The sequence below is a fragment of the Pelobates fuscus genome, chromosome 4, assembly GCF_036172605.1.
Source record: "Pelobates fuscus isolate aPelFus1 chromosome 4, aPelFus1.pri, whole genome shotgun sequence".
NCBI classification, from domain to species: Eukaryota; Metazoa; Chordata; class Amphibia; order Anura; family Pelobatidae; genus Pelobates; species Pelobates fuscus.
In genome coordinates this window covers 297,665,186-297,953,543 of record NC_086320.1, presented here as the reverse complement: position 1 = coordinate 297,953,543, position 288,358 = coordinate 297,665,186, and the positions used below count along the sequence as shown (strand labels likewise).

At 41.7% G+C, this 288,358-nt stretch overlaps 1 pseudogene; it reads left to right on the top strand.

Moving 5' to 3' along the window:
• Window positions 1–195,762: 195,762 nt before the first annotated feature.
• LOC134609449 (zinc finger BED domain-containing protein 4-like) lies at window positions 195,763–201,581 on the top strand (annotated as a pseudogene).
• Window positions 201,582–288,358: the final 86,777 nt, after the last annotated feature.

Sequence of the window (288,358 nt, the reverse complement as noted above, 5' to 3'; positions counted from 1 at the left end):
GGCACTACTGAAGGAGTACCAGGTATATGGCAAACTCTCGGGTCTCAAACTAAATCGCACCAAATGCAAGACCCTAAATGTCACCGTTAGGGAGGAAGTGTGTACCCAACTTAAAGCTGAGTTTCCCTTACATTGGTGCACAGATAAAAAGCACTACCTCTGGGTATGGATGCCACACACACCAACAGACCTATACCATCAAAATTTCCTTCCACTCCTGAGGATGGTACAAGATAATCTTAAAGACTGGAACTAAGCACACATTTCCGTGCAAGGCCGCATAGCGGTAGTAAAAATGAATGTCCTGCCAAGATTCCTATACCTGTTTCACACCATCCCCCTGAGTCTGCCGAGGACCTTCTTCACCACGATAAGAACAGCAGTACTATGGTACGTCTGGAGAGGAGAGAAAACCAGATTATGACATGGCAAGCTATGTCTCCCGAAGAAATGGGGCGGACTTGCACTGCCTGATTTTCAAAAATACCACCAAGCAACGGTCCTACAACAAATACGAGAATGGCACGAAGTCCCGACTCACTAACTTTGGGTCACTTTAGATAAGGCAAGCACCAATAAAACGCTCAGAAAAAAAGAAAGTGGCAAGAGAGGATCCCCTAGCATATAGCTAGTGGGAAACCAATTCCACTGGGCAAATACCTCCTGGGTATAATGTCACATAAACGCGGGTAGATAAACCTTTATTAGAAAAAATTTAAAAATAAACACCAGAATATTGTGTAAAGCAGGTGAAAACTAGCACCTAATAAAAAGCTTGGGCAGAGCCTCAAGGTCACTTTAAATATACTGTATACAGTGGGAGCACGTCAAATAGTGTAGTTTAGAATATAATTAGAAGTAGTCACTAAATGGCATCCCTTAAAGAGTATAATACAAATACATACATAAGTGACCAAAAAATAAGGTCTCAAAAATAGAACCTGAAGGGAAAAATTTAAGTAGATGGCAATGGTGATAGTACCACAGGTGAATAAGGCAGTAAATCACAGGGCTAGGTCCTGGTAAGCTTAGACATAAGCAGACAGAGTAGAGGCTAACCTATAGTGTAACACTCACTCCAATATGGAATTAAAAGTAATGAGGAAACTATTTCCCTTGTAATTAGTAAATGGAGCCAATAAGGGAGTGACCACGTATATCCCTAAATTACAAGTTGTAAATCTTTCCTCCTGCCAACTAGACAATTCCCATCTTAATATCTTGGGAAAAGGACTCTCTTTTGTACCTACTCCATCTTTTGATAGATTCACTTGGATTAAAGATTTACATCTTTTTGTACGTAAATTGGCACTACACAAGTTCCACGAGTTAAATAAGGAAAAGAGGGCATGCTCTTTAGGACTTTCCAATATGGATATTGACTGTTTGAATACCCTTATTTCCCTTCTCGATGAGAGTGAAACTCAATCATCATTAGTTCAAACCCAAGAGCCGGTTTACTCCTAATTTTGCAGCATTCAGAAATATTGATCTTTTTCTTGAAGCTGTCAAGAGTGAGATAGACGGCATTGACTGTAAACTTTTTTGCTCTTTTCCTAGCGACAATCTATCTAGAAGAGAACAAATTGCTCTAAAAGCACTAAGGGACAATGACAAAATCATTATCAAACAGGCTGATAAGGGAGGTAATGTTGTAGTTATGGATACGGTCAAATATGAACGTATGGTTCTTAATATACTTAAAGACACAAATACCTACACAATCCTACCCTCTGACCCGACCGACACTTTCTTCTCCAGCTACAAAGCTATTTTGGACAATGGCCGCAGTGGAGGGTTGCTATCCGACGAAGAGTATCACTTCATTCTGAATCGTCACCCGAGGATAGCAACCTTCTACTGCTTGCCCAAGATTCATAAATGCCTTGAAGACCCTCCCGGTCGTCCGATAGTGTCAGGAGTTGACAACTTAACCCAAAATGGTAGTCTGTATATCGACAAGATCCTCAGACCTTTTGTTGAACTCCTACCCTCTTACATCAGAGACACCAAACAGGCCCTCTCTCTCCTTTCAAACCTGAAATTCGACCCGACAGCCAATCTGTGCAGCCTTGACGTTGAGGCACTATATTCCTCTATTCCACATCAGAGAGCATTGAACATGTGAAACACTACTTGGACCAAAGAGGTCCTGAATTACAGGCACATACTACCTTCACTCTTAAACTGTTAAATTTCATCCTCTCCCATAACTACTTTTTATTCCACAATAAATACTACCACCGAATAGAAGGTACAGCAATGGGCACAGCTTGTGCACCTTCTTACGCTAATCTCCATCTAGGGTGGTGGGAAGAGAATATTAAGCTATCCACCCAATTGTCACCTTTTCTGTCCAACATTCTTTTTTGGTACAGATATATAGATGACGTCATACTAGTGTGGCAGGGCAGTAAGGATGATTTTGACAGGTTTGTGACACTCCTGAATTTCAATGATGATAACCTCAGGTTCACTGCTGAATTTGGTGGATCCTCTTTAAACTTTCTGGACCTCACAATTTCAGTTTCCCAAGACGGCTGTCTCAGAACTACTCTATTCAGGAAACCCTCTGCAACAAATTCCCTCCTCAGATGGAACAGCTTTCACCCTAGACCTCTTAAACAGGGTATTCCTACTGGCCAATATCTCAGATTACGACGAAACTGTACTGACATTAAAGATTTTTAAATTAAAGCCAAGGTTCTGAGACAACAATTCAGAGAGAAAGGTTACCCAAACAAATGCCTCAAGAGAGCCTACTCTAGAGCGCTGTCATCTGACAGATCTGACCTTTTGGCAGACTCCCCAGCTCCATACCAAAGTAACAATAAAACCATTAGGATGATTGGCACATTCGATATTGGCTGGGATGAAGTGAAACACTCTATTCAAAAATTCTGGCCGATACTCTTGAAAGATACTCACCTTAATAAAGTCTTAGGTCCACATGTCACCATTACGGCCCGGCGGGGTAAGAATCTCCGCGACTTATTGGTACCCAGTCACTTTTCTATTAAACAACCTCACGTCACCACCTGGCTTGGACGCAGTATCCCCACAGGCCCTTTCACCTGCGGCAGATGTGTTGCCTGTAGGTATATTCTCAGGGACTCCATGTAGCGGAGTGTAGTATAAGAATCCACGATCTCCGCTGGTACCACAGGTAAATCCACAGTCAGCGTTGAAAAGTAAGGCAATATCCCAATCCTCCCAATAACCGGACGAAACACAGTTTGGGAGTCAACTAACTGGCTTTATTCACAAGCTGCATATTTATACAGTTCCCCATGCAAGGGGTTTTCTTACAGAGGTTCCAGGGGTTTTATCCCAGCATGCAATATAATTCTCCCAATAGGCCCTGCTGCACGAGAGGGATACTCCCACTAAAATGGACGATTAAGTGGATTATCCCCTCGTGCAGCAAAACCGACAATTTACATTAAAATACAGTTTTTGCGTTTTATTCGGTATTTTGACTCAACCGAACGTTCGGTAGATAGCTGGAATCCGAGCGCATCTTTTGAGAGAATACCGCTCAGTTCCCAGCTAAACTAACCGAACGCCGCACCAAATAAAGTTATACATGGAAGTTCCCCTCAATCTGTCGATTGTACTTAGGGGAACGTTCCTACCGAACACCGGACTCCCGAACGGCCTGAAAGGACAGCGGTGTTCGCATCGTCGAGTAGCCGATTTCGGTTCCAGGCGCTCGACGACCAAACACCGCTGAAGAATGGCGAATCCAAGATGGGCCGACCGCCGCATGGTCGGTAGTCGAACGACGGCCACCTAGGAGAGCCTCTAATTACCGATTGCAACATTGTTGCAATCGGTTAACAAGCGCCACACGCCTCTAAGTGTGTGGTCTATCAGGGGAGCCCGGCTTCGTTTGACGAACAGCCCGGATAGTCGCTGTTCGTCGAACGAAGTGTGTTTGCATGCTGGTGGCTTACGGCTGCCAGCATGCGAACCACCATAGTACAGGATACACATAGCAGAATATACACAGCACACAATACAGCCTACAGACAACCTTTCTATATTATAAGCAATACAATAAAATGAGTGCACAATGTGGGGGTGATTAGGGACTAATGCTCAAACACCTAAAAAGTGGTATCCCCTACACCACTTAAAAACACATAGCATACATACATAAAAAGGTGGAGCTCAATGCACCAAATATTCTGAAAAATAAAATAATGCAGCAAAAATAGTGTAACACAGTACATGAAAATTTTGATATAAGAATATAATAGTATCACTCACAAGCCTGGAGTCATACCGTCATATGACTCAGGTGGTATGCGCCTCTGGACCATTCAAGGTTGTCCAAACCCCTTCTGTGTAAGGTGCTTTCTTTAAAGTGCTGTAGTTCCTCCTTCCAAGTGCTTTGGGTTCTTTCTTTCCCTTTTTGGCCGGTTTCAAATAATAGGTACACCAGGTCAAGGGTAGTGAATCCAATAAAGTGCTTTATTCATTAAAAAATCAAAGAGTATAAAATAAATAAATAAATCTGTGCCAGATAAGTACCTGGATAGACTAAATAGTCAATGTCAAATGTCCAAAATGCGTTTCGCCTTGTTAAAAGGCTTCCTCAGTTGGCTGTCTCAGTTAATGTATGTTGGAAAAACATTCCGGCCCTTTAAGGAACGCATTAAAGAGCACGTTAGATCCCCCAAAAATCGCCTTGATACTCCCATTTCAAGACACCTCAAGGAACAACATGGTGGGTCTTCCAAAGATATCCGCTTTTGCGGTCTGGAACTTGTCAGACAACAAAGACGTGGTGACTTTGACAAAATTTTACGTCAAAGAGAATGTAGATGGATCTATAAACTAAACACACTAAACCCAAAAGGTTTAAATGAAGGTTTTTCCTTCTCCCCCTACATTTGACCTTTAGACGCTGTTCACAACCTTTTTACTGCACTTTACTGCAATACTTAAATAGTACCTGTCTCTTTTATTGGCTTAATATTTACTTTTGTGATCACTCTTAATACACATTATATGGTAAGATTCTTTTATTTTATTTATTTTTTACAATTTCAAACTGGTTTCCCACTATTATTTTCGAATGTGTTCGTTAACTGCTTGGTATGCATTTCACTTTAAGACCCATTATGGTCCATTCTCTGGGTCTTTCTAATGTACACCTGCATTTTGGACGTCTCTGTAATATCTCTCCCCTACTGTATATGGTTACTTTCCTTTTGAACAGACTACTCGTCAATGTAAGTGTTTCATTTATTAATTTACTTATTTATTAATTGTTACTTCAGTCAGTACTGTGTTCTGACTTATTACATTGTCATACAATGTCTTCATTCCGTAACCTCGCAGTCCTGCAGCATGTCCCTCCTTTCTTTCCGTACTCACTCTATGCCAGTATGGACGCGATACTAACCCCGCCCACCGCTCACGATTGGTTCAACCACCGGAGGCTCGATCTGTCAATCTCCGGACTCCCCGCAATCTCATTGGCTTCCAAAGAGGGGCGGGCTCATGTTCCCTTTTTTTTTTTTTTTTATTCTTTATTTTTGTTGTGCTTGACAGAACAATCGCACATCAATAATGCCACAGCAACAGTTACAAACACTTGTAAAAACACATTTTCGTCGACTGCTATACAGCATTTAGCTTAAACACACAACATTTTTTAAATTAACAATACACGCTAAGTACAAGCTGAGTAACTACACTTGTCATAGTGGGTTAAGTTGTCGTTTAGTGACAGTAGTTTATAATTAATATGTAATATCATCGCTGCAATGTCGTTTGTATAGTAGCATTAGTTCTCCGTAGACCTGACATGCATAAACATATGTTGGTTCTAGTATTTATAGATAGCAGTTACAGGCTATTCAACTTTGCCTCGCTGGTCATAAAACAGCCATTAGTGCCTCTACTTTGAGAGTGAGTGAAAGGAAACATAAAAACAATAAGTAGTGTTTTAAAACTAGAAAATAAAACATGGTGGGCATCAACAAGTTTAGTCATAGGTCCTAAATTCAGTATGTATACAGCTCAAATTATGGTGTAGTGAAGTCCTCGCTAACTGACATGTAATACACTCTACAGCTGTATGATCTATCCGGACACCATTCTAATCTTAGAGGTATGCTAACTGTCCGTGAATGAGGCAGAAGTAACACATGACGGTCTCATGTAGTGTTAGTCTATTAAATGCAGTTTGGCACTGCAGAACATCTAGACCTATACCAGAAGGTGATACATAGACATAGAGAAGTTATTTACAATCAATGACTAGTGAGGCCAGGCTAAGTGGTCAAATATGAGGGGGTATACGTGCGGCTAATGCCGAAAATTACAAAAGAGTGGTAAGTCTTCCTCGGGTGTATATAGATGCCGAGGGTAGCCTGAGATGAATGACTCATCTGGATTTATGACTGTCCCGTTCAGCCGACTCCTTCCAAAGGTATATCACAGCAGAGAGCCTGCAGTCCACACATGGCAACGTGCCAGGAGCAGGCAAGGTGTTCGCTGGAGTGTATCGCTGTAAACCTGCGCCATGCTTTATTTGACTGACTGTATGAGTATTGGTTAGTCCCGGTTGCAGATCTCCTTGCTTGGCTCGGTCGCGGGCTGCTTGGTTTCCTGCGCCGTCGGTTCACTGTGTCCGCCATTTTGGGTCTGTCTCGAAAGGCTGTACCTCTCCGGGTCTTGCGCCTGGAGTTGGTAAGTAGGCGGTGTATCCGATGGTGTTTGCTTGCTGGTTGCCCCATGATGGTCTTTTTCAGGCCTTGACTGCTCTCTGTAGGTTTCTCTTTTGCCGCCTTTAGAGCGGCACGTTGAGGATGCCTGCTCGTCTTGGGAGTGGGGTCCGGGAGGGGAATTACTGCTGTCCCTCTGGCTTCCCCTATTGAGCCCTGTGTTGTGCTGTCTGGTGGCGTACCTTGTGCTGCTGGCCAGAAGAGTGCCTCAAGCTTCTCCCATAAAGCGCTGAATAAACCATTGAGATGGAGCTCGGTTTCTTCCTTGGCACTGTACATGGCTGCGGCGTGCGGGCTAGCCGCCATTTTGTAGGCCTCAGTATCGTTTTCTCGTTTTAGAGATCTTGTCGCTTGGGTACCTTTCGTTAGGAAGACTGTAAAAGGGTGGTCCGCGATAACCCCCGCTGGACCATGGGGGGGGGGAACGAGGGCTCTGGGTCCAAGGTCTCAACATCATTGGCGGCAGGAGAGCGGCCGTCTCCCCTGTGCCCGCCATGTTAGTAGGCCTTGCTGGGGTGTCGGGTGCGTACTGGTGGAAATGTCGCTTGACGGGTACCGATTTGTGCACCCCGTTGTCCCCTTGCTTGTGGTGGTCCTTTTGTAGCTGTAAGTCGCCGCTAGATTGGTACATATTGCCGTTCAGTCGGTTCGAAGCAGGAGCTCCTGCAGCCTGCGACCGTTCAGCATGGCCTCCAAGCCCCGCCACCCCTCATGTTCCCTTTTTAAGCGGGCTAGTTTGAATTTGCCGATTGCTCTTGATAAAGGCGTTCGCCGAAACGCGCGTCGAACTGTATTTAGCCGATGCTATGATTTTCCACTAACTTTACTCAGTTTATTATTTTTTACTTCTTCACTTGGGCTGTTTGGACGCTATCCATGCGTCCTCTCTCTTTAGTCTGGAGGGATTTGGACAGGCTGCCTTGAAGCAGCAGTTAGCAATGACTAATTTTAGATAGCTAGTCTAGGGTGATTCAGGTTCTGGCTTTCATTTAACGCAGTGCTAACTTTTTTTCACTCCCTTATTGGCTCCATTTACTAATTACAAGGGAAATAGTTTCCTCATTACTTTCAATTCCATATTGGAGTGAGTGTTACACTATAGGTTAGCCTCTACTCTGTCTGCTTATGTCTAAGCTTACCAGGACCTAGCCCTGTGATTTACTGCCTTATTCACCTGTGGTACTATCACCACTGCCATCTACTTAAATTTTTCCCTTCAGGTTCTATTTTTGAGACCTTATTTTTTGGTCACTTATGTATGTATTTGTATTATACTCTTTAAGGGATGCCATTTAGTGACTACTTCTAATTATATTCTAAACTACACTATTTGACGTGCTCCCACTGTATACAGTATATTTAAAGTGACCTTGAGGCTCTGCCCAAGCTTTTTATTAGGTGCTAGTTTTCACCTGCTTTACACAATATTCTGGTGTTTATTTTTTTATTTTTTCTAATAAAGGTTTATCTACCCGAGTTTATGTGACATTATACCCAGGAGGTATTTGCCCAGTGGAATTGGTTTCCCACTAGCTATATGCTAGGGGATCCTCTCTTGCCACTTTCTTTTTTTCTGATGATTATATTTGGGGTTAGGCCCCTTTAAATACCTCCTGTAACCCCTCCTGGTTATTGGTGGTGGATTTTTTCCACCTCCTATTTCCTTTCTTTTTTTCTAACCAATAAAATGCTATTCACATCAGTGTGGCATAAGGACATCGATGCCACACCGGCCCTAAGACACACATCACCTATCGCGAATACACTGAAAGTGTGGAACAAGGTAAGGCATGAACAGAACCTGATCTGTATATCTTAGTATTTTATTTTGTCTTTCTCATGCCTCAATACAATAAAAACAAGATTTATAAAAAAGAAAAATTAACTCCAATGCCATATGAGGCTGCTAAATCCCATGCTTATAATAAAGAAAAGCAATATAGCTACAAGTGTATCACGTTATCTCACTGTATATACTGTCCTGGTGGACAGAGCCAGTGTGGTGGTTACTGTTTCCCAATGTGTAACAACTATTTGTAACAGATACCATTGTATAAGTCAGGGTTTCAGAAGGATATAACAGTGTAATAAAGTGAAATTGAAGTCCTAAGTTGCTTTTGAGGGCACTGGATAGTCCCCTATAACCTAAACATTGTTTTAAATAACCTACTGGCTGTAGAAACCAATTACCGTATATACTCGAGTATAAGCCGACCCGAATATAAGCCGAGGCCCCTAATTTTTCCCCAAAAAACTGGGAAAACTTATTGACTCGAGTATAAGACTAGGGTGGGAAATGCAGCAGCTACTGGTAAATTTCTAAATAAAATTAGATCCTAAAAAAAATATATTAATTGAATATTTATTTACAGTGTGTGTATAATGAATGCAGTGTGTGCGTATGAGTGCAGCGTGTGTGTGTATGAGTGCAGTGTCTGTATGAGTGCAGCGTGTGTATGTGTATGAATGCAGTGTGTGTGTGTATGAATGCAGTGTGTGTGAGTGCAGTGTGTGTATGAATGCAGTGTGTGTATGAATGCAGTGTATGAATGCAGTGTATGCAGGGCCGGTGCAAGGATATTTGCCCCCCCCATATGTCCTGACCTCCCCTCCTCCTCCCTCAGTGGTCCTTACCTCCCCACCCCCGTGTTCCTTCACCCCCCTCCCCCAGTGGTCCTGACTCACCCCTCCCCTAGTGGTCCTTACTTCCCCCTCCCCTCCCCTAGTGGTCCTTACTTCCCCCTCCCCTCCCCTAGTGGTCCTTATCCCCCCCTCCCTCCCCTAGTGGTCCTTATCCCCCCCCTCCCTCCCATAGTGGTCCTTATCCCCCCCCTCCCTTCCTCCCATAGTGGTCCTTATCCCCCCCTCCCTCCCATAGTGTTCCTTTTCTCCCCCCCTCCCTCCCATAGTGGTCCTTATCCCACCCCCCTGCCTCCGATAGTGGTCCTTATCCCCCCCTCCCTTCCATAGTGGTATAGTGGTCCTTATCCCCCCCTCCCTCCCATAGTGGTCCTTATCCCCCCCCTCCCTCCCATAGTGGTCCTTATCCCCCCCTTCCCTCCCATAGTGGTCCTTACCCCCCCCTCCCTCCCATAGTGGTCCTTATCCCACCCCCCTGCCTCCGATAGTGGTCCTTATCCCCCCCTCCCTTCCATAGTGGTATAGTGGTCCTTATCCCCCCCTCCCTCCCATAGTGGTCCTTATCCCCCCCCTCCCTCCCATAGTGGTCCTTATCCCCCCCTTCCCTCCCATAGTGGTCCTTACCCCCCCCTCCCTCCCATAGTGGTCCTTATCCCCCCCCCTCCCTCCCATAGTGGTCCTTATCCCCCCCTCCCTCCCATAGTGGTCCTTATCCCCCCTCCCTCCCATAGCGGTCCTTATACCCCCCTCCCTCCCATAGTGGTCCTTATCCCACCCCCTCCCTCCAATAGTGGTCCTTATCCCCCCCCTCCCTCCCATAGCGGTCCTTATACCCCCCCTCCCTCCCATAGTGGTCCTTATCCCACCCCCTCCCTCCCATAGTGGTCCTTATACCCCCCCCCTCCCACAGTGGTCCTTATACCCCCTTTTTTTATTATTTTTTTTATTATTATTATTATTTTTTTTTATTATTATTTCTTATTTTATTTTTTTTTCGTCCCCCCTCCCTGCTTGATACATGGCAGGGAGGGGGGCTCTCCTTCCCTGGTGGTCCAGTGGCAGTTCAGTGGGGGGGAGAGGGGGGCTGGCAGAGCTGTACTTACCTCTCCTGCAGCTCCTGTCAGCTCTCTCCTCCTCTGCGCCGTCCGTGCAGCTCCTCTGTCAGCTCACACTGTAAGTCTCGCGAGAGCCGCACTATGACCCCGCGGCTCTCGCGAGACTTACACTGGGAGCTGACCGAGGTGCTGAACGGACCGCGCGGAGGGGGAGAGAGCTGACAGGAGCTGCAGGAAAGGTAAGTACAGCTCTGCCAGCCCCCCTCTCCCCCAGTCTGTATTATGGCAATGTAAATTGCCATAATACAGACCTTGACTCGAGTATAAGCCGAGTTGGGGTTTTTCAGCCAAAAAAATGGGCTGAAAAACTCGGCTTATACTCGAGTATATACGGTAAGTCAAATAGCTGTTTATAGCCCTACCTAATACTTTGGAGAGACCACTGGACTGGCAAAATGCTTGTGTCAGGGGCTCAGTGGTCTCCCTACAGTACTGGCAATGTTGAGTTACGATATACACGTGGGAATGTAGTCAATCCGGACAATCTTCACTGTAGTGGCCATCTGTGTTAATTATCTTTACGTATCTTAGATTGACAAGATCAAAACTAGTGTATTCAGCTGTTAGAAGGCAGTCTATTAAGTGCCCATGAAGGCATAAGACTAGTTAAATTTAGGGAGGCACCACAGGATTTAGCTGTACTTCACACTTTAGGACAACTGTGAGGTAGTGTTTGATTGATCGTCTTGTTCAATATATCACGACTGGGGAGCAATCAACAGTGACCTAACCATAGGGGCTTTGGCTAAAATACACTCTGTATGGGGGCTTTGTGTAACATATTCATCCTCACCTTGCGTTATCTGCAGTAATTGCCTTCCTGACAAATACGGAAGTGCCGTTCAGCGGCCATGCATCAGTATATCTGATTTCTGCAACATGTTGGTGGATGCCGGCCTCTGCAGATCCACACAATTTTATAACCCCATGTCTTCCCACGGTAATGACGATGTCACCGTGTGTGTGACGTCACGCAGGAGACACGCACGCACGTTCTGGGGTCAAGAGACGATTTTGTCCAATCAGATCTGTAAGAGGCTTATTTAAACGCATTTTTACTTCTCCTCATTGCCCGGTCGTGGTTTCCCTTAGTAGGTTATGCGAGAGAGTGTTCCTGAGCGTTTATTTCTGGTATTTGACTTTGGCTTTGTTTTGACTTCCCTGTATTCTGGTATCCTTGACTTTTGGCTTTCCCATCGCTATGTCTTCCTCTGTGTCCCTGACCTCGGCAAGTATCCTGACTATTCTCTGGTACGTTTAGTCTGGCCATTCTAAGGCCCGGTAAGACGTTACCTTTAGTCCTAGGTGTGATACAATTCTGTGTGCTGGATCAACTAGTATCCTGACACTTTGCTACATATGTCTATCTATTTGACTTGATAGCTGGGTAGCAGAGTTCCTGCACAAGTTCGACACCACATGCCAAAGATTCTGTGAGAGCTGGGAGAATAGGCGACAGCCACCTGCACTTCCCATAACTGAGACACAACCTCCAGCCAGAGCTCTGGTTCTGCCCCCCCTTGCTAGGTGAGGATTAAAGACGGCCCATGCCCACCCGCAGTCCACGTTTAAAGATATTGATGTTACACAGGGTTTGGAGTCCAGCAGCCAGATTAGCAATGTTTTCTGCCAGAAGTAGCCATTTGTTACCTAGGTGGTTGAGCCTTGAGTAGCTGTCTGATCTTAAGCAGAGATGAGAAACTGAAAGATGGTAATCGTAGTAAGGCAAGGAGAAGCAACAAAGCCTTTCCAATGAACCAAGTTCAAGCTTGTTGCGTAAGATCCTGGAGTCAAGAATTTTTCCAACTCGTATTCATCTTTACCAGGACTGGCTGTGGGGCAGGCAAGGTTTGACCAGGGAAAGTGTTTTCAGGAAAAGGTTTAAGCAATGCAACATAAAACACCGGGTGTACTTTCATGGAATCTGGAAGTTGCATATGGAAGTTGACAGCATTGATCCGAGCAATGATCTCAAAAGGTCCAATGCATGTTTGACCCAATTTATTAGAAGGAATCCTAAGCTTGAGATTCATTGTTGAAAGCCAAACTCTGTCACCAATGTGACAAACCTGGGCCTCCTTTCTATGCCTATCAGCAGCTCTTTTGTAACATTCTGAGCCTCCAAAAATGTCTCCTGCAACAGTTCCTGGGAATCTTGAAAGGCGGTTAGCAGGTCAGTGACTGCAGGAATGGAAGTAGTAATTGGGATACTCACTAGAAAGGTTGGATAGTAACCATAATTGTAAAAAAATGGGCTCTGAAAAGTGGAGGAGTGTTGGGCATGGTTATAAGCAAAATCCCGCCAGTCATCCTGCAGGTAACTAATATAGCACCGCAAATATTGTTCTAAAGTCTGGTTGGTTCGCTCAATCTGTCCATTACTTTGTGGATGAAAAGCTAATGAAAGATTTGCCAAAAAATAGAACAGAAATATTTCCAAAAATGAGACATAAACTGCACTCCTCTGTCAGAAACTACTTCATCAGGAGCTCCATGCGAGCAAAATATTTCCCCGAATAATTAGGTCAGCTGTTTTTTGGCTGAAGGGAGACCACGAGGGGAGACCACAAGCTGGCATGAAATGACTCATTATAGTTAACCGGTCCACCACAACAGTAATTGGATGGGGTGGCTACCTCTAAGAGATGTCTCCATTCGGTGAAGGCAGATTGTATAGCCAAAAGTTCTTTATTCCATATGTCATTTCTTTCTGCTGGTATCATCGGATGGGAATAGAAGGCACATGGATGTAACATCTTAGGTCATAGTTACATAGCTGAAAAGAGACTTGCGTCCATCAAGTTCAGCCTTCCTCACGTATGTTTTTTGCTGTTGATCCAAAAGAAGGCAAAAAAAAAACAAAAAAACCCAGTTTGAAGCACTTCCAATTTTGCAACAAGCTAGGGAAAAAAAAAAAATTCCTTCTTGACCCCAGAATGGCAGTCAGATTTATCCTTGGATCAAGCAGTTATTACCCTACATTGAAGGATCATATCCTTGAATATTCTGTTTTTGCAAGTGAGGTCCAGTCCTTTGAGAAAGTATAGCCCCAACAGCTGAATCAGAAGCATCTACCTCCACAGTGAATGGCAATTCTGGCTGAGGTTGTACCAGAATAGGGACAGATGTAAACAGTCTTTAATTTGGAAAATGCAGTGACAGGCTTATCAGACCACTGAAAAGGGATTGTTTTATGGCGAAGTTCAACGATCGGTGTAATAACGGCAGAGAAATGTTTAATAAAACGCCTGTAAAAATTGCCAAACTCCACAAATCTTTGAATATATATTTAATTCTTGGGGATGGGCCAGTCAAGCACATCTTTAATTTTACTTGCGTCCATGCTCAAACCTTTAGGAGTTATTACATACCCCAGGAATTTAATTGCTGTTTGTTCAAACTCTTTTCCAGTTTAATGTAGAGCTGGTGGGTACGAAGGCGCTCGAGAACAATGTAGACCTGTTTTCGGTGATCTTCAAGGTTATCAGAAAATATCAGGATATCATCCAAATATGCAACAACAAACTGATCCAGGAGAAACTGTAGTACATCCGTAATTAGATGTTAAAAAGTTGCAGGAGCATTACAAAGCCCAAATGGCACTACTAGATATTCGTAATGTCTGTACCTGGTTCTGAACGTTGTTTTCCATTCATTATTTGGTCTTATGAGAACCAGATTATATGCTCCCCCGTAGATCAAGTTTTAAAAATATTTTAGCTGAGAGAAGTCTCTCCAGAAGTTCAGAAATGAGAGGCAAGGCAAGCGTTTTTTTAACAGTGATGTTATTAATGTCTCGATAATCGACACATGGCTGTAGACTGCCGTCTTTCTTTTCTACAAAGAATATAGGAGCTCCTGCTGGAGAAATAGATCGAAAAAGTTGAATAAAGCCTTTGGCAAGTTTTTCTTGTAGGTATCTATGTAGTGCTTTTAATTCAGGCTCAGAAAGTGAGTATATATGGCCAAATGGGATAGCAGCTTCAGGTAGCAGCTCTATAGGCTGTGAGGTGTAAGCTGATCAGCATTCTTCTTATCACAGACATCTGCAAAATCCCAATATTGCAGAGGAAGCTTAGATAAGTTTGCAACAACTATTTCATAAATTGTTGTGGAAACCGGTTTTGCATTAGAACAACGTTTCCCAATTGGTGTTCCACGAGAACACAAATGGGGTTCCGCCAAAATTTCGGGAAACAAAATGGCCGCTGCAATAATTGAGGCGGGTGGCAAGGGAGCTGAGCAGGGGAGAGTGCTCCCTCGTCGCCCACCTCAATTATCACAGTGGCCATTATCGCGGCGCGCACAACAGTGATGCCAAAGCCGGAATATGACGTCACTCCGGCTCTGACATCACTAAGGGGCACGCAAGGGGACTAGGGAGGAAGATCACTGCTCTCTCGCCGCCTGCACGCCAGCCGCCCCACTGGAACCCAGGGAAATAGAGACTCCATACCAGCACTCCCAAAGAGAGGGAGGCTAGGTGGAGTGAAATTAAAATAAATAAATTGTGTGTGTCTGTTAACCCCTTAACGCAGTTACAGCATTCTATGCTGTCCCGCTTTAATTGGGCTCAAAGAGCGATCACATGGCCCCCTATAGCTGGCTGTGGATCTGCCAGCAGGGGGACTGTCTGAAATGTCAGACAGTCCCCCTGCTGGTGGGAGCTGTAAAAAAAAATTAGACATGTTTTAAAATAAAATAAATATATACATATTATATATATGTAATGTCATACAAAGTGTATTTTAATACTAATATAAGTACATATATTAGTATCAAAATACACTTAGAATGATGTTACACACACACACACACACACATATATATATATATATATATATATATATAATAGATATATACACATATATTATATATATATACGTATAATTACAATAATAAATAAAATATTATATATATGTAATGTCATACAAAGTGTATTTTAATACTAATATAAGTACATATATTAGTATCAAAATACACTTAGAATGATGTTACACACACACATATATATATATATATATAATAGATATATACACATATATTATATATATATATATACGTATAATTACAATAATAAATAAAATAATAAAATAAAATATTGAAACAAAATTTAATATAAATTATATTCATATGTAATTTAATTCTAACTGTATTTTGCTATTAATATATATATATATTGGTAACAAAATACACTTAGAATGACATTCTATATCTATCTATCTATCTATATATAAAATACAAATAACCGCAAATATATATATATATATATATATATATATATATATATATATATATATATATATATAAATACATATAATTACATAAAAGGTTACATTAGTATACACGTGGAATTTAAATACCTATAAATGCATATATATTAAAATTCTACATGTATATTTAAGTAATCTTTTAACATAATTATGTGATTTGATTAACTAAATTTGATTGACATGCCTGACAACACAGGGAGAAAGTGCAGAGAATTTAATTTGCAAGCAATATATTTGACCCTGTAACTCTCCAAGACACCATAAAACCTGTACATAGGGGGTACAGTTTTACTCAGAAGACTTCGCTGAACTCAAATATTAGTGTTTCAAACTGGTAGATTGTATTACAACGATGATATTTTAAGTAAAAGTGAAGTTTTTTGCATTTTTTACAAACGGGCGGCACTTTTATGGACTATATTAATGTTGTAATATGTTTTACTGTTTTAAAACACTAATATTTGTGTTTGGTGAAGTCTCCCGAGAATAACAGTACCCCCCATGTACAGGTTTTATGGTGTTTTGGAAAGTTAGAGAGTCACATATAAGGCTTGCATTTCATTTTTTTGACATTGAAATTTGCCAGATTGATTATGTTGCCTTTGAGAGCGTATGGTAGCCCAGGAATGAGAATTACCACCATGATGACATACCATTTGCAAAAGTAGACAATCCAAGGTATTGCAAGTAGGGTATGTCCAGTCTTTCTTAGTTGCCACTTAGTCACAAACACTGGCCAAATATTAGTTTTTTGCTTTTTTCACAAAAACAAATCTGAACGCTAACTTTGGCCAGTGTTTGTGACTAAGTGGCTACTAAAAAAAGACTAAACATACCCCACTTTCAATACCTTGGGTTGTCTACTTTTTCAAATGGTATGCCATCATGGGGGTGAATTCTCATTCATGGGCTACCACATCGTCTCAAAGGTAACATTACTAATCTGGCAAATTTCAATTTGAAAATGGAACGTTCTATATTTGACCCAGTAACTTTCCAAAACACCATAAAACCTGTTAATGGGGGATACTGTTGTACTCGTGAGACATCGCTGATTACAAATATGTGCATTTTTGCAGTAAAACCTAACAGTATTATGACATTGACAGCTAAAATGTCAGACGGAAATACAAATTTTAAAAAAAAATCTTATTTTCTCACATTTTTTTAAATTTTATTCATAATAAATTATGTTCCATATATGAATAGTTAATGATAAATTAAAGCCCTGTTTCTCCTGAACAAAATGATATATAATAAGTGTGGGTGCACTTAATGTGACAGCGGTGATAGGGCCTATGTAATGTAGGATAGGGCCTATGTAATTTATACAAAGGACATGCCTTTTTTGTAACTTAGCTGGAATTAGACAAATGTAATTGAGACTGCTGTATGCACACAGTGCCTTGCATAAGCAGTCCCCCCATTTTGGATATTTTCACATTCTGTAGTAAAAAGCTTACATTTTGGCCTCGGACCAATAATATTTTTCCAGTGTCTTAATTGTAGGCGTCCTACGGATGGTCTCTTCCAACTAGATGGACCTCTAGTACGAATCAGAGCTACCATTGACCTCGCTCATGAATGCCCTTCTTGACTATAACTTTGTTGTGATGGATGGTCTTCTCTAGGTAGAATTACAGTTGTTCCATTTTTTTTTTTTTTTATCAATTCATCAGTGCTCCAGGGAAGGTCACAATTTGGGATACTTTTATCCAAGTATGTTATTCGCCAACCTTGCTTGGTGCTTCTCTAGCACTTTATACAGGGCTTGTTTTGATAGCTGCTTCGTCTTAATGATGCTTTATGAGATTCCTTTTTAGTTTTTATTTTACAAGTGTTTAGTGTTCTTGAAAAGAACAGGTTGTTTATTTTCCAATCTATAAAAGCAACATGACTTAAACCTTTCAGTGTATATGAATATGCAAATTCTCACCAGGAATAACCGTTTAATTAGCTAAATAAGGTACAGACATTTTCAAACAAAAATATTTCAGTCTATTTGGTTTGTTCCACTGGAATCTTATTATATCTGCTTGCTGAAAATGTTTTCAAAGCTTACAAGATAATAACCTACTAATTTTATATCTTGCTAAAGCAGCAAAGCTTGCAGTTTGGACACGTAGAGTTTCAACATGTAGACCAGCTACTTGTACTAACAACTTGCCATGTTTTATAGAGAAGTCTATACAGGGAAAAATTTATTTGCCCACCCTCTTTTTTTTTTTTTTTTAATTCGTCTGTCTGGAATACCCATGTGTGATAAATAGGCAACAGAATGCTGTTTACACTTTATTTGCATACAGCTAACATGACAGTAGGTCCTGGTTTCAGATAAAAGCACTGCAGTCAGGATGATATGAAAACTCAAATAAAGACTTCAAGCCAGTTCCATACTTTATAATCCCTACCTGCTTCACGCTGATAATTACAATCCCACTTGTGATCGCTATAAATAAATTCTCTGATATTGAGGCTGCCTCAAAACTAGGTCATAAGGAAATTCAAATACAAATAGGATATAATAAGTGTATAAATGGTACACCTCAGCACATTTTAGACAAATAAAGATGGTAAAATAGAAACAGTTCAGCTCCATTAAATAGTGTTATTTATTTGGTAATGCTTTAAAATGGCAGTCACTAAAATGTTGTAAAATCTTAAAAGCATTATAATTACAATTTTTAAGTGATTTATAAAAATATTTTATTTCACCTAATACACTCAAAATTTTTGATTTGTTACTTTGCTTCTTTTCAATGTGCAGAAAAAGAAAAATTTAAAAGTTCCCTGTTTCAGAAGATACATGATTGAGATGAGAAAAATGTTCACTGAGCTGACTGGTCATGCTATTTGACTAATATTCAAAGATCTAACCCCAAATTTAGCCATCCATTGTGAGAAATAGAATTAAACGCTAATGTTCTCGATGGGCAGCCAGTGATAGGCTGAGAACATAAGTTAACCTTCTCTGCCTCTTATCAGCCACCAAGGAAACCTCTGACACTGTGTTGGCCTGGGAGAAAATAAGGGAAGAGGCAGAGGTGATGGGGCACCAACTTCAGGGTTAAACGTTTGGAAAATGTATTAACCTTTGAAGATATGAGGGCACCCAGGCACTATTGCCCCATAACTTCATTAAGCTGAGGTTGTTATGGATGTTCTCTTAGAGGGGCAAATGTCATCATATTCTGTTTATCCAAAATGTATTAGAACAGTATTATAAAGTCTTAAAAAGGAAAAGGGGGGGGATATTTCAGGGATCACAAGGCTTCCAAGCCTTTCTATTTAGGGTTCCAAAGAATGACCTTACATCTGAATTTTGCTTTACATGTTTTTCCTACTTCGACTCTTCTTATAATAACAATTAATATATTATAATGCCTGGTGTAAACTATGAGTTTTTGCGCCATTTTATTTCCTGAAGCACTTTTTGTTGGTTTATCTCGAACCATTTCTTTTTTTTTTTTTTTTTTAAACAATGTTTGCATACGATATTTTCCATTCTCCATTATGCAATTGATATTATCTGTATAATTATATTTTGAGACAGCTATAAAACCTTACTGCCATTTGCATTGGTCATTTTAAACCCCTTAGTAAGTATTTCATTTTCAAACCATGAAAGACTATGCATCTCAGTGGACCTGGAAAATAAAGAGTATATCTTCTACCCTGTTTCCCTGATTCGCAGGATTCCATTCGCAAGTAAACTAATCCATTTTCAGGAAAGTTTTACCGAACATAGATTTGCGGGATTCCATGTCCCAGTGAACTAGTCCATAGACCTCCTTTCTAGTACATGCTTACTACCGTTTTTCCTTGAAATAAGGCACCCCCGAAAAAAAGCCCTAGTGGGGATTTTTTTGGGGGAGAGGAATTAAAATAAGAACAGGTCTTATTTTCGGGGAAAGACGGTATACTGTCTGTATTTATATATATATATTTTTTCAACAAAACAACTTTCTTTAGAATTTTAACTACCAATTTCCTTTCTCGAAAAACAGTCATAGGAGCTTCTTTGACCGAAGGACAGCCAGCCAGCATATAAACATAAGATAGAGGGGCGGGGCCTGACCGCCATGCTGGCCGGTCGCACGGCACAACAGCTCCGGCAAATCTCGAAGTATTAACCCATTAAAAGACACTTTTGGACGTACTCGACGACCTACCAAGGAGGACCGGCACCTGAGGAGACACTGAAACCGGGGAGAGGCTTGCGACCAACGTTTTAGTCCCTCGGAGAGACGCGCATCGTTCCCTCGGGATGAGGCCCACTCAGGCGGTGAGCGAGGCGGACGGCCGCCACCCGCTATCCTGCCCGATGCCGCCAGCCAGACTCCCTCAGCGGAGCGGACCGGGCCCTGTTCCCCCCCTTTGGGCCGGTGGGGGTGATCCCGGCCCACACCCCGTACACTCTGCGACTCCTGCCACACCAAACCCTCTAAAATGGCGGCACAGTGACCAGGCTGGCTCGCATGGACACCTCCGACTCCCGAGGGGGTACACCACCTATGTAACCCACCTATGTAACCCACACAAGCTATGCACAAAACCTACCCAATCCCCCAACGTGGAAGAGGACTATGTAGCTGCATACCACCGAGGCGTTGGGGTGCCCACATGTTCCACGCGACTGATCTCAGGACTTTCAGTACCTGTTCTAAGCTCTCAGTAACAGCAAAGTTAACACATGAGTACTTGATGTTTTTTTAAATTGATGATCTATCTGTAACATTATTGATTGCCTGTTCACAAGCGACCGCAACCATACTTAGTTATCTCCTGACATGGCGTATCAATTGTACGTTAACTTGAGAGCCTACCTATATTACTAAACATTATAACATGCCAACCACACACACACATTAGCTAGCACAAGCTGTGTTTAGTCAGCCAACTGTTCTCAATGGCCTAATGTGTCACAGGGGTAAAGCACTAGTTTATCTAGCTATACTTCTCACTCATATAGTCAGCCAGTACAACCTTAGTTTTATTAACTGCAGTGTTTTCTCTCTGACTATCACCTTGTCTAAACCTTATGACTTTATTTTTATTTTATTTTTTAACTTGTGGGTCTGACATGATTCTTTGTATATGTATGCGTATCTTACCCCATTAACCCACTATTGTATTAACTTGCACAGCTAGTTGGCCTGAATATGTACAAGTTTTATTGCATAATGCCTAAATCTGTCTACATAAAGCATTGTTGAACCACAAACATAAAAAAGAGGCACAAATGTTATAGAAATGTTACCTACCACTGTTACTAAACCCGATATTGTACTCTGAACGCACATTTCCTTCTCTCTATTCTGTATCCCTTTTATTATGCCTCAATAAAAAAACAGATTAACAAAAAAAAACATAAGATAGCATTCCAATTTTTTGCATAAGCTGTTTTTCGTGAGGTTTTTATTTATTCATTAATCTTGTAAAAAATAATAATAATTGAGATTATAAACTATAAGGCAGGTGTTAAAATGTTTGCTTGATGTGACATGAACCTCCAGACTTGTAGTGGTGAGTAACCTTTGGGATAACTACTTTTTGCTTCCTAGACTTAATTGTATTGTTCTGAATAAAATCTAGCCTAGAGACTGTTAGAATTAATGGAGATATAGCAATTTTGTTGAACAATGTTAGCCAAATACCATGCCTATAGGTATTCGTAAGAAATTTGATGGTGTTTTTGACTATGTTGGCTCTCAAAAATACCACCAGAATGTAAAAACCATGCCTATTGACAAAATTCTTACATCCAGTAAATATATTGACAAAAAGCATCTGCCGTTTACAGTGCATTGCAGGCTGGTATTGCAGTTTGCAAACAATTGTAATATACTCATGTAATTTGACTTAGTAAGGTTGTTGTTAAGTATATAAAGAAGGGTGCTATTTACAGTACCTCTGCAAAGAAGCAGAGGAAAAGAACTGAGCTCTGAGATAATTTTGTTTATCTTCAGGATGAAAACTTTCTAAAATACTCTCCTGATTTGAACTTTATTTTGAATTATGCAGGCTCAAAACTGTCTATTTTTAGTTTACTATGAAACAAACAACTGTCTTTTCTGTCAGACTGTTACATTATCTTGGTAAAACACCAAGATGTTCACAAGAGTCTGAACAGCAGGCATACAAATAGCAATTTATTTATTTTTCAAATGCACTCTGGAAATTAAAATATTACTACTGAAAGAATCAAACAAGCATTGTTCATGACTACGGACACCTACCTTTTTAAAGGGGATAATATATATATATATATATATATATATATATATATATATTATGTTTTCAGATAAGCTCGATATGCATATATAGCACCTGTGCTTAGTGCTATTAAATTTGACAATTTTAAAAGATTTCTTCCTTACCAGAAATATGTTGCTGATCTAGCCTAGAATCCACATGCAAATCTAGAATATAATGTCCTTTTGCAGATATATGTTATATATATATTTATATACATGCACACAGTGGCCTACTAAGGGGTGGGGGGTAGGTGGCAGTCTGCCCCGGGTGCCACTAGGTAGGGGGGTTCCATGACTCTCCCTCTTAGGATGTGTGAGCTTTGCGGCTGCACAGGCTCTCATGGCAGCTGGGGTGCCAGGCACTGACACAGATCACATGCAAGAAAATTGGAGGCAGAGCTAATCGGCAGCGGGGCAGAGTCAAACCGGCAGCAGGGGCAGAGCTAAACACAGCCTCCTACTGCTGCACATCGAGGGGAAGCAGGAAGGAGTCCCCAGTGGATTCACTCCTCCTGCAGCCCATACTGTCTGTAAGTGAGAGAGAGAGCGTCTGTGTGTCTGTCTGCTTGTGACTCTGTGTGTGAATGTCTGCCTGTGACTGTGTGTGTGTGTGTGTGTGTGTGTATATGTGTCACTGCCTGCCTGTAACTGTGTGTGTATGTGTGTGTGACTGTCTGCCTGTTATTGCATGTGTGACTGCCTGTAACTATTTGTGTGACTGTGTGCCTGTAACTGTGTCTGTGACTGTGTGTGAGTGACTATATGCCTGGGACTGGACTCTGAAGACTGTTGCTAATATTGTTGTAAAAAAAAATAATTCTATTGTAAGGGGATGAGCAGGTTTTATAGAGGGAGAGGCAGGGTTTTTTGGGGAAGGCGGGTGCAAGAGTTTTATGGAGATGGGGTTGCAGGGGTTTTGTAGAAGGGGGACAGGGATTTTGTATAAGGGAGGCTGAGCAGGGGATATGTGGAAGGGGGGTGCACGAGTTTTGTAGAACGGTGCGCAGGAGAGGGGTTTTGTAGAACTGGGGGCAGGGCAGGGGTTTTGTAGAAGGGGCAGGGCAGGTTTTTTTTTTAAGTTTACATGTATGTGCAATTTTTTAAAAATATTGCGGGTGATTTTTAAAGTTGGGGGAGGGGGGGTGCCAACCACAGGATCCGCCCCGGGTGCCAAATGCTCTAGGTACGCCCCTGCATGCACAAAGTGTTTATCCTCATAAATTAAAACATTTTTCTAGCTAATCATGGCAGCATATACAAATGAGTTAGCTCCACTCCTTACAGTCGATAGGACAGGAATTAAACACATTCTTTTAAAAGGAGGATCCAGAGATAAGTCCCCCAGTCTTATTCCTGTCCTTACAGACCTTGGGAATGGAGTTGCTTAGCTCCCTTTATTTTACCCTCAAGTTTATGGCTTCTCATGTTTTCAGTACCGATTTTGATTTTCCCTCAGTTGTTACTGGGGGCTTGGGGAAGATTTTTCTGTTCTCCGGATTTCCTTCCATCCTCCCGGCTCAAACTGCACAAATTGCGGGAGAACCGTCCTTTTTATTTTGGCGCCAAAATGCAGTTTCCGGGAGGATCCCAAAGGTCACGGCGGCCATCTTTGTAAAGGGCAAAAGTCGAAAATACATGGAAATGCTGGAAAGTTGCCAGAAATAAGGTCAGTGTTCAGCTGGGAGTTATTTAAAGGGGCCCTGAAGCCACTCAATTCCAGGAGTCGATGCACGACAGAATCTCATATCAGAGATCACCTTTGAAGAGACGGAAAGATATAGAAGTAGAGGAAAGAGAGGAGGTAAAAAAAATAAGAGAGAAATAGAGGAACCAGCTAAACCAATTATCTTTAATTTAACAGAAATGCCACTAACAAATGAAGAACAAAGAATATTAAGTAAGGGCTTGAAGTTTGTCCCCACTAAGCCATTGGATAATTTTGAAGTCTTCATAGACCTAAATAAATTTAAACGACAACTATGTTTAAAAAAATGTTTTTTAAAAACGGATAACTATCCAATGCAGGTGCCCCAATCGAACTATATCCATACTGACTTAAGAGATAAATCTACTTTTTTCCCCAATAATTTTATCTCTGACGAGATGATCTCTTTTGAGAAATCAGTCATGCAAGATATAAATAGGATTAAAACAAATAAAAGACAGATGAACTTAAACAAATCAGAATGGTTAGCTCTAAAAAAACTTCAAAAAGATCAAAGTTAAGTAATAAAACCGGCAGATAAGGGGGTGGTATAGTAGTAATGGACACCGCCAAATACATACAGGAAGGCCTAAGGCTAGTTGGGGATTTAGATACATATTGTAAATTAGCAGGTGATCCAACTAAAGATATAACAAAAAAAATTGAGGAATTATTCATACAAGGAAAAGAAATGGAGACATTAAATGATAATGAATATAGATAACTAAACATAAAAAAAAAGAAAATTCCAGTACTATACCATCTCCCCAAAATACATAAGGACTTAATAAACCCTCCAGGTAGACCGATAGTCTCGGGGATTGATTCAATCTCCAGTAGACTATCCGAGTATTTAGATCGTTGTCTTCAACCGACAGTTCAAAGTACATCCAGCTATTTGAAGGACACATTGAATGGGAATCTCACTTTATCCTCGTCACTGCAGACGTAGGATCATTATATACCAGTATCTCACATGGGAAAGGTATGGAGGCCGTAGATTTCTTTTTAAAACAAGCTAAAGTCTATCCAGAGGAACAAATAGGATTTATCCTGCGAGGGATTGACCTGATTCTTCGGAACAACTACTTTTGGTTTCATAATGACTTCTATTTACAGAAGTGTGGTACTACTATGGGGACAAGGTTCGCACCCAGCTATGCCAACCTTTTTATGGCCTTTTGAGAGCAGAACTTCATTTTGTCAAATGCCAGCTGGAGTGCGAACCTTGTCACTTATAAGCGGTACATTGACAATATCATTTTTTATCTGGAGAGGGACTGAAGACTAGCTGAAAGATTTCCTTTGTTTTTCGAACAACAATCAATGGGGAATAATACTCATTACGAATTACAGCACCCAACAAGTTCATTTTTTAGTGAAAGAATTTACTTAGACCATCTGGATACCAGAACCGGAGGTCTATAGTAAAAGTCTTTAGCAAAAATAACAAAATAGATGGTCAGATACCCGAATTGGGTAAAAAATCTCGCCACAATGGCTCACCTCAAACTATCTTGGTCAATGGAGTACTTTATAGATTTGTCTTCAGAAGCTATTCATTCTCTAAGGATAAATTTCGGCACCACAACAGTTAAAAAGATTTTTTTTTTTTACTTTATTTGTTTGTTTGTTTGTTTTGTTTTGGCGCCAAAATGTAGTCACATGCCTGATTCTGATTGGTCCAACAGGTATTAGCAGCTACTAGCACACATTTAAAAGGAGACCTGAGGTCAGTCTCCCTCCAGCCCCTGACGAAGGTGCATTACTTAAAGCACCGAAACGCGCGTCGGGTTTCTCTTTCCTTTCACTTATTTTTTCACTAGGGCACTGTCACTATGTGTAGGTAACCAACAATCTAAGTATGGTTCTACACATTAGATCACTCTAATTTTCACTTTCCTTATTTTTCACCTCATCACACAGGACATGTTGCCTGGGAGCAGTTAACTATATTATCTTAGACTTAGTACTACAGTCCTGCAAGCTGTTTCAATCCCCCCCCCCCCCCCCCCGGTTCTTTTCATATAATATGGGTAAGGTATACTGAGAGCCTTAGACATTACAAGTAGGTCTCATTACAGTTATCTAGCCCTCATATGTGTGGGTATGTTTGTCGTTTTGAACTGTTGATTATTTGCAAGACTACTTTTTAATCCTGTTGGCTCTATTTAGATAATTCCACAGATGCTAGCTGTGGCCTTTAGAGCTTTGCAACTAAGTCTGCTCCCAGCCTTAAGACCAGTGTTTCTAGTCAATACTTTACTTAGCAACTTGGAGCTAAGCTTATCTGCTGTCTGTAGCTATCAGAATTGACCTTCCATGATTAAAGTCTAATATCTGTAGCTATCTGAAGACAAATCTATAAAGTACTCCATTGACCAAGATAGTTTGAGGTGAGCCATTGTGGCGAGATTTTTTACCCAATTCGGGTATCTGACCACCTATTTTGTTATTTTTGCTAAAGACTCTTTATGGTCCTATCATTAATTGATTTGGTAATCCCATTTTTCCTACTCCAGTACTTACTATAGACCTCCGGTTCTGGTATCCAGATGGTCTAAGTAAATTCTTTCACTATTCTCTATTTAGGGGTTAAGCCCCAGGACACCTCTGGAGTGTCCAAACTAGGTGAATCTCTGCCAGTGTTGAGGAGTTCCATCAGTTGGACCCACCAACAAGGGCAGGGATACATTTCTCTATTCAAGTTAATTTTTTAGACCTGACGATCTATGTAGAAGATGACCATATTAAAACTAAGACATACTTTGAAAGTGTGGATGTTAACAACTACATACATTTGAATAGCTGCCACTTCTCGCCGTGGCTAAAAAATATCCCAAGGTCACAATTCATGCGTATTCGCCGGCATTGTACCGATATTAGTAGCTTTCAAATACAGGCCCATAGGATCAAAAAACAATTTCTAGAAAAGGGTTATGATGAATATCAAGCACTTTAAACGAGATAAGAGTTTTGGACCGTGAATCCCTTTTGGAATATAAACAGAAAAAAGAAAAAGATAATAAAGGGATACCGTTTATTTGTAATTATAATCAAGAAGGCTAAAGAATAAGGAAAATAATAAATAGACATTGGCCAACCTTAAGAAGTGATCCATTATTACACAATATATTAGCAGAAAAACCACAAATCATATACAGAGGAGCCCCTAATTTAAAACAGTTATTAACTCATAATCACATAAAAGAAGAAATATCTAATCCGTTCTTTCATAATCCAGGTTTTATTGGATGTGGCCAGTGCCTAGCTTGTAGGAGCACGAAAAGCCATAAAAGACATGTTACTTCCTTCATAGACCCCCAAAACAAAAGAGAATATAAAATCAAAACAATGATTACATGTTTCTCAAAAAAGGTAATCTATGTTTTGAAGTGTCCATGTCAACTATATTATGTGGGGAGAACTAAACACCCTCTCCACATAAGGATTAATGAACACGTTAGGAACATTAGGAAAGGTTATGAAAAACACTATGTTTCCTCACATTTTAAAACACTACACAACAGTGATCCTAGCATGCTGGATTTTTTGCCATCCAAAAAGTGAATTTAAGCTGGAGAGGAGAAGATGAAATAAAAAAATTGGGTAAAACAGAGATGAAATGGATTTTTTTTGTCAATCTGTATTTTATTGAGGCATATTAGATGGGATACAGAATAGAAAGAGGGAAATGCGCATTTAGTATACAGTAAAGGGTTCAATAACAATGGTATCTAACATTTCCATAGTACTCGTACCTCTTTTTTTTCTTTTTTATATATTACGGTTTAACGTTGCTCTTGCAATCAGGTTTGGTCAATATGTAGTTTCAGTCGCTTAACATAGACTAGTTGTATGGGATTAAGTGCTTAAGCTTCGCATAAGATAAATCTGCAGGTTCAATATTTCCCTGTTATATGGATTTAACTTAAAGAGTAGGAACACGCTAAATCAGTAGGCGTTTAGCCGCTTGCAAAAGTTACAGGTTCTAATTGCTTACTGGCACAATTTTTTTTTAGTTATCAGGCTTAACAAACATATATGTAGGTTATCACTTTACATGAGTAAAAGTAACATGCTAGAACTTTTGCACATATTTTTACAGTAAGAGAAATAACATGTCAGTCGAATGAATAAGCAAACATGCGTCTGGATAATCGTACAAACAATATGCTAATAACATTGATAGAAAATAAACTATGCTAGGCATATTGATTATCGCGCTAAAGGCATCAACATGGAGAATATTTAGCATGTATACACAAACCTTGTCTACCTAGTTATTAGCTTGGAGCTACCCCTGTCATGAAAACACACAAATTCAGCGTGTCTCGGTGTAGTTAACGTTTGGAAGGCATAAAACTTTACTTTAGCTGCAATCTAAGAGTTAATAACAGTTAACCTGCACGGCTAGTCGGTGCAATATGGGTTTAGGTATTCCCATTTCAAGATAGGCAGATGCTATGATGCGAGTGTTTGGGCTGTGTGGTATTTTCAGCGGTGGCCTTGTCCCATGGGGTGTATAAGGCAGGAGCCAGAGTCCCGCACCAAATGCCTGTGAGTCTACCCCGTTCAGCCTATACCCACCGGGTGTTTCGTTGTGTCCATCATGGGGGGGTCCCGCCCGGGGGCAACCCGCTCGCTTGGCGGAGTGATGGATGTGCTGTTGTGATGGGGCGCTCGCCCCTTCGGTGTTCTCCCCTCTGTAGGCTGTGGGTAGGTTTCCTGCTGGACAGACCCCATCCCTGCTTTTGCGCAATTAGCGTCGCTGTTAGCTCCGCCGGTCCCCTCGCGCTGGGTTGTGGCTTGTGGGGCGGATGTTGCTGGGACCGCTGGATGATGGGCGAGTCGGGCACACCGGCGGGTTTCGTGCTCGGGCTTGAGGACGGTGCCTTGTGCCGCTTTCCGCCACGCTGCTCCTCTTCTCTGTTCCTGTCGGGTGGCCACGCTGGGGCCACGTGGTATGTTCCACCGCAGGCAGCGGCGAGTCGCCGGACGGATCCAGGCTGCAGCCTCTTTCGCCGCCAGTGTGAAGGGTTGCGTTCTGGCTTTAAGTTTCACCCACAGGCAGGTACAGAGCTTGCGGAAGAACTCTATTGTGTCTGTGGGTGGCGTGGGAGGCGATTGCTTCTTCGTGTGACGCGTTGCCATCTTTGTTGGGCCCCGACGTCTCTGTATGAGTGCGGGTTTCTTCGCTTGGGTAGGCAGGAGTGCTGGGGTGATGGGTCCCAGCAAGGACCGGGATATCCCCCACCGGTCCAGAGGGGGGGGGTTGCAGGGCTGAAGCATGCTCTTGTGTATGAGCTCAGGCCCGGGTCAGGAGATCGGCCGCCTCCCCCGAATTCCAGGCTTCGCTCTGGTGTAGGCCGCATGGCCGGCGCAAGTTTTCCTGCGGCGCACAGGTGCCGGGCTGGTGTCAATCGATTGCTTTTATCGTGCTCTACTCGCACCCGGTCCCTGTTTGCGCTGGCAGCTTTGGATCTCTCTGTATCAGCGCTCTTTTACCCAGCATTGTGGGAGATCCATGAGTGTGCGACCAGCCATCTTGGCTGTCAGGCCCCGCCGAAATGGATTTTTAATCTCAAAACCCTCACTCCATTTTGTTTAAATGCGGATTTTGAGTTATATCATTTTTTATGAATATCTTTTATAATGAATAGTAACATGCATATGGTTCCATATGTTTTTTCTTTCCCTTTTTACCTCTAACTTTTTTTTACTTATACAAGGTTTAATATAAGTAATAATACACTAGTCTTTTTTATATATATCTTTAGGATATTATAATACTCCCAATATTTAATATATATGTCTAGTGTATTGTTGATTATATGTGTAACATATGTGCATAGAATTTGTAAATACTTTTTTGAAACAACGTGAGACATATTGACTGAATAGTCTTGAGAAAAGCAGCAACATGTCCCTTATTTGCACTATAACTGTTTAAAATTTTAATCTTATATACATGTATATTTTTTATGAGTTTAAAATATGTTGCTTTAAAATTGACAGCTCCTTTCTCTTTCCATATCTTTAAGTATATTCCTTCTTTACGAGTTATTTAATACTCGTTATGGGACAATATGAACTGAGATGGAATCCCTATCGGGGACTTTGAACTGTCTAAACCCGTTAGAACTACAGAGAAGAGGTTCTTGGGTAATGTAGTTCAGACGGCGAACTGGAAGTGACGTTACAGTTGAGAAACCGGAAGTGACGAAATGGCAATCAAAGCCGCAACAAAGACCAGCTGTTATCCGATGAGAGATTGGATGGAGAGAGAAGAGGCGGGAAAACACCTTTTTAAAACCGGATAGTGAGATGACCACAGAATGCCAATTGAAAAAGCCGACATTGAAGGCGAAACGAGTCTTGGTACAGCAGGAGAGGAAGAGTCTCGCCATATACTGTATTTATTTATACTTTTTATTATTACTTTGGTAATTTTAATTTTTTCTATTTTAAATATCTTTAATAAATACTTTGTTTGAATATACTTACCTCTACCTTGAACTCTTGGATCCGGTTAAGGGTAGTGTCACCCCTAATAATACACACACACATCAGTAATACTTAGAGCCAGTTATTAAAAGGCTCTCTAAAAGGTGAGCACTTTTTTTCTGTACATATATTGCACTGTGCACTAAGGGTATAACAATCTGCACCCAGAAGTACTTTTTTATTTTTTATCTCATTTGGAGATCGATCTTTGGTTAAAAGGAAGAGAAAAGAGCAAGCTGCATCAATACGGTCTTGTTGCCTACCTTAAAGGCACGGATGCGTAAGTGTTTAGAGCCTATACCCATATAAAAGGCTCTAAAAATGTGAATTTACCCATACATATTTAAATCTAAACTCAATGTATGGTCATACAATAATGTTACTCTATGTGTCCTTTAGTTTTTCCTTTCTGCATGTATACCTTTTGCCTTTACCCTGAGTGGTAAGTGTATGTTTATATATTTAAGCACTTTGGAACTATACCTCTAAGCAGGGCCGGCGCTACCATAAGGCGGCCCAGGCGGCCGCCTTAGGGCGCACCGGCCCTGGGGGCGCAAAATCAGGCTGACCGGAAGGAGGGAAGCGCACTGCGCTCCCCTCCAACCGACAACCTGTTGTAGCATGGCCGAGCGCCCGGTTCTGCGGGCGCGCGAGGGAGCACTCTCCCATGTGTGCTTCCTCTTCAGCTCCCTCGCGCGCCGCATACTGATACCGGAGCCGGAAGATGACGTCATCTTCCGGCGCCGGCATCCCTACGCGGTGCGCGAGGGAGCTGAAGAGGAAGCACACATGGGAGAGTGCTCCCTCGCGCCCGCCCGGGAGCCAGCCAGCCAGGAAGGGAGGGAGGGAGCCAGCCAGCCAGCCAGCCAGGGAGGGAGCCAGCCAGCCAAGGAGCCCAGCAGCACCACTGGACCCCAGGGAATCCCTTCAACACTGCAAAAAGGTAAGGAGGCTGAGGGATTAAATTAAAAAAAAAAAAAACATGTGTTAGTGTGAGTGTGTGTCTGCTAGTGAGTGTCAGTGTGTGTGTCTGCTAGTGAGTGTCAGTGTGTGTGTCTGCTAGTGAGTGTCAGTGTGTGTGTTTGCTAGTGAGTGTCAGTGAGTGTGTCTGCTAGTGTCAGTGAGTGTGTCTGCTAGTGTCAGTGAGTGTGTCTGCTAGTGTCAGTGAGTGTGTCTGCTAGTGTCAGTGTGTGTGTCTGCTAGTGTCAGTGAGTGTGTCTGCTAGTGTCAGTGAGTGTGTCTGCTAGTGTCAGTGAGTGTGTCTGCTAGTATCAGTGAGTGTGTCTGCTAGTGTCAGTGTGTGTTTGCTAGTGAGTGTCAGTGTGTGTGTTTGCTAGTGAGTGTCAGTGAGTGTGTTTGCTAGTGAGTGTCAGTGAGTGTGTCTGCTAGTGGGTGTCAGTGAGTGTGTCTGCTAGTGAGTGTCAGTAAGTGTGTTACTGTGTGTCTCTTACTGAGTGTGTTTGTGTATTAGTGAGTCTGTTTGATGTCTGTTAGTGAGTGTGTGTTTGTCAGTGAGAGTGTATGTTTTGTAAGTGAGTGTGTATGTATGTCTGTCGCTGAGTGTGTCTGTCAGTAAATGTGTGTCTGTTAGCTGGTGTGTATGCATCTGTTCGTGAGAGTGTGTGTGTGTCTTCAGCACTTACCTTTCTCTAGCGCCGGACTCCCTTGGCGCTGGGGATCCCTCCGCCTCTCAGCTCCGAATGCTCTTGCCTCGCACGCATTCAAACCGCCCATAGGAAAGCATTACTCAATGCTTTCCTATGGACGTTCAGTGTTTTAGAATAGCGGAAGCTCCTCTAGCGGCTGTCAGTGAGACATCCACTAGAGGCTGGATTAACCTTCGGTGAAACATAGCAGTTTCTCTGAAACTGTTATGTTTTCAGCTGCAGGGTTAAAACTAGAGGGACCTGACACCCAGACCACTTCATTGAGCTGATGTGATCTGGGTGTCTGTAGTGGTCCTTTAATTGTGTGTGCATCTGCATGCACTGGCGTACATACCGCGGTCGCAGGGGTCACAGCCCTGCAACCCCTGCGACCAGGTGCCCGCCGCCATGGGTTGGAGGGGGCGAGGATATGAATGACATCATATCCCTGCTCCCTGTGTACCACACAGCGCGGCTGGCGCCCTGTGATGGGGCTGGGCTGCAGGACAGGACTCCAAGGAGCCAGACAGCATGCATCCAGGGGACAAGATTGAACTAGTATGTAATTGTGTATGTCTCTGTATGTATGTATGTATGTATGTATGTAGGTCTCTGTATGCCTGTATGTCTTTGTATGCATGTTTCTGTATGCATGTATGTGTCTGTATGTTTCTGTATGCCTGTATGTCTCTGTATGTACAAATGTATGTGTCCGTATGCCTGTATGTCTCTGTATGTACAAATGTATGTGTCTGTATGCCTGTATGTCTTTGTACGTATGTGTCTGTATGCCTGTATGTCTCTGTATACCTGTATATATGTATGTGTCTGTATGACGGTATGTCTCTGTATGCGTGTATGTCTTTGTATGCCTGTATGTATGTATGTGTCTGTATGCCTGGATGTCTCTGTATGTATGTTTCTGTATGTCTGTCTATGTATGTATGTGTCTGTATGACGGTATGCCTCTGTATGTATGTCTATATGCCTGCATGTATGTCTCTGTCTGTGTCTGTATGTCTCTGTATGATTATTTCTGTGTTTGTATGAACCTTATTTTAAACGAGGGTGGGGGGCACCAAAATGCATCTTCGCCTGTGTAACTAAAAATCCTAGCACCGGTCCTGCCTCTAAGTGCTACACTCTTACCAAGTAGTGGGAAAGTTTTTACACTGACCCACTCGTGGTTATTTGTTTTTTGCATGTCGAGAGTGGGTTTTGGAGTACACTTTTGAGTGTTTTATAGCAGCTTAACAAAACTATTTTTTATTATACAAATAAGCGCCACTAATTTCCACACTTTTTTCTGTGTTTTTAGCATATACAAATGAGTTAGCTCCACTCCTTACAGTCGATAGGACAGGAATTAAACAGATTATTTTAAAAGGAGGATCCAGAGTCTTATTCCTGTCCTTACAGCCCTTGGGAAGGGAGTTGCTTAGCTCCCTTTACTTTACCCTCAAGTTTATGGCTTCTCATGTTTTCAGTACCGATTTTGATTCTCCCTCAGTTGTTACTGGGGGCTTGGGGAAGATTTTTCTGTCTCCTGTGAGGTGTTCTCCGGATTTCCTTCCATCCTCCCGGCTCAAACTGCACAAATTGCGGGAGAACCGTCCTTTTTATTTTGGCGCCAAAATGCAGTTTTCAGGAGGATCGCAAAGGTCACGGCAACCATCTTTGTAAAGGGCAAAAGTAAAAAATAAATGGAAATGCCGGAAAGTTGCCAGAAATAAGGTCAGTGTTCAGCTGGGAGTTATTTAAAGGGACCTTGGAGGCTGTACTTTGGTGCCTGTTTCAGTTTGCATTGAAGTGTTGTACTGAAGGTTTGCCTGTGTCTATTATTGCATTGCTACAGGTATGGTTTGTTTTCATATTCATTCATTTCAAGAGATTTATTCACTCAGAAATTGTTCTGTATTTTTCATTAAAGTTATTTTTGCATCCATTTGAGCCTCTTTGTCCCTCCCTATGAGCTTGGGTAGCCCTATTTGTATTTACTGCCATGATTAGCCAGGAAAGTGGAAAATGTATTCATACTTACCATAATTTTATTTTCCTGGCTATTATTCATGGCAGCATATACTACCAGGGCCACCATCAGGGGGTGACAACCATAACGGTTGTCACGGGCCTAGCGGCCCTGGGGGGCCCGGCCCCCACGTGTATCAGCGGAACTGCCGCCGGTGCATCTGCACTGGGGCCCACACGCTGATGGGGCCCATCAGGTGGTCCAAGCATTTAGGGCCACCCAATGGGCCCTATTATCTTCAAGGGCCCGGTCAGCGCTGTAATAGCGCGACAGGGCGCCTTTAAAAAAAAAAAAAAAAAATGCAACCGGAAAGCAATGCTGCTGGGAGGAAGTGACGTTCGGTCACTCCCTCGCTCTTTACTCCGCGCGGGAAGGAGGCGAGAAAGGCCGCGAGGAGAGGCAGCTGACTCACATCATCTCCAGCCACTCTCCTGCAACGAAATGGTAAGGAAGAGGAGGGTGGCTGAAAATGAGGTGTCAGTGTATGTATGTATGCCAGTGTGTGTGTGTATGCCAGTGTATGTATGTATGCTAGTGTATATATGTATGTATGCCAGTGTGTGTGTGTATGTATGCCAGTGTATGTATGTATGTATGCATGCCAGTGTATATATGTATGTATGTATGTATGCCAGTGTATGTATGTATGCCATTGTATATATGTATGTATGCCAGTGTATATATGTATGTATGCCAGTGTGTATGTATGTATGTATACCAGTGTGTGTGTATGTTTGTATATATGTATATATCAGTATGCAGTATGTGTATGTATGTATGTATGTATGTTTGTCAGTATGTATGTCTGCATGTATGTGTGTGTGTGTGTCAGTATCTCCCTTTGCATGTGTGTATGTCTGTTTCAGTATTTTTATCTGTTAGTGTGTGTGTATTCCTGTGGGCAGGATTTGGAGGCAGGCCCTGTGGGTGGGCTTGAAGGGGGGCCCAGACCTTGAGCTGTGTTAAGGGCCCCAAAATTTCTGATGGCGGCCCTGTATACTACCCACCCATTATGGATTTGATTCTTCTGTAAGAGCTTGTTACTGACTAAGGGGCTTATCTCTGGATCCCCTTTTAAAAGAATCTGTTTAATTCCTGTTGTATCGGCTGTAAGGGGAAGAGCTAACCCATTTGTATATACTGCCATGAATAGCAGCCAGGAAAAGAAAATTACGGTAAGTATGAATAAATGTTCCACTATTTTTATTTGCATTGTATTTACATAAAGCTATATGCGTCATATTACAGAACTACCTTCTCTGTATCTTCTATACATATTGGGTTGATTGATCTAATCTAACACTAGTTACTCATAAGCTGATCCCATGTTTAACTACATGTTGAAGTAGGTGTTTAACCCCAGATAGATTCTAACCCAATTGCTATGTAGCAATCCCTATCAGCTGTCCCTGTGTGCCGAAACTTTGGGGTATTGTGACATATCTGGCTTTTGCAGGCTATTTCGTTGAATTTTAATTGCCATTTATATTTTACTGAGCCTATTCACTAATAGTTTTTTTTATCATTTATATATGTGATTTGATGTTATTTGAGTGAATAAAAGTGATTTTCTAATAGTTGCATTGGTGAGCATCCTTTTGTTTTTCAATCTGGCATTTCCACACATTAGTCCACTTATATCATGCCAGTTTCATATATATCATGTATGATATATACATTTTGTATAAAATAACGTGCCATCCAGTTATGGGCCAGAAAACTCTTTTGAATCCTCAGAATTCCTGTATACTTGACATTTCATGAAAATTTAGGGTGTGATAATTTCCTCTATGACTTTTGTCCTCTACGATTTATGTTTTAGGACACCAGGAAGGAAAATGTCCCCTGACGGTCCAGGGCATTTCTAAGACCATTTTTTTTTTTAACATTCTAACTGAAGAATCGCAAGGTTATTTAAAGTGCTTCAAATTTAAATTCACTTTGAATTCTCACTTGAGCAAATAACCCTACAGAACTTTAAGCAAAAATCAACACTGCTCCCTCTGGCACTAACATTTCCGTACCATACACTTTTTTTAATTGTAATTTTTTATAACATTAGCCCCTCTCATTTTGGAAGATACAGTTATGTTCGCTTACCTAAGGTTCTCCTGATTCATATATAAATGTATACAACACGATCAAATTATTGAATGTTTGCATCTACAGGGAGTGCAGAATTATTAGGCAAGTTGTATTTTTGAGGATTAATTTTATTATTGAACAACAACCATGTTCTCAATGAACCCAAAAAACTCATTAATATCAAAGCTGAATATTTTTGGAAGTAGTTTTTAGTTTGTTTTTAGTTATAGCTATTTTAGGGGGATATCTGTGTGTGCAGGTGACTATTACTGTGCATAATTATTAGGCAACTTAACAAAAAACAAATATATACCCATTTCAATTATTTATTTTTACCAGTGAAACCAATATAACATCTCAACATTCACAAATATACATTTCTGACATTCAAAAACATAACAAAAACAAATCAGTGACCAATATAGCCACCTTTCTTTGCAAGGACACTCAAAGCCTGCCATCCATGGATTCTGTTAGTGTTTTGATCTGTTCACCATCAACATTGCGTGCAGCAGCAACCACAGCCTCCCAGACACTGTTCAGAGAGGTGTACTGTTTTCCCTCCTTGTAAATCTCACATTTGATGATGGACCACAGGTTCTCAATGGGGTTCAGATCAGGTGAACAAGGAGGCCATGTCATTAGATTGTCTTCTTGTATACCCTTTCTTGCCAGCCACGCTGTGGAGTACTTGGACGCGTGTGATGGAGCATTGTCCTGCATGAAAATCGTGTTTTTCTTGAAGGATGCAGACTTCTTCCTGTACCACTGCTTGAAGAAGGTGTCTTCCAGAAACTGGGAGTTGAGCTTGACTCCATCCTCAACCCGAAAAGGCCCCACAAGCTCATCTTTGATGATACCAGCCCAAACCAGTACTCCACCTCCACCTTGCTGGCGTCTGAGTCGGACTGGAGCTCTCTGCCCTTTACCAATCCATCCATCTGGCCCATCAAGACTCACTCTCATTTCATCAGTCCATAAAACCTTAGAAAAATCAGTCTTGAGATATTTCTTGGCCCAGTCTTGACGTTTCAGCTTGTGTGTCTTGTTCAGTGGTGGTCGTCTTTCAGCCTTTCTTACCTTGGCCATGTCTCTGAGTATTGCACACCTTGTGCTTTCGGGCACTCCAGTGATGTTGCAGCTCTGAAATATGGCCAAACTGGTGGCAAGTGGCATCTTGGCAGCTGCACGCTTGACTTTTCTCAGTTCATGGGCAGTTATTTTGCGCCTTGGTTTCTCCACACGCTTCTTGCGACCCTGTTGACTATTTTGAATGAAACGCTTGATTGTTCGATGATCACGCTTCAGAAGCTTTGCAATTTTAAGAGTGCTGCATCCCTCTGCAAGATATCTCACTATTTTTAACTTTTCTGAGCCTGTCAAGTCCTTCTTTTGACCCATTTTGCCAAAGGAAAGGAGGTTGCCTAATAATTATGCACGCCTGATATAGGGTGTTGATGTCATTAGACCACACCCCTTCCCATTACAGAGATGCACATCACCTAATATGCTTAATTGGTAGTAGGCTTTCGAGCCTATACAGCTTGGAGTAAGACAACATGCATAAAGAGGATGATGTGGTCAAAATACTCATTTGCCTAATAATTCTGCACGCAGTGTATAAGGTCATATTTTGCCCATACTAGGAATACTGCCTAAACCGAAAGAACAACTTCTGCATGATTGCAAGTTGCAACCCATGCCATCTATAGTTCAATACTTAATTAATTCAGTTAAATTAAAAGGCAAGGGGAAACACATTTGAGACAGACCTCAACCTGTTTTGTGCAACCCAGTGCAGGTAATTATAGATTAAGTACAGAGTTTAGTACACCCCTCAAAGGGAAAAGCACTCTCCCAGCTTCACCTAATATAAATTAAATGTTAACATTTTGAAGTCAAACCCTCAAAAAATTACCTCTACACAAATACACTATAAAGTGCTCAACTAAATCAATATACAAACACTGAGTGAGAGTGAAAACAGCAGTGTCAAAAATGTAACCCTAGTTACTTAAACGCTAAAATGGATGTGGTTCCAATGGCAGCAAATGAAGAACGGAAATATATAGAAATTCACAATGCGCGGTTTAGTAGGTGAGGCCCATCCGTGAAACCAATATTGAATGAAGAGCACAACCAACAAATGTGTTGGGACTCCTGTCCCCTTTTCAGTGTTCAATATCCAAGTGCATTGTATATTGTGTACAACTAAACTAAGATGTGCATTTTGTACAACTAAATCAATAATGTCAAATTTATCCCAAAAAGGAACGTCAAAATAATAAACATTAAACTCACAATAATAAACCATTAAATGGATTTATGCGAATATTGCCGGTGAAATTCAACATTGTTTATTGTATCTGGATTTTCAATTAAAGCGTGCTGATCACCTATTGTAGAGTGCACGGAACTTTTTGTTGCTATGAGATTTGTCACCTCGAGTTATGGATGCACCGTAGGTGAGCCCTTAGAATTGATAGTATTTTCTGTGTGCAGTTCCTATGTCTCTGTGGATAGTCATGAAAACGAAATATCACACAATGTAAGCAAAGTATTTACAGAAGAACAAAACAAATTAAAGAACCACAGAATTAAATTCAAACCTGCAACACAATACACAGAACTAATCTAAAACAAATAATTAGAGAAGACTAAAATTAACCTTCTATATCGCTGCTGTATAGTTACTCCCAAATGCAAACTAGTAGGTTGAAGTTTATTTATTTGATTAAGTACTGTACCTTTCTCTTTCTCTATCCACCTTTTTTCCTGGGATCTACCTTTCAGGAAACTCCTCTTCAGGGATCTCCTGCTCTGTTACTTATTTGCTCCAAAAAATGGACTAAGACACGGAGTCCCCTATTAGGCTGCACCCTGTCTTTATTTTCCTTCCGTAACAAGAACACTGATGGAAAAAAAAAACAACAACCCCCATGAAAAACATGGAAGTTGTTCCCTGTTTATCTACTCTGTGTTTATGATTTTTTTTTCCCCGTCGATGTTGTTTGCTACTTAGGGAATATGAAGAAAGAGGGAAGCCTAATACGAGTTTCCATGTCATTAATAATATCATGACTTTACTGGTCATTTACATCTCATCGAATTTCTTGCATATTCAAAGAGCCAGACCTGCATATCTGAGGGAAAACACAAAGACTATAATTCTCATGCAACAGAGAGCCTCCTTGGTTTCCCTAAATTAGCATTTAAATTAGGGTGTTGTAAAAAAAAATTATCCATAATTCCATACATAGTGTTTTCATATATATCACAACAGATTGTTCATTGTGGATTTTGTTATTCTTTGTATTGTCCCCGTTTCTTACATGTGGCGATCTTCTGGATATGCTGTAAACTGAGAAGCTATCCATCCCAATCATGGCATTAAGTGCTTTGCTACGTCGGTCCTCTTGATATCTGAACCAATATCACAGAAGTTTTCTTATCCTTGACTTAAGGAATCAAAGTGTCTCAACCACAGACTGAATGTTGCATTTGCCACACATTGTACCACTTATTCATGTTTTCACTATGTTAATTGAGAGATTAGGTGATGAATGCGTCAAGATTCGGAGCATTGCTGCAATATCCTCTATGTAGGCCGAAATGTTGCGGTTTTCTCAGTTCTAATGAAGCTCAGTTGTCATCTGTGATATGCGGAAGGCCTGAACCTAATTTATTTTTGTCTACTATATTGGGGTTTGCCAGCCTTGGGTCTGGAGCACTTGGATTCTGAGGCGGGAGTGCGGTGTCTTACAGTTTGTGTGAATAAAATAGTGGTGATCTCTTATGCTCCAAATATACAGCTTTATACAGTTTAGATCTTCTTAACCTTATTCTGATTTTATGTCAGTGTTATTGCCCTTGGACCAAGATTGTCTGAACATTTTTAAAACCTCCTACATAGAGTCTAAATGACGTATACAAAAAAAAATAAAAAATTCCTCACATTTATTTTTATTTTAAATTCTTTATTTTCTTTGTGCAAGGAATAACATAGCATTTATCGGTGCCACAACAGCATTTTTAAAGGCATAAACAAAGAAGTTTTACATTTATGGCATGAGGGTTTCTGCACTTTTTTTTAAAAATATGTTATGAACATGCTATTCCGTCAGTAATGCCTGTCTAAGTAGACTATTGTACAAAGCGTAAGCAAAGCATAAAATAATAATAGCAGAATCAAGCTGGGTGCAAGCTGGTTAGCAATAGTGAATATGTCAGTTGTTTAGTTACAGTAGCTTAAGTTTAATAGATGTGTTGAATGTCGTCGCTTTAACCTCGGGCCCTAAGTGTAGTTTTACTGTTCTCGCTTAACTGTGCTCTAGTATGGCGTGTATGTTCCACGTGGTGGCTAGCAATGACAGGCGGTCCGACCAGTCCAGTCTTAAAGTAAAGAAACAGGTGGGTCATGTGTTGATTACAGTGTCAGTCTCTAGTTAAGTCGCGTTTCCTAGATCAATCAAGTGTGCCTATTCATATCCTGCATTTATAATTTATCGGGTTAAACAACGTTTAAACATGCATTTGTGATTGCAATTAGTGACAGTCATTTAGAGGCAGGCTAGTGAGATCTACATGCTGGGTGTTAATTACGGCGTGATCCATAGGCAGGCTAAGTGATGAGGTATAGCACCAGACATCATATCTCAGGCCTTGATGGTACAGAGTTCCTGAGGGAAAGGTGGCGAAAGGTAAGTCCTTCATTTATCACAAGTCCTTCTTCGGACGGTCAGAATATGTCTCCCCTCCGCAGCCGCTGGTGTGTGGTATCAGGGCACACAGGCTGTAATGCTGGGCGAGACCTCCGCTGTGCCCTTTATTTTTATTTTAGACATATTCTAAATTTTATTAACATAAAATGCTTGTATTTTAATACAATCCTCACATTTCTCACAACAATTCTCACATGAATTGCGTGTAATATTATCTACTATAGTACTTTTATTCCACTTTTTGTTTATTAGAGGTTATCAGTGTTTTCATTTATGCAAAAACGGTTCTTCTGTTAGTTCTGACTTCCTATTACCGTATATACTCGAGTATAAGCCGACCCGAATATAAGCCGAGGCCCCTAATTTTTCCCCAAAAAACTGGGAAAACGTATTGACTCGAGTATAAGACTAGGGTGGGAAATGCAGCAGCTACTGGTAAATTTCTAAATAAAATTAGATCCTAAAAAAAATATATTAATTGAATATTTATTTACAGTATGTGTATAATGAATGCAGTGTGTGCGTATGAGTGCAGCGTGTGTGCGTATGAGTGCAGCGTGTGTGCGTATGAGTGCAGCGTGTGTGCGTATGAGTGCAGCGTGTGTGCGTATGAGTGCAGCGTGTGTGTATGAGTGCAGTGTGTGTATGAGTGCAGCGTGTGTGTGTATGAGTGCAGCGTGTGTATGAGTGCAGCGTGTGTGTGTGTGTGAGTGCAGCGTGTGTGTGTGTGTGAGTGCAGCGTGTGTGTGTGTGTGAGTGCAGCGTGTGTGTGTGTGTGTGAGTGCAGTGTGTGTGTGTGTGTGTGTGTGAGTGCAGTGTGTGTGTATGAGTGCAGTGTGTGTATGAGTGCAGTGTGTGTATGAGTGCAGTGTGTGTATGAGTGCAGTGTGTGTATGAATGCAGTGTGTGCAGGGCCGGTGCAAGGATATTTGCCCCCCCATATGTCCTGACCTCCCCTCCTCCTCCCTCAGTGGTCCTTACCTCCCCACCCCCGTGTTCCTTCACCCCCCTCCCCCAGTGGTCCTGACTCACCCCTCCCCTAGTGGTCCTTACTTCCCCCTCCCCTCCCCTAGTGGTCCTTACTTCCCCCTCCCCTTCCCTAGTGGTCCTTACTTCCCCCTCCCCTTCCCTAGTGGTCCTTATCCCCCCTCCCCTCCCCTAGTGGTCCTTATCCCCCCCCCTCCCTCCCCTAGTGGTCCTTATCCCCCCCCTCCCTCCCATAGTGGTCCTTATCCCCCTCCCTCCCATAGTGGTCCTTATCCCCCCCCTCCCTTCCTCCCATAGTGGTCCTTATCCCCCCCTCCCTCCCATAGTGTTCCTTTTCTCCCCCCCTCCCTCCCATAGTGGTCCTTATCCCACCCCCCTCCCTCCGATAGTGGTCCTTATCCCCCCCTCCCTTCCATAGTGGTATAGTGGTCCTTATCCCCCCCTCCCTCCCATAGTGGTCCTTATCCCACCCCCTCCCTCCCATAGTGGTCCTTATACCCCCCCCCCTCCCACAGTGGTCCTTATACCCAGGGCCGGCCTTAGGGGTGTGCGAGCTGTGCGGCCGCACAGGGCGCCATGGTGCAGGGGGCGCCCTGCGGCCGCATAGCTCACACGGCATGTCTGTTAGCCGCCCCCAAATGCCCAAGGCAAATGTCTTGTTAGCCTTGCGGCTAACAGACATGCCGGGCTGCTGGGCGGGCGGCTGGCGAGGGAGCACTTCCTCTGAGCTGTTTGCTCAGCTCCCTCGCGCGCCGCAGAGTGAGGCTGGGAGCCGGAATATGACGTCATATTCCGGCTCCCAGCCTCACTCTGGCGCGAGGGAGCTGAGCAAACAGCTCAGAGGAAGTGCTCCCTCGCCAGCCGCCCGCCCGCCCGCCCAGCCCAGCCCAGCAGAGCAGCCACTGGACCACCAGGGAGGAAGAGACCCCCCCCCCCCAGCATTCCCAAAGGTAAGGAGGCTGGGGGGTGGTGTCTAAATAAATTTAACAAAAATGTGTTAATGTGGGTGGGTGAGTGTGTGTGTATGTTAGTGTGTGTCTGTGTCTGTTAGTGTGTGTGTGTGTGTGTGTGTATGTTAGTGTGTGTGTGTGTCTGTTAGGGTGTGTCTGTGAGTGTGTTTGTCTGTTAGTGAATGTGTGTGTCTGACTGTGTGTGTGTGGCTGTCTGCCTGTGTGTGTGTGACTGTTTGCCTATGTTTGTGTGTGTGTGTGTGTGAGACTGTCTGCGCGTGTGTGTGTGTGACTGTCTGCGCGTGTGTGTGTGACTGTCTGCGCGTGTGTGTGTGTGACTGTCTGCGTGTGTGTGTGTGTGTGACTGTCTGCCAGTGTGTGTGTGTGTGTGTGGCTGTCTGACAGTGTGTGTTTGACTGTTTGTCTGTGTGTGTGTGTGTGTGGCTGTTTGCCTCTGTGTGTTTGGCTGTCTGCCGGTGTGTTTGTGTGTGTGGCTGTCTGCCTGTGTGTGTGTGTGTGTGGCTGTCTGCCTGTGTGTGTGTGTGTTTGTGTGTGACTGCCTATGTGTGACTGTCTGGGCAGACTAGATGGGCCGAATGGTTCTTATCTGCCGTCACATTCTATGTCTGTGTGTGTGTTTGTGTGTGTCTGTCTGTGTATGACTGCCTGAGTGTGTGTGTGTGTATGGCTGTCTGCCTGCCTGTGTGTGTGTGTGTGACAGGGTGTGTGGGAAGGGGTAAGGAGTGGGGGAGGGGGGGGGGGCGCTGTGAAGATTTTTTGCACAGGGCGCCCAACTGCCTAAGGCCGGCCCTGCTTATACCCCTTTTTTTTTTTTTTTTTTTTTATTATTATTTTTTTTTTTTTTTATTATTATTTCTTATTTTATTTTTTTTTCGTCCCCCCTCCCTGCTTGATACATGGCAGGGAGGGGGGCTCTCCTTCCCTGGTGGTCCAGTGGCAGTTCAGTGGGGGGGAGAGGGGGGCTGGCAGAGCTGTACTTACCTGTTCTGCAGCTCCTGTCAGCTCTCTCCTCCTCTGCGCCGTCCGTGCAGCTCCCTCTGTCAGCTCCCAGTGTAAGTCTCGCGAGAGCCGCGGCTCTCGCGAGACTTACACTGGGAGCTGACCGAGGTGCTGAACGGACGGCGCGGAGGAGGAGAGAGCTGACAGGAGCTGCAGAACAGGTAAGTACAGCTCTGCCAGCCCCCCTCTCCCCCGGTCTGTATTATGGCAATGCAAATTGCCATAATACAGACCTTGACTCGAGTATAAGCCGAGTTGGGGTTTTTCAGACCAAAAAATGGGCTGAAAAACTCGGCTTATACTCGAGTATATACGGTATGTTAAAAGATGAATCAGAATGAATGGATCAGAAATGTTTAAATTTTGCATTAGTTTTGTTCTACAGGTGAGGAATTATTTTGTGCTTGTTTTTGCACTTAGATTGTTTTTGTCCGTGAGGCTTTTTCCTCAAAAACTAACATTTGTCAACTGCCCTCTTACATTCACATTGTATATGTCTCATTACGGCTTTCCTCTGCAATAATTGTTGCAAAATCCACCATTGGGTGTTGTAGGATTTAATATATTTTATTAAAAATATATTTTAATATATACATAGATAGAAAGATAATGCTAGGATAGAACCTGCCAAAAATAGGGCACATTGGCATTTTGGCAGGCTTACACAATGTATGATCATGTACTGTAACTAAATCCCCATTATGTTTGCCTAAATCAGGTGTCTAAAAAAACAAACCTTCTTTGATTGGCTACATAACTATTACATAACTAGCCACTTACAAACTTCTAGTAAGCCACACATGCATGCACACATATTCACAATTAGCCACACACACAAAGCACGTTCACACACATTCATACTCGTGCACAAAGACACACTGATTCACTTACATATGTATAAACACACAACTACATTCCATAAAAACACACACACAAATATATAGGCACACATTGCCACATAGTGTAGAGTGCACTGACTTTAACACAGCTTGTATTCTACATCTGTTGCCATGGATACTAATCATTCAGATTGCTTTCCACTTCTGTATGACTTGACCTAGTCCTAGAGCGTAGAACAAAAGAGTAAATCTATACATAATTGTAGCACTTTGGAGTACTACTCAGATCTAATTTTATATTATTTGCACAATATCATGGCTATTTGCACCTTAGTTTCTTGTCAGTTTTAAATTCATAGTCACACCTTTTGCATCTTTGAGAAATTAACCATAGTCTAAAAAGTTGATGCTATTTTGCATTCTCGATAGGTGAAAGGTTAATATATACAAGATCCAATATAACTCATGCATACTTATAAAACCAACAGCATTTTTTTTTTCTTGTGGTTTAAAAATATTTCGAGAACCCAGAGAGGATCTCAATTTCTCCCAAAACTGGCTGGATTGTTTTTAATATATATGAAAAACGCACAGTTTATCGAATTTCTACGTTTTTGATAGGTCACTTGTTTATATGACTGATACATTGCATGCTTGTATCTTAGTAACCGGCAACAACTGACACTTATTGAACTGAAGCAGATTTCATGTGTGATCTACAAAGTACATTATGTATTGGTATCCTAGCAACTAACATTTCTCTATGCACTTTTGGTGGTTGAAAGTCAATGAAATTATACATCGAATCTTATTTTTATCTAAAAGATGCCAGTTAGTTTTTGTGAAGTAATTGTTAACCTACGTATAATTAATGGAATTTCCTGTAGTATCATTTAAACAGATTGGATAGGCTTATACAAGTAATATACCAATTTATACTAATATATATATATATATAATAGAAGGCTTGGCCTGTAATTGTGGGAGGCACTATGAACCCTATTTAAACCCTGCTTACCTGTCGGCTACGATCTTGGAAGTGCTCCTGTTTACTTCCGGTTCACTGGACTCTGATGTAATTTTCCCGCCCACCGGCCGGCAGTCTATCGCTAAAACTTTCTTTCAGTTCTGTGTTTGTGAGTATAACTAGAAAGCCAGCGCACGAATGGCTAACTGTAAGTTTTACTCTTTTAATACAAACGCACCCCTGTACTTTCACTAGACCACACATTTGTTTAATTTTCTGTTCGGTTACCACGGCACTTAAAATAAACGGGCATTCGTATAAACTTTCATTTCTTTCCTCGCATAGAACCAATTCGTCAGTACCTGTTAAAGCCCGTTCGGCTAATATACATGTTACCATTCATTCCTACGTTGCTACCTTTCGTGTATAAACCCGCGTTTCGTGCAGTACTTTCGTAAGCTTCCTCACGTTCCAATTCGTATAAATCTCTCCTTGTACATTTGTTTAAAAAATATCATGCATAAACGTTTATACATACACTGCTACCTTTCGTATAGCCCCTCTTTTCGTGTAATCTTTCGTGCGTCTCACCACCTCTTACTATACGCTTGCATAAGGCAATGAGTGTTCAATTTGTTTGTTCAGCCGATCACAGCCTTGCTCTCATTAGTACTGCATTTTGTGTGGTTCCATGAGTCTCACATTTAAATTACCTATGTTACTATTGTTCACTAAACAAACTGCATAGTATCTATGGCTGTTACGTTTATACAATTCTTAAAGTACTGTGTTATAACTGTTCAGCTTCACCCTGCAGAAGTTTTCCTTAAAGTCATTGTATGTGTATTTTACATAGGAGTTAAAGCATGTTTATTAGTATTATTAGGTGACCGCTCTACGCTCAAGTGCTTTCTTATACAGTTCTAAATGTTATAGCATACTCCTCTAATGCACTTATGTTATACAATGCAATTTTTTCATTACATAGGAATATTTAAATTAAGACGGTTCTGTTTCCATGTTCAAGATTACTCACTTACTGACATTGGTTGCAGCGGGGCCTTCTTGGTTATTTCAACTGCAAGGTTATAGAGGTAGGCCCCTAAATTTCATCCCTAATTACATTGTTATGTATTACTTTCTGGTAACCAGAACATGTATAAAATAAATTATGTTTCCCAAACACTAGTGAACAAACTGTCGCCCTACCAGGACAAGCAATCCTCATAAATCTTTCAAGTTATATACGGTTAGTCAGGCCCAGCAGTATAATTTCCATGGTCGTCTCCTGGGGGTTAGGTTGTAACTCAATTATTATGACTTGTTTTAGGTCAAGTAAGGGTCTTTATTAAACACTTCCAAATACGCCATACAGGATAATAAACAGGTATGTCGAATTACAATACCCCCGCTAGGTTGATCGCAGGTGTAATAAACCCTCGCCAATTAGGTATATTCCCATAGGCCTCTTCGCCTAGAGTTAGTGGTCCCGCAAGGCCAATTATCACTCCGTTCAGCAGAGGTCTAAGCCCAATCAGCCCAACGGATAGCTATAGCCTTGCGCTTAATCATATAGCCTTGCATCTAATCATAGTAAGGGCCTCACTCGTCACGGCCAATCTATAATGCATCTTATACGTGCCACCGAGAGGCCAACACCCCGCCACCCACCTCAGTGGCACTAAGGCCCCACGAGCCAAATCATAGGTAGAGCCTCTCAAAGCCACTTGGCAAGTAGTCAGGGCTTCACCTGTCACCAATATTAGTAAGTTAATACAATTTCGCCTCAGGGCACTAATCTAGCAATCAGGGTTACTGCAGATCCACACAATTCCATACTAACCTAAGCTATCTACCTCACACCCTTAGCATGCCTAGCGCTTCCATACAAGGAGATGACCTGTCGGTTGCCAGCACCCTGACCAGATCAGGCTCACAGAGAAGGCATGCCATACCTGCAAGTCCAGCGTCCAGCTATAGGTCCTGGACGATTCCAAAAATCACCACGGAACTCAAAAAGAGGAATATCCCCTTCCAGGCCACAGCCAGGAAAGCTGAACTTTTTCGGTTGCTAAACACTCAGGAGGAAGATGAAAGGCCTGGCCCTAGTTCTGAGTTTAACGTGCAAAACAGACTATCAGAACTGCACGTCATGATAGCCTCCCTTGTGTCTTCCGAAGCCACTATTAATAACAGGCTGGATAATCTGGAATTTAATAGTACACCTATCATTCTGGAGGTTCCAGTTCCCATAGCCCAGCCTGAACCTAACCCAGGAGGTAACAAGAACCCTGTACCCGCCCAAACTACCAACATTATTAACCCTATCCACCTCATTCCACAAAACCTGAAGCGTGACATTATAGAAGGGAAAGACATTAACTTGGCTTCTTCACTACTGATAGCTTCTCAAGACGTGATTGAAAACAGGTCATATATATTTGATGACCTATCAGTAGTTATGAAGTCCAGAGACCCTAGACTGAACAGGAAACTTAACATCCCTGAGTTCGTCCTGGCCTTCGGTCTATACAGAGACGTTATCTGTACAGCCTTTGCCCTCCGTAGAGAGGAACTTGACTTATACCTCCATAAAATCATTGACCTGGCATACAAGTACGGAGGCTATGCCTTCTATGATTATCACAAATCATTCGCTTCCAGGTCAGCCGCTTCACTCACCCAATACAATACTAACACCGACTGGGGTAAGTTAGACACCGAACAGTTTCTTAGGCATTTCGCAGGTCTCAAGATGCCTTCTTGCGCTATATGCTCATCAGCAGCCCATACAGTCAACTTTTGTCCTGACAACACAGCAGTTCCCTCTACCAGTAACGCCAACCCTGAGTATCAATCTAATACTACACAGAGAGAGTTGAGAGACAAACTAGGCAGGCCAATTGTTTTTTTGGGTAAAGCACAAGTCTGTAATAATTTCAATGCCCAGAATTCGCTCTCTCCTGCACGGGCTTCCTGACAACGACTCCACAACTCTCTTAGACGAACCAGCTAGAGCAGATCTTAAAATGTGGCATCTATTTCTGTCATCTTGGAATGGCAGGTTAAAGAATTCTCTGTGGAAAAGGCGTCCGACTTTAAGTCATGCCTTCAGCAAAAACACCTAATTAAAAAACAGGACCACTACATTTTGTCAATTACCCAGTTTGACTTACCTGAGTTAAACTGATTCACCAGTAGAGATGAAATATTATCCTACCTCTACCAAATGGTGTCCAATCCACATTTTGGATAAACTAGTGGAATCCCAACTCACTTCCAACCCTGATTCCCCACTATTGGCCATTCAAGAAAAACCCCTAACCACCAAACAATTCATACTTTACATTCGTACGTTATTACTCCGGCTAGGACACAACCCGCATTCATCCTCGGGCCATTCATTCCGTATTGGAGCAGCCACATCTGCCTCCGGAAATCACGTACCAACACATAACTTTAAAAATATGGGTCGCTGGAATCCTGAAAAATAAAAAAAATATTGGCTTTCCGTGAAATGTCTAAGTAATGTAATGCTTAAATAAATGTATCTGACTTAAAGAATCGCTTCTCATATTTTTGCCCTCTTTTACAGGTCTAACCTCACGTCAGTTTCGGCACACCTCAACTGACTTTGCTCGTACTACATTTTGCTTCTTTCTTATTATTTGATACGTCCTCTAAATGTGCCGTACACAGATATATATATATATATATATATATATATATATATATATATATATATATTTATTCGGTGCTAGTACAGAGTTACACTTACTCAACGTGCAATTGTTTTGAGTTTCCATGATGCTGATCACAAAGGCATCATTATTTATTTTATCTATTTAAACGGCCACTCCACCCCAATAACAATCTTAATGAAGTCTTTATGGTGTCTGGAGTCACTGGGAAACGTTGTGCCTTACAGGGTTACACCATTTTCAAGCAAACTCTGGGAAACCTACTGTCAGCATGGATTGATCCAGAAGGTTTGGTTTGCGAACTGGTGATAGGCTATCAAAGTTTAAACCCGTGAAATAAAAAAGCATCCATAATGACTACATTTAGATGTTGTCATGGGGATCTGGATCTTTAATAAATAAATACTTTAATACTGCTATAAAATATTTGCTAGAAGTAGGCTGCAGATTATTTTTACTGTTCTGTATTGTAACAATGCATGTTCTATTTTGCTTACTGTGTCTTTCTATTCAATATTGCACATTCATTTAATACTGATCTAATATTTTTCATTTATTCACATAACAGAAGTATCACATTTTATTGTCAATCCTAAATATATCAGATACACACATACAGAGTATAAACACAAATGTTAATACTTATTCACTGATTTAACCCCTTAAGGACACAGCTTCAGAAGCTTGTCTTACGCTTAAGGACAAAGGCCATTTCTGCATTTTTCTGCTGTTTGTATTCAAACGCAATTTGCATCTCTGTCATTTATTGCACCAACACATATTATACATTGTTTTTAGAGGGCAAACAGGGCTTTAATATGATGTCACATATGCATAAATACATTCATTCATTATATAAAAATGCCCAAAAAGTGAAAAAAAAAAAAAAAAAATTTCAGTTTAGGCAATAATAGCGTGTGCATAATATGTCCAGCTTAGAAAAAGTAATTCACAATAAATTAATTTATGTGTCTTGATTTATAGAGTACGTCATATGTATAGGATTTCAGCCTATGTTGAAAGCTACAGGTCACAAAATACAAGGATTAAAATAAAACTTAAATTTGCAACAATTTTAGAATTTGGTATGTTTGTCTTGTAGGTTTAGTAGCCATTACAGAAAACAAAATTGCCACACAAAAGTATATATTTATATAAAATAGACATCACAGGCTATTTACCTAAGGTTAGTTTGACACTTTTTACTTAGCCATTTTATCGCCAATCTCTGCTAAATATTGGAGTAAAATTGTGTTTTTTCTTTATTAACAAGGTTTTTGTAATGTGTATTTAGTAAAGCTGGTGTGTGTTATTCCTGCATAGAACCCCATATTGTGTTCAGCTACATCTGCTGAGTATAACGATACCCCCATTGTATGCCTTTGGCACTTTTCTGTAAAGCTACAGTGCCATATAAGAGACAAGGCTATTTCAGTTTCTATAGTTAGAATTTCCGTAGATGGATTTGACGGGCCTATGTCTCATTTTAGGGTATTCTGGCAGTGTGACTGTTCAAATAACCCCACAAAGGGCTTTCATTTGATAAAGCAGACACCCCAGGGTGTATGTATATATATATGTATATATGTATATATATATAGTATATATTGTGCCTTAACTTGTCACCATTTGTTCACCAATTTATGTCAATGTTTGTGGTGAGGGGGAGAAATTGCATTTTTACATATATGTTGCATTTTTGCTGAGTATTTCTTACACTTAATATGTACCACTGTCATAAAAATCCCCAAATTATACTCAGTTACACCTTCTGAGTAAAACAATATGCCCAGTGTATGACCTAGACACTATTTTGTGAAGTTACAGTGCTGTAAAAGATATGTGACAAGTTCAGGTTTTTAAGTGTGAATTTTCATGGAGGGTTTTGATGCATCCGTGTCCCACTTTGGAGCACTTAAGCAGGCTACATATTACAGCCGACCTCCCTTCATCTGTTCTTCCGTTCATACGAACGCTGTACCGTTCGGTACTTTGCCATACGAACAGTCACCCCAGATAGCAATCCCATGGAGCCCATTCGTATAACGAACGACTATATGAAAGACTTTGGCACCATGGCGATTGGACTGTGTGAATAGGATCTGAGCGCTATTTGGTAATATTGTGCGCTCAGATCTAAGCTATGTTGGGATTCTGTTCGGGAGTTTTATAATTGTGTATTTTTATGTAGTTGTATTATCCTGTATAAAATGGAGGTTATGCTCTATCCTCTGAGATAATTGAGTTACTTTCCAATTATCTCCAGGATCGAGAGGAGGGTCCCATAATGTTCAAAGGGGAGTGTTTATCCCTACACTGTTATGATTGGTCAATGTAACTTTTTGTCACAGTTTCCAGCAGGTCTCAGATGGTAGTGTCCACTTGGTGGAAAACCTGCATAAAAGGCTGGCATGTAGCCCAGATTAAACAGATTCCTGCTTGACCCTCAATACAGAGCCTCTTCTCGTACTTGGGAGGGATTATTTGTGTACTTTCTTTTTCAGCTGTTTGGAGTGTGGATGATTCGTATACTTCTTGTTCGGCTGATTGAAGTGTTTGGTAGCTGCCTTTGTACGCGGGAAGGGAATATCCTAAACAGCTTTAACCCCTTCTATACTCGGGGTGCCGTTACAGGCTGAGTACAGCAATACCCCCATATGTACCGTTGCCAGGTATATGTGGACATCGGAGGGGCACATTTGGGACACAGCCATTCCAGTTTTTTTTTTTCAAACTTTGCATTTTTACGCTGTGTCCATGTCCCATTTTAGAATATTTTAGCAGGCTATATAATCCAAATACCCCATAAACCCCATTTCTTAAAGAAGACATCCCAGGGTATTTCAAACAGCATATTTTGAACCTTAGCGTGGGATCATTTTTCCGCTAGCTTGTACCAAGTGTAGTGGTAATAAGTATTTTTTCTGCCATTTTGACACACAAAGTGAGATTGCACAGTATATTTTGCAAACCTTATGTGTGCTACGACTGTATAATACTACATATATTGCTCAGCTATGTTGTCTGAGTACAGCAATACCCATGTATGTACCTTTGCCAGGTATATGTGGATGTTGAAAGGGCACATTTGAGACAAAGCCATTCAGTTTTTTTTCTAACTTTAAAGTTTTACGCTTGTCCATGTTCCATTTTGGAGTAGTTTAGATGGTTAGTTATTGAAACTTCCCCACAAACACATACTATTTATTAAAGAATACACCCTGGGGTAATTCAAAAGGCGTATTTTGAATCTTAGTGTGAGATCATTTTTTTTCTAGTTTGTTCCACGTGTAGTGGTAATGAGCATTTTTAAATGTATTTTTTTTTACTTTTTAAAAAGTAAGCAGCACTAACGGTGAATTCCCCAATTTCCCATAACTCCCACCCACTCCAGCTAGCAAAATATATCATTTTAAAATATTTTAATTAAATAAATTGAGCCCCTGAGGGTTACAAAAAAAAAATGAATAAGCTAAGGCTAAGGGGTAAAAAAAAAAAAAAAGATCGGATCACAGTATAATACTGTGATCTGTATTTTGATCACTGTAGGTAGTGATCAACTGGCAGGGAAGGGGTTAATTTTTATTTGGACTGGGCAAAGGAGGGTGGGATTTAAAAAAAAACTTTTTTTACCGTTAACCCCTAGTTAGCCAACACCAAATTCCCCACTAACTTACACCCACCCCAGCTAGCTAAATATATTATTTTAATATATTCAAATTAATAAATAAAATTAAATTAACCTCTGAGGGTTACAAAAAATAAAAGTTGACCCTCAGGAGTTAAAAAACAAAAAAAATCAGATCACAGTAAAATGTATACCCTGCCAATTGATCACTGTAGTCAGTGATCAATTGGCAGGGAAGGTTTTAATTTTGAATTAAAATGAGTAGAGGGGGGTGGGATGTCAATGAAACTTTATTTTTTTTTTAACAGGAAGCAGATCACTGCTGATCCGTCTCCCTGCACTTCACACAGAACCCGGAAGTGCAGGGAGGCGGATGGTAAGTCCCTGCAGCACATGTGCTCGCTCTGACAGCCTGTCAGAGCGAGCACTGATGCAGGGGCAGCGCGATCGGGTGCTCCCAGTCTGCCTCTAATACAGAGGCAGACCGAAGCACTGTTAACCCCGCGATAGCGGCGATCTGGGGTTAACTTTACCGCATGACGGACCTGGTCCGTCATCCGGTGTTAACCGTTTCCCCGCCATGATGGACCAGGTCTATAGCAGTGCAGGTATCACAACTCTTCCTAGTATCTATCCTGAAATGGGTCAATGGACAAGTAGGTTATTTAATGGGAATATTTTGAGGACTTTGTAGCATAGTGTGAACCGGTTTTGCCTTGTCATAGCGGGATTGTGCTGTAATTTGCTAAATCTTCCATATAAACAGAAAAATAATGTTAAACACAATAGCTGTTTTTCAATGTATCATTTAATGATGTAATTTCTACAGAAGTGGAAGTTTTTAAAAATAAATTATATATCAAATTTTCCCCATACAGGTGCATTTTAGATTTGGCAATTGTTCAAGAAGGAAGATTGAATTTGGCTTTCTTCTTTCTTCTAAAAGACTACAACCATCTTTTATAACTTCAACTATATGAGCTAATTTGTTCTCCTGTGTCTGTAAGGGAACTTTTTTTTTTTTTTTTTTTTAAATAAAAACATTTTAAAATAGTGTTGGCCCTAAAATATATTGCACCATGTATCTGTATGTATCAAAATGGAGAAATGCCAAACATACACAAAACAAATAAAAAAGGGACAAAATGCAAATGTGAAACATTGATGTATATATCATAAGTCCAGCATTTGTATTTGCTACCAGGAGTCACAATACAAACAATACAAGTTTGTCACTGCATGTTCTTGTATTTATTGTGATGTTAAACAGTCTATAACAGTATCATCAGTGATAAAGAACATAAGGGTAAGAGAAACATTAGATAGTGAAAACAGTACAATATGCGTAATATTTTATAGTATTAAAAAATGCATTTGATTATACAGAAATACAAGAATCATTTAACACACCTAGTCATCCAGGGCACTTGTGATCCATGAATGTCACTTTGAGATAGCGTTCCATTTATTGGTCTACTGTGATAAGTCTTTCAACATATGCAATGCTTGTGTCATTTAAGATTAACCACCTATAGGTGTGGAAAAAATAATTGGTGATGGCTACAGGACTGTTCGTTATGTAAATTCTCACTTATTTCGCTCGAAACTTCTGTCTCACAGCAATGTTTTCATAGGGAAAATTAAAAGTGTTGTACACGTTCAGGAAACATCTTCATGCAATCTCTATTGTAGGCAGTGTACAATAACTGAAGGTAATTAAAAGGTTACATTTCGAATATCAAATTGTTCTGTTTGTTGCCACCATTGGCAGGATCAAAAGCAAGCTATTTGAAATACAAGCATACAGCTTCTATGAAACAAGAGATTAATATACATTTAATATTCTAGCAGTTTATGTTGGCAGATGCTAACTCCTGCTGAACAGTATTTACATTTCCTAAATGACAATTTATTGGCAGTGCCACAGATAATGAATGCAGATGTTAATCGTACAATCTATGCTAGCTACAGCACACACAAATTGTACCTATTAAAGTAGCTGGCTGTTATTCTGTTTCTATATTAAATTGCTTGTTCACAACATTAGTTGCTGCTAGTGTGGGTTGGTCAACTCCTATGCCGGACATTTATGGGCTCCTCGCCTTACCTGAGTATACTGTAGATAGTTTTTAATTACCGGTGTGTATATATAGATTAACGTTCCACCCTTTACTTTTTTACAAATACAACAAGACCTCTTGGTGTATAGCAGTGAGAGGGATGACAATTGTTTTTGTTTTGTCTTTTAAGTGGTGAAGTAATCACATAATAAATGTATGTATTCCATAAAAAGTGTTCCCATAAATATAGGGTTTGTAACTATAATTTGTCAGACTACTCCTGAGCAATTCATCTTTCTTTAAGTCTAATAAAATATATTGCTTCATCAAGACAAGCTTTGTGAGTGGTAAGAGATGCATACAAAATATATGTGCCAATACTATATGTGGTCTAAACTAATAGAGATAAAAAGAAAGTAAAAAGGTAGCGTCTATAATTAAAAATACTAAAATAATTAAATAGTCCAAATCAAACACTCCAAGATGGAAGGGTAAACTGGTAGAGGAAACAGGAACCTGTTGATAGCAGATCCTAGGCCAAACGTAACTTGATATAAAAAAACAGAGAGAAGAATTCCAATGGTACAGTATATATGTAAAAACTCCAAAAGGTATGTATGAATGAGGTAGATATTACTCACATTTTTCAGAGCTCAATCCAGCTCTGGTTTGTAGGACATAGAGTTGTATAATCTCCACTTATGGGATATATGTGGTATTTCAAAGACCACCGATGGTGTAGTGATGAGAGGGATCCCGGTTAAAAAATAAAAATTGCAACTAAATATAGTGCTCACTGTAGCTTTATAACAAATATTGAGTATTTAATATAAGAAACATACTCACTAAACTAATCTAATGCCTGAGCACATGTAAGCAAGGGGTACTAATAATTAGGATTCAGTTTGGGTTGACAAGAAAGCAAATATTAGTCGAGTAATTTGTTTATACAGTTCTTCTAGCCCCCTTGAAGTCAGCAGTACAAGTGATATTGGTCTGGCACTTGCTTTTAGCAATTTCATTTTCTTGGCCTGGTGTTGACCGAACTAACTCAATTCTTTAGGAAGTTAAACAAAATGTATTATTTGTCCCTGATCAGATGGCTCATTGTGTTGTAATATTGAACCATATATTTGCCTTACAAATAGTTTACTTGAAGTCTTCTATCTATTACCATGGCATATTGAGAGCAAAAAACAAGTCGCAAGAGAGTGCTGAGAACGGACAACAGCTCAACAGAGCCAAAATACAGGCCAGCTCTCTCTGCACGAGAGATACAGCAACCCCATACGGGGACCCACCAAAGGGCAGGCTAATTGAGCTGTTGTCCGTTCTCAGCACTCACTTGTGACTTGTTTTTTGCTCTCCTTAAGTTTAAAGGGTAATCCAGATGTGGACCCCTTCCTCAACGTGCCTAAAGGGGTATTGGCTATACCTCACTGATGATGCTTAACAAGGTTGAAACGATCATCTGGGGTTGCTGTATCTCTCGTGCAGAGAGAGCTGGCCTGTATTTTGGATCTGTTCTGCCCTTTTGGATGGAATCAGTCTGATATGCACAAGATGAGCTGAAACCAGTTTGAGAACTGAGCGGGGACCCACGAAAGGCAGACTAATTGAACTCTTGTCCATTCTCAGCACTCTCTTGTGACTTGTTTTTTGCTCACCATGGCATATTGCTCTAACCCTTCATACGGTAAGAGACTAACAGTAATGTTAATGTTAAAATTGCTAGCCCCCCATGCAACGTATATTACTACTGTTGGAGTTATGTACATTTTCAGAATTTATAGTTATATCCGAGAACATTGGTGGATTAGGTTCATCCTCTCCCAGTATATAAAAACCTTAAGCCTCAGCAGAGGACTTAGCTAGAAATTGATTTAACTTAAACGTTGAATCTTTGGATACTGTTCATGCACAGATAACAAGATGGTAGAAGAGAAGATAGGAGAGAACTCACATGACATATGTGGTAGAAATGAAGCTGAAGGTCTGCACCTAACAGATCAAGGTGGCATAAACTCAATTACAAGCACTCAATAGTAAATCCAAAGCAGACTTTATTTGATACAAAAAGGTTTTTATCAAGCCATAATAAACTAGCATATTCACAATATTATTATTATTGGTTATTATTTATATAGCGCCAGCTTATTCCGCAGCGCTTTACAATAAGAGGGGAATTTACCAAATGAGACAATAACAAAATGTAACAGGAACAATAGCTAGTTGAGGACCCTGCTCAAACAAGCTTACAATCTAGAGGAGGTGGGGTATAAAAACACAATAGGAAGGGTATTGAGGGAGACAGCAAATAGACATGGTGGGAAAGTAGCAGAACTGGAGGTGAGAGTGGAGTGTGGCCCTATAGGAGAGAGCAAGAGGAAGGTTTGAGAGATAGAAGTTACTATAGAAGTTAATAGCACATATACTGTGTATCCATGACACAGATGCATACAAACATATATATATATATATATATATATATATATATATATATATATATATATATATATTATACTAGCAATGGATGTAGATTACCTAGAATATAAATATATCCTGCTTTTTCTATACTTTGTTTTGTTGTTGTCAAATTTGGCTATGTTAACAGTTTGTATCATCTGACATTTGATAATATTACAAAATATTGTAGTTCCACCACACTCCTGGGTGAACTGAATATGTCCTGTGTACCAACGTTATAATTCGCTAGAGCCCATCAACTTGTTAGGGCATCTCCAGGCATATTAATATTACTTATGATCATTCTGCTGAAATGTTGCATACTGCTTTTATGTTCCTTAAAGCAATAAAAAAACAGATATGAATCTACATAAGTGTACATGTAACACAGTATAGTGTGTGTGTGTGTGTGTGTGTGTGTGTGTGTGTGTGTATATATATACACATACATACACACACTATACTATGTTACATTAGACATATATATATAGCTTGGGAAAACAAAGGGCTGGCTGCACTCACCTAAACATGCTTAAATGGGGTGCTGCTGGGGGCCAATAAGTACAGTAAAAATGAAAATCCAGCGCACTCCCTTATCTACTAAACAGCTACTTTGGTGCTGACAGATTATGCTAGTTTTATTAAAAACACCTAATCTAGGCAAAAAACAATGGGGGTTTAGTTACATTATATGATCATACATTGCATAAGCCTGCCACAATGTCAATGTACCCCATCTTTGGCAGGTCCTACTCTAACTGCCAACTGTCTACTAAATGAGCTACTCACGTGGGGAAATCCTTTCATCTCGAGTTCTCTGCAGTACAAGGCTTAACTAGGGTCCTGAGATGAGACACCTGTGACAGGAAGGGGGGCAAAACCAAGGAGCTGGCTAGACTCCTAAATATATATGGGAACACAAGGGGCTGGCTGCACTCACCTAAAAATGCTTAAATGGGGTGCTGCTGGGGGCCAATAAGTACAGTAAAAATGAAAATCCAGCGCACTGACTTATCTACTAAACAGCTACTTTGGTGCTGACCGATCCCATGAACTTGTTAGGGCATCTCCAGGGATTATTATTACTCATTATCACTCTGCTCAAATGTTGCATACTGCTTTTATGTTCCTTAAAGCAATAAAAACACAGATATGAATCTACATAAGTGTACATAGTATAGTATGTGTGTGTGTGTGTATGTATATATATATATATATTCATATCTCGGGTTTAAGGAACATAAAAGCAGTATGTAACATTTGAGCAGAGTGATAATGAGTAATAATAATAATATATATATATATATATATATATATATATACACACACACACACACAATACTACGTTACATGTAGACATATGTATATAGCTTGCTACGGTCTATTCCAGTGCTGCCTAGTCTTTAATTTCACTGCTTGCTTGTAAGAATTTATGCTCTGGCCATCGTCATTATGACTGATTGAAATGCGGGCTATTGGGATACCGTAGTTACCAAAACAGCGCGCTAAAATAATCTGCAAATATAAAATACAAATAATAGTGCAGACTGTCTGAATACACTCCTATATATTTAGAGAAATCTTAGGGAAAAAAACATGTCCCAGAGCCCTATCACCCCTGGCTCTGGGTTTGCAAGGCTCTTTAGGAGAGGGGATATCCCCACACCGCTGAATCCTTCAAAGGATATGTTCACTGCCGATCCCTGCTGTGCTGTGTGTGAAAACAGAAGGGGAGGACCTCCAATTGAATAATATTTGGGATGTGGTGGGTATAGACTCGCAGAGTCACCCACATAAAAGCATGAACAAATATTGTAAAAACGCTTCCTGATTGCAGTCCGATCAGTCCGATCACGTGACCGTTTCCGGGTCCGCCCCTCCAGTGACGTTCGTGTGACGCGTTTCGCCCGCCTCCACAGGCTTCCTCCGACGACGTCAGAGAGTTCCAGACAGTCTTTTAAGTCCACAGAGCCTCCCCCTTCTCCTCCCATTGGCCAGGGGGCGTGAATTTTGGTCATGTTTACTGGGCAATCAATTCTGCATATGCGGACTTAAATTATTTAAATTATTCAATTTATTCAAATTATTTAAATTATTCTAACTAGCTGAACTCCTTTTATCAACCAAAAAGGTGTTGATTCTATTTAAACACACAGTCAAAAAGCAACATCTGATCATTAGAATACAATACTATTACTCAGTATGTTCCTATACACAATGGGTGTCTTATAAGCTTAATCAGATTTAAATAGATATTTGCACAGGATCAATTGCTCTTGAGCATAAGTATACACATAAACATAAAACATAAACATAAAAACAATAGCATCCTCTTCATTTGTTATTACAATCGTATTTAAACCAACTGGTATAGATCTTTCAGTTCTTATTGAGAACACATCTATCTTTGAAACCTACTTCAGAACAGGAGAGAAATTGCAAAATAATTCAAAGTATAATTTAAAGGGAGAGATACAGAAATCATTTCATAAGGGATGGTTACCTCACAAGGGAAAGTGGACTATACATTCACATACCAAATGATTATCGTATAGGGTTAGATAAATTGAGTTGCTCCTAAATTTAAAGGGATAGCATTAATGATGGGATCACATATAGAAAACTAAAAGGAGATCCTACTAAAGAGAAAAAAGATATGTTTTTGGACTTTTTGAATAAAGGCCTACTAATGGAGGTTATCTCCAAAACAGAATATGACTATCTAGCTGTGATGCACCCAAGGATACCTGTATACTATTTTTTGCCAAAAATCCATAAGCATGAGACTAGGCCACCAGGGAGACCTATTATCTCCGGGATAGGCTCGGTGTCAGCCCCCTTGTCGGAATATATCGATCTGTGTTTACAGCCTTTGGTTAAGAAAACTAAGGCCTATTTGCGAGACACTAGTCAGATTCTGCAAATACTGGAGGGGGTTGAGTGGAAGGATGGGGACATCCTCGTAACTGCGGATGTGTCCTCACTTTACTCAATTATTCCACACGAAAAGGGTATAGAGGCCGTTGAATTTTTCTTGGCCTCATCCAACTTATCTCTGGACCACCAAGCTTTTATTTTGGAAGGTATCCACCTTATCCTGACTAACAATTATTTTCATTTTTTGGATTCATTTTATCTACAGATCCTCGGGACGGCGATGGGGACTAGGTTCGCACCCAGCTATGCGAACCTATTTATGTCCTATTGGGAGGAATCCTTTATATATGGGAACCATGGCTGGGTGCAGAGCCTGGTCACCTATCGCCGTTACATTGACGATCTGTTTTGGATCTGGAGAGGCACTACGGAAGATCTGATTACTTTTTTGGCCTACCTTAATTTGAACTTCTGGGGAATCCAGCTCACCATGGACCATAGTGATAGCCAGGTGAATTTTTTGGACTTACGTATTTTTATTTCTCAACATCAAATACACACAGAGACCTTCTTCAAGAAGGTAGACGTTAATAGTTTTATTTTTTACGACAGCTGTCACTATGGCCCCTGGTTGAATAATATTCCCAAGGGGCAGATGCTAAGACTCAAGAGGAACTGCACGAGGGAGGAAACATGTGAGGTCCAGATTAATCAACTAATGGACCAACTTACAGCTAAACATTATCCTAAGACCCTACTAGACAAGGCCCATAAAGAAATAGGAAAGATTAATAGGAAGGAGCTACTTGATAAAAATAATAAAAAGACAAGGAACAAAGGGGAGAATAAAAATAATGAAGTTTCTCTGATTTTCCATTACTCAGGGAAAAACAGGGAAATAAAAAGTATAATCAATAAGTATTGGTTCATCTTAAAAGAAGACCCCCTGTTAGAAAAAATAGTTTCAAAAAACCCCAAGATTGTCTACAGAGGGGTACCAAGCATTAAAAGTCATCTGGTAAAAAGTAGTCTGAAGCAGGAAAGCTCAAGTAGGAACTTCCTTAATCAGGATGTGGGCTTTTTTCAGTGTGGATACTGCTTGGCTTGCAGGACCACGGCAGCCCCGAAGTGTGTGAAAAAGGAATTGATGGGTGGGAATACGGAACAAGCATATTGTGTCAAACAGTTGATCACTTGCCACACTACCTATTGTATATATGTTCTTACATGCCCATGCAATATGCACTATGTCGGAAAGACCACCAGACAAGTGCATATCCGCATTGAGGAGCATATACGTAATATAAAGAAAGGCTTTAAAGAACATCCCCTCTCTTCCCATTTCATTCAGAAGCATCAGGGCGATGTCACTAAATTAAAATTCATCGGGATAGAAAGAGTGAGTAGAGACTGGAGGGGTGAAAACCTGGATAATAAATTGGCAAAACAAGAGATGAGGTGGGTGTTCAAATTAAAATCGCTGTTTCCTAGGGGCATGAATGGGGAATTTGAAGTTTGTCATTTTTTATGAAGCAATTATCCTTTATAATTTGATTTCTGTACTCCCTCCCCTTTTAATCTTCTCTGCAATCTTTCTCCTTTTTGAGTAGGTTTCTCAGATGAATATATATTGAATGAGAACCAGAAAATCTATATTGTCTATTTTTTGGGTTGATCACAGTAGTGAATTAAGTAAATGCTATCCCTTTAAATTTAGGAGCAACTCAATTTATCTAACCCTATACGATAATCATTTGGTATGTGAATGTATAGTCCACTTTCCCTTGTGAGGTAACCATCCCTTATGAAATGATTTCTGTATCTCTCCCTTTAAATTATACTTTGAATTATTTTGCAATTTCTCTCCTGTTCTGAAGTAGGTTTCAAAGATAGATGTGTTCTCAATAAGAACTGAAAGATCTATACCAGTTGGTTTAAATACGATTGTAATAACAAATGAAGAGGATGCTATTGTTTTTATGTTTATGTTTTATGTTTATGTGTATACTTATGCTCAAGAGCAATTGATCCTGTGCAAATATCTATTTAAATCTGATTAAGCTTATAAGACACCCATTGTGTATAGGAACATACTGAGTAATAGTATTGTATTCTAATGATCAGATGTTGCTTTTTGACTGTGTGTTTAAATAGAATCAACACCTTTTTGGTTGATAAAAGGAGTTCAGCTAGTTAGAATAATTTAAATAATTTGAATAATTTAAATAATTTAAGTCCGCATATGCAGAATTGATTGCCCAGTAAACATGACCAAAATTCACGCCCCCTGGCCAATGGGAGGAGAAGGGGGAGGCTCTGTGGACTTAAAAGACTGTCTGGAACTCTCTGACGTCGTCGGAGGAAGCCTGTGGAGGCGGGCGAAACGCGTCACACGAACGTCACTGGAGGGGCGGACCCGGAAACGGTCACGTGATCGGACTGATCGGACTGCAATCAGGAAGCGTTTTTACAATATTTGTTCATGCTTTTATGTGGGTGACTCTGCGAGTCTATACCCACCACATCCCAAATATTATTCAATTGGAGGTCCTCCCCTTCTGTTTTCACACACAGCACAGCAGGGATCGGCAGTGAACATATCCTTTGAAGGATTCAGCGGTGTGGGGATATCCCCTCTCCTAAAGAGCCTTGCAAACCCAGAGCCAGGGGTGATAGGGCTCTGGGACATGTGAGTTTTTTTCCCTAAGATTTCTCTAAATATATAGGAGTGTATTCAGACAGTCTGCACTATTATTTGTATTTTATATTTGCAGATTATTTTAGCGCGCTGTTTTGGTAACTATTGTCTATTTTTTGCACATTTTTTGTGTATTGTATTTTAAGTGCTGCCATAATATCTGTACGGTGTTTCTATAGCGCTCACATATTGGTTTGATATTGGGATACCGTATCTACTCGAGTATAAGACGACCTCAATAGAAGTCGAGGCCCCTAATTTTACCACAAAAAACTGGGAAAAATTATTGACTTGAGTATAAGACTAGGGTGGGAAATGCAGCAGCTACTGGTAAATTTCAAAAATAAAAAGATACCAATAAAATTACATTAATTGAGGCATCAGTAGGTTAAAGGTTTTTGAATATTTATTTCAAAGAAAAACAGTAAACTAGCTCTGTAAGGGAAAAAGAGGGTCAACAAAAACAATATGGTATCAACAATAACTTTAACTGTACAAAAATCAACTAAGCTAAAGCAGCTAAAAGAGTTAAAATCCTTAAAAACTGGATTCCTCATCATCTGTATGTCCAAACAGAGCTTCAACTTTAGCTGGTGTGAGGTTATCAGCGTAGACATTGTCATCATCACTGAGTTTGCAGTCATCACCATCACTGCTGTCCTCATACAAAGCGCTGTCTTCTCTGCCATCCATAGCATTACTAATGCCACATTTCTTGAAGGCGCGTTGCACCATGTCCTCTGGAATCTCTTCCCATGCATCACGAACCCATTTTGCTATCAATTCTATGTTGGGCGTCATCAGATTTCCAACTTTTGTCAGTCAGGGTTGACCAGATGACATCCATTCATGCCACCTCTTTCGCACACGGTCTTTGAAAGGTTTATTTAAACACACATCTAGGGGCTGCAATACAGATGTAAGCCCACCTGGAATAACGGCCAAAGTAACTTGAGATGACTTTGCCAATTTTTTTATGTCATCAGATGTGTGGGCTCTGAACATATCCCAAACTAGCAATGATGTTTTTTTCATCCGTTCCAGCTATTTTTTTGTTCCGTCTTCATCCATCCAGCCTTTAACATGTGCGCGCACTGTAATTCGTGGTGGGAATTTGACCTTTTTAGGCAAGGTCTTTCTTTTAAAAATAATGACAGGCCGTAGCTTAGTTCCATTAGCCAAACATGACAGAACAACTGTGAAATGTTTTTTTTTTCATTTCCTGTGGTTCTGGGTAAATTAGTTTTGTCTCCCAAACTTGCCACAGTTCTGTTGCTTGGAAGATCAAAGGTCATAGGTGTTTCATCCATATTCCCAATATCTCCCAGGTCATAGTTATGGATCCTTCTTTGTTTTATGATGAATGAATGGAATGACATAAATTTTTCATCAAGGTCTTTTGGCAACTTCTGGGAAATCTTTGTTCTTTGCCGCAAACATAGGGCAAACCTATTCATGAAGCGGGTACACCATCCATCCTGCTGATGCAACAACATTTTCAATGCCTTTTTTTTTTTTTTTAAATTCTTTATTTTTATAGTGCATGAGCTTTGAACAGACGCATGTGAGGTACCCCAAAGGCAATCCTCCAGCTGATAATTAACATTCGAACATAGAGGTACACGTTAAATCTAGCACATTTTTTTTTTATATAGGGATAGGTTGGGTGGTAAACAATATATATTTTCGCCGCTTAGGATGCTTAGGTATTCTCATAACATAATGCAATGCAACTGCGCTTTACCATCTAGTTATGATATATTTCAAGTATTAGTGTGTGCAGGGTGTAGAATTCAGAGTGTACAGCGTTTTCGGGTTCAATGCCTTTTAATGTGTCATCTTTAGCCATTTGAAGGGCACGTAGGCGAATTCCCATGCGTGTTACGCAGTAACCATTTATGCAAGTCAGTCTCTAGAGCCCAATATGAAGTCGTTAATCCACGTCAAGCTTTTTTTGCCTTTGGAATCTTTTCCAAGTCAGCTTTCATTTTCCGCCACTCCCTTACTTGTTTTTCGCCAACACAAAATTCCCTACTTGCAATACTGTTATTGCTTTCTTCTGCTCTTGACACAACCTTGAGCTTGAAACCAGCTTCGTATGACCTGCGTTTTTGTTTTGGTCCGGGATTAGAAGTATTGGGATCCATTCCTAACAGGATAAAAAAAAAAAGAATTTGAAAAAGAATGCCAACTATGTTTGCATGGAGCAGCCTGTGCTGGGGCTCATACTATATACGCAGTGTTACTGCATGCGCTGCGTTACGGCCGGCGTGCAGGAGAAAAGAAGAGCGGTGATATCTACAGTCATTGGACCACCCACAGAGGATGAGTGGGAGAGACCGGAGAACACCCGCACTGCACCGGAGAACCGGTAAGTGGGACCAGTGGCCCCTCCTTTCCTCCTTCTTACCCCCCCGACAGACAATAACACACACACATACATACATACAGAGACACACACACATACATACAGATCGACACAGTCAGACACACACAAGCCATACATACAAAGACACATACAAACAGACAGGCACACATACATATTACAGACAGACAGATACACTCACACACACTTAATAAATATACCGTAGATAATATTTAAGTCATCCTCCTGTTGCCTACCTTTTAGGTGCAAAAGGGTGACTCAGGTTGATGGGAGTCTGACTAATTTCTGACTCCCTGTATATAATGCAGTGTGTGCATTATATACACACACACTCCGCATTATATACAGAGTGTGTGTGTATATAATGCACACACTCTGCATTAAATACAGGGGGTGTGTGTATATAATGCACACACTCTGCATTAAATACAGGGAGTCAGACTCCCATCAATCTGAGTCACCCTCTTGCACCTAAAATGCAGAATGTGTGTGCATATAATGCAGAGTGTGTGTGGATATAATGCACACACTCCAGTGGCAGATCCAGGGGGGGGGGGGGGGGGGCAACGGGGCAATTGCACACACACACACACACCTACCTACCTAGAGGCCCTATCCCCATACTACAGCCCCTATCCTGGCAGACCCCAGGTAAATTGTCAAACTGTTCTTAAACGGTTTGACTATTTACTCTGGGAGGGCACCACGGCATCCTGGTACCATAACCACTACAGAGAGCTGTAGTGGTTATTGTGCCTGGATTGTTTCTTTAAATTATATATGAGTGCCCCTCCCGAGATAAGGCTCTCATTTTAGGTGCAAGAGGGTGACTCAGGTTGATGGGAGTCTGACTCACCTTATTTAATGCAGAGTGTGTGTGTATATAATGCACACTCTGCATTATATACAGGGAGTTAGAAAAGGGAGTCAGACTCCTATCAACTGGGCATTTTTATTTTTAAACGTTTTTTTTTTGTCACCCCCTCCCTACTTCATACTTGGCTAGGGAGGGGGGGCTGTGCAGGGGGAGGGCCTGGAAACGATTACTGGTACCGTACTTACTCTCGCGTGTCTCGCAATAGTTACATTGGGAGCTTAACAGAGGAGCCGCGCGGAGGTGCTGGGAGCTGACTGGAGCTGCTGTAAAGGTAAGTAGCAGCTTGCTCCGGCCCCCAACATGTCATGGTCTGTATTATGGCAATGTAAGTTGCCCTAATACAGACCTTGACTCGAGTATAAGACGAGGGCTTTTTGAACACAAAAATATTTGCTGAAAAACTCATCTTATACTCGAGTATATACGGTAGTTACATAGCTGAAAAGAGACTTGCGTCCATCAAGTTCAGCCTTCCTCGCCTTTGTTTTTTGCTGTTGATCCAAAAGAAGGCAAAAAAAAACCAGTTTGAAGCGCTTCCAATTTTGCAAACTAGGGAAAAAAAAATTCCTTCTTAACCCCAGAATGGCAGTCAGATTTATTCTTGGATCAAGAAGTAATTACTCTACATTGAAAAATTATAACCTTGAATATTCTGTTTTTGCAAGTATGCATCTAGTTGCCGTTTGGACATCTGTATGGACTCTGATAGAAACACTTCATCAGGCAAGGAATTCCATATCCATATTGTTCTTACAGTAAAAAAAAAACTTTCCTTTGCCTTAGACACAATCTTCTTTCTTCCAGTCTAAACGCATGACCTTGTGTCCTATGTAAAGTCCGGTTTGTATTGGCCCTGAATATATTTGTATAATGTTATCATATCCCCTCTCAGGCGACGTTTTTCTAAACTAAAGAGGTTTAAATTTGTTAACCTTTCTTTGTAGCTGATATGTTCCATTCATTTTATTAATTTTGTAGCACGCCTCTGCACTTTTTCTAGTGCCATAATATCCTTATTTGGAACAGAATAATATTCTCCTCCCGAGAATGAATGCCCTTTTTCATGCATGACAATACCTTACTGGCCTTAGCCACTGCTGATTGTCATTGCGCATTGTTGCATAGTTTGTCGTCTATAACAATTCCCAAGTCCTTTTCGTGTGTTGCTATGCTTAATTTGCTTCCATTAAGGGTATACGTTGCTTGTGCATTCTTTACGCCGAAGTGCATAACTTTGCATTTTTCAACATTAAATTTCATCTTCATTTGAGTGCCCAGTCCATCTAAATCCCTCTGCAGCAAAGTAATATCTTGCTCACATTGTATTACTTTACAGAGTTTTGTGTCATCTGCAAACACTGAAACATGACTTTCAATGCTGTCTTCAAGATCATTTATAAACATGTTAAATAGAAGGGGTCCCAGAACAGAACCCTGAGGGACACCACTGGCCACCTCTGTCCAGCTTGAAAATGTACCATTAATGACAACTCTCTGTACTCTTTTTTTAAGCCAATGTTCTACCCAAGAACAAGCATTTTGATCTAGACCGATTTCTTGAGTTTGAACACTAATCTATTTTGTGGAACTGTATCAAATGCCTTGGCAAAATCCAAATAGATCACATCCACTGCAGCACCCTGATCAATACTTCTACTTACGTCTTCGTAGAATGCAATAGGCATGTGCAAAATTTTCGGTTCAGTTCGGCATTCCGAAATTTGGGAATTTCGCAATTCGGCACTTCTCTTCCAGCCGCTTGGTAGATAACTCCCTAATTCCCACGGTATTAGGGAGTTATCTACCAAAAGGCTGAAAGACCTTAATTGGTCTTTCAACCAAATTTACTAATACTAAGTAAAAATTACTTAGTATTAGTAAATTTTGCCCCTACTCGCTATACCGTGAGTAGGGGCATGTCTAGTAAACAGTGAGCAGCCTGTGACTGCTCACTGTTTAAAAAATAAAATAGTGCCCCCCCCTGAGCGGTGGGTGGGGGCCCTAAAGTAAAATGATGGGGGGGAACCTATTGTCCTCCCCCCTGGCCCCCATCCCTGAGCGGCGGGTGGGGGCCCTAAATATAATAAGGGGGGGACCTAATATCCTTCCCCCTGGCCCCCACCCCTGATTGGCGGGTGGGGGCCCTAAATACTAATAAGGGGGGACCTAATGTCCTCCCACCTGGCCCCCACCCTCAGCGGCGGGTGGGGCCCTAAACAAGAATAAGGGGGGGACCTAGTGTACTCCCCCGTGACCCCCACCCTGAGCGGTGGGTGGGGGCCCTAAAAACTAATAAAGGGGGGATCTAATGTCCTCCCCCCTGAGCGCCAGGTGGGGGCCCTAAATTGTAATAAGGGGGGGACCTAGTGTCCTCCCCCCGGCCCCTGAGCGGCAGGTGGGGGCCCTAAATTGTAATAAGGGGGGGACCTAGTGTCCTCCCCCCTGGCCCCTGAGCGGCAGGTGGGGGCCCTAAATTGTAATAACGGGGGGACCTATTGTCCTCCCCCCGGCCCCCACCCCTCAGCGGCGGGTGGGGGCCCCAAATACTAATAAGGGGGGACCTAATGTCCTCCCCCCTGGCCCCCACCCCTGAGTGGTGGGTGGGGGCCCTAAATACTAATAAGGGGGGGGACCTAATGTCCTCCCACCTGTCCTCCACCCCTGAGCGGTGGGTGGGGGCCCTAAATACTAATAAAGGGGAGGACCTAATGTCCTCCCCCCCACCCCTCAGCGGCGGGTGGGGGCCCTAAATACTAATAAGGGGGGGGAACCTAAGGTCCTCCCCCTCTTGGCCCCCATCCCTGAGCAGCGGGTGGGGGCCCTAAAAAAAGTCCCCAAACCCCTAGTCAACCCCTCCCCCCAATAAAAATGATCCCCCTACCTACCCCCCTCACCCTAAAAACTAATGAGGGGGCCTGTAAAAAAAAAAAAAAAAAATTACTATTCGATGTTTTCTTTCTTCTAAAATCTTCTTTTTTTCAGCCCCCAAAAAGGCCAAATAAAAAACCATAATAACTGCCGCAATTCTAAAAAAAAAAAAAACGAGCGCAAAAAAAATTAATCCTTCTTCACCCATGGAGGGATCCGGGCAGACTGAGCTCTGCAGGGCGGGGGAAGCCTCCCCCCGCCCTGCAATTAGGCTCAGAGCACTCTGATTGGTGGGTTTAAGCCATCCAATCAGAGTGCTCTGACAGGTAAATGAAGAGACTGACAGGTAAGTCTCTACATTTTCACTTATTAATTTATATTAACCCTGTGTTGCTACCAGGTCCAATTTTGTTTTTATTGATATACTGATTGGGGTACAGTGCTTCAGTGGTCACTATTTTATTGTATTTTACTTTTGGAGCGCTCACATACCATTTTGTATTTCTTATGTATAATTCAGTCGCTCCTTTGTATGTGATGCAGCCCGGCATTTGATAATTATTATTCTTTTTGTCAGTTACCTTATATTAGTTTTGGTATTTGTTATCTGTTATTTAGAGCACTATTTAGGTCTGACTGTTAGAATATTTATATTCATATACATATAATTTTTTTTTTGTGGCTTTAAGATCCGTTATTTATACTGGGATCAGCTTTTTAGTTTTTTATTATCTGTTGGAATTATGCCTCTCCTTAGTTTAACAGAAAGGGTGAATAGAAGGTCTAACCTATTAATGGAGAAAAATGATAGTCCTCTGTCACATTTGGCGGAATCATCCATTAAATCCCTCTTTTTTGAGCTTGAGAAACAATTAAAAACCGAAATGAGGGATTGGTGGGATCATGCTCTATTAGAAAAATATTTGGAACAAAAATTTATTCCTAGAGGACTAAGGTTTGATAAGAAACCCTTTTTCTCTGACCATTTGGAACTTGAAAATGAATGGTTGGGAGCTTTGGACAATTGTTCAATGATACTTATGAGACTTTTAGTTAAATATAGGGAATATAGATTGAAAAAGACAGAGACAGAGATTGAAGTGATTCATTCTAAGATTAATGCTATTGATAAATCAGATTTGATCGCAGAGTTAGATAATTCTGTGAACAATCGGATTATCAAATTTGAAAAGGAGATTGTTATTAAAAAGAATACCAAATTTCTGAGAGATAAAAAGGATTATGAGAGTGGCTTTATTAGGAATTGGCAGAGGAAAGCCTTTAGAAGGAAAGGGGATATATCTGTCCCCGTCTCTGGGAAAGATCCTGAAAGACGGAATGCCTATACTACCCAGCAGTTTAATGAGAAAAGGAATGGTGATCTTGTGAAGTCCCTAAATGGAGAAGCAGCCAAAATTGTATCACGTGACTACACCAATCAGAATTATCACACTAGAAACACCTATAATCAGGGGAAAAAAGGCTTCCGTCATAGTCCAAAGATGCCATATCGTGATACATGGAGGAGACAGGAAAATCCCAATCCCAATCATATCCCTCTATCTATAATGCCATAGGCCCGAGTACAAGTCCACCTTCGATGAATCCAGCGGAGGGGTCTAGTTTTGATACTGAACGTAGGGAACTGGGAGCATGTTCCAAGCTCCCCAGACCTCTTCGTTTAGAAGACCCAGCTGAAGCTCATTTTTAAGAAGAGCGCCCACTAGGTCCTCTCAAGACTACACCACTTTTCTCCCATGCGGGGGGCAGGAAGAGGGAGGCACCCATAGGGGAACTAGAGGAAAGGGACACAAACCCCAACAAAATAAGGTGCCTCCCTTAGTTGGAATTTTCAATTTGTCGACCCATACTTTAACTACCTCTGAGATTTCTTTACTTAATAAAGGCCTGACTTTTGCCCCCTCCAGAAACCCTGAGATCTTAGACCTCTTCAGAGATCTCAACCAGTTTATCAGGAAACTTACCCTCATAAGGTCGTTTAATATCAATGGGGCCAATAGTGTCAATGAATGCCCTGGTTTTCTAAATAACCCACAGGATAAAATTATTCTAAGGAATTTAATGGGCCTCCTCAGTGAACAATCTGAGTTCCCTGTGGAGGTTGATGCACTAGAGGTCCTGGAGGCCAGCATATCTACAGGTTTGAAAGCTCGTTCCACCTATCATCCGGTAGCTGATAAAGGAGGATTTATACCCATTTTTTATGAATTGGTGTTGAAGGATTTTCGAGCTTTGATCTTGAACCTAAATAGGCAACAGAAAAACGAAGACTTGAACACAATCTTACCAATGATGAAATGGTAGCACTGAAGGATCTCAGAAAGGATCAAAATATCATTATTAAAGGAGCAGACAAGGGAGGGGGGATTGTCCTTATGAATAGAGAGGATTACCTTGGGGAAGCTAACCGGATCCTTGGAGATCTGAAATACTACAAAATCCTCACCTTCAACCCTACAGCCCAATACACTAAAGATTTACGAATCTGGGTTAATAAAATGTGGGAGATGAAGGTGATTGACAAATGGGAAAAAGGTTTTCTTCTCTCTAGTGGAGGCAATATCCCCATTTTTTATTTCCTCCTGAAAATCAAAAAGTCCCTTACTAACACGTCGGGGAGGCCTATTATTTCATCAATTGATTCCCTGACTGCACCTCTGTCTAAATGGGTGGATGTTCATCTCCAAAAAATTATGATTCATTTGCCTTCATATATCAAAAATACGGGGCATGTATTATCTTTAATGGAAGACATCATGTGGCAAGACAATTTTTGTTGGTTAACCATTGATGTGACGGCTCTCTATTCTAATATTGACCACAATTTAGGTCTAAAAGCGGTCAAACATTTTCTTTTGGAGGACCCTCTTTTCCCCTTGTCCCAAGTTGAAGCTATTATGGAGAGTATATCATTCATTTTGACCCATAATTATTTTTGTTTTAATGAGCAGTTTTACTTATAGGTTAAAGGGACGACAATGGGGGCTAGCTTTGCCCCAGCATATGCAAATATCTTTATGGGCCTGTGGGAATCCATTCATATTTTTAATAATTCTAACTGGAGAGGTCATCTCAAATTTTATAAGCGCTTTATAGATGACATCCTGATCATTTGGGAGGGTGATTTAAATGAAGCAGAAGAATTTGTACAATACCTCAACAATAATGAATGGGGGCTATCTTTTACGAGTAACATGAATAAAACCTCCATTGAATTCCTTGACCTGGTTTTATGTGGAAGACCAGGTTATGTTCTCACAAAAACTTACAAGAAAGAGGTGGACGTAAATGGATTTTTGCATTCGACGAGTGGCCATCACCCCACTTGGATAAACAATATACCATTTGGTCAATTTACGAGACTGCGTCGGAATTGTTCTCTGTTGGAGAACTTTGAAGAGGAGTCATTGGACCTATGCCAGCGCTTCCTAGACAAAGACTATGACCATGACCCGTATGTCATCTGTCGGGCCTACTATAAGGCTAGAGACCTCAACAGAAGCTCCCTAATTGACCTCCGTTCTAATGATGAGGCACCAGATTCACTATTGACTTCATCAGTCAAACATATGGAGATTTTATCATTATTGGAGAATCACCCCCCAAAAAGAAGATGTACATCTCGAATAAATTTTTACATCAGCACTAGGGATGCTACTCAGAATAATGGTCCTATTTTTACTACTATTTTCAATAGGGCCTATAATCAGATCATTGCTACATTGTGCAAGCATTGGTCGATTCTCAGGTTAGATCCCTGGCTTAAATTTAGTATTCCTGAACTCCCTAGGGTGACCTTTCGTAAAAACAGAAACTTGAAGAATCTACTAGCCCCATCTAAATTTTCACCCATTGAATCTCTAAATACACATATATCACATGGAGTGGGGAACTTCAAGTGTGGTGCAACACGGTGCCTTACATGTTAATATATATGCCACGGGAAATCCGATTTTAGCTCTTCTTCTAATAATGATAGCTTTCAGGTATCCACTAGAATAACTTGTAATACTTCTTTTGTGGTGTATTTGCTCAAATGTACCTGTGGCTTAATATATGTTGGTCAAACTACTAGATCTTTGAAAGCGAGGTTTAGGGAGCACAGGTTAGCCATCCATAATCAAGATAGGAAATCTCCGGTGGCTAAGCATTTCCAAATGGCCCATGAAAGCAATTCAGCCCAAACAGTAGTGATGGGTATTGAACATATCTCAGAGAAGATTGGTAACAGGAATTCAGCCCTGATTATCGCTGAAACTAAGTGGATTTTTCGGCTTAATACCCTCAACCCTTATGGGTTAAATGAAGAAGTAGAATGTACTGTTTAAAATTTGCTATATTTAAAATTTACATATTATGATGTTTATATTTCTTATACATCTTGTTGTCTATCTACATGACCCCTGTATTGAGTGTGGAGGGTGATTCTCCTTTAAGTCATTTCATTGACATAGATAATGTCCTCAATTCTAGGGGTCTGGTTTAGTACATATTGATTTAGTTTTTATTTAGCACTAGTGAATACTGATTTACCATTTATCCCATTGAGTGTGTATACCTTATAAGATCAATAAGGGTTTTTTATACTTGCATTTATAATATTTAGAATCTTTAGGGTCACCTTTATTTAATATATTCATATATTGGAGATATATCGACAGATTCATCAATTACTTCAGTAACTGTATTTCCCTATTTCAGGGGTTATACTCTTTGATGGGGTGAAGGTAGCCTTTATTTAGCATAAATGTGTGCATTTATGTATTATATTCTTTATTTTTGTATACTATGATTCCAATAATTGCATGTGTATTATCACTTGTATATTTGTTGCTTTGATAATTTTTAATTAATTCTTTTTTAGGTAATTAATTAATTGTGACCACTTTAAGAGAGGGTATATATACCCAGTCCGGTGATAGTAGAACTTTGTCTTGAGAAAGTTCTCTAGTAAGGACGAAACGCGTAGACAGTCTATCTGTTACTCTGTGCTGTACCTCCTTTCCGGTCCTTCATTTGCGGTCCGGCTGTGATTTGTGGTAGCTGTCGTAATTGGATCGTTTACCCTTCCACATCTCATGTCAAGGGGTTGGCGTGCTCCCTCACCTCGCTCGAAGGTCGGGTGACAAGGGTAAGTTGCTCTGGCTGATCCCCAGGGTATTTATATAATATTTTCTACTCTGGGATATCCCCATTGCCACACCCCTTAGCCCAGACCCGGTAGCCTGGCTTGTTTATGAGCTCCCCCCGACAGGGATAGTGCAGGAGCCGGGGGACTGTTTATCTTTCTTTTTTATATTTTATGTATATTTTTTACATGTGCACAATTTTTCACCAGTAGCCATTTTACCAGTGTTTAGGGGGCCCCACACTGTGTTTATTTTTTCTAAACATCTGCTCTGGACTTTTGTGTTGCCGGTATATACATTTTTGCAGTATTGATTTGATGCTATTACAGTGTGTCTATGTTCAATAAATAATGTTTTACACTTTTGGCATACGGCAATATTATTAATGCTATTCACTTATTAATTTATATTAACCCTGTGTTGCTACCAGGTCCAATTTTGTTTTTATTGATATACTGATTGGGGTACAGTGCTTCAGTGGTCACTATTTTATTGTATTTTACTTTTGGAGCGCTCACATACCATTTTGTATTTCTTATGTATAATTAAGTCGCTCCTTTGTATGTGATGCAGCCCGGCATTTGATAATTATTATTCTTTTTGTCAGTTACCTTATATTAGTTTTGGTATAAGTCTCTACATTTACCTGTCACAGCACTCTGATTGGTTGGTTTGAAATCCACCAGAGTGCTCTGTGTCATTTTACACAGCGTGGGAAAGTTCTTTGGAATTTTCCCACGCTGTGTAATTTGACACATAACTCTGTGATTGGTGGATTAAGTAACCAATCAGAGTGGCTGCTCACTGTAAAAAAATAAATAAATAAGGTCTCCCTGGCCCCCACCCCTGAGCGGCGGGTGGGGGCCCTAAATCAGAATAAGGGGGGGAGGGACCTATTCTAATTTAGGGCCCCCACCCACCGCTCAGGGGTGGGGGCCAGGGAGACCTTATTTTTTTAATTTTTTTTACAGTGAGCAGCCACAGGCTGCTCAATGTTTAATAGACATGCCCCTACTCGCGGTATAGCGAGTAGGGGCATAATTTACTAATACTAAGTAATCTTTACTAAGTATTAGTAAATTTGGCTGAAAGACCAATTTAGGTCTTTCAGCCTTTTAGTAGATAGCTCCCTAATACCGTGGGAATTAGGGAGTTATCTACTTATTCATTCCTGTCATTACATTGACTGGCCAAGTAACTTACATTTTATATTAATGTGTGTTACTTGATTGTTGCAAGTGTTGCAAATGCTTACAGCTGAATCCTGGCTATGTTTGTATACTTTTTATTTAAAATTGTTTACAGTGTAACATTCTTCTTCTTTCACTGGGTATGTATATTAGTACTTAGGCAATACTGTGCTTCTGAACTTCGACACTTTGGAAATTTCGGAACTTCGGACATTCAGAAGTACCCGAATGTCCGAAATTAGTCCGAATTCATATTCGGACCGAAACGAATTAAACATGTCTAGAATGCAATCAAGTTAGTTTGACATGACCTGTGCTTCATAAAGCCATGCTGTTTTTTGCTGATAACCATGTTCTTCTCAAGGAATTCTTGAATATTATCCCTTAACCTTTCAAATATTTTTCCAGTTCACAGGTCTATAATTTCCAGGCAAGGATTTTGAACCCCTTTTGAATATAGGAACCACATCTGCCTTCCTCCAATTCTCCAGAACACTTCCTGAAAGAAAAGAATCTTGAAAGATTAAAAACAGAGGTTCACTTAATTCTTAGTTCCTTAAGTACTCGTGGATGAATACCGTTAGGCCCTGGAGCTTTGTTTATATTAACTTTCTTTAGTTGCTGCGGCACCTTGTCTTGAGTTAACCAATTAAATATTTTTTTCTGCAAGTTTTTAGCAGCAATCATTTGCAAATCTATTGCCATGGGTTCTTCCTTAATATATGAGGAGAAAGTTATTTTACATTTCTGCCTTTTCCTGGTCTTCATTAACTAACAGCCCCATTCCAGTTTTTAGTGTACCTACACTTATTTTTTTTTTCATTTAAGTTTAGCGAATCTAATCGCCTTTTTGCACACATTATTGGCTTCCTTATATCTTTTATAGGATGGATCTGATTTGTCAGATTTAAATGCCCTTTTCTTATTTTTAATCTCTTGTTTTACTTCTCTAAGCCACATTGGTTTCAATTTGTTTATTTTATATTTATTACCTAATAGTACATATTGATAAATATACCTTTCTAATATTTGTTGAAAGATGTTCCATTTATCCTCAGTGTTCTTTTCACTAAATAGTTTATGCCAGTCAATATATTGTAAAGCTGCCCTTAACCTATAGAAATTGGCCTTTTTAAAATTATATGTTTTAGTATACCGAATGTGCTTTTGGTTTTTTGAGTTTATTTCAAAGGACACTATATTGTAATCATTATTTCCCAAGTGCTCACCTACTTGAATCTTGGTCAAAAGATCAATGTTGTTTGTTAGAACCAGGTCCAGACAAGTATCTTTTCTAGTTGGTGCTTGAACAAGTTGTGACATGAAGGTCAAGGTGTAAAGTTCAAAAACCTAATTCCCTTTGCTGAGCTACTAGTCCCTCTGTCCCAATTTATGTCCGAGTAATTAAAATCTCCAATAATTAAAGTGTTACCCAGATTTGCAGCTCTCAATTTGCTCAAACAGCGGTTGTTGTTTCTCGTCAATATTAACATTAGGTGGTTTATAACATATCCCAACCAATAGTTGATTGCCCCTCTTTTGCCCCAAGCAGATATTTACCCATAAAGTTTCCACATATCCCTCATCACATTCCACTTGCTTAAGATTTGTCTTTCCTAAATAGTGTGTACCCATTTAAGTTAACTGCCCAGTCATGTGTCTCATCCCACCATGGGCACGATTTAGTTGCGCGTTCAAACCATTACCATGTCAACAAGTTGGAACGCAAGTGGCCAAGAGAATTATACTAAATTACATGTGTGCCTGAGAACTCGATAATGGTTGCGCACCAAGCCATGGCGGTTTTCACAAGACACAAGTAAGAGGGAATGAGTATATACACACAGACACAATATCTGTTCTTTTGTGTCATGAGCAGAAACAGAGATGATTGAAAGGTTAAATGTGATAGAATTTAACCATAAAAACCATACACAAAAGACTGAGGAGTGGAAAGACTAAAAACTGCAGCAGACAAATGACCTGGGTAATTTGGAAACTGTAAAAAGGAGACCAGAACAAGCTAAATTTTACAATTCCCCCCCATCACTGTGCATCTTGCAAATTAATAGTTACTGCCAATATCCATAAACTTTAATGAGGCCACGAAAGGGCATGAACATCTTTAACACATGCACTCTCCAGAACGGTATGTATTCTAATACCATAAACTGTACAATTTTTCATTTTAAATACATAAAGTACTACCTCTAGCGCACTTGAATAAATTCTCAGAAGACATTGAGTTCCATATTTTTTTTTATCATTTATTCCCTTTAAGAAAACTACTTTCATTTATTTTAATTTTCTCAGTATTAAACCTATGTGAAGTATGTTAGTGTATACACAAGCACACACACTATGTATATCACAATTACAGTTTGTTTAATAAAGGCAGAATTTAAAATTTCACAAACAACTCAGGGAATGCTATTGGTTTGGCTCTATCTAGTGAAACATTTCAAGTACTGCAAGCCTACAACATTCCTGACTAACACCAGGACAAAACAGTCTCTCAGAAGTGCATTTCTAATCAGCCACATACTTACTGTAGAAGGAGGATGTAATCTATCATTTTTCAGGTTTTTACTTATCCCCCTATATTTAATAAATTGTGTCAGGTCTAAAAAATAAAATTAAGGAAGAAAAACGCATCTTTCCATCTTGGAACTAAGTGCCTCTACCGTGATTCCTTGTCAGTCATTGTTAGAAACCATGTCCATTTCTGTCATTTAATCAGCAAGTGTAGTAGAAAAAAAATGAAAATGAATGAAAAAAACAATTATTTCTCCTTCTACAAAAGCACTGTGTACCCTAAAATATCTAACATTGTAATCCCACAATGCTTCTAATTCTGGACTACCTCATCCTTCATCCTCCTCCAAACCTTTTTTTCCCCCTCCATTAAACGCCCTATTCACATGCCGCTCTCCTCCCCATATATTAAAAAAAAACAAAAAAAAAACTATATATATATATATATATATATATATATATATAGAGAGAGAGAGAGAGAGAGAGAGAGAGAAATATAGAGAGAGAAATAGAGAGAGTCCAGTCCTTGCACTCAAATAATGCAATATGTTGTTGCCGGGTGCATAAACTTAGCCACAACCAAAAATACAAAATATAAATATGGGCTAGCACTCACGGTCTTTTGAAGTAAAATCAGTTCTTTATTGAAGAATCTTTAAAAAATAAAATGAAATAAAAATTCGACATTTCAGCCCACGTTCTGAGCTTTCATCAGGATCAACAAAACAAATACGGGGGGGGCGGGGCCAGCCGCCGATCCGAATGGACGTGGGGCACTTTGGCTCCGATATGAAAATAGCACAAACCGGCAAAAAACTACATATTTTCCCCGAAAAAACGATCAACAGCCGCATGAAGGCACAGGAGACACAAACGGATACCAGGGAGATCATTATCAGCCCCCGTCCTGCCGGTAAAGCGGACTGTTGGGCAACTGAGATTGAGGCCTGTCGCGAGGCCCTGGCGGGAGAGGCGGCCGCTCTCCCGTCCTTGGTCCGGCGGGACCTCTCGCAGACCTACTGAGGGCCCCGATCTCCCCCCCCCTGTGGGCCGGGGGGGTTATCCCGGACCCCACCGGAGAGGCAGTATCCGTTGCTAACATCTGAGCGGCGACACGATCCCATAAGCGCCACGAGGCGAAATCCAAAATGGCCGCCGCGTTCATTGCAGGCCGGGTCCAAGCTCCTACATACAAATCGTAAGCTACAACTCTCTGTGCTCGGAAGCTACAACTCACCTGGGCCACTGGCGGACCTAAAGGGACTTTACCAGGACTCTCACTCTGCCCACACTGAGCGGAGCGGCGATCAGGCATTATCCTGCACCCAAGGCGCATACGGGCAAAAGACACAAACACACCCCTGACCGACAAGCATCGACAAGCTCAAGCAATCGGAGGAAAAATAAGGGACTTAAAGTTGGCGACTAGGACAACAGCCGACCCAGCGCAGCTACAGAAGGACCTAAGCAGATGTTAACCCGGTATAAGGACAGCCCAGCAGAGAACTGTACTTTCTTTAACATATGTTCTTAACACAATTGCTATAAGCACATAGTTTCCAAATGTCCAAACCTGAATGTATGCTTTACCCGGCAAGCCCAGTGACCCGCTGCCTCCCGGCGGTTAACCTCAAGCAGGGCGGAAAATTCTACACATGATATTACTTTGCATAGCCTATAATCTTTAAAAAAAAAAAAAATGCCTTGTACATGTTACGCTATGTATCTAGACCTAAAGTGTCTCTTCTCTTCTCTTAACATCACTAGGCATTGTCTTACTCTCTCTTTTAAAACTGTGCAAGGTATATCCATACCATATCTATGTATTGCAAATTTTGAAACCTATTCCTGCAAATTTAAACGTAAAAACTGTCCTACAAATTAATGTAACGCAATATATGTCTAAGCTCCAGCGCAACTAGTTCTGTTATCTACACGTGCAACCTAGCATGCTTAACTATTAATCACCATGCTTAACTATTAATCACCATGCTTAACTATTAATCACCATGCTTAACTCTCGATCACCAATGTTTACTAAACTTGTTATAAATATAAAAATGTGCAAACGCTCATGCCACTACCTAACTCTTGTGAACCTTTGAAACACGCTGTTGTGGCGACTGTGATGACCTGTAAACACCTGCTCAATAAAAACAAAGAATTTAAAAAAAAAAACAAAAACAAAACAAATACAATACGAACAGCTTAATATGCACCAATATATAACCCAAAAAAAGAAAAGGAAACTCACCACAGGTGACTCTAGCTGATTGATCGGCGTCCTTCAAAAGCGATGTGCGCACACCCGGAAGTGCCGTGCGTGAAGTGGTGACGTCACTGCATCTCGCTCATTGCGGGTTGCTATGGTGACAGCCTAATATCAATATATAGATACAGGGTGATATAGAAAGTGAAAGGAAGAAACACAAGTGCCTAATATTGTAGCAAAGGAGTACCATAATTTGGCCATCACATAGCCACATAGGAATCACATATATCACTAGTTAAAATGCGATCATATGGCACAAGAAAAGAAACAGTGATAAGAAAAACATGAAAAAAAAGAAAAAATATGAAATAAAAATATATAATAATGATAGTAGGGTGCAAAGACAGTTGGAAACAAAGACCCAAGTCCCTAATAATATAACTGTACGCTATTATTATACAGCAAACTTGTATGCTTTGTAAAAAGGCGTATGTATTATAAGTACACTAACGTACCATGGGTCTATAGGGTCATACATGCAGCATGTCACTACTATAAAGATAATCTACTCAAAAAATCCTAAAAATTACTGAAATCCACTTACTTACTTTCAGCAGTGGTGTGAGTTGGGTAAGCTCTGGTCAATGGCGGAGATGTTCCTTGAGTTCTCCATCGGGGCAAGGCAGATTCTGTTTATTTTCAGGTTCTGAATTACTATACGTCCATGCAGGACAAGCATTTAGTTTACAGAGAACTGACTTGGTTTAAAATATTTTGCTCCACACGTTCGCACGTCATACAGGGTGTCTCAACAATTTATGCTATGCTGCTGACTAATAGACCCAGGAAACTACTGAGATTTGTTTCCAGGTGGGAGATAGAGTTGGGTGTAACTGACCAAGAATGGGAAACAATTGTATACTCGCTCACCAGAGTTCCATCTAATCTAAGTTCCAGGAATTAAATTGTAAGTGGTTAATTAATTAGTACAGGACCCTAAAGTATAGATTTGGAGGTCCTGAGCTTATTAAGGACATGTGGGGAGGTCAGTACAGATATCCAAATTTGGTGGCCATGCCCAGTTATTTCACTATTCTGGAGTCTGATCCATTCTCAGGTAACAGAAATTGACATTGATCTTCTCTTCCAACCACTGCCAATGCTATTACACCACACAAGGGCTCCTCTGTAAAAATATATTAAAAATTTGAAAACAAAATCACTTTCCCAACACGGTCTAATGGCTAATTCCAATGCTCTGGAGGCAGCCAGGTGCGCCATCCTTCCAATACTGGCTGGTAATGGTGGAGGAAATGTAACCATGGAATCCCTGTCAGCAAACCTTAAGGGCACCATGGAGAGATGTACACAGATTTGGACGCCCTGGCTTGACTTTATTTCACACAGAAGTTCCACGCCTTAGACATGACGAAACAGCATAGATTTTATGGGTGTTAGGTTGTGTTCCCCCACTCACGCTGTCCCCCCCATATAATTTATTTTCTTCCTCTCTTTTCCCCCCCTCTATTTTTCCCATTCTTCCTTTCTAATATTTTCTCCCACTTTTTGTATATTGAAATAGAATAAATACCCCTTAAGGGGTTCTATGCCATCCGTTTGTAGGAGGTTCTAAACGTCGGAGGGCGGGATAGAACATCTCCGCCACTCCCCCGATGGCGGTCATGATCCTGGGGTCTGCCTGGGAGCTCAGGCAGACCCCCTCTCCCCAACCCCCCCCAGGCCATGTGATCGCGGTGTCCTCGCGATCACATGGCTGGAAAAGCCGGCTTATGCAGGGCTTGTCCCCCTCATGCCTGTAAAAAAGTTTGTAAGAGTTAGTAAAAGTTATAAAACAGTTTTTAAATTAAATAAATAAATGATATCCTATCCTTTAGCATGGTTTCCATTACTTTCCCCACTACTGAAGTAAGGCTTACTGGCCTATAGTTGCCCGACTCCTCCCTACTACCCTACTTGTGAATGGGCACAACATTTGCTAACTTCCAATCTTCTGGTACTACTCCTGTTAACAATGATTGGTTAAATAAATCTGTTAATGGTTTTGCTTGTACACCACTAAGCTCTTTTAATAATTTTGAGTGTATTCCATCAGGTCCCATTGACTTATTTGTCTTTACTTTTGACAGTTGAAATAGAACCTCTTCCTCTGTAAACTCACATGTATTAAATGACTCATTTGTCCTTTTTCCTAACTAAATACAGAACAAAAATATTCATTGAGGCAGTCAGCTAGATCTTTATACTCTTCTACATACCTCACTTCTTTTGTTTTTAATCTAACTAATCCTTGTTTTACTTTCCTTTTCTCATTTATGTATCTAAAAAAAGTTTTGTCCCCTTTTTTTACAGTGACTGTGCTATTTTCTCTTCTGTGAGTGATTTGGAAGCCATTATAACTTGCTTAGCCTCTTTCTGCCTAATCTTATAGATCATTCTGTCTTCCTCACTGTTTTTTTTTTTTATAATTCCTAAATGCTAACTTTTTGTTTTTTTAATATTTTGGCCACATCTGCGGAGTACCACAGTGGTTTCTTGATTTTTTTGCTTTTACTGACAAGCCTAATGCAATTTTCTGTTCCCTTCAGCAGTGCAACTTTTAAATAATCACATTTCTTTTCAAATAATTTTTATTAAAAGATTTAGCAGATTTTGGAAATAATAAAGAACAATGTATTAGGGAAAGGAAGGGAAGGGTAAAACTGGGAAGTGGGGGGGAAAAAAGGGGAGTGTCCATCCATTATAACAGTAAGTATGTTAATGTACAAGGCACTTACGTTGAGTAACATTACATTACAAGTTATTACAGGTTATATGTTTTTTTGACACCGGTTTCCCATTGATATTTTAATTGCGCAAATATGTGTGTGTTATTTCTGTGATAGTTCGTATGATTTGTTTTCCAGTGTTAGTATCAGTACTTCTTTAATAGAGGGTGTATGTTCAAACTTCCAATAACTAGGTAGACATGTGGTAGCAACTAACAGAATTTGGCCTACTATAATCTTATCGATTTTACTGACGGATTCAGGGAATTTTTTAAATAGAGCTAGTTCAGATGTGAAACTATCTAGGTTACTATTCACTTTAATAATTAAGTCATCATTTTCCAATATTTAGTCAGTCTTGGGCAGTACCACCATATGTGGCCCATATTGCCCAATCCTCCGCAGTCTCTCCAGCACCTATCGCTGTACCTATTATTCATATTATGCAGTCTGGACGGAGCTAGATATCATCTATACAGAATTTTAGAATAATTTTCGTGATGATTGGAGCAGAAAGATAGACCCTTCACTGTTGAAAAAAAACTGAACCAATCTTCCAACTTATATTGGGTACCCAGCTCCGTCTCCCAAGATAACATATGTTTCAGTTTAGTTGTTGGTTTATCATTGTGTAACATATAACAGATCGACATAATGCCCTTCCTATTCGGGTCATGTAAAAATAGCTTTTCTAATGATGATATTGCTAGTGCTTTATAATTTTTAATCTGTTTATGGTATATTGTATATTTCTTTTAATTTCTCAATCACCAACATGCATTCATCCTTACATTCGGCAGACAGACTATGCTTAAATTGTAGCCTTTCATACGACAGAAAATAATTTCCATGAAAAAAGTTGTCTATATGATGGTGTCCCTTAAGTAATGTTAAGTCTAAGGTTGGGATGTAATATTTTAGACTCAATTGGCATGGCTCTATATAGTTTTATCAAGTGACAGTTGTTTTTGAATACTATGTCCCAGGCTTTGAGTGTGGTCTTAGTAGTCATAAACATTTTAGTTACTCCAGGTCTCCGTGCAGGGCTTAGTCAGGGTAGTTCCCCGAGTCGAAAGGGGAGAATGCTGGATTCCTCCATCTCAGCATATTTTTTTGACTATTAAAGCCTACAACCGCTGCAGCATTAGTTGCAAAGTAGTACTTTCTGAAATTTGGGACACCAATGCCCCTGTGGATTTTTTGGTGCTGTAGGGATGCAAGCTTAATTCTACTGGTTTTATTGTTCCAAATAAATGTAAGCATTATTGAATGTACCTTGTTAAAGAAGGACATTGGGACAGATAAAGGGATAGTTCTGAAATAATACAGGAGTTTTGGATTGACATTTTTATGGAGGCAATTCTTCCTAACCACGATAACTCCATACCACCCCATCTCTCCATCTCCTTTTGTAGGTCCGACCATGCTCTCTTCAAGTTATGAATATGCATATTAGGTAAATGTTTGCATAAGTTAATTCCTAAATATTCCAGGTAATCACTGCTCCAATCGAATGGATATGTTAGTTTTTGTCAATCTTTCTTCTATTGAGACATACGAGATGGGATACAAAATAAAGAGAGGGAAATGCAAGAACGTTTTACAGTGTAGGGTTAGTACATCATTAACTTGGAGAAATTACATTTCCTGAATAGTGATGCCTCATTTTAGTGTGTCAGTGGGAGCAAAGTTAAATGTCAGGCATGCCATGTACTATATAAAAGTTGCGGTGGTAAGCAGTAACAAAGCGATACATCACGTGACATTTAAAATAGCACTTAATAGTAGGGTACAGGTTAGTATGGTTACGCACGTTATGGTACCTCATGACTAGTAAACAATTATATTACATATATGAGTCAGGTGTGTCGGGTAACGATTGGATGGGCTTGCTTAAGCTCAGTTTAAATGGTAAGAAGCATGCTAGCCCAGGCACTCCCTCGTTTGCTTTTATGGGTACCGGTCAGGTACATGTTAATTGTGTGCAGGAGTGTATTGTGGTATTAGATTAGCTCTGCCAGTACAACAATGCTGCCCAAGCTATAAGATTAGTCACATGGCTAAGATTTGTCTCAGAAGGTAAACTTAAAGTAAACAGCATGTCTATGTGGTGCGACATACCAGGAGAAAACAGTGCAATTATAACGTAGGCTGCGTTAAAGGCAATAATTATAAACATAGCGTTTCATCGTTTGCAAGAAGGATATACAGAAATAAAATAAAATAAAAAAGAAAGTGAGAGGAGAGAGTTAGAAATCGCTGCATGTCTGCAAATCAGTCTTGTTCAGCCCATGCCGTTTCGCGGCAGGATGTCATCAGGGATGGGAAGGCAAAGGGTGTCGGAGCGGCAAATCCAGCCCCAGGCCCTTATAGAGGGTGGCATCGTCTGACCACTGACTCGAGGGCTCTGTGAGTTCGAGGCATTCCCATATCGGGTGCAGATGGAGCCGGTTTTCCGTTGCCGCCTGTGGCGGGCATTCCTCCTGCAGGGCGGTCGATGCTGTGGAGGCAGTCTTCTCACGGCCCTCTGCCTGGATGAGCTTGCGTGGTTAGCTACCCTGGCGTGCTTGCGTGGTTAGCTTGGGAATCGCTGTGCCCGGAGTGGGGCGCCTCTTCCCCCCCAACCCCAGCTCCAGTCTTGCGGTGGTATCTTTCTCCGCTCCCCGTGGGCATGGTCTAGCTTGCACTTATCTGGCAGGGAGTACAGGTTCGCTTGAGTTGCTTGCAGCTGTTTTCCTAGCCTGTGCCAGAATCGGCCAAAAGCAGCAACTATTCGCCACTGGATGTTGCTGTGATCCTCCGTCTCAGGTAGGCATTTTGGCTCGCTTGGTGTGCGTGTCGCCGCCATTTTGGGTGCGCCATGTGCTCGGCTGCCCTGGCGTTGCGGTTCGTCGAGTTGTATGGTTGGCTCATTACTGCCACTCCAGTCGCTTGATGTGGACCGAGATGACCCCCATCGTGTCAGGATCACCATTGTGCTTTACACAATATTGTGTATTTGGGTCTGGCTGGGATCGAACCTGAGTTTCCTGCATCCCAGTCAGTATCTTTACATTGGGCTCCACGCATCTTTGACTGTTTCTGGTTGTTCTTGGTATCCTGTAGTCTGAGCCTGTTTGCCTGGGATTTGCACACCTGTTCCTGGTTCCATGATGATTGGCTGAGACTCCCTATTTAAACCCCACAAGTCTGGTTCTCGTTGTCAGATCGTGTTTCCTGTTCCTGTTTGGTTTCACTGCTGTTCATCTGACTCCTGGTTTTGATCCCCTGCTCGTCTACCGTTTTCGTCTGTTTGCCGCCCGTCCTGACTTCTGATTCTGATACTGACTACTCTTCTGGATATCCCTTGTCTGTACTGCGTTCCAGGAAGCACTGGTTATTTCAGCCCCAGTGCACTGTGTCACAGCCTTGGGGATTTCTGTCCTGAGTCCCCTCGGTCTGTGCCGAATTGCAAAGGGTGCCTTAACTCTGCGTGCCGGACTCCCACTCCAGGTAAGATCCATGACACATCGGTCCGGGGGGGGGGGGGGGGGTAGGAGGTGACAATCTCGAGGGATCCATGTCCAGGTCAGTCAGCATGGGGAGCGGCCGTCTCCCCGCTGCCTGATCTCCAGTAGGCCTCAGTGCAGATTGTCGGGTTCCCAGGGGGTTACAGGCTTGATTTTAGTATCAGGTGACCCTCAGGTACCCCCAGGTGTTCCCTTCATGGTAGCTCCTCTCCAGTGTGCGATTGCACTGATTTGTTGGGGGATTACCCCCAAAAAGTGCAGAGTGAAGCTGGAGCTGAGGTTCAGCACAACCACTCTGCCTGGATGCTAGGCTCCGCCCCCCACGGATATGTTAGTTTTAAGTCATCCATGTCAGACTTTTGCAAATGAAAAGGCAGGGCCCGGGTCTTAGACATAATTAATTTATAATAGGACTCTTCTCCAAACTGGAGTAGAATAGTTTTGAGAGATTCCAGAGAGTCTTTTGGGTTTTTAAGTGCTAGTATGACATCATCTGCAAATAACCCTATTTTATGAATGAATCCCTTAATGTCAATACCTGCGATTTCTGGGGTCGTCCTAATCAATTCGGCCAGGGGTTCCATCACCAGGACAAAGAGAATTGGAGATAAGGGACAACCCTGACGCATCCCATTAGTTAAAGAAAACGTTCTGGATTGGAAACCCAAGGCCGATACGTGAGCTGTGGGCACACAATATAATGCCTGAATCGCAGTGATAAAAGATTGTGGAATACCAAAACTACTTAATGTCTTCCATAGATATCCCCAGTGTATCCTGTTGAACGCCTTCTCTGCATCCAATCAAAGGAGCAGAGAAGGAGTTTTTGTGGAATTAATATGCTGAATCAAGTTAATGAACTGTCTTGTTCCATCAGGTGCCTGTCTACCCTGAACAAATCCAACCTGGTCATTCTTGATCAATAAAAGGTATTAAATTAGCTAAGCTATTCGCTAGAATCTTAGAATAATTTTTTGTGTCGTTATTAATAAGGGATATGGGCCTAAAATTAGCGCATCTGTCAGGAGTTTTACTCGGTTTTGGCAAGGACTCTCCCGGCATCTTGCCCCCAGACTTATAGTAGTTAAATAATTTGGACATATGGGGAATTAAAGTTTCTGCAAAGGTCTTACAATATAAAATGGTGAATCCATCAGGACCAGGGGCCTTTCCAGACGGCATGAGTTTTTTTTTTTTTTTTCAATTCTTTATTTTGGTGATGACAGTTACATAGCGACAAATATGCATTGTTTGGCTTACGCAGAAGCCCGCTGGTGTCTTGGTAACCGTCTGTTTTTTTTTTTGTATCATGTGTTACATATATAATAAGAACAAATAACTAACAAACATAAGAAACTCAATTAACATATGTCACGTAGTGGTGTTCTATAGGGATGAGTGGTCCGCTTTCCGTGTTCCTGTGTGTAAGTGCCGTCTGTGGTTGGGTCTATTTATACCCTACTGTGTTGCGGTTTGTTTTGTCTCATTGTTGGGTTCGTCTCTACTGTGAGTTTTCCCCAGCTTTCAGGTGTCGAACTGTTCCCATAATTCCCATACTTTTTGGTAAGTGGGTGTGGTGTTTTGCACCTGGGCCGTTAATCTGTCCATCAGGCAGTTGTCTCTAATTTTCGTCTGTACTAGTGTGAAAGGTGGGGTGTCTGACTTATTCCAGTGTTGCGCCAAAGCCCTGCGTGCTGCCAGGTTCAGTAAGTTTAAAAGTCTTTGGCTATATTTGTCTAGCCCTTCAGTCGGCCTGGACAGGAGGCAAGCCCGTGGGTCTGCTGTCAGTTTTTTCTGTAGTATGCGTGAGTTCTGGTCTGTCACCTCATTCCAGTATTTTCAAACTTTGGGGCATTGCCACCACATATGGATGTATGTGCCTTTTTCCCCACACAGTCTCCAACATGTGTATGATGGGCTTAGTCCCATGTGGCATTGTTTTGTCGGGGTGGTGTACCACCGGAATAGAATTTTATACATTTGTTCCTGCAGTGTGGTGCATATGGAAATTTTGGAGCTTCCTTTCCATATGTCTCGCCACTCCTCTCCCTCCAGTTTCTCGCCCAGATCCATTTCCCACTTGTCTGTGTAGGTTAATGTACCCCATTCCCCCGACTCCTCCCCTATATGATTGTATAGAGTTGTGATCATTTTCGTGGGCATGCGTTCATTAAGACACATGCGTTCGAAAAAGGTTTTTTGTTTTGAGATTGCTGTCCTGACTTCTGTGGTTTGTGCGAAGTCTCGGATTTGGATGTAGCGGAAGAAGTCACGGGTCGTTAGGGGTGTTAGAGTCTTTAGGTGGTCATAGGTGATTACCTGTTTGTCTTGGTACAGGTGTGTATATCTTTGTATCCCCGTGGCCTCTATTTTTTTTTTTAAAAGCTGTTGTGCATAATCCCGGTGGGAACGCTCTGTTGCGCAGTACCGGTGTCATGGGAGAGGGATTGTTCATGAGCTGGTATTTTGTGGCAGTTTTGTCCCATATGTCTATAGAGTTTAGGATTGCTGGGCAGGTGGTTTTGAGAAGTACCCTGTAGTTTTTGGGGGCCCATATTGGTAGTTGCGGTGGGTCCTCACCCATCAGGGTTGTTTCTATGTCTACCCATTGATGTTGGCCCGCAGGGCTGTGCCAGTGTACAATTTGCGCTATCTGCGCTGCGAGATAGTAGTGGTATAGGTGAGGCAATCCCAGGCCTCCCCTCCACTTGGGGTTGTATAGCACTGCCCTGGCTATCCGGGGTCTTTTTCCCTGCCATATAAACTCATCTATTGCTTTCTGGATGTCGGCCATATCTCTTTTGGTGACCTTAACAGGTAGAGCTTGAAATAGGAATAGGAGTCTGGGCATGACGTTCATCTTTATTGAGTGTAGTCTTCCTATCCATGTGATTGGTTTGTCTGACCATTTCTCTAAATCTTTCTTTAGCGTGTGAATTAATGTTGTGTAGTTTAGTCTGCAGGGCACGGTGGGGTTTTCTGCAAGTTGTGTCCCTAGGTACGTGAGCTTCTCTTTGGCTATTTTGATTTTGTGTGTGGTGGTTAGGTGTGTGTTTTCTTCTTCTGTGTTGTGGAATGATAGTGCCACTGATTTGGTGAGGTTCACCTTATACCCCGAGATGTCTCCGTACTCCTGTAGGAGCGTGTGGAGGGGAGTCATTGATTGTCTGGGGTCTGAGAGTGTAAGCAGAACATCGTCTGCATACGCCGCTACTTTGTACTGTTTGTTGCCTAATTGTATCCTTCTTATGTTGGGGTCTTTTCTGATGGCTTGCAGCATGGGTTCCAACACTATCGCGAAGAGGAGAGGGGATAGGGGGCATCCCTGTCTCGTTCTGTTGCTTACTCTGAAGGGTGTTTTTTGGGCTCCAGTAATGAGTGTTTGGGCCTGTATGTCTGTGTAGAGTGCTTTGATAGCTGTCGTGTATGGTTCGGGGAATCCCTGTTTTTCCATGAGCCGGAACAAAAAGGGCCATTGTACCCGATCAAAGGCCTTTTCCGCGTCCAGCGATAGGGCCAGTGATGGGGAGTGAGTTTGTTTCATGTGCCACAGTAGATCAACCCCTCTGCGGGAATTTTCATATAATTGTCTGCCTGGAATAAAACCAACTTGGTCTGAGTGAATTAGTCTGGGCAGCAGTGATGTGAGTCTCGTTGCTAGTATTTTCGCGAATATTTTTAAATCCGCGTTGATGAGGGATATTGGCCTATAATTGATGGCCTGGGTGACATCCTTGTTGGGTTTTGGCATCAGCACTATGTTTGCTGTGGCCATGTCCCGGTCGGGGTTCCCCCAGTCATGAAATGATTATAGAGTTTGGTCAGCTGTGGGATCAGTTCTATTCGAAATGTTTTGTAGTATTGAATATCATATCCGTCGGGGCCTGGGGCTTTGTTGCCTTTGAGGATTGAGATCGCTGCTGCGACTTCCTCTGGCGTGATTGGCTCTTTTAGGAGGTCGGCTTCCCCCTCTGATACTTTGGGTAGGTCGGAGTGTTTTAGGAAGTTCTCTAGGTTTGTTAAGTGTTGGGTTAGTTCGCTTTCGCTGCGGGGGGAGTGGTTATACAGTTTACTAAAGTATCTTGTGAACACCTCGTTTATTTCTTTAGGTGTGCTAGCCGTGGCGTTGGTGTTCGTCTTTATGGTCGTGATCGGCCTAAATCCGGGCCTGGGTTTCAGTGTCCTTGCTAATAGTGTGTCCATTTTGCTAGCTTTTTCGTAGAAAAAGCGTTTGGACCATGTGAGGGCTTTAGTGATCTCGTCAATTGACAATTCTTTTAGGGCATGTCTAATAGCTTGGAGTATTTGGAGGTTAGTTGCGGTAGGGTCGTGTTTGTGTCTGGTTTCCGCTTTCCTTAGGTCTGTCTGTAGTTCTAAGAGCTTTTTCGTTTTGGTTTTCTTTTTATGGGTCGCTACTCTAATGAAGTGCCCTCGCAGTACGGTCTTGTGGGCCGCCTATAATGGTGTTGGGCCTATATCTTCCCCCTCGTTAGTGGTGAAGTAGTCTATGATAGCTTTTTTGGTGTCGTTGAGTATGGTTTCGTCTTTAAGTAGAGATATGTACAGTTTCCATGTCCAGCTGCTGTGGTGCTGTATTTTGGTCAGGGTAGCTGTTACAGCTCCGTGGTCTGACCAGGTGATATTGTGTATTTCTGTTTGGCTCAGTATAGACATTCCGGCTCCGTTTAGGTATATGTTGTCTATCCTCCAGTACGTGTTGTGTGGTGCTGAGTAGTATGTGTAGTCTTTTGTGTGTGGGTGTTGTATGCGCCAGGCGTCTAGCAGACTTGTGTGCGTGAGGAAAGAGTTTAGCAGTTTGTCTTGTCTCCCCCCACCCCCGAGAGCGATCCACTCCCGGTTTGCCGCTCCTATCTATTGCCGGGCAGGGGACCGTGTTGAAGTCCCCCCCCCCCCCATCACTAAGATGCCTCCTGTGAGGTGTGTTAGTAGCTTTTCTTAAGAGTCCCAGTATCCGGGTTCCGGAGTGTTGGGGGCATATATATTCACTATATGCATCTTTGTAGAGTGTATAGTGCCGGTAAGAGCTATATATCTGCCCTCTGGATCTATGTGTGCTTTAGTCAGGATAAACGGGCATCTTTTGTGTATCAGGATGGCTACGCCTGCTCTTTTCCTTAGTGTCCTCGCTTCGTAGACTGTGTTGTATATGTGTTTTTTTAGTTGTACGGGTGCTGACCTGGGAAAGTGTGTTTCTTGTATTAAAGCGATGTCCGCTTGTTTAGCCTTTATGTCCCTTTGAAGGATTCTACATTTGTTGGGCGTGTTTAGGCCTTTAGCATTTATCGTCAGAATGTTCAGGGTCATGGAAACGGTCGTCTGGTATGCTTAGTGTGTGGGTGAAGCAACCTTTTGTTATTCATTAGGTGGGGTGGGTGCTGTGGTAGGTCGGTCTCGCTTGCCTGACTCGTGACAGCGTGTGACATTACAATAAACCTATAAACATTAACATCAATAACATAACAATAATCATACATGTATATATACATTGGTAAATCCCCTCTGGTCTTACAATTCGCCAGAGTGATTGGTGAGCGTGCACCTAACTTTTGGGTTTTCCTATTAGTACCCGATCAGGTGTGGGTGCTCCATGCATCCTTCGTGCCCATGTGGTGTGAGCCCTGCATCTGACTTTTTGTCCCCCAGCTGGCGGTATTGACTTTTGGTCTGTTACCCCCCCATCTTGCCCACTGTCTATCGAGTGGAGGGTTCCCCCCTCTCTCTTTTCCTCCCCCCCTTTCCCTTGTACCGTGTTTGATATTGTTTTTTTACGTGTCACACCCGTTGGTATCTGTTCCTGCTGATTTCTGGCTGTGGTTTGCTATGGGTGTAGTGTGCCCCTTACTCCCTTCTTGTTTCGCCCTGGGGTGTGATGTGGAGTCCCTGCTTTCAGTGTGTGAGCATTTGTCCATTTTACTGGATAGCCTGTGTTTCTGTGCACCTTGTGTAGTGGAGTTGGGCATGGCTCTTGGATGCTCCAGTGTCACATTCCCGTTTTGCTCTATATATGCATGGCCTGGGACCCCAACATTTCCCCTCAGCTGTGCTTTCTTATGTCCATGGGTCAGTCCTCTGCAAGCCGGTGGCTAGTAGAGTATGGGAGTGGGCCCCCCTTCCACCCGGCCTTGTGTCCCTCCCATGTGGGAGATGAGAGCGGTACTTAGCTTTGGTCGGTACCGATCCATTCTCTGTGTCCCCAGAGCTGAAGTGGATGTGCCTTGTCAGGCGTGATGGCCTCTAGTGTCAGAAGCGTCGGTCCACTCTCTTTGAAGAGCTGTGAGCTCTGGCATCGGGTCCGTCTGTAGGTTGAGGGTTGGTGGGGGTTCTATGCGGAGGTTGCGGAGAAATCTCTGTGGGTCGTTCCCGGGCATGAGGGTGTGTGTGGCTCCCTCTTTGAAGGCCACTAGCTTGAAGGGGTGGCCCCACGTGTACTTGACTGCGTGTTGTTGTAGTACCGTCGTCAGTGGCTTCCATGCTTTCCGTCTCTGCAATGTCGTCGGTGACAGGTCTTGGTATGCTGTGATGTCCACTCCCTGATATTTTAGAGTGTTATGACGGGTGTACTGCATGACCGCTTCTTTGGAGGAGTAGTAGTGGAACTTTATAATAACGTCCCTGGGCGGCATCCCCTCAGCTCTGCGGGCGCGCAGAGCCCTGTGCGCCCTGTCGATTGTCCATTTGTCTTCGGGGATTTCAGGTATGAGTTGATGGAAGAAGTGCTCCATTTTTCTTACCAGGGGGCCTCCGTTCTGCGCCTCCGTTATGCCCCTTAGTCGCACATTGTTTCGGCGGGTGCGGTTTGCCAGATCCTCCACTACCAACTCCAGGTCGGTGATTCTTTTCTCTGCAGCTTTGGAGTAGGCCACTACCTGGTTGTGGGCCTGTGCTGCGGCATCTGCCCTGTTTTCTAGTTCTGGCTCCCAGAGCGTGTATCTCCGCCATCAGTGCCTGTGTGCTTTTGGTGATCTCCCCTGCCAGATAGCATCAGACCTCCGACAGTTTGGTAAGTATGTGCGCTGTGTCGGTCTGTGTGTGGCTTGGTGGGTCTGGGTCTGCCGTGGCCGCCGGGGAGTTATGTCCCTGCGGGCTGCGTTGGCGGCCATCTTGCACGGCCTGTGAGCCTCGTGGAGAGGTGAGCATGTCGGCCACCGAAACGGCGGCTTCTTTTTGTTCCCCTTTCTTCTTCTGCTGTGATTTGAGTCCGGTCTGTGCACTGGACATTTTGGGGGTTTTGTAGCTTGATTTGGTGGCTCGATGCTGTTGGCAGAGTTGAGATTGAGCTCGGATGCTATGGAGCTCTCAGACTACACGTCCATCTTGGTCGGCAGTCCGGCCACGCCCCCCAGACGGCATGAGTTTGATGGCCTCGGTTATCTCTGCTTCAGATATATCACACTCTAGTTTTTCCGAATTGTCAGAAGACAGTCAAGGCAGCGAAACTCTGTCTAAAAAATTAATAGTCGCCTCAGAAGGCTGGGTGAGATTTAGATCAGATTCCAAATCATAAAGTGCACTATAATATTTGGCAAATTGGTCGCTAATCTTATTTGGGTGAAATATTTTTGCCCCTGGTCATCTATTAAGTACGAAATTTTAGATTGGGCATTCACCTGCCGGAGTTTGGACGCCAGGAGAGATGAGGCCTTGTCACCTTTTAAATAAAACATTTTCCTGAGGCTTCTCACCATGAGAGTAGTTCTATCCAAATTTATTTTATGTATTTTTGATTTGATCTTCCCTATCATTGCTGACAGGGAGGAAGACGGGCCGAATTTATTTGCCTGATTTAAGTTGAACAGTTCTTTTTCCAAATTTCTTAAATTGTTATTATTTTTCCTCTTCAAGTGAGACGCCCTGGAAATAAAATGGCCCCTCAACATGGCCTTGTGCGCATGCCATGTCACTTTGCCAGGAACCTCATGTGAAACATTTTTTAAAAAAATAGTCGTTCAATACCCCTTCAGCTAGCGATCTATTTTCAGGATCATCTAATAAATAATCACTCAGTCTCCAGTGTCTATTGGGGGGAGGAAGAAACCATGTCATCTATATGCAAAATAATGGGAGCATGGTCAGACCAATTGATATCTAGAATATCAGATCTTGAGATGTGCGGTATGAGAGCACCCTGTATCAGAAACCTGTCCAGCCTAGAATACATGTTCTTGGATATTGAGTAATAAGTAAAGTCCCTTTCATTCTCTGACGACTTCTCTGTTTGCGCATAATAAGATTTCTCATCTGTGCATCAGCTCCCCTCCTCAATTCCCCTCCCCACTTTAAAAAAAAAATTTGTTTAACTTTACTTATAGCAATGCCCAGTAGGAAGGCTGAACTATTACTTACTGTAGCCCACTATAACAGACAGGCACACATACATACCGTGGCAAGGTCAGAGAGGCTTTCTATGTTAGTAATAGATTGGAGCGCTCTCTATTCCCAGCATGATGGGGTTAATTGGGGGGAGTCACCCCTTGAATGTTATAAACCAGGTGAATGTAATTAACTAGCACTAGGGTTTTAAAAGGTTAGCCTCTGAAGACATCAGGGAGTCTAACAGCTGGGAGAGAGGAGGCAGTTAAGGCTGAGACTCTGAGACAAAAGTACTGTGTGAAACCTGCTTAAAGTGCTGTATTTCATTTTGTTTAAAACTGGGAACCAGATTAGCTGGCCAGTTGGATAGTTAGTAATACTGTTTAGTAAGTCTCCAAGTTGGAGTAGGATTTATTTTCTTTTTGTTTTATTTTGTGGTAGAGCACAACCTTGTATATATTGTGGAAAGTGACAATAAACTGCAGTACTATTTTATCCTGACTGTTGCATTTGAAGTTTATTGTGAAGAGCCTGGCCATCCTGCCACAAGTGGTGACAGAAGTGGGGTTAGCTGTTTGAACCCTGTATTAACATGGAGGATGTGTTAAAGGCCTTGCTGCATGCTACCACAGTGCAACAGGAAGCTAACCGGCTGATAACTGCTCAAATGGGGGCTGTGTTGCAGGCACAGCAAGAGGACAGGACGGTCCTGAAAGAGATTGTGCAGCAACTCTCAAAAACTACCAAAGAGGAGCAAAGCAGCGGTTCAAAGCCAATACATGCAAATCAGTATCTGCAAAAGATGACGCCGCAAGATGATGTGGAAGCATATCTCATTGCTTTTGAGCGAACTGCTATCAGAGAGCAATGGCCTCATGATCAATGGGCTGGCATAGTTGCACCTTTTCTGCTTGGTGATGCTCAAAAAGCTTACTTTGACCTAGAGGAAGAGGCGGCTGCAAGCTATGAGGTTCTTAATGCAGAGATTCTTGCAAGGACTGGCGTGACTCCAGTGATCTGGGCCCAAAGGTTCTACAATTGGAAATTCCAGGAACAGAAGGCACCCAGGTCACAAATGTTTGACTTGATTCATCTGGCAAGGAGATGGTTAAAACCAGAGAGTTCAACACCTACACAAATAATTGAGACATTAGTTTCAGATCAGTTCTTGCGAGGATTACCCGAAGGTCTGCAACAGTGGGCAGGACAGGGTAGCCCTACCACTTATGATTCAATGGTGGCGCTGGTTGAAAGATATACAGCAGTGAGAGAGTTAAAATCTACAGCACCACATACAGTACAACAGAACCAAGTACTAATTCCACACTTTCAACTGAAATATTGATTGAACCCCATGTCCAAACCCTACAACAGGTTAATATGGAAGACTTGGGCATTGGTTCAAGTAAATTTGGAAGGGAACAAGTTAATGACTTAACATTGCAAAATGCCCGTAACCAAGTTATAGAAATTAATGGTACTATGGTTGATGGGAAATCCAGAGAGATGTATCCCCATTTCATTCTTAGAAATGACTTGCTTTATAGAGTGATCAAAGATGAGGGGCTAGAGATTGAACAGCTTTTGGTACCCAGATCTATCAGAAGGAAGGTGTTGGATCTGGCTCATTCTCACTTATTTGGGGGGCACCTGGGGGTTGAAAAAACTCAGGAAAGGATTCTAAGGAGATTTTTCTGGCCTGGGGTATATGGAGAGGTCAAGAGGTACTGTGCCTCATGCCCAGACTGCCAACTGGCAGCCCAAAACCTCACTTAAGAGCACCCCTAATCCCATTGCCTATAATTGAAACCCCTTTTGAGCGAATTGCTATGGATTTGGTGGGACCATTGGAAAAGTCAGCTAAGGGTAATCAGTACATTCTGGTTGTATTGGATTATGCCACACGCTATCCAGAAGCTATTCCGCTTCGCAATACTGCTTCCAAAACCACAGCAAAGGAATTTCTCCAGGTATTTTCTCGGGTAGGGTTACCAAAAGAGATTTTAACTGACCAAGGTACCCCTTTTATGTCCCGACTAATGAAAGAGCTTTGCCAATTATTGCAAATAAAAGCCTTGAGGACATCTGTGTACCATCATCAAACCGATGGCTTAGTAGAAAGATTCAATAGAACCCTAAAACACATGTTGCGCAAGGTTGTAGGCCGAGATGGGAAAAATTGGGACACTCTCTTACCATACTTGCTGTTTGCTATTCGGGAGGTTCCCCAATCTTCTGTAGGGTTTTCCCCTTTTGAGCTCCTTTATGGTAGACACCCAAGGGGTCTATTAGATATAGCAAAGGAAGAATGGGAAGAACAAACAGTACCTGGAAAGAATGTGATTCCCTATGTAGATCAACTCAAAGAGCGCATTACACAAATTTCTCCAAAAGTCAGGCAATACCTGGAAGAAGCTCAAAGGAGCCAACAGGTTATCTACAACCGTCAGGCAGTAGTAAGGTCCTTCCAACCTGGGGACCGAGTGATGGTACTTGTTCCCACAGCTGAGAGCAAACTCCTGTCTCATTGGCAAGGCCCGTACGAGGTTATTGAAAAACTAGGGCCAGTAAACTATAAAATAAGACAGCCTAATCGTAGGAAAGTTGAACAAGTTTACCATATAAACGTATTTAAGCCCTGGAAGGATAGGGAAAGCTGTATGATTGCTGTAGACGAATCCCCGATTGACGTTAGTATATGCGCTGATCTCACCCCTGAACAGCAGATGGAAGCCAAAGAAATGATATCCAGAAATAAAGATGTATTTTCTAGCATTCCTGGAAGAACTAGCGAAATCTGCCATGACATTATCACAGAACCAGGAATTACAGTAAAATTAAAGCCCTATAGAATTCCTGAGGCAACAAGGGGGGCGATACAAACGGAAGTAGCAAAAATGCTTGAACTAGGAGTTATTGAGGAGTCACATAGCCAGTGGTCTAGCCCCATAGTTTTAGTACCTAAGCCAGATGGGTCAGTACGTTTTTGTAATGATTTTAGAAAACTTAATGAACACTCTAAATTTGATGCTTATCCTATGCCCCGAGTGGACAAACTTATTGAGAAACTGGCACAGGCCAGGTTTCTAAGTGTTCTAGACCTAACAAAAGGATATTGGCAGATCCCGCTGACAAAATCAGCTAAAGAGAAGACTGTGTTTGTGACCCCTGAGGGTCTGTACCAGTATACAGTCTTACCATTTGGGCTTCATGGAGCCCCAGCAACCTTTCAGAGGTTAATGAACAAACTGCTAAGACCTCACTCCAGGTATGCTTCAGCATACTTAGATGATGTAGTCATCTATAGCCAAGACTGGGTCTCCCATTTGGAAAAGGTAGAAGCAGTATCAAACAGCATAAGGAAAGCTGGTCTTACTGCTAATCCCTCCAAATGTTCCATTGGTTGTATGGAAGCCAAATATCTTGGCTATACTGTAGAGAGGGGACTGGTACAGCCGCAAATGACTAAGGTTGAGGCAATTGAAAATTGGCCACGCCCTCTAAAAAAGAAGCAGGTTAAAGCTTTCTTAGGATTAGTTGGCTATTATAGACGCTTCATTCCCCACTTTGCAACCCGAACTGCCCATCTCACTGATTTGATTAAAGCAAAGGCGCCAGATACAGTGAAATGGAATGATAATGCAGAAATGTCTTTTACAGATTTGCGTACAGCTCTATGCATGCACCCCGTTTTGGTAGCCCCAGACTTTAAGAAGCATTTCTTTTTGCAAACCGATGCTTCCGATGTAGACCTGGGGGCGGTACTATCACAGATGATTGGTGATGAAGAACACCCAGTGCTATTTCTAAGTCGCAAGTTACTGCCAAGAGATCAAAACTATGCGACTAGAGTGTCTAGCCATTAAATGGGCAACAGAAACATTGAAATATTATCTGTTGGGCAGATCTCTCACCCTTATCACTGACCATGCTCCACTACGGTGGATGCAGAACAATAAAGACAAGAATGCTAAGGTCACCCGTTGGTTCCTCTCTTTGCAACCATTTCAATTCTTTGTAAAGCACAGGGCTGGTCTACTGCATGCTAACGCGGATGCATTATCCAGAGTGCATGACTTTTTGGCTAAGGCCGCTTCACACACCAGTGTTAAGCTGGGGGGGAGGATATGTGGCAAGGTCAGAGAGGCTTTCTATGTTAGTAATAGATTGGAGCGCTCTCTATTCCCAGCATGATGGGGTTAATTGGGGGGAGTCACCCCTTGAATGTTATAAACCAGGTGAATGTAATTAACCAGCACTAGGGTTTTAAAAGGTTAGCCTCTGAAGACATCAGGGAGTCTAACAGCTGGGAGAGAGGAGGCAGTTAAGGCTGAGACTCTGAGACAAAAGTACTGTGTGAAACCTGCTTAAAGTGCTGTATTTCATTTTGTTTAAAACTGGGAACCAGATTAGCTGGCCAGTTGGATAGTTAGTAATACTGTTGTTTAGTAAGTCTCCAATTTGGAGTAGGATTTATTTTCTTTTTGTTTTATTTTGTGGGAGAGCACAACCTTGTATATATTGTGGAAAGTGACAAACTGCAGTACTATTTTATCCTGACTGTTGCATTTGAAGTTTATTGTGAAGAGCCTGGCCATCCTGCCACAATACATACAGACACACACACACACACACAGACAGGCACACATACATACACACACACCGACATACATACAGACACACACTATCAAAAACATACATACATATATACATACAAAGACACACATACATACATATATACATACAAAGACACACATACAGACACATACATACAGACACACACATTATATTTAAGTCACCCTCCTGTTTCCTACCTTTAAGGTCAGGAGGGTGACTTTCCCTGGGGTCCAGTTGTGGCTCAGGTGGATGGGAGTCAGAGTTCCCACTCTGACTCCCTCCTTCTCCTCCTTCCTCTTGCGCGGGCTCTCTGTATGCTGGGAGAATCACTTCCTCCTAGCAGAGATGATGTAATTACAGGGGGCCCGATCGCGCTGTTAAAGCGCCCAGCGCTGACCAGGCCCCCTCACAATCCACATCCATCGGATGGCCCTGACAGCATGGGCCACTAGTGGGCAGGAGGGACCAGGTTGACGACCCATGATCTAAATTATCCCTTGCATTATCTAAGTCTCCATCCATAACAAAGTTCATATCTCCACACATCACCAAAGTCCCTTTTCATATTCTCATTCACCAAATCCATTATTTTCCTAAAGAAAGTTAGCTGACCCGTGTTCGGGAAGTACACATTAACAATTGTATACATAACGTTGTTAACCTTACCAATCCACAATATGTATCTCCCGTCATCATCCATCATTATCTTTTTTGTAGAGTTGGCCACATTCCTGCTAAAAAAAAATGGAAGTACCTCTAGACTTAGTTTTGAAAGTGCAATGAAATTGGGACGGGAATAACCATGTCATAAATTTGTTCTCTCTTCCTTCCTTAAGATGAGTCTCTTGAATACAGACAATATCGATATGTTGGATTTGGCTTCTTTGAACAATAAACGCCTCTTGTGAGCGGTGTTCAGGCCCCTCACATTAAATGACATGAATTTTTTTTTTTTTTGTAAATTCTTTATTTATTTTGTGCATAGATAAACAGGCGTGCAGAGCCATGACAGCATCTGCAAGCATTTTCTTAACATTTCAAATCGTGACAGTTTATACGGCACATTTTTTATATTATATGAGGATTGCAAGCTATTAAACTTAGTTTTTATGGCATACCATGCTAATCTAGACATGCGTAGAACAGTTCTAGTTGCGCTGATTATATGAAATGTGCTAGTCGTTTAGATGTATGCCTCTGTAGCGTAGTAAAAATTATTAAACAACGAAATAAACAAACAGAAACGTGAATGCAGCTAGACAATTTGCTTGTGACATGTTATTTGCTGGCATGAACAGTTCTGCTGTGTTGGTTAGACTACATGCTATGTATGATATGAGAGTGATTACCGCTGGGCATTTAGGTAAACTATATAGAGTATTAGACCAATTTAACGGTAACAATGAGTCTGATTCTGAGTATACTGTTAGCAATGGCAGTAAGAGAGCGTCCCAAGTCCTGTTGTGTATCCAGGCTAGTAGCTGGGCAACGGGTATCTGTGATTCCTCACCCAATGCCGCTGGTGTGCTTCAGGGGGTAGTCCAGCGTGATGGTTCGCGGCAGGCACCGACCCTTCCGTTTCTCGCCATGCGGTTTGCGCCAGGCTGGGGTGAGGTCTTGCTTTTCCGGCGGTTGGCGTGGCTGCGAGCAGTAGACAGCTCTGAGCATGCCGTGGCTTGCAAGCTGCGGTGTTCGGAGGTTGCTGGTGATGCTGAGTGGTAAGTGGGTCGGGTTTGCCTGGCGATTTCGCTCAGTTGTGTGCGAGGGTGAGTGCTGGTGCTTGAGGAGTTTGCCTTCGCTTCCCGCCATCCGGCTCTCCGGCAGTCTCCGTCTGGAGGCTGCTCTAGGGGCGCGGTGTGAGTGTCTACACAGGCGGCGCCGGGTGGCAGGACGGATCCATGCTGCCATCTCCTTCACCACTAGTTGGAATGACCGACCCCATATGCGATATTGTGTCCATAGGTTGGTGCAGAGCCGATGGAAAAATTCCTGGACATGTTTAGGTGGCTTTGTAAGGGTGCTTTGTGTCACGGGTCTCGTTTCGGCCGCCATCTTGCTTGGGCCCTGACAGGCTTGGTTGACCGCTGGTTTTGTCGCTTGATTAAGCCAAGTGGCGGGGGTAATCGTCCCCAGCGAGGACCGTGATATCCCCCGCCGGTCCAGAGGGGGGGAGGGGGTAGCTGGGCAGTGTCCGCTTCTGGTTTGCAAGCAGGACCCGTGCCGGGAGATCGTCCGCCTCCCCCATGCTTCAGGCAGCGTGGCCGGTTCGGACGCTTGCATTGTTTGTCGGTGCTTGACCGGCATTAATCCGTTCCTCGTGTTCTGCCTCGTTCTCTGGGCCCCGTGTACTGCTGGCTGTATTTGATTGAACAAAATCATTGTTTCTGTGCCCGCTGGTGTAGGAGCTCTCCTAAATGACATGAATTTAATGACCATGACTCAAATCAGAGTACACGGCCATTAAAAAGAGAATGTATGGAAATGTGGGAACCCGAAGGCCCGCGTCCCAAGGGGAGAGTTATGAAATCCAACAATCGCAATAATAAATACATTTGTGTAGACAAGAGTGAGTTTGCTAAAACATTTAAAGCATAACCTTACCTTATACTTGCTTACAGTGCGTAAGGAAATGGATGGAGCAAAAAGAAAAAACAAAAAACAGGGAGTGATAAACTTGGGTAAATTCCCCTATACGGGCTGATAAGAAAACCTTATTTAGAAAAAGGGCCATGAGGGAGAAAAAAAAATATTTCTTGATCTCAGGGTGTTAGGCCCAGGTCAGGGGGATAGAAGACTACCTGGGGCAAGAGAACAAAAAACAAAAATAAGGGGGGCCCTTTCAGTCCTGAGGTCTTAAGGGGCACAAGCAAAGTCATGGGAGAAACCATAATCATAGCAATAACCACACATTATAAAAGTTTGCTATACTAATATAGTATCGTAAACAAAGTTTTTGGTTCTCCCAGTATGTTTCACGATTAGAGCAGGAATCAAAAATATGTCTCGCAGAAAGTGAACATTTAAGTCCAGTCGTTGATGATCGGCATAAAATAAAAGAAGGGAAAAAAGGAAACCTCAAAAGCCAAATCAGTGTTAGCAGAAATCTGAAGCAGAAAAACAGCTTGGGTCTCAAGTGTCATTCGCTTTGCTCTTATGTGCGTGCACTGGAGGTGAGAGTGCATGTGTTTGGCGTCTGTTAATGGAGGCAAGAAATTCCATACCTTCCTCTTGTGATGTAATAATGGAATTCCTGCCATCCATATGAAAGAGCACCTTCACAGGGAATCCCCACCTGTAGCGTATTCCTCTCTGCCGTAGTTCAGCTGTAAAAGGCTGGAATTCCCTGCGGCGCCTCATTGTATAGGCTGAGAAGACTTGGAGTATTTTTATGTTTGTGTATTCCCTAGGTAGACAAGATGTGCGAGTTGAACGTAGAAGTTCTTCTTTTATATGGAAGAAGTGGAGTCTAACAATAGTATCCTTGGGTGCTGCTGCAGGTGCATTGTTGGGCTTAGGTAGCCTATGAATTAGTACACAAGTAAATCCAAATTGGTTTCTCTTGGCAGAACTGCCTTGACCATGGATTGAAAGTAATTCAGTAAGTCAACGTTGTCAGGGATCACCCCCCCCGATCCTCAAATTGTTGCGCCTACTTCTATCCTCGGCATCCGCCATTTTTTCTGCTTGTTGGGTGACTTGTTTCTGGAGTTCTTTCACCATGTTAACCAATTCAAGGTGGGAATTTTCTTGGACGTGCAATCTGTGATCTATGTCGTCCGTACGTTGGCCAATGTTTTCCAAAACTCCATAAATAGTATAAAAGTAAATTTTTAAAAAAAATTCTTTATTTTTGGTAAGTCGGTGTGATACATTGTACATTTTGGAGAAACACATACGCAATACGTACAGCAATAAAGTAAGTATAAACATTGCCTGTTTTACATTGTTGTGTTGCTATGTCTCTGTGAGAGGTTACTTGCGTACTGACGACTTCAGGTTATTTCATTCTGTATTCTTATTAACCATTAACAATTAACAATTAATTGTTTCCAGGAGAGTTATTGTGGTTGCATATGTTTTCTATCGGTCTACTTCCGTTTCGTAGACTTGTGCATTTTGCAAAGTCTTTTTTAAAATCGTTTTTTAAATCTACTCTTAAATTCTGTATGAGCTGTATTATCATACCTGCTGATGGGGGTAAATCTTCTGCCATTTCAAGTGGCATTGTTGGATTATAAATCATCGCTTTAAAACCTGTAGAGGCCATCTTGGATGTGGCAGTGACATCATATACTGAAGTGGTGGCCAACTTGGTTGTGGCAATATCTGATTCATTGGTGTCATCCATCTTGGTACTGGCAATTTTTCGAATCCTTTGCTGTAATGGGGTTATAGATGAAATATTGAATGCTTCTTCCATCTCACATTCATCTGGGCTCTCTGTGGCCCTTTCAACATCAGAGGTGTGAGAGGAACGAGCAACAGAGTCCCTCCCCGCCATGTCCGAGGACCATGACTGAGAGCGTGACCTCCCGCCGCCTCATCCTCAGCCTGGTTTCCTTTAAATTTTAGGGATGGGCTGCTTTACAAGTGAGCTGCGATTGGCTAAGTGCCCCCCCCCCCTTCGCGGGAGCTGATTCCACTCGCTCTGAGCTTGTTATGCGCTCAAATCGATTGCTGATTCCTCCAGGGCTCGCGGCAATCGCAGTCCCGCCGCTTCCAGAGCATTGCGAGCGGGTTGCGGCCGCACTCTCATATGGGCGAGCATGCGAGGAAGTGTGGGAGGGAGGGAAAGGTTTCCCCACTGCCACCAATTAAGTTTTTTGTGGCGAAATAAGCTGCGAATTGAGAGGGGGAGTGGGCTTGCAGACCTCTACTCACCCCCACTGCAGGCTTGTCGATTTTCTTGGATGCACTTTTCACTTTAAACTTTTGTTTCTGCATGATGAGCAGAGTTTCTTGTACAGAATTATGTATTACAAATTATTGTATGCAGCTTGGAAATTATATTTTTGGAACAAAGTGGTCCCAGTACTCCAGGAGCCTCTCTAGATGGTGACCATTTAAGATGGTGGCCAAACTCCGCCCAAATAATCCCATTTCTCTTGGACTCCATTTAAATTGCTCCAGTCTGATAATGACTCCTTTACACATATTCAATTTTTTTTTTTTAAGTCTAAAACTTTTGTTTTTGTGTGGTGTGACTCAGTCACTGTTCTTATATTAAATCACACTGACTGATGATCACTGGATCCTAAACTTTCACACCTACAGTAATATCTGATACCAAATCTCCATTTGTTAACACTAAATCTAGTATGGCCTCTTTACAAGTTGGCTCCTCAACGACTTGTTTTAGAGACAATTCCAGGCTACTGCATCGCCCTTGGCAGGCTCGGGCTTCTGCTTTCCACACCTTACTCTGTGTCCCAGGTATTGCACTTCTGCCATCCCTATGTGGCCCATTAGTCTGGGGGTGGTATGGGGAGCTCAGGATCAGTTTAATGCCGCATAACTTCCACAGCTGATGAGTCATCTCAGCAGTAAACTGGGTGCCTCGATTTGAGATAATCTCACTTCGGCTACAGTCTCTACCTGAATGTTGCTCAGGGCAACCGCCTCGAGGTATCGAGTCAAGAAGTCCACAATGGTCAGAATATATTTCTTCCCAGAGGGGCTAGGCTTAGCCAGGGGACCTATGATGTCGACAGCTACTCTGCTAAAGGGGTCTTTAATAATGTGTAGGTGCTGGAGCTTTGCCTTGCGCCAGTCACCCCGCTTCCCCACTCTCTGACAGACATCAAAGGACCGGCAATACTGCCGCAGATCCTTTGAGATGCCTGGTCAGAAAAAGCTGTGGGTGAAGGGGGCGGAGCCAGCTCTCGGCATGAACGGTCGCACGTTTACTGCTCTCCGACGATCGCGGTCCAAAACAGCACGTAATCGACCGCAAAAATCACCCCATCTGACAGCGGACAGCCTGCTAATACTCCCCCTGAGATGGGGAGAAAAACCAAAACACCACGGCCGGATCGCCCGAGGTTTACGGCCGATATCGTCGATTTACTGAGGAGGCCGCATGGCGCGGCGTTGCCCATAATGGCGGCCGAATATGATGATTTCACAGAGAGCTCGGATGACACATCCCTCCATTGCCCTGAGACACTGGGGTATAGGGGACCTCCCAAACTCAAGCAACAGCCGATGGGCTCCCCAATTACCACGGAGATTCTTACCTCTCTCCTGACCGACCTACGCCAGTCGCTTTTCACGGAGATCTCCCAGGTGAGGGAGGACGTTAAGGGGTTCACTGACCGCCTCTCAGCAGTGGAGCAATCCACTCAGGCACAGACAGCACAAATCACAGAACTGCAGAATCAGGTCAAAGACCTCTCCTCAGCCCACATTACACTCACCCACCAACTAGCAGCTATGGAAGACAAAAGGAGGTGGAAGCATGTGAAAATCAGAGGCCTCTCAGACACAATTGCCCAGGCCAAACTTCCCCACCTGCTCAGACGGCTTTTCGCGGCCCTCCTATCCTCCAAACAAGCTAAAGGGGTGCAGCTGGATGGCATGTTCCGCCTACCCAAGCCGTCACAACTTGCAAGCTCAGCGACAAGTGACCTTCTGGTCAAATTTCAAAATGGGCAAGACAAAGCTGCCTTAATGGGTGCCGTCAAAGGAAAAAATCCATACCGCTTTGAAGACATGGACTTAACGTTTTATTCCGACCTCTCACACACAACACTGCAATGGCGGAAATCTCTCCGACCACTTACAGTGGCATTGACGGCTAAGGGAGTGAAGTACCGCTGGGGACCATCACACATACTCCTCATCCAACACCAAGGCAAGGAATACAAAGCGACGGACGTCGCGGAGATGGACACTGTCCTGACCGACATGGGACTCCTGCCCTCTCCGACCACCACTGCTTGGGACCCGGCCAGGGTTGTCCCATTTGTTCCAGCATCCAGGGGAACACCTGGAGAGAAGATCACTTGAACTGGGACTTTTGAGTTACTCATGTTTTGCTTTTTGTTTTAATGTTCTCCCTCTTATACCTACTACCGTACAAGTAAATGTTTGCTAACAGGGCTTAGGCCCCTATTGAGGGGTAACCCAGAGTTCCCTTACACACACATAGCAGGATTGCTATGCGGCGTCTATTTGCCGCAGAACCGGTCAGAACCCGGTCTAACTGGCTCCTTCTACCACCAATACCCCCCAGCTCCAACATACCTACTCTGCCTCGAGATCACTGACTAGGAGCTGCGTAAATACCCCACCAGGTTGCGCGTCAGCATCCTCTTTTAACCCCCTCACACATACGACAACCTAGGCTATGCATAGTCCTCATCGTCCACGATGCCTTATGACCATACACATGGCCTACGAATGGAATTTCTGTATGCTCCACAACACAGGCATATCGACATACTCCTATAGAATACAGGGTCCCAATCCGATTTTTAAGCACGAGACACATAAGCACACACCTTGCCTTCCACACACTAACCATATGGCCCAGATGGAAATTGCTCTTTTTTTATATTACCCTCAGTTGTTGCATTTCGTTAATTCTTTTATATAACCTTTTTAAAAATTGTGCCGACACTCAAATGCCATGCTATTGTTATACTATATTATTGACTAAAGCTTGCTATAGCTGTCGTGGCTATTCAAGCGTGATGTTTATGTGTGCACAACAAAAATAAAGAATTAAAAAAAAAAAAAAAAAAAAAAAGCTTTGCGTGAGTTGATGCTTAGTACGACTCACTCCCAAATATCCAGCCAGGGGAATATTGTGAGCTATCTTCAACGGCTCATGTCGATATTTCCTGGGTACCACCAGCTGCTTTGGTGGTGGTAGGAGCTGTCCCTGAACCTTTCTCTGCTATACAATATAACAGCCCCTTCTCCAAGATAAACCGTTCCCCTTTCAACCCAGCCAGACTAGTGGCCACCATCCCTATAGGTCTGGAGGGACGAGTCAGAGACTACTTCCCTCCCAAACTCGGTAGGGGTATCCCAGAGCAAGAGGAAGGTTACTGGTGCCTACCTGAGCCTCAAATTGTGAGCTGTCCTGGGTGGAGTGGGCTACTTGACGGGTAGTCATCGGGAAGGCCTTCTTGGGGTCGGCAGTGGGCATGTAGGTGGACGTTAGCTGGCCCTGGTCATTGCCCAGCATTACATTGGTTGGCAAGTTGTTCATGAGGCCGACTTCAACCATCCTTTGTCCAGTGCCCCAGTCGAGGTGGACTCTGGCCGTGGGTAAGCAGTGAACGGTTCCCCCCGCTACCCGGACAGCGACTATTCCCAGTCTTCTCCTCCGTAACCAGCTGGTGTTGCACTATGGTCAGGTTGGCTCCGGCTGTCCCACAGACTCTGTACAGTGCGCCCGTTCAGTTTGATCAGTTGTTGGTCAGGATCCCGGTTGTCTGCTGCGCTTGTATGGGGTCTACCTCGTGCAGGGCGGTCCAGGCTTCCTCATTGTGGTTTGGAGCATATGTGGGTGCAGCCTGATAACAGTAGGCAGCAGCTCTTGGGGCAGGAGGGGGCCCTGGATTGATCCATTGGATCCAGTTCCACACCTGATGGCAATCCCTCTTCATGTGCCCGCACTTAAGGCAGTGATGGTACTGGACAGCTGCCCAGAACTGTGCCCTCTGGGGTTATAGGGGAGGAGGTTGTGGAGGCTGAAGGAAGCAGGGATGGCAATCCCTCTTCATGTGCCCGCACTTAAGGCAGTGATGGTATTGGACAGCTGCCCAGAACTGTGCCCTCTGGGGTTGTAGGGGAGGAGGTTGTGGAGGCTGAAGGAAGCAGGATTGAAACTTGGATTGTTGTGAGTGCACCCAGATCTGGGCTGCCCGGGTTAAACGGCAAGCCCACTCCGCATGGGAGTCCTTCTCCCCTTTCTCTGAGTTTCTAAATTTCCTCGGTATGCCTCCGGAGTCACTGCATACCTTGCTAGCAGGACCTGCTTCACCACGGCATAGTTCCGCAGCTCGTCCTCTGGCACGGCAGGCGTCTGCAGCCTGCCCAATGCGCTTCCCTGCCAAAAGGAGACCCAGTCTGCTTGAACCACGCTATGCAATATGCAGAGGCGTTCGAAATCCTTTAGAAAGTCATCAATACCCTCCTCCGATTGAGTAAATATTTTAAAAGCATTGTAGGGCAACTTATGTTTTTTGTTCAGTACCTGCTGGAACCCCTGGGGACACCTCTCCTGGCTGCCGTTCGTGGGGCTGTGCGGGGTTCACCCATTTGCTTGAACCAAGAGGTAGGCTTGTGCCTCAGAGAAGGTCTTGGCCAAGGAGGTTTCTCCATACTATGCCAGGCATCTGGCCATTTCTTTTTCAAGGGCATCCTTCTCGCCCTCCAGCTCTGGTACTGCGGAAATTGCTGCTTGGCAGATCGTCCTCCATGAGGGCAGTGATTAGAGCTGCCTTGGTTCTATTGCCAGCCGGTTGCCCTCTGGCTTCCATCAATTTTTGTAACGTTTGTCTCTTTAGGTTTGTGTAGTCCATGGATTGGTTCGGTTCATGAACGCTGGTTCCGTTCGGTTGGGAAGTTCAATCCCACCGATTGCCACCAGTTGTAGCGGGTAACCCGACCGGTTACCTCCGCTAACACCTCCCTTCAGCCGCTCAGGAACCACTTTAGAATATACAGAGACCCCTTTCTCCCCAGTAACTGGATGACACACAGTTCTGGACGTACAACACAATTTTATTGCCACACATGGCTTTTATGCATAGCCCCATGCAAGGGGTCTTCAACACACAAACAGGGGTTATCCCAGTATCCTCTATGCTTGGATGATCACTGTCATCACCTTTTGATGATCACCTTTTTCTCCCAAATATGGAAAGCCCACCACTCAGGCGAGGGGTCTACAACCCAGGATAACAGGGGGGTCTTAATCCCATGTGCCTGGGAGCCAAGGCGTGGGAAAAAGAGACCGTCCCTTTGTCTTAGGCACAGAAAAGCCTGCCAAACTAACCAGTGCCCCAAAAGTGTCCCCACCAACATCAGGTGACCTCACACTGGTACATTTTCCGAGCCCTCTCCGTTCGCGAGATTCCGGTGCTGAAACCTGCAAGGGAAGCGTCTTGTTTTGGGGGTACAAATGCTCCCCCTGGTTGGCGTTAGTCTATACGAAATGGCGGTCACCCAGGGGAGCACTCATTAATTACTTCCCTTGCGGTTTCACACTTATTTTGTAAGTGTTAACATTCTAATTAATTGGTGAGAGCGTTCTAATGGGGCACTGAGGTGGTCCTCGTTTGGGAGATGAACGAGTTGAGAAGCAATCCACAAATGCTCCCCCTGGCTGGCGTTTGTCTATACGAAATGGCAGCCACCCTGGGGACCACTTATTAATTGCTTCTCTTGCGGTTTCGCAATTATGTCAGAGGTGAGAACGTTCTACTTCAATGTTCTATCATTCTAAATGAGATATCGGGGTGGTCCTCGTTCAAGAGACGAAGGCATTCCTTTCGTATGAGCGGTCCTGAATGGGGAGCAGATACAATATGCGAAGGGCAAGGGAAAAAACACACCGTATAGGTACAGTACAGCAGGCAAGGCCCAGCAGTGTGGCTAAGTCCAGCCCAGAGCTATTGTGCAATGTGTGTTGGTGTCCATCAAGAAATTAAGTTATCACGTCTTGACCTAATTATGTCCCAGACAATAAGACATTAGGGAGTGGTTTGCATTGTTCTGGCTGAAGACCCCTTTGTGTGTAGGGGAATAAATACATGTGGTTTTCCCTGAAATAAACAGCTCTCTTGCTTTAACCAATACGACTGAGTCTTGTCCACTATATTGGGGAATTTTATAAGGTTCCAGAGAGCTATAATCACTGTAAGCTGTAGCTGAATCCAGGACCAGCGGAGGATTATAGAAGCGGTGACCAAGGTACACTAAGAGACCCTGCTACTCAAGACACTGGTGTCAAGCTACTCTTGAATTTTAGAAATAATGCTGTGGATATTGCTATCTCCATGACTGTATGCACTTTTAGCTGAGTGTGGTCCCTTTTTATTTCTATGCTGAATATATGAAAGTCCATTAGATCCTACCTTGTAACCAAAATGAATTTACAAAATTAGGCAGTATTTTGGATGTTGATCCTGTGCAGGTATCAAATATGGAGTTAAAAAAAAAAAAAAATGATGCTCATAATCATCACTGCTTTGCTACATTTGTTATAGGCATTTGTGTATAAAATTGTTAATTTGCGCTACAATTGTATTAGTTTTATGTAACTTCCCTTTCTATGTAAGCTGAACACTGTCACATAGTTGTTCCGATGTATATAAAAATTTACAGTTAGTTTAGTGAATATAAATTCAGTCAGCTCCAAGAATATTCTCTAGGTGCCTGAGAATCATAATAGCCTTCAAAAAAAATAAAATAAGCTATAATATTTTCTTATCTAAAATATGTCTAAAACCAAAATGGCATTTTAGTCAAAAGACTGACTAAAACTAAATTGAAATTTGCCGCCAAAATGAACACTGCACAGAGGGGATGTGGAATGGGCAAAAGAGACAGACCAGGTCTTTGGAGAAAGTGTCATGATCCTGAGCAGGTCAGATAGGAGACTTATGCCACCGCCGCAGCTTGGTTGGGGGTCTCGCCGTCTCCTACCCTCCCTGGACCTACGACAAGGCTCCAGGTTCCAGTGGGTGAACCTCTCTTTCCCCAGAGAGTGAAGCAGGAACATGAACAAGCTCTTACAAGAGCTTAGTGATTATTCAAGGGAGTATGAAGAGCATATCAATCCCTTGTATCAGATTCCCCCAATAAGAGACAGGACTCTAGATTGAGGGTGAAGTAGAACTGAAGGTTTAATGGTACAGCTGCTTCTTTTATACAGTATTTTCCCAAAAGGTTACCGCCCACGTGGACCTTGTGGGGCACCGGACATGAAATGCATAATCTAATAAAAACAGAGTTTTACATTTGAACATTCCCAGTTACTGTACACAAACCCTCCCCTCTGCCTGTGATACAATTAACAAAGACAATGGACTAACTCAATTAACTTTAGCAGAAAAAACAAATTTTTACAAACCCCAAAAAACAACATATCCTCACAAATCACATCCACACACATATATATATATATATATATAAATGGAAAATAATCTTGCACTCCATAAAGAAAAAGTTACTTGCCCGGTGCTTGTCAAGCAAAAATGTAGAAAATTGTAGAGATTATAGCACTCTCAGGACTCCAATTTAAGATTTAACTTTTAATAGTATACAGGATAAAAAAATCGACGTTTCAGTCTGCTATACACAGACTTTCCATCAGGACTAATACATACAGTACAAATACACACTTATATACAAATAAGAGAACAAGCAATAAACTTACCCACCACCGGAATTAACTCCCACTCCCTGTCTGTCCGGTCCGAAAAACGCGCGGGTTCTGCCGTTGGTCATGTGTGCGTACGTGACGTCATCACGTGGCGTCGGCGTCATTACCACGTCACGTGATCGGCCGGGATGCAGTCTCATTGGGAGGGTGTTGCTATGCGACCAATGTGTCCACAGCAACTAAAAACAAACATCAACATTGCTGGAAGAACTTTAAGTGTAATGTGTCTAACGGGTATACCCCAAACAATCTGACCAATCCTCTGCACTGGCGGAAGAGTAGTACACCTACAGTCTTTGATAAGATATATACATTGAAGCCCAAATGTGCAGGCAGAACATATAAGGCCATGTGATAATAAACAAAACACGAAGCAGGCATCTAAATCAAAACAGAGGGGAATAGAAAGCCAACAGAATGATAACAAAGTAAACATAATTATCATGAATGGGCATAGAAAGCACATGTCATAAGCACTGCCTATGAATATTACCGCGAAATAGATAGCATCGGCTTTCACCAAACAACACACCTAAGTGTTTACATAAACCTATTGCAGTACACTACTAAGGGAGAGAGCCACTTACAAAATCAGGGATAACTCCCAAGTGTAGAACAGCGAGTCAGGTATAATGGGTGAGTGCCTATCCCCCTGGGTGGGCACAGTCTACCATGCTGCTGACTCACCGTATAGGCAAGAAAAATAACTGCTGGAATAAACACCTATAAAACATAACCGGGACTATTCAGAGTACATACTAAATATGTACGCTTGCAATCAACACCCTCCTATGAAACAGGGAAGGTAAACATATCCAGGTTGCAGGTAAATGCTATCTAACACACAGTACTATATACAGAAATGCCAGGGGAGCGGTACATACCCTAGTATGCAGGGGAGTTAGGGTGTATGCCTATCCCACAGGGTGGGCATCGCCATCCCCACTCTACCTCCGCAGGGTAAGCAGGAGGACAAAAATACTAAGAAAGATAAATATCAATAATGAAAACAGTTGTTGTCCCAGGTGCCAAATCGGAGAGCCCGGATAGCCCAAGGCTCCCCCACTTCCATGGCAAAGGTCCCACGGACATAAAGCCTAAGGTATCATACTGATCTTATACGATGTAGCGGACCCTCACAGTAACCTATATGTCACCACATGCTGAGTAATAGAGATGGTGCCACAACCCATAGGATGGGCACCAGCCTCCCACAACAGACAGTGTCAGGGTGAGCATATTCAGGACAAGTATGTCATAGAAAAGCAGACAGTGAATACTTCTCATTCAACCCATTAGGGTGGACAGTTTGGAGAGTCCTGATCCAATATAGTTCCCTCTGCAGGAGCATCTTTTTGCAGTCACCTCCCCTTCTAGGCATGGGAACATGATCGATGGCCATCAATTTCATAGATGGAAGAGTATGGCCTAGTTCAAGGAAGTGTTTGGCAACCGGTAGTTCAGACTTCTTATCCCTATATGCCGTCCTGATGCTTGATCTGTGATTACGTATTCTTTCTCTCAAGGGTAGATCGGTCTTTCCGATGTAAGTCAACCCACACGGACACATTAACCTATAGACCACAAAGTCACTGGTGCACGTCAGTCGGTGCTGTGTTCGATAGCTGGTACCTGTGTGTGGATGAGTAAATGTTTTCCCTGGGATCATGTGGCCACAGGTTACACAACCCAGGCAACGATAGCATCCCAGGTTCTGCGACATTTTATCTTTCAAATAGCAGTGTGTGGGGTCTGTCTTCACTAGTAGATCCTTCAGGTTTTTATTTCTTTTATAACAGATCATTGGTGGTTGTTGGAAAATGTCCGGTAGAGTAGTATCATTTTTTAGTATTCTCCAGTTGTCACGGATGATTTCCATGAATTTTAATGATGATGTGGTATAAGTAGTGGGGAAGACCAATCTCTTGGGCTGTGCTGTGGACAGTGAAGGATCTACAGTTGTAAGGCACCTGTTGAGCGCTTTATGTAGCACATAACTGCTGTATCCCCGCTCCCGAAACTTGTTCCACATGCCCTTAAGTTGCTCTTGAGCATTGTTGAAATCAGAGTTATTACGCAGCACCCGGAGAAATTGTGAATACGGCAATGAATTTTTGAATGCTGTCGGATGGAAACTGTTTGCCTGTAATAGCGTGTTGCGATCTGTGGGTTTGGAGTACAGTGTATAGACCAGGCTGGAGTCCATACGTGTTATCCTGACATCCAGGAAGTCTACTGTAGATACATCCACCACCGCTGTAAGTTCTAAGTTGGACGTGCATAAGTTAATCTGTGTAATCATCCGTTCCACCTCCATTACATCCCCCCTGACTAACATAAAGATGTCGTCAATATAACGGACATATAATAGGATGCGATCTTTATAAGGTTCCAAGATGTAGTTGGTCTCAAAATTAAACATATAGCCATTTGCATACATGGGTGCCATCGCAGCACCCATGGATGTTCCTGCAATCTGTCTATACCACTCAGATTCGAATCTAAAATAGTTTTGAGACAGAACGATGTCCAATATTTCCAATGTAAATTCTATTGGAGGGCCACTGTAGTGTGCGGACATAGCTAGAATTGATCTCATCGCTTCAATCCCTTCTTGGTGCGGTATTACTGTATATAAACTCTTTACGTCACAAGTCACTAAGACTATAGGTCCAGAGGGTAACAGCATATCAGACAATCGCTTAATGAAGCTCGGAGTATCTTTAATACACGTCGGAAGATGTTCTATGGTCTCCTTAAATAAGTGGTCCAACCACTTTGCCAACAGTTCCAATACGCCCCCTATTGCGGATACAATGGGGCGTCCAGGGGGTCTCTCTTTATTCTTATGCACTTTGGGCAGTGTATATAACACTGGGGTTCTGGGTGCTGTTGACTGCAGATACGTGAATAGTTCCATGGAGATGTAATTGGAGTGCAGGCCTCGCACTAGGCAGGTTTCAATCAGACGGATAACCTGTTCTGTAGGGTCTTTTTGCAGCTTCAAATAGGTAGATTGATCTGAGAGTTGTCCCAAAATTTCGGAGCGGTAGTCAGAGTAGTTTTGAATGACAATACCGCCCCCCTTGTCGGCTGGTCTGATGACGATGTTCTTGTCACTAGCCAGTGACTTAATAATGGCTCGATCCTTTTGTGTACAATTGGAGTGGTATGGAACACTTTCTTTCAGATGGTCAGATGACTCCTTTTGCACCGAACGTAGGAATGTTTTGATAGAAGCCTGATTGGGCATGGGATCAAAAGTACTCTTTTTCTTAAATTGAGCAGACGTGGTAGAGCAGTCAGTGGATTTAGACTTAAAGAAATCCTTCAGTCTTAAGGAGCGACCAAACTTGTACAGTTCCACCTCCCAGTTTAGCGGACTAGGTTTAGAGGTGGGAACAAAGGATAGTCCCTTGCTTAATAAGCTGACTTCATCTGTCGATAAAACTCTCAATGAGAGATTGAAGATGGGCGCTATCTCTGCTGTCGGGGGGGGTCTGCCTCTTCCCCCAAAAGGTCCGCCCCTGCTGACCACGTCTTGTGATGTGTCTACGCCTGACACACCGTGTCTGCTCTGGTACCGTGTCCGTATACCCGTATCCTCTGATGATGATGTCCCTAAAAAAGGTTGTGATGTACCAATCGCACCACCCTGTTGTCGTACAGGCCTCTGTTCACGCTGATAGTCTGATTCAGATGTAGATTCCCCAGCCTGGTCTATACACTGTACTCCAAACCCACAGATCGCAACACGCTATTACAGGCAAACAGTTTCCATCCGACAGCATTAAAAAATTAATTGCCGTATTCACAATTTCTCCGGGTGCTGCGTAATAACTCTGATTTCAATAATGCTCAAGAACAACTTAAGGGCATGTGGAACAAGTTTCGGGAGCGGGGATACAGCAGTTATGTGCTACATAAAGCGCTCAACAGGTGCCTTACAACTGTAGATCCTTCACTGTCCACAGCACAGCCCAAGAGATTGGTCTTCCCCACTACTTATACCACATCATCATTAAAATTCATGGAAATCATCCGTGACAACTGGAGAATACTAAAAAATGATACTACTCTACCGGACATTTTCCAACAACCACCAATGATCTGTTATAAAAGAAATAAAAACCTGAAGGATCTACTAGTGAAGACAGACCCCACACACTGCTATTTGAAAGATAAAATGTCGTAGAACCTGGGATGCTATCGTTGCCTGGGTTGTGTAACCTGTGGGCACATGATCCCAGGGAAAACATTTACCCATCCACACACAGGTACCAGCTATCGAACACAGCACCGACTGACGTGCACCAGTGACTTTGTGATCTATAGGTTAATGTGTCCGTGTGGGTTGACTTACATCGGAAAGACCGATCTACCCTTGAGAGAAAGAATACGTAATCACAGATCGAGCATCAGGACGGCATATAGGGATAAGAAGTCTGAACTACCGGTTGCCAAACACTTCCTTGAACTAGGCCATACTCTTCCATCTATGAAATTGATGGCCATCGATCATGTTCCCATGCCTAGAAGGGGAGGTGTCCGCAAAAGATGCTCCTGCAGAGGGAACTATATTGGATCAGGACTCTCCAAACTGTCCACCCTAATGGGTTGAATGAGAAGTATTCACTGTCTGCTTTTCTATGACATACTTGTCCTGAATATGCTCACCCTGACACTGTCTGTTGTGGGAGGCTGGTGCCCATCCTATGGGTTGTGGCACCATCTCTATTACTCAGCATGTGGTGACATATAGGTTACTGTGAGGGTCCGCTACATCGTATAAGATCAGTATGATACCTTAGGCTTTATGTCCATGGGACCTTTGCCATGGAAGTGGGGGAGCCTTGGGCTATCCGGGCTCTCCGATTTGGCACCTGGGACAACAACTGTTTTCATTATTGATATTTATCTTTCTTAGTATTTTTGTGCACCTGCTTACCCTGCGGAGGTAGAGTGGGGATGGCGATGCCCACCCTGGGGGATAGGCATACACCCTAACTCCCCTGCATACTAGGGTATGTACCGCTCCCCTGGCATTTCTGTATATAGTACTGTGTGTTAGATAGCATTTACCTGCAACCTGGATATGTTTACCTTCCCTGTTTCATAGGAGGGTGTTGATTGCAAGCGTACATATTTAGTATGTACTCGGAATAGTCCCGGTTATGTTTTATAGGTGTTTATTCCAGCAGTTATTTTTCTTGCCTATACGGTGAGTCAGCAGCATGGTAGACTGTGCCCACCCAGGGGGATAGGCACTCACCCATTATACCTGACTCGCTGTTCTACACTTGGGAGTTATATCCCTGATTTTGTAAGTGGCTCTCTCCCTTAGTAGTGTACTGCAATAGGTTTATGTAAACACTTAGGTGTGTTGTTTGGTGAAAGCCGATGCTATCTATTTCGCGGTAATATTCATAGGCATTCATGATAATTATGTTTACTTTGTTATCATTCTGTTGGCTTTCTATTCCCCTCTGTTTTGATTTAGATGCCTGCTTCGTGTTTTGTTTATTATCACATGGCCTTATATGTTCTGCCTGCACATTTGGGCTTCAATGTATATGTCTTATCAAAGACTGTAGGCGTACTACTGTTCCGCCAGTGCAGAGGATTGGTCAGATTGTTTGGGGTATACCCGTTAGACACATTACGCTTAAAGTTCTTCCAGCAATGTTGATGTTTGGTTTTAGTTGCTATGGACACATTGGTCGCATAGCAACACCCTCCCAATGAGACTGCATCCAGGCCGATCACGTGACGTGGTAATGACGCCGACGCCACGTGATGACGTCACGTACGCACACGTGACCAACGGCAGAACCCGCGCGTTTTTCGGACCGGACAGACAGGGAGTGGGAGTTAATTCCGGTGGTGGGTAAGTTTATTGCTTGTTCTCTTATTTGTATATAAGTGTGTATTTGTACTGTATGTATTAGTCCTGATGAAAGTCTGTGTATAGCAGACTGAAACGTCGATTTTTTTATCCTGTATACTATTAAAAGTTAAATCTTAAATTGGAGTCCTGAGAGTGCTATAATCTCTACAATTTTATATATATATCACATATCCCCACAAGTCACATCCCCTGAGAGCCCCGATCTGGGTGGACAACATATCCAAAAATCACCCAGATCAGTTCAGGGGTTCAGGAATTTCATGGAAGTCTTATTTTTGCCCAAAACAGTTCCATACACTCAACGGCAAAACACTGCTGGACAATTTAAGATGGCCACCGCCACATGTTTGAATCTGTTCCAGTTAAAAGTCCAAGGGGCAGAAACAGTACTTTTGAACATGGGTTATCACAGGGCCCATTGTCCCAGGGTAGGAGGCTGGCATGCAGGCCCCTCTAAAAACTCATGGTAAACTCCCTTAAAAAGGGGAGTTTGTCACAGCAACCTTCGGCACTATGGAAGTAAACTACATCTCACCAGTTGCTTTGCCAGCATTATGGCTGGAAAAGCATTATGCAAGATGCAATCCACCACATCTGGAGTGCCGAAGGATGCCTACCCATGAATTAGTATTAGGCAAAGGTATTGCCTTAAGCACAGGAATTCATTTTGTAGAGAGCTGGGGGTCCTAGAAGCATATACCCTATATTTTAGCTGACCAATTCCTCAAATTGACTGAATATGAAGAAAGGAATCATCGCCTGATGATAGACAGGGTATATGAATGACCGCATTCAATAATTATGCTCCAAAAGTCAGGCGGCGTTTCATATTTGCAAACCAGGGAGCTCTTGGCCAGTGCCCTGTTTGTGTGGGCTACATTTAGTAAATTGCTACTTTGTAGAGTTTCTATTATGTAACCACTGTCTTAACTAGATAATTTTATTATTCTTTTAATAGCTCTATTTTCAATAAAAGACACTCCTCTAGTGTCTCCCCTAGTTGTGGTTTCACTGTTAAACATTTATGTTTCAGACTAATACAGTTTAATCCTATTTGAGATTTGTCTTGATCAGTGTATCCTCAGGGATCTTCTAGTTTGAACAAGCTAACAACTTGACTGTACACCTGGTGTATGTTCTAATTTGGCTATGGACAAAGAAACAAACAAAAAAAAAACTACACTAGTATTGTCAGAGAGGATGATAATGGACCAATAGTGGTTCTCAATTTGATAGACAATTACAGTGAAGTCATCAAACTTCGTAAACATGGAAACAAAAATGCATATTTGGTATGCAAGGCTTGCTGTAGGACAATTCTTACACCTTAAGCAATTCATTATGCAAGCACAAGACTTAAAAGCAATATTCTTAAAGAAGGCATCTGTCACGGTACACCCCGAACCCTGCAGAGAGGAAGGCGTGGCTGGCCCTTTAAGAGGCCTGGTTGGATTTAAACTCACAGCTCCAGCATCCCAGTAGGGTTATCTACCACGCTGTCCACTAGGGGGGTTCAGTATCTGCCTGGATTCAGCTGCTACCTTACTCCTTTTGCCTGGATGGAGCAGTGCTGATCCACCTGTAGCCTCTTGCCAATTAGACTTCGTTGCTCCTAATTAGTGATGTCGCGAACATGAAATTTTCCGTGGCGAATGCGAACTTCCGCAAATGTTCGCGAACGGGCAAACCTGGCGAACCGCCATAGACTTCAATAGGCAGGCGAATTTTAAAACCCACAGGGACTCTTTCTGGCCATTATAGTGTTGTTTCAAGGGGACTAACACCTGGACTGTGGCATGCTGGAGGGGGATCCATGGCAAAACTCCCATGGAAAATTACATAGTTGATGCAGAGTCTGGTTTTAATCCATAAAGGGCATAAATTTCATTTGCACAAGGTTGGATACCAAGCTAGCCATGTCCCGTTCCTTGTCCTCACTGATGTCATTGAAGGTCTCTTCCTCAACCCAGCCATGTACAACACCAAGGGTCCCCGAAAGGCGACAACAAGCCCCCTGTATTTTTTATTTTTTTTTAAATGTACACTACTGTTACACCAGAAAATGTATAATAAACACAGGTTACTCTGGCTATGGGGGGGATAATGTATACTAAACACAGGTTACTCTGGCTATGGGAGGGATAATGTATACTAAACACAGGTTACTGGCTATGGGAGGGATAATGTATACTAAACACAGGTTACTGGCTATGGGAGGGATAATGTATAATAAACACAGGTTACTGGCTATGGGAGGGATAATGTATACTAAACACAGGTTACTGGCTATGGGAGGGATAATGTATACTAAACACAGGTTACTGGCTATGGGAGGGATAATGTATACTAAACACAGGTTACTGGCTATGGGAGGGATAATGTATACTAAACACAGGTTACTGGCTATGGGAGGGATAATGTATACTAAACACAGGTTACTGGCTATGGGAGGGATAATGTATACTAAACACAGGTTACTGGCTATGGGAGGGATAATGTATACTAAACACAGGTTACTGGCTATGGGAGGATAATGTATACTAAACACAGGTTACTGGCTATGGGAGGGATAATGTATAATAAACACAGGTTACTGGCTATGGGGGAATAATGTATAATAAACACAGGTTACTGGCTATGGGAGGATAATGTATACTAAACACAGGTTACTTGCTATGGGGGGATAATGTATAATAAACACAGGTTACTGGCTATGGGGAGGATAATGTATAATAAACACAGGTTACTGGCTATGGGGAGGATAATGTATAATAAACACAGGTTACTGGCTATGGGGGATAATGTATAATAAACACAGGTTACTGGCTATGGGGGATAATGTATAATAAACACAGGTTACTGGCTATGGAGGATAATGTATAATAAACAAAAAAGAAAAAAAGAATGCAGCTTCAGAATTAACCTAAATTGTATGCTGTCTAGGAGGTGGGAGGGTCTGGGAGGGAGGGTCTGCTCCCTCCCAAAGTTTACTCAATGATGACGAATAGGGGGCGGACCGAACATCGCATATGTTCGCCATCCGTGGCGAACGCGAACATGCGATGTTCACCAGGAACTATTCGCCAGCGAACCGTTCGGGACATCCCTACTCCTAATCAACAGGCAGTAAAACCCAGCTCTGCCTGAGACCTAGTACCTTTTTTTTTTTCCTGCTGGATGTGCGTTACTTTGCTGACTGTTTTCCTGGACTCTGACCTCGGCTTGCTTTACCGATTACGTTATTCTGCTGCCGGCCTTACCTTTGGATACCCCTCATCTGTACTGTGCTTTTGTTTTAGCCTCCGTGTGCACTCTCCTGCACCTGGGCTCCAACTCCCGGCAAGCCGTGAAAGCATTACTCTCTATAGATGGTGGACAGGGCACTCAACAATGCACTTAAAGAAAACAGGAAATGCCTCATTTTGAAAGAGTGATATTCAGTACACCTTACAATAATCAATGTAATTATATCAAAACTATTAACTAGACAACATTGTTAATATTGTGGGATAATGATAAACTATTTTTGTGATAGATGAAATCAATGATGGTGGCTAGGAAGGCTTCCACATTCGCAAACATGGTGTCTCCAAGTTCATACAAAGGACAAGATAAAACTTCAATGAATACATTAATACATTAGTTGTTGCATGAAAGCAATTTTAGAGGTGGCAAACATTTATGCAAATGTTAAGCTTTACCTCTAAACAATACCTTTTTTTTTTTATAACCATTGTGTGAGGCATTAATTCATATATTAAATTGTGAAGCTAGGCTTATTTATTCATTCATCTGTAATTTATGTAGTATACAGTATTTCGGCAAGTAAGAGGAAACATAGAAACATAGAATTAAGGGACATTTTAATAAAATAGAAAATGTCAACAATAATTTGAAAACAAACATTATTATCAAGGTATGAATTGTGTTATTCCCCCCTTGAGAGAGGTAGGGAGGGTGGATATCTCACTTGGATTTTAGTAAGTAGGTAAATGTTCTGGATTTTTTTGTCAGGATAAGGAACCCTCTTAACCTTAACATCCAGTGGGATGTCTACATCTTAAACAGACATAATTGCTTAAAGCGGTTTTGTCACTCACACCCCCGCATGTCCCCACATTCCCCCATTTTGTTTTAAGACAAACAACAATATTTTAAGTTACATATATGGGCAAATAGGGACTGTTTATCCTTATGTATAAACTCAGGTTAGAGCTTTGTCATTGGCTGTACTCACCTTCTTCCAGCATTGTGTTACCTCCGGGAGTGGCCATTGGGGACCTGGAGCGCCCAAAGAAGGGCATAATATGGACTTCCTGACTGCTGTCATCTCAGGCACACAAAGATGGTGGTGTCTATAGAGAAGACCCTGCAGGAACGCACAATGTTGAAAAAGGTAAGTTGCACTGGTCCCGAGATCTAAAATAACTGTGGGGTGTCAGGGGGAGCTATAGGAAGTTGAAAAAAATGTGAAAGAGTGGCTTTAATTACACTCAGAGGTTACTCCCGCTAGATTACATTAGTATAATTGATAGGATTCAGTATGTCTTGCCAATATTAAAAGTGAAAGACATTGCGAGGGTTAATGAGCCTGGACTTCATAATGTTGAGTACTAGGGGAGTTTAAGCCCATAATCTTTTTGCTGAAAAGAAAATGGATACCGCACTCTCCAGGCTTCCAGGTCTCACTTCCAGATATAGAAAATAAGTATTGATCCAAGCACTCAAGGATAAAAGCCCAAATAGCAGCTTTATTTAGAGCAAAACAGCAACATTTCGACCCAGCAGGGCCTTTATTTTCCATAATTGTTTTCTGTCCTACTTTGAGGCATAGATGGAGCAGCTGTTTAAAACAATTTCTAGAAAGATAGCAAATAAAGAATTGAACTCTCTGAAATCCTCAAATAAATGAGCTTACTGGAACAGGTATCCATGAAACATGGACATGGTCCATGATGCATTGGATGATTTATTATAATCCAGAGTTTCTCTATAAGAAGCATTAACTGCTTTCAATGTCATGATGGGCTTGATGTCTATAAGCCCTTCCTCTCATCCGCTGGTTTGGACTATCATTTATGCATACTCGTTGCCAGTCCTATCCTTTGGATTTGTCTTAGACTCAGATTTGGGATTTTCACTCATCTGTACAGAGCTTCAGGATCTGTCCTTGTGCACAGCCCCTGTACACATGTTAACTGTCCAGGTGATTTAACTAGTCAATGTGGGCTGTGATATTTTGCAAGGGTGTGTATTATCTCTGCATTCTGGACTCCTACCCTAGGTAAATCCTGATACTATGGATGATACCATAGTCCTGTGGTATTTTCCATGGACCTCAATGCTGTACTCTTGTGCATGTGCAAGTTCAGCAGTGACATCAGCTCCTGCTGAAGAGGACCTGCGGGGACAAGATGGCATTGCCAATGAGGGACAGATTCAGGGAAGTATTACTCACCTTGGCCTGCCCCTATTATCCACCAGTCCCCTAGCAGCGACATCACAGTCGGGGATCTTTGAAAATTCACCAAAGTCTACAGAGGGTGACAGTGCAGCCTTAAGTAAAAAGTTCCTCTAGTGGCTTTCTGACAGCCTATGTCCATGGTTTGTCAAAATCCTGAGAAAATCTAAAGTAGTCTAATAATGCATTTTTAGCTTATCAAATATACCGATTTTAGAAATATGCTTGTGCTTGATTTTCTATATATTGCCACACGTCTGTCTTTCCATTCGTTTTTTTTATTTTATTATTCATTGGCTGTTTCGGTGTCAATTTAACCAATACTGCTCATCTACTGTGTCAACATCAATCTATCACTATACCTTAGAGATGTCCAGGCAATATAGACATACTGTATCCATGGGTGAAACAAAGAAACATCCTACAAAAAAAAAATCAGTTTTTTTTCCATGTACCTTTCAAAATAATTCTTCCTTTACACCTTCCTGTAGAAAGCTGACACTTTATTCACATTTGCAATTTATTCACAAAGGCTAATTTTATGGAGTCAGATTTTTGATGCCAATGTATATTTCATGAAGATGCAAATAGATATTTTTTTCTCTAACATTAGTTTGCACTTTTTGCTGCTGTTAGAACTTCAGACTTATGAAATTTGACATTAAATGACAAAAAAAGATGAATGGCTGAGACCAATAGATATAGTTAAGAAAGTAATGTTCTGCCTCTGTATGCAAGAAATAAATGTTGATTTAAGAATACTGTCTATTGCATTAAGAGGTGCAAATAAAATAATTGGTCACAGGTTGAAAATAAATCAAAGTTCATAGAAATAGAAACCAACAAATCAGAAAAAAAATGTAATCATACAATTTGAAATTAGCTAAGCAAAAACAAATCCATATTAAAGCGATTCTACCACTTTTAAAAACACACACACAAAAAAAACACCCGAAGGAGTTGCCTTTAAAAAAAATTGGCAGTTACCGACACATTTTGTGCAAATTTTAGCAAACTAATTTAATGGGTTAAATAACTACTTATATCTAATGGCGTATAAATATTTTACACAGCCCTCTTCGTTTTTCCAAAAAAAAACGTATTTCCAAATGCTCATCTTGTAATAGCAAGCAGATAAAGCTGCACCTGTTCCACTGCAGCTTAGGTTAGTAGGTCTGTACATAGCTTTGTTTCTGTTTTACATGCGTGTTGCTATATTTAAATACAAGTCAGTGATCATTTAAATGGCTGTCATTATTATTAGCATGTTTTCATGCTACAAAATATAACATTTAATAGCTTGTGTTCAATGGATGCGTTAAGGTTTGTCTTCCACAGAAATTAGTTAGAAATTGGACAACGTCGTTTCCATACTATATGGCAAAATGTATCTGACAACAAACAAAACATATGTCTCATCTAGGTTTAACCCCTTCAGGACCGTCTTCTGAAATATCCCCTTGAGGACCGATGACTGTCCTGAACTGTCATAACGTAAATCTATACTTACCCGATCGGCGTTACTCCCGGGCTGTGGGGATTGCCTGACAGTCCCCCCTCGGTGAATTGGGCCTCTGCGGCCATGTGATCGCTCTAACAGAGCCTGTGGTGAAAAAAGTTCTAATAAAGAAAGTGTAAAAAAAAAAAAAATTATATATAATCATACTAAGTGTATTTTTATATTAATATAAAAATACACTTATCAAATTACAGATGTATATATGTATAATAACTATTGTATATTATAAAATATAAATAAGTAAATAAAAAGAAATAAAAAAATGTAAGTTTAAAAAAAATATATATGTATATATGAGGATGCTGTTGATTTTATGTACCTGTTAACGGCTATTTACTGAAATTTACTCTCTTATATTGTTTTTATGATTTTTTTTATTTGTATACCGTTTTACAAGTGAATAAATCGCCTTTGAAGTATTCCTTTGGTTGCTATCTGTGGATCTTCTTGCTGACCTGGATACCCTATTGGCTATCACTTGAGGAGGGAATTTTTTTTTTTTTTTTTTGCGTGCATGAAAATATAACAAGCGGGCTCGTCATGCCCCAACAGCTTGACAAGCATATAAACATTTAACCATTAGGTAGCATGTAGATTATTCTGCACAATTTTTATAATAATATTTGGGTAAATTATAGTTAGCTCATGTAAAACAGGTTGAATATGGACAAGCGCAAGTTGTATGTACGTGAACATAGAGTGTCCTGGTTTGATATAATGCACGTTTTAAGATACCAATACCCATAAAAGACAAACAAGTAGTCACAGGCTAAGCCAACATGTCTATACAATATTCATAAGCTTTGCGTTTTAGCCGAGCAGGAGAGCCAGAAATGGATGTATTTAGTATGCATAAACCTAATATATAGCATGGTATAAAGATTGAATTAAAAACGTTATTTGCTAGGTTATATAGCTATACATGCTTTTCTATGTGGTAGACAGATTAATCTTGAACCCTGCAGAATCTTGCTCATATTGTAAAGTGACATCGCTGTACCAATGAGACATAACTTTGTGGGTTAACTTTGCTAGGGTGTCCTGTTCTGCTTTAGCTACAGCTAGGCGCTTAGATTAATATTGGCTTAGAGTCCTGGGAGCAGTCGCTTGTGATATATGAACACCCCACTTCTCCGCAGCGTGCAGTCAAATATTCCTTCTCCCTGGAGGGATATTGGGCATGCTTTGCTCCCTTAATAAGATCCAAGCTTGTTCTTCAGGTCATGTCCATCCGGGTTCTGTCGTGTGGCTGTTGAAGGCTGGTAAGTCCCCCTGCGTTGAATAGTTAATTTTAGCCGCTTTCTTCCAGCCGTTTGGCTGAGTCTGTGCTGCCTATGGTAATGTGCTTTCTCTCCCGTCTTTCCAGCATGCGTGGATTTCTGGCCTCGGTATATGTTAAGGCCATGTGTTACTGCTTCTTGGGTTGCCTTTTTCAAACGCACTGGGCTTGTGTAGGTTGTATGGGGGTTGCATCCCCTCGGGAGCCGTGCGTACCAGCAGAGTCACCGCGCCGCCATTTTAAATACGGCTCATGGCCTGGTTTACGTTTCGGCAGTTCTTCAGGACCTCGGGAGCTTTGATGTAGCAGAGGCTGCAAAGCGTGCAGGGTGTGGGCCGGGATCACCCCCACCGGCCCAGAGGGGGGGGAACGGGGCCCTGTCCGCCCAGCTAAGATAGTTTGGCTAGACAGCATCGGGCAGGATAGCGGGCAGCGGCCGTCCGCCTCGCTCACCGCCTGAGTAGGCCTCATCCAGAAGGAGCGGTGCGTGTCTCTCCGAGGGACTAAAACGTTAGTCGCAAGCCTCTCCCCGGGTCCAGAGTCTCCCATTGTGCCGGCCCACCTTCATAGGTCGTCAGGTAGGACAAAGGGTTCCTTGTTGTAAGTGAAAGTAGCCGGAGCTCTTGTGCCGTGCGACCGGCCAGCATGGCGGTCAGGCCCCGCCCCCCTGAGGAGGGAATTTTAAAGGAACATACCCCCCATTTCCATCAAGGGGAGGTACCCATAATACGCTAAATTTTCTGGAATATGTGAGTGCATATTGATCATTGGAAGCTTTATAGTTTTTTAGCAATATTTGCACTGTTTTGTCCTCTATTGTAGGTACACTAGCAGAATCCCAAAATACCCTATAAATTACACATGTATATATGTGTGTAATTTTATTCTAACTATTTTTGTTATATATATATATATAACAATGTATATGTATCTGCCCCTGGCCAAATTAAAGAAACAGTGCGTGCACGCTCCCTGAAGTAATTCACACCAGACAGAAGTTTCAGGTTAATGAAGAACTTGAGGAATGTTTATTAGAGGGGATGGCATGCCCCTTATAAAGCAAAATTACATCATAAGCATTGTCAGAGATAACATTGATTTATACATCAATAATTGGTTAGGGGTTAAGTGGTTGATTCATTGCTCGTCCTACCGGGTGTGATGTTACTGGCATCTTGCGGGTCTCCCCCAGATTCCAGCGCCATCTTGTTATTGAGGATGTTATTCGATGACTAAGGGAAACTCCCTGGCCCTAGTGGCCATTTTAGGTAAACTAAGTAAATCACATTATGAAGTTATAAATGCTGATTAAGAACTATATAAAGTAAATAGACATTTTATTAATTAGAAAAATTAGAGTAATATTTCATGTCCACAATATATATATCAAAATACACTTAGAATGAAATTATAAATAAGTAAATAAAAATAAATAAAGTAAATTATTTTACAATATGTGTAATTTTATTCTATTTTGGTAATATATATTTATATCAAAATACACTTAGAATTAAATTTATATCTATGTGTATATATATATATATATATATATCCATATACAAAATTGCATAAATAATTTCACAAATATACACGTAGACTTCAAATATATAAATATGTATATACATTTAAATTCTACGTGGATATTTATGTAATATTTTTACATAAGTAATTTTATTGATTGCAATCGGAGGGACGTGCCTGACAACCCAGGCCGAAAGTCCAGAGAATTAAATTTGCTAGCACTGTATTTAACCCTGTAACTTTCCATGACACCCTAAAACCTGTACATGGGGGGTACTTTTTTACTCGGAAGACTTGGTTGAACACAAATAGTAGTGTTTCAAAACAGTAAAACATATCACAGCGATGATATTGTCAGTGAAATTGACTTTTTTTGCATTTTTCACACACAAACAGCACTTTCACTGATGAATTAATTTTTATGATAGTGTTTCAAAACAGTAAAACCTAATATTTGTGTTCAGTGAAATCCTGAGTATAGCAGTACCCCCCATGTACAGGTTTTTTTTTAGTGTTTTTGAAAATTACATGCACAAGTATAAGGCTTTCCTTTTTCTTTTCTACATTGAATTTTGCCAGGTTGGTTGTTGCCTTTGAGAGCGTATTGTAACCCAGGAAAGAGAATTACCCCCACGATGGCATACTATTTGCAAAAGAAGACAACCGAAGGTATTGCAAATGGGGTATATTCAGTCTTTTTTAGTACTGGCCAAAGTTAGTGTTTAGAATGGTTTCTTGCATTTTTAACACACAAATATAAATGCTAACTGGGGCCATTGTTTTTAACGAAGTGGCTACTAAAAAAGACTGTACATACCCCATATTGAATACCTTGGGTTGTCGACTTAAAAAAAAAAAAATGTACATGTGGGGTGTGATTCAGAGATTTATGGCAGATAGTGTTACAATGTCACTATTGATAAATTTAAAAAAATATATATATATATTTTGAAACAGCAATTTCATATTTGTACTTATAGTCCTATAACTTGCAAAAAAGCATGTAAACACTGGGTGGTTTTTAAACACAGTACAACATTTTGAATTTATTTAGCAGTTTTTTTCATTAGCTTTTGTTGATAAGTAAAATATTTTTCAAGTAAAAGTCAAAACATTTTTTACATTTTTCACTTTTTTTTTTTAAAGTAAATTATATGACATGATAAAAATAATGGCAAGTAAAGAAAGCCCTTCTTGTCCTGAAAATATATAAATCTGTATGGGAACAGTAAATGAGAGAGAGAGGAAAATTACAGCTAAACCGTCACGATCTCCATCGTGACATGTGTAAGGCAAGGTGTGCTTATCTTCCTGGTGGCTTCAGGGGATTTGAACAGACTCTTGCTGCTTTGGTCCTGCTCTCTTTCCTCTGAGCCACTCATCTACTCTTGTTTTTTGCCTATGTCCAGCCTTACCTTATCTCCAGCACTGGGGGCTGAACTTTACTCGTGGCTGCTCAGGTCTATCTAGCCCACCTGAAGCAGATGTTAATCTGCTTGGTATTTAAGCACTGCCTCACCCTGAGAACTTTGTCAGTTCATTGTATTCGGATTCCTATTGTTCATGACTGTCTTGGTTTTTGACTCCTGTTTCTGAATATTCGCTATTGCCTGTTCGCTGCCTGCCCTGACCTTTGGAAACTCGCCTGACTAGTGTTTGCCCTTGTCTGTTTCCTCGTACCTGGTTATTGTTCCTGCACAGCTCCCGTGCACAGACTCACAGACCAGGTGGATTCTTACCTGTCTGTGTCTATTTGCAAGGGTGAGCACGCATGTCTGCACTTCAAACTCCAACCAAGGTAAGACCGTTACATCAACACAAACACCACAAAAGTGTTAAAACAGCCCTGGTCGATAACGTACAACATGACCAAAACAGTCTGGTCCTTAAGGGGTTAAAGAATGCAAGCTACCAAGCCAAAAACTGAACTACAAGCAACATATCCGCAGAACTTTTAGATTAACCTTGTTCATAAATTCAGACTTAAATTTTAGTAAAATTCCTAATAGCTTGCTTGAACACCATATTTTGCAAGTGATCCATTCAGACTAGATGAGGATCTTGCTCGAGATGCAAGCCTTCAAATAAACGGTAAAGTGGTTATGGAGCTTAGATTAACTCTTTAACCCCTTAAGGACACATGACATGTGTGACATGTCATGATTCCCTTTTATTCCAGAAGTTTGGTCCTTAAGGGGTTAAAGGAATACTAATTAAAATATAATGTATAACATTTTAGCACAGAGAGGGTTCAAATCATTTGAACTCATTTATTTCAGCTCATGTAACCTTGTCACTGAAGCATCAATCTTACTCATATGAATTTATCATTACTGATCACTTGTATCCAAATCAGATGCTTCTCATTGAGAAGCATTGGAACACCAACAGTGCTTCTCATAGTTTAACACACTCAGTGTGGTAATTGGTCAAAGTTGCGGTCTCCTTGATTGCAGATATGAATTAATCTTGTAGAAAAATTGTGATTCTGGGCAATGTGTTTGAAAGGATAAGGCAAAATTGTGCTGGTCCAGATCCAGATATATTTGATGACCAAGAAGTAATTCTCCATATTGTCATTGATAAACTTAATTTATAAAAATCTGTATTTACATAAAAATCTAGTTTATCAAAAAATTACTTTTCGGGGCGTGGCCTGGACGCTGATGAAAATGGCCGCATAGAACGAGTGCTCCGCACCCCGGCGCTCAATAAAGCCCTGTAATCTGCTACAGCCCCGATCTCGGAGCAGTGAACCGTGCCCTGAGCACCCCCTTTACCACGGCCGAATGTCAAGCCGCAGAATTACTAAGAAAAAAGGCACCACAGAAGCATTATCCGTGGCGAACATGTTTGCCGCCCAGAGGCCTGCTGCACGTGGCGTGCCCTCGACTGCAAGCCCCAGTGCCACTCTCCTCGAGGACCCCCTCCGGGCCCACGACACCCCATCGGAGGCAGCTTCTAGCGCCATCCTACAGTCCCTAGCGGACGTTAAAGGATACCTGGCCGAAGAAATCCAGCGCACGGCCACGGAGGTAAAAGCAGAGATAGCCGCCATTGGAGGCCGCACAACCCGCATCGAGCTGCAACTCGGTACAAGCCCACAATCAGGCGGTTTCCGTCACAAACACCCTCCTTACCAGAGTGACGAACCTGGAACTGGAGCTTGAGGACGTCTCCAATCGCTCCAGGAGAAACAATCTGCGCATACGTGGATTACCGGAATCGGTGGCGGATGCGACCCTTGAGGAGACACTGGTCGCCTGCTTCAAACAGAGCCTCCCCGACATCCCGGCACACCTGTGGATGGTGGACAGGGTACATAGAGCCCTGCGGGCCCGAGGACCAAAGAATAGCCCGCCCCGTGATGTTATCATCAAATGGCACTACTACACGACCAAGGAGGCCATCTTGAGACACAGCAGGACGACGGCCTTTGCCCACGAGGGGACCAGCTTCCAAATTTACCAAGACGTGGCGCCGGCCACTCTGCTCCGACGGAAGGAGTGGAAACCGGTCACTGATTTGCTGAGAAACAACGGCCTGCGCTTTGCCTGGGGCTACCCGTTCAAGATATTGGTCTTCAAGGGCCCCAGGCCATCGGTGCTGCTCCCTACAACGGACATACCCACGTTTCTGGCTGATCTGGGCTTGGACTTGCCGGAGGACTTCCAGCCCCCACAGTCGCACACAGGGACTCTCGCCAGGCTAGACTTTGCCGCCGAAACCCAAGATATCCAGCGGGAATGACGCCGGGAGGGAGCGCCCAGAGGGGCTCCATTGCAGAAGGCAGGGGGACCTGCTACAGCCTTTGGACGCTTTGATATCACTTAAGTATACAGAAATGCCCTGGTTTCACTCTGTTATTGGTTTGTGTTAGATTTAGGTTCCTCTCTTTCCATAAACTCTGATAATGGGGGGAATATAACAGTGTGGGGACATGTCATCAGATGTATGCTACTACCCCTGAAGCCCTCTGCTACCCTGGGGGGCACACTGGGCTTTAGTACCGAGGGGATTAGCTTTGGTGCTCCCATAGTTAGCTGATGCTGCATGATACTTCAGGGGACTGAGATAGCAGCCGCTGCTCCTCATGCAATGTTATAATGTATATTTTATATGCTGGTAGTCTGTGGGCAAGGATAGTGCGCCCTGAAATGCCCTGACACCGGGAGTTTTCATCCCATAATTCTGGTCCCGTTTCAACCTGATGCTAGCGGTGTGAAGGCAGGGTACAGGTTGACACTGTTTAATGGGCTGGGAGGATACCATGATATGGCGCGCTTTGGCACTCCAGCACGGGCCTCTGAGAGGGAGGTGATCGAGAGGTGACTTCTGTTGGGGTGGGGGGGTGGGGAGGACTTGATTGTGGAGGGGACGCCTTGAGGAGGCAGGTTATTATTAATAGTTTATTTTCGCTAACGACCAGCAGGGGGAAAAATAATAAAAAAAAAAAAATTATATATAATAAGAAATTACCCCAAAAAAAACAAAAAACAAAAGAAACACGCAAGAAAAATAATGGGGAAAAATAATAAAAAACAAAAAAACAAAAAAAAAAAGAAACCCAAAAAATAAAGAAACAGCACAGAAAATGACAGACAAACGACCGCTTTCCACATAATGAGCAAGATGGCGGAGGGGTATGCTGTAGATGGCGGGAAGCAGGGGGCAAGTACCCTTATACAAACAATAGAGCGGGACGCAGGCCACACTGGCTGATTGGCCGGTGGGTGTGAGCCCGCCTCAAGGCAAAGTCACAGGGAGGGGGTGGGACCCTGACTTAGAAGCGCCTGTTGGGCGGCTTCCTCTACACATCTGGCGCACATGCAGCCTCTCTGGCGAGTGCTCTTGTGGGTGCGCGCAGGGGGGTGGGATGACTCACGGTGCCGCTCGTGCCTCATGGCGCTGCAGGGATATCCTGGCGCGGCTCCCTGGGTCTTCCCCCCCCCTCCTCCCTCATTGCTAACAGGGCTCAGGGATCGGGAGCTGGTATACAACGTCCTTAGACGTTTCGCTCTGATTGAGCAATGCCGGGGTGCTCTTCGGCTGAGTTTCCCCCCCGTTTTGAGGTGATTCCCCTGACGCGGAGGTGACCCACCCCCAGAGCTCCTGGCAAAGTATAAGTCCCGGAATTGTACAGTACAGTGTATATAAGTGTTTTGTTCTAACGTTGGAAATACCAACGTAAATCTCGCTCTCTCTCTTTCTCTCTCTTTCTCTTCCTCTATAGCCCCCTTTTTTTTCCCCCATACCCTCTCTCCCTTTACCTCTCCCCCTCCCCCCCCCCCCCCCCCGACCCAACCCACCACACCCGGACCTGCTGGGGGAGACGACTAGGTCGCCTGTCTTGGACTAGCAGGGCGTGCGGACAACCGAACACACATAACCAGGCATATTACATTTCAAAGTAACTACACGAAATGGAACTAAAACTAACGTCACTAAACGTTAACGGGCTCAACAGCCCAAACAAACGACGGCTTCTCTTCCGTGAACTCAGACGGCAGAAGGCCGACATAGCATATATTCAAGAAACCCACCTCTCACGCATCTCAGGGCCATAGCTCACGAACCATGTGTACACCAGAGCATACGCCTCTAGGGCACTTTGTAAGAGGAATGGGGTTGAGATACTGATCCATAAAGATTGCCCACTCGCTGTAACTCACACATATGAGGATAGAGAGGGGCGGTACGTGGTCCTGTCAGGCATGCTTCATTCTAACACATACCATCTGATCAATGTCTATGCGCCCAATGTCCCTGACAGAGCATTCTGGACAGACCTGGAGACACTGATCCTAGGACTTCCCAGGGGAATCCTGCTATTAGGTGGTGATCTCAACGCCACACCATGCCCAGCATTAGACAGGGGTGGAGGCCCGGGACTACCTAGGTCCCAGAATAAGGGAGGACAAGACAAACTCCTCAACGCATTCCTAGACCACACGGGCCTTCTAGACCCTTGGAGGATACAGCACCCGAGTGTACGTGACTACACTTTTTACTCAGCTGTCCACACCACTTATTCCCGAATAGACATGTTCCTAGTTAACTCGCTTGCCATGTCGTGGTTGAAAACCTCTGACATAAACCTCATCAGCTGGTCCGACCATGCCGACATTGCCATAACCCTTAAAGTGCCGGGCCCCCATACCTCCTGGAGGTGGAGGCTCAACACCTCCATACTCAGACACCCCCAGACAAAGGAAGCAATTTTAGCAGACATCATACGCTACTTTCAGGACAATGACACCCCGGACGTATCACCCACTACACTGTGGGCGGCTCATAAGCCTGTGATTAGAGGACTGCTTATTAAGACAGCCACACACCTAAAGAAGAAAAAGCTTGAGAAGTTGGCAGAGCTACAGCAGCTCTTGCGCAGGGCGGAGACACGAAACCAACAGGGAGCCACCCCACATACCACTAGAGACCTAGCAGACATTAGGCGACAACTCAGAGAGCTCATGCTGGACGAGGTCGGTAGAGACATGGTCCGCTCCAAACGTTTTTTTCTATGAAAAATCCAACAGAATGGATACGTTACTAGCGCGAGCCCTGAGACCCAAACGCACAACGTCTAACATCATAGCTATTAAAGACACTCAGGGGCGCGTACTTAACAACCCAAGGGATATCAACGAAGAATTTACTAAATTTTATGTCCAAGTCTATAACCACTCCCCGACACTTACGACTACGAATAACATGCACCTAGACCTTGTTACGGACTTCTTGCGGCAGGCCCATCTGCCGCTACTCCCAGCGCACAAAACTGCGCCCTTGGGAGCACCCATAGGACACGATGAAATAGACAGGGCAATCACAGCCCTCAAGGGGGGGAAGGCCCCGGGCCCAGATGGGTTCGACGGTGCTTACTACAAAACTTTCAGGGAACAGCTGATCCCCCACCTAGCCGCAATGTACACGACTTGGACAGACAACGACTCACCCAACGTGGACCTCTCCACAGCAGACATAGTCCTGATTCCCAAACCTGACCGAGACCTCACTGAGGTGGCCAATTATCGCCCTATTTCCCTCATCAACTTTGATCTTAAAGTATATGCAAAGATCTTGGCCACTAGACTCAACCTCATTCTCCCAGAACTAGTACACCCTGACCAAGTGGGTTTTGTCCCCGACAGACAACTATACGGCAACACGAGACGAGCCGTGGACATAGTGTGGTGGGCAAGCACGAAGCGAACGCCTTCTCTGGTCCTCTCCCTGGACGCAGAGAAGGCCTTCGATAGAATACAATGGCCATATCTGTTTGCCCTCCTAGAGGAAATGCACCTTCCCGAAACATTTATCAGGGCGACTAAGGCTCTGTACACCGCCCCAAGAGCACAAATGCTCATCCCAGGAGCGCAGCCAGTCCCCTTTGACCTGAAAAACGGCACCCGCCAGGGCTGCCCCCTTTCTCCCCTCCTTTTTGTTTTAGCGCTGGAACCCCTATTGCACCTCATCCGAACAGACAATGCGATCAAAGGCGTAAAGGTTGCGTCCGATGAATTTAAAATCTCGGCTTATGCCGATGATCTCTTACTTACCATAACAGACCCTAAAGAAACAATCCCTCATGTCCTTAAGCTTCTTGACATGTACCACCAGGTATCTGGATACAAAATCAATATAGAAAAATCGGTCGGCATGCCGATAGGGCTCTCAGACGCAGACATCCTCTGGCTGCAATGCACTACGGCCCTTAAAATAAGCACACAGCCCATAAAATATTTAGGGATTAAGCTCACACGAGACCACAAGGAACTATACAAGGTAAACCACCAAAGGCTAATCGATACCCTACGCAGAGACTTCGACCGATGGCATGACAAACCCATCTCGTGGATGGGACGGCTACACGCCATTAAAATGAACCTCCTTCCGCGCCTCCTCTTCATCTTCCAGGCGCTACCCGTGGCAGTAACTAAAAACGACCTTAAACCCCTACAAACCGCAATAGACAATTTCATATGGGCAGGGAAGAGGCACAGAGTAGCAAGACACACACTGTATACCCCTAAGAGCAGAGGGGGACTGGGACTCCCGAACCTCCACCTCTACTACTTGGCAGCCCACCTAGCACAAATTATAGAGAGGCACTCACCGCCTGACACACACAGGTGGGTTGACCTAGAAACACACCTTATGTCCACCGACCTCCCCCAGTACTGGATCTGGGTCCCGAAACCTGACCGCCCAGAGCTCCGTACTTCCTGCCCGGCCATCCTAAACTCAATTCGGATATGGAATACTACAGCTCATAAATATGCCCTCACGTACCCTGTCTCGCCTCTGACGCCCTACCTTCGCAATAAAGCCTTCCCTCCTGGCATGACCCCAAGGGACTTCCGAGGTCTTGAGGACACGGGAGCGCAACGTTACTGTCACCTGTTTCAGGATGGTACATTCCACACTTTCGACAATCTGAAAACTAGGGCCCCCCTAACCAATAAAGACTATTTTCGATATCTTCAACTTAGGGACTTTGCCAAGAAACCCAACATAGCAGCAGCGGCCAGGGCAAAGCCCACGTTCTTTGAAGCATTATGCATGTCTGGCGGGCCGCGTACCGGCCTTATCACTCGCTTGTATGAGCAGCTAAGCGCACCCACAAAAGACTCCCAAACGCCCTCGTACATACTGCAGTGGGAAGCTGACCTCCGTCAAACCCTGGATAGCGGGGATTGGCAAGACATATGGGAGGCAGCGGCCAAGTCCTCAATCTGTGTTATTCACCAAGAGCAATGTTATAAAACACTGATGAGGTGGTACACCACCCCAGTCAAACTACACAGAATGGGCAAAACATCCTCCGATGTATGTTGGCGAGGCTGTGGGGAAAAAGGTACCTACCTCCACATGTGGTGGACCTGCCCGAAAGTCTCCCTATACTGGGAACAGGTAGCTCAACTCACGACAGACGTTCTCAAACGACCAATCCAGCCCGACCCCTGGACGTGCCTATTGGCCAAACCGATAGATAACCTCTTGAACAGAGAACAAAAACTGGTGAACAAAATCAACTTAGCGGCCCGGCGCGCCCTGGCGCAGACGTGGCTCCAGGTTGACACTCCACACATGGACAGAACCATAGGCAATATCAAAGAGGCCTGCCTTATGGATCAACTCACGGCCCAGGTGCGAGACACATACACACACTTCCGTAGGGTCTGGGAACCCTGGGAGGAATACATAGATCCCTGAACAAGTGCCCCGCATACTCGCAGGGACATGGAGATTACCTTTCGGGCGGACGCCTGCCTTCTCCCGACATCGGGTCCAACTCACCTCTACTCAGCCCTCCCCCCCCCCTTCTCTCTTTTTCTTCTCTCTCTCGCAACCTCACAAACAGACCGGGGGAAAACAACGCTGCCATATACTCTAAACTCCCTCTTATCATGCTACCGGTCTTCCCTTCTCTTTCCTTCTTTTCTTGAATTTCAGTTTGTTAAAAATGTTAAGTAGGTATAACTGTTTAAAGTGACAGCTCCTCACAGTGCAGAGACCATATGAGTTGCCTCAGTAACAAGCTGCTCACAACGACCTCACTGTAAACCGTGAAATGCGTATGGCACACTGCAAATGCTGGCTTTTGCGTAAGCCCCTACAAACTACAATAAAAGGGCGTTTTTCCTTCACCAAGGCACCTATAGATGCCTAGTTGATACATTACAAACCAGAAAGGTGACGGGACAGGTCATAACATGTAATGTCGATTGCCCAAGTCCACTTCACTGAGCATATATGGGCTTCTGCGTAAGCCGCACTGTTATGTTAACGGTTGAATTGTCTTACTATACCGCCATGGGCTTCTGCGCAAGCCATCCAACTGTCTTATTAAATTGCATGTTGCTCTATGTCACGACCAAAAATAAAGAATTTAAAAAAAAAAAAAAATTACTTTTCAGAGTTGCCTTGTGAATAACAACCCACAACACCGTCAACTTGTGGTAATATAGGTCTGCAATTTGCCTGATATCCAAGTGTTCCTGAAACAGAGACTTTGGTAAAAAAAGGTCTCAAATTTAAATGCATCTTCAACGATGACTTTGAAATCATACACTGTGGAACCGCCACATCGAGGAAGCCATTCTCCATGAGGTTTTGTGAATGCACACCCCAACATATGACTCTCCAGAGTCCAGTGGTTACCAAAACAAACAAAAAAAATCGATATCCATTTCTACAGTACTGGGCACTGGACTGGACACCGCAGTAATCTGACCATCTGAAATTTGAAGACTGGTGGACGTAAGATGATATGGAGTTTCGATACATTAAAGCTACACACAAGCCATTTCTAGTGGTGTTCGACTTCCGAAGTATAGAGAACTCAAAGATCACAATATTTTGGATCAACAGCAACAACATATGTGAGGAAGGCTGAACTTGATGGACGCAAGTCTCTTCTCAGCTATGTAACTATGTAACAATGACTACATTGACACCACAGTAATCTGACCATCTACTGAGATGTGAAATTTGAAGACTGGTGGACGCAAGATGATATGGAGTTTGGATACATTAATGCTACACACAAGCTATTTATAGTGGTGTATGACTCTCCAAGGAATAGGGAACTCAAAGATTTTTTTTTTCTTTAAATAAAAACCATCTAGATTTTGACTATGCAAATAACTACAGGATCTGCTTGAGAGAAACAGGTTGGACTCTTGGGAATCGGAAAAGGAGGCTCATAGAAAAGGTGTTTCCTCTACGCAAAATTCTGATTGGTAGTGGCCGGTGACTGAATGTACAGATGTATAAAGATATGCGCGGTTACCTATCCACAGAAAATGTAGGCAACATATTCCTTTTCTTTGTGAATGACAGATAAATTCATGAACTTGGTACCTGCTTTTGATAGAAAGCAGACATTTCAAGGAGTTACTGGACAGCTCCTGTCAATGTTTGGAGCAATTGGGGACACATATTTGAAGAGCTAAAAACTTAAGTCCAGATTCATCATGCCACTATAAATGAAATAAAACGTAGGTTTATTAGAGAGCTCTTTATTAGAGATGTTGAGAAAAACATTTTTTAAAACACCCGTTAACCCTGAAACAGAATGATGAGAGAATAGTGGCAGTAGTCATACTGACCTGAAAGACAAATTCAACAGTTTTCCTAGACAACAAATAAGTGGCACTATGAAGGTGTCTGAAACAATGGTAATGCAGGAAGTAAAAAAATAAATAAAAACCCAAATAAAATAATCTAATGTATTTATTAGAGCACTTCTAGAACTTCAAGATAATAAAATGTCATTATCAAATCTCCAGATAAGGCAGGAATTATCATTCTGCAAAATACACTGGATTACATTAAATAAATCTTTAAGACAGTTAAACAATGCCTATGTATGCGATATTGGAGGGTGACTCAACCAATGTTATAAGGAAACTGTATATGCAATTGTTAAGGGGGGAATGGTTGGCATCCTTAGCAAGGAGTATATTTATCTCAACATACAGGTGTGCTAAATACTAGTCTTCTACACCATTCTAAAGATATCCATGAATCCTCCCACTGTGTCCGGTGTAGGGTCCTTACTTAGTAAGCTATCAGAATATATAAACTACAACCCTTTGTAACCATCCAACCCACTTTAGATATTTCTCCCCAACTCCTTAATATTTAAACTAGGCTGCTGTATACAGTATAATCCCCTTTTTGTGGTTGGTTTTAACTTTCCTTTTACAATGTTAGGTCTAATTTGGGGCATTTTATGCATTTGATCTCTCTTTATAATGACACCTAGTTCTTGTCACACTACCTGATCGGCTATTCCCCTTAATTCTCTCCAGAGTTTCCACAATCGGCTGCCTCCGTGTCGGACGCACTCCTATTAAGATGAAGCCACGGAATCGCTCACTTAATGGTTTTCCAGCGATTCAAGACTGCCTACTGAGCTCAATCCTGACTAAATGTTTGTAGCGGAGTAGTAGTTTAATCCACGGTATCTCCGCTCGTAGTCAGGATTTAGCATGCAAAATACAGGTAGCGTAGTAGTAATCCCTTTTCCCCAAGAACTAGACGACACAGTTTGGGAGTCGACCTGAGCCTTTATTGCCTTGTCACCATATTTCTACAAGACACCATGCAAGGGGTTTCCAAACTGGCATTGCAGGGGTTTTCCTCAGGTGAACTGTGTGGGAAACTGACCCTGCAATGCTATTTCCCATCAATGTTAATTGGATTATCTCTTAGTACAGCCAAATACCCCATTTCACACAAAAATACATCACTTGTGTAATATTACTTGGATTTATCCGAATAACCCCTCTTTGAATAGCTGGGATCTGAGCGCACCATCTGGTGAAATACCGCAGTAGCGGTACTTACCTTATCCGGGGGATGGCCGAGGTCCTCAGTTCCCGCCGCGCGTGGCTCGCTCGGGGCTCGAATGACGGCGGGCACTGACCGCACGCTGCGCGTCTAGGGCACTCTTAAAGGGGAAGTGGGAGTCGAAAATTAAAACGGTCTCCCATTGGCCCCTGTCATCCCACATTCCCCATACACTCACAATTTGGGGGCGTGGATATGACAGGGGCCAATCAAATTAAATGTTAGGGTATTTATACTTACCTCTCCCTTAACTCCCTGCCCTATCGTGGTTTCTGTTTTAGTTCCCTTTAGCGCTTGTATTGTTCAGTTGTGATTTTTCGTGCTTGACCTTGGCTTTGTATTTGACTCCGTTTATCTTTATCCCTGTTTTGTACTGTTTGCCGGCTTACTGATTACTGTGTACCAGACCTTGGCTAGTTCTTGTCTTCGGTGTCTCTTTGTACCCTTGACCTCGGATCGTTCCTGACTCTGTTTTTCTCTCCTCTACGTCTAGTCCGGCCATTCTAAGGTCCGGTAAGATGTATCTCTGCTCTATATTGTCAATTGTTGGACTACATCTTGCGAGTTGGGGTAAACCACCGTGACATTACGATAGGGCCATGGACCCCGCAGATTTAGCTCAGCAAATGGCTTCTCATGAGGCTAGATTTGTAGAGCAGGAACACCGTATGGATCAGATAGCCCAGGCCCTCCAGACACTTATCTAGAACTACTCCGGTAACCGTACCAGATCCTCCTGCACCTCTTGTCCTAGATGTATCTACCCATGCCTAATGCCTCTGCACATTTAACCCCTCCTCCTAGGTATGGAGGGGAAGCTAAGACATGCAGGGGATTCATTAATCAAGTGGAATTCCACTTCGAGATGTATCCACGTTCTTTTCCCACTGATAGGTCTAAACTTGGGTTCCTTATGCACCAACTTACTGATAAAGCACTTGAGTGGGCAAATCCTATTTGGGAGGCTAATGGACCTATGGTGCATGATTTCAATAGCTTCCTTACGGCTTTTCGTAGAACCTTTGTGTAATAAGTGGGGGGATGTGATTAACAGCCAAACTGTATGCCAATAAAGTCTTGTGTTCTAATACAGGGATTCAAGCCCCCATTCTACCCTTAGGCAATAATGGAGTCCTCTGTGAAGCACATGGCCTTTCACCAGGCAAAATCAGTTGGGTTGTTGATAAACTCCTCCTCCATTCCCTTCCAATACAATCCCCCTTCCCCCAGGAGGCACTCTGGTTCTGTTACATCCTAAGGGATTGACTGAGGGAGGTGTGTCCAGCAGAAGGAGGGGCTAACCTGTTTAAAGCCCTGTAAATAGCACATTTTCTCTCTTTTGAATTACCTCTCTTCACCTTCTCTCTCTCTCCCCCCTCTCCCCACTATACACACTCTCTCTCTCTTACTCTCAGCTGCTGATCGATGGAGTGGTAACTGTATCACGTGTCTATGTCTGTTATACTGTTAGTTTAGCCTACTTTCCATTCAGTCAATTATTAGTTTTAGTAGCAACATATACTAGCCTATTTCAAATGTATATGTATTGTTTATTAGCTTAATTAGCCTTTCTTAATAAATATTATTGAATTGCCGAAAGCAAGGAGTGTGGACTCTGACTTTACACTCGGTTTTTAAGTTATTATTTTTAGTTATTAATGTTATTAATTCCAAGTTTATTCCAACTTGCGAGTTAAACGTTTATTACATTTGGCGAGCAATGTTATTATTTTCTACCACCTTTTAAGCTCGCTTGCAAGGGGGGAACAATCCAGTCTTCTCCAGATACATGTGAGCTATAAATGGGGACAAAATAACCGAACCGATTTTTATTTTATTTTTTGTGAGCGTTTTCGGCAATACGTCCAGGGCCAGGGCGTGCGGGATCCTACAGAGGCAACCAGAGTAAGACGCACTTTGTAAGCCGGCCATCACTTCTGGAGGATCGGAGATAGCCAGACCAAGGATTCAAAGTGGGGTGCACACCATTTGATTTGCCTGCAGTCTGAAGACACAAATCGTGTAAGTACTTTTAGCATTAATTTAAAGTAAGAATGGAAATTGTAGCAGAGTATGCAGCATCTAGCAGTTTTCATCCACTAATGTTTGAAAATGAAAATGAATTTAAGAAAATGCATAGCATGTGGTTACAATGTGAAAAAGAGAACATGAGAGTAGATAACAAAAAAATGGTGTTTGAATAAGGATAAGCAGAAACTCCAAAATTGCATGAAATTGTTGATGTTATTAAGAAACCAGTTAAATAGGATTCTTTTGGGGCACACTACTGTGGCCTGTATACAAAGTAGTAATCAGAAATATAGTGATTGTCCAACATGTGGCTTAAATGCAGACTATGTAAGTACATTGGAGGACAATTATGAAGCGAGAGGAGAGCTAATTTCATCGCTTAGAACAGGTTTAGCTGCACAAACCCCAGTTGCTGTATGTGGCCACAGGGATATGTGTGCAGAGGAAGAGGAGGCATCTGGTATTGCAGAAAATGAGGACCAAGGGGTAAACAGGGGAAACCTTGTACTGCATGGGTTTGATATTAGTGGTATTCCGGTATTAACCCCCCATATAACTAAGCCAACAACATCACCTTTTAGGGACCCTTTGTCCATTACACTAGGTGTTAAAAGCAGGGCATCTATCACCCTGCAGACTGCTAAAATTCTACAGCAGCAAGATAGGGATAAAGTTATGAAACAGCTTGTTAAGTTAAGATCCCTTTTCCCCCCATATGACTGCAAAATAGATGTAATTTCAAACATGTCCAACTTTGAATCTGCAGTCAAACAATATATGCTCTCTCCTAAAGAGGCATGTATTATGCTTAAAATGTGAGCAGCAAGCAGCATTGCATGCAGACTAAATTCACCCATAAATGGGCCCATTAATCGGGATCAAGACTGGTTCAAAGAGGACAAATGGGGGACAGAAGGAGACAGACTTAGAGCAATATCCAAATTGATTACCGGAGAAAGAGATTTAGACAGTCATTCACTCGCTGAAATGAAGGTACACCTACAGGATGATCCTTGGGTTTTTGCATCTAAATTTGAACAAGTGTACAGACTAACCCACCGTATACCACAAGACCAAACCCCTCCTGATTTACTGCAATACCTGATTAAAAAATTCACTTATTTAGATCCCGGAGTGCAAATGATAGCAGAGGAAAAAGACACTCTGGAAGGAGTTTTAACAATTATAGGAAAAGCTAGACAAAATTTAATTAGGAAAGGTGTCACAGGAAATCACAAGATGGCAATTATATCTACCAATGAAGGGAGGCAAGCTCTCCAAGAGATTCCCTTCAGAGGTACTTGCTATTATTGCAACAAAAGTGGTCATAGACAGAAAGAGTGTAGAAAGGCAAAGATAGACCAAAGGGTGACTAAGGGATTGTATGCTTATCCCTCTGGGCCTTTCAAAGAAATAATAGGTCAAAATGTATATGAAAAGACTGACCGAAATAAACCCCCAGATAAAACAGGTCAGGGACGCCATTCTCACCCCCTGCCTAAGACCAATCTATATGGTCCTGCGCAGGAGGCTCTGAGAATGATGACGGTACAGGGAACAGTGACTAGCAATTCTAAAATGAATGAAGAGGATGAAGTCCATCTGATTTCATTTTTGGAATAACTATCACTGGATGACCATGCAGGACGCCCTTACGTGAATGAAATTATGGCAAGACAACAGACTAAGATTTGTACTAACACAGGAGCTTCAGTGACACTTACTGACCGGTCACTAAGTCCCCCTACTGGGGCAAAACAACAACATATGAATTTATTAACGGAATCTTTTGACTTAATTGCATAATCCTGGAATCAAGCTAAACACTTCAAAGATTGCTCACACAAAAGGTAAAATGTTTGGGAGCAGCTGTCACAACTGCCCAATTAAAGAAAGAGGGATAGCAATCTTACAAGTCCCCAGACCTTTTAACAAGGAATCCTTGAAAAAGTTTTTAGGACTTGTAAATTTTTCAAAGGAATTTTGCACACGCCCTATTTGTATCCATAGTGACATTGCTTGTGCCACCAGATCAAACTATCTGTCCCTATGGAATCTTTGGAAACTGGTTGGATGGGGACTAAAGCACTCCTCCAGTTAGCAGTTGTAAAGGTGCAACGTACAATTGAATTTGTTAACAAGGGAGCCTGTCTTAGATGGAGATCAATGGCATTTACATGTAAAAGACCCTGTGATACAACAAGCATGGGAGGAGTACTTCACATGCAAAGAACTAATTACTGATATCCAAGATTGTTGATCAAGGTTCAGAAGTGCCAAATTTAAAAGCAGAACTGAATAGGAATCCTAATCTTTGTCTTTTATTACAGAACCATCAAACACTTCAAAGTGGTTATTCTATAAAAGAAGGGTTGCTATGTTAAAGTATATCCATGCCCTAAGCAACAAAGGCCTATGCATCAGAGAGTGCCAGTTGCAGACAGCCCCTGGAAGTCAATACAGAATGATTTAATAGGTGCACTTACACTGTCCAAGGGGGGTCTCATATATGGTCCCAACAAATTGTAAAATTGTATCTACTCCTCAAACTCTGTTTGAGAAAGGGGGGTAGGCTTAATAAAGATTACAAATTTTAGCAAAATTATCCCTGGGATGCAAATTGGGAAGAGCCCTTTGTAATCCTAGAAACATTGGGCAAAACATTTGTAAAAATGCAGAGGTCTATACAAGTCAATCCATGTAGACCAATGTAAATTATACAAAGGGGCTTGTTCCCCAGGTTCAGAGTTATCTGTTAAGAACTGATACGCCTTCTTGATCTCTTACAGATTTTTCCAAAAGTACCGAGACATGGATGTCACTCAACATGCTAAAACTCACCTGGAAATTGATGGAACAGCCTGTCACAGGCCAAAGCAACAACAGCTATATCTATGCAAATGCAGCTCTATTTACCAAAGACTTAACAGAGGACAGCAGTGACAATCTACAAGTTCCATATGTAGATGTGACATTTAATTTTGGGTGGGTGGTGAAGATTGTTTGGCTAAACCAACGTGATTCTTTCAAGGGATTTTGGAAAAGACAATAAGGGAAATTAAGAACATTGGGAATGTATATGGACTGGTTGAGGAAAATGGGAATGTATATGGACTGGTTGAGGAAAATGGGAATGAATATGGACTGGATGGGGAAAATTGGTTGTAGATATGGAGGGAGGAAATATTAATATCAAATGAAATGTTATGAAATGTTACTAACCCTATTTATAATGTTAACAGCAATCTTAGAGAGTATCATATATCACTAATTATAGTGGATACATTAATCGTAAAGGGGATAGATTGGGGAACAGTAGGACACAATAGGGGTGAGGAAGTGAAGGTCTTGTTGAATGTAGAGGAAGAGATAGAGCCTACAATCCTGACTCCTCCTTTCACCTATATTCATACAACTCCTTCACTAATGGATAATGGGAGCAGACCTGAGTGTCAGTAGATTAGAGTGGTCTCTAGTGGTAATTTCCAAATATGTTCACTGAAACCTACACCTATAGTCAGGAATGTTACTTTTCAACTGATTAGACTAACAGATTGGCTAGTTTCATCACACTTTCAAAACTGTTCTAGGGTCACATCCACTATTAATAAGGTTTTAGTCAGATGGGTGACAAGAAGTAGAACTAGGAATAGGAGGGTTGTCTTGGGTACGGTTCTGGGAGGTGTGGGCACTGGGTTGGGTTTTGTAAATATAATTGATTTGAAATATATAGTATGACTGCAACACTCCAGTCTGAGGGTGGTAAATTCCAAAGGGATACAAACTCAGAGAACTATCAATACTTTAATGGAGGATTGGACACAGAAGGATCAACATTACCCTGGGTCCCTCATTAATAGAGGGTGGTTTAACTGAGAATACCCGTTGGCAAGAATAGGTTGTTCATTAAAACTAGAAGAACATTTACAAACCTGTGCTGAATGTATTCATAATGAGTTATTTCACCAACAAGAACTTTAACTAACTGAACATTTATTTACTGACATGGCTAGTACTACCTGGTGGAAGAAAAAAAACAAAAAACAACAACTAATTTCCGAAACCAATCATCATGGGGTACTGCCGTGGAAAATGTATTAATTCACCCATTTCTTATTGTATTGTGTGTTTTCTGTAGTATGCATTGTTAATCAGGTTGGTATGTGTTGTTACTTGAAGTCATTGATTGCCAGAGTATATCATCTCCAGTATGATATGTAAATGGAAAGAGCTCTATTAAGACAATGGGTTGTGCATTCACATAAGTAGATACACTGCAGGATGCATTCTCTCTCTCGCTCTCTCTCTGGTGGGTTTTATAGAGTCTAAGTGTCTCATCCACTTCATTGCCAATAGGAGGGATGTAATAAGTGGGGGGATGTGATTAACAGCCAAACTGTATGCCAATGAAGTGTTATTGTGTTCTAATACAGGGATTCAAGCCCCCATTCTACCCTTAGGCAATAATGGAGTCCTATGTGAAGCACATGGCCTTTCACCAGGCAAAATCAGTTGGGTTGTTGATAAACTCCTCCTCCATTCCCTTCCAATGCAATCCCCCTTCCCCCATGAGGCACTCTGGTTCTGTTACATCCTAAGGGAGACTAATGGAGGTGTGTCCAGCAGAAGAGAAGGAGGGGCTAACCTGTTTAAAGCCCTGTAAATAGCACATTTTCTCTCTTTTGAATTACCTCTCTTCACCTTCTCTCTCTCCCCCCTCTCCCCACTATACACACTCACTCTCTCTTACTCTCAGCTGCTGATCGATGGAGTGGTAACTGTATCACGTGTCTATGTCTGTTATACTATGTTAGTTTAGCCTACTTTCCATTCAGTCAATGATTAGTTTTAGTAGCAACATATACTAGCCTATTTCAAATGTATATGTATTGTTTATTTGGATTAATTAGCCTCTCTTAATAAATATTATTGAATTGCCGAAAGCAAGGAGTGTGGACTCTGACTTTACATTCTGTTTTTAAGTTATTATTTTTAGTTATTAATGTTATTATTAATTCCAAGTTTACTACAACTTGCGAGTTAAACGTGTATTACACTTTGACACAACTAAAAGGTCAAATAATGTAGCCAGAGCATTAATGAGAATCAAACAGGGATCTAGGTCTGTTGCTGACTATGCTATTCAGTTTCGTACCCTTGCTTCACAGGTAGATTGGACCAACAATGGGCTAACTACTGCATTTACGGAAGGTTTATCTGACACTATATTGGATGAGGTAGCGGCTAGGGATCTTCCTATCCCATTAGAGGACCTTATCGACTATCTCATTGATATAGACAATAGGATTTGCAACAGACTCTATACTAAGAATAGGAATAGATGTTTTCTTACATTAAATACTCCTACAGTTACTAATCCTGAGAGTTTCAAGGTATCAGAGGAGGAACCCATGCAATTAGGGGTTGCCAAACTCTCTGATGCTGAAAAATTGTATAGGAGAAAGGAGGGACTTTGCCTGTATTGTGGTAGGAAGGGCCATATGCTAAAAGAATGTCCCGTGCTTCCGGAAAACTATCGCACCTAAGACCATATAGGGGACTGGACTTGGGTGTGATATCTAAGTCCCCAAAATTGCCTCTTAACCAATTACTTCTCCCTGTTTCTCTGCATATGGAAAAGAATTGCATAGCTGGGAACATACTTACCCTGGTCGATTCAGGGGCAGCTGAGAATTTCATAGATTCTGGTTTTGTTAGGGAAAACAATTTACCCATTAGAGAGAAGAAGACACCCTTGGACGTTGAGGCCATAGATTGTAGACGATTATGCTCCCCAGTTAGAACTCATGAAACCGAACCGTTGCATATGTATACAGGGATTTTACACTTGGAAACCATTCGGTTTCAGGTCATTACCTCTCCTTCCTCTCACATCGTGTTAGGGTACCCGTGGTTACATTCTCACAATCCCATTTTTGACTGGGAGTCAGGACAAATAGTATCTTGGAGTGATGCATGCCAAGAGTCTTGTATCGTTAAAATCACCCCTTTAAATTCTATTAATGTTCCTACTACTCCTCCTTTGTCTGTTATCCCTCCTCAGTACTTATCTCTCAAGACTGTCTTCTATAAAAGGGAGGCTGACAAATTACCGCCTCGTAGACCCTACAATTTATTGCCTGGCACTATACCTCCTAAAGGTAGGGTGTATCCTTTATCTCCTCAAGAAAACCGTGTCATGGAGGAATATATTAAAGAATCTCTACAAAAGGGGTTTATAAGGAGATCCTCTTCTCCGGCTGGGGCTGGGTTCTTCTTTGTGTCGAAAAAGGAGGGCGATTTGAGACCTTGTATCGATTATAGGGGTCTAAATAAAATCACCATAAAAAATGCTTATTTGATCAATGCGAAATCCAGTTTTTGGGGTATTTATTTTCTGCTAAGGGTTTTCGGATGGATCCCCAGAAGCTTTCTGCTGTCATAGAATGGCGTCTACCTCAAGGTTTGAGAGCCATTCAGCGTTTTCTTGGTTTTTCTAACTATTATAGACGCTTTATTAATGCTTTTTCTTCTATTGTAGCGCCCATAACCCGTATGACTAAAAAGGATGGTAATACTCGTGTCTGGTCCCCAGAGGCGCTTGAGGCTTTTGAACTTCTTAAGACTACGTTCGCCTCTGCTCCTATTTTACAGCATCCCTTCTTTGCCTTATATTCTTGATGTTGATGCTTCTGATATTGGGGTAGGTGCTGTCTTATCTCAAAGAGAATCACCTGAAAAGCCATTACATCCTTGTGGTTTCTTTTCCAAACAGATGTCCAAAGCCGAAAAGAATTATGGCATAGGCAATCGAGAACTCCTTGCTATTATTTTAGCACTCAAGGAGTGGAGACATCTATTAGAGGGTACTAAGGATCCCATCTTCATTTTTACGGATCACAAAAACCTTTCCTACCTTAGTGAAGCCAAAAGATTGTCTTCTAGGCAGGCCAGGTGGTCACTGTTTTTATCTCATTTCAATTATATCATCACCTACAGACCAGGTGATCGTAACACTAAAGCCGATGCTCTGTCCAGGCAATTCAAAACTACCGACAAACAAGTTTGATAATACCCCTGTCATTCCCCCTGACAGAATAATAGCTACTACGGTTCTATCTATTTCTTCTTCACTCTTGCAAGTTATACAGGCTAAACAAAACTTGGCACCTAGACAGGCCCGTCGCTAACAGACAGGCAAAACAAGCAATTGTTTGGGGCCCCGAGCTGGCCAAGTTCCTAAAATGCCTATTTGAAACCGCATTACTCTGTCGTGGCCCGGCAGGAGATTTCAGCAGGTCACTGTAGAGGTGATTGGTATTGTAGAGATAACTAATTAGTGCTGCCTCATGTGGTTAAAACTTTAAAATTGTGTTGCAAAGAAGAGGCAGAGAATAATTAACTAAATAACTAACTGGTTATAAATAATTTACAAACAAGGCACCTGCATACATAGCTTTGGAAAAGAGGCATAGCTTAATCGAAAATAACGGCAAAAAAAAAAAAAAGTGCAATCAGATACAATTGTTGCTAACAGCACTAGATCTCTTTATAAAAAAGGTAATATCTTTATTACCTTAGTACTACCATTGGTTTTAAGGAGACAGAGAAGAAAGAAATAAAGTGAAAAAAAAGAAAAAAAAAAGAGAGAAAAATAAAAGGAACAGGAAAAACAGAGAAAAAGAAAAACTGAAAAAAAGGGAAGGAAACAGGCTAATAGGCTATAAAGGCTATAAGAACAGCAAAATGACATCAAGATCTCAGGAGAAAAATACTCAAAAAAAGGAGAAAAAAACTTCTAAACTAGGAAAAGAAACTTCGAACTTTTTTTCACCTCCTAACAAAATAATCAAAATAACAAAAGAAAATACATCTTTAATGACATCAAGAATCGAAGAATCACCAAGTAGCCAAGAGAGCATACCTAGTACACAGATAACTGCAGAATTGTTAGAAAGATGCCTAGAATCTCAATCAAAAACCCTAATGAAACACATTAATCAGAGTTCGGAAGAGATTCTCGGCCAAATTAGACAGCTGACAGAAAAAATAAACACGGCAGAAGAAAAAATTATATCTATGGAATTTCAAGAAAAGCTATTAATAGAACAAAATAAAGAGATGACAAAGAAAATTAATGCACTAGAGACGAAACTGGGAGATTTGGAAGATCGCTCTCGGCGTAATAATCTGAGAATAAGAAATGTACCAGAAAATATTGAACAAGAGAACATACCAGATTATGTAATTGGTCTCTGGAAAGCCTGGGGGATTGAATTGGAAAAATACAACTGTAACATGGAAAGATATCATAGGGTCTTTAAACCAAAAAGTATTCCAGATAATAAGGCAAGAGATATAATTTGCTGCTTTCAATCATTTCAATTTAAAGAAACAATACTGAAAACAAGCAGGAAAAAAGAGCCGCAAGGAGAAGAATTTAAAAATATACAAATCTTCCCAGATATGTCTTTCTTTACTCGAGCACAAAGAAAAAAATATGGCCCGGCAACAGCCATATTAAGGAAACATAATATAAAATATACGTGGAGTTTTCCAACAGCTATAAAAGTGTTTACGGAAGACCACTTAGAGGTTTTTGACTCATTGGCTAAAATATCATCTTGGATAAATGAGAAACAATTAACATGAAATAATTTGGCAGCATGAATAAGGGCGGAGGGAGAGAGATGGGAGAAATGTAGTTTTTTTGTTTTTTTTTTCCACTATGGTTCATAGAAGATTTTATAATGTCTTTAGACTCACGGATTAAAATGTAATACCACAATATTTTGCATAAAATTTACACTAGCACTAACTACAATGAAGAATAAAGTATATACACGGAATAGATAAGAAAAGATAAGAGTAAGACACAAGATAGGGAAAAGGGGAAACAGAATAGGTAACAAAAGATAAGAGTAAGACACCAGATGGTAAAAGGGGAAACAGAATAAATATATATTCACTCTCTCCTCAATAAATATAAAGAATAAAATAATAATAGGAGAAATACGGAAGGGGTAATAAGAGGTGTCAGATAAATAAATAAAAAAAAAGAATAAAGAATAAAATAGAGAACACGGGCACTAAAAGTACAATATTTTGAAAGAAGCAATAGAGGAAAGTAAACAATTAGAGTAGATTATAATGCGAGGATTAAAGAAGAATGGTGGAGACCACAGGAATATAATAGGGGTGATATGTTTTTTTTTTTTTCCCCTTCTCTCTCTCTTCTTCTCTCCCCCTCTCTTGTCCCCCTAAGGGCGGGGGGAGAGGAGGTGGAGGGGAGGTTGGGGGGAGAGGGGGAGAGAGGAGGAGAGGGAGGTACACAAAGAAGCCGAGTATATGTGAATTAAACAATAATCAAAGATTCGGTAAATAAACCTGCACCGCCAGAACGCCCAAATTACTCCGCCCATGAGTTCTAATAGGACTTAGAGATTGCCTACAAGAAGGCAATTTAAGCTAACGAAAGTATAGATCTCTAAACAATATAGAGATTGTAGCAGAAGACGCCAAATGGAAGAGTGTATGAGTAGTATGAATGAATTAGGTACAGTGGTGAATGACATTGTGATTAGAGATAATCGCCGAGGAAGTAAGAGAGGATGGTTAACCAGTCATTAAATGTTGAAATTAATCTCAATTAATATCCAGGGCTTAAATACACCTAAAAAAAAATGGGCTTTTAATGATTATTTGGTATCTGAAAATATCCAAGTGGCAGTAATACAGGAGACACATTGGACCCTTAAAGAGAAAAATAGTTGGTGTAAGAAATTTTTTCCATTGGTATTCACCTCTTCTAAAAAAGAAGAAAAAAGGGCAGGGGTGGCAATTATGTTTTCAAAATACATACAAGTAGAAATACAACATCAGGATAGTGATATAGAAGGAAGGTTCCTAATTTTGGTTTGCACAATTAATGGTGATTTATATACATTAGTAAACGTATACTTACCTAACATCAACCCGATGAAATTACTCTCTCAAATCCAAGAGCGTGTAGACAAAATTGCTATCGGTTGCATATTACTAAACTTAGGAACATTAAAACCTTTTCTAATATTATTAAAAAGAACAATCTGTATGATATTTGGAGAATAAGAAACCCAATAATTAAAAAATATTCCTTTTACTCATGGCCCCACAATTCACACTCAAGGATTGATTTTTTCATAGGTGACCCAAGAATAATTGAAAAAGTGGAACAGATAGAGATAAAAACCATGATATGGTCTGATCACAACAGTATTATAATGACATTAAAAGAAGGGAAGATAAACCATCCAAGGTCAACCTGGAAATTAGACAAGTCAATCTTATACAATAAAGAAAATCAAGAACTCCTGAGAGAGATCTCAAAATATTTTTTTTTATAGAAAATAGATCGTTAGAGTTATCAGATGTAACAATATGGTGCGCATATAAAGCAACGATTAGAGGGCACTGTATAAAGATTAAAAAACAGATCCAAAGAACAGAAGGATCGGGGTTGGCTATGTTGTATATTCAATTAAATCAAATTATCAAAGAATATAAGGATAATCCAAATAGAGAAGGTCAAATAAAAATAGAGAAAATTAAACAGACTATAAAAAACAAAATATTAGAAAATATAGAAAAAAAATGTCTAAATTAAAAATTAAATATTATTATCGTCAAAACAGGGCGGATAAAATCTTAACAAACCAACTAAAAAAAAAAAAAGCTGACAATAGAATAGATAAAATTATATATGATGGAAAAACATGCATAGCACCTAAAGAAATAGGAGAAGCTTTTAATCAATTCTATAAATCCCTGTATAATTTACCTAAAAATAACTCAAACGAGAAAATAGATAATTATCTTAAGGAGGTGAAAATTCCAAAAATATCCACAGAACAAAGAGAAAATCTTAATAAAGATATCACAAAAGAAGAGGTATTAGAACAAATAAATAAATTGGTACAATATAAAACTCCAGGCCCAGATGGTTTCAGTAATAGGTTCTACAAAGAGATGAAGGATATAATTGCAGATCCATTAACTGAGACTTTCAATGATGCCATAAAAAAGGGAGCGTTTCCACAAGAAATGTTGAAGGCAAATGTTTTGCCAATATTAAAACCAGACAAAATACCAACAGAAGTGAAAAATTATAGACCAATCTCCTTAATAAATGTTGATGTCAAGTTGTTCGCATCAATTTTAGCCAAGAGATTAAAAACAATATTGGAGGATATAATTAATCCAGATCAAAGTGGATTTATCCCTGGGAGAAACTCAGGTAATAATGTGAGGAGGCTAATAGATGCAATGGATATGGCGGACAAAAGCGGGGATCCCCTACTGATCCTGTCTTTGGACGCAGAGAAAGCGTTTGACAGGGTCAGTTGGGGATTCATGTTTAAGGCCTTGGAAGCATTTAATATCTCCGGGTGGATGCTGGATGCGATTAGAGCTCTATATGCCAACCCATTAGCAAGATCGGTAGGCCAAAATATATGTTCGTCCTGCTTCGGATTAGAAAATGGAACGAGGCAGGGTTGTCCCCTGTCTCCAATCCTATATATCATCACCATGGAGATTTTTGCTTTAAAAATAAGACAAAATCAATTAATAAAAGGCCTCAATACAACTAAGGGAGATTTAAAAATATCATTATACGCAGACGATACTCTTTTAAATATTAAAGACTTAGAAAATTCTTTACCCCAAATAATGACAGAAATTGAACGGTATAGTACTATTTCAAATTATAAAATAAATATGACCAAATCGATCGCTCTGTATAAAAACGTAGGAGTAAATATAACAAAGGAATATCAAATTAAATATGGCTTCTCACAACCAGAAGAATTTGTATATTTGGGGATTAGAATAACTAAGCATTTAGACAGACTAATGGAAATAAATTTCTTGCACCTACTAAAACGTACTAATAAAGATTTAAAGGAATGGCGCCAACTAGAACTATCATGGTGGGGTAGAATTAACACCTTAAGGTCCTATGTCCTCCCTAAATGGATATATATGAGATATATAAGATGAACATTTTTTCCAGCTGAGGAAGCCAATTTGGTGAAACGCGTCCTGGATGAACAGAATGTGGTCCTTAACCACATACGTCTGATGAAGCGAGCCGATATATTGGCTCAGGGTTTGTGAGTATATTGGTATTACCTACTATATACACCCTAGATACGCAAACTGTACTACGCTATATTTTTCCCTCCTATACCTATTACCTAGGAAACTGCACCTGGAGAACATTTGGACGAGAAGGAGGGTGAGGGTCGCCTTTACGGACCCTAAGGCGCATATACCTGAGCTAGTACATTAGCTCAGAAAAGTGTGAGTTAGTTACCTATGCACTTTATTTTCAATTTATATTCTGTATACAGGTTACACTATGTTTTGTATATTTGTGTTCTCTGTTTAAGGTCAGTCTGAAAACATTGGGACTATTCATAAGTATATATATCCATTAAGGTACAGCAAAGTTTCCCCTTCAAATTTTTTCCTATATATCTACCACTATAGAGCGCTACACCGATATTTCTTCCTGTTCCACTATTTTCTGATAGAAAGATAAGCACGGTGACACAGCAGCTCACATCAATCTGCTTGGTATAACCTAGAGTTAAAACTATACATATAAGCGCTTGTACTTTCCATTTTAAATGGATATATATGTTCAGAATGCTGCCGCTAACAATCCCTCCCCCATGGATAAAAATGATAAAATCAACTTTTTCTAATTTTGTATGGAGAGGCAAAAAACCTAGAATAAAAATAGATACATTATGCAATCACACAAGTAAAGGTGGACTAAGTTATCCAAATATAGAAAAATATTATGAGGCGGGGATAATTCATCATATAACACTATTGCAGAAAGAATCCATATTTAAGGAGGGTTGGTTCTGGTTAGAGTCTGAAATGTGCCAAACCAAGAAGTTAGCTAACATAATATGGAATGACAAAATATGTGACTATTCTACTTCTTATGTGCTGAGACACTTACTACCAATGTGGGAAAAGTTAAAAAAGAAATTGGATATCAAAAACAAAATTTTTGGTTTCCAAAATATTGAACATCTAGAAAGAGAAATACCAAATATTTCCCTAAAAAAATGGAAAGAAGGAAATATCACTACAGTAGAAAATATATATAAAGATGATAAGGTGAAATCCTTTAAAATATTAAAAAATGAAGCGTCTCTACCGCCACAAGAAGTCTTTTCATATCTAAGAATAAATAGCTACATAAAAAAAATACAAATTTATGAACCAAGGGAATATGTACAACGCAATTAAAACTATATTTGATAATGACGAAACAAGAAAACTATTCTCAAAAAGTATTAGAATATTAGATACTAAGGTAACAGAGCATTATCCAACAGCAATAAAAAGCTGGGAGAAACTTTTACATATAAATATAGACATAGAAATATGGTATGGGGCGTTAGCTAAGGTAAACAAATATGTGCATAGCATACATTTACTGGAAACTCATTACAAGGTAATAAATAAATGGTACTTGGTACCTACAAGATGGTTAAGAATTTCAACAGAAAATGACCACCTATGCTGGAGATGTGGAGAATCAAGAGGAGATTATCTTCACATATGGTGGAAATGTAAAAAAGTAACCCCCTTGTGGAGTTGGGTGAGAATTCTGTTACTTAAACTGGACAATATCAAAATAGAGACCAGCCCAGATATGATGTTACTTCACTTAAGGTGGCCTGTTTTAATCAAAAGAAAACAGATATTGACAACTCATTGTTTGATAGCGTCAAAAATAATTATAGCTAGAAACTGGAAAAAGACACAAGAATTCTCTAAAGCAAAGCTTATACAACAAGTAAAATTTCAGATAAGAATGGAAATGGGAGTAAATAAAAGTCGAAGTAATAGTAAAGAGAACAATTTCTGGTTTAACTGGTTAGAATTGTTGGAACAAGAGGAAAAAAAATAAATAAATTCTTTATAGAAACAGTTAAATTTACTACATATACTTCCATAAGTTAGAGATGAGAAAAATGAAATTCACCACTGTACCAAGACAATGTATGAGTGATTGATGAATGAATGCAGAAAGAGATTTTTCTCCCCTGTCCCTACCCACCACTACCCCCCGCCCTCTGCCTTCCATAAATAGAGACATCGAATATTTAATGGTATTTGATTCATGAATATGGAAATAGACTTTCATAGGATCGAAAAGTAGAACCCTAAAATAAAAGTGGTCGGGAATTCGGGGAAGAGAGGAGGAGAGCAAGTGAGGAGAGAAGGGAGAGGGAAGGGGAGAGGAGAGTGGAGGGGACGACGGGGAAGGGAGAGAGAGGAAGAGAGATAGGGGGTACGGAAAGTAGTCAAATGAGATAGGAAGAGAAATACTATATTGATGATGACTCTTTACCAAAGCCTTATACAATGATGTATTCGAAAAATCTCTTGGCTGGTAATGTCTGAAATAGAAAGGAAAAAAAAAAAGAAAAAAAAAAGGACACAGGGAGGGGGAGTAAGAAGGACAGGGGAAGGGGGAATAAGAAAGACACATGGAAGGGGGAATAAGAAGGACACAGGGAGGGGGGACTAAGAAGGACAGGGGGTAGTGGAATAAGAAGGGAGGGGGGACTAGGAAGGACATGGGGTAGTGGAATAAGAAGGGAGGGGGGACTAGGAAGGACATGGGGTAGTGGAATAAGAAGGGAGGGGGAGTAAGAAGCACACGGGGAGGGGAATAAGAAGGACACAGGGAGGGGGAGTAAGAAGGACAGGGGGAGGGGGAGTAAGAAGGACAGGGGAAGGGGGGAGTAAGAAGGACAGGGGAAGGGGGAGTAAGAAGGACAGGGGAAGGGGGAGTAAGAAGGACAGGGGAAGGGGAGTAAGAAAGACAGGGGAAGGGGTAGTAAGAAGGACATGGGGTGGGGGAATAAGGACACAGGGAGGGGGGACTAAGAAGGACATGGGGTAGACAGTAAATAAGATGGGGGGGGGAGTAAGAAGCAAACGGGGAAGGGAATAAGAAGGACACGGGGAGGGGAATAAGAAGGACACAGGGAGGGGGAGTAAGAAGGACAGGGGAAGGGGGGAATAAGAAGGACAGGGGAAGGGGGGAATAAGAAGGACAGGGGAAGGGGGGAATAAGAAGGACACAGGGAGGAGGAGTGGGAGTAAGAAGGACAAAGGGAGGAGGGAGTAAGAAGCACACGGGGAGGGGGGAGTAAGAAGGACATGGGGTAGTGGAATAAGAAGGGAGGGGGAGTAAGAAGCACACGGGGAGGGGAATAAGGACACAGGGAGGGGGAGTAAGAAGGACAGGGGAAGGGGGAATAAGAAGGACACAAGGAGGGGGGACTAAGAAGGACATGGGGTAGTGGAATAAGAAGGGAGGGGGGACTAAGAAGGACATGGGGTAGTGGAATAAGAAGGGAGGGGGAGTAAGAAGCACACGGGGAGGGGAATAAGAAGAAGGACACAGGGAGGGTGAGGGGGAGTAAGAAGGACAGGGGAAGGGGGAGTAAGAAGGACATGGGGTAGACAGTGGATAAGAAGGGAGGGGGGAGTAAGAAGCACACGGGGAGGGGAATAAGAAGGACACAGGGAGGAGGAGGGGGAGTAAGAAGGACAGGGGAAGGTGGGAGTAAGAAGGAAATGGGGGAGGGGAATAAGGACAAAGGGAGGAGGAGGGGGGAGTAAGAAGGACAAAGGGAGGGGGGGAGGAGATGAGGAGAACACAGGGAAGGGGGGTGAGGAGAACACAGAGAGGGGGCAGGTGCAGAGCTCTATGGGACAAAAGAGAGAGAGCTCTATAGGAAAGGGGGCAGGACAGGGAGCTCTTTCACACTACACCGCCGCGCACACACACACACACACACACACACACACATAATGCACCAGTAAAGTGACACTTTTATCCCTCCTCAAGGGGTCCCCTCTCTCAGCAGCCAGCCAACCACATCTCGGCTGCCGGCAAAAAAGAAAACCTCCTCAGAGTCGGCAGTCATCATGAAGCGGAATTATGCTTCAGGAAGCCAGAAAAGAAAGAAGAGAAAGGAAGAGGAGGATAAGAAAAACAAGATAGTGGTAAGTGATAAATTACATACACTAGATAAAATAGCTCTACTTGTCTTGTATAAATGGTGTAATTTTGCAGCAGGTAAGCTAGCAAAAATATGTTTGTTAGCTACCTGCCTGACGGCAAATGCTGCTTGTAACGAACAGTTAGTGCAACTACAGTATCAGGACAACCCACATGTTTTACTGGTATTGTTTATTAACTATTTAATAAGGTATTATAGTCATCTGTTGTAACTTTATAATAACCATCCAGATACTGTTTATAGACAGTTTAACCAACTAATAAGAAAATGGAAAGGTGGGTGTGTGGGAAAGAAAATTTAAATATAAACCAAGTGCAGGCTAGCCTCTGTAAATTGGACACTCCAAATCCAATAGTAAACGAAGGATATATATAGATTAACAGGGCGCCACAATCACTAAATAGGTGTGTATGAGGGGAAGAACCATATAATGAATATACTGGTATCCAGATAAAAATAGAGATTTATTAATACAGAAGTAAATAAAATAATAGCACAATAACAAGTGCTCAAGTATATAGTAGACAGGAACCCATAGGTATAGCAGCTCACTAATACATAATGCTGAACTGGGCAAATAAGGTGCAGATGTTAAAAGTGCAAAGTGCAATATTAAAGTGGAAATATTCAAAAGTAAGGTACTAGTACCAAAAGTGCACCAAGTCCATAACATACAGCCCAAGGATAAAAAAGAAAACAATCAGCATATATAAACAATAAAACCGCTAATACCACAGTGCAGGGTCCCAAAAGGTCGTCAATATTTCAGTGCTCAACGCGTTTCGTCGTCAGACTTCCTCAGGGGCTTCTTCCATCTTCCTCCAACTTCTTCCTTTTAAGTCTGCCGGTCCGTCTGTTCACTTACGTGATTGGGCGTGCGTCCATACATCACCGCGCATAACGTCATACGTCATGACGCATGCGTGGCTGATATGCGCACGCGCAACCACGGAGGAACGCAAATAAACTTTATTGTTCATATACACGGTGGCATGAAGGGCGAACTACATAAAGAAAGTGTTAGGAATATCTGGTCTGTCTATCTATGTAATGTTTATAGACGTTTTAAAAATGGTTTCTTACAGGTTTACAAAATTTTTGAATCATTACCCGATACCTAATATATTATATGATAGATATAATGTATGTGTGCTACAATAAACTTAATTTACAGAACTACTAATAATTAGTAAACACTTAATTATAATTTCATTGTCTGTTGACAGTAAAAAAGACTGTTTGCTAACAGTTAAATTACAATTAACTAAAGATTAATTAACTATCAATTCACCATCTATTAATGATTTTTATTATAAAGTGTTACCATCTTTTCTTTCTCCCTCAAGGTGCTTTGCTTAAATTTCTCAGCCCTCAGGCTCTTCCTAAGGATACCTCCACTGATGAAGGTAGAGTGAATTTCTCCCACTGAGCTTAGCTGTTAATAGTGACCGCTTTCAATATGCGAACAGAAATGGTAAAACGTACTAATTTCAGATTTTTTTTCCAATTATTTTCCCAGCTACACCATCAACTTCATCCTCAACATCAACAGATGCATCACTTCTCAGTGCTGATGTCTCCTCTATAGCACAAGGTACCACAAGCTCTATAATTATAGCCGATAGCCTGCACAGCCCCGAGTTTAAAATGATAAGTGTGTGCTGGCATATTGTTAGAAAAAAACAGTGCAAATCACAATTGAATTCCCACCAAACTTGTGTAAATAGCACCAGTCACTTTTGCCCATGGACATTTTAGAATTTTTAATATACAGTTTAATATACAGTAGTGCCTGTCAAATTTCTAGGTGTCAGACACTCAGTGATGCATTCTGTACAACAGATGAATTATATTAATAAAAACATTATTTTTCCCCAGCTACACCGTCAATAGCATCTCTCACAGTGGAAGACACTGCATCCAGAACAGAAATTGAGTCTGCACCACTTCCCAACACTGAGATTACCTCTACAGCTCAAGGTACCACAAGCACTGTAATTATAGCTGATGACCCTGCGCAGTGGCCAGCAGTCCTGACTGATAGTGTGCGCTGTCAAATTGTTAAAAAAGGACCAGTGCAAGTCAAAAACAATGTATTCCCCCAAAATTCTGAGAATCCACCTCGAAGATTCACAAATGAGAATTACATGAGAAGCATGAAAAATGGGGAGAAAATTCTTAGATCGTGGATGTTATATTCCATGAGCACAGACTCAGTGTTCTGTTTTGCCTGCAATGTTTTTGGGAAGCGTGACAATGCCTTAAGCAACTGTGGCTTCCGTACATGGAGGAACCTAGCTCATCATTTAAAATTACACGAATATTCAAAGGGTCATTGTGACAATATGACAAACTGGCATGAGCTGCAGAGGAGACTGCAAACCAATACAACCATAGATCGAAGACAACAAAGCTTGATGCAGATAGAGATTGAGCATTGGAAATGTGTCATAAGGAGAGTGATTGCTATAATTTGTCACTTAGCAGAACGCAACCAGGCTTTAAGAGGGACCACAAGTGAGTTGTATGACCCGCACAATGGAAATTTTCTGGCACAAGTTGAACTGATGGCACAGTTCGATTCAGTTATGACTGAACACATAAGAAGGATACAAAACCAAGAGACAAGAGTGCATTACTTGAGTGGAACTATTCAAAATGAAATAATTGCACTAATTGGAAACAAGGTACTGGAAGAGATTGTGAGAAGAGTACACCGAGTAAAGTATTACTCTGTTATTATGGATTGCACTCCTGATGTCAGTCATAAGGAACAGCTTTCCATTGTTCTGAGAATTGTTAATTGCGGACCATCTGTGTCCATTGCAGAACATTTCTTTGGATTTTTAGATGTTGAAGAAACAACTGGTAAGGGTCTGACTGAAGTCCTACTTGACCACCTGCAGAAACACAGCCTGAGTCTTTCTGACTGCCGTGGTCAGTCTTATGACAATGGCAGCAATATGATGGGCTATAAACAGGGTGTTCAGGCAAGAAATTTGCAATTGAACAGCAAAGCATTTTGCATTCCATGCAGCAGTCATACACTTAACCTGGTTGTGGCAGATGCTACCAAGTCCTCAGTGCTGTCCATCTCCATCTTTGGTGTGTTGCAAAGACTCTATAACTTATTCAGTTCCTCTGTGCAACGCTGGGCAGTTCTAAAGGAACATGTAAAGCAGCTCACTTTAAAACCTTTGTCAACAACAAGATGGGAAGCTCGAATTGACTGCGTGAAGGTGGTGCGATACCAGTTACCAGAGATCCTGGATGCATTGTCTGCACTCCAGATGTTTGCTATAGAGAAGGGGGACTCCGAGACCATGTCCAGTGCTAAAAGCTTACATGGTGAGATGAAGACCTGGTCTTTTCTGCTTTGCACAATGACCTGGTACAATGTTTTGTACCAGATCAATCATGTCAGCAAGCTGCTACAAAGTCCAAATGTTTCAATGGAAACACTTAGATCAGAAACAGAAGGAGTAAAATACTACCTTGAAAACTTCAGGGAAAAAGGGATTGCATCCTGTCAAAATGATGCAAAGGAGATTGCAGAAAATCTGGATATGGAAATGACCCTTCCTGAGAAAAGACAGTCTCTATATGAAGGTACAGAGGACACTCAGTCTACTCCAGATGAGACTTTCAGAAGAGACTTCTTTCTGCCCATGGTTGACACAGCCCTCAGAAGCCTAAGTGACAGGTTGAAGATTGAAGGGTGTTTATGACCTTTATGACTTTCTCTTCTCAAAGGACAACACGAAGCAGACAATATAGAATGGAAAGCTCCATGAACGATGAAAAAATTGGAACAAACCCTCCATGACATTGATGCTGATGACTTGGCACTTGAGATCAATTCATCTTGCTACACTTTTCCAGACCATGTAGCCACTTCCCCATTTGACATGCTTAATTACATATACAGTGAGAAGCTACTGGATTTGTACAGTAATTTAAGCATTGCTTTGCATCTACTCCTGACTCTCCCTGTGTCAGTGGCCTCTGGTGAGAGGAGCTTTTCAGCTTTGAAGCCGAAAAAAAAATTACATGAGGTCCACCATGGGCCAAGAAAGGCTCACAGGACTGGCACTTACATCAATTGAGCGTGATGTTCGCCAGTCTTTGGACATGGAGGACATTGTGATTGCCTTTGCAGAAAACAAGGTTCGCAAACAGCAGTTTTAGATCATTTGCACATTTGAACTGAAAAATGTTAATGTGTGTGTTTTAAGTATGTTGGATTTAGTTATTGTGCAATTTTTTTAATGTATATTGGATTGTATGGTACAGTGGTGTTTTTTGCAAATGTTCATTTGTTGAAAATGTTCAAATTTCATGCACATTAAATGCAACAGTAGTATTTGCACTGTAAACCTCCTTTTTTATTTATATAAGGTGTGGGTGAACTTAAACTGTATGGCTATATTGTGGTTCCTGTAGGCTTTGCGTGCGTAAGGTGGGGAGGGCGTGGAGGGGGGGGGCCTCCATGTCTGTTTTGCTTGGGGCCCCCAAATTCCTTCAAACGGCCCTGCACCTAGAGAGAGACCTGCTGTTAAACTGTTCGTTGATGTCCCCGAAAGACAGGACATTATGTCATTATATCATAACACCAAAACTGCTGGACATCCTGGTATTTCTAAAACCTTATCAGCAGTTTCTAGATACTTTTGGTGGGATTCCTTACGCAAGGACGTCACCGATTACATACAGGCATGTACTACTTGTGCCAGTATGAAGTCTTCTCATAGAGTTCCTTGTGGGTTGTTGCAACCGTTGCCCATACCCGAGAGGCCTTGGTCCAATCTATCCATGGATTTTATTGTAGAATCACCTCCTTCAAATGGTAAAACATTCATCCTGATGATAGTGGATCGGTTTTCTAAGATGGCTCATTTTGTGTCTCTTGTCAAATTGCCCTCTTCCAAGGAACTTGCTTCTATCTTCGCCAGGGAGGTGTTTCGGTTGCATGGTACTCCTAAATCAATTGTATCCGATAGGGGTAGCCAATTTATTTTCAGATTTTGGAAAGCCTTTTGTTCAGAGATGGGTAATTTCTCTCTCGTTTTCCTCCGCTTACCACCCCCAGTCTAATGGAGCTGCTGAACGTGCCAACCAATCCCTAGAGCAGTATCTTTGTTGTTTCGTATCCCACCATCAGAACAATTGGTCTGACCTTCTTCCTTGGGCTGAGTTTGCTTATAATAACTCTGCTCATGAATCTTCCGGTAAAAGCCCTTTTTACGTTGTTTATGGCCGGCATCCTGTTCTTCCAGCTGCATTCTCCTTACAAGGCATGCCAGTTCTGGATGAGCATTTGGCTGGATTACGTACTACTTGGGAGCAGGTTCAGCGTTCTTTGGTGGACTCCGCTGCTCGCCAAAAAGTTTCAAGCTGACAAGCATCGCAGGGCGGCTCCATCCTATGTCGTGGGGGAGACGGTTTGGCTTTCCACTCGCAATATTCGCCTTCGTGTGCCTTCTATGAAGTTGGCTCCTCGTTTTATCGGTCCTTTTCGTATCTTACATAAAGTTAATCCTATTTCGTATGCCTTGGATCTTCCTAGGAACCTACGTATTCCTAACGTCTTTCACACCTTCTTGTTGAAACCCCTCCTGTGTAACCGTTATACCCGGCATGTTCCCCCCTCCCCCTCCTGTTTCTGTGGAGGGTCATGAGGAGTTCGAAGTAGCTGCTGTGCTTGACTTTCGTTTTCTCAGGGGTCGCCTCCAGTACCTGGTGCATTGGAGGGGCTATGGGCCTGAGGAACGCCGTTGGATTTCCGCTGACGCTGTTCATGCTCCTCGCCTTGTGCGTTCCTTCCATTCTCGTTTTCCTGCCAGGCCGGGCCCTCCCCGCCCGGTGGGCGTGTCTTCAGGGGGGTACTGTAGCGGTACTTACCTTATCCGGGGGCCGGCAGAGGTCCTCAGTTCCTGCTGCTCGGGGCTCGAATGACGGCGGGCACTGACCGCGGGATGCGGTCACGTGTCCAGCCTAGCTCCAAGAGCGCGCCGCGTGTCTCGGGCACTCTTAAAGGGGAAGTGGGAGCCGAAAATTAAAACGGTCTCCCATTGGCCCCTGTCATCCCACATTACCCATACACTCACATTTTGGGGGCGTGGATATGACAGGGGCCAATCAAATTAAATGTTAGGGTATTTATACTTACCTCTCCCTTAACTCCCTGCCCTATCGTGGTTTCTGTTTCAGTTCCCTTTAGCGCTTGTATTGTTCAGTTGTGATTTTTCGTGCTTGACCTTGGCTTTGTATTTGACTCCGTTTATCTCTTTATCCCTGTTTTGTACTGTTTGCCGGATTACTGATTACGGTGTACCAGACCTTCGCTGTCTCTTTGTACCCTTGACCTTGGATCGTTCCTGACTCTGTATTTCTCTCCTCTAGTCCGGCCACTCTAAGGTCCGGTAAGATGTATCTCTGCTCTATATTGTCAATTGTTGGACTACATCTTGCGAGTTGGGGTAAACTACCGTGACAACCGCACCGACCCCTGCACTAGAAAAGGAAAGCCATTCGAATGAGAGTTTTACACGAACACGCATTGCAATATGATATTAGACTGAGTAGGTTAATTTACCGAAAGAATATTTTATCCGAACGGTCTGGAAGTCCAGCGGAGTTCATCACTTCGAATAGCCGATTTTAGTTCTAGGCACTCGACGACCAAACATCACTGGGCTTTCGTGCACAAAGATGGCCGCCGCCACGTGTTCTGTATACGAACGGCGGCCACGCACACAACACATTAATTGACTGTGGATACAATGTTGCGCTCGTTAATGGGAGACACATGACCCCCTTGTGTGGTCTCCCATTTGGTATTTTATTAGTTTCATGTACAGTGTTGAAATTCACTGTTCGTGAAACTACCATAGGAATGCTTGCGGCTTTCGTGCCGCTAGCATACGAATGCTCCTTACCACATACAAAGCAGAACATAGACAAGCAACAGATTCACGTAGTCTCTAGGCAACAATATCGCACAAATACAGTCTGAAGTGGCTAGGTTTGCCACAATGTTCTTGTGTAGCAAACCTTTGACTGACATTGTTTTGCCGAACTTCTCTAATCCTGACCTCGGAATTAGTGCTTAATCCCACTAAAAGTTGCTTCAAGGTAAAATAAAAAAAATAAAATAAACAGATTTAAGTGGATATACCTTTATATCAGCTTTTGGATACAGTTATTTCTTGATTATTAAGACTTTAGCATGTAACCTACACACAATAGTAAGCCTAAGTATGAATAACTGCTATATAGCATGTCTACCACCAATCGCTAAAGTCAAACTACATTAAGCGGATTGCTCATAGCATAGTTATTGCACCACCATAACTAACTTGCACTCACAATTTACGTTTCAAACGGTTTAAGCATGTTTAAAAAAATATATATTTTTAAAAATTGTGCCTGTCATTCATGTGCCCTGCGCATGTTAAGCGTGGGAAAAGTACAGTATATTTGCACTGCAAAAATAAAGAATAATAAAAAAAAATAATCTTAAAATTTCTACTCAGCTTTTCAAGCTATTTAAAATGAAATTTAAAATGAAATTGTATCTAAAATATTTAAAGTGAAAGAAACATTTAAATCTTGCAATAATCATTCAAATTTATATTCAATTTCTTCAATGTGAATATTCTTTCGGATCTTATTGGGAAAAAAAATAATCTGTAAGTGACAAATTAAAGAGTTGAATCTGCAGTTGTGTTCCAGTCTTTCCTTTGCTTCAAATTAAGCATAAAAGTTCTGTGGAAATACAATATATATGAATATTTCTGGACATAAGGGCAAGATGCCCCCAGTTATCATGGCTCCAGTAAGGACAATAGACGAGCATAGCGACCAGACAAAACATATGCCGGGTCAGCATTGGGAAGGCTATAACGGAAATTACATTTTCCATTGGCGAAACGGAAGTGACGCTAGACGTGTCCAACGCCGGATTAGAAGTGATGGCTTTCGCAATTACAAGTGTTCCTCTGTAAGGATTTCAGCGGGATATAAACAGTTCATCCAGGAAGGGACTTTTTCAACCACTGAAGAAGGGGTTTATTTTATATATTTTTTAACAGATTGTACATTACTTACCATTGCCTATTCATATCAATCGTTTGATATCCGCGGTTTTACTTAATACATTTCTTATCTACTGAAATCCTGTTTCCCTCATTCTGAACCCATACAGCCTGAAGAGTCACCTTCGTGCACATTATATAAAGTCTGGCATGGCTCTATAATTTGTGGGTTTTACTCTAACTCCTTTTATTATATTCCATTGCATATACAGATTGCACTATGCAGGTTTTTATGCTTTTACTTTTGTAGATATCTTTTGTTTTTGGGATTTACCCATCATCCTACATTACCAGTGGAGACACTGAGTCCATGATTTTTATATCAATACTGTGTGAGCTTTTACACTTCTTGGTGCATTTTTATTGTGGTTCTAAATCACTATTTTATTCTCACTATAGGTGTTGGGGAGACCGTTTTAACGCACCAGAGTGCTCATTGTACATTTATTTAAAGCACAAACATGCTTAGATTACAAATCCCATTCTGCCAAATGTAGCACTGAACCAGGATTATGCCTCTGCTCAGGAATCCATTCATCTAACGAGATATTTTGGGAGAAGTGTTCTGGACTGTCAGAAGAATATATTACCAATATCCCTATGCTATAATCACAAAGCACATCAAGCACACTCAACACAGTGGCATCCTGGTTCTAAGTAAGTATCTGGGAATCCCTGAACCATTTAAGTAGACAGAGTCCCTGAAGCTTAAAGGAACACTATAGTCAACTGAACAACTTTAGCTTAATGAAGCAGTTTTAGTGTATAGAACATGCCCCTGCAGCCTCACTGCTCAATCCTCTGCCATTTAGGAGTTAAATGCCTTTGTTTATGAACCCTAATCACACCTCCCTGCATGTGACTTGCACAGCCTTCCATAAACACTTCCTGTAAAGAGAGCCCTATTTAGGCCTTCTTTATTGCAAGTTTTTAATTAAGATTTTCTTATCCCCTGCTATGTTAATGCTTTCCTATGTGACCGGCTGAATGCGCGCGCAGCTCTTGCCGCGCGTGCGCATTCAGCCGACGGGGAGGAGAAGAGGAGGATCGGAGGAGGAGAGCTCTCCGCCCAGCGCTGGAAAAAGGTAAGTTTTTACCCCTTTCCCCTTTCCAGAGCCGGGCGGGAGGGGGTCCCTGAGGGTGGGGGCACCCTCAGGGCACTCTAGTGCCAGGAAAACGAGTATGTTTTCCTGGCACTAGAGTGGTCCTTTAATGTGCAGAGAGCAGTTCATGTGATCAAAGGCATGGTGTGGAGGATCGGCTATAGTGGGACATGCTTGGCAGGCTGCTTTTTACAGCTTGTGCTCATCCGATCCCTTCTGGGTGCCAGGTGCAGACCCTGGGAGTCCCTGATAAAGGCAAGTCTCTGGCTGAGTGCAGGGTTCGCGGCTTGAGGTGGTGGAAGCTTGTTTTGTCGGGTGGTCGGATCTGTCCCGGTGGTGCTTCACGTCCGGTGCGGGATTGTGGTGGCTTAAGGTGGAGGCGAGTGCTTGACGTGGAGCAGGCTCTGCATTTCTATTTGTGCCTCCGGTCCCGTCTTCGACGCCTTTTGCGTTGGTGGATTTTAATGGGGACTGCTTCGCTAAGCTGTGGTGGAGCTTGTTGGGGCTGTGGTGGAGCTTGTTGGGGCTTCCTGCTTGTTATTTGCTTCGAAAATTGATTAAAGAGTCTGTCCAGCTTAGACTCAATATCCTGCCGTGCTTTGCTGGTACCAGGAGGACACGCGGCTGCCGCCATATTGGGAGAGTCGCAGATGAGTGTCAGCCTGGGCGGCTGTGCTCTGTGCGTCCATTAGCTCCAGACAGCCTCTCAGGGGTGGACCGGGATAACCCCACCGGTCTGAGGGGGGGGGGGGGGGGGTAACGGAGCTCCTGCTGGGAAGTAGCTGCTCCTGGGCATCCCAGGATCGGGAGATCAGCCGCCTCTCCCGCCCGGTGAGCACCAGGCCACACTTGCCACGCGGAGGTAAGCAAGACTCTGTCTAGTTGCTGACCGCTATTAAGCATGTCGGGTCGGTCAGGTAGGAGCAACATTGCTGGGTCATCCCCTTCTGGGGTGAAATTCGCTTGTTGATAGCTGCTTAAAGTGAGATATTGAGGGAGCTCACACGAAGTGCGTCTTTCCTCCATGACAGCTAGGCCACGCCCCCGGAAGCTGCATTCTTAGTGAGAGGAGGGACAGTGTAGCTGCTGCTGATTTAATAGGGAAATCGATAGCTTGGCTAATGTATTCAGTGTCCACTACAGTCCTGAAGGACTCATCTGATCTCTGCTGTAAGGACAGCACCCCAAAAAGCCCTTTTTTTTAGGGCTAGTGTGGTGGAATCTCGGTAAAAATAAATTTAGTAGGCAGAGATTACCACGTGGCGTGTGTACGTGCATATACTGGTGTATCGGTCGGTTGCACGTGGCAAAGATACGATCAGTAGTGTACGGAGCATGTGCGAGAATACCGGATGTAGTATTCCCCTCCTCCATTGTGCTGGACAAGCCATGCGGTCAAACCGGAAGTTAGTTCTTGTTCGATTGATTGGGTAAGAGTATGTGTGGGTGGAACTTATTATGGGAGGAGTTACATGCCTATATAAGGAACCTACACTATTGTCTGGGGCTCAGATCTTGTTGTATTTTGGTGACATTAGTCCCTCTGAGTCCCGTTCGGTGAATCGAATAAAGAATCTCTTCCTTCCGGAAGAAACCTGTGTCCATCTCTCTGTGCTTGGCTTCCGTCAGTTTCTCCGGTATCACTAGAACATCAGTCTGCTTTTTTTTTTCTGTGTAATCTAATTGCAGTTGCCTGCCTGCCAGCGTGTGTGTCACGCTCACAGCGTATACTGTGCCCACTTGCCCAGTGCCACCACTCATATCTGGTGTCACAATAGCTTGCATTTAAAAAAAACAAAACTTTTTTGACTGTAATAGCAGTCAGTTTCCTTCACACGTGTGCGTTTCAGGGCCTGCCAGGGCACAGTGTCACACCAGTGCAACTCATATCTGGTGTAACAGTAGTGTACATTTAAAAAAAAATGTTTTTGACTGTAATAGATTGAATAGCAGTTAGTTGTCTGCAAGCGTGTGTGTCAGGCCTACAGCGTCTACTGTGCCAACTTCTGCCAGTGCACAGTGCCACTCATATCTGTTGTCACAGTAGCTTGCACGCATAGTACCACTAATCGGAAAAAAATGACAGGCAGAGGCAGGCCACCCCGCAGGGGCCGTCGTGGTCGTGGTGCTGTGATTCCCTTTGGCCCTAGAATAATGCCCAGTGTTCAGAGGCCACGTACCCTGAACTCGAAAAGTTCTGAGGACATAGTTGACTGGCTAACACAGGACACCCAATCTTCTACAGCTTCCGCTCGGAACCTTGACGCACCATCCTCCTCCAGCTTAGCTTCGGGCACCTCTCAAGTTACCACTCGCCCGCCTGCCGACACCACCACAGGCGCTTCACTTGATCTGCCAGAGGAATTATTTACACAGTTGGAAGAAATTAGTGATGTGCAACCATTATTGCCAGAGGATGTAGATAACAGGGATATGTCTCAGTTAGGCAGCATTACACACATGGACGTACGGTGTGATGATGATGATGTTGTACCCGCTGCTGTTTCATTTGCTGAGTTGTCAGATACAAGTGAAGCGGTTGATGATTACGATGCGTCCGTGGATGTCACGTGGGTGCCCGCTAGAAGAGAAGAACAGGGGGAAAGTTCAGATGGGGAGACAGAGAGGAGGAGGAGACGAGTTGGAAGCAGGGGGAGGTCGTCGCAAGGAGCTAGTGGCACAGTCAGACAGCATGCATCGGCATCCGGGGTCAGCCAGACAGCACGCCAATCAACGCATGCTGTTGCCACCACCAGAATGCCGTCATTGCAGAGCTCAGCAGTGTGGCATTTTTTTGGTGTGTCTGCCTCTGACAACAGCGATGCCATTTGCAACCTGGGCCAAAAGAAACTGAGTCGTGGGAAGTCCAACACCCACCTAGGTACAACTGCTTTGCGAAGGCACATGATCTCACATCACAAACGCCTATGGGATCAAAACAGGAGTACAAGCAGCACGCCTACTCTAAGTCGCCATCCTCCTCCTGGTCTAGCATCTTCAGCCACGTCAACCACTGCTGTCCTCCTTGCCCCCTCTCAACCATCCGCCACTCAGTCTCTCGCCTTAAGCAGTTCCTGCTCATCTGCCCACAGTCAGGTGTCTGTCAAGGACATGTTTGAGCGTAAGACGTCAATGTCACAAAGTCACCCCCTTGCCCGGCATCTGACAGTTGGCTTGTCTGAACTCTTAGCCCGCCAGCTTTTACCATACAAGCTGGTGGAGCCTGAGGCGTTCCAAAAATTTGTAGCTATTGGGACACCGCAGTGAAAGGTACCCGGACGAAATTTCTTTGCACAAAAGGCAATCCCCAACCTGTAAAGAGTTTGTGCAAAAGGAAGTAATGGCATGTCTGGCACACAGTGTTGGGGCAAGGGTCCATCTGACCACTGATACCTGGTCTGCAAAGCATGGTCAGGGCAGGTATATCACCTACACTGCGCATTGGGTAAACCTGCTGACGGCTGCCAAGCATGGAATGTGTGGTTCTGCAGAGGAGTTGGTGACACTGCCACGACTTGCAGGCAGGCCTGCTGCCACCTCCTCTACTCCTCTTACTCCATCCTCTTCCATAACCTCCTCGGCTGAGTCCTCTTCTGCTGCTGCGTCTTGCTCCACATCAACGGCACCCCCCCAGCTCCCCAGGTACTATTCCACATCCCGGATACGGCAGTGTCACGCCGTCTTGGGGATGACGTGCCTGAAAGCAGAGAGTCACACCGGACCAGCACTCCTGTCCACCCTGAACGCACAGGTGGATCAGTGGCTGACTCCGCACCAACTGGAGATCGGCAAAGTGGTTTGTGACAACGGAAGAAATTTGTTGGCGGCATTGAATTTGGGCAAGTTGACACATGTGCCGTGCATGGCACATGTGTGTAATCTGATCGTACAACGCTTTGTGCATAAGTACCCAGGCTTACAGGACGTCCTGAAGCAGGCCAGGAAGGTGTGTGGCCATTTCAGGCGTTCCTACACGGCCATGGCGCACTTTTCAGATATCCAGCGGCGAAACAACATGCCAGTGAGGTGCTTGATTTGCGACAGCCCGACACGTTGGAATTCAACACTCCTGATGTTCGACCGCCTGCTCCAACAAGAAAAAGCCGTTAACGACTATTTGTATGACCGGGGTGCTAGGACAGCCTCTGCGGAGCTGGGAATTTTTTTGCCACGTTACTGGACGCTCATGCGCAATGCCTGTAGGCTCATGCGTCCTTTTGAGGAGGTGACAAACCTAGTCAGTCGCACCGAAGGCACCATCAGCGACATACCATTTGTTTTCTTCCTGGAGCGTGCCCTGCGAAGAGTGCTGGATCAGGCCGTAGATGAGCGTGAAGAGGAAGAGTTGTGGTCACTATCACCACCAGAAACAGCCTTATCAGCATCGCTTGCTGGACCTGCGGCAATGCTGGAAGAGGATTGTGAGGAAGAGGAGTCAGAAGAGGAATGTGGCTTTGAGGAGGAAGACCAACCATAACAGGCATCCCAGGGTGCTCGTTGTCACCTATCTCAAAAAGGTCAAAAAAGTCTAATTACCTCACCTTTATTAAGATGAATGAGGGATGGATCCCGAAGGTACTGACAGTGGGCGATACATTCGACTAAAAAAAAGGCCTGATGAGGGGGACGTAACAGGGATTAAACCGATAAGAATAGTACTACTTAACACACCTCTCCTATCTGGTGGCACATTAGATTGCACGCGCAGTGCCCCAAATTTGAAGTAGGAGGACCGACCAAGTATCTTCTTCCATCTCCCGGTTCCTAAAATCGATGCCATATACACGTCCCCTGATAGGGGACGTAACAGGGATTAAACCGATAAGAATAGTACTACTTAACACACCACTCCTATCTGGTGGCGCATTAGATTACACGCGCAGTGCCCCAAATTTGAAGTAGTAGGACCAACCAAGCATCTAGTTACGGAGGGGGCGATCTTGAACTAGTCAAACCCATCAGAGTGTATCAAGATGTGATTTATGCCATTATGTTAGGAGTGGATATAGAATCACTGCATCATTAAAAAACATGGATGGATTTCTATAAATAGTAAGCGCATGATAGTCTGCTGTGTAAAAGTTGTAGTAATGTGAGCAGTATGATATGCAATTACATTTTAATAAATTATATATATATATATATATATATATATATATATTTACCGCTAAAGTGAGAAATCCGTTAATATGCACATTACCTAGTTAATCTGCAGATTAACTGATTTGCTCCGTTAATGTGCGGAATCAAGAGTTTTCCGCACTTTACCTAGGTAATGTGCACATTAACGGCTTCCGTATCGTTAAAGTGCAAAATGTTTGTTGCTTTCACTCGGTAAAGAGGAATTATTTATTACAAAACGTCCTTGCAGAACCTGTCTCACCCTTTCAGTGCAGTCTCTGCAGAGTCGTTCACTTCTCGTCTGAAGGCATAAAGATTCTGTGTGAACCTGTCTCGATTCTTTTGTGAGCAAGTTCCCATCAACCCTCCACCATCAAATTCTCAAAGCATAGACGCATGGCTTGTTGCTTCTCAGGGGGATGGCTACTAACAATGCTGCTCCGTAAGTCCGAGAAATACTTCTCATTGAGGAGAATGAGACCAAGGAGAGGTCTGCTCATGGACCACTGATTCCGACATTCTTCAAATATATGATGATATTGAGAACAGTGGAGAGCATCTGCTGGGATCATTTAAGGGTGTTGCTGCATAATGTGCAGGAAGCGCTCGCTCTCGTGGTGGTGGGGCTCCTTGTTTCTTACCAGTTCGGGATAACTGTTTGAAGTGGTATGTGACTATGTGGTCCAGACAAGAACAGAACAGCAGCCTGTGCACACCATGATGTCCTCCAGAGCTGTGAGCCCCTCAGAGAGATGGAGGACAGAATGATGTTTGCACTTTAATGAGTGCCTAGTAGGTAATGTACGAAATATTTGAGAAACTAAACAATTTTTGGCACTTTAACTGATCGCCCTAGTTAATCTGCAGATTTCTGCACTTTAACTACAATATATATATATATATATATATATAAATAAAACAAAATGTAAACAGTCCTTGCACTCACGCTTATTAGCAGTGTTCGCCGGGTGCTAGAAATCCAGGGAAAAATATGTAGGTCTCAGGTAGTGATCAGCACTCATGGTCTTGTAAATTTAACCCCTTAAGGACACATGACGTGTGTGACACGTCATGATTCCCTTTTATTCCAGAAGTCTGGTCCTTAAGGGGTTAAAAGTCCAAAGTTTATTATAAATCCATAAAAATTCGACCAACGTTTCAGTCCCCACTGGGACCTCTACACGGTAATTCCACATGAGCAAGGGGTACAGGCAATGAGACAAACCCTGTGCTCCTCCACCACGTATAATGGGCCGCCAATTGAGTTTGTGTTAGAGTTACTGTCACTCACGTTGAAAAATAACTATTTCAGATTCGAGGAGGATTGGTTCTTACAAATTGCAGGCATGTCCATGGGTGCGGCCATGGCCCCCATGTATGCAAATTCTTATATGCACATCTATAAAAAATAAATAAAAAAAAAAAAAAAACATTTTTTCCACGTTTAAACACCTGAATATGGCATATTTTCGTTATATTGACGACCTGTTGATTTTCTGGAAGGGCAATGAAATGGAAGCTAAAGAAATGGTCCGGTACTTAAATAGTCTCGATACACCGATCAGATTCACATCAAATATTAGTACTTCAGTACAATATTTAGATTTAGAAATAGCGATCAAAAACCATAAGATCACACATTGCCTGTACAAAAAAAGATACAGATCGCAATACGTTGCTACATAATTACAGTGCACATCCAAGGATGTTAAAAAAATCATTACCTAAAGCACAATTCCTTAGAGTAGCACGCAACAACTCTGATGAATCAAAGATGGAAGAACAGATTGAAGAAATGACAGAAACATTTCTGGAGAGGGGCTACAGACGCCAGGACCTGTTGAAAGCGCAACAAGAAGCAAAGATTGCTAGCACCAACATTGTAGCTAGAAAAGCTCCTGCATCAGTCTTTCCGATGTCCTACAACGACGCTTCACCCAAGATTGCCAGGGTAATTAAACAGAACTGGAAAATGTTGGCAAGTGATGATACCTTGCCTAAAGTTTTTAAGGAAAAGCCTTTGATTTGTTTTAGAAGAAATAAAACGTTGAAAAATATCTTGGTCGATACAGATCCGGTGAATAGTTATAGAAAAAAAATCCAGGAACCCAATACCGTGGCAGTGATCGCTGCCTGGAGTGTGTCACATGTTGCCAACATGACTCCATCACGAACCTTCCAACATCCCCACAAAAGCAAAATCTATCTAATTCAACACACTATCACGTCATGATATCACGTGGGGGCGTGGCTTAGTCCACGCATGCGCACAGAGCACTGGGGAACGCTAGCAGCACACCTCCCATCACCAGGGGTAAGTCAATTACCTTTCATATATAAATGCACTTTTTTACTGTTATCTATATACCTGATCCTGATGAAAGTCCCAGACCTATTAGATAGATATATATATATATATATATATATATATATATATATATATCTATCTCTCACACATCATTTAACAGGTTTTAATCTTTCCAGGTAATAAAAAAAGCCTTATTTAATGCCAGTGCATGGCATTTCTCTCTCTCTCTCACACTCACGCTTTAAATTGCTGAAAAGACTTCTCGCAAGAAAAAGTCCTTACATCCCATCTTCTGAAAAAAAAAAAATGTTAATCCAGTAGTTCATTTCTGTCATTCTGCTCTCTGCAATATATTGTTATGGAAGAATGTTAATCTTACTGACATTTTATGCGTACATTACTATATTTTTCATTATTGTATCCAGAACGTTTTCTCTTTCAGATTTTTCCCATTTGCTGTGCCATGTCACTTCTTAATGAGAAAAGGCAAGATTGCAAAATTCAACTGCATGCTTCATCTGCGTTACCATGGATACAGGCAGCCCCAATGCAAAGTACCACTAAACAGGAAATTGGTATTTTAAAATTCTTCAATGGCACACCATATTTCCTAAAACTAATTGCAAATAAAATGAAACAGAAATAACGCCAACTTGTATTAACCTTTTTTTTTTTTTTTAATATGGTGCCAGCCCTGAAGATTCAATAAAATGTACACACAATTTTACAAACTAAGTCATTTCTTACAACTGCACATGTCTAAATTGGACATTCATCAAACTCCATATTTTTGGCCATTTTTTCTACGGAAAAGAAAGAAAATTGCTTTAAATCGGATTCTGTAATAGATTCGGTATATTTCCTTTGAAGGAAAATGGTTGATAGAGCAGAATATTTAAACTATAAAACTGAAAGTGTATGGTAACAATTTTGTAAAAAAAACTGTTGCAATACTTCAGTTGCAGCAGATTCATCTAAGCTTAAACACTGCTCAAGTTGTTGCCCAGCAATAATGTAAAATAGTTACATGTTACTGTAATCACTTTCTCTATATACTATAAGTCTTAACAGGATGCCCCCTCCTCCCATGCTTTACAATATTACCCAAGTAGCCGATTCTGGACCAACATACTAGACTCTTGAAAACATTAACTATTAATTCAAGAAATATTACTCAATGACACCGATTAGCAAAGCTAGTAGTAATTGAGGGACCTTTCCTGTTATATCACTATTTCTTGTACTGTAGGGTTAGAAATCATTCAGAGAGATATAGTGAAAATAAAGCAGTCATTATTTTAAACCTGTAGATAGTGTTGGCATAAGTGGAAAAAAAGGTTTTTGAACAACTGGGTACCAGTACCTTATTTGATCCAATATGATACAGATCATCCATAACTTACAATGACAATTCTACATCCCCAATTCGGGATTTCGTGACTAGACTATGGAGCATCTTTATTACAAACCCACTGATCACCTTACCATGTCTGATGAAGGAGATCGAAACCTACGGCAGCCTCTTAGACCTTAAGTTGAACCTCTCGAAATGCGAAGTCCTCAATGTAACCATCCCAATGGAGGAATACAACAATCTGAAACCCAATTTTCCATTCGGATGGTGCACAGAAAAGATGAAGTACTTGGGCACTTGGGTGACGGCAGACCCAACTGATCTCTGCCGCGCTAACTTCCAGCCCCTACTAAGGAGCGTCTTAGAAGACCTTAAACTGTGGTCATAGTAACTTTCATTCCAATCCGCAAGGCACTGGATGATACTGGTATTTTGGGACTGCGAGACATTATGGGGGAAGAAGTCCCGACTCTTCTGATTAGATTTCGACATACCCAGCTGCGACACTTTTACCAACAGATCCCTAATAGATCTGTTCTACACCAAGACTTTACTTGGTTCGAGGGCATATTTGGTGGAGGAGTCACTTTAGAAGAAAAAAAAAAAAAAGTCATATCCATCCTTTACCAACACCTACTCATTGGGGACAACCCTCAAAAGACGTTGGGAAATTTTTCTTGGCAAAACCTTCACTGAGACATAATGAGAGAATGTATTAATCTTAAAGCTCGATCAGCTCTAGATATCAGGAAACCAACTATAATTTGCTATAGATGTGGTACAGAACTCCCTCCTTTTTACATAGGATGTTCCCAACCCCCCCCCCCCCCCCCCAACCTGCTGGAGATGTGATAACATTGGGAACCATCTAACACATTTGGTGGAGCTGCCCAAATATCGTACCGTTCTGGGAGAGGATTAAAGAGGTGCTGACGGATATCTTTGGAGAACCGCACCAACTTCCCGCGGAACAAGCATTGCTGCACCTTAGATCGGTTCCGACATCAGAAAAAAAAATCCATCCTGAGACACCTTCTTAACGCTGCAAAGTCTCTGATACCTGCCCTCTGGAAACAAACCGAGACTCCAGCAAAGGAACAATGGCTAGGGGGGGTGGAGGATATACAGGCAGCGGAAGCAAATCAGGTGGCACTGCAGGGTAACAGTGACAGACAGGCTGAGAAATGGCAACCTTGGTTCATGTGCATGGCCAATAGGTTGAGGACTAGAGCGGAGGCTACTGTATCTGCAGTAGACTTAAGTTAGGCAGGGGACATATCCTAAAGAGGGAGATATGCTAACTTGACACTAATACAACTGCTCGCATGACCATTGCCTGACCAACTTCATACTTGTAGTATAAGTGTAAGACCATTCCCCTACCACCGCTCTCCCCACCCCCTTTTTTTCCCCCTCTCTTGACTTTCTCACTTCACTCTTTCTCAGAGATTCTTATAATCGATATACATCTCTCCTCATCATTATAAGGAGGGACACTCTTAAGTCAAAAAGAAATATACCAACTGGCAACTGCCGACCACACTTGAGTATGTGCAGGGTGACATAGTAGGTGTGCACTACCGAATGAATGGAAGAGCGATAGCGACTCACAATATTAATCTTCCAAATGTTATATTTCTTTGCTAGTTTTACCGCCCCACGCACGGTAAGCAGTTCACACCTGGTGCACTTAGGGGCTTTGATATAGGAGTAGTAGCTCACATACCAGAGCCTCAGTTATTCCGACAAGGGATATTCTCTTACTTGGTTGGAATTGGTGTAACTTAGAAACATTGTTTACTAATATGATACTGTTATTCTATAACTTAATGATACTGTAATGTTTGAGACCTGTCGCTTTACATCGATCTCTGATTCCTCTACATGTTCTGAAAAATCAATAAACTGATTTAATAAAAAAAATTTTTTTATTAATTTTACATCCCAGCTGTACTTGCAATGTAAGGTTTACACATGTTCTTCCAGAGTTTGACAAACTTATGTAGCCTTTATGAGTCAGACCCATTCAGCAGCCAGTCTGGTTATTTTTGGGAGCCAGAGAAATGAAACTTCCACAAAGTTTAATGAAATAAAATTAAGAGCTAGGAGCCAGCAGTATCAATTTTAAGAGCCATGGCTACAGGGATTTGTCAAGCTCCTGGACTCCCGCAGGGCGCTGGAAACAAGGTATGTTTTCCTACCTTTTAAGCAGGTTAAGGGGAGCAAGCTACCTTAATGGTGGTTTAACACTATAGGGTCAGGAACATATGTTTGTGTTCCTGACCCTATAGTGTTCCGTTAATTTGTGTTTTGTTAGACAAAACAAATATATCTTTTTTTAGTGATTGCCATGGATAAGAATGGTGAAGGTAAAAACAAACAAAAAGGAGTAGAAAAAGAAATGGGGGGACGGGACGGGGTGAACTTAGAAAAAGATGTCAAATGTCAGTAGGAACAAAGCATGACTTACCACTTGCATCTCCATATGAAGACAGTGGGCTCGATGTACTATATATTGGATATGGATACTGATGCAGCTGAAGATATTTACCACAGTATTGGAGCTCTTATTGAGCTAGAAACTGATAAATATGAATAAATTGTGGATGAAACTTTAGTGGGAGAAGAAATTCCAGAAGTATTGGGCATTAATGAGGGCATGCCGGACAAAGTTTTGATAAAATGTGGTTTATCAAATCAAAATCTGAAAATTTGGATTCCTACTTATTGTTTCATCCATGTCAACCATATGTCCTTTTAATTTGAAAATCAGAGGAAAAGCTATATCAGAGGAGGGATGGAAAGTGGCATCAATGGTTGACATGGACATGGTGGTTAGTTCTGCATGGCGTGTCTAGCTTTCAGTAGAAAGACAGACAGACAGCAGTGCTTTTGATGGTTGCATTGATGAAAAGCATATGTATCAGAATATAATAGCATGAAAGAAGCAACCTTCACAATAGCTCTTAATCCTTATTGATGAGATCAAAGAATAAGGACATATCTAGTCATTTGACAAACAGCCAGAAAGGCAGAAGTGAAGAGAAAATGTGCCATCCTAGAGAGAATTGAAACCATCAAGCCGATTCGAAAAAGAGCCCTAAGTTATCGGGCAACAGCTGAAGCAGCATATACCTTAGATGATGAAAAGTTGGACCATTGAAATTTCCTTGAGATTTTACTACTCCTAGGCAAGTTCGATCCCTTGATGAAATATCACCATGATAGAGTTATTAAAAAAATGTGTTCCACTAATTTCAAAAACTACAGTGAACCATATCAACTGCGTAATAAATAAGTATTTAAAAAAAAAAAGAGGATTGCCCAAGAGATCAGAGATGCTGGCATGTTCTTAATACAGCTAGATACAAGACAGGACATAAATGTCACAGACCAGTATTCAAAAAGTCAAATATGTGGTCCATGGAAGTCAGGTTGCTGTGGTAAATTGCATATCCACGACAGGGAAGGGAAGGTGAATGTTACAAACTCAACTGATGGGGTTTCTAATATGCAGGGTCAGCACAACGAATTCAGCACATGGCTGAGTAATAAAGCAGACTGAGGAAGCCGATAAGGACGGCGAAACGCGTTTCTGGGAGAAGAGGAGATTGGACATTTTAGTAGTAATATATTTATACATGCTACTTCGTATGCATTTTATATTTTTTTGTGATACTCAATAAATGTAAATTTTTTAAATACCCCTACTCCATCTCCTTCATATATCTGGTATCCACCTGAGGGAAGTGTCACCTCTAAATTGACACTGATGCCTACAGCACTTAGAGCCAGTCCCCAAAAGGCTCTATAAAAGGTGAGCACCAAATTTATACTTGTGTTCTACACTACTTAATTGAAGATAAATCTGCACTAGGAGTCTTCTTTTGTGCTTTATTTTGTAGATATAATCCGCAGACAGAAGGAAGAAAGGAGCATCTTCTATTCCTAGGTGTTGCTGCCTACCTTGAAAGGCACACTGGTTGATGTGTTTAGAGCCTATACCCTCATAAAAGGCTCTTTACAATGTGAGTTCCCCCTTTTATACTTTTCACTCTAATATCAAGTTATCTGACAGTACTACCCTATATATTTCCTTTGTTTATTTTTCATGTACACCCCGTGCCTATTGTAAGGGGTAAGTGCATAAGGATTATTTATATTATACTTTTTAAGCGCTGCACCTATATCAAGTGTTGGTTTAATGTTTCTCACACTCTAAACTCACTGCTTGGTATTCTGTTTTTTTGGTTTCAATATTTTAGTGGTTTTGGAGTATCCACTACAAGTGCATATAGCAGCTATACTAAATAAGTTTGCACCAAATAAGCGTTAAGCGCCTTATAGCCACACCTTCTTTGTATCTTTCTACCTGAGTAATAAAGCGCCTAGCCAGATCCATGTGTGGTGCTATGCACATCTATTAAATCTGGAGATGATGGATGTCACAAAGATTCAGGCAATATTGTTTTTTCGGCTAGTTAAATTCATTTGCTTTGTTTATCCCTGAATCCTACCTCCAGATGAACGGATGGCGGGAAAGGTCTCATGAAGAACGATTTCGATCTCTTTCTGTGATTGGAGAAACAAGTTGGTGGTCCAGAGATGCAACAAGTACAAAGGGAGATTTGATCCAGACCACGGCAGAGATCACATTCAGATCATTTTAATGTGGACATAAGATACAAGGCTGGAACTTGATTACATTTTTAAAGAAATTGCACACAGTTCTATGGCACAGCTGCACTTCTGTGTTTTCAATAATACCACTCCACTAAGCTTGTACCTGAAAACAGAGGGTATGCATGTACTGCAAGCATACCGAATGGTGACAGAAACCGTAGACCAACTTGCATGCACATGATCGTGATTCCCAGATTCCCAATTGATTACAGATACTGCAAGTTGGATACATTTGCAAATTTGTGATTGAGGAATATTTTCCACCACTTCGGAGAATACAACTGAGGGAAAGAATGGCTTGTGAGGTTGCAGTAGACGAACCGATCTTGTCAGCAAGTGATCAGTTCAGAGTGGAGGTGTAAATTGTGACTTTAGTCAAGACGATTAATAGTATGCAGAGCGGATTTAAAACACATGATCAGCTGTGTGCAAAGTTGGCATGTTTGGATCACCCTCCCCCCCCCCCCCCAAAAAAAAACAACATTTTAGTACACCTTCCCAACAGTGTATTAGAACGACTGAGCAGCCTTGTAATTAAATTTGACTCCATGACAACTAGAGAGAAACTGCAAAGTGAGACATTTGATTTTGCATCAAAGTGGCAAAGATTGGAAATGTCTCTTGATGAAGAATATACTGATGCTAACAATGAAGGTCAAGATGACGCCATTCATTCTCATCTTATCTCTGGAACAGTCATACTCAAATGTTGGTAATAAAAGAGGAAAGTGCAAGACTTGCAAAAACTGGATAGCATGCTACTACAGCGTGTTTGTTTATTACAGCGTATACAATCTAGGTTACACAAATTGACACAGACACTTTCCTCTTCTCAAGTAGCATGTAAAAGCTCATTTTTAAAACTTAAATAACTGTTAAACAGATTTCGAAATTCCCATACTCAACCACATTTGGACGCCTTTATGCTTATTTCCATGAAAATAAAGGCCTTCATTTGACTAGGTAATAAAACCATCATTGATGATTTGCCTTCGAAAACACCTTGCTTCAAGGGATATTGCTTGCATATACAGCGTTACAATCCTGGTTAATCCTTTTCAATTTTTTTACTGGATTAGTTATTTGTTTACAAGTCATAACTACTTTTATAAGTTTTTGCAAGTTTATCCTCTAAAAACTTTAGAAGACAGTTTGCACATTGCAACTCCTTAAACGTTAATGAGCCCAGATTTAATCTACTGTTAAATTTACTTGTTTTAAAGGACTTTTGAATAATGTTTGTATATTACTTTTTGAAAAAAACAGTTTGAGATGCTTGCCATGATACTGGTTCATCCTAAATATTTTTTTACTTTTCTATAATTGGGCTATAAAGCTAGTTAGCAATATGTTTTCAACTTTGTGGAATGCTAAACGTTTTTACACATTTTGTACTGTTACAGAATAACAGCAACATTATTGCACTTTATCTCCAAACATTTTATAACTTACAATATTAAATTACTGTTTAGTAAAACATATTGCACTCTTCATTACTTTATATTTACAGTGGATTATTTGGTCCATTCTTGGTACATCCATCTCTGCTACCCCTTTAATAAATTATCAAGGAAGTTGACCAACATTTGGTCCGTAACCCGAATAACAGCGGGGTCCAACCTAAGAGAACCCATGGGCCTCTTTCACACATTACACTGCTGGTGAGTATGCCTCCACTCTCTCTTTTTTCTTGTTATACGAGTCTGATCTTGGGCGTACTAGGGTACTCACCCCTGGTTATCTGTTGCAAACACCATCCTTTTTGAACACACTAATTGATCACTAACGATTACAGTCATATAATAACAAGATAGGACATTGAATTAGAAAGGATGGGTTATTGAAATATTGAAATATTTATTATTTATATATATACAATTTTCCCTTTGGTTATGTTTGTCTTGAAAAATTATTCTTCGATGGTAACATTATGATATTTAATCTCTCAGATTCTCTGTACCTCTAACATATCAGAGAGGATACAGGGGACAATTTCCCACAATATCCATCTGTACCACCTACAGAAATTTGTAGGATATTTCATGTACTATTGTGTTTACAAGCAGTTTGTATATTTTTTAGAGTTTATCCTTTATATAGATCCCTTTTTCTGCCTCCGTATATATGTTATTGTATTTAGCTACATTTATCTACCTTTGATTGGGGTATATGGCATCTGTTATCCCACATACGAAATAGATCACATAAATCCGTATGTAAGATTTGCCATATAGTTATCCAACACAGCGCAATGGGTCACGCATGCGCACAGAGGACATTGAAGCGCATGCGCACAATGTAGAATGAATATGCGGACTTGGGAGTTTCACGCATGCGCATATTGGAGCAGCACGTCAATGACGTTGGGAACGGCATGACGTCATTCGGGGGCGACCTGCATGAACAAGCGGTCGCGCCGGATTACATATAAATACGGATACTTAACACTATTTTATTTGCACAGGGCCATCGAAGGAACAGAAAAGTTCCGAACGCGCAGCCCGCCCGATATTTCAAGAGCCAGCACTTTTTCCATATATTTGACCAGGACATGGAGCTTCCCTCCATATAGGAAAGAACTACTTAAGACCATCTTTTGGACAGTTATTACGTGGATGCTTCATTGGGAATTGGAGATTTCCTCTACAGGATACATTGGTGAGATCCACCCAGAATACAATAGAGTGTGCACACTGGACTGCATATACATTTTTTTCTTTATATTTTTTCTTTTTTTCATTTTTTCTATTTTTCCATTTTTCCAGTTTTCTAATGTGTACACATTGTGTCATTACGGTATATATTCCCTGCCAATATTCTGTCAAATATTCTACATATGGAATTTTCCAATGATACTACAGAATCACTTGCTTAATGCTTATCTATGAGTCAGCTCTTGTCATGATCTTCCTTTTTTTGCACATGAAATCACACTGGCTTCTATGGGATTTAATCACTTAAGAACATTGTTTACAATCTTTGTATATTTTTTATATATATTTGATTGTATATCTATGAAATCAACTATTGATTATATATAACTTTATATCAAATTAATTATTCATTAAACACAACTTTATATTCTTATTTTTTTGAGTGCAGTATCAATTATTGAAATTTTGACTATTAGGAGGCTTTTGGGCCACCTAGATACTTTGCACCATATACGGATAAAAGAGTGCCTGTATGCATGCATTTTTTTGCACTCTTCATTATCAGTTTATTTGCACTATATCTACTACCAATTTGTGTATGAGTAGTTTATACATGTTAAATTAATAAAGTTTGGAAACTGTTTGCGTCTTCCATACTCTGAAGTCAAATTCTTTAAATTATTCTTTACTTTGACAATATTTACTAGACAAACACACTTGCATGGGATAATGGTTTACTGTGATATTTGAAACAATGGACATAAAAAAGTTCTGAATGTAGTCTAATCACCACAGTAATAAATGGACTGTTCTTGATGATTGCTCCACTTACCACCTTTAGTCAATCTTATCTATAAGTAATTAACTCTTCGAATGTGCTTTAAAATGACGACGCAAAGCTATGGGGCTAGTATGCAGTTCATTTCCATGGCTGTTTTTTTTTTTAAATCTGGCCCTGCTCAAACTGATACAAAATGGAAGTGTAATTTTCATTATTGAAAATAAAAATGTGTGAATTACAGCCAGTGTGTATTATTGTTTTATGCACAGATATACACAAGTAAACACTTCCTGGCTAATCCTTGTGCTATAGCAGCAGCTATCGTAAAGGGGAATTGTTAACTCTCTGGATATTAGACCATTGAATAAAATATTGAAAAGGCCCTCACTCTGGAACCTTTTCTAGAGGCGGTCAGACGGGATGGGGGTATCAGCGGGTACCGACTCCACCATACGGAACATAAGGTAGCGGCCTACGCAGACGATATGTTATTCTTTTTAGACAACCCCACGATCTCTTTCCCTAACCTCCTCCGTGCCTTCAGGACCTTTGGCGACATATCCAATCTGAAACTCAACATGAGCAAATCGGAAGCCCTACCGATAACCCTCGCAGCTGAGAGGGTTGCTCACTTAAAATCCCAGTTCCGTTTCTCGTGGTGTGACTCCAAACTTAAATATCTAGGCGTATGGCTGCCCAGCGACCTATCATCTCTGTTTCGACTGAACTTCCTCGCCATACTCGCGGTGATACAGTCAGACCTGCAACGATGGAGGAATCTTTACGTCTCCTGGTTCGGACGAATCAACGTTGTAAAAATGAATATACTCCCGCGTCTCCTGTACCTGTTCCAGGCTATCCCCATCACTATTCCCAAGTCATACTTTCAATCGCTAAACACAGCCATACGGCAGTTTGTATGGAATGGGAAGGCAAGCAGGATTAGCAGAGCACTGCTAGAACGCCCCAAACGCAAAGGAGGTGCGGGCCTCCCTTCCCCTCAAGGGTACTACCACGCGACACACCTGCTCAGGGTGATAGACTGGCACGCCCACCCCACGGCTAAGCAGTGGGTCCCCATTGAACAGGCACAGGCGGGGGGCGCTCTCCCATCCCGCCTGTGGCTCAGCTCTCTCACTTTAACATCGCTACAAACGGGCAACCCTCTGATCGATGCCACATTGCGAGTGTGGTGCTCACTGCGGTATACCCGCCAGCTCACCACCGCCGACAGCCCCCTTACACCCATTACCCACAACCCGGAGGTAGGTGGAGGTAGGTGGAGCGCAGACCTGCGCTCCTTCACCGACTCAGACTGGCTCAGCTTCCGACAGCTCTTACAGGGAAACCGACTTTTACCCCTTACAGCCATCCTGGGAGACAAGACCCCCACGGGTCTAGACTACTTCCACTATGCTCAGATAAGGGCCTACTATAACGCCTTTTCGAACAAAACATGCCTACACAGACCCCCCACGCAGTTTGAGTCTTTGTGCACCGCCCGAACTCACCCGGACAAGGGAATATCGTTGCTGTACGCGACATTGCTTAGTAGCGAACACCAGACACACCCTAGATACATAGCTAAATGGGAAGAGGAAACAGAGACCACACTCACAGACCGGGACTGGGACAAGATTTTCGCGCTAACACACAAAACCTCCATCAGCTCTAAGTTTCAGGAAACAGGCTTTAAGATCCTCACGCGCTGGTATAGAACCCCTGACGTTGTTCACCGTATAGACCCGGAATCCCCTAAGGAATGCTGGAGATGCGGTAGCGCGGACGGTTCCTTCCTCCACATTTGGTGGGCTTGCCCCGATATTGTGCCTTTTTGGACGCAAATCAGAGAAGCCATCCGTCTCATAACAGATATCACCCTCCCCTTTCACCCTCTCACCATGCTATTACACCACACGGACATGCCTATCTCGGCCTACAAGAAATCCCTGGTCCGACACCTCCTGAACGCAGCCTTAGTACTGATTCCCACCCAGTGGAGACAAAAGGGTGCACCCACCTTCCAGCGGTGGCTAGACAAAGTAGGGGAGATACACCACATGGAATCACTCACGGCTGCCCTACAGGGCAGATTGGAGAAGTGCGACCGCGCCTGGATGCCATGGCTGTGGTACCTCATGATGGATGAGACGGGGAACCATGGACCCACCTCCCCTCCCCCCTCGCCCCTACCCCCCCTCTCCCCCCCCCCCGCTCACCTACACTAAAACACCGACCATATGCCGCACACACCTTGCTTTGCCTGGACACCTGTCACTCATACCCAGACTTCGGACACAGAACTGTCGACCCCTCACATTCTGGTCGATACGGCCTCCCTCACGTTGGTTCGCCGACTAGACGGACTCTGATTTACCCAGACTCCTTGACCGATGAGATTGAAGACCCCTACCCATAACCGCCAGACTGCTCCGTAGCCGCCTCCCGACTTGGTATCGGGACATAGGCGCGTACCTTTACCCCATCATTTGGTAACCCATACCCCGTTCGCTGACTGTCACAGTTTACACTCACGTAAGAGGAGTTCACGACTCACACTACAACTGAGCCGAGTGACCCCACAAATGATTCTTACCTGGTTTTATTGTTGTCAGCCACTAGACCTAACGGAAATTCCCTAACGTTGGCAGATTTTTGCCCTATACCCTTTTTGTACTCTGCACCCTACCTCTGATTAACCTAAGTAAGCCCCAATGACTTGAAGTCACCCACATCTGTCTTATATTGCATAATCCGGACCACAAGCAGACTTCTGTGTCTCCCTGCAGATGCACTAACCAGCCTGCCTATCAGTTGCTTCCTATGTTTATCTAAAAGGCTCCGTATGGGGCTCATTTTTGCTGTAACTCTGCTAAGATGTAAACCCTTATGTCACACACCGGAGTTATATATATGATGATGGATGAACCCTTCAGCTAACCCTGTTTACATGTCATGTATATGTTTGAATCTTGAAAATAAAGATTGTCAAAAAAAAAAATATTGAAAAGCACCTACAATCACTTTTTCTATTAAGGATTTAGTAAATAAAATCATAAAGAAGGTCACGCAAGGCAAACATTGAATCAAAAATATTTTTTATTTTATCCTCTTCTCTGTCAGCTTCAAAGGATAGAGTACAACAATAAATTAAGATGGATCCACCCAATACTGGATAAATAAAAAGGTATGTACACCGTCTATGACCAACTTGTAAACAGCCACTGAGGCTCTGCTATTAGTGACAGCCACTAGAGGCACAAACTCTGGTTTGGGTGCCCATAGTTACATAGTTGTCTACTTAGAAATTATATCCTTGAATATTAATCTTTTTTTCTGTAATGTATGAGAGAATTCAACTTCTTTATTGTTCTTACTGTAAAGCCTTTCTTTCCTCTGCTGTAAGGAAAACGTATTTCAGTCTCAATGGGTGACCTGGTCTGTTAAATGTACCTGCTAATGAATAGGTTAACACATAGCGGTTTGTACTGACCCTGTATATTATTTGTATTGTGCCATCATATCCCTTCTGAGATTTTTTTTTTTTTTTAAATATGAACAATTCCAGTTTTTCGAGCCTTTCATCATAGCAAATGTTTTCCAACCCCCTTAATTTTGTAGCTCGCCTGTGCACTTCTAGTTCTGCATTATTTATTTATTTTTTATTTTTTTAAATCAGTGCTTAAAACTGCATCACATATTTTAGGTGGGGGTCTAACTATTGCTTTGTAAAGAGGCTAAATTATATTTTCATCACAAGTATCAAAATCCCTTTTTATACATGAAACTACATTAATAGCATTTGCAACAGCAGACCGGCATAGCATACTGTGGCCTAGTTTGTGTTCTATAATTCAAGTCCTTTTTATTTAATGTTATCCCTCACTCAACCCCATTTAATGTATGAGTGGTTTGTGGGTTATTTAGTCCAAAATGCATGTATCTCATCTGCCACATGCATGCCCAGTCCCCCCTGCAAAATCCCTCTGAAGAGAAAGTATAAAATGTTCAGACTGTATTTTCTTACAAACATCTGCAAACATCGAAATGACTTGCAATGCTTACTTCAAGATCACTTCATTTATAAACAGATCATAGAGAAGTGGACCCCGGACAGAACCCTGAGGCACTCCACTTACCACGTTTGTCTAATTTAAACATTTTCCAATATACCATTTCTCTCTGCACTCTATAGTTAGGCCAGTGTTCTGTCCAAGAACACAAAATTGTTATTCTAAACCAACTGATTTTAGTTTTACTAGTAACCTTTTGTGTGGAACTGTATCAAATGCCTTAGCAAAATTAAAGTAGATCACATCAACTGGAACACCCTGACTGAACTAACTTCTTCCTAGAACCCAATTAAGTTTGTTTGGCATGACCTGTCTTTCATAAAAATAATGTTATTCCTGCTAATGATATTGTTCAAAATGAATTCTTGATTATCCATTAAAAGCCCTTCAAATACTTTTCAAATCACAGATGTTAAGAAAACGGGTCTGTAGTTTCCAGATTAAGCTTTCAAAACCTTTAATAAACACATCTGCTCTTCTCCAATCCTCTGGTACAATTCCTGAAAAATTAAAAACAGCTATGGCTAGCTCTACACTAAGCTCCCAAAGCACACATAAGTGAATACCATCTGGCCCTGGGGCTTTGCTTACTTTAACTTTGGTTAATAGGATAAAGTTATTTGGAAATTAAATAATCACCTGTTTGTTGTAAGGTTTTTGTAAAAAGGATGTGAAATCTACAGCCATAGAATCTTCCCTACATACTGAAGATAAATACATTTAGAATTTCTGCCATGTCCTGATCCTCCTTGACTCACCCATTTCACTTTACAATGGATCAACACTTTCACTCTTAACCAGTTTGGCATTAACATACTTAAAAAGTACTTACTCTTTGGCTATGAGCTTTTTATTTTCAAGTGTAGTCACTCTAATCGCTGACATGCTCTTTTATCATTTGACTGGCTCTTGTACCAAGCCACATTAATTTTAATGTGATTTTCTTCTTTTATATTTTTTCCTCAATGATCTATATTGAGAAATTTACTTTTGTTGTATTTGTTTAACGACATAACATTTATCCTCTGTTCATTTTGCTAGTTGCCCTTATCCTATTGAATTTAGTCTTTAAAATTAAGTGTTTTTCTGCAGCCCATATACAGTTTATTTTAGTTACTCTCAAATTATACCATATTTAAGTCACTATTTACAAAGGGCGCTCTAACCAGAATGTTTGAAGTTAAGTCATGATTATTAGTCATGACAAGTTCCAGATAGGCATCTATTCTAGTTGGCGCATCTACTAATTTGGGTCAAAAACCTGTTTCCCCTTAACTGTACTATTAGTCACTCTGGCCGAATGTCTGGATAATTAAAATCACGCATGATTAACAAATTACCAAATTAAGCAGCATTATTAATTTGAGATAGCAGTTGCTCTTATTCATCAGTATTTATGTATGTAGTTTCCTGGTTTCCCCCTATGCATATTTCCACCCATAAACCTTCCACATCCTCAGCTGCATGATAACATACATTTCTTTAACATTTGGCTTCAAGTCAGGTTTAATAGAAAGACATACACCATCTCCTTTTCTATCATTTCTAAATAATGCATATCTATTTAAAATTCCACCAATTCTCAGTAATCCCAATCATGTCACGGTTCCATATATACCAATATCTCAAACTCTCCCATTTTCCTACACAAACTTCTTGCATTAGCAAGCAAACATTTAAAGTTACCATTTATTTCTTGAACTATATTGGAACATGTAATTAACATCTTCTTGCTCTATCTGCTCTAATGTCACCACTCCCTGCCATCTCCCCCCCCCCCATCTCCACCCTCCTTGACTTTAGCTGAATTCCATTTTTTCTATACTAGCTACCACATTTGTCCTTTGACCCTCCTCTCAACTCCTAGTTTAAAGACTCCAATGTAAAAGACCCTTTTTTATTCAGGTGTAATCGATCTCTGGTATTAAGATTTTCCCCAAGCGCAAAAAATCCCAAAACCCTCCTTCCAACACCAAGACGTTGGCCACTCTTTGACCTCTCTAATCTCCCACTGCCTTTCCACTGTAGCGCGCGGCACAGGTAAGTCCTCTTAAGTTTTCTTCCCAATTCCCTGAACTCATTCTTTAAGATCCTTCATTTTCCTCAGACTTAGTCACTGTAAAGAAAAAAGAAGGGAGGTTAGCGCTAATAAAAATGAGGATGGGCAGTGGCCTAGCAGAGGGTAACCCTCTAACCCTCTATGGTAGGAATGTAAAACAATAACAACAGTGATGCAAGGCTGCACCAAAATCTATCATTGTGGACTACAGATAGTAGAAAGGCATATAAATAAAAGAAATATAGAAAATAGTCCAAAAGGATTTAGAAGTTGCACTGTGACAATAAATGTCTTTTAAGGTGCTTTTGGTGATGGAGTCTCTTCTCTGTTTATAGTAGTCCAGTTGGTCTCGTGGTATGAAAGACACAAGATAAGAGACCAATCGTATAGAGTGTAAGAGTCAATATATGTGAGATAAAGATAAGAATATTCCACTTACATTTAAATGAGCTATAGCCAGCTCAGTTATAACAGGCGTACAGCGGAACAATCCCAGCTTATGGGATATATGGATGATTGTCCTCCGGATGGAATGGTGTCCAACTCCCAGGAAAAGGGATATATAAAAACAACAGTGCTCACTGTTTAACATGGTGTAAAAGTTGTTTAAATTTATCAAAATTTACTTACAAGTATAGTGCAGGCCAACTGCACTAGTGTAATAGCGTTGGTGGTATGAGCCCCACCTCGTATAGGCTTGTAAGCACGTGAAAAAATCAATTAGATGCCAGGAAAAATAAAATTAAAAATAGTGTGAAAAAAGATAGTTGGCACAGATAGTAACCAAAAAAAATCTTTAACCCCTTAAGGACCAAACTTCTGGAATAAAAGGCAATCATGACGTGTCTCACACGTCATGTGTCCTTAAGGGGTTAATTATATAAAATACACAATTAAAAAAAAAACATTTACGCGTTTCGCCACTAGGGCTTTTTTCAAAATGGGATAACATTAAAAACCTGGATGACAGAAGTAATAGGTACATAATAAGGAAAAAAATGGCGCCACAAAAACGTCATTTATCAATGGCCAATAGAATCAGTTATAAGTCACATATGTTGTAAGTGAAAATAAAAAGATTAACATTAAAAGTAACATTATATAGGGTCTCATGCCATTAAAATAATTTAAAAACAAAGTGTGTAAACTTAGAAATGTTTCATTTAAGTGTGTCACGTGACTCGCGTGAAACATGCATTGCATGTTGGGAAATGCAATGTGTGAGTCACGTGACCCGCACATTCATTAGTTGCAGTGTGAATCGATATAGCTCGCGGCATTATGGGGAATGAAGATCGCTAGACCGGAAGTGGTCATGCGATTTGCGGCACTTTGCTGCTTGGTATATGTAGTGCTGAGTGAATCAGCATGTGCGGCCGCCGCTCTAGTGGGCGGTGCGCACGTAGTGAGAAGAGGGCTCTGTTTCGTGGCTATGATGGGCATTTTGCCTCTTGGCATATGTAGTGCTGGATACATCAGCATGTGTGACAGCTGTTATAGTTGGAGGTACACACATAGTAAGGAGCAGGGCTCTATTTTATTGAAATGAAAAGCAGCATATATAGTGGATGTTTAGAAATAAAAGTGGGCAGAGATGGTAGTAGCCATATTAACTCTGGTCATAAATACACTTTTTTATATAATATATACTGACATTTAAAAGGATAGAAAATAGTTAAAAGTAAAGTTAGGGACATATATTTTGGCCAAATAAAGGGAAAGTCAGTTTAAAAAAAAAAATCAAGTATAATAGGAAATTGACCCATGCCTCTAGAGAATATACTTGTAAATAAATTATAGAAAGCATTATAGTGGTATACATACAGAAGTTGACAAAATGCGGTCATATTGGGGGTATCCTAGACTATAATAGATAGTTACATAGTTACATAGCTGAAAAGAGACTTGCGTCCATCAAGTTCAGCCTTCCTCACATATGCTTTTTCTGTTGATCCAAAAGAAGGCAAAAAAAACCTAGTCTGAAGCGCTTCCAATTTTGCCACAAACTAGGAAAAATTCCTTCTTGAACCCAAAATAGTCAGATGTCTCCTTGGATCAAGCAGCTATTACCCCACTAATTAGAAATTATATCCCTGTATGTTATGTTTTTGTAAGAATTTATCCAATTGCAGTTTAAACATCTGTATAGACTGACAAAACCACCTCTTCAGGCAAAGAATTTCATATCCTTATTGCTCTTACTGTAAAAAAAACTTTTCTTTGCCTTAGATGAAATCATCTTTCTTCAAGCCTAAATGTGTGACCTCGTGTCCTATGTATAGCCCTGTTTATGAATGTTTATGAATAGATTTACAGATAATGGTTTGTACTGGCCCCGAATATATTTGTATAATGTTATATCCCCTCTCAGGCGCCGTTTTTCCAAACTAAACGGATTTACATTTTTTTAACCTTTCTTCATAACTACAATGCTCCATTCCTTTCATCAATTTTGTAGCTCGTCTCTGCACTCTTTCTAGTGCCATGTTATCCTTCTTTAGAACAGGTGCCCAAAATTGCACAGCATATTCAAGGTGTGGTCTTACCAGCGATTTATAAAGAGGCAAAATTATATTTTCATCTCGAGAATTTATGCCCCTATTTATACATGACAAAACCTTACTGGCCTTAGCAACAGCAGATTGACATTGTATATTGCTACCTAATTTGTTGTCTATAACAATTCCCAAATCCTTCTCGTGTGTGGTTATCCCTAGTTCACTACCATATAGGGTGTAAATTGCTTGTGCATTCTTAACCCCGAAGTGCATAACTTTGCATTTTTCTACGTTAAATTTCATCTGCCATTTTAGTGCCCAGTCCCCCAATCTATCCAAATCCCTCTGCAGCAAGGCAATATCCTGCTCACATTTTATTACTTTACAAAGTTTTGTGTCATCTGCAAACACTGATACATGGCTTTCAATGCCCATTTCAAGATCATTTATAAATATGTTAAATAGAAGCGGTCCCAAAACAGAACCCTGAGGGACACCACTTACCACTTTTGTCCAGCTTGAAAATTTACCATTTATGACAACTCGTTGTACTCTATCCTTAAGCCAATGTTCTACCCAAGAACAAGAATATTCATCTAGACCAGGGGTCGGCAACCGCCTCTTTTGATGTCAAGTTGTGTCTTTCGATGTTAAATTGCGGCCTTCCAGTTCCATGCGCAAAAAATAATAATTATATTATTTTATTTTCAAAACTCAAAGAAATATTGCACACGGGATAAAAACCATGAATGTAGGAAGGAGAGAGGATAAAGCGTCCCTATAATAAATACATTACCGGTAGTCAAATTAAAGCACTGTCGAAATGTAGCTGCGCAGCTGGTTGCAACTGTCAGGATCGGGACAGGGATCCAACACGCAGAATACAAACAGGAGATAGGTACGTATACCAGACCTTAGAATGGCCGGACTAATGTAAGGAGAAAGCAAAGAATGGTCAGAGACAAGCCGAGGTCGAGGGAACGAGAGAACAGGTAAGCGAGAGACGAGCCGAGGTCAAAGGACACGAGAGATAAGCAGGAACGAAAGTACAAGCCGAGTCAGAACCAAAGAGATAATAGTAATAAGAGCACTGAGTGACCAGACAAGCTAGAACCACGACAGGGCAATGAACCATTACACACATCCCTCTTTTATACCTTGGTTCTTTAATTGATGACTCCGCCCTTGCCGAGCCCTGATTCGTTGTTCAGAAGTAGATTGACAGGTCGGGATGTGATTGCCGTCATGACGTCGGCTCCTGAGCGCCGCGTCATAAAAGGAAGCGGGGCTATCGCGGCCGGCGTGTGAACGGCTATGAGAGCTGTGAGGATTGGGTGAATCAGCCCCCCTGAGAGGACGGGCATTTGAAAGTCTAACCTCCTCCGAGGTAGAGACTTCAGGTACCCTGACAGCAACGCCACGTTGTTCTTGCGGCAAATGAATGCGCCATATCCGGTCATCCTCTCTCCTTCCTACATCCATTTCGTCAGTCTATTTCGGAAGCGATTGCGTGTGTGTTAATTTAATCGCTTGCGAGAAACAAAAATTTCCCGTGATTTCAAGAAGACGATTTAGAAGCGAATTATTTTCTGAAAAGTATGTACGCTTTAACGTTTAACGAAATTAACTTTTTTAGTAACAGATTAGCAATTAACTAAATTAACTATTAGCTATTTAAATAACGGTGGCTTTTTAGTGACATATTAGCAATTTTAGATAGCTAAATTAAATTTTTTTTTTTATTATTTCAGCACCGCTTCAAGAATGGCATCTGATAAAAAAAAAAATAGACGAACTGAAGAAGAAAATCGAGAATTTAATCAGGATTGGACGGAATCGTTTGCGTTCATATGCAACACTTCCAACTTGTCTCATCTGCCAAGAAAAACTTGCACACAATAAGAAATCAAATTTGGAGAGACACTTCACTACAAAACATACCGAATTCGCTGCTAAATATCCAACCAGTAACGCAAGGAAAAAAGCTGTTAAAGAGCTTCAAAAACAAAAGTCGAGTTCTATGCTAAAAAACTGGGTGCAATCTTCAAATAATGTAAATCTTGCAAGCTTTGCAATATCACTACAAATTGCAAAAAGAGGGAAACCATTCACAGATGGTGAGTACGTCAAAGATTGTTTCATACGTGGAGCTGAAGAACTGTTTCGTGATTTCAAAAACAAAACAGAAATAGTGAAGAAAATCAAAGATTTGCCATTATCTGCTAAAACAGTACAAGATAGAACTGCTAAAATGTCTTCAAATGTAACACATATGCAAGTGGAAGACATCAAATTGGCTTCTGCTTTATCACTTGCTATAGATGAGTCTTGCGACATAAAAGACATGGCACAAGTTACCCTTTTCGTCAGGTATATGTCGTCCCAAGGTCCAAAAGAAGAACTGATAGGATTGCAGCCACTCTCAGGCAAACTTGTGGAGAAGATATAGCAAATGCTGTGCAAAAATGCCTGGAAGACTGAAATCGATATTAATAAAATCGTTTCCATAGCAACTGATGGAGCCAGAAGTATGACAGGAATAGGTAAAGGGGCAACAACGATTTTTCGGCGAGAAATAAACCATGACATTTTAACGTTTCACTGCATAATTCACCAAGAGGCGCTTTGTGCCCAAACATTTCCGGCCGAAATAGTTGAGGTCATGAACTTGGTAATTAAAATAATTAACAGCATTTTGGCAAAAGCACTCTACCATTGCCAATTTAAGGAATTTCTTGAAGAAATAGAAAGCCAGTATTCTGACCTAATTCTGCACAATAAAGTGCGATAGCTTTCCAGGGGTAACGCATTGAAACGTTCTTGCGTGACTGAAATAAAAACATTTTTAAATGAAAAAGGTATTGTCCATCCTGAATTGGAAGAAGACAAATGGCTGCAAAAATTCAACTTCATGGTGGATATCACAAATAAACTAAATGAGCTAAATGTAAAACTGCAAGGAAAAGGAAACCCAGCCTATGCGCCTTGCTTGAGGAAGTGGTTTGTTTAGAAAATCTAAAGCAATATCGCGATGAAACCAATACAATTATTGACACGAATTACTTCAGCATGGCTATAAACAAAATGAAGAATGGATTCGCTGAGAGATTTGAGCAATTCAAAACAAATGCAAGTACTCTGGCGTTCATAGTAAATCCTCTCAATACAAATACAAATGAGATCAACATTGAGCCATTTGGCATTGATGCCGGTTCGCTTCAAATGCAATTGCTGGATTTGAAAACCAAACACTTGTGGAGTGGCAAGTTCACAGAACTCAAGAGCAAATTAGAAGAGTTGGAGGTCCAGAAAAGCATGCACGTTGCGCTGCACAAGTGGACAGCTCTAAAAGAAATACCGCAAGTTGAGGCACTCATATTTGACGCATGGAATAGTCTTCCAGAATGCTACAGTGAGCTGAAGAAGTTGGCATTTGGAGTGCTGACGATCTACGGGTCAACATATTCGTACAAGCAAGCGTACAAGGATTTTGAACCCTTTTTAAATATAAGAACAACATCTGCCTTCCTCCAATCCTCCGGTACAATACCTGAAACAAAGGAATCTTGAAAAATTAGATACAGAGGTTCACTTATTTCCCCACTTAGCTCCTTAAGTACTCGTGGGTGGATACAGTAAGGCCCCGGAGCTTTATTTACATTAATTTTCTTTAATAGCTGTAGCACCTTGTCTTGAGTTATCCAATCACAAGTTATCTGCAAGTTTGTTGCAGCAATCATTTGCATATCTCTTGCCATAGGATCCTCATTAATAAATGCTGAAGAAAAAAGGTTATTTAAAATTTCTGCCTTTTCCTGGTCTTCATTGACTAACAGATCCATCTCTGTTTTCAGTGTACCTACACTTTCATTTTTGTTTCTTTAGAATTAATGTACTTGAAAAAAAAATGTTGGGGTTGGTTTTGCATTCTTTGGCTATCAATTTCTCATTTTCTAGTTTAGCCACTTTGCCTTTTTGCAAGTATTATTGGCTTCCTTATATATCTTATATAGGATGCCTCTGATTTGTCCGATTTAAATGCTTTAAAAGTCCTTTTCTTTTTTTTTAATCTCTTGTTTTACTTCTCTACTAGGCCACATTGGTTTTAATTTGTTTCTTTTATATTTATTACCCAATGGTACATACTGTGAAATGTACCTTTTTAATATTTGTTTGAATAGTTTCCATTTATCCTCAGTGTTTTTATCACTAAGGAGTTTATGCCAGTCGATATGTTGTAGAGCTCCCTAATCTTATTAAAATTGGCTTTTTTATAATGCCGTAGGTAACAACTATGAATAGGATAGCCCCAAGATGACAGCATATAATGTCTTATAGATGGCATAAACAGTATTGGTAGCAATATAGACCACGACAGCCGGATCATCCCCACCCCTCCCACTAATCCATCCATTTTGTAAGCAATATGCTGGCCGAGAGCACCCTTGAGACCACAAACTGTCCGGTTGCTGCGACCAGAGCAGCAGACTAACCTGTCTAATCTTAATAATAGAATCTCCTACCACCACATCCTGCTTAGCCTTTTCTCCATACTAGAGGAGCTGTTCCCCTCGCTGTTGTCCCTTTAACATGTCACACTCTGTTCAAATTTATAACAGCTTCCAAGGCTCTAAATATAGAACTTTTAGAAATGTGTGCGCGCTTTAGAAGCAGTTATAATATTACCCATTAACATTACTCACCCATAGCCTCTTGCTCAAATGCCATCATTCCTGGAGGGGCTGTGGGTGTTTTCATAACACCAAATCTATGCTGCTGCCTTCTCTCTCCTGTGATTGGCGCTGCTTGGGTACACTTCAAGGAGGGCAAACCGCACTGATTATGCCAACATGCTGGCTTTCCTGCTAGCAAGTTCCTGTCAGAGTGTCCTGTTCACCCTACTGCAAGTGGGAAAAATGCTTGCTGAAGGAATAGCACAGTTACAGGTAGCAGAGAAGTGGCTGTTTGTGGGTCCAGTTGCTCGAAAACTTGAAGGGGTTCTTTGGTAGAAAAGATGGTGACTCTTAGAATTAGATTCTGCCCCTCAAGCAAGTACAATGCACCCTTCAGAATAATTAGAGATATATCTGTGGATTACCATGCTTCACCCAAAGGTGGAGTTAAGGCATATTTATAGAGATACTAAGTGACCACCCTCTTGTGTCCAAACCCACATGAAATCCAAATGGAAACATTTAGTTCTCTCTTCTATTATTTATCTGTCACATAAATAATAATTGCATATATGAATTTATTCTTTTCCCATTCCATAGACATGTTACACTTCTTACTTGCAACCCAATATAGAGGACATCACACTAGGGATCGACCGATTATCGGATTAACGAATATTACTGGCCGATATTCACGATTTTCTGTTATTGGTATCGGCATCTAACCTTGCCGATAATGCGACCAGCGCGTGCGCCCCCAATCTGTATTGAGGTCTTGCGGCTCCGCGCGGCAAAACAAGGTGTGCGCTGAATCATGGGACTTCTGTAGAGGAGCTGAAGTCCCGGCCCTGAAGTAGTGCTGTCTGGAGGAGTGGCTGCAGTGCCGTGTGCTGTCCAAGACTGCTCTGTCGCTTGTGTGCCAGCCCAGTTGGACCGCTTGGTTTGTAAAATGGCCAGCTTTTCTTCTGGTCTACTAGTACAAAGGTAATTTTCTTTTCTTTTATCTATTACGTTGTTGTTTATTGGAGTAGTTACTTACTCAGTCAGTGAGGTGGGGGAGGGGTGGTGGATGGCACACCAAGTATTTACTATATCACAATAAAGATATATATATATATATATATATATATTGTTATTGTTGGCATCTTGATCATGATTATTAATCCCTTGGAAGTTCAAGTCAGTGAGGGGGGGGGATGGTGGTGGAAATTGGCATTTGGAACTAGTAAAGTATATTATAAATGTAAATTATAAATTGACTACCAACTAAGGGCTTTATTAATTTATAATTAACATTTATAATATACTAGTGCCAAATGCCAATTTCCACCACCAACACCCCTCCCCCCTCACTGACTAGTACCAACTAATTGCTTTATTAGTGAGGTGGGGGAGGGGGTGGAAGTGGTGGTGGAAATTGGCATTTGGCACTAGTTTATTATAAATGTAAATTATAAATTAATAAAGCCCTTAGGGTATTCATTGAGGTGGGGGGGGATGAGGGGTGGAGGTGGTGGATATTGGCATTGGCACTATATTATGAATATTGGTAGTCAGTGAGGGGGGTGCTGCTGGATATGGCACTATATATTATAATAAAGCTCTGGGTGTAATTGTTTGCATTTGATTTACATTATAAATGATATAATAATAAAGCCCTTGGGTAGAATTTCGGCACTATAAAAATGATAAAGCACTGGGAGTGGGTAGTATACTAAAATGCTCCCATGCCAAATAATGTGCAAATTATTAAGTATTACATTCAGAAGGAATTCATCAACACTTTATCAATATGGCATTTAATTTGTATAAGTATTATAAAGTCCAGTCCTGATTGAAATCAGTTCCAATTTAAGGTCGGATAAAATACTACTACTGCTTATTTAAATACTTATTTCAGAGCACGCCTGCCTTATTCTGTGTCCAGCCACCAATGAGGCGCTAAGTTGCGCAACATAATTTCAAGGTTCACTCCTCTCCCTGCTATGAGCTGAGGACGAACACAACTAGAACTCAGTATCAGCATCAAACCAGAGGCAAAAGGTGAGACTGATGTTTCTGACTGCCTGATATCAACCAGAGCTACAACCTGTCAACCACCACAGTGCTCTTTGTAACATACTATACTTACCTTCACAGCACGCCTTCTTCCACGTCCAGATGCCAGCCAAAGAGGCTTTACGTCGTCGTCATCATCACCACCACCACCACCACCACCTCTCCCTGCTGTGAGCAGAGCGCCAGAAGCATCCGGAGCACAGCTCAAGGTAGATGAGAAAGTGAGTTTGGGGACAACTGACTAGTGCTAGTGGATAATATTGAAATTATTTCAGCAAACATATTTCCTCTACACACAGACCGCATTATTATTAATAATGCGGTCTGTGTGTATTGGAAATATTTGTGCTGAAAACATTTTAATATAGTATAGTCTACCCCTCTGCTGTGCGTATTAAATGTAATTAATACCACATTAAAATTTTCAAAATCACCCCATAATATTAAATGCAATAAAATCACGCACACCAATGATACTATTATAGCATTGTGGTCAGTGATTTTCTTCATGTAATTAATATAAAGTAGTAATGAAGTCAACACAAGCTTTTATTGTTATATATAATTATTTTTACGCCCCCCCCCCCCCCCCCCATTCACATATTTCTTAGCTAAGAATGATTATAGGTGCTTTTAGCTTTGTGATCACTATTGTTTGTGTGCGCGCTTTCCTTAATCTGTACTGCTTCAATAAGTAAGAGGCTAAGAGCACTAGTAGTCATACATCCCATTATGTACTGGCCAGGTGAGCATGGCAGGAGTATGACTGCTGACAGCATTTACACGCCTATCAGCATCAGTAACAGCCAGGTACATGCTGGGATCTCATTCATATTATTGATAGTTTTTTCATCCACAACTTACTCTAATCCTCACTGTAGCTTGTACTTGCAACCCTCTACTTTCAATGCAGACGGATGCACAAAGAAAAAGTAAAAGTATAGTTTGGGACTATTTTAGTCAACCCTCCCCAGGACAGGCAATGTGCAACACATGCAAAACCAATGTGAGTATGGGATCTGCAACTGCAAAAACAAAGAATACATCAAACCTTTGGACCTATCTAAGAATTCATCATGTTGAATTATTTAATGAAGCACAGAAAACAAAAGAAAAGGAATCATGTGAAACATCAACTCTATTCCAGCCAAAAATAAAAGACCTATTTCAGAAACACAGAAAGTGGCAAAAGTCAGATGAAAGATCGCAACCTCTGGACAGAGCAATCACAGAGATGATGGTTACAGATAATACAATGGTGTCTGACTCTGGCTTTAAGCGCTTGATGTCCATAGTTGAGCCAAAGTGCACACTGAAAAATGAAAAGTTTTACAGAACCGAAATGCTGCCAAAGATTCATCAGAAGGTGATTAAGAAAGTAAAAACAATGTTACAACCAGAGAACGCCGGCAATTCACTCTCATTCACTGCTGAGTGCTTGTCCGGATCAACAGAATCACTAATAAAAGTCTTACGTGTCACTTCATTGATAATGGATGGACAAAAAGGCAATTGGTGTTGAACACAAAGGTGATGCAAGGATCCCACACTGGCGAGTACATTAAAGAAATGTTCTAGGCATGCTTGATGACCAGAGGATAAGCAAAGATCGAGTGCTGCTTGTGCTTCGAGACAGCAGCGCAAACATGGTGAAAGGAATGAGACTTGCTTTAGTGTCATCTCAGCTGCATGGCACACACCCTGCAACTTGTAGTAAATGATGGTCTGTCAAGCCAGAGAGCTGTGATCGACATAATTGCCATGCTAAAGAAGTGCGCAAGTCATTTCCACCATTCATTCATTGCTAATCACCGACTGAGGTGCATTCAGTCAGACCGTGGCCTGCTCAAAAACAGCCTGATTCAGGATGTTCCAACACGGTGGAACTCCACACTCCACATGCTACAAAGAATGCTGGAACAGAAGCGAGCTCTTAGCATCTATGCTGGTGAGAATGGAGGCTATTCTTGCCCTTATGCGGAACTGTGGGAGATTTTAGCAAATCGTATTCAGACCCTCCTCCTTACAGAGGAAGTGACCCTAGAGGTTAGCCATAACGACTCAAGTGTGTCATCCGTCATTCCATATGTGAGAGTGCTGAAAATGCTTCAAGAGAATGAAGGGCCCAATACACGTGGCATTAAAACACTCTTCTGATAATGTATTTGCCAAGGCAAAATAATGGCTGACAGAAAATATGCAAAAGGAGGTGCAGGTTCTAGAAAGGTCACATCTGGAAGATCCTGATGCTACTAGTCTGGATTCTCTGAAAGAGCATGCTACTACTAGTAGTACTAGTCTGGAAGAGCAGGATGATGCAACATAAACCTACAAATTCCCAAAAAGGAAACACATGGAAAAAAGGCTTAAACATGGCCAAATTGATGCCATGTTCAGCGTTTTATTGGGGCCTCATGTAGAGGATTCTCTAACTTTACCAAAAGTCAGCCTTGACGATGAGCTTCATCTTTATTTGAAATAACCAGTGATCAATAGAAAGGGCAATCCACTTGAGTGGTGGAAAGAAAATGAGACACGCTTTAAAACCCTTGCTTCTTATGCCAGAAGATACCTTTCCACCCTCCTCTGTACCTATTGAGCGTGTTTTCAGTGAAGTGTCAGCAATATACGAAAGAAACAGAAGTAGTTTAACAGGAGAATATGCAGAAATGTTGTGCTTTCTCCACTACAATGTACTCCTTCTCAACTGGAAGTATTGAAGAAATTCTAAAGTTTTAGATTAGTTTAGCATAGTTTTCATAAAAATTTTATTTAAAGTCTGTCTTAACTCACTTTTTTGTAGCCTTGAAGCTGGCTAGCAGGTTAACATGGCTTGGCATTCGCTGAATGATCTGGGTTGCTAAAGGAACTGGTCCTGTGTGTAGTGTAGTGTAAGCTACCCTTTTTGCCCACTACCATTTCTTCTGCTACCCAAGACCAATACCGGTGTGATGACTAATCTTATTGTCTATGCTTATAAGTTATGCTACCTATCTTTACTCCGCTAGAAAGGTTAAGTTACTCAACATTTATCTTGTTTTAAATGTAATATTCTTTATTATATGCATTAAACCATGTGTTTAAATTACTTCAAATTGACACTAAGGCTAAGCAGTTAGGCAACAAAACAAATATAGCTTAATGAAGCTGTTTTAATGCGTTGCTTATATATACTGTAGTGTCCCTTTGATATAATTGCCTGTCATGGCTGCTCATTTTACTAAGATTTAATCTAAGTATGTACTACGTGGCTATGTACAATTGAACATTGTTGTTCTTGTTACCTTTAGACTGATATTTATTTATTTTTTTAAAAAGTTGTCCAATTTGTTGTATTTGACCATATCACCACTGTTTTGCTGCAATCTGACTGGTATGTTTCTGTATTATTTATTTACCAACAAAAAAGAAAGATTTACAAAAGCTAAACGTTAACAATAAACATGTTCATTTAACAGCAGATTTGTGTAGAATTTTTTTCCCCAAAAAATTTAAATGCACAGAATATCGGTATAAGTTATCGGCTATCGGCCTGAAAGTTCACAGGTTATCGGTATCGGCTCTAAAAAAAATCAATATCGGTCGATCCCTACATCACACTCCCTTCCCCTATGGTTAGGTTATGCCAAACATGTTTGGGCTTGTTTAGAAGATGGCGCTGGTCACATTCCAAATATAACAAAAAGGAGGCTTAATTATTATACTGTGGGTAAACAATGTTTTTCCTTTTGGATATGACACTGGAACAAGGCTAATGGCCATTAACATATCAAAGATTGACTCATCAATTAAGAAGTACAGGCCATATGGCGGAAGCCAGACATTCAGGCTTTTCAAGTGTAGAATCTCACACCTTGCAGAGCCTTTGATTAATTCGCAGGATCCATCCATATGGTAAAACCCTTTTCACATTCCTATGCAATTTACATTACCTCTGTCATCTGACCTTTCATACAATCAAACTAACCCCTTTTGACATTAACAATATTCCACCTCTATCAGGCAGGCACTACCTAAATTAAATTAAAGTATAATATTCAATAGTGCAATAACGAGTTATGCACCCTTGCCATGACAGAAGGTGTGTCGCTTAATTGAATAAATTCAGTAATTTACAGACCCTTTATTCCAGTGCATTTGTATTTTATTCTCTCCTTTTCTATGTACACATACACTCACTCAATCTGCATAGGATTGTTATTGGACACCTACTCTAAAATATAAATAAATAAAAAATATGAAGAAAACAAAAGCATAAAAAAAAAAAAACAATTTTGTAAGTTCTTAAAATGACAAGATCGTCTTTACTGTTATTGTCTGGCTTATTCGCACATCTGTTTTATCGTGACAGTTATTTTATGATTAACTTATTTAATTCTCCTGAAACACAACAAACATGTCACACACAGTTTACAATGATTTTAGTAGGATTGAAATATGGTTTATTTTGATTTATTTCTCTGCTCTAGGGCTACCAATTTTTCTTTTTTGAGTTACTCTCGGAATGGGTTTAAGATTGCTGGGACATACTGTGTGTATAACAAGGCACCATTCTGATCAACTGCCTCCATGTATGGAAGTAAGAGCAAGGAAGGCATGTATCATCAGTAGTAGAAACAGTGCTCAGGATGCTGCCCCCTCAACCAGAGACTTGACAACTTGATTTTCTATTTGCCTATAGATTTGTCTCTCTCGCCATTTTGTTTCCAAAGACTGAACACTCCCCTATAAAAGTTTTAAAGCATATTAAGCAGTCTGAGATGACCACATAATATCAACTGTAAACAGACTAACAGTTTCGACTGAATTATTCACTGTGTCATGGTTTGCATAGGAACGTTTGTTAAAGCTACAAAGCATATTCCATGTCCATACCTTGTCTGATATAAGTGACCCGAAAAGTTATGTTGGGTTGTTTGACTCCTTTATCATTAACTCCCTTCCTTCTATTACATATCCATAATATATGCATTTCCCCACCTCTGTTTACATCCATCACTTCCACAGGAATTGCTCAAAGGCAAACTTTTGCTGGTGTCGGATCTGATAAAACTGTTGTATAATATTTGCTAACTCTAAATATAACAGGTCTGCTGTCATGTAGAGAGAAATGGATATTAGAGCCTTAACCAAGCATATGTTTCTCCTTAACACCTTATGCATATGGGCACTTTGCTACCAGTCAGTTAAAAATGTTAACCTTTCTATGCCTATTCATTGCATTGTTTGATTACACAATTATGGTGTCTAATTTGCACACCTGCCATCTCCCTCCTACATAGATAAAATGTGTGCCATTTGGTCTGCTTCAGAACGCCATACACCCTTTTAACTCTTAATTATACTAGCCGCTATCCCACGTAACAATTTTGCATACCCAGATCTAACCTGCTACCACAACCATACAACTACCTCATGCCAAGCTTGCCCATGTTTTTTTGATAGATAAGCCTTAGACAGATAAATCCAAAGAAGAACAGTGGATATTTTCTTCAAAATTTTGCAACTATTAACAAACGTTCAGAATGCTCGGATTACAAATGAGGGAAGACAAGTGAAACAGAAAATCAACACTCCAATTTCGGACATTTGATGAAGTCCCAAGGAGGCTCAACCACAGAAATACATTTCATGGGGGTTGAATAAAATGTCGGTAGAGGTGTGCCGAAACCGACGTGTGTGGTAGGCCTGTAAATAAGAGGGCAAAAAAGAAATACCCATATAGTGTTATCAAAGATATTTATTACGAAAACTCAAGAAATGGAGTTAGCACATTACGATGACATTTTCACAATCGCATGCCTTAATTCCGGTGTTGGCTGCGGTATGTAGACAGCGTAAGCGGAGGACTTCCAGCGGCCCAAGGATTTTATTATATGAACCGGGATGTCTAGGCCTGAGGCCGTGGAGGCTGCCCCTTTCCTGAATGAATGCCCAGAATATTTTGTGGCGTTTAAGCATAGTCGGGTCAACAGTAAGCGAATATACATCCTAAATTTAGCGGTAGTGAGTGCTGTACCGTGCAGTGAAGGAGAGGGAGTGAGGTTCGTGTAGATGGTGACTGTAGATAGGTGTCGAAAACTTCCACCGGGCACCATGCGTTGTTGGTGGGGTAGTACTGAATAAGAACCTCGTGACCCATCTGGCTGGTCTTAGTTGAAGGTAAGCTTAATACGTAGTGATCCTGCCATTTCTACAGGTTAGAATACCGAAGGCAATGCTTGGACTCGTGTTGCCTAGTGATGGTAAATTATCTGGGTCGTAAGAAACCATAAAAAGCCAAGTATATGGCGTTTTTTAGAGTGGTGTTAGTAAGGGGTTCGAATGGTATGGTATCCAGTAGGCCTGATAAATGTTTAAAAAGATGTATGTCTATAGGCCACCAACGTTACGGTGTAGGTCCCTATGATTTGAGCATACCCCTAAGGAGGGTTTTAATGGGGTAGGAGGGGAGAAATCCTTGTTTGTTGGGTTGTTCTGTAAACATATGATGTTGGATGCCCGTGAGATATAGTTTAGTGGTATTATGCGACAATTTTAATTAAATCTGGCAAAAGCCACCAAAGTTACATTGTCAAACCAATTGGTGAGATGGTCTGCCATGAATTTTTTGTATAAGTAGTAAGCTCTATCGTATGCACTGTGCGTGTTTTTTGCGAGAGCAAGTGTTGGTAATGTCTTGCTGTGCTTTAGTAAGTCCTCGCTTCCATGATTAGATCCTGGAGTTGGGGGCGGTAGTGGCTATCGGTGACGCTGTTGGTAGTGACTCACTTAATGCCTGAAATTGAAAGCGGGACAACTGTTCAGCGGCTGTATTGTATATATCTGGTACATGGTAACATCAGATGAAATTGGTGACAGGCTGCCAACCATGTAAGAAGTTTGATAAATTTCATGATGGTTAGGGAGGCAGACCGGCCCTTGTTTATGATGTGGCAGATCGCCAAGTTGTCACAAAAAACATCGGACCGGTATCCTGCCCATGACTGCCCCCATGTTACTGCTGCTGCTACCATGGGGTACACTTCAAAGAGTGCTGAGTTTCTATAAAAACCTTAAATTTGGCTAACTTCTTCTGGCGATTTCCCCCATTACCACTTGTCCCCAAATATGGCCGCAAACCTGTGGAGGCCGCTGCGTCAGTCCAATTGGTAGGGGAATCTACTGTGATTGGGGGGAGGAACATGCTCCTGCCATTCAAGCTTGACAGGAACACGTTCCACATGTGCAAGTCTGCGTTGGCTTGCAGATCGAGAGTGGTGCGTTTGTGCAGTGTCGGAAGAAGGCACAGTAGTCTTGAGACGAATGATCTACCTCGGGGTATAATACGGATGGCAAAAATCAGAGAGCCAATCAGAGACTGTAGCTCTTTCCTATTGCATGAGCCTATACTTAAATACTGCTGAATGGTTTGAGTGATATTGTCTATCTTAACTCTAGGGAGCCTGGCTTCCATTGTTATGGAATCCAGTTGTATCCCTAAAAACTGAACGACCGTGTCTGGTCCTTCCATCTTGGTTGGAGACACTGGAACCCCTATGGCGTTAAATAAGTGTATGGTGTGATCCTTGTCAGTAGATACTTTATCACAATGGCTTTGTGTATACTATTCGGGGGGGGGGGGGTTGAGTTGTTTTTAATGAAAAGGAAGTCATCCAAGTAATGAATGACACTATGGCACCTGCTAATATTCAGGAGCAGCCAGCACAAGGTCTCCGCGAAAGTATCAAATATTTTAGGACTGCTCTTGGATCCCAAGGTGAGCCTTGTGAAGAAGTAATACTGGCCTCTCTATTTGATACCATGTAAGTGCCATAGCGACGGGTGGATGGGGAGTAGCTTAAAGGCATTTACTATGTCTGTTTTGCTCAACCAGGCGCCTACCCCTGCTGAGATGATGGTGGTTAATTGCAATGAAAATGACTGACGGGATCAGGGAATTGAGGCTGGGTATCACCAAAGTGTGTGGTGCTGACATCTATTATGAGTGTTTGTTTGATGTTTTCCCCGTGACCAGTTCAATGGGGTTTGTTCTCCAATTAGAAAACAGGGGATCAACAAATGGGCCTAAGACAAATCCTTGATCTCGTTTTATTTGTAGTAGGTGGTCTACTGTGTCTGTGTCACTAAGGGCGGACAGGAGGTTGTTGGCTTCCCATGTACCCCCTGGGAAAACCCTGAGATCAAATACTCCACGAGATGTGTTGAAGGGTGCTTGGAGAGAAGCCCTGTCAGAACATCAACATTCACGGTAGTAAGGTAGGGTTTAACGTGCATTTTATTGGGGCACATAGCTTTCACGTGTGCCCTGAAACAATGAGAGCAAATATGCAACAGACGGCAAGCAATATAGGAGCAAGCCCCAACATTAAAATTATTACTTATCTGGGACTTGCCCAAGTACATGATTGGGCGACCCAGCTTATCTCTGCCTTGTTTCTCCCCCCTCGAAGTGCTGTGTGTGGCATTGTTTGGGGTATCATCCGTGGAGACAGGGTAGAGATTTGCCGCGTGCGTGGTAGCCGCACATATTGCACAAGCTGGAGACCTTATCCCGGCAAAGTGCCTGAGGAACAGCTCTGTGTCCATTTGGCTCCAGTCCATTCTGGCGTTATACTGGGCCAGAGCTGTTGCCGCTTTAGTTGAAAACGAACGGTGGTAATCGTAAAATGATGAACCACCGTATTTGTTGCCCAGGTCTACCAGCTTGTGCATATACAGGTCTAATTCTTCCTCTCTCTGTTGGTAAACCGAGCACAGTATGTCCCTGTAAATGCCAAAGGTGATTACGAAATCTGGGATCGCTAGTTTTTTGCTTAGTCTAGGGTCTCTGGCCTTGAGGACCACAGAAATATTGCCATATGTATATGAGTGGTTCTCTCATATCCTGAGAGGCAATGAGCAAAGAGACTAAATTGACATCCTTGCCCTCCAGGATATCTTAAGGTTTGCTGGTATCATATAAGCTGGGTTGATTACTTGCGACTCTAAGATGGTGGGCGTATTATGATTACCAGGTTGGGCCTGTGACGGCCCTGGGATATCAGTAGCGGGAAGCTCTGTTGTCACGACTGGCCCGCTACGGGCTTCTAGTCTTTCCAGTCTCTCGTTCATCTGCCCCATGGAGGACACTAGAGAGGCGACCATGGTGTGCAGATTAGCATTGCTTGCATTACTAGTGCCTTCCCCTGCATCAGAATTATGATTGGCTTGCATAAGCCTGTATAGTTGTCTTGCGGGCTGTTGCAGGAAAAGGGAATACTACATCTGCGTAGCTCGGCCGTGATTCACGATCTAATAGATGACAGACTGCCAAGGTCACCTTTCTGTGTGGGGGTGGCAGTCCTGGTCGGTTTACTAGGCATTGACAGTCTCCTTCATAAACTTGGGACATACTGAAATAGTAATATATGGAATCTTGAGTACGTTATGAAGGGTGTATACAGTTGTTTAACTAGTGCCGAAATAATTTGTTATGCTGGTAACCGGTGAGTCCCTATTAGTAGCCAAGTGGCTGGGTCGGTTTTATCTAAGGTTGGCGCGAGGGGTTGATCTGCAGGATGTGGGTTTACAATTGGTGAGTATCATTAATGAAGGGTTGTGTCGAGTGATGCCCTAGCTATGCAATATGCGAGGCGCCTTGTCTAGCTATGATTTGGCCCGTGGGGCGTTATGACCTCTAACGTGGAGGATGGGTGATGGCTTCGCGGGACCTCTAACTCTATGGCAAAAAGGTGCCTGGAAGGAAATACCTAAGTGGCCAAGCCGATGCGTCTCTACTGGTTGATACCTGTATCATGACTTGTCTAAACCGGAGCAACTTACCTGAATGCACAAAGTTCTGCTTGGTTGTAGTGTAGTAGTCTAGTTCCAGCTAGGGGGGAGGGGAAAGCCTAAACCAGCTGATGGAAGACAGAATGGAAGGTATAGGGTACATGTGAGAGTATTGGTATTCCATTGTTGAAACCTGCCCCCCTACTTGTAAGTAGCATATCCTATGACCACCTACCTACGATTGGCGGTCATGTATTAAAATTAGATTCGGCTGGCCGAGTGAGTCCTAGCTTGGCGTTTATAAGTCTGCAACACATGTCAAAATACGGTAAAGCAATAAAGTGAAGGTCTGCTAGGAATCGTGTGTACCCGGCGTACATTTTGTAATGTTCGAGCACTGAGAGTGGTATGTTTTGATTAACAAAACATATTATTGTGCATATGGTGCACATACCAATGGAAGAAAAACACAATATTCTTGTCTTTCTCTAGGTCTTGAACCTTGCAAGGATAATTAGTTATCAGGCGACAAAATACTTTTTTTGATTTGGTTTAGAATCACAAAAGCAGATCTGCAGATTTAAAGCAACACCTTTGAATTAGCATCCAATAGATTTCCCGGCAAATACATTTACCATGTTTATCACGCAGCGTTGACCAGCATAACTAACTGCCCGAGAGGGGAAACCGTACGTAACCTTTATGCATATTCCAGTATTACAACATTTTTATTTAAAATATTAGCCATGTATTAACTGAAGTTTTTAGCAACTCTCTTGTCAAACTTATATAATTATGTTTTATTGCAACCGGTTAGAAAAAGTGTCAAGTAACTTCCCCTTTAAATGCCTGTGAGTGATTGGTATTAACAGCCTGCTTTGCCGTTGTAGTGCTGAATGTGGATGTGCTTTACGGCAGTAGCAGACTTGTGCCTGTAGATTGAGTTCAGACCGGGTGAGTGATTCCTCTGACGGGTAAGTGTGATCCTTCTTGTGAGAGTTGGGGGGAGTGATAAGTAGATTTGGTAGGAGTATGACAGGGGTGATATGGGAACCCCTGAGTGCTGGGGGTGATCCGGCATAACGTTGTCAATGATATAACCATGTTTGGAGTGCCCGTAAGATTGTGACACTGATTGAGGTATGAAATTATATAGATTATTAGTAGAATAGTGTGTAAGTATCTTTATGAAGTGTTTGGTGTACCACTATTGTGCCCCTGTGACTTGAGGTGGGGGGGGGGGGCAGGGGGTTAATATGGTAGTGATCTGTGCATTTACGTGAGATACAGACGGTGTATGCCTGTACCTGTCTGTACTCACTGTGTGCTCTGTCGCCCGGAGCTCGGTTAGCCTGCCGGTGTAGATTTGCCACAGATTCCTGCTGAGAATAGTCTGGCAGAGCTGGGGTGGGACTAGTAAAGGTTTGCTGGCTGTCTAAGGAACTGACTGCACGGGATATATGGTGCGGTCGGCTGAGGAGTCCTGTAAAGGTTCAGGGGTGTCACTGGTTTACATATATCTATATGTCAGCTTTCTGGGATATGCAGGCTTTTGTTAGCAGGCCCGTGATTGGGTTTCCCGTACCCCTGTGTGCACCGTACGTAAGCGGTAGCCGTGGACCTCGGTAGGTCAGGTTATATATATGCTGCAGACCTGTGCAATGATACCGGTCTGCCCATTCACAGTTAGGTGTAAAAACTAGCGGGATGGGCGGCAGCGAGACTCCGAGGCAGCTGGCGAGCTGTCAGTAGGAGCTGAGATCCGCAACTAAGAACCATGCAGGGAAACCGGAAGGCCAAACGTACGTCTGGACCAAAAGGTAAATGAGGTAGGAGGGGGGAGTCCCTTTTATGTGGGAGGGTATAGCCCCTCCCACAACTTCCGGCCCCGCCTTCCAATATATGCATTTATCGGTTTAATTTATGACTTAAGTCTTGGTAAGTTACTACCATGAAATATTTATGGTTTAATGCTAAACCGGATACGGTATCCCCTGGGCAAAGTTTAATTATTAAATAGGTCAACGCACTCACTCATTTTGGTTCGGTTTCAGCGGGACACAATCTATCCATCTGTCCCTGTTCTTCGCTCACCATGTAGGCGCCCTGGGTTAGTGTCATGCCTTAACTATGGTATCCTCTTACTTCCTGGTTCCACGGAGCTTAGCCACACCTCTTTATGACACGGTCTCCCTATTTAATCCGACCGCACCAGCTGATCGACGCTGGATTATTGAACTACGTTCCGTACTCACGAACCGGCTACAACATCGTTGTGAAAGCCCTCTGTTACCGGACCGGACGACTTCAAGTTCCCTTCACCTCTCCTCATCCACGACTAAAGCTGAACTCTCTCCTTCCAGGATAACCGCCTCTGAGGAGAACTCGGGAACCAGTGTTCTATGTGCCGGAAGCTAAGTAAAACCTCTGTGATAAGCGTTGCATCTCAAAGCTGTTATTTCCTGTCTCCAAAGTCTTTCGATAAAACAAACCCGTTACAGCTAACTTCAACTCATACTTTATCTCAGTTAGCTGCATCTGTATCGCTTCAGTTAAAGTCTATGGAACAGCTATTGTAACTTCTTATCACCTAATTCATTAATACTACTAAGAGACTCTGATTCAGTGTCTGCTAATTACTATCGTTTACTACTTAAAGCTACAGTGCCTATAATTGTGGACTTCAGTTATCGTTTACTTATTAAAGCTACAGTATCTGTAATTGGACTTAAAGTCAATACCTTTTACTTTTTATAATAAATATTCAAACTATAAGAAATCTGCAGTTGTGTTCCTTCATAACAAATGTTTAGACGTGACAGTTAGGAGGTTGTAAACATCCCATTTACCCTAGTTAGAGACATGATTAGCGTATTCTCGCACATCTCACCCCCTTCTGTGGACATCATCAGGGTGGTAGAGCCTCGCGCCAATTCTTAACTATTAAACAGATAAAATCAAGATAGTCCTGCCCCTTATGATGTATTTATGAAAGAAGCACTGGAGCGTCAAAGGTTCTGCTTCCCTTGAAGAAAATGTCTCCATATCAAAATGCACGTCGGGCTGTTTTTTTTTCATTTATTTTTGCTGTGCATATTCTTACAGACAGGCTTGTCATGCCCCAAAAGCAGATAAGCTAGTAGAGCGTACAATACAGATAAACCTGGTGAGGGCATTTGATGAGACTTGCACATTTTTTTTAAATGGTTAGTTATTCATGAGTTAACTTTTGCAGGAGTAGGCTATTTTGCTTTTGCTATTACTAAGAGCTCAACATGTTGGACTGTGCTATCACATGCTGCAGAAACTACAAGAAGGTGAGCTTAAATTGAACACACATTTTAAACTTAACATTGCAGTCCATTATAGAAGAGCTTAGCAACCACAGTCATGAGAGCACTTGCTTATAATGTGGGAACACCCCAAGATCCCAGCAGCAGGCAGTTGGATACTTATACACAATGGAGGGATATTAGGTAGGTTTTACACCTTCAGTGAGGCCAGCATTGTTTCCTCAAGTCTTTCTTGCCTGGGGTCCGCAGTATGGAGGCGAAAGGCTGGTAATTCCCCCTGCGGCAAAGAGTTAGCCTCAGCCACTATCCTCCAGCCGTTTGGTGCCATCTCCCAGCGGTCTGGTTGTTGAGTGTCGTTGTGCCGTTGTGGAGGTGTTGCGGGCTAGTTCCAAGGTACGGATGATGAGCACTCTGTAAGTTGTCTGGACAGGCCCGAGGGTTGTAAAGTGGGTCTAGTTAGCTGGGTCTTTGCCACACGAGTCAGCTTGCAGACGCTCCCGCCTTTTCACCGTGTGTGGACTCTGGGACCATGGTAACATTGGCCAGGCAGATACTGAGGCTGTGGGTCTCCGTGCTCCCGTTGATCGGGCTGCCCCATACAGGTATGTAGGGCTTGTGTAAGTTTAATGTGGATTGCATCCCTTCAGGAGCCGGAGGTGACACTGTGAGCCAGCAGGGTCTCTGCTCTGCCATTTTAGATGTGGCTCATGGTCTGGTCTGCGTTTTGGCAACCCGTTAGGGCCCCAAGAGCTCCGGTGTAGCAGGGTGTACAGGGTGTGGGCCGGGATCACCCTCACTGGCCCAGGGATGGGGGGACAGCGCCCGGTCCGCCCAGCTGAGGGAGTCTGGTTGGATATCAGGCAGGATAGCAGGCAGCAGCCATCCGCCTCACTCACCGCCTGAGTAGGCCTCATCCAGAAGGAACGATGCGTATCTCTCCGAGGGACTAAAACATTAGTTGAAAGCCTCTCCCCGGGTCCAGTGCCTCCTCATGTGCCGGCCCACCACGGAAGGTCGTCTGGTAGGTCCAAAGGATCTTTAGTATAGACTTATAATGCGAAAGTTGCTGGAGCTGTTGTGCCATGCGACCGGCCAGCATGGAGGTAGGCCCCGCCCCCATCAGGCTGTATTTTTCATTATGATTTAACACTTTTTTACATGTACTATTTTACATAGTACAGTTTGCCAGCACCTTTAATTATTTTCTTGTTGAACCCTGTTACCCTATGACTATCTATTGTTATTGGTAGGTATAATTTGGTTTAAGGTTAGGTAGGATTACCTAGCTGTCTAATTCAGCATGTCCACTTATCTACAGGCAAGTTAACTAGCTTACAAGACATTGTAAAAAATACAATTTTTGGTAATATTTGTTTTAGCTACATGCACTAAGGCATGTCTAGGTGCGTTGTTCTCTAGCAGGTTTTTCCCTACTAGGTGTTTTCTTACCTGCCAGGGGTCAGGCAGGTTTAGCACCTGTTTGATCCGCAGCTGAATTTGATTGTTTGTCCACTGACAAAGAAATGATCAGTCTATAGTTTTAATGGTAGGTTATTCGCAAACGGAAGAAACACAAAATAACGGTCAGTCTCTCTCGGTCTGGTGCTCCATGCAAGATCTCGTTTAATTTCAATGGTCATGAGAATGGTGAGGAATCAGCCCAAAACTACACGGGAGGATCTTGTTAATGATCTCAAGGCAGCTGGGACCATAGTCACCAAGAAATGAATTGGTAACACTACGCCGTGAAAGACTGAAATCCTGCAGCGCCAGCAAGGTCCCCCTGTTCAAGTGTTGTGGTCAGATGAGACCAAAATCGAGCATTTTGGCATCAACTCAACTCGGCATGTTTGGAGGAGGATGAATACTGCCTATGATCCCAAGAACACCATCTCCACCATCAAACATGGAGGTGGAAACATTATGATTTGGGGTGTTTTTCTGCTAAGGGGACAGGACCACTGCATCGCATCAAAGGGGACAATTGATGGGGCCATGTACCGTCAAATCTTGGGTGAGAACCTCCTTCCCTCAGCCAGGGCATTGAAAATGGGTCGTGGATGGGTATTCCAGCATGACATTGACCCAAAACACACAGCCAAGGCAACAAAGGTGTGGCTCCAAAAGAAGCACATTAAACAAGTGGGACAAAATCCCTCCTGAGATGTGTGCAAACCTGGTGGCCAACTACAAGAAATGTCTAAACTCTGATTGCCAACAAGGGTTTTGCTACCAAGTACTAAGTCAAAGGGGTCACATACTTATTTCAATCATTGGCATGCAAATCCATTTAGAACTCGGACATGTGTTTTTCTGGATATTTTGTTATTCTGTCTCTCACTGTTAAAATACACCTACCATTAGAACTATAGACTGATCATTTCTTTGACAGTGGGCAAACATTCAAAATCAGCAGGGGATCAAATACTTTTTTCCCCTCACATTACCTCCAGTCTGTATGTATGTACCTATATAGAGAGTTACTTCTAGGAGCTGTATTTTCACTTGGTCAAAAATATTTGTTTAGTGGATATACCCTGTAAACCTGTTTTTACTAGCAGTTTATTATTTGGGGCCATTTACTTATTATGGTTTTGTTTAAAGAATTTTTTCTCCCTCTTTTTTTGCAATTCATAATCACTGCACTGTTTATATGTTTTCATATGCACCATTTAGTTTGGGGTTTATTTGGAGTTTCTTTTTGACTCTTCTGCCATTTGAATAAAGAAAGTGTCATGCCTTACCCTAATAACCATTCAGACCTTGACTAGTGTCAGTTGACCAGTTTCTGTATGGGTTATTTTTCTTTCAGTGTCTGTAGTCATGATCCAACAAAATCTTAAATAGGCTACTGAATATGCCTTTTTGGTTCCTGCTGAAAATTCCTCTGCCTACCTCACAATATTTATTTTGAGGTACACCTATATCTACATGTATGCTTAACCACTGCTGACATGTGGCAAAGTGAGGTTATGAATGGCTTGCAACACATTAACCCCTTAACTCCTTAGTGACCAGACAACTTTTCAATTTTCTTACCGTTAAGGACCAAAGCTGTTTTTACATTTCTGCTGTGTTTGTGTTTAGCTGTAATGTTCCTTTTACTTATTTACTGTACCCACACAAAATATACTGTTTTTCTCACCATTCAATGTTCTCTCTAAAGATACCATTATTTTCATCATACATAATTTACTATAAAATTATAAAATATAATGAAAAAATATAACACTTTAGAACTTTGATCCCCAAAATCTGTTGCGTATCTACAACTGCCAGAAATCACCCGTGCTAAATAGTTTCTAAAGTTTGTCCTGAGTTTAGAAATACCCAATGTTCACATGTTCTTAGCTTTTTTTTTTGCAAGTTATAGGGCAATAAGTACAAGCAGCACTTTGCTATTTACAAATCATTTTTTCATTGTAACACTAATATCTGTCAGGAATCCCTGAATAACCCTTCCCATGTATATAATTTTTAGAAGAAGACAACCTGAGGTATTAAACATGGGGTATTTTGACTCTTTTCATGCAACCATTTTATCACCAATCTATGCCAAAAAAAAATTAAAAATTAATTGTGTCCTGATTAAAGTTCAAAGCTAGGAACTGAAACGTTGACTGACTTGTGACAAAACGGTGTGCTGTTTAAATCCAGGAATGCCGGCAATTCGCTACTTTTTGATTAACAGTGTGGCTGGGAAGCCGGTACAATTTTGGCTAGAGGTAGGAGTGCAAAATTTTAGAATTTTTCATAATTAAAATATACACACACATATATATATATACACACACATATACACATACATATATACACATAAATATATACATAAATACACACACACACACATACTTATTTCCTGTATAGGTATAATATATTGTAATTAAAGCATTTTATAATATAATATATTACAAATATATAATGTATGTAGATAATTTCATTCCTAGTGTATTTTGAGATATATGTGTATATATCTTAAAGTAAACTTATAAGAAAAAAAAGTTATATAATATTATAAAATGCTTTATTTTATACTATTATACATATATATATATATAACATCTCATTTTTTTTTTTTAGCAGACTGGGGGACTGCCTGGCAGCTCAGACAGTCCCCCTGCTGGCAACTCCTAGAGTCCAATTGCGGCAGACATACTATTCAGCATGAAACCAAAATATGGGTCAATCCAACTATAGGGAAATAAAAAGTAACATAGTGCAACTCTGTTTTGAAATATATGGTAGTGTTACGTGCCAAATGGATCACTCACACTTTAACTGTAAAAACAGGGCGTATCAAGATTCCTTGTGGCTCTCTGGTATTTCTCTGGTTCCCAAATTATTCAATCTCATTTGAGTGGAGAGAATAAAAAATCAAAAATGAAAGATAGAAAGGCTTGTGCAAAGTACAAAAGGCATTTATTACTTACATAGGTAAGGATCAATCAGCATAAAATCAAGCTTAAAACTGTCCCCAATGCGTCCAACGCGTTTCTTCCCACTTCAGGGACTTCCTCAGGGACCTTGCAGCAGTGTGGCAGATAAATCAAACTATTCAGCATACCATTTACTATTCGCGGAAAAACTAGGTACGTCTGCGGTCCTTAACGACCGTTTGTCGGACGTACCCAGTATGTCCACGGTCATGAAGAAGGATCGATCGCCTGCGGGGGAACGGGGGCGATCGGTAAGTACATGGGAGGGAGAGTAGGGGTCAATACTGGTTTTAAAATTTTTATTAAATTCATTAATTTTTGTATTTTATATTTACTGAGTGCCTCGACCCCTCAAGGCACTCCGTACAGGCAGAGCACTACACTGCCAGGCGCCACGTGCAGCAACTCGGAAGTGATCGGAGGTGCGGGGGATATTCAACGATGCCTCAATATCGAGGCATCGTGCAAAACCCTTAGAGCGGCTGTAAGCGATCACGATTGCTTCCAGCGCTCATTTTGGCGGCGGACACACAGGGTTAAGGACAACAGAAATGTTCTGCCATGTTTGTCTTTCACTTAACACAGATGGAAAATTGTGTCATGCAGTGTTTTACCAGCAGGGACTGTCTCCCTGCTTGTACCTGGAAATCCCAGGGATCTAATTCCTGGGGCTCTTCTAAGTCAGCTGAGGCCAGAATTAGTGGTTCCAGACCGAATGCTATCTCTGCACATAGCAGGTATCAACCAAAGTATCAGATACATGGGGATTCCCTCTGTCAGCTGGGGCCATTTTTTGTGGCCACAGACTAACAAGAACTGCATGCAGAGCTCAAAAGAGACAGACATTCAGCTCTTTAGACAGCAAAATTTTGTGTACAGGGTTAAATCCCTGCTCACGCCAGGAAACCCCAGTATCAATAGATACATGGGGCTTCCTTCTGTTAGTTGAGGCCATTTTAGTGGCCCCAGTCTTTTTGATCGGCTGCATGCAGTGCTGAAAGTCAGCATTGCATAGAGCACTTTAACTCCTTTAGAAAACACTGCAGCTGTGCTATCAAGCTCAGGTACAAGCATTCTCTACTGGATATGGCGCTTGGGAGCCCTCCAGGGTTTGGTCAGACCATGAAGTGTCACAATCCATACTCTGTTATTCTGATCAGTGATTTATTCTGTTATTCTGATCAGTTAATTTGCTTCAGTTATATGCTTTATTGTATATCCTTTAATAATCTTTCCACTCTGACCTCACTGGCCCCAAAATTACCAATTTTGGCTCAGGGATGTCTTTGAGGATCGTTATCGTGCTGTTTTTTCCCCTTCATTCATCTGTCTGGCCGCCGCTCTGACCCCAACTGCCAGAAATCTGAGTTGGGGTTTAGTTATAGTGACGCCTGGACAGCTCCTGCATTTTCCTATTACAATTACTATTTTTTTACTATTGTGAGAACCTTTATGTCCTTACACGGTCTATTTATTTATTTTTTACTTGAGGGTTACTCAACCCTTTCCTTTAGGTGTTCTTTTACTTTATTCATTCCCTTAGATTTGTCAGTATATTTATGATGCAGTCTGACAGGATCTTCCTGTGCCTTCTGGGACTACAGCAAACATGCAGATTAATTTAGAAGCCTCTCCAGGTATTTCTAGAGATGATGCAGAGTTTTTCTACTTATTTTACTGCTCCTGCTGATATGCAGGCTTTAATTAACACTTCCATGTCAAAAGCAATGACTTAGACCCTGGTGTCAGTGATAGGGGTTGTCTGATTAATTTTCACAGACAATTGCCCAGGACCTGTTACAGGCCCAGAGATCGGCTCAGCTGACTACTCAGGCGGCAGTACCTGTACTTACACCTGCTCTGCTTCAGCCTGGCCGCAAGGCCTCATATAAGGCTTAACACTCCTCCAAAACAAAAGAGATGGACAGTACCATTACTGTCACGGAAGGCGCAAATAATTTAACCACAGCACAAAAGAGCCACTAGCTGGGCAAAATCGACTAGACTTTGGAAAATGGCAAAAGCCCAACTGAACTCCGAGCTCAGTGATACTGAGGAGGAGTTCCACAAGTCATATATGGAGGATTCGGAGGAACTTTCTGATCCTTATTATGAAATTACCGAGGGAGAGGATGCTAATCCCGCGCAGGATACATGTCCTATTAAACCTACCAAGATTGAGGTAGATCATGCGGCCTCCGTGGGCACCGATAGGATCTTGGATCCTTAAGGTAAACCCCTAGTCGAACCTGACAACCTATGTCACCCAGTGGTCTCCTCAGCAAAGTATATTGCATCCACAGAACGCAAGCCTTTTGAGAAGGCAAAGTGAAATAAATTGTGGGCTGAATGCCCATGCCGAACAGTCTCTGATGACGCATGTAAAACTATCAATTGACCTTACCGATCGTCCGTTTCTGCTGGTCATCAAAGTTTCGATGGAACGCCTGTCGGTTGACATCAAGTCATGTGTCGACTTCTGAGGAATTTGTTTTGCTTATCCACCCATACCACGATACGCTGTCTTGTGGGACGACTATGGTCTTCAATTATTTTCTTGCAGAAGGGTTTCTGACGTACGAACTCTTGATGTGGTTGCTCCTTCCTTTACTACAGGTGTCCTCTTTGACATTTCTCAGAAGACAAACCTCCTCTAAAACCATTCTTTACCCAGCTTTCCCTGATAGATCTATCCTTTGCCCTGTTGCATGCTTATTGGAGTATGGACTTCCTCCCACTACGTTAAGGAAACCTTTGAAACAGGAACTCTTCATCTCCTTCCAAAAGTTGTCTTCCGGTGTCTACCTCTACCCTAGCCCAGTGGGTCAAATACGTTGTGTCTCTAGCAGGTATTGATACCTATGTGTTTGCGCCTCATTTGGTTCGCGGGGCAATGGCTTCTCAGGCTTCGATTGGTTGTCGCTTGGAGGATACCATGAGAGCGGCTGGTCTTCTGATTCAACATTCCATGATTCCTACTTTATAGGAAACAATTTCACAGCTTTAAACTAGCATAATAGGAGCCTTTGTGTCTAAATAAAATTCACATAATTTACTATTAACATGACAAAGTCATGGTTTTATTAATAACACGGAGGCGAGTATTATCCCTCCCATCCCTGAAGGTTTGGTCTTCTCTAGGTAAGTTGACTTTACGGCAAGTCATTTTTGATTACTGGGTTTTATCCTTGTTAATGACTCAAGAGCTTAACGTTTGACTAAACTGAATTTCATATATATATCTGATATTACATTTAATGTGATTTTATGCATAAATCCAGTTTTATAATTGGATATGGCCACATTCTCCTCTCTCTTCCAGCTTGAATTTAAAGTCCAAGTTAAGGCTTGCAAAACAACAAAACAGTGTATCTTATGTGTGGGAGCAATAAATGAGATTCAAACTGCGTCTAAATACAGCAACAACAAAATTAATTGGTTGTGTTACTGCAAGACAAACTTCTGAAGCGGTGTTCTTAAGGGGGTAAAAACCAAAACAAATAACTTCCCAACATGGAAAATAGTGCTGACTGAAGCGTAAAGTTGCCAAATACCTAGATGTTTGAGGTTTTGTTTAAGAGAAACTCACGCTAGGCCGCATAGCCACTTTTAATTTAAGGAGTTATGATGCCTGGAGTGCCCCTGGTGTTGCCACACAGTCAAAGTGCTACTCCAACCATCATACCACTGATGCGGCTTTCCAGTTTTACGTCTTTCTTGTCCCACCTTGCCTCCTCAGCCAATGAATGACTGGCTGGTTTAAGGCATCCGGTTACTGAAAGCACTGATGTCAGTCCTGCCAATCATTCATTGGCTGAGTGTCAGCTGACTACTCTCAGCCAATGAATGAAGGTATGTATGTACATCACAATTTGCACAGAAATGACAACAGCCAGCCCAGAACTTGTGTTTCGTGCTGGCTGCTGAGCCATGTGATGCTGCCAGGAGTTGATTTACACAGCCGTCTGCAGATGTACACAGTGTTCCGTAGTGAAATGCTGCACATACAGACTCCAGGCAAATCACCAAAGTGGTCATGATGATTGGAGTAACCCTTTAAATGTTAAAACATTCATTGGTTTGCTACAGAATGACAGTCCCAATGATTCTCACCAACCCGAGAGGATTTAGTTTATGCAGAATCTATTCTACATTAGCCATACCCAGTCATATGAAAATGGCAGAAGTGATAGGCTAGTGAGAGAGCACTCTGCTGACACTCATATTAGATATGCTTAGATTACTTGCCATGACCTTCAAGCAGATTCCCCAAACAGCCTTGTAAAAACAAGTACACTACACATAAAATTAATATTGACATTAATATTAACTAGCTTGCTGAGGGACATGGGAGTTGCTACTCAGTGACATATAGTGTTTTTTTTCATTAGCTGTTTAATTTAGGAAAGTTTAGGTCTGTCAAAATTTACTTCACAATCTCATAGGTGCATGGTCATCCACTATAAGTTGAGGCAAGAACTCACTCCCCCCCCCCCCCCCCAAATTCCAAGCCCAAATGTATGTTTGTTCAATATATAACAAACATAGTTCCATACAATTTTCCTTACTTGGAGAACTTCTATTGTGACTAAGTAATATTTAGGCAAAAATAACCAAGTCAGTTTTGATGCAGAATTTCACAAACTTTTCTGGAATATTATGCAATGCTGTTTCTGTACAAAACAGGGATATCAAACAAAAACGTTGGGCTTGACACTAATCATGTGCTCTATACCTATAAATAAATACGTTGAGGAAGATAAAAAAAAATAATATGTTTAAAGCAGAAGTCTTCCCATAGGATTATAACCCAAGGTACATGCTACACAACATATGCGAATGATGAATTGTAAACATAAGCCCAATGCATTAAAGTCTGAATGTGTATGGTATTGTCCTTCTAAGTCTAATTATAAAACCTCTCATGACAAGATTTAACCCCAGGATAACAAGACGCGAACTCTGAATGCCCCAAATAAATAGTGAATTATTATCCGTAGCTTCCAAAATTCTCATAATTAAATAAAAGCCTCACACAATCTAATATTTTATATCTCCAGTAACTCTGTCATACAGCTTGACCCCCATATTGCCCTCATCACACACCCAGCCCGAGCACCCCACCTCCGCCACCTAATATGGCCGAGTGATACTGAGAAAGAGGGCAAGAAACCGGAAGCGGAAATACCCCGTGACGTCACCGCGCCGACTGCACAGTCTCCCTGTGGGCGGGACGTAGACGTAACGCGTCACTTCCGGCAGCGCCGCATGTGGGTGTTTTGATGATTCCTGGATGCGGGGGTGGTTTGTAATGTGACAGGACGGGGAGCGGAGTCTGGTAGTGCGGGCTGGGCATGGGCATGGGCATGGTTTGGCCTGGTTGACGTTGCCAGGCAGTGACTTGGTGGTTGATGCAGGAGAGCCACGTGGTGGTGCTGGTGGAGGAGTTAGTTTTAAACGGTTACCAGGGCCGGGTTTGCTTTACGGCTTTATTAAAGGCCTTCCATTGCTTTATTATAGGCCTTCCATTGCTTTATTATAGGCCTTCCATTGCTTTATTAAATGCAGTTTACAGCCAAATTTCTGTTGTGCATGGAGCAAGAAAATCCATAGATTTCAGATTAGTTTCTTTATTCATTAGTAAGGTTACAAAGGCCAGTGGTTGGATGATTCTTGGAGTTTTGTTGGATTAAGTACCTGCTGGGGGGGAAAGTATCCCTGATCAGATTTCAAGGCAGTGTAAATTGCAGTGATTTATTGTGCAATTATTTGTGTTACTTCTTGATCTGTCTAATTGGTGTAAAAAAAAAAAAAGCATGCATGACTGAGTTTACATGTGTCTGTTTTGGTTTACATTTAATTAAAAATAAATATTTAGGAAAGGTACATGAAAACGGTGTTTTTGTTATTGAAACATTTCTGTTCCTTGCACAGGTGCTGTAAATCCTTTAGAAATAGTAATTAAATAAGCTGGCAACAAGTTATGTACACAATTTGTTGAATGTACCTTTAAAAAAAAAAAAGTGGTTATTTTTTTTAGCTGGTATATTCCTCAGCATCAAAACTTTTGATTGCTGGTTGTATTAATAGCTATTTGTTTTGACTTTTTTTTTCTTTCTTAGTTTACTTGTAGATGTATCTCAAATGATTCAGTTACGCTCTAGAACGCTGTTGAAAGGCGTTGCTCCCATTAAAGGTGAATCTGATATAAATCAGGATACTCTGAAAATCCCTGATAGAACCAGTACTTTGGGAAGTAATATTGCTCAGACAGAACAATCATTATGTTCTCTGTTATCATCTCAACTGACTAGTGAGAACTTCAGTGAAGGAAATGTGGACGTGGTGAAAAAGAAGCGAGGGAGAAAGCCTAAGGCTAAATGTTGTGGTGATTTTGAAGTGTGTGACGTTGCAAAAAAAGATAAAGTACTTTTAGGGGAGGCCAAGAAGGCGCATTCCAAAAGAAGTAAAGTCAGAAAGGAAGTATCTTCTGTTTCTGTACCTGTTTCCACATGTGTTTCTGAAGTTAGTGGGGTTATTCACAGTACATTATTAGGAAAAAGGCCAAAGGTAAAGTGTGGGCGAAAGGCAAAGGGTCAGAATGTGACAGAAAAAAAATTACAAGGTGTTCATTTAGTGGTGAATACGCAAACAAAAGATGTTGAAAAACAAATTGTGGGAAAGAAAAAAAAGGCTGTTGATCGGGAATCATTTCTGCCAAACAATGCTGGAAAATATGTTAATTCTGATGGTCCATATGGACAAAAACCGATACGGAAGCGAGGGAGAAAGCCAGCTGTTAAACAGTGTGTGCAAAGTGAGATGATGGTTAATGGGAAGCTAGATGTCAAAGCAGGGTTACAAAATGAGCATGTAGAAGAGCAGAAAAGAAAAGTTCATACTATTCATGTCAGGGTGCACCGTGTAAGCAAAGCCAGTGCTCCAAAAAATACAAATATACCATCCGCACCTATCGCATGTGATACAGTTAACAAACTTTCAGAGTCTAATTGTAGTGAGGATGGAGAAACAAATCAAGAAGAACGGAATGATGCTGCTGACTTAAGCATCTCCAAAATGAAGCTCAGGAGTTCTAGTAAGATATTTTAATTCCTAAGCCAGCTTTGCTATTGTATCTTTTTTTTTTTTTTTTTTAATGCTATGCAGGGAGGTTGTCTTTGATGAGCAAAAAAAAAAGAACTTATATGAATCTTTTCTTTGGGGTTTATATGTAAACTGTATGCAGCAGTGCACTTGTGGTGGAGCAAACACAATGTAAATCAATTTGGTGTACCTCCTCACTGCTCCTCTTTTAAAACCACACGTTAGTATTGCATTTTATATATAAATCAAATAGGTTCTCAAGATTGTTTGTTCATTGATGTTTCTCTTTGCTACTGTTTTCTATGGGGAGTATTTGCATGCAATTAAATACTTTTTTATTCAAAGGATCCAGTATGCTAAAGGGAGGGATTTACATAGAATGTGACGACATAAGAACCATTCGGCCCATCTAGTCTGCCCAATTTTCTAAATACTTTCATTAATCCCTGGCCTTATCTTATAGTTAGGATAGCCTTATGCCTATCCCACGCATGCTTAAACTCCTTCACTGTGTTAACCTCTACCACTTCAGCTGGAAGGCTATTCCATGCATCCACTACCCTCTCAGTAAAGTAATACTTCCTGATATTATTTTTAAACCTTTGTCCCTCTAATTTAAGACTATGTCCTCTTGTGGTAGTTTTTCTTCTTTTAAATATAGTCTCCTCCTTTACTGTGTTGATTCCCTTTATGTAGTTAAATGTTTCTATCATATCCCCCGTCTCGTCTTTCCTCCAAGCTATACATGTTAAGATCCTTTAACCTTTCCTGGTAAGTTTTATCCTGCAATCCATGAACCAGTTTAGTAGCCCTTCTCTAAAGTATCAGTGTCCTTCTGGAAATACGGTCTCCGGTACTGCGTGCAATACTCCAAGTAAGGTCTCACCAGTGTTCTTTACAATGGCATGAGCACTTCCCTCTTTCTACTGTGAATACCTCTCCCAATACAACCAAGCATTCTGCTAGCATTTCCTGCTGCTCTATTACATTGCCTACCTTTTGTCATCTGAAATAATTACCCCTAATTCCCTTTCCTCAGGTGTTGATGTTCTGACTGTATCAAATATTCTGTACTCTGCCCTTGGGTTTTTACATACAAGATGCATTATCTTGCACTTATCCACATTAAATGTCAGTTGCCACAACTCACCATTTTTCTAGTTTACCTAAATCATTTGGCTTATTCTTCCAGGAACATCAACCCTGTTACATATCTTAGTATTGTCAGCAAAAAGACATACCTTACCATAAAGACCTTCTGCAATATCTCTAATAAAAATATTAAAGACAATGGGTCCAAGTACAGATCCCTGAGGTACCCCACTAGTGACAAGTCCATGCTTAATTTACAGATGTAGTAGTCCAATTTCCCAAAGAACAAGGTGAACCTATGTCCTTGCAATCAAATGTTGTAGAAGACATGCAATAAAATAAACTTGTTACCTTTTTCAATTTGTAAAAGGAGTCATATGTGCATAATTAGTGGAAGTTTATAAAGTGTTTTTTTTTTTTTTTTTTTTTTAAATCAGCTCTTGAATTATGCTATTTTTATTGTGTGCATTATGTTATCCGCACTTATTTTTATACATAGAATATTGCATCACTGTGTTTTTTTTTTGTTTTTTTTTAAATATATTATATATAAACCAAGTCCCCCAAAGTTGTACTAGGGGGTAAGTGTTCTATTCTCAATTATTAGTATTGATATCACACTTAGTGTTTAGGTGATAGATATGTATTTATACACCAAACACTGAAGTACAATTTTGGTTTTAAACTATTGTTATTGTGATTGAGGGCTATCCAGAGCGTGTTATAGCTGCATAAATTAAATGTTTTAATACAAGATTTTCACATACACAAAATTCGACATTTTACACACACATATTTTATTATGAACGTGTAAATACGCTTATTAGATTTAGAAATTTTATTTTTATATAAACAAACCTTAATATGAGGAAATTAATATTGGTATAGGGGAACTGTATACTTGCTGCATTTTAACAAATGCATATTGTGAGCATGATGCAAAACATGCACTATTTCTTTTGGAAATTAGGGTACATGCTCAATGGAATCATTAAAAATATTGATCCCTCAAGATAATACCAATTGCTAAGTTTTGATTGGTAAGTAACTTGTGATACTTATGATGTATGAAATGCTATTATTCATGCAAATTTCCTTTGATAGTTGGAATACTCTTTATTCCAGATATGGTATCAATATCAGATGCTCATTAATGAACCTTAGAGATTCTTTCTATTTTGTAACATTCCTGATTTTATTATGTCTCCAACAGCAGTGGTGCACTTGGTCAATGAGTCCAGAAGTCAGGTGTATTCATAGTTGGCCTCCTTTCCGTGAAGTCAATTGTGCAAATAATTTTGAGATTAAGTTTACCAGAGCTAATGTGTGTGTGTGTGTGTGTGTGTATATATATATATATATATATATAGAAAATTCAAAGGAATGGTTGCACTCACGTAATTAAAAGTCCAAAGTTTAATGGAAAGATTTAAAAAAATCCAAGATCAACGTTTCAGTCACTACTGACTTTCATCAGGATCATGATGATCCTGATGAAAGTCAGTAGTGACTGAAACGTTGATCTTGGATTTTTTTAAATCTTTCCATTAAACTTTGGACTTTTAATTACGTGAGTGCAACCATTCCTTTGAATTTTCTGGATATTGAAGCTGTCTTTGGTTGGCACCCGGCTCTCAAGGGGATTTTTTCAAGCGTGAGTGCAGGAGCAATATCGTTTTGTATATATATATATATATATATATATATGTGTGTATGTATATATATATATGATTTTATATATACATATATAATTTTTTTTATTGTATCAAGCTAAATACACGTTCTTAGTTCCCAGGGACAAAATGTTTTGCATTTTTCACTCACAGAAAACTAAAACTAACCATATATCATGAAAGAAAGCATAATAGAAACCAGAACAAAGCGAATAAAGGATAAACAATGCCGTTAAGTAAACCCTTTGAGGCTATATTACGAAGTAGAGACTGGTCCCATTCCAAGTTTTTTTGTTTTTATTTAATTTAATGTTTTTCTCCGATGTCACACGGCAAAATATATTGGATACCCTTTAAAACTTTTAAAATTGACAAAGTGATTTTCTGGGCCTATGTCGCCTTTGAGAGAACATGGCACCCAAAGAAACAAAATTGCCCCGCTGAAGGCATACCAGTTGAACAAGTATTCTAAATTTAGTAATTTGAGTTGTTTGGTTTATAATACAGGGGGGAATTTATTTTACTCAACTCCACTTAAAACTGTGTGTGCAGGACCAGCAAATCCAAACCACATATGATAAAACAAGAGAAATCTTCAGGCACTCACAGAATTAAAGCCGTAGGCAGATTTATTGGATCAAGAAAGCAAAGCAACGTTCGACCTATAAATAAGCTTCACATAGACCTATTTACAGGTTGAAATGTTGCTTTGCTTTCCTGATCCAATAAATCTAGCCACGGTCAAATGAATTCAGAAGTTTAAGTTATTGGTATAACAAGCCAATAAGCCTGTGCAGGCAGCTAACAAAGAGTAGTCAGGACAAGCCAAGTTCAGAAATCCAGAAAAATAAAACAAACTCACATACAGAATGATTTAATAGTTCAGCGGTAGACTCAGTTATGCAGAGGGCAGGTGGTGAAGCCAGCTTGGGGAGCTTGTGCCAGTAGGACCTGATACTTGTTTTTTGTTTTTTTTTCACAATATCAATTACTAGGGTGTCAAAGATGTTTTCATTTCTGAGATATCAGTGGGGTGCCACATTTTGTTTTTCTACTGTAATGTGATACTGGCTGGCATACAAATAGGGTTGCTCAACTATCTGTTCAAATATGTTATAAGACATGAAGAGCCTAAAATAGTTCACTTGTTCAGAAACATCTACCATTGTGATGCCAGGTGTAGCTGTGAATGGGTGTATTTCTTGGGCAGTAAAGTTTGAGGGTACTCGGCTGTCCTCTGTCACTTCTGTTCAAAGTGTCTTCTTGTAGATGATGATGGGGCACTATCACTAAGATTTCCTCTGGGGCTCAATGTCAGGGTGTCATTGTCTGCGAGAGTGTCATTATCTGAACCTGCCAGTATGGAGTATGCTTCCTCCGCCGTAATAATTGCATGTCATTTTAGGGGGATTCATTTAGGCTATGCCACTAAGGTGTTAATGTAATTTGCCTACCTACCTTATACATACTACTACAACTAACCCCCAATTCTCCCTTCTAACCACAGAAAACCCAACCAAAAGTTAAGAATTTTAACAAAAGATCATTCCATTGTTAGATCTTGTTAGATTATCTGTTATTCTTATTAAATCTACTCTATAATATGCAATATTAACAATCTTCTAGCTAGGCCCCTCAGCAAAAATTCAGACAAAATGCTACTATGATAACTCAGGTTTCAGTTTTGATAAGCCAAAATTTGTTAGACCTAGTCTAATTCCTGAGATGTTGCAGTTTTAATTAGGAGCTCTGCTCCCTCGACTGAAATTTAAACAAAAGGTTTCTGATTTTGGTAGATATTTATTAGATGAGGTTTGATCAACTGTTTGATCTCCATTAGATCTATCATGCAAGAGGCTGTAATCACAATTCCATTGTGCAGGGAGGGCGCGTACGGGATAAAAATAACATCTTAAATTAACACTTATAGAAGGCTAGGACCGAACGACGTGGGCATTAACAAAATAATAAATAAACCAGATTTTTTTATTATTACAATTCTTTATTTTTGTCACGCATAGTGGTACAAACGGGCTTGCAAAGCCACAACAGCTATTACAAACTTTTATAAAACATAGCAGAACATTAACATGGCATTTTGGCAATACACGGTGCACATTTTTAACCCCTTAAGGACACATGACATGTGTGACATGTCATGATTCCCTTTTATTACAGAAGTTTGGTCCTTAAGGGGTTAAATAGTAAAGTATCACATGCTGAACTGATTCATCTGAAATTATTTAGCTTATTAGGTGGAGTATATATGCTTAAAACATTTTGTATATTAATCTGTAACTGCTTTGGGGTATTTAGTAGACTCAGTTTATGCAATGTACTTAATAGAGTATATAAGAGAAATAAAAAAAAAGTATATATAAAAAAAAAAATCATTAACATTTTCATTTTGCTGGATGCGCCTAAAAGTAGGCAGGTATGGTATCCGGTATGCCTCGTATATTCAAGTTGTTGCGTCGGGTGCGATCATCCAACATAGCCAAGTGTGTGGAAAATGCTTGGTGGACGGTTTAGATACGGTCTCCTTCATGACATACACATCTTGTCTTATATCAAGAATGTCTTCCTCTGATGCCAGTTTATCCTTGGACTAGGGACATGTCCCTAAAGATCACCCCACAACCACAGAGGTTATTGCAACGCCAGCACTCTGTGTAGCTTGCTTCCTGTTTACCATTTAAATACAAGAGATGTAAATACAAGAGAACTTATCCTGTCTGGCAATGTATATTGATCATGTTTGACTCATTACTATACTCTGATCTTTTCTTCACCGTGTGCTTTACTAACATCTCAATTAAAAAGAAAGATTGACCAAAAAGAAATGCCTACACCTGATGCAATCTTTCAAACACAACTTATTTTTTGCCGTCACTTGTCATTTAACTTCTGTAATACCTGCCAATTGTTTATTGGATAATCATCAATTTTTCCTTGAGTTCCCTCTTTGTAGACCTTTTCTCTGGGACCCATGCGAGGCCTATAGATTGTGCAAACATGCAGTTTCAAAGAAAATAATTAACCACAGTACTGCAATTCACTACATATCTGCCTCCTAGCGTCGCACTTCTAATGGCCTATATTGGTGGGTGTGCATACCTGCCAACAGTGCTGTCCTTTCTTGTCCCTAAAACTTCTGGTCGGTCTTAGCATGTTTGTGCAACCAGCATTTAAAAGAAAACAAACACAAACTGTATGTCCGTGAGACATACGTAGTTAAAAGGTGCATGGTGATAAACCCAGTGCCTGGGACATGCCTCAGCCAAAACCAGAGAGGTTAGTACCCACTCAGGTGGGGTCAAGCTGCGTTTAATGATGTCATGTAACCTCACCCCTACTTGGCAAATGTTGGTAAATGTGCTATTAACACCAAGATGAACCAAGGTGTTTGTGCATTATATCATTGTTGCATACCATGTTCTAGTTACCTTATTTAGTGTCAAAGGCTTTGCAGCGCATTGGACACAAAGCTTCCATTCAAAAGATTACATCACCACATCTGTGAATAAATTAGCTGTTACACAACAAATAAAGCCTACTAAAGTTAAACATGTAAGTACTAGGCCGATTTACGCCAATACTAAATACATTTTACTGTTAAGACCTTGTGAAAATAAGTCAGCCTTTATGAACACACCACACACAGTTATATGCACATTTTTAAATTGTCCTACATACATGCACAGATTTATAAGCGGATACACTACACTTTCAAACTCTTGTACTCTGAAAGTAGTTCATTTCTACCTTGCATATTAATATCCCATATACCGTAAACCAATACGCTAGTGATCACACAGATACCTACTTCTACGAAATGTTTCTTTGTGACAACTGTTATGACTGGAGGGGAAATTATCCAAACAAAGATGTCCTACACTACAATATTCAGGGTTATACATGCATATTCAAATAAAACTATTAACTTAATGGGCCACTATAGTGCCCCCTCCCGCCGGGCTGAAGGGAGAGGAAGGGGTTAAACACTTGCCTTTCTCCAGCGCCGGACTCCCTCTTCCGCTGAATGCGCATGCACGGCAAGAGCCGCGTGCGCATTTAGTCATTCCATAGGAAAGCATTCTTAAAGGACCACTCTAGTGCCAGGAAAACATACTCGTTTTCCTGGCACTAGAGTGCCCTGAGGGTGCCCCCACCCTCAGGGACCCCCTCCCGCCCGGCTCTGGAAAGGGGAAAGGGGTTAAATCTTACATTTTTCCAGCTATGGGCGTAGAGATCTCCTCCTTTTCTACTCCTCCGATCCTCCTCTTCTCCTCCCCGTCGGCTGAATGCGCACGCGCGGCAAGAGCTGCGCGCGCATTCAGCCGGTCACATAGGAAAGCATTCATAATGAAAATCACAGTGAGAAGCACGCAAGCGCCTCTAGCGGCTGTCAATGAGACAGCCACTAGAGGACATAGGGGGAAGGCTTAACCCATTCATAAACATAGCAGTTTCTCTGAAACTGCTATGTTTATGAAAAAATGGGTTAACCCTAGAAGGACCTGGCACCCAGACCACCTCATTAAGCTGAAGTGGTCTGGGTGCCTAGAGTGGTCCTTTAATGCTTTCCTATGGACGCTGGTGTCTTCTCACTGAAAATCACAGTGAGAAGCGCCTCTAGCGGCTGTCAATGAGACAGCCACTAGAAGCTGGATTAACCCATATGTAAACATAGCCGTTTCTCTGAAACTATGTTTACAGCAGGCAGGGTTAATCCTAGATGGACCTGGCACCCAGACCACTTCATTGAGCTGAAGTGGTCCTTTAAGGCATGGTCATATACTGACCTCAGCTGGGTTAGCCCATCCATATTAAAGGGACATTATCACCTGAACATTTTTACTGTGTATTTAGAGAATAAAAATTAGCATTCAAATATTGAAAATTATCTATATATTTGTGTTGACAAAACTGCAAGCAAAATGTCTGGTATCTCCTGTTTATGACATCACTTGAAGCTTGATATGCAAATGAACTGGTATTGAATAGTAAAATTTAAAATATGATTGAGAATACTTCCTCTTGAATGATATATCTAATTAAAAATAAAAAAAACTGTTGATCTAACATATCTACCAAAATCAATTAAAAAAAAGTTTTCGTCCACATTTTTGTTGCGGGTTGCTGCCTATGGGTTATCCCATGAAAAAAATAAAATAAAAGATTACATAATTTAAAGTAGACTTAACTTTAATTTTTTTTTTTTTTTTAAACCTTTTAACAAATGTAATGCCATTTATTAAAAGTTACAGGCTCTAACCGGTGACAGTGTGAATTTTCCTATTTAAATTTTTTAAAACTAATAAACACACGTTAAATGTAGGGATAAATCCAGGGATGTGAGGGGTTCCTCCTTCAAGTAACAAGGAAAGAATTATACCAAGGGCTTAACTACTTAATCAACGGAGTTACTGGAAAATTGGGTGATGTTCCCTTGCCCAGTCTAGGTCTCCATGTAGAGTTGGTTATGGTGGGGATAAAGTAAAATGTAGCATATTAAGGTGTTAGTGTAAATATTGAGTGTAGACATATTTATCCATTTTTGACAACTATTGGAGACAATATTTGGCTTTTTGTTTTGTTTATCGGTCTTGTAATTTTCAGACATTACTGATAACTTACTCACCTCTCCCAGTCTGAAAACTCCAGCCAATGAGACACCATGTTACCCCCCACCCTATGAGTTTTGCATGCAGAGCTCAGCTGAAGGCAAGGAGGTGAAACAGTAAATCATCTACTACTTTAATGTACTGGACTGGCTGAGAGTGATAGGAGTGTGATTGCCATCAGCTTGTTCAGTTAATACCAGATTTGTTTAGTAATTTTAAATGTGCATAATATCAGCAATTGGCCCATAAGGCGACAATTTGTAGCGTGGTCTCAGGGTTCATTGTAAATTCTTTGTGTTCTCTGTTCATTGAGATTCAAAGGGCACTCTAAACCTTTAAAGCATTTAACTTTTCTGAAGTTCTTTGTGTTAAGATTGTGTCCTTCTTGTAAAGTGGGGGGGGGGTGGGGAAGGTCAGTGCAGGCTTAATTAGAATTACTTAATGGTTGTTAAACTCAGTGGAGCTAAACAGGGGACAGGCAATTGCTCCGAGCACTTGCCTCGTAAAGTCTTCGCATTGAGCTGTTTCGGGAAGTCTGTGATTGGACAGCCACAGAAAGTCTGGGAGGAGTACCTGCAAAGGCTTCTGATAAGTGATCTCCAACTTTTGCTCTTTTATATAACCCCAATAAAAATGCATTGGGGATATATCTACTAAATTGGGGAGCAGTGGAGTGTGCTTTTAAGACTGGACTCACACAGGTACTTATCTATGTAGATTTACAGGCCCTTCTCGGTTGCTTGTTCTCTGATCCTTAATTCTTAGTTCAGGTGCCTACTCTGGCATCGTCACTTATCCAGTGAATGACAGCCAGTGTACATGGTGTGGCAGCAGCTTAAATCCCTTCCAAAGTTCTCTCTCTAGTTAGACAGTCTTGCAATAACCCTGCTACAGCAACAGTCCTTGCTGCAGGCAATCTCCGTACTTTGTACACCTAAGTAGCATACAGGCTTTCGGTGGACTACACCACTGAAAAAACAGTTAAGGATTGATGTGTGATTTGGCCCATTAGCTGAATGATCGCGAGGGCCTCCAGCGTCAGATTTTCCCCATAGGAAAGCATTGAATAATTTTTTATTTTTTTCATTTTTTCTATAGGAAAGTCTAAGGTGCGTGGCCATTGCTGCGCATGTGTATTAGGTCTCCCTGTTGGCAGAGGAGCTTGGGCGGAGCCTGACCCAGCGCCGATGGAGATCGGCGCTTGATTCAGCCCAGCGGGAAAGTGGGGGGGGAGGCGCAAGGTAGGGCGGACCTTTAACACCTGTAGTGCAAGGAAAATGGTTTTGTTTTCCTGGCAATATAGGATCCCTTTAAATAAATGTAGTAGTAGTAGTCTGTGTATTTCTTTACACTCAATAGTAGTTACAAACTGGGTTTTTTAATTTTTTAAATTTGGCTTAGAAAATTTTAATTCACCTTAAACTATTTTTGTGAATAGCATATAACCAGTCAGCTATATTTGGGAGTTTAAAAACAGGAAATTGAAGAGGAGGCAATAGATCATTGGAGCTTGCTAAAAAAAAAAAAAAAAGCACAATGGATCTTTAATTTAAACACTCTCCAGTTAGGTCTAAACATAGACATTGATTTGGCTGGTCTAATCAATTTTTCTCCCTCTTGTCTGGTTTCTGTTTTATATGAACTGGAATCCTCCACATAGTCACATATGGATTAATTGTTACCTAGCATCTTGGGAACATGCCAGTTTTATATTTATCATTTTTACTTTTTCGTTTTTCACCCCAATGTTTCTTATTTTCACTTCCATTTTTATTTTTATCCCTCTTCTGTTATTTATTCATTACATGATTTATTATATTATTTTTTATTATTAGTGTTATTTTATTATTTTTTTTATTTATTTGTATTTTTATTCTTTATTTAGATTTTTATTATCTTTTTTCATCTTTATTTTCATTTTATATTTATACATATATTCCCACATCGTTTATTTTTTTATTTGTATTCATTTTTCTCATTTTAGAGAGCATGTGCAGGATGCCTGTTAGTAATTTAATTAGCTTGTTTTTTTATTTGTTTGAATCCGAACACACATTGTACTTATGTGTGACTTCGGTTTCGCACACACAGGATTTCGCATACGTTTTCATAAATGATGTTCATTGAAGCCGAAAGCAGATTGTAGATATGTGCGACTTTGATTCGCACGTGTACATGCGTGAATTCTCATGTTTGTTAACTGGATACAGACGGATGCCGGAAATTACATATCCGACCTCCAACTGATCAGAGGTCTGAAATTAAGAGCCATATATAAACGGAAAAGTCACTACAGTGTCCCAGATCCCTTAGGAAGTCCACTCTCCTGGACAAAATGCGTTGGATTTATTGTGGGACTTTTTTTTTATTGTTTATATTTTAGTATATATTTTCTTTTACTGGTAGTTGTTCTTGCTCACTCAATCTTGCTCATTTCGAGGTTAACCTCCGGTGGAGATATGCTTGGATACACCTCCTTATTGTAAGTGCAATTTTAATCATTAAAAGTGTTGTTTTAATAGTATCACGCTATTGGCTCTTTTCTTCATGACCTACAGATTGAAGCACAGTCATACGGATTTTTACCCCTTTTGGGGAGACAAGCCTGCATACTTCCAGGTCTTGTGAGTGCTCTATCTCCCTCCCCCCCCCCTCCCCTTTCCCTTGTATCTACTGTATTACACTATATACAGTTTTAGTTTTTTCAGATCTGTGATATTAAATTGGCATATGTTATACCAGGTGGTATCTCTACCTATTATTCACATATTGTTTAGAGCTTGCCTTCTTATACTTTGAATAAGTGTTTGCTTGTCTTATATTTAGCAGTCAATCTAATGTTATTCTTTTAGTGAAAAGTTGAATACTGCATCTATAGATTCATGCTTTTTCACATTCATATTTTATTAGTATTAGATTATTTTCAAATTACCATATATAAAAAATTGTCTGCATCTGTAAATGATACCTAACACAGACGTAGAAATGCATACTCCATCAATCACAAGTATTTTAATGCAAATGTGAAACACTGCTGATCTATTTGAAAATAGTTAATAAAAATGGTTCCCTGGTAATGGGGCAAACCATTGCTCCCTCCCTTGCCATGATCCCTGCCAGGCTCTGATGGTCCAGTGACACAATTCTTACTTCTTCAGAGCCACAGAAGCTGGAAGCTGCACTTGTTGCCTTTCATTGGCCGAGAGAATAAGCTAATTGCTCTTAGCCAATGCCTGATATTCTGTGCAACAAAAGTTGCATAAAATTGACATTAGCCAGCCCGGAAGTCTATTTCTCAAGTGGATGATCACACACCAATGACGCTGGCAGAGTTATAGCTTTGGCAGCTGATGGGGTTAATATTTCTATGGACAGCGTTTCACAGTGAAATGCTGCACATACCGACTCCAAGCACCATGACCACTTCAAATAACTAAAGTGGTCATAGAGTTTGGAGAGCCTCTTTAAAATAAACTCCTCAAAAAACAGTTTAAACAACTTAAGTGGTCAGTCAAATGGGCACATGAATCATTCATTACATTCTATGTGCTTGTTTCAACAGTATAATGAACTATTTCTTTTAGACCTGTAATGATGCTTGAATTTGTTTATTAAAATAAATCCACCGCAGAATATAATAATATACAATTGTGCTCAAAAGTTTGCATACCCTTGAAGAATTGCCATTATATGTACTATAAAGAAAATGCCCTTAGAGCGCACACACCCTCAAAACATTTTGGTCTCATCACTCCAAATTACTGTGCCAGAAGCTGTGAGGCGTGTCAAGGTGTTGGGCATATTGTAACCAGGCTTTTTTGTGGCATTGGCGCAGTAAAGGCTTCTTTCTGGCAACTCGACCATGCAGCTACTTTTCGTTCAAGTATCGTTGTATTGTGCTCCTTGAAACAATCACACTGTCTTTTTCCAGAAAGCCTGTATTTCTCCTGAGGTTACCTGTGGGTTTTACTTTGTATCCCGAACAATACTTCTGGCAGTTGTGACTGAAATCTTTCTTGGTCTACCTGACCTTGGCTTGGTATCAAGAGATCCCCGAATCGTCCACTTCTTAAGCGATTGAACAGTACTGATTGGCATTTTAAAGGTTTTGGATATCTTTTTTATATCTTTTCCATCATTATAAAGTTCCATTACCTTGTTACGCTGGTCTTTTTGACCATTCTTTTCTGCTTCCCATGGCTCAGTATCTAGCCTGCTCAGTGAGTCCTTGTGAGAGCTAACAAACTCATTAACTATTCATACACATAAACTAATTGCAATTTAAAAAGCCACAGGTGTGGGAAATTAATCTTTAATTGAAATTTTAACCTGTGTGTGTCACCTTGTGTGTCTGTCAGATTTAATGCTCTACTGTGCAGGCAGTTAGCAGAAATGCTAATATTTTTTTCTGAATGTAGCCCTTAGAAAAAGTTGTTTTGGAAAACTTGATGTGAGAAAAGAATGTATTTTCATAATATCAGAATAAACAAATATATATTAAGTTGGGGGTATAACTGTTGGCCACCTACGCTTTCCTTTAAGGACCTGTTTACACACCATAACAACAAAATGTAGTTATGGTGCCAAGTGGTCCCTGGCGCTGACTCGCCTTTAGAGGTTACACTGTTTGAGAATTTATACTTTTTAAGAATATCAATGACTCCTAGTTAATAAAACTGGCTTGAAAAGAAACGTACCCTTTTAAAGCTGGTTTTATAAATGGGGAGTCATTGATTGACTGAGAGTGTCAGCTGACACTGCCCGATTCCGCTAGAGGCAGAGAGATCCTGCGCTGGAATACAGGAGGTGAGCCTGCGCCAGTGACCTCCTGGCACCATAACCGCTTCATTTCAATAAAGTTTTTATGATGCCCAGAGTGTTCCTTTAAAATGTTATTTTATTTTTTTATATATGTGGCCCGTCTACAAAATTCTGTGAAATTCTAGACTGTTTGAAAAAGAATAGCTGGGATTAAATATTGGCCTGGTAATTATTTTTCTTCTTAAAGGAACACTGTAGCATTAGGTGTACAAACATGAATTCCAGATGCCATAGTGCTCAGCTACCTATTTAAAAGCAGCGGCATTTGATTGAGAACAGAGAAGAGCCTGTCGTGGATGTCAGGTGTGTTTAACCCTGCAATACAAAACTGCAATGTTTTACATTGCAGGGTTAAAACTAAATGATCACTGCATCCAGACCACTTTATTGGGATGGGCTGAGGGTGTATGGGGTCTTTTTATTTATTTTTTAAATTTATTTATATAAAAAAGTTTATAAAACCTGCCCTTTCCTTGTTAATCTGAAGTATTTCCATTTTTGCTGCTATTAAGCTGTTCTTACTGTCATGATCTGTTTGAGTTGTATTTCACCATGTAGCCTTCTCAGTAGAAAGTTGACAATTGGAATAAGCTCACACAAACCCTTACTTTTCACAAATCATTAATTATGGATTATGTAGATTATCAGTCACGTGTTTGGTTGTGCATACCTCACCATGCAAGCTATAAAGAAAACTAAGAATTTGGTGCAAATTGTGAACGTTTGAAAAATTGGTCTTAATTTTAAATTTTTTTGTTGTTGCATATTTATTTAATGCATCATTTATAAAAGGCATTGAAAGAGAATATTGCCTGCAGTATACCTTATTGAGTGCAGCGAGAACATCCTTTTAAAAGGAATTACCTGACCTAGCATGTGGCAAGCTGTCAAGAATTTTTTGTCACCTTAGGCCTTTCAACCAAAGAGAAACCCTTATTTTAGCCAATATACATTGGCACTTTGTTCAGACCGGTGAAAGTAAGGTATTAGATCATACGTGAAAATATTAAATTACTCGGTCATGGATTTTGTGTAAGTTCTCCAGATTTATGATTTTCTGTTTTATTTTCTCTCAAGGAAAGTTGAGCAGTGGACCTGGAGGCCTTGATGCAGACCATACAAGTCAAGCTTCTAGATTACAATTGCTTTGTAATTCTGCGAGTTGTATGGACAAAGATGGCATGTGTGTGCAGAATTCACTTTCTGAAGAAGCAACAGATATGTGCTCAACTGCGAAATCTTCTTGCTCCCCAAAAAGAAAAAATCCAGTAGTAAAATTGCATAATTGCAGCAGTCTAAAGAAATTATTACACTGCTCAGGCCTGAGGCAACCCAGGTTGAAGCTTGACATGTTTCCTACAGAAGCAAAAGATTTCCACCATCTTTTCCATAACGGTGATACTGCAGTATCAGATGGCAGCATTCATTCTGCTGCAGGAAATGAAAATAAAAAAATGAAGGTCAAGTTAGGTTTTGGCAAGAAAGCAAAGAAAACAACCACTTGTTTAGATGGAAATGATCTATCCAACATTGGATCCTTTGAATGTGTGGAAGAAGGAAGCAAAATTAAAGATTTGGAAAATGGGGATTATGTACATGAAAAAGAAACATCGACTTCATGTATGAAGCATTTGGAAAGTCTGGTTGATGATTTAAACAATAATCAAGAATCCACAAAACTGAATTTAGTAGAGGAGCTCTGTGCTCAGAAGCCAACTGAAGACATAAAACCATTCAGCTCCCCCCATCATGAGCAATGTTTTATGAAATCTCCAATGCAAACAGAGGAGATAAGCAGTAGTGAATCAGTTTATATAAAATGTCCAGCTCTCATTAGAATGTCTGTTGAATATCCAGAAGTTACATGTTACTCTACTTACTCTTCTCCTCAGAAAAACGTAGAGAACCTTTTCGGAGAGAAGTGTATAGCAACCATGAACGAAAAATACCACCCTATTTCTTGCCAGAGGGTCATACCATTGACTGGGAAACATATTTGGAAGGTTTCATGCGCACGGACTAGTGTTTGGTCTTTTCCAAGGAAAAATATATCTCATGTTGAGATTACAGATATACTGGGGCTTGATTCTGAGCGTTCACTTGAAATTTATTGCCAGGATTTAAAAACTCAACTTGAAGACAACACATCTTCAAATAATTTTAAGAGAGTAGAAGATGTTGATATGGAAGTGGGATGCAAAAAGAGGAAGATAAATGCCTCTTTTGAACAAATACCGTCGCTGGAGTCCAGCATGAGAAAGTATAATCAAGAATCCTGTTCCAATAAATGTGAAGATAATAAAATTGCAGACGGCGTCCATGTCCTGTCTTCCAGTGAAGAAATGTCAATTGATTCCACAATATCCACATTTGACAAGCCTGTTTGTTCTACAGAGAATGAAAATAATGATCTGAAAACTGATATCCTACACGGTATTGAAGGACCCAAAAACCTATCAGGCTTGAGTTTTGATGAACAATCTTCTAGCTTTAAAAACGAAATTGATGGATTGACTAGTGATGTAATATCTGGTAATACAGTAAAGCTGGAAATCATTTCACCAACTAATAATAAAACAGTGACTTTCTTTGAAAATGAAGAAATAAAAAGCAATGCGCCTCATGATGAAAATCTGCATAAATGCAAAGGTGAGAAATCAAATACTGATTCTCACAGTTATATTGATATAAAAAATGTCAAGGCTGCACAGGCCAGTGCATCAAACAATGGTGAAAGCAAGCCTCATACTACACCACACACTCTTGAAATGCAACAAATCATAAGAACATTTCCATCACCAAATTTCAAAATTCCACTTAGAAAGCCTAAAGAAGAGCCAGAGTCAAAACATAGCTTGTGTATAGTAGGTCAGTCAATCTCCTTAGATGACTCCATCACAAATGTACAGATTATGGAAATAATGCATACAAATATGCTTAATGAATTATACACATCCTCTGTGTCTTTGTCACAGAGACAATGCTCTGCCGTTAAAGAATTTCAGTCCTCTGGTGATGGACGTTTATGTAGACCTACCCAAAGCTATGATGGTTATTCAAATAGTCCTGGTCAGATTAATTCTGCTGGTGATTATAAAACAAAATTAGACCTTTCTTCAAGCAATACATTAACCATGACTGAGCTCTCAAATAACGATTCTTTAAGCAATATGTACCCAGATAATTTCTGGTTGACTCACCAAGCATCTTCAGAACGCAACAAAAGAAAGAACCAAAATATTCCAGATATTTTAAAAGCTTATGAAGATGATATACTGGTTATAGATGTTATTCAGGATGATCCCGATCTCTTTGGTTTTACCCAAGGAGAGGAATTACGAGGCTCTCCAGACACATCTAGTCCTTTAAATGACAAAAATACATTGAGCGCAAGCAAACAGTCAATGAAACTTTCCTGCAACTTTCCAAAGCAAGAACAGTCACAAGTAGAGAGGTATTGTAGTAACATTTTGTTTTTCTTATCTTAAAATACTTTAATAAACGCTTTAAAATGTTTTTAATTTTCTCGAACAGCATAATAATTTAGCACTAATTTTATTATAAATGAAACATGAAAAAGATTTTAGATCTTAGTTTCACAAAAAAAATCATAAATATAAATTACAAAAAAAAAAACCTCACTTCTGTGCAGCTGGTTCCAAACCACATATGGCTGTCTTGTAGTGGCAGCAGATTAACATAAGGTATCTAAAGAAATAGAAATAGCATTTTTTTAATTTTATTTTTTACATGCACCTCGGTGCTACCAATTTTTATTAAGGACACATAAAAAAAAAATACATTTTGGGTATAACTCTCTCAATATACAATGCCCACATTCTAAATATACAATGTGGGCATTGTATATTCAGAAAATGTTATATCCAAATATTTTTTTTTCACTTCTTTAACCCCTTAAGGACACATGACATGTGTGACATGTCATGATTCCCTTTTATTCCAGAAGTTTGGTCCTTAAGGGGTTAAAATTGGTAGCACTGAGGTGCACTTAAAATATTTTGCGCTAGTTCTATTAATTGGTAGGATGTATTTACAGTTCCCTTTACTTCCTCCCGGCACACAGAAAGCTGCACTGGGAGTGAGACAGGAGGAGGAGTGAGCGGGTTGACCAATCCTTGGCACCAGGACAATATTCTTAGTCGCCATGGCGACCTGAGCCCTGCATTAACTAAATGATCTGTAGGTCTAGCGTGCTCTATAAAAGTGGTCATTGACAAATGGGGAAGTTAGTTGGGTTCTCCTAAATAAGACCGAAAATCAGGACTTATAAATCGTAATCCTATGCTACTAAAATTGGCTTGCACTACAAGCAATAGCATAGTCAAATTCTACTCAAGCTTGTGGCCAGTGGAAAGTTTGAGACGTAACCATAATTTATAGCTCTCTATCTTTTAATTGCCTTGCTTATAGTTTACAAATGACCAAAGGAACAGCTTTACATTTTTAGATTAAGTTAACTTGCTGGAAAATGCTGGTAATGAGGTTTTTATGAGGAATACTTAAATTGAAATCTTCGTTTTGGACAAAGTGAATTTGATTTAAATCACAAGTCAGTAAGGCTTAAGTTGTGCTTTTCAAACATAGACTCTATTTAAGTAGATGCTAGTTATAATTTTAATATTTTTAATCAAATTAAGATTTCATATTTAGAATAATAACCTTTCAGATTAGTTAGTCTATCTGAACTGATTTTGTTCTATACCTTTTGAAATGCATAGATATTGAAGACATTATTGCAAGGTGAACTATCTCCAGTTTTATAGGTTAATTACAAATTTTTGGTGAACAACTTAAAACAATTCAATTAATGGAACAATATAGTGTGTAGAGTTAAAAACCCTTTTATTGCTCTAAAGGTACACTTTAACTTAAGCTAATGTACAGTATAATGTAGTGGTTTTGGTGTCTATAGCATACAAAGGCAGTGTTTACATTTCTGGCTAGGAACACCTCTTGTGACAGTCACTCATACGGCCACTAGAGGTTCTTCTGTGTCAGTATTCTGCGTGGAGGCACTAAACATTCTCCATAGAGATACATTGATTCAATGCATCTTAATGAGGAGGAGATGCTGATTGGCGCAGAGCGATGTTTTTTTTTTTTTTTTTTCATGGCACTATAGTAATCCTTTAAAGGATCACTATAGGGTCAGGAACACAAACATGTATTCCTGACCCTATAGTGAAAACCTCCCCCCATTGGATTGGCTAAGTTTTGGTAAATAAGCACCTCCTCACAGAGATACATTGAATCAACGTCCTATGAGGAAACGCTGAACGGAAGGGCTGCCTACTGTGCAGCCCTGAGCCAGGAAGCCCTTATAGTGGCCATCTAAGGAGTGGCCACTTGGTGTCCCTAGGGGCAATGTAAACACTGACTTTTCTCTGAAAAGGCAATTTTTACATGAAAATGCATGAAGGGAGCTATTATACTCACCAGAAAAACTACATTAAGCTAGTTGTTCTGGTGACTATATAGTGTGTCCCTTTAACCCCTTAAGGACCAAACTTCTGGAATAAAAGGGAATAATGACATGTCAAGTGTCCTTAAGGGGTTAAGGTCTCTTTCTGAACTCTATACGTTTATATACACTTTTGCTGTGAAAAAGTGCATGTGGTCTCTGCAGACCCAAGTTCAATTAACTTGGATTAATGGAATTAATTTACTAAAATTGTAAATACTGCAATAATATGCAGCCTCTTATTTGGGAGTTCTATTAAATGTTAATCTATAATGATCCTTTGAGACTTCATATACTCCTTTTTTTTGTCTAAATATAGATAAATGAAATGAAATTATCATACAGACTGGATAGTGAGACCATATAGACGGAAGAATATATACATTTCCGCAGTTGGTATAAAAGGCCAGCTGAGATGCATTTAATCTTTGCAATACTGAACAGAGGAAGTTCCCATGCTATGCCTACAGGGACAGGCTGTAGGCACCGGAGCATTAAGCTGGAGTGGTTCTGATCACTATAGTGTTCCTTTTTATGTGACGACATGTATATTTCAGTTACTTTCTTATAAATATAAACCAATATCACAGTCTGTTTTCTTCTTTTTTTTGTAGTAAAAGTGTGGTCAAACACATGGAAAGCCCTTCTAAAACATACGAAGATTTTGCAAATGATCTTTTTTCTGGTAATTGTATATACTACTTTGTCCATACTGCTATTTATGTCAATAGTTTTATTATGTAAAACTTGTTATGTAATTTTTTATTTAATGCATATAATTAAACCATACATTACTTTTTTTTACTTTAGAGCCCCGATCATAAGCAATAAATATAGCCTTTTAAAGAGAACTCTGCTCACCCCATGTCCCACCTCTCGTCTGTGCAGTCAGTCCTGCTTACCTCTCTCATGCTCTCATGACACCAACACATTAACTTCTTTCCTCGCACATAATTCTCGTTATGGTATATGACACTCGGTTCTATGTTCCTCTAACAAAGCACAAAATACACTTACAAGATAAATGAGTACTGCAACTACAGTGCATATTATGTGCTTCTTCCAATAAAATGTTGACCCTGGTCAAAGGTAAGGCAGGACACAGTTAAAAAATGATTCTATCTATGCAGGTAATTTTTAACTGATACTTTACAGTGGAGTTTTATATAGGTCTCAAGTTCCTTGCTAGATTCTAAATTGTATCTAACCCATGACACAAGCTTTGATTGTTTTCTAAATTCTACATTATCCATAAGGTTAATATAAATACCTTGAGTCTGATCTAATAACTATGACTACTACTGGATACGTTTTTGTTACCCAAAAACATTGAGACATTTATGTTTTGTAGCAAGAAATAAGAAAAATTCTTTAGAAAGCAAATGCAGCACGTTGGTTGAAGAAAACGAGGAACCTGTTCCTGTTGGTCTGTTGGCTGTGGCAGAGAAGCAGTTTGAGGCAGAGGTAACAGTTTAAAGAACTGGGACATACTTTTGGTGGGAGTGAGGAAATCAAATATTTTTTTTTTTTTTTTAAATCAAGATTTTTTTTTTTTTTTATTAAAGCTTGCATTTAAAATTGTTGCATTGATTCACAACACTCGCAGGTTTCCTGCAATTATCTGCACAGTGCGCCTCACAGGGCAAAGGTGAAATATGACGACATAGTAAGAATTTCCAGTATGTGAAAAGATATAGATATAGTTTTACTGTTGGAGATTATTCCTAAACATCGATAGTACAGCGATATAGTAATATCATACAAACAAGAGGCTTCAGGCTCCCTTTATTAGAATTGGTAGATTATTTATCAACCAAAGTGTACACCATGAGCATTGGACTGCTAGAAGAGACCTACTATACCCCCGGTGGATATGTCTAGAAAGTGGAGCTTGGTTCAGTATATTCTTTTCTACCTGCCATTTCAGGGTACTTGCTATACATGCACTGCCATATTTTCAATTAATCTATCCTTGTTGCTAAGAGTATGGTGGTAGTCAACAGGTGACCTACTCCCTGACCGCTATTATGAGTATTCACGGTTCAAGGTCTAGTTGGGTAACGTCAAGTTTTCCTTTCTGATCTAACTTCCTAGCTAGAGTACGTTATTATTGTTGAGAGATTAAGTCACGTCCAGCAGTCCAGTGCTCTATTTGGTAGCGTAAGTTTGTCTGCAGATGGTAGTGTAGATGTGGTCCTCCGATGTCACCTCCCCAATAGCATATTTAATACCCTGCTCAGACCATGTTCCCTGTGTAGGACGTCTGTGACCCACCAGGTAGTGGAAGTTTCTGTGTGGTTCAATTCAGTAATTGTCAAGCCCCATACAGGTCTAATTTAAATCAAATAGATTTGTTGAGATTTTAAACTGTCAAAACTTTCTCTGAATGTTCGTTGCATACATATCATCTGTCAAGATTCAACATGCATTTATTACTGGTTGCTATTGTGTGCAAATGTTGAAATGGATTATGATATATAGTCGGTAGTAAGCACAAGATTTCCAATGGTAACTAAGTGGTACTGGTATTTCCCTGGGTCTTTTTTTTGTATCCAAAAACTTCTATTAGTTAATATTTTCATGGAGAACAAATGTGGGTGAAACTATTATGGTAATATGTAAGAGACAACGTATACGAGATTAGATAAGGTAGAAAACATTATGGCAATATGAATCAAAATAACATGAATGTACTTACAATGTTTTTATAACTTAATTACTTACAAATATTAGTGGGTTGGAACTTGGTAACAAAAAGAGTGGGATTCTGCTCCTAATCAAGCCTAGTATCTTGAGCTTCAACCTTGGCTCCATTGCACTTTCATTCGCTCCTGGAGGACATAGATACCTCACATGGGACAAATTAAGTAGTGTAACAGGAGCAGTGTTTTTACCCTAATAGACATGAAAACATCAGCTTTCCTTGACTGCAGACTTTTGTTACCTGAAACGCATGCAGAGTTCTTGGGACTAAGAGGGGAAAAGGGCAGACCGGCGACTACTCCTCAAATCACATATCTATATTCATTGATGCCTGTAAGGATCAAAATTTAAGTGAAGTGCATAACATTTTGCTTCACAAGCAGGATAATCCAAGCCCAACACTGGGGATTTCCTCATTTGGTTTTAACATTAGCTGATAAAGCTGCTGTTTCCATGGTATCACCTTCTTCCTGGACTTGTCATCCAGGGCTAAAATGATGGCAGTCCATGTCCCAAGGCTTGAAAGAGTTAAATATTGATTTCCACTGGGGTACCCCATAGGCAAACCTAGATAAAGATGGCCATCAGTTATATATCACTTCCAGCTCAAATTACATTTTTTATACTTTATTTGCCAATGTTGGGCCAGATTACAGCCTTAATAGCACTGACCTCTTGTTTTGTGATGTTGGCAAAACTTTGTCTATAGGAAAGCATTGGAAATAGGTTGAAACCAATATTTTCTGGTTTATTTTATAAATGTATTAATGCCCATTTTACTATAATGGTGTTTTTCTCACTATTGGGCTATTAATAGTAACATTTGACCAAATGTTCTAGAGATATTTTGTGCTTTCACTTTCCCCATCCTGGGGTTAAAGGACAGAATGACTGATTTTTTTAAATGTTTTGTAAATAACCAAAAGATCACAGTTTATTACTTACCCAAGGTTCATTAAAATAAGGAAAATCCCACAGGTGACCATTATATCCTTTGTAAGTTCATTAACATCCAGTCTGTCACCAGACTTTCTAATTTTAATTTGGTTTTCTGTTAGGACAAGTAAATTTAAAAATAAAAAAAAATTCAATTCAATTTGATCTTTATGATTGCAGGGGGGAAATTACTGGGTCAAATTATTGAATAAAGTCAAAATAATTATTTGTTTTAGGAAAAAACAGTATATGGGAATAGATGGCATGTCATTGATCTTTTATGCAGCTATTGGGTTGTAATGTTAAGATAACTATGTACCTATGAGAATGTGCAGCCCGAGCCCTCTTTCAGCTTCTGAACCGCTTTTGAGACCTCTCTAGCTGTTTGGAAATGAGGCTCCATCTTTCTCAAAATTCTAAGACTGAGATTTGCGAGATCACATCGGTTTGTTAAAGACTAAAACTTGTGGGGTAGGACATGGTCTTGACGGTGTGGAAACACTTTGTATGCTGGACACACGTTTCTTACTGTCAAGATAAGTGCACTTTAGCAGGGTAGGAGGAGGGGGAGAGCTCAGGGATCATGGCTCAATCTCCCTTTCATGCTGTGAGGAACAGCTAAGATGAAAGAAAAATATGGAGGTCTGACTAGCCTTTTTTTTTTTTTGTAGAATTGGTAATGGAAACTTGTGAATAAGATGGGGGTGCTGATGAACAGTAGGGGAGGACAAGTGAATAAGATAGGATTTGACAGAGATATCCTTGGTAACCGCTATGATATCCCTGGGTGCATCCGCAGGGGCGGTTGGGGCCTTCCGTATTCGGAAAGCATTCACGATGGGTAACTCTCCCGCTGCAGGTCTCACTCCCAGGGCCGCCGCCGCAGCATTGGCAAACTCCAGTATGGTTTCCATGCCCACTCTTTTGGGTGCTCCTCGAATCCGCACATTTTTCCTGTGGTGTCTGGCTTCTAGTGATGTGACTGCGGTTAAGCCCCTGTATTTGTTGGCACATCGTCTCCATTCAAGCACGAGTCTCTAGCAACTCCTGCTCTCTTTTCCCTTCTCTCGTTTCAGCTGCGCTGATTCTTGCGGTAAGTGGAGGGTGAGGTGTCGGAGTCAGATTCTTCACTCCTGTATACCCCGTTCAGGGCCCTCACTGGTGTAATAATGTCGTCTTCTGCAGAATCTTCCGAGGAGCTAGAGTGTCTAGGCCCCATAGACGCCATCTTGGGCCGCGCTTGCTGCTGCGGCCTTTCAAAGGACGCTCGGATGTCTGACTGCCTGGAGCCCTCAGAGTGGGTCATCTTGCGATTTTTTTTTTTGCCCCATGTTTCTCCGGGGGGGTTCTAGAGTGCCCAGGTATTTATAATAGGCTCAGACAGGTGTTGCTTCGTGGCTTTATAATTGATTTCCTTGTGCGGCCCGCAGGAGCTCCACACCAACACGTCTTGCTCTTTGCTCGGCTAGCCACGCCCCCTGTATGTTGGAGTTTAAAGCATAGAAATATCTTCTGGAATATTAATGTACTTACTTGTTTAGTTTTTGTCTTCGTAATTGTATCTGAAATGGGCTTTTTTCTTTCCTTAACAGCAGTTTTAGAGAAAAGTGTTTCCAGCTCATGAAAATCTACTTTAGGTTCACTGACTGCCACAAGTGGAACACTTGGATCTCTGATGGTTAGTGTCCCAGAACAGGGGCCTGGTCGGGTGCCCTGACCCTTTAAGAGCCTGACAGGCTCCTGCAGTTTCTTCCGGCTGACCATATTTTTCAGATCCACACATTTGACTAACCGCCCTAATCTCAGGGCATAGCCAGGGATTGCTTGTCCTAGAACTGGCTGAGATTAGAGGGAGTAGCATTCCCACCATTTAGTTCCATTATCTTGTTAACAAGGTGCTTTCAGGCTCCTTTCCTAACATATTGGTAACAAGAGGAATTGAAGCAACTGAAAATAGCAGCTTATTACAAGGAATATGTAACTCCCACAAATATTTGCTACACAAGAACAAGCGGCAGCATAAAATTAGGGCTGAATCCGATGTGACGTTGGTTAAGGGGGAAGTTACTATTGAATATGTTGGATGGGAGTTTGACAACAATTGACATTAGGTCAATGGGGCCTGATGGGATACACCCAGAGTTATTAAAAGGTCTTAGTTGTGAGGGGCGGGGCCTGACCGCTGAATGGAGCGGACGCACTCAGCAACAGCTCCTGAGCCAAAAGGGAATAAACTTGGATTCTATCAAAAGTGGCACCCTCACCGAGCTCTTGAAAGCTGATACCGGGCAGCGGACACAGAGACCTTCACAAAGACACCTCAAAAGAGGATATACTGCCCGGCGCCAACATGCGGCCTACCCACGCGGGAGAGACGGCCACTCTCCCGCCGCTTGCACATCCGATGAACTCCCTGCTGAGCCCTCGTTACCCCCCCATGGACCGGCGGGGGATATCCCGGTTCAAACCCTGCAGGGATCAGAGCCCTACAATCCTCCGCAACCCACACCCAGAGACCAAGATGGCGGCTGCCGACCGGGCTCCTGGGCCTCCACTCACCCAATCTACACCGGCACAGCTGACCAGCAAGCTCCCCTACGAAGACCGCAGAACGAAAGGTGCGGTGGTGGACTAAACTGGCACAGACCCAAGCAGCCACAACTGTCTATCGCCTCACCGGCACACAAACCGGCTCCGAAAAGCACAGTCATGCCACCGACCGGTAAGAAGCTGCATGGGGCTCTGCCTGGACTTAGAAACTGCAGACCGCGCATCCGACGCCTCTCGCCCGGATCCCAACACGCTCGGAGAGCCGTCACGCACGGTCCGCGGCTATACAAACAACAGAGGCGCACCCGAAGGGCCTATGCTCAACCTATGGCAAGCGAAGCCTCGGTGGCCTACCAGCGCATCGCCCACCAGCAGAGATAACAGCACCCAGAAAAGCTTGGGCAGATCAATATGGCGAAGCGCCACAAGGCACCCAGGCGAGGTACAGCCTCACACCCCACTGAAAAGCATTAACTTACAGGAAGCACGCCCACGGCAGATTGACCACAAACCTCCCCACAGACTGGGCATCGGATGAGTGGGTGAGAAGACCCAGACTGCCTGCTGGCCAGCTCCGGTGATGACGCAGACACAGACGACCCTGCAGAACCCACTTAACCTGGCGGACTCCTGAAATAAGCTCACATCCATGGACATAAACCTATGCATATCATATTCTGCCCCTGCATTGATTCTGACTGTGTAGCCAGGCACACAGCCTAACGACAGCATGTTATTCACATAGCACAAAGCAGGCACTCTAATAAGCTACAATAGCAAGCCCTAGGGCACAGACACCCACTTAAGGCAGAGAAGCATGTTATAATATTTAGACATAGTATAAAGGTGCATAGACTGTTTAACTTGACACTTTTGTTGATGCCACTATACATAGATCCTACCTACAAAAAGACAGTTTAAAACATGAATAATCTTTCTACGCCTAATTTTCAATATTGAACTGTGCATGTCATGCTACCTGTTAATCAGCAGATTACAAAAATTGTGCATGTTTCATCTTTCACCCCAATTGAAAAGCTTTAAAAGTTTCTAGAGGACTGCCGTTGGGGTACCTTGAGCCAGAATGTACTTATCCTATGCACTGCAAAAAAATAAGAACTTAGTTGTGTAGTAGCAAAACCATTTACAGATTTATTTAACCAATCATTAACAGGAGTAGCCCCAGAAGACTGGAAGTTTGCAAATGTTGTACCAATTCACAAAAAAAGGTAGTAGGGAGGAGCCTGGCAACTAGAGACCACTAAGCCTTACTTTAGTAGTGGGGAAAGTTATGGAAACCATGTTAATAGGATTGTTGAACATCTAAAATCACATGGATTACAGAGATCAGAGACAACATGGATTTACTTCAGAGAGATCATGCCAAACTAATCTATTTTTTTTTTTTTTTTAATTGGGTTACTAAAATAATTTCAGTAAGACTTTTGACACTGTTCCACGTAGAAGGCTCATCAATAAACTGCAATCTTTAAGTTTGGATTCCAATATTGTTGAATGGGTAAGGCAGTGGCCAAATGACCGGCAACAGAGGGTTGTAGTCAATAGAGTATATTCGAAGCAAGGTCTAGTTACCAGCGGGATACCTCAGGGATCTGTGCTTGGACCCATTCTCTTTAATATTTTTATAAGTGATATTGCAGAAGGTTTTGATAGTAAGGTCTTTTTGCTGTTGATACTAAAATTTGCAACAGGGTTGATGTTCCAGGCGGGGTAAGCCAAATGGCAAATGATTTAAATTAGAAAAATGGGCAGAGTTGTGGCAACTGACATTTAATGTGAATAAGTGCAAGATAATGCATCTTGGGCGTAAAAACCCAAGGGAAGATTATAGAATATTTGATACACTGCTAACTGCAACATCTAAGGAAAGAGATTTAGGAGTAATTATTTCAGGTGACTTAAAGGTAGGCAGACAATGTAATAGATCAGCAGGAAATGCTAGCAGAATGCTTGGTTGTATAGGGAGAGGTATTAGCAGTAGAAAGAGGGAAGTGCTCATGCCATTGTACAGAGCACTGGTGAGACCTCACTGAGAGTATTGTACGCAGTACTGGAGACCTTATCTTCAGAAGGATATTGATACCTTAGAGAGAGTTAAGAGAAGGGCTACTAAACTGGTTCATGGATTGCAGGATAAAACTTACAATGAAAGGTTAAAGGATCTTAACATGTATAGCTTGGAGGAAAGACGAGACAGGGGGTATATAATAGAAACATTTAAATACATAAAAGGGAATCAACACAATAAAGGATGAGACTATATTTAAAAATATCAGGAAGTATTACTTTTTACTGAGAGGGTAGTGGATGCACGGAATAGCCTTCCAGCTAAAGTGGTAGAGGTTAACACAGTAAAGGAGTTTAAGCAGGCGTGGGATAGGCATAAGGTTATCCTAGACATGGAAATAATGAGCTCACTTTTTTTATACAAATTTATCCTTTAATTTGTTTTAATTCTTTTTTCAGGGCAAGTCTCCTTCGAAATCCAACAAAGAAAGTCCAGATGATTCTGTAAGCAGGTTGGTGGTATTATTATTATTATTGTCTCTAGATACATGTGCGCACACACAGACTTGGGCCACATTGAGTCACACATTGAGGTTAGGACATCTTGTCTATAGCAATTATTTGTTCTTTAGGTGAATTGTTGGATGGGCACAAGGCTTAGTAGAGTAATATATCAACTAGTTGCCTACAGGATTACTCTGCATCCGCAAGTGCCAATGCATCACAATCTGAGACTGTGACAGGTGTTTACAGTTGCTAACTACATACCTTCCGAGTGTCCCTATTTAGGAGGCACAAATCCCTGTTGTTTATCCTAATGTCCCTTTTCTAGAAGCTCCTTGTTGTTGTCGTCTTGAGTGCTTACCAGCGCTCCACAGCAATACAACGCTAATGTATTTTTAGATTACAATATTTAGTTTTTAGAAAACAGTCCGTGTAAATGTCTCATTTTATCCATTTCAAATGTTGGGAGGTATGTAACTTTATTAAATTAGAATAAGCCACGTAAATGGGTTAATCAGCTGAACTGATAACCGAGCAGGTCAAACCTTAGTTACCCCAAGCACCATGACCACTCTAGTGATTTCAAGTGGTTAAGATGTTTGGTATGCACAGTATTTCAGTACAGTATATTAGAGCAGTAGGATGCAGATCTGTGAGTAACCACTCCTTCTGGTGATTAAAAAACCGCAGAACACTAAAATTAAAGGGACAGTACAGTCACCAGAACAACTACAGCTTATTGTATTTGTTCTGGTGAGTATAATCATTTCCTTCAGACTTTTTGCAGTAAAAACTTTTTTTTTTCAGAGAAAAGGCAGTGTTTACATTACAGCCTAGGGATACCTCCACTGGCCACTCCTCAGATGGCTGAGGTGCTTCTCAATGGGCACCTCAATGGGAGATACTACTGAACTTTCCTTGTAGAAAGGCATTGATTCAATGCATCTCTTGGAGGAGATGCTGATTGGCCAGGGCTGGCTCTGTCTCTAATCTACCTCCTTGGCAGTCTCATCCAATCCAATGCTTTCCTGTGGGAAAGCATTGTGATTGTGTTTTATAAACCGTCCTGATGTCAGCCAAGCAGGCAGATCAGGGGCAGAGCCAGCAGCTGCAGGCTGGAATAAAAGTAATATTTTACTATATTTAGGGGGGGGCGCGGCAAGGGTGAGTGAGAGAGAGATGGATATATATGAACATTGTCAAGAGGAAGCTAGTGTCACAACTGAATCTTCATGGACTACACAAAATATCATACATTAACCGTGAGGAGTAAAAAATTCCCGTACCAGAGGGTTGTCAACCTGAATCTCTGCCCCAAGATGGTATAACAGCAGATATAAGAAAGAGTATCATAGGAAACCTAGCACTCCTTGTACACCTGACAAGATTACCAAAGATCACTGGAAAACTAACACCTAACCCCAACTAACACCATTGCAGATACCAATAAGCTTGTATGTGCCATAGCATTAGTGGTTCTCCAAATGCTTGACTACAAGATCAGGCTGAAGGAGAAACAATGCCCACCACGGATAGTAATTGTGGCGGAACCCGCCTCGCCACTGGACATTGGAGGGGCCTGGCTGCCTGCCTCCTACCAGCTGACTATGGCCCCATGAAAATTGGTACGTTTTAAAGAACTATATTTGGGCATGTAATATTTTATATTACTGCTACTTGACCTTTAAGGGCCATCCGTGGACCTATTGGGATTTTTTGGTATAATGTACCTTTAAGACTGTGGAGCATATTACAGTAATACTGCCTTTAATATTATGTATGTATTTATGTGTTCAGTTAACCTGGGATATATATGCAGCATTCGTCTGATTGTTCGGTAGAATCACTCCATTCATTATATTGAGTGAAACTACCGAACACCCAAACCACCCAGGAATAAGTGTGCCTCCAATTACCGTTTGCAACAATGTTGCAAACGGGTAATTGGCAATCAGTGCAGTGTGGTCTTTGTCCTCTGGGTGGCCGCCATTCGGGAAACGAACACGTGGCGGCGGCCATCTTAAACTCCCGAACAGCGGTGTTTTGCCGTCGAGTGTCTGGAACTAAAATCGGACACTCGACTAGGCAAACACCGCTGAGACCTCCAGACTTCTAGTATTTCGTGTGGAAACTGCCAAACGGCCCGACGTTCGGTAGAAAGAACCCCACGAACTAGGGGATTCAGTCGAATCCTCCTTAGGCTCCATAACCCAGGCAATTCGTATGTTTTTATTCCCTTGTCTGTGACCGACCACAGGGCCAAAATGCATGGAACTGTTTTCGGATACTTTACCCATGCGGTCGGTCAAATCTTTGCCTGCTCCTAACTCCCGAACCCCTGGTCCGATCTGGGTGATTTTTGAGTATGTTGCTCACCCAGATCAGGGCTATCAGAGGATACCATTTTTAAAGGGGTATCCCTATGTTTAGGGGTACATCCAGAAACCCAGGGAATTTGTGTCTGGAATAATGGGATTATGTGTCACACTAAGGGGAGGGGATGTGTGGGTTGCAACCGTGATGCTATTGGATATTTTACACCTCCCCTGTGGGCGGTCTTATATGTGTAAGATGGAAATAAAAGCCGGCTGGATGTGCCAGTCCAGAGTTCCTGTTTAACCCTCAAAGTGAAGTGTCGTCTCATTATTGGGGGAGGATTTATTGCATGCTGTTCCAGTTTGACTGCTAGGAGTGCAAACCTATTCGTATGGTTCCTATTCAACTGTCTACAGCATTCAGAGGCTTGAGAGGATTCATATGCTTCTCCGATACGGTGATTGTGGTGTCTGCCAGAGTGCTTGGAGTCCTCAGGAAACGCTAGGAGCATCCTTTAACGGAGGTACCCAGTCGGGGTGCCAGGCGATCCATTACAGTAATACAGGAAGGCAATACGTAGATCAACTTCACAGAGGTGTATTGATCAAGGATAGATCCTGGCTACTGGATCCGTTAGCACTGGCAACCAGATACAGCAGAGAATTATAAACAAAAGAATAAATGGCCTATTTACCAAGGTTTATGCACATATGCAGGGTAACCACAACATATTTGCCCAAGACCCACCCAGAGCACAAACTAAACAGTGCTGGAAGAACAGCTGGGAGAAAGCATCTCATAACACCAAGTCCACATGAATAGTTGGTCAGACCCAGGACCAGACATGGTCCACACCACTAACAATGCTGTATGAACGCTTAGCAGCATAAGTGAACCAGCTAGTAGCAACAGGCTCCCACCCTGACTGACAGAACAATACTGGTCATGAAGGACCCTCACAAGGTGACATAATCATCTAACTACCAACTAATAACCTATTGGAATGATGGGCTCTATATAAGGTCAGCAAGACATTGAGTCATCAAGAACTCGATAGGCAAGTAAAAATCGGCTCTAGAAGCCAATTCCAGGACAACACCAGAAATGTGGCAAATACCAAGGTAATGCGCTATCCCCCAGTGCTATTATGCATAGGCCTCAACCCCCTTAGCCAGATCATCATGAAGAGTGGATACGGATTCAGGTTCAAGAGTGGAGCTACCATCAGCCACCTACATGGACAACTTCAAACTGTATGCCAAGAGTGAGCTGGACATTGACTCACTACGCCACCTTACTAGGATATACTGAGAGGATCTTGGAATATCGTTCGGACTAGATAATTGTGGTTGGATGATGGCAAAAAGGGAAAATGATCAGGACGTGATTTTGCCCATACAAGAAATACATCCTACCCTTACCTCTTGTGCCACTTTACCCAACTCCCTCTAGAATGTATGCTTGTATGAGCAGGACCCGCTACACCTTCTGTTCCTATGCATCCAACTCGTCTTGCTGCAAATACTTGTATGTTAGTCCGCCTATTGTTCAGCGCTGTGGAATTTGTTTTTGGTTTTATAAATCTTAATAATGGCAAGATCAAGAACCAAGCCATCAACACACATGCTCTACCAGTCGTGAGTTATCCAGCTGGAATTATAACCTGGCCAAGAGAAGAACTGGTCACCATGGATATCAGGACCTGGAAATTACTTGCTATGAATGGATTATTCCACCCAAAATTTGTCTTAAAGTCTGAGACTGTACACCAGCTGGAAGGAATGAGGTTGGGGCTTGGTGTCAAGGCTTCGATGAAACAGAGTGTCCACAAGGACATTACGAAAATTACTCCCACAGATGTACTCCTATGGAAATCCCTGAGACAACAGATAGACTGTGCAGAAAAGGAGGGGGCTCCATGGCAAGACAAACCTCTCCATGGGGTGTACCACTTGCATATTGTGGATGTGGCTTACATTGCAAAATTCTACCAGTGGTTGGAAAATGCAGGACTGAAAGACTGCACTGAGCCACTAATCCTAGCAGCACAGGAACAGGCAATCAGCACCCGATCAAAAGAATCATGGGTCTACCACGCCAGACACAACCTAAGGTGCAGAGTGTGCAAAGAGCCCTCTGAGACAATCCGGAACATAGGAGCTTGGTGAAAGAGGTTACCAAGGACAGCATAAATTGAGAGGCACAACCAAGTTGCTGGAATTGTATACAGAAATATCTGCACAGAATATGGGCTGGACCTGCCTAAGTCTTGGTGGAAGATACCACAAAAGGTAGTTAAGTTTGACAGCTATAAGATCCTGTGGGACTTTCAGATGCAGACAGACAAGCAAGTAGTGGCCAACCAACCTGACATTGTGGTTGTAGGCAAAGAATGTAAGACTGTAGTGGTGGATGTGGCAATACCCAGTGGCCATAACATCAGGAAGAAAGAACATGAAAGGAGGGCAAATACAAAGGACTGAAAGATGAAAGAATGCTTGGTTGTATAGGGAGAGGTATTAGCAGTAGAAAGAGGGAAGTGTTCATGCCATTGTACAGAACACTGGTGAGACCTCACTGAGAGTATTGTACGCAGTACTGGAGACCTTATCTTCAGAAGGATATTGATACCTTAGAGAGAGTTCAAAGAAGGGCTACTAAACTGGTTCATGGATTGCAGGATAAAACTTACCAGGAAAGGTTAAAGGATCTTAACATGTATAGCTTGGAGGAAAGACGAGACAGGGGGGATATGATAGAAACATTTAAATACATAAAGGGAATCAACACAGTAAAGGAGGAGACTATATTTAAAAGAAGAAAAACTACCACAACAAGAGGACAGTCTTAAATTAGAAGGACAAAGGTTTAAAAATAATATCAGGAAGTATTACTTTACTGAGAGGGTAGTGGATGCATGGAATAGCCTTCCAGCTGAAGTGGTAGAGGTTAACACAGTAAAGGAGTTTAAGCATGCGTGGGATAGGCATAAGGCTATCCTAACTATAAGATAAGGCCAGGGACTAATGAAAGTATTTAGAAAACTGGGCAGACTAGATGGGCCGAATGGTTCTTATCTATGTTTCTATGAGCTAGAAAGGATATGGAAAGTGAAGGCAGTTGTAGTTTCAGTTGTGATAGGAGCTTTCGGAAATGATTCCCAAGTTGGGGGAGTGGCTTCATCAGATTCCAGGTGGGACATCTAAGATAGCTATTCAGGAGTGCAGTTCTAGATACTGCGCAGAATCCTCAGACTCCCAGGTCTCTAGTAGACCACCTGAGAATAAGGAAAACACAAAAAAATACCACCCAGAGGGCTGACTAAGTAATTTTTATATATAATATATTAGAGAGAGACACACACATTTTTGCACAGCTGAATAACAAGTTCCTGTCTTCCATATATCTGCTGCTCTGATTCTTATGGTTTTAGCCAGACAAATCCTGTGTGAGAATCATGGGTGTCCACATTGACTTCAGAACAGTCTGTTTCAATAAAAAATGAAAGTGTAACTCCCATCACTCTCGGATATATTTTGCATTGCTGAGAATCGTTGAAGTCCATGACACATTCAAGGCACGTTAATCCTAAGCCTATGCCCCCCCCCTCCCAACATTGAACTCAATCTGGTTCAATGTTTTTTTTGTTTTGTTTTTCAGGAATATTACTTTGAGGTTTTAAACAAAATAAACTTGATCTTAATTGCAACAGCTTAGCCTAGTGTGTGTATGTGCATATAGTGTGTATTGCCTAGTAAATATTCTAGATTTTATTCAAACTGGTTTTAGAAAAAGGACTAAAAACCTGATCAGATTTCTGAATGTGCTAAAGAAAAACTAATCATTTTAACTGTTGTCAACCAAAATAAAAAATACTAGTGGTGGTTAGATATAAATGAGAGAAGTAAATGGCAAACTTTAATATTTATAAGTTGCCGTTAGTAAATGCCATTTACTATATATTGACCAGAACTCCCAAAGTTACTTCAGATCAGAGCACACTGGCATATTTAATACAGCCACTCCGTATCCCTTTAAGGTTCATACAACCCAGTGAAAGCCTGTCCGGTTTCAGCTATGTGGTCTTACTGTTAGGTTCTATATTATTTATGGTGCCCCCATGTGAGTTGTCTAACCAGCTTACCCTCTCAGCCATTTAGCTTGCACTACACTGCACGGTTTAGCTCAGTGGAGCAAACTGTGGCTCCAAAGCAGGAACTTTTAAATCTACTGGATGCAGAGAGGAAGTGGGGCACACACCATTTGGACCCCAGGTAATATCTCATACCATTGTTCAGTGGGGAGCTCCAGGGTACTATTGTCTCCTTAACAACTACAGCACACTTGGAGTGTTCTTTAACCCCTTATGGACCAAACTTCTGGAATAAAAGGGAATCATGACATGTCACATGTCATGTGTCCTTAAGGGGTTAAACACAATTAAAGGCAATAGTGGCCAGAAGAGTCATTCCCTACGTTGTTCCTAGCCGTGCTGTAAAGATAATGGTAAATCATTCATGTTTGATAACCCAGTTACCACAGAAATGGAGGAGTGACAACTTACATTTGTGTTTTCCACCTGTAGCTTGTCATGAGTGCCAAGAGATTGCTGGGAATGGACACCAATGCAAATATCTTGCCATTCGGTGGTAACCTGCTCAAGGGTTTTATTAAGCTCACTTGTGCTTTTACAGAGAGAACCTTAATGTTTGATACAACAACCAATAATCATACAATAATTTTGGCTTTTGTTGGGGCCTTGTCATTATGGAGTAGCTGATAATGATGTATGCACAATGAACATGGGGTTCACGCCTAAATTACTTTTTTACCTTAGGTAATTGAAAACAAGACTAAAATGGTGATAATAACCACTCACAAGCTTGTTGGTGAATTAGTAGTACATATAAAAATAGAAATATAAAAAACATCTAGTGCTCACATATGTTATTGTACACTGATTAAAAATTAGGAGAGGTACTCACAGGTAAAGAGAAAAGATACGGTTTTGCTCAGTTGGTATTTTCCCAACCAAAGGAATGTGTGGTTCCAGGCTCCAGAATGAAGTTCAAATTAGTTAACAAAAATAACTACATTATTGAATAAAGATATTGTAACAGATCCTTGTATCCCTGTAGGAGAGATCCTTGCAGCTTCTCCCGAAATCCCAGATGAAATAGAGCAAAGTAGTGATTATAGCTCTCAATCCCCCAAACATGAGTCGAGACTTCATGATGGGCCAAAAAAAACTGTTTAATGGATGCCACAGGCTGGCCTTTTATGACAATTCCCCATGCAAGGGTTACACCCCCTGGACTTGTGGGGCACTGGGTGACAAAGCTGTTACACCAATCAACATGTTTTTACAGTTTTACAACACTCCCCTATTACAGTTGATAACTCCCTTCTCTGTGCTTGGGGAGATAATTGAACCAATCGCTGGGCTTATCTAACTCAATTATTTACCAGCACAAAAGTATAATATTTTACTGGTACTCCGAAAGTACCCCTAAACAACATGGCAACCCCACAAAAGTGGTATCCCCTGATAGCCATGATCTGGGTGACAAACATATCCAAAAATCACCCAGCTCAGTTCAGGGGTTCGGAATTTTCATGGACGTCAAAGTTAGCCGGCTACACACGAGGCTTCCGCCCAAAAGAGTTCCAGAGTTTTTAGCTGTGCAGCCAGTCTAGTTCGAGACTTATAAAACATACAAAATATCAACTTTGCTGGTTCCTCACTTAGTTTGTGATATTTCCCTCGTTCGTGTCTTTAATTCTGGAGAATGCCGCTCTGTTCGGTAGTTTCTGTACGAAATTACAAGCGTATGGAAGTCCTAGCGGTGTTCGTGCCGTCGAGTGTCCGAAAATAGTTACACGCACTCGACGACAAGACACCGCTGCTTTGTTCGACAGAAAAGATGGCCGCCGCAATGTGTTCGTGCATTCGAACGGCGACCACCCATCTGTTCGGCGGTTTCACTGTGTTTAACTACGAGCCTGTGTGGTCAATTAGCGCCACACTTCACTTGGGGGGTGGTCTGGGGGTTCGGTAGTTTTTAAATTTAGACGAACCAACAGACGAAATACATGGAGAACGAAGAATTAAACGAATGGGACTAGGCGAACAAGGAATAATTAGACTTGGGCAAAATTTCTGATTTTTGTCACAGATTTCAAGGAGCAACTCTCTCTTTCTACCATTTAAACTTCCTTTAATTCTCATAGAGATTAAAATTATTTTGCTGAAACTGTGTTTTGTTTATCTGTTACACAACACTGCTGGGCGTGGTGTATGTATAGAAAATTATATTAAACTTTTCACTTTAGCCAAACATTTTGAAAATTTTTTTAAATACCTATTTTGTTTATTGAAATGCATTATTTTTTTAAATTTGGATTTTTGATTTTTTTTTTATAATATGCAATATGCTTTTCATGAAATAAGTGTTTTTTATGCGAACAGTTCTACTCAAAATATCAACAAATACTGTGTATGCAGATGTCACATTCTGAAACAAAATGCCAATTTCTTGTTTCCCCCTTTCGCCTGCTGCAGATCTCCAAATATTCCTGTGAGATGCCCTCCACCAAGACACCAGCTACCTGAATTTGTATCAAAAACTGATCCCCAGCAGCCTTGGAGATATGGTAATGATTCTATAGCTGTAGCTGCAGTTAGTGGCGGGTTACCGATCCCTCTTGTTTTGGTGTCTTGAAATCGATCCACAAGCTCAGTGCACTGTGATGACAGATATAATTTTTCCATAGATTTGATAGTGCCAAGGATGCAACTAGTTATTGGAAGAAGATCTGCACAGACTCATTCCATCATGTCCACGTATAAAAGCACAAGTGGTCATGGTGGTTGGAGTAACACGTTTTTGGTTTTTTTTTCTTCCATTTATTTAAGGACAGGTAAGGCTTTCTTTTAGTATCCTTTATTTATACCTAACAACAATGAGGATGGGATTATTAGGAGCTGTGTAGACTAATGAACTGTTCCAATTGATGTTATCGTAAGGATCAATGCAATGGTGGGATCGGGATAAAGGTCCTGGAATGTTGAGGTTTCCCGTGAGGTAAGAGATGGTGTGCATTCACATGTATTCCTGACCCTATATTGTTAAAACCACCATCTAACCCCCTGACTCCCCTTGCCCCCCAAAATATAGTAAAACTTGCTTGCATTCAAGTCTGCTGCTGCTGGCTCTGCCCCTGATCTGCCTGCTTGGCTGACATCATTAGAAATGTTGAACAAAATCCAATCACAATGCTTTCCCATAAGATTGGCTGAGGAGGCAGATCATTGGCAAAGCAAACACAAGCCAAACACCGCTGTGGCCAATAAGCATCTCCTCCTAGAGATGCATTGAATCCGTGCATCTCAATGAGGAAAGTTCAGTATCTCCTTGCAGAGGGTGGAGACACTGAATAACTGCTCCAGGAAGCACCTCTAGTACCTTTCTGAGGAGTGGCCAGTGGAGGTATGACTGCTGTAGTGTAAACACTGCCTTTTCTCTGAACAACTTTGTTTTCCTAGCACTACCCTTTAAGCATGTTTATATTTGTTATATGATTCTATTGATCAATCTTATTTAAATGTTTTGAATGTAATTTTCTTATTATTACTTAACGATATTTTTTTTTTTTTTTTTTTTTGCTAACTACTTTACTGGTTTTAAGTTGCTGCTTTTTTATTATTTATCTGTTTCTCAATAAAATGAATTGAAAATGTTACTTCTGTAGAATTTGTTTAAAGACCTTCCACCACCTCTGTACTTTTGCCAGTGAATAAATCCTGCCAGTCATTTTGTACAGATGCCCATATCCTAAAAAATGAAAATCCTTAAAATTAGCTTTTTTTTTTTTTTTTTTTTTTTTTTTTTTTTAAATGAAGGGTTTTTGCCTAACCCTAACTCAGATGAATTTCCTCTGCTGACATAAGAAGGTAGATATCCCAGCTCACACAGTACAGTGCATGCTGCAGTTCCTGCTAGCTTTCCTTGCCAATCAAACTGTATCTCCTCCCATCCCATTAGATAACCTATCTAAAATCTGCTCATTGAGGAATAAGCCCTTGTCAGAATTGTCAGTCTGTCTCAGTGTTGCATTTTGATTTTTCAGATCTCCAGTCTGAGCATCCAGAGAAGCCACTCCCTCACATTGGCCACAGAGGTATGTGCCCTAGACATGTATACATACAGCAGGCTTTGCACGAGTCAGATTTTCAATCTTGCTACCATTCGTGTATAACAAAAAAAAAATTAGAATTTAATTAGTATATTCTAACTAATGTGTGTTTAAACACCTATTTAAATATATATTTTATTTTAGACTAACAGAAAAGCTGTTGGCAAGCTTTGTGGGCTCTATAGGTGCAAAAAAAGCCACAGAGGTGACATTTAACCCCTTAAGGACCAAACCTCTGGAATAAAAGGGAATCATGACATGTCACACATGTCATGTGTCCTTAAGGGGTTAAATGAACACTACAGTCACCAAAACAACTTTAGCTTAATTAAGCAATTTTGGTGTATAGATCATTCCTCTGTTGTCTCACTGCTCAATTCTGAAATTTACAAGTTAAATCTCTTTGTTTATACAGCCCTAGTTACACCTCCTAACATGTGACTTACACAGCCTTCCTAAACACTTCCTATAAAGAGTCATCTAATGTTTACACTTCCTTTGTTGCAAATTCTGTTTAATTTAGAATGTATTATCTTCTGCTTTGTTAATAGCGTTCTAGAGTCTACAGGAACCTTGTGTATGTAATTAAAGTAAAATTTACAGAGCAGGAGATAACATCTTTTATAGTAAGTTAACGTGATTGAGAATTAAACCATTTTTTGTTGCATTGCATAAGCAGAAACAAAAGTGATTTTAACTCTAACTAAATGGCATAAAATTGAGCAGTGTGCGCAGCGCAAGGAATAATGCTCCAAGGAAATCATCGAGGAACTCCTGCTGAAAGTAGCTGACCTGGAAACAAGACACAAAAACACCCTAGACGACAACTCCTACACAGAACTGGTCGCAGCTCAAGCAAAACTGAACTCGCACCTATCCCACAAGATCGCATTTCAATTTCGCATGGCCCACAAAACGTTCTATGAATATGACAACAAAAACAGTAAAATGCTAGCCAGAGCAAACAAAAGGAAAAGCAAACAAAAGAGCTTCGTAACCAAAATCACATACAAAGGTACTACCCACGCTACACCAAAGTCCATAGCCAGTACTATGAGTCCCTATACAACCTACCCAAACAGGGCGCAGGACTCGGCGATCCGGAAACAGATACACCTACCCAACGAACTGCTTATCTCACCACTCACATCAAATCAAAAGTTGACGCGGACACAGCACGCTCCATGGAACAACCGATCACGGTGGAAGAATTATCCTTGGCCTTGAAATATGCCAAAAATGGGAAAAGCCCAGGGCCAGATGGCTTCACAGTCAAATACTACAGGACATTCTTTAAAACTCTCACCCCACACCTACTCAACATGTTCAGCAAAACCATAGACGGAGGATCTCTCGACCAGAACCCACTGCTAGCACACATAGTAGTGCTGCCAAAGGAAGGTAAAGACCCAACAGCATGTCCCAGCTATTGGCCAATCTCCCTGTTGAACACCGATCTGAAACTTCTCGTGAAGATCCTAGCTGTCCGCATCCAACCGATCCTACCAAAATTGATTCACTCAGATTAGGTGGGATTCGATAGGAATAGGGAAGCCCGGGACAACACCACCAAAGTGATCAATCTGATACATGCTGCCCGGATGACCTCAGCGCCCTCACTCCTGATATCCACGGATGCGGAGAAATCGTTTGACAGGGTACATTGGCCCTTCCTGTTCGCGACGCTGCAACAAGTGGGACTTGGCCTGAAAATGTGGGCATGGATTGGAGCCCTATACAGTAACCCATCTGCACGGGTCTATGTAAATAGTACATTGTCAAGCACGTTCCCAATACGTAATGGCACCCGACATGGGTGTCCTTTCTCACTTCTGCTGTTTGTACTGAGCCTGGAACCTTTTCTCAACGCAGTACGAGAACGGCCCGACATCACCGGTATATGCGGCGACTGGGGAGAGAGCAAAATCTCTCCCTTTGCAGACGACCTGCTGTTTACAGTCCGGAACCCGCTAACTTCGCTCCCAGCCATCATGCAGGAATTTGAAAGGTACAACATCATAACAAATCTCCAAATATATTATACAAAATCGGAAATTGTACACCTCGGGTGTGACAGTCTACTGATCACCTCACTTAAAACACGTTTCCCGTTCCGCTGGTGCACGGAAGCATTAAAATACTTAGGAGTCTGGATCGCCGCAGACGTATCCCATTCCGGCTCAACTTTCCACCTCTGCTGGAAAGAGTGCTTATAAACCTCAAAGAATGGTCCGTGCCGCATATCACCTTGCTTGGAAGGGTGAGCGTTCTTAAAATTAACGTGCTCCCACGCTTCCTATATCTACTACGGATGCTGCCGATCCGTGTCCCCCAGACCTTTTTTCACACCTATACATAGCTTTCACGACCTACATGTGGCGAAACCGGGCGGCTAGAATTAAATATGAAATTCTGACTAGGCCCAAATCGCAGGGCGGCACTGGTCTCCCCGACCTGACCAAATGCCACCAGACTATCTACCTACGACGTGTTATTGAATAGGCAACAACACCCTCAGACAAACTTTGGGTCAACATAGAAGCTAGCCTTCTGACGATAGCTCTACATACGCTCCCGTGGCAACCCCCAAGTCCGGCGACTAAGCGAGGACGAGGCCACCCAACAATAACTACCACTCTCAACGTCTGGATATTGGCAGGAGCGGACATCTCCCCATCTGTCTCCCCCTTTTTTACCCCATCACAGGTAACCCAGCGTTCCCGCGGACTCTACTCTGCCCGGATCATGACCAGCCTTGGACTACCACTCTGATGCAGAGATTTAGACAGAATCAACTAGCCCATATGCTCAAGCGAGTACCTAACATAACCTCGGTCACTAGACCACTCACCACATTTGAGACGCTCTGCATCCAACCCTCACCCCAGCCACATGCCATCTCACTGCTATATCGCCTTCTGCTCACACCGCAAGCTTACCAGACCTTCCCATATTTCATAAAACACTGGGAACGAGACTTGGGCCATTCCCTGACTCCTGAGCAATGGACTCACACCTTCACGCTGACGCACATCTTCCATTAGCACGAAATACCAGGAATCTGGATATAAAATGATTTCTCACTGGTATAAAACACCAGAGAAACTCGCCGCCATCAACAACTCGTGCACCAGAGTGTTGGAGATGTGGCAAAGACTTGGGCACACTGTTCCATATATGGTGGACATGCTCCCAGATCCAACCCTACTGGCGAGAGATACACCGGATAGTATCCACGCTGACAGATGACTGTCGAATACTCCCCGGAGAACTACCTACTCCACCTGCCGTTGGCTACCTACCGTTGGCTACCTACAAGAAAACCATCACCCCATACTTTATTAACGCTGCCCGCAGCCTCATCCCGACCTTCTGGAAACAAACCTCGGCCCTCTCCACAAACAACTGGATCACCAGAGTGGAAGACATAAGGAGCATAGAGGAACTCATCCTATCAGAAGATCTGGTTTCACTGGCTGATGACAAAACAACCAAACCTGGAGAATGACCCACAATTTCCTGTAAAGGCAGAACCGACCTTACCTTGGATGCCATAGTACCACATAACACCCGACCAACTCCAGACGCAACCAAAACGGGGGTAACGGCGGGGTCCGGGAGTGTGGGGGAAACAAACCCTATGGTCTACCCAGCGAACCCCTTCTCCACCCCCCCCACATAATTTTTTTTTGTTTCCCCTCCCCTTTCCCTATATCCCCATCTTTCACCACGGCTCTCTCCTCTACCCGCCCCTTAACCTTCTCGCCCACCCCCCCAGCCTCTCCCCAACTCTCGTCAGGGCATACATACATTCACACTGGTAGCCCACACAAATCTCTGATACCACTTTACTTCATACCACAGACAGACAGAATATGCTGCGTAACCTTTCAGACTAGGGGATCTTCCTATCGCCTTTCCTAACTAACACCACTTCCCCACTACACTATCACACCTTGGATTGATGACATTAAAGAAACCTGTCATTTCAAATATAAGTTTGCAGTTTTCTAACAATCTGACTTGACACATGTTATACAATTAAAGGGACACTATAGTCACCCAGACCACTTTAGCTCAATGAAGTGGTCTGAGTGCAATGTCCCTCAGGTTTTAACCCTTCAGATGCAAACTGCTATGTTTACATTTGGGGTTAAGCCAGCCACTAGAGGCGCATCTGCGACGCTGAGGCATATTATGCCTCCATCGCGCAGAGCGTCCATAGGAAAGCATCGAAAAATGCTTTCCTATTGACAGCTTGAATGTGCGCACGGCACTTGCTGCGCATGCGGCTCCGCTGACGTCGGCGGGGGAGGAGAGGTCACCAGCGCCGAGGGAGCCCGGCGCTGGAATAAGGTAAGCTGCTGACGGAAGGGGGACCCTGAGGGTGGGGGCACCCTCAGGGCACTATAGTGTCAGGAAAACCGCTTTCCTGACACTATAGTGATCCTATAAGTGTTTCTCCTCTTAACTCTATTAAAAGCTCATTTTAATTTATTTATATTACCTCTTTCTCCTGATGAGGGAATCAATCATGTTTTCAGTGGGTGTAACACTTGCTGTTAGACACATCTCTTCTGCATACAGCACTGAGAAACACAGACCTGCTTCCCAAACAGGTTAACCCCTTGAGTCCTGAGCCAAATGTACACGTTTTGATCAAAATAAAACGTAAACAAAACTTGGAATTTGACTATATTGTGACTAAGTGGCTACTAAAAAAGACTGGGCATACCCCATTTGCAATACCTTGGGTTGTCTACTTTTGCAAATGGTATGCCATCATGGGGGTAATTCTCATTCCTGGGCTACCATACGGTTTCAAAGGCAACGTAACCAATCTGGCGAATTTCAATGTGAAAAAACAAACACAAGCCTTATATTTGACTCTCTAACTTTTGAAAACACCATAAAACCTGTATATATGTGGGGTACTGTTATACTCAGCAGACTTCGCTGAACACACATATTAGTGTTTCAAAACCGTAAAACGTATCACAACAATTATATCATCATTGTAGGTGCTGTTTGTGTGTGAAAAATGCAAAAAACGTCACTTTCACGGATGATATCATATTTGTAATACATTTTACTCAGCAAAATCTTCCGAGTAAATCAGTACCCCCCATGTATAGGTTTTATGGTGTCTTGGAATGTTACAGGGTAAAATATAGTGCTAGCAAATTAAATTATCTGGACTTTCTGCCTGGGTAATCAGACAAGGCCTGCAAATTGTAATTAATAAAATTACTTACTTATGTAAAAATATTACATAAATATATACATAAAATAAATTTTATATATATATATATATATATATATGTATGTATGTATGTATGTATATATATATAATTGTTTTTTTTTAATTATTATTATTATTCCAAGTGTCCTGCACTCACTGCTCCCAGTCTTGTTTATGCCTCGGTGCTACAATATAAAGACGTTAATAGTGATATAGTCAGGACACCCACGATAAAGATGTATTCTAAATCTCATAATGGCAAACTGTCTGTATTCACTATATGTCCATAGACCAATATCACCATAACCACTAGAAGGATATGACTTAACCTGTTGTGTGCCGTTTATAAAGATAGCAAACAAACATAGGAATATAGCACAGTGTTTATATATATATATTTTTTTATTCTTTATTTTTCACTAGAAAGAAGAGCATATTTGTGACTGTGTATAGGCTCATGCAGATGCCACATTACATTTTCAGACAATTTGATTGTACAAAAAGGAAGGTTGAAGCGTTAGTACAAGAATGCATATTGATATCCCTAAACTTCGCGGCCGTCTGTCTGTCATCATGAGGGTTGCTGATATTACGTGTCCTAGTTTATCTTTTAGACCTTACTGTGGTTTTATATGACACTTCAGTTGGTGTATTTATTTTCTAATGATAATGAACGGTTTCATAGCAAACACATGGGAAATGATACATAATGCAAACTTAAAAACAGAAATAAAGTAAGTTAGCGTGTCTGCCTCTGTAGTCCAAGTGATGTTTGTCGTGTGATCTTTTTTTTTTTTTTTTTTTAAACCCTGCTTGTGCGTTCAGTTCCCTTGTCCACCCGCCCCGTTCTCCTGGTATTGCTCCCACAGCTCCCACACTCTGCCAAATATTTTAGTGGTGTGCCTGACCAGGGATGTCAACATGTCCATAAGGTAGTTGTCTTTCAATTTCGTTAAGGCCAGTGTGATGGGAGGCGTTTCCGGGCCCAGACAGTTTTGTGACAGTGCCCTACGAGCCGCCAAGTAGATCATGTTTAATAGCTGTTGCTCCGGGCGTGTAAGGCCCTCTGTGGGCCTTGAGAGCAGGCAGGCCTATGGGTCTAATTGTAATGGTCTCTGCATTATGTTGGAGCCTAGGTTGATGATTTGGGACCAGTAGGCCTGTACTGAAGGGCATGTCCACCACATATGCACGTAAGTGCCTTGTTCCCTGCAACCGTGCCAGCATAAGTCTGTGGAGGTGATTTGCATACGTAATTGCTTTACTGGGGTGGTGTACCATCTGAAGAGCGTTTTAAATGACTGCTCCTGGAGGGTGACACATATTGATGATCGGGCTGTAGCTTCCCAAATGTCCTGCCAGTCGGAGCCCTCTAGTGTTTCCTCCCACTGGTCCGTGTATCGGAGCTCTCCCCACTCTTTGGCTTCCCCGCTAAGGTGAGAGTATAATAGTGAGATAAGTCCCTTGGGGTGTTTTTCCTGGTAGCAGATATTTTCAAACCAGGTGAGAGCGAGGGTGGCTGTCACCCTGACTTCTTTGGAGCTGACAAAGTCACGTGTCTGGATGTAGCGGAAGAAGTCCCTGGTTGTTAGGGGGTATTGTTCCTTAAGGTGGTCGTATGTGATTATTTGGTTATTTTTGTACAGGTGGCAGTACCTCTAGAGACCCGCTCTCTCCAACCCAGCAAAGTCACCTGCTTTCATGCCTGGCGGGAAGGATCGGTTTCTAAGTACGGGAGACATTGGGGAGAGGAACATGCTTAATGAGTATTTGGTTGCAACCTGATCCCATATTCTTAACCCCTTAAGGACCAAACTTCTGTAATAAAAGGGAATCATGACGTGTCACACACGTCATGTGTCCTTAAGGGGTTAAGGAGTTCGTTATAGCCGGGCAGGCTATCCTTGGGAGTGCTCTGTGTTTTATGTAACCAGTGATAGAACTGTGGTAGGTCTTGCCCCATTAGTGAGGATTCAAGCTCCACCCATCTGCGGGTGTCTGACGCAGAGTGCCAATATGCAGTTTGTGCAGTCTGTGGTGCCAGGTAGTATAAGTACATGTTCGGTAGCCCCAGTCCCGCCCTGTCTTTGGGTCGGTACAGTAGTTTACTAGCTATTCTGGGGCGCTTCTTTTGCCAAATGAACATGTCTATCGCTTTTTGGAATGTTGATAGGTCGCTTCTCTTAATTGGTGTAGGTAGGGCCTGGAACATAAACCGCAATCTGGGGAGGATGTTCATTTTATCCAAATGAAGTCTGCCTAGCCATGAAATGGGTTTGTCTGTCCATAGCTCCAGGTCCCTCAGGAGCGTACAAATTAGTGGGGTGTAGTTGGTCTCATGTAATTGTTTGTGCTGCGCTGTGAGTTTGACCCATAGATGTGGTATATTGTCTCTGGTGGTTGGCAGGTGGTGACTGTCCTATATTAATGCCCTGTCTCGAGCCGGAAGGTGAAATGGCAGTGCCATGGTAATCTGATAGGGCTCCGTATGTATCTAAGAGGCGTTTCGAGTGGTCCATAGAGTTCAGGGGGTCCGTGAGAGTCAGGAGCACGTCATCAGCATACGCTGATACTTTGAAGGTTTTTCTTGCTATTGTTATTCCCTGTATGTGTGGGTGTTGACGTAGGGCTTGTAGAAGCAGTTCCAGGGAGATGGCAAATTGCAACGGGGACAGTGGACAGCCCTGGTGTGTTCCGTTGTAAAGGGGGAAGGGGTCCTTGGGGGCTCCTGTAATTAGGGTCTGGGCCCGTAAGTTAGTGTACAGGGCTCGTGTGGCCTGGGTGTAAGCTTCTGGGAAGCCCCATTGTTCCATGAGGCCAAACAAGTAGGGCCACTGCACCCTATCAAAGGCCTTCTCCGCGTCAAGGGAAATGGCCAATGAGGGCACCTCTGATTTCTGCATGTACCACATTAACACCGCCCCTCTACGCCTATTTTCGTAGAGTTGCCTGCCAGGTATGAATCCCACCTGGTCAGGGTGTATTGGGCGTGTGAGCATTGGTGACAACCTGGCTGCCAGAATCTTTGCATGTATCTTGAGATCGGAATTCATTAGGGAAATGGGTCTATAGTTTGTCGCTAGTTCGGTGTCTTTCCCGGGCTTCGGGATGAGCGTGATATTTGCCAATGCCATGTCTGTGTCTGGCACGCCGCCTGACATAAAGTGGTTATATAGGGAGGTGAGGTGGGGGGCTAGTTCCTCTTTGAATTTCTTGTAATACCCTAAGTCGTAACCGTCTGGGCCCGGGGCTTTGTTCCCTTTCAAGGCCGCTATGGCGGTTTCCACTTCTATTTGGGTAATTGGTTCTTGTAAGAGTGTGCTGTCTATCTCTGTGATCTCTGGGAGTGTTATATTGGCCATGAAGGCACGTAGTGAGGTGCGCATCTGTTCCGGTGTGCATTGTGGAAGTTGGGTCTCGCCACAGAGTTTTTTTTTTTATGATCCTAATTTTTGTGCTGTGTATCGTGCCTGTTAAAGCAATATAGCGTCCCTCAGGATCAGTTAGTGTCCCTGTCACTTGGAGTGGGCAGTTTTTGTGTACTAATATTGCCACTCCAGCTCATTTGTGAAGTGCTCTTGCTTCGTGGGTCTGGGGGTAATGTCTCTTTGTTTTATTGTCGCTGTCCTGGGGATGTGGGTTTCTTGGACAAGGGCTATGTCGGTTTTACGTGCTTTCAGGTCTCTTAGCAGTAGCCTACGTTTATTCGGGGTGTTCAGGCCCTTGACGTTGAGGGAGACTATTTTTAAAGTCATTTATGGGCGTGGCTTCTAGGGGAGTAGCTATGAGTTTGTGTGGTCGCCTACTTTGTTGCGCAGTCTGGTTCCCTCTTGTTGCGGCTGAGGCACTCTTTCCCAGGTCTTGGGCAGTTGCAGTCGTGTAGTGTGGTGCAACCTTGTCTGTGGCGCCTTTCGTGTTGCACCTTATTAGCAGAAGGCAAGACAGCGTTAACAGTCAGCAGATAAATTGAATATAAACAAATATGGATAGATATAAACAAATCTAAACATAAACCGGTATGTACAAGGTCTCTGGTCTTACACTCTGCCAGAGTTGTCTGGGGGCGTGGGCTTCCCCGTCCGGATTCTCTAGATTTCCGGACGTACCTGTGAACAATTGTTCTAGCGTGTAGGTGTATAGCTGAGGAAATGTGAGGAGTGTTGTTGATGGTGCAGCCTGTGGGACTGCAGGGGTGTGTGTGCTGTATAGTTGGTGTGTGGCGTGCGTGTGTCGGTGGGCAAGCAGGCACTTGCATTCGTTGTGCTCGGTTAGTGCTGGAGGTGAGCATGGGTTTGATCGTTACAGTGTGGGGGAAGATGTGAGGGGGGGGAGGGGGGGTGGGAGACATGCTCCCGTTTAGAGATGTCTTGGTTACCTCGTAATTATTTCAAAAAGAAAATATATATACACTTCCCCTTTTTTGGAGGGGGGGGAGGGGGTTTCCTGGATGTGGCCTTGTGTGGGCGAAGCGGTGGTGATCTTAAATTGGCCAACTACCACTGTCGTGCGTTCAGGGGGCTTAAGGGAGCATGTGTTACTGAGTGAAGCATACAACAATATGTCATACGTGTACAGTGCATTTATGGGTATACGACCTGTTCCATTCAAGTCTCTCGTGCTCCTCTGTACGACTTCGAGGAGTGACTTCAAGGACTTCGAGGAGTTCTGGTATGGCAGCGGTGGCTCCCTCCGCGGGTTACCCCTCGAAGTCATGTCCATGTTGTTATGGTGGTGTGGTGGTTCGGCTGGGGCTTGGAGTAATGTCCCGGAGTCCCATCGTATTTCACGGTTTGAATCAGTCTTTTGGGGGTTTGTGTGCGAGGGTAATTGCTGCACATCTCAGGAAGGTTCCATTGTGCGTTGTAGTCCCTTAGGTCCGCTGAGCAGGTGAGTGGACGTCATCCCCTCGGTTATCTGATGTCTGTTCTGTCTTTTGGACTGTGAGCGTCTCCGCTGGTCCCTTGGTTGACGGTTTATGGACCCCGCTGGGTCCGTTGCATACCAGTCCATAATGCGTACATGCGTAGGTTTCAGCGCTCTAGTGAATGGTGTCACATCTCTATGTTCTGCTATGATGTGGGTGGTCCCTTTGAGCGTTGCAATAAGGGAAACCCAATCTGTACCCGGTATGTGTTGCCTGCAGTTGGTCAGTGATCGGTTTCAGGTGCCTCCTCGCTTGGAGGGTGAGCCATGAGAGATCTTGGTAGATTTGGATTTCGTGCCCGTGGAACAGCAATGGTGGGTTGGTATCCCTCAGTTTCTTGAGTATGCGGTCCTTATCTGTGAAGTAGTGCAGGCGGCATATGATGTCTCTTGGAGTGCCCTCATTATTGCCTCTAGGTCTGAGCGATCGGTGTGCTCTGTCAAAGTGGATCTGTGTTGCTGCAGGTGCTCTAATTATAAGTTGAATAGCTCTTGCATGGAGGCTTGTATGTCTTCAGCCTCAGATTCAGGCAGGCCTTAAATTCTAAGATTGTTTCTGCGCCCTCTGTTGTCGATATTGTCTAGTGCTCTTTGGAGGTGTGACATTTGCGTTTCGTGGGCTGCTAGACGATTTGACAGGGTGTGTAGTTGGGTCTGTACCTGACCTTTATCAGTCTCCAGGTCTTGTACACGGAGGCCTACCTGCCTGATTTCGGAGCCTAGGCCCTCCACCCTCCTCTGAAAGGATGTTTCCAGTCTCTCCAGCATTGCAGCGATATCTGCCTTGGTGGGAAGGTTTTTTAGCATATTTTTAATGTCCAAGTCTGTGGATGCTGCCGAGGTGTCGGAGGCCGCCAGGCTGGGAGGGTTGGAGAGGGAATCTCCCTCCGTCGGCGCCATGTTTGTCCCGCCCTGTTCCGCCATGCGGCCGGCATAATCTTTAAATAACTTTGAAGCCGAGCCCGGTTTCTCCGCGGGTGTCTTCCCTCTGCTCGTGTGGGCGCTTTGGGACCTTTTGGGATTCCCCATTGTGGCTTCTGCTCGGGTTCCAGCAAAATTACGTGCCTGCTTTGCTGGAGCCAAGCTAACATGCGGCCATCTCGTCTGGTTGTCTGCCACGCCCCCACAGTGATTATATTATATACAAGCATAGGTCTAAATTTGTTACATTTCTAGCATAGTAGAGAGAAGCCACATTTGTAGCAAAATAACGAGAAAGTTAATAATCCTCATTATTAACTTAATGTTCATGTTGCATTATATGAACCTAGAATAAATAGTGAACCACTTATTATAACTATATTGGAACAATGAATATTATCTAGTATACTCATATATAATTCCCAAATAGAATACTCAATTGCAGCATTTACATGTAACATATAATCGCTAATCATGAATCAAGCTAAAGTGCAACTTTTTTTTGTTTTTTTGTTTTTTTTATAAATCCTAAGACAACATTTTTTACCTGTGTTATGTTTAACCTTATCTCTTTGGCAAAAAACAATGTAATAGATTTTTCTCATTTAGTCCATGAGGGGCTAGGGTATCGAGTGTGTGGATCCAGAACGCTTCCCTTTGTAGCAATCGCGTGTCTCTATTGCCTCCTCTCACTGGTTCAGGAACGTGGTCTATGCCCATAAATCTCAACAAGGGTTGAGATTCCGTATAGCGGATCTCTGACCTCTCATCCTCTCCCTCAAGTCATTTGATGTTTTGCCCACATATACCAATCCGCATGGGCACACAATCTGATAACGACAAAGGTTGTTGTACAAGTGATCCTGTATCTAATCTTATATTTCTTCCCCGATCTTGGATGGGAAAATTACTTTCCTGGGCCACTTAGTCACAAACACTGGCCAAAATTGGCGTTTTTGGCATTTTTCACACACAAACAAATACTAACGCTTACTTTGGCCAGTGTTTTTGACCAAATGGCTACTAAAAAAGACTGGACATACCCCATTTGCAATACCTTGGGTTGTCTACTATTGCAAATGGTATGCAATCATAGGGGTAATTTTCATTCTTGGGCTACCATAGGGTCACAAAGGCAACGTAAGCAATCTGGCGAATTTTAATGTGAAAAAAATGAAACACAAGCCTTATATTTGACGCTGTTACTTTTGAAAACACCATAAAACCTGTACATGAGGGGTACTGTTGTACTCGGGAGACTTCGCTGAGTACAAATATTTGTGTTTCAAAACAGTAAAAAGTATCACAGCAATAATATCGTCCGTGTAAGTGCTGTTTGTGCGTGAAAAATTAAAAAAACGTAACTTTTACTGGCGATATCATCGTTGTAATATATTTTACTGTTTTGAAACACTAATATTTGTGTTCAGCGAAATCTCCCGAGTACAAAATCCATCCAATCACAGTGCTCTTACCATTATGGCCCCCACCCGCCGCCCAGAGGTGGGGGCCGGGGGACAGTTTTTTTTTTTTTTATTCTTTATTTTTTCGAAGTGCATGGGTAAATACATAAGACGAAATTGGTGAATAACATTGCATGTGTTATACATGTAAGTGACAAGATATGCTGCACTTCTTTTTTAATAATAATAATAATAAAGGTAACAAGAGTGAGTAGCCTTATTGTCTAGAAGAGCATATAATATAACATTCGATTTGAACTGGCAATAAGTATGAGGAAATATGCATAGCGGGGTGGCCCCACTGCGCTGTAGTGTGCGAGTTACAGGTTGTAGTTAAACAAGAGTTGTTAAGACATTGCATATGTGAAAGTAGGTGACATGTGTGAAACACGCTCAAAACTAGTTGGATTATAAATATGACACAGGTTGAATATGGGTAAAGTGAGTAACCAGGCTAAATTAGCTTAGGGACATTAGGTAGTAACTAGTGAAGCTTACTGGTGTTGTGTAAAGCTATAAGGCTATGAGGGGACAAGTCCAGGTTGTGGTTGTGGCATAAAGTCCCTCTGCTGAGTGCGACAGTCCCCTAAGAGGCTGTGGGTGCAGAGGGCCCCCGCGTGGTAGTTCATTCAGCCGATACCTTGTCTCCAGGCTGTCTTTGAAGGACCATGAGAGTGTTTTCTTTGAGGTATTTGAGGAAGCTTGTGGGGGCCCCTGTTATGGGTTTTCGCCCGGTGGTAGATAGGCCGCAGGTCTGATCCCCGTTCCAGCTGGAGTTTAGAACGCGGAGGGTGTTGGCTCCGTCCCAGTGGGCCTCTTCTCCTTCGGGAGCCTATGCGTCGGGCTGGCCGGGGTTTTTTTTTCTCGCGTTTGGAGGCTTGTGTGGGGTTCCCCAGCTTGCTGGATTTTCTTTTCCTGGCCAATTTTCATATCCGCATCAACGAACCCTCCCTTTTTTCTGGACTGACTTGGTTACGAGACTGCTTATTCTGGGGCGGTAGATTCCTTATATACCATAATTTTAAATTTAAATTCCTGTCCTATAACCTAAGAGGGAGGAGCCTACCCCACAGGTGATGCTGACATTGATATTGGACAGGAAAAGAAAATGATGTTAAGTATTGCAACAATTTTATGTTTTTAGACCATTTACACACAATAGCAACTTTTATAATATAAGTTACAAACCAAATATGGTTTCCATTGCACCAGCAGAGAAATTGCAAAAAAAATGTTTTTTTTTCATTATTTTTTTGGTGTGTGCTGATTTATGCATATAAATGTTTTTCATCATCAGACTTTAGGCAAGGTGGGAGCCATGTACCAGCTCCAGACATGATGCATCCAGATCACTATGAGAAATGGAATCATGACCATAACATTTCTGTAAGTATTTAATTGTAAAAAAAAATAACTTTGAATTTAGTTGAGAGACTGCACACTATATGAACCTGCTCTTATGTAATATGTATCTGAGACTATCACACTTTAGAAGTTGATAACAGGGAAAATTTCTGAATTATGTATGGCGTAGAACCAAATATTACTGGTCTCCAACGGAGAAAAACTTGTTGCTAATAATGCGTTTTGTAGATCAGCTAGTTGGGAAAAAAATAAAACAAAATTTAGCAATATTTTTCCTGATACTAGTTTACAAAATGTTATGCCAAACATATGACTTGTATAATTCCCAATAAGTTAACAATGAGAACATGTATAGCTGTACTATGAATGTGCGAAGTTCATGTTGCACAGCTTGTTAATACAAGTTTCTGGCTTGCTAATGTTCTGTGCACAGAGGTTCATTCATTTGCTAAGAGCAATCAGCTGATGTGTAACCCTTTATAGCAGGCATAGGCAACCTTCAGCACTCCAGATGTTTTGGACTACACCTCCCATGATGCTTTTCCTGCAATATGGGTGTAAGAGCATTATGGGGGATGTACTCCACAACATCTGAGTGCCGAAGGTTGCCTATGCATTAGAGTTTTAGTTTGAACTACTCTCAATGGAAATCTGATTTCTAGTGTGTTTTCTGTAAATTAGCATCTTGACACATAACCTCTGTCCATAGTCACGTGATGTCTTCTTGCACTTTGTATTAAAATAATAAATGCTTTACAGTTTAAAGCGGCACTGTCGCAATGCAGATTTTGCTTTTAGATTACTCATATTTCGATCCTCTATTTCTTCTTGTCTTTACTGTCTTGAAATTACATTTTAATATTTTAGTTATACGTAATAAAAAGTAGGGAATATTTTTTCTCATGGGAAGAATGATCTTTGGCAACGGGCAGAACATAAGCAAATTTCCATTCAAAAGGTTGCTCCAAGCATTATGAGCACGTCAGGGATTTTAAGTGGTAATGGTGCCTGGAGTCTGTATGTGCAGCATTTCAAATCCGTGTTAATTTTATCGACTAACATTTTTAGTTGACTAAAATATTTGAGATTTAGTAAACTAAAACTAAAACCATTCAGATGACTAAAATACGACTAAAACTAAAATTGATTTTTAGTCAAAAGACTATGACTAAAACTAAATTGAAATTTTGTTGCAAAAATTAAAACTGGCGGTTAGACACATGGGGAGGAAGGAGTGAAAATGACACATGGTGGGGCTGGGGAATGAGACACAGAGGGCTGGGGAAAGGGCAAAAGAGATAATGTAGTTGCCTAAAACAACTCAGATGACTAAAATGGCTTTTTAGTCAAGACTATGACTAAAACTGAATTGAAATTTGCCGCCAAAATTAACTCTTTGAAGCACTCCACATACAGAGCTTAACCCTTCTGCTAGAGTTCTGGGCTGGTGAATGTCTATTCGGTGCAACTTTCATAGCTCAGAATTGCATTTATTGGCTGACCCTCATGATGACCCTCTCAGCCAATACATGTGCGTCATCAGGCCACCGGGGAGAGCAAGATCCTCGTGGGGACCAGTGGACTGTAGTGGTTATGATGATTGGATTAGATATTGATGTATGTTTCAATGTCTTTGATGCTTTTTTTTTTCTCTCTCTCTCTCATATATAATGATTAAAAGCATCATTTGCCCATGGCGCAAACCCAGTTGCCACTTGGATATTGCAGATTTTTTTTTAACACATTTCGTGGATGTTATCGAAGCCCTTGCCAGTTTATCCATGTTCCCGAGCAACATGATGAGAAGGTAAATCCTTAAGATACTGCATTTCAGATTCCTTTAGTACTGCACTTCAAAAGACACTCTGTGTGCCATAACCACTACTTCTCAGTGTAGTGGATTTAGTACAAAAGGTCTGAGTGCCTTCTGTCAAGTAGGTTTTGGGTGGTATGTCAAAAACCAGGACAGTTGCCAGAGCCTGCCCTCTTCTGATAGTGCTATAGTAGTACAGTTACTGTTATTCTTTATTCCTTGATTAAAGGTACATTATAAGCCACTGAAGGCGCTTCCTGCATTTAAACGGACCTTTGATCTGGTATCTGACGCTGGACATCCTTACGCTCTGCATGAGGACACCAAGTGTCAGATGTTTAGGAAAGCATTGATTCATGTTGATAATGAAAAATATTAGTATAAGCTCATAATATAGCAGGTATATAGTTTAGCAAACGGAGCACCATATATGGGGGAATACTAAGATGTGTACATAAATCTAAAAGGTGAGAGTGGAAATATATCTGTCAAGGAAGAAGTCCCAGATTTAATTAGGCAGATTGTGGTACATATCTCTTGGCGACTTGTGCGGGATGAATGGTGTGTATTCTGTGACAGCAAACTTAGAGTGAGTAGTATCCAATAAGCACTGTGCTTGTGAATGTGACAGCATTAGCGTGAAGTAGTTTTCTATGTCTGGATTTTCATCCAAAAGTGGACTTACTCAAAGACGAGCCACAATACGCATATCTTGATCTGGGACTTCTTGCTTTGCACTATTCAGTTGCAGGATTGTTTTGGGGTTTTCTGACGGACTTACCTATTTATTGTGGATCATTGCTGTAATACTTTGTTTCCTGCCCATATTGTAACTAGTTTCAGCATGTTTGGTCAGCATATTCATGTATACATCTTAGTATCCTCCATATACTGTTCTCTATTTGTTCATCTTTATGACTGCTATATTCTGAGCCTTTTTTTTTTTTTTTTAACAACTATTTTTATTGTTGATTTTTACATCTATCTTTAATTTCATATTATTTTTACAAAGTGCACCTAGATCATTTCTATTTTGATTTTCTCTTGAAAAAACGTACGCTTGTTTTGAGTAGAAGCTGTATTTTATTGTTATTTATATTTTTTTTTACCGGTTTTATTTTTATATAGTAGCAATTATTTATATTTTAAATGTAAGCACAGCGTCATTGATACTTTGATACTGCTATTCTAGAATACACAAACTATCTACAAGAAGTACTAGAGGGAATTATATGTATGCAAGTTTAACCACCATTCAGCTTGCATCGATCAAACAGCATTCTTTATGTATTGCTTTCTGGACATAATATTTTGGGCTTCTACAGTGGTTTTTGTAGTTGTTGTTTTTTGTCAATCTTTATTTTTGCTGTGCTTTGAGTTACAAACAAGCTTGAGTTGCCACAACAGCATGTTCAAGCTAATGAGAAAATATAGAGTAAACAGTGTCATGGCATTAGTTAAAGTTACACTATAGTCACCAGAACAACTACAGCTTATTGAATTTGTTCTGGTGAGTATAATCACTGCCTTCAGGCTTTTTGCTGTAAACACTGTCTTTTCAGAGAAAATGCAGTGTTTACCTTACAGCCTAGTGATAACTGCACTGGCCACGCCTCAGATGGCTGTTAAAGATCCTTCCTGGGTCATGGCTGCCTAAAATGCATCCAAACATTCAGTGTCTCCTCCCTCTGCATGCAGACACTGAACTTTCCTCATAGAGATTTATTGATTCAATTCATCTCTGAGGAGATGATGATTGACAACGGGCTGTGTTTGAATTGTGCTGGCTCTGCCCCTGATCTGCCTCTTTGTTAGTCTCAGCCAATCCTATGGGGAAGCATTGTGATTGGATCAGGCCATTACTTCTGATGATGTCAGCAGACTGCTTGTTTTTTTTTTGTTGAGGCAAACAGCATGCAGAGCTACAGCTTCTGGCTTGAAGTACAGTAAGATTTTGCTATATTTATGGAGGCATGAGGGACCCGGGGAGCTAGATGGTGGTTTTAACACTATAGGGTCAGGAATACATGTTTGTGTTCATGACCCTATAGTGATCCTTTAATGGCTCACTTTTTTTAGTTATTTAGTAGGTAGGGACAGATAAAGGCATTGAAATCACAATACAGAAATGAAAACAAGGAGTCATATCATGCATAAACATTGCAGTGTGGGCTTTTACAGTTTTAATTAAAAAAAATTTGCAGTCCTTAACTAAATCTTTTGTATGTGTAATCTTCTAGTTATGTATGGAGTTACTTTACAAACTGGTGGATGAAAATCACATTTTCCTGTTAAAGCGCGGTGGTAGGTATATTACAGAATTTTACTCAAACTGCATTTCTACATCTTGCCTTTCAAATTGCAACGGTCTCATTTGCCTGTTTTAATCTAGCAAATTAAAGAATTGTGTCCTGTCACAGACAAGACGATTCCCTTGACACCTGTTTACTCTTTGACATACTCCAAATACTTTACTTGTCAATAACAAATATGAGTAAATATTGGAGAAATTTACCGTATATACTAGAGTATAAGCCGACCCGAATATAAGCCGAGGCCCCTAATTTTACCCCAAAAAACTGGGAAAACTTATTGACTCGAGTATAAGACTAGGATGGGAAATGCAGCAGCTACTGGTAAATTTCTAAATAAAATTAGATCCTAAAAAAAATTATATTAATTGAATATTTATTTACAGTGTGTGTATATAATGAATGCAGTATGTGCGTATGAGTGCAATGTGTGTGTGTATCAGTGCATTGTGTGCGTATGAGTGCATTGTTGTGTGTATATATTAATTGAATATTTATTTACAGTGTGTGTATATAATGAGTGCAGTGTGTGAGTGAGTGCAGTGTGTGTGTGTGTGTGTATATGAATGAAGTGTGTGAGTGCAGTGTGTGTGTTTGTGTATGTGTTGGTGGGGGTGGACATTTTGATTGTTATATTATTACCGTATTTTTCGCTCCATAAGACGCACTTTTTTTCCCCTCAAAAGTGAGGGGAAATGTCTGTGCGTCTTATGGAGCGAATATGAAGTTTTACTTACCTGTCTTGTAGCGTTTATCGGCAGCACAGGGAGCACCGCGGTACTGGAACTTGAATTTCATGTTCCAGTTTCCGGCGGGACTGAAAGGAAGTGCGCACACTGAGCTGAGTGCGCACTTCCTTTCAGTCCCGTCGGAAACCGGAACATGAAATTCAAGTTCCAGTACCACGGTGCGCCCTGTGCTGCCGAGAAACGCTACAAGACAGGTAAGTAATTATGGGACAAGGGGAGGGGGACAGTATGGGAGAGAAGAGAAGACTATGGGGAGGGGAGGGGGGATGAAGACTATGGGGAGGGGAGGGGAGGGGGGATGAAGACTATGGGGAGGGGAGGGGAGGGGGGATGAAGACTATGGGGAGGGGAGGGGGGATGAAGACTGAGGGGAGGGGGGATGAAGACTGAGGGGAGGGGAGGGGGGATGAAGACTATGGGGAGGGGAGGGGGGATGAAGACTGAGGGGAGGGGAGGGGGGATGAAGACTGAGGGGAGGGGAGGGGGGATGAAGACTGAGGGGAGGGGAGGGGGGATGAAGACTATGGGGAGGGGAGGGGGGATGAAGACTATGGGGAGGGGAGGGGGGATGAAGACTATGGGGAGGGGAGGGGGGATGAAGACTATGGGGAGGGGAGGGGGGATGAAGACTATGGGGAGGGGAGGGGGGATGAAGACTGAGGGGAGGGGAGGGGGGGATGAAGACTGAGGGGAGGGGAGGGGGGGATGAAGACTGAGGGGAGGGGAGGGGGGGATGAAGACTGAGGGGAGGGGAGGGGGGGATGAAGACTGAGGGGAGGGGAGGGGGGGATGAAGACTGAGGGGAGGGGAGGGGGGGATGAAGACTGAGGGGAGGGGAGGGGGGGATGAAGACTGAGGGGAGGGGAGGGGGGGATGAAGACTGAGGGGAGGGGGGACACTATGGGACAGGGGAGAAAAAAAATATTCTGAACAAACTGTCCCATAGTAAGAAACACTATGGGACAGTTTGTTCAGAATATATTGTTTTCTGGGTTTCTTCCTCTAAAAACTAGGTGCGTCTTATGGTGAGTTGCGTCTTATGGAGCGAAAAATACGGTAATTATTATTTTGTTTTTTAATATTATTATTTTTTTATTATTATTATTATAATTTTTTTCGTCCCCCCTCCCTGCTTGCTAGCTGGCCAGGGAGGGGGGCTCTTACTCCCTGGTGGTCCAGTGGCATTGGCAGTTCAGTGGGGTGGAGAGGGGGGCTGTCAGAGCTGTAACTTACCTGTCCTGCAGCTCCTGTCAGCTCCCTTCTCCTCCGCGCCGTCCGGTCAGCTCTTCTGTCAGCTCCCACTGTAAGTCTCGCGAGAGCCGCACTATGACCCCGCGGCTCTCGCGAGATTTACACTGGGAGCTGACCGAGGTGCTGAACGGACGGCGCGGAGGAGAAGGGAGCTGCAGGAGAGGTAAGTTACAGCTCTGACAGCCCCTGTCTGTATTATGGCAATGCAAATTGCCATAATACAGACTATTGACTCGAGTATAAGCTGAGTTGGGGTTTTTCAGCACAAAAAATGTGCTGAAAAACTCGGCTTATACTCGGGTATATACGGTATTTGCCTAAAGAGTGACCTGTTTTAAAATAAAAATATATCAAATTGTTACACACACAACATGGTTCCATTGACTGAACTTTATCGCTTTCTATACACTCTTGCTATTTGGCTAAACCATTAGTAGTGTATACTAGCTCAATATACAATAAAAAATATTAATAAACTATTGAATTGGCTCCTTTTTAAATTTTTTGTTTCACAGAAGCTCATTGTATATCGAGATATTTTATTTAGCTCGTATTTTATTATTTTGATCTTAAGAAAATGTCCTATATGACTGCTTTATCAGTATACGGATGGTAACCAGCTCACGGCCGAGTATTCGTGGTCATACTGTACTACCCCAGTAATGTTTGAAAATTGGATTGTTTGTGTCTGTTTTAGATATGTAGTGCTCCACAGACATCCTGTGCATTTGAAGTATTGCTATGAGCGATCAGGTTGAGTTGGTGTCTTCTCCTATTACGGTACTAGTCATGTAAAAATGTGTTGCATTTCTCTTTGACTTCTATAGCCTACCTTATGTTAAGTCGTCTCTTAAAGGGAAACTCCAGGCACCCAGACCACTTCTGCTCATTGGAGTGGTCTGGGTGCCAACTCCCACTACTCTTATCCCTGCAAGTGTAATTAGTGCAGTTTTTTTATAAACTGCAATAATTACCTTGCAGGGTTAACTCCACCTCTAGTGGTTGTCTACTAGACAGCCACTAGAGGTCACTTCCTGTGTGAGGACCTCCAGCGTCGCTCATTTCCTCATAGGAAAGCATTGAAAATCTTTTTCAATGCTTTCCTATGGGGAGCGCTAATGCGCATGCGCGGCAAGCGCATTAGGTCTCCTTGGGCGGGATCAGTCTCGCCCACCGGCCGACGGAGACAGTAGGAGGAGCGGCGCGGAGGAGGAGACACCGACGAGGGACATCGTCGCTGCCTCAGGTAAGTCACTGACGGGGTTTTCACCCCTTCAGTAACTGGGGATTGGGGGGTGGGAGGGAGAGGGTACCTCCAGTGCAAGGAAAACGGATTGTTTTCCTGGCACTGGAGTTTTCCTTTATGTTTTGGTGCATGCGTGCAAAATACAGAATAAAAAAAAATGATGTGCCTAGACAGCTACACAATTCTGTCCTTGGGGAATGAATGCCTTCCAGCACATTATTCTTAAAGATTGAGGCATGTGTATGTTCTTGCTGCTGTTTTCAGGTAATTGCCCATTCTGACAGCTCTGCAACAGAAGACATCAGTTTCAGCTACTTACCCAGCTTGCACTCGCTGTCAGAACGCTTCACGATCAGAGAAATGCTGAAAGATATACACAGAATTAGTAACTACGTGTCTGCCTTTCAAGCCTCACTTCTAAATCGCATGCTTAAAGTTTAGTGCAGAGTCTTGATAACTGTGTAACTGAAACGGTTATTCACTAAAATGAGAATTCTAATTTAAAGTGATACTGTAGGCCTCAAAACCAACCTTAGCTTAATAAAGCAGTTTTAGTATATAGATCATGCCACTGCAGCATCACTACTCAATTTTCTGCCATTTAGTAGTTAAATCACTTTATGTTGCAGTCCTAGCCTCATCTCCCTTGGCTTTGACGGTCACAGACTGCATTAAAAAAAAATTGGTTTCAAACTTGCTTTATAAGATTTTATCTCCTGCTCTGTAAATTGAACCTTAGTTACATACAGGAGGCACCTGCACTGTCTAGAAGGCTATAAACAGACTGTGAAATACAGGAGCTTAAAATCCTTTAGGTTCTTTTTCAGGAAGTGTTTAGGAAGGCTGTAAAAATAACTTGCAGGGAGGTGTGACTAGGGCTTCATAAAGTGACTTTACTCCTAAATGGAAGAGAATTGAGACTGGGGGCATGATGTATACACCAAAACAGGTGAATTAACCTCTAAAGGACCAGTGCTTTTTTGATGTTTTTGCCATACATGTGTTCAAATAAAATTTTCCCTTTCTATTGTTTAAATGCATCATTCTGGGTAGGTGTATGCAAATAAGCTCAACAAAGAACCACATTTTTGCCTCATAATTCCACTTGAGACATGGATTTCTTGGAGTATGTGTATGCTGTATACAACAGCTTTGAAACACAACTCAGGAAGAGCCTGTGAACCATTCCTGGACAGCTGTTTCATTGTTAATGCAATTCATTAGCATTAGGTTGGTTATTGACTTGCTGTGGAGGCTTGGCGTTACTCATGAAGTACATACCAAAAAAGTTGTGGTGGGGGAAAAGGTGTGGATGAAAACCCCTTCCACCGGAAGTAAGTGGATAGTTAATACATTGCTTAACACAAATACACACTAGTCAAGCCATAAGACTTTCTTTTCCCACAGAATTCTCACTTTAACCGTGCTCTCACTACTGCAAGGGATTCTGGCTAGGCATATGCAAATATGCTTAACAAAGAACCACATTTTTGCCTTATGTGTGTGTGTATATATATATATATATATATATAGTATTATATACAGTGGTACCTCGGTTTACGAATCTAATGCGTTCTCCAGGACGTTTGCATTTGTAAACTGAAACACGATTTCCCATAGAAATGCATTGAAAACCAATTAAAGTCAGAAAAAAGTGTTTTTTAAAAAAAGTATTGTGACAAAATGGCTTTTGTCACTGGGTCTGCATGTGACAAACTGCCCTACCCCCCTATCGCTTGGAGGAGCCGGATTGCTAGCCTCTTACCCTGGGATGCTGGCCCGTTAAGTCATGGGGTCTTAAGGCACTTGGGACAGAGCCCTCTGTCTCTGGATCACATCATTCGCCTTACTTGCTTGGATTGTACATTTCCCCTGTTACACTCGTATGTGGGTTCGTGCAGTTTAACTTCCATTACAGCTGGTGAACTTAAACCTTACTCAACGTTATTGAGAACTGTGTTCGTGGGATCTGAGCGCTATTCGCCTATAATATGCGCTCAGATCCAAGCTATCTGGGGGGGTGTGGAACATGGGGACTTCGTTCAGCGAAACATGAGTTATTGATTTTAATACAGTTTTGTTAAAAGGTAAAAAGCACATGTCTCTCTCTGCCCGTAGATACCGTATATACTCGAGTATAAGCCGACCCGAATATAAGCCGAGGCCCCTAATTTTATCCCAAAAAACTGGGAAAACTTATTGACTCGAGTATAAGACTAGGGTGGGAAATGCAGCAGCTACTGGTAAATTTCTAAATAAAATTAGATCCTAAAAAAAATATAATAATTGAATATTTATTTACAGTGTGTGTATAATGAATGCAGTGTGTGCGTATGTGTGTGTGTGTGAGTGCAGCGTGTGTGTATGAGTGCAGTGTGTGTATGAGTGCAGTGTGTGTGTGTATGAGTGCAGTGTGTGTGTGTATGAGTGCAGTGTGTGTGTGTATGAGTGCAGTGTGTGTGTGCATGAATGCAGTGTGTGTGTGCATGAATGCAGTGTGTGTGTGCATGAATGCAGTGTGTGAATGCAGTGTGTGCAGGGCCGGTGCAAGGATATTTGCCGCCGTAGGCAAAAAATTTTTTGCCGCCCCCTCCCCCCCATATGTCCTGACTTCCCCTCCTCCTCCCTCAGTGGTCCTTACCTCCCCACCCCCGTGTTCCTTCACTCCCCCCCCCAGTGGTCCTGACTCACCCCTCCCCTAGTGGTCCTTACCCTCCCCTCCCCTAGTGGTCCTTACTTCCCCCTCCCCTCCCATAGTGGTCCTTATCCCACCCCCTCCCTCTCATAGTGGTCCTTATCCCCCTTCTCCCTCCCATAGTGTTCCTTATCCCCCCCCATCCCTCCCATAGTGGTCCATATACCCCCCCCTCCCTCCCATAATGGTCCTTATACCCCCCTCCCTCCCATAGTGGTCCTTATCCCACCCCCTCCCATAGTGGTCCTTATCCCACCCCCTCCCATAGTGGTCCTTATCCCACCCCCTCCCATAGTGGTCCTTATACCCCCCCTCCCTCCCATAGTGGTCCTTATACCCCCCCTCCCTCCCATAGTGGTCCTTATACCCCCCTCCCTCCCATAGTGGTCCTTATACCCCCCCTCCCTCCCATAGTGGTCCTTATACCCCCCCTCCCTCCCATAGTGGTCCTTATACCCCCCTCCCTCCCATAGTGGTCCTTATACCCCCCCTCCCTCCCATAGTGGTCCTTATCCCCCCCCTCCCTCCCATAGTGGTCCTTATCCCCCCCCTCCCTCCCATAGTGGTCCTTATCCCCCCCCCTCCCTCCCATAGTGGTCCTTACCCCCCCCCCTCCCTCCCATAGTGGTCCTTATACCCCCCCTCCCTCCCATAGCGGTCCTTATACCCCCCTCCCTCCCATAGTGGTCCTTAACCCACCCTCTCCCTCCCATAGTGGTCCTTATACCCCCCCCCCCTTCCAATAGTGGTCCTTATACCCCTTTTTTTTATTATTATTAATTTTTTTTTTTTATTATTTTATTTCTTATTTTTTTTTTCGTCCCCCCTCCCTGCTTGATATATGGCAGGGAGGGGGGCTCTCCTTCCCTGGTGGTCCAGTGGCAGTTCAGTGGGGGGGAGAGGGGGGCTGGCAGAGCTGTACTTACCCGTCCTGCAGCTCCTGTCAGCTCTCTCCTCCTCTGCGCCGTCCGTTCTGCTCTTCTGTCAGCTCCCAGTGTAAATCTCGCGAGAGCCGCGGCTCTCGCGAGATTTACACTGGGAGCTGACCGAGGTGCTGAACGGACCGGCGGAGGAGGAGAGAGCTGACAGGAGCTGCAGGACGGGTAAGTACAGCTCTGCCAGCCCCCCTCTCCCCCCAGTCTGTATTATGGCAATGTAAATTGCCATAATACAGACTCTGACTCGAGTATAAGCCGAGTTGGGGTTTTTCAGCCCAAAAAATGGGCTGAAAAACTCGGCTTATACTCGAGTATATACGGTAATTAGGTTCTCTGCAACCACTTAAGTTAATTATCTCCAGGATACAGAGGAGGGGTTACACTCTTCCTGTGGGTGTGTATAAGAATTGTACTGTATACTGATTGTTTCTGCATATTTTGTTACAGTCTTCCACAAGGTCCCATGTGGGAGTTCCCTTGCTGGGAGACCATCATAAAAAGGGCTGAGTTTGGCCATCAATAAACACATTCGTTTTACCCCTTCATGAAGTCTCAACTCATGTTTGGGGAATTGGGAGCTATAATCACTACTTCACTCTTTTCCGCTTGGATTTCGGGAGACGCTACAAGGATCAGAGCTGCACGGATAGCAGGATCCTTTACACTGGTGGCAAGCGGCGGGATTTTCTCCCGAATGGATATACAGAACCGAATCAAGTAGTGAATAGCGTCCTAGCGACACCGGTACCATGGATTTATAATTAGGGCAACGCTAGTATTCGTACAGTGGCTACAGCAGCATGGAATCAGCTAGTTCCTGGGCAGCGTTCCATGAGGAGGAGCACCCGGATTACAGGGATGCAGCCCGGAAAGGCGTATGGCACGAGGCCATGGAGGACGTGCAGCGACAACGGAGCGAGAGTCTCCCCAGCGAGGAGCAGAGGTTGCGAATGCGATTGGCGCTGCGAAAGCCTCTGCTGGGGGAGCTGCCCCTGAAGGTGTGGGTGTCGGAGCTCGAGACCCTGGTATGGCAGGAGACCTGGTTAGAGGACGCATACCAGGCACTATGGTGGGACACAGTGCGGCAGGCTCCCTGGACGGAGGAATACCATAGACCTGAGGGTGAGGATTACAATGGCCCTGGTCTATTATGGGAGTCCTTTGACGAAATGGATTTTGGGAGCACAGGAGAGTCCAGATTCTGGGACCTTATGGACTAAAGGAGAGACCTACACGATTGGCCTCCCAGAAGGGGGGTGAGAGCAGATCGAACATTCCTGGTCAGAAGGGAGCTGGAGCAGGACTTACCAACATTTGTTCAGCTTGATCTACTCACAGCCTAACCTGCAGCACTACCACTGGCAAGACCCGGCTGAGGTACACCCTGCTCCGCTACCAGCTGCAGAGGTAGGGGACCTCATAGACTGGTCCGGGGAGGACCCACAGTCGGCAGGTGGAGATGGGACCGAGGTCTCTTCACC